Source organism: Dreissena polymorpha, chromosome 2, assembly GCF_020536995.1.
Source record: "Dreissena polymorpha isolate Duluth1 chromosome 2, UMN_Dpol_1.0, whole genome shotgun sequence".
Taxonomy (NCBI): Eukaryota; Metazoa; Mollusca; class Bivalvia; order Myida; family Dreissenidae; genus Dreissena; species Dreissena polymorpha.
The window spans coordinates 134,797,590-135,052,903 of NC_068356.1; the positions used below are offsets into that span (position 1 = coordinate 134,797,590).

The 255,314-nt window shown below is 35.6% G+C and overlaps 3 protein-coding genes and 2 long non-coding RNA genes across 25 annotated transcripts; 3 read left to right on the plus strand and 2 right to left on the minus strand.

Moving 5' to 3' along the window:
- The first annotated feature begins 5,863 nt into the window (after nt 1–5,863).
- On the plus strand, nt 5,864–217,044 carry LOC127869086 (calcium/calmodulin-dependent protein kinase type II delta chain-like). Of its 21 annotated transcripts, none has more exons than XM_052411379.1 (22): nt 5,864–5,970; nt 25,736–25,830; nt 47,421–47,447; nt 58,597–58,656; nt 96,207–96,261; nt 119,866–119,931; nt 128,146–128,218; nt 135,029–135,131; nt 135,973–136,056; nt 137,685–137,779; nt 142,752–142,874; nt 159,641–159,724; nt 168,757–168,799; nt 175,886–175,912; nt 185,303–185,377; nt 187,515–187,541; nt 190,282–190,299; nt 200,419–200,475; nt 206,065–206,140; nt 208,641–208,741; nt 209,812–209,926; nt 210,539–217,044. In XM_052411379.1, the coding sequence occupies exons 1-22, from the start codon at nt 5,906–5,908 to the stop codon at nt 210,654–210,656; spliced, it is 1,587 nt and encodes a 528-aa protein (XP_052267339.1). In that variant the 5' UTR covers nt 5,864–5,905; the 3' UTR covers nt 210,657–217,044. The 21 variants fall into 21 exon arrangements, with proteins under 21 accessions (XP_052267339.1, XP_052267342.1, XP_052267340.1 ...); XM_052411382.1 differs by having other exon boundaries at nt 208,641–208,735; XM_052411380.1 differs by having other exon boundaries at nt 159,644–159,724.
- LOC127869096 (uncharacterized) lies at nt 86,247–89,626 on the minus strand. Its single transcript, XR_008044398.1, has 3 exons — nt 88,661–89,626; nt 87,219–87,403; nt 86,247–86,836 (listed from the first exon to the last, which is right to left on the minus strand). It is a non-coding gene; the product is annotated as an uncharacterized LOC127869096 (long non-coding RNA).
- Nucleotides 109,292–119,288, plus strand: LOC127869097 (uncharacterized). The gene is made up of 2 exons (XR_008044399.1): nt 109,292–109,345; nt 118,786–119,288. It is a non-coding gene; the product is annotated as an uncharacterized LOC127869097 (long non-coding RNA).
- A 5,411-nt stretch (nt 217,045–222,455) lies between the features above and the next one.
- LOC127869092 (uncharacterized) lies at nt 222,456–224,817 on the plus strand. The gene is made up of 2 exons (XM_052411409.1): nt 222,456–223,049; nt 223,433–224,817. The coding sequence occupies exons 1-2, from the start codon at nt 222,868–222,870 to the stop codon at nt 224,283–224,285; spliced, it is 1,035 nt and encodes a 344-aa protein (XP_052267369.1). The 5' UTR covers nt 222,456–222,867; the 3' UTR covers nt 224,286–224,817.
- A 27,306-nt stretch (nt 224,818–252,123) lies between these two features.
- LOC127870443 (uncharacterized) lies at nt 252,124–254,382 on the minus strand. Its single transcript, XM_052413032.1, has 2 exons — nt 254,233–254,382; nt 252,124–253,633 (listed from the first exon to the last, which is right to left on the minus strand). Exons 1-2 carry the CDS (start codon nt 254,318–254,320, stop codon nt 252,366–252,368), a joined length of 1,356 nt encoding a protein of 451 aa, XP_052268992.1. The 5' UTR covers nt 254,321–254,382; the 3' UTR covers nt 252,124–252,365.
- Nucleotides 254,383–255,314: the final 932 nt, after the last annotated feature.

Below are 255,314 nucleotides of genomic sequence, written 5' to 3' on the forward strand. Positions count from 1 at the left end.
GAATATGTAAAAAAAACAACTAATTTTGGAAAGCTTATTAAGGCGAATAAATCAGGAGTGAAAATTGTTCTGTGTCAGTTAACTTTTATTGCTACTGGATACGAAACTGAGTATAAATAGTGACATATCGACGTCGGGATCGGGATGTTTTTCGTATCTGGAGGACCAATATGACCCTATTTGTAGGTCCGATTTTTCATATCTGAAAATAATCGGATCGCGCGGCTTCAACTGACCAAAATGGCGTACAAATTTAGTCTTAGCAAACGGTGATAATAAAATTAAGCCACAAACCAACGAAAAAATCGAAAATAATGATAAATGAACAAAGCTCACAATTGGGATAATTATAATATCGATTGTAGTTGGAACTTTACTTTATATTAAATTGATGACAATATGTATCTTGTTATGAGAAAACTGGGCATACGGCATGTGCGTAAAGTGTCGTCCCAGATTAGCCTGTGCAGTCCGCACAGGCAAATCAGGGACGACACTTTCCGCCTAAACTTGATTTTTGGTAAGGAGGGACTTCCTTGAAACTAAAAATATCATTAAAGCGGAAAGTGTCGTCCCTGATTAGCCTGTGCGGACTGCACAGGCTAATCTGGGACGACATTTTACGCACAAGCATTATGTCCAGTTTTCTCAGAACGCGACTCATATTTTGAGTTTTAACAGAAGTAAAAAAAATGTAAACGACACAATTGCCTCAATGACAAATTGAATCTAAAGATATGCACTTCCATTTTCTGCTCTTCCATCCGTTTATCAAAATACATTTTAACCACTTTTTGGAAACGTATATATTGAATACTTACCATTCCGACCAAAACAGGAAGCGAATGACTGCTCGGAGCGATTTATTTTATTCTCACCGAAGTTTCCAAGTATGCATGCCAAACACAAAATCCGGCAAACTGTTTTGATTCGTTCGATGCTGTTGCGTGTTTGTCAAAATAACACACTGGTCACGTTTGCCTTTGTCCCTGAAATTCAGAAAGTATAGCTTGAACTGGTGTGTTTTGTGACAGAAAATACGTATCTCGAGATATGTCATAAATTTCGTATTAAAATGAAAATAAAAGAACGGAAAGCTGGTTATATCATAAATGTTCGTGAAGGATTAAAATGTGATGTTATGTAATATAAACGATAAAATACGACAGTGCCGGGCCGTACGTCTATGCAGTGACCTATACAAACACAATGCTAAAGATACAGTTAAAAATGACCGGACTTTCTTGCAGCAGTTTTCTGTATATTTTTGACAAAATGCACTCGTGGGGACTAATAAAACAGTTCCTCGCTTCAGTTGTTTTTGTTCAGAAATAAAGTGCAATCACTGAAAAGGCCGAATACCCCAAACTATTCGTTTGACCCAATCGTGTGATTGTGACCATGAATGTTGGGGACAACAGAGATGTTGTATTTAGTTGTATTTATTTAGTGAAGCATATCATGTTCTCTATTTATAAATGAAGTTCCACCCAATTAAAAGGCAATTTTATATTGAATAGAGGATACCTGCATTTTGGGGGATGGATTATCGACGATAATTCACGAGTGATCAGAGAACGTAATATGTTCACGAGTGGCGTCTATACAAAAATGTTTCCTATGATCATGAGTGAAAAAAAAATCAAGTGAAAACATAATTTATGCTGTCCCATATTTGCATTTTTAACATTTTTAAATATTTAACATAGATAATTTTGCGGTTATAAAGTCATTATTTCAAAATAATCAATTGTTTCTCTTTTTAGGGTCTGACATCGTTGAAGTTCCGTATTTTTACTGTATTAATTCGGGATCAAGGAATTTTCTCCTCAATGGACGACATTTTAAGCACATGCATTTTGCCCATTTTTCACAGAACAAACCACATATGATGAAGGTTTATTTGAATATCTGCAATACTTGTAGAGTTATGTGTCATCAAAGAGACGGCCATTAAAAGATTGGATAAGGGCAATAAATACACAAATACAGATAGGAGAGTTGTTGTTCTTTTACTCTGGATTGCCTCTCAATGTTCTTTATCTATGTACAACAGGTATGGCAGTACCTTCAAAACTAAACGAGTGATGATCCGCGTAAGAAAATTAACTAAAGAGCACTAGCTTTGTCAACCATAAGTATGTGCCAATATGTTGATAAACGGGGCTTTATTTAATTATTCTTGTAGATAAAAACTCAATTATTTAAAGGGATCTTTTCACGCTTTGGTAAATTGACAAAATTGAAGAAAGTTGTTTCAGATTCGAAAATTTTCGTTTTAGTTATGATATTTGTGAGGAAACAGTAATACCGAACATTTATCATGGTCTAATATAGCCATTATATGCATCTTTTGACGATTTTAAAACCTAAAAATTATAAAGCGTTGCAACGCGAAACGATTGAATAATTTGGAGAGTTCTGTTTTTGTCGTTAAATTTTGTGAAACTACGAAGATTGCTTATATAAGGTATAAACTACGTCAAGTATGTGTACACGGCGGAATAGCTCAGTAGGCTACAGCGTTTTTACTTCTGGACTCTGGCAGGACTCCAGGGGTCACTGGTTCGAACCCTGCTCCGGGCAATGCTATTTTCCTTTTTTAAGTTTTATTCTTGATTTTTTACTGAAGCTTTTACGATCCAATGTTTACATTTATCAATATAAAGCATTTAATGAATAAGTTAAAAAATGCTAAAATCTGTGAAAAGGCCCCTTTAAGAGTGAATATAATGTATAGGTACAAATAAATACTCAAATGAGACTGTGTTTCCATACCAAACTGTTATACAGCAAGTGTGAATGATCATAATTAGTAATAAGAATGTAATTCCACATTTACACATAAATCACTTTATAAGTATTTAACCCATTTATGCCTAGCGTCTAGAAAAAAAGGACTTGGCATTCGGCGCATACCTAGATGAGACGCCGCATGATGCGGCGTTCCATCTGGGTCTGCGCTGTTTGCTTAAAGGAGTTTATGTAAGAAATTTTCTAAATATAGAAAACATTTACTAGACATCCTTAATTTTGGAAATAAATTGATCCAATTTAGAAGGATGGCAGAGTCCACTAAGCATAAATGGGTTCAAGTTTCATTGGAGTCCCTTTCTGAGTTGTGCTCCGCACATGGAACGGGGCAGTCTGACGGATTAATGTTAATCCGAACAGACGAAGCAATGACTTTATGCCTTCTTTCGAGGGCTAAAAATCACGAATTTATTTTAAACTGAATGAATCTCCTTGACACCATGCTTTGTCATTGATGGGTTGATTCAAAGAATGGGAAAGGGAAATGAGATTATTACTTTTATGTACAACTTGAAAATATGGGCATGACTGTTTGGTAGAGCAGCTGCCTCAAAAGTCACTGACGTTGGTCTATTAATTTAATAGATCTTGTACAACGATGAAAATGTCCCGTTATTAACAACCAACACATAACTCCCTGAAAATTCTTCGCAGCCGAACGCCCGACAAAATGCGCATACGTACCATATAAGGACACTGTAGAGTAAGTGTTACCCAATTGAGATAAACATTCCGCAGACAAGAAATTCCTTTAAATGTCATATTTGTGTCAAAGATCTATTAACGGTATATTAATAGATCTTTGTTTGTGTTCAAAGGCCAAACAAATGAAAACGTTTTGTTGAATCAGTTGTGTGAAAGATGTGATGAAATGCACGTGTTCACCCCATACTGGTACTTCAAATTTATTTGCTAAATCACAAATTCCTGAGATCTCGCAATGAAACAAAGAAATAATTAGAAAAGATTATATTACTATTCAAAGGGCAATAACTCAGTACAGCCTGAAGACCTGAAGATATGCGCATGTCAACGATTCACCCAATGAGGATCTGCTTTGGGCATATGCATGTTTTTGTTTATTCGGATCCTTTCTAAACTTTTTACGCAGAATGTATTGGAAGCGGGGAACAACATAGTAAAAAGAAGAAAAAATATCGGAGAAAGTCGTTTTGCACCACTCCAAATTCAGTTGCATCAAAATGAGACATACAGACCGAATAATACCTCAAGCACACACAAAATCCCAATTTCGAGGTGTATGAAATCTGCTCGTTTCTTATAAAAATACATTTCTCTCCGATTAATGTTTGATACACGTATTTTCATTTTCATATGGAATTAAATCGAGAACAATTATTTTCTACTCTCTTTCTTGGCACAAGTGCATGTATACTTGAGCTTAAGTGTTGATCCTTAGATAAAACTTTTTTTTTCTCAGGTGTTCAAGAGTTAAACTAAAGTGTTGTACCGCTCATACCTTATCTCAGCCCAGTATACTGTCTTATTATAAAAATATGCTACTTTAGTGTCTATGCGGCAAAGAAAGACCTTAATTGGCAGGTACGGGTGTACCGGCGCTTACTCCTCTCTTCAATCTTACCCCTAAGCTTAATCTACTCCGTATTCCTTATGTTTGAAAAACGTATGTTTTACATGTGTGTGTTGCCTCTACTTTTTATATGTAGTTTGAATTTTATGAGATCCTTTCGCACCTGAGGCTGCATTATGTGCGGACCCGGTGTATGTCCAAGCGCTCCTCATGAAAGTTAGGAATACTTAATGTAATATAGCGGAAATTTCCAGCTATCTACCAGGAAGAAACCCCACCGGATCAACAACCAAACACACAAGCGCTATTAACGAGGATCTCACACGGGTCTCTTAGGGATGAAATGTGTTTACCGACCACCGCGCTAACCGGGTGTGTGTTTCGAAGTTTATGAGGTCCTTTCCGAGCCAGAGGCTTGATTACGTGTGGACCCGGATGGTGCCCAAGCACTCCTGCCTAATTAACCTACTCGATTCAAGAAAGTTGGGAGGACATTTTCTAATTGTAGCTGCAATTTCTAGCTACCGGAGTTTCGTTTTTACTGAACAATTTTTTCAATTTTGGTGTGGCCTTGTGTTGTGGTGTGTGTGTGTGCGGGGGGGGGGGGGGGGCGGAGTACCTAGAGGAAACCCCACCTGTCAGGTATGGTGACCACCAACCCAACTCACATGCTGCTGTGATTGTAAGGTGTGAGAAATGCATCACAATCGCTTGCGCGTACAAGTTTGAGGCCACTTATTTGATCATTGTCGCTAATGGACATTTGAGGTATCAGGAAGCGGAGCATGAGAGAACTAAAACACAGGTTCGCAATTGAAACTAAGAGGATCTGTATCGTTTAATTATTACGGCGATTTAATTATATTGTAGCGGGACGTTCGATGCGCTATGAGCATGGTTATATGTTTGTGATGGACCCGAAGTGTATTATTATCGCGCATTTTAAACATCCATAATGGGGCAATCGGTACTTTGATGAGCTTTCAATGATTTGTTTCTATCTCTAACTCTTATTCTCAATAAAGTAATGGTAATACAACATATTGTAATATAGAATTTGGTAAATCTGGAATGGAGGGCGACGGCTTAACCGAATATATTATCGCCCGTCAATTTTGATGTTGATGACCAAAAGCTCTGAAGTCAGAGTAGCCTTTGTCCGAGGGCAGTACATTAATGCAAAACTGTATTCCAGTGAAGTAAAAACGCGAGAGAGCTTTGGAGCCCCATCAAATTCAACGGGTGAGCGAATGTGCACTGAAATAATTATCACTTTTAGTAATCAATACGTCAACGATAACAGTAATTAACACCGTCTCCGATATTTTCAATTGTACACATAATGCCGAAGGCAAAAATCTCGACACTAATTGATTAATAAAGCAACCTTTAATTTCATCGATGAATAGTTTCCAATATTCCCGCCATCTGTCACCTAAGTACGTTTGTTTATAAACAAAACCCACGTGTTCTTTGACAGATCTCGCCATAGTGTCAGCCACGCGTGAGACTGCGAGAAGGCCATATTTACGATTCAACATGGCCGTTCAGAATAGTACAACAAAATTTAGTGATATTTACGATTTGAAAGAGGAATTAGGAAAGTAAGTGAAGCGTTGAGCGTATGGATTAAAGTTCGAGTGTTTTGGTGCAAATTGTTGTGCTAAAATTGTCCGGATTATTATTGGAATACACGACTGGATTTCATTTCCTAATTGCACATATTGAAGAACGGGTGTTAGTGTAAAAATCATCCCGTTAAATGGGTCTTATTTTCGATTATATATTTTTCCCCAAACACGTATTTAATTATTATTTCGTGGGAATAACTACTGAAGGATTGTTTAATGAACCATACATTGTAACTGCTTTCTTTATATTGGAATGTTTTTAACTATTTGTAAATGAAGTTCCTGTCACTGTCTTTTGACACCGGAGGCTGAATTGACAAGACAAACTGATAGAAACAGCACATTGTTTTATTCCTGATGCAAACATGATTTGAATAGAAACACACATTTCCATGGGGTGTTAAACAAAGTCACAAACAGGAACAGCATTTCTAATTCAGCGAAAATCAAAATCTAATTCTATGAACCCTAACGTTTCATCTGTGTCACTTTCATAAAAGAAGCTTATACCAATTAATAAATTATATGAGTCTTGTTCTGAGAAAACTGGGCTTAATGCATGTGCGTAAAGTGTCGTCCCAGATTGGTCTGAGCAGTCTTCACAGGCTAATCAGGGACAACACTTTCCGTTTTTATTGTATTATTAGTTTCAAGGAAGTCCCTCCTTACCGAAAATCAAATTTAGGCGGAAAGTGTCGTCCCTGATTAGCCTGTGCGGACTGCACAGGCTAATCTGGGATGACACTTTAAACACATGCATTAAGCCCAGTTTTCTCAGACCGTGACTCATGATATTATGTTGGACATGTACAAGATTGATGTCTTAATTTGCATAAGAGAAAAGTGCTGTTAACAATAAACAACAACATATTATTGACCATTATACTAGTTGTATATGTAGGATTCAAAAGGGCTTGGAAGGGCATACATTTGTCATCAGAAAATTCATTAATTTATAAACGTTTAATTTAAATTGCAAGGGCACAATACAATTATTTAATCTCTTACAATTGCAATTGTGTAAATAGTAAAAAATAAAGAATGTACATCTAACGTCTTTTTACTAAATAATGCGTGACATTAACAAATTAAATATTTTATTAATTTGTAGAGTGTTGTTCTAGAATAGACCATAAGACCGCAGTTACTTTGGAAATTTCTGAAATAAAAACCATCTTTGCTTAAAAATTAATCAGTATAGCTCTTAATATGCTCAACGTACAAGAAAAATAGGCTACTTATGTAACATGTACTTATATAGCCACATATTTCTGACTTATTAGATAATGGATTGCATATTAAGTATAATTTACCAACGCAATAAGAATAATACACATGCTACATGTATCTCAGCAGGGGCACATTGTGAGTAATTGAAGGGAAACTTTGTGCTCCCCCAAATTATTCAACATTATTCTACTTTTTCAGGCATGGCGAAATTAGAAAAAATCTGCCGGTCATCCGGACAGGCATTTCAGAAAATGTGCCGGTCCGGAGAAAATTTAGCCAGACCGTAAAGCAACAACAACTTAACTAGAAAATTTAAAAATGGCAGCGATCACATCTTGATCTCTTTATTCAACCGGCCGTTAAATTGATTTTAATCGCTTAGAGGTTACACTGGCAGCTAATTGGTGTTAATCGGTTGTGTAATGTCAATCATGTTGTGAAAAATTCGCGTGTCAGTTTTTATTACATGTATTCCCTATTAGAACGGTTCGGTGCGATAATTTCAATAACGTATGTGCAAGCCGAATAATTATCAAATTAAAGTTATTCGAAACGATTTAAACATTCTTACTTTAATATGATTGCAGTTTGGAGCGGCTGTTAAAATATACTGCGCACAGTACAAAACACGTTACCTGACATTTAATGATTAAGGCATTTCATTTTTCAGAACGTTTACTAGTAATTAATTAAATAAAAAAGACGATTTATTTACATGCTAACGCAGTGTAATTGTTAACAGAGATTCATTTTCATTTTTGACCAGTATCAGAAAGTCCCCGGGAAGCACGTTTTTTTACATGGCACTGCATATGATGCAATAAAAACATTTCTTTGTACATGTATCGTATTGCATTCAATCTAAATTTAAATTCGCTCGTCCAATGAAAGCTCTGCCCCATAATGCACTGTACTCTTTACACTTATGAAAAATGGCGTATGCATATGGTTGTGTTGATCACGATACCATATTTTATTGTCCTTATCCTACTCGAAAAATATGTAAAAGCTATCAAGATCTTTTTTGTTAGAACGCAGTTGGCGATTTTGCAAACGAGTTTAAAGTAGGTGTTGTGTAACAAGTTGGATTTGCTAATTGTTCGTAACAAACCTACAGCAAACATCAAAACAACGAGCGATTTCATTTTCATGATGTAGTAAGCGATTTGCTCTTCGAATTTTCAACTTGAAAAAAAAAGATTTGTTTGCAATCATTTCACATTTTGCCGGTCACCAGGACCGACATTCTTGTTAAACCTGCCGGACCAAATTGAAATCTGCCGGTCAGGACCGGCGGACCGGCAATTTCACCAAGCCTGCTTTTTATGTCCACCACTATAGTAGTGGGGGACATATTGTTTTTGCCCTGTCTGTCTGTTGGTCTGTCGGTCTGTTTGCGCCAACTTTAACATTTTGCAATAACTTGTGCTATACTGAAGATAGCAACTTCATATTTGGCATGCATGTGTATCTCATGAAGCTGCACATTTTGAGTGGTGAAAGGTCAAGGTCAAGGTCATCCTTCAAGGTCAGAGGTCAAATATATGTGGCCAAAATCGCTCATTTTATGAATACTTTTGCAATATTGAAGATAGCAACTTGATATTTGGCATGCATGTGTATCACATGGAGCTGCACATTTTGAGTGGTGAAAGGTCAAGGTCATCCTTCAAGGTCAGAGGTAAAATATATGTGGCCCAAATCGCTTATTTTGTAAATACTTTTGCAATATTGAAGATAGCAACTTGATATTTGGCATGCATGTGTATCTCATGGAGCTGCACATTTTGAGTGGTGAAAGGTCAAGGTCATCCTTCAAGGTCAGAGGTCAAATATATGTGGCCCAAATCGCTTATTTTATGAATACTTTTGCAATATTGAAGATAGCAACTTGATATTTGGCATGCATGTGTATCTCATGGAGCTGCACATTTTGAGTGGTGAAAGGTTAAGGTCAAGGTCATCCTTCACAAGGTCAAGATCATTCTCCAAGGTCAAACGTCATATAGGGGGACATTGTGTTTCACAAACGCATCTTGTTTTATTACTGAAAAGTACTTTCGATAATGTTCATGACCACCACTATAATAAACAGAACACTCCTCAGGGGTGGCAAAATCAAATGTCCGAGTTGCCCGAGTGGTACATTTGCTTGTCTAAGAAATTAATTTTTTACAATTAAGTTGTCCGTGGACAACCAGTCGGGTTGACGAATACAAAACAATACATTGTATTTAAGCCGTAATTAAGTTTTACAAAACCAGATGTTGACACGCGATTACATTGTAAGTGCAATTTGCGGAGCAATCAAGCTAAAATACGGGCAGTCTCCTGCGCTCCGATCTCCCTTATTCTATAATAGACCGGAAGCATGCCGCATTTTCAACTTTCGGTCCGATTGTTTGTCAGTGTACAGACTGGTTTCTTTATTTTTACAATCAGACGGAAATAAAAGTATCGAACTAAGATAATCAAAACACGGTCTACCTTGTGATTTCAGATGACTTTAACAGTAAAGATAGATTTTTTTTGAAATCGTCAACAACGGAGCAGAAACCCGAGGCTTTGAGCAGTTCACCTCCCCCCCCCCCCCCCCAAAAAAAAAAGTAAAAAGATTATGACACAAAATATGATCTAATCAAATGCACCAGAACTTTTCAAGAAACTTGGCTAAAAGATTTTCCATGGTAACAAGTTGATGATAACAAAATTGCTGCATGTAAAATATGTAAACAGTTCCCCCTTTCGGCCGATACTAAATGTGGACTTTACACTGGAATGGACTAGTTTAATTTGTTAACATTACGATGTACTTATGTGTTACACATGTTTAAATAACACTAGCTTTGCAAGATTAAAAGTTTGTGAAAGTCTGTATATATTTTATAATATACATGTACTGCTAATGAATGTACCATGGAAATACAACAATAACAAAAACAAGAAAATTATACTCATTTTGATTTATTCCACATTATATATTTTACATTAATCAATAAATGCTTTTATTATTTATATAAACATTAACAGACAAGTGTAGTTCAGCAACGTTCAAGTTAAATTTCCTAAATGGTTGTCCGTGGACAAGTATAGTTTTTTTAGATTTCGCCACCCCTGCTCCTAACACATATAAATAAGTGGTTCAATGGCAGCATTCGATAGACAAAGGAACATGCATGTAATTACACTGATAGGTTAACTGTATAAAGTTGATTTAATTAAGTTTGCTCTCTGCAATGTCAGGGTAGACTAGTGCATGTAAACATGAAAGAAATGTAATTTGACTAATAATTCTTTATCATTATCGTATGTTAAAATTGTGTTTATTTTTCATTACTATTCAAGTATGTGTATTTAAAGTGACAGATCGGGAAACACTTATGATTTAGAGTTAAGATTCATCTTTTATTTTGAGAATCTTTCTGATGGTTTTTTATGGTGTTGTTTATAAAAAGTCAGGCCTCTTTGATTGTTCTAGTCCACTCCGTGCATTGCTCTACCCTTAAAATCTAGCCAAAACTTGGTAAACCCAGACAAGGTAGGGGCACTTATGACAGTATTTTATTGAAAAGAATTGGGGAGAAAATCGTTTCTTCCATAATGCAGTGTTTATTAAAAGCTCTTTATGATGTCCCCTGATATTTTTAGACACACTGTTAACCCAAAGAACGTTCTTCTAAATTACTGTAAAATCTGTTCTTTGAGCTTGAGAACATGCTTTAAAGTTGATCTTCCAGCGATGTTTTTTCTTCTTTATAAAATACCTGAAAAAGGCACTTTCCCAATTTGGAAAATTACAAATTTCCCAATTGCTGTAAAAAAAAAATAATCCCAATTGGGGGTTTCTTTAAAAAAATAAAATAAAATGCAACATTGAGTTAGTTTCTCTATGCAGCTGTATGGCTTGAACCTTAGTACATGTAATATTGATAACTTGACAACACTTAGTTATCAATTTTAAAGAATTTGTGAGCAAACATAAAATACATTGATTTCCCAGCTGCTGGTCGTGAATTTTCCCAATTTTATGGTTTTTCGCGCAAAATTTTGCCCAATAGGGCTGGTACTGGTACATTTCCCAATTGGGCCAAAACAGTGGCTGTCTTCCAACACAGTCTGATACAACCCACATTGACCCAATGTTCAACTGCAAACTGTTGGAAATCTTCACAGCTTTGTGAGTCACACTGTCATTGTCCATTCATGTCCCCACCTCTGAAGCAATATATTGATTTCATAGGACAAGTGTTGCCACACTGTCAATACCCAGGTGTGCAATATCCCAGTTTTTTTAATGAGTTGGTCCAATACAGGAGGAGAAAAGTTGGCTTTTAAGCTGCATTCAAGGGCATTGGATTTATGAAAAGTAACAAATTGGTTGGATGCACTCATGAAATCATGTTTTAATTTGATTCATCCAACATTCACAAAAATGAGTAATATCAGGGTTTTTTATCTGATTTTGGGGAAAGGGCCTGGCCTTTTTTGAGGGGAAAAAAATCGCGCGAGACGCCGGATTTTGGGGGAAAAATCACACGAAACGCCGGATTTGGGGGAAAATAAGGAAAGTCTTAAATAATCAATTAAGCATAGTTTACTGTTTTTAAAACAAATTCAAGGAAACAGAAAATTAAATTATGCAATATTTTTCTCTTTTCTACACTGGATCTGGAACCTATATATTTAAAGGTTTAAAAAAAATAAAAAAATAAAAATTGTAGGGGAAAATGAAATCTAGTGGAAAATTTACCAGCTGAGGGGAACAAAAAATCGGAGGGGAAAGGGCCGATTTTCGGCGGGTCACAAAGAAGGAAAAAAAAACCTGGTAATATTATTTGGTTATTGTCACATTCAAACTTTTCTAAATAATATTATTTTCTTAATTTGTTATGTTGCATAAAAGCATGCTTCATAACAGTTTAAAAGTCAATATAAAAAATAACGAAAATAAATAGGAAATATTGAATTTCCTACATAAATTACTGGATCTTATTGCACGCATAATTATGCAGCTGAAGTTAGGTATTAAGTGCACTGAAAACATACCTTTAATATAAATTACACTACATGGACTGTAATGAGCATAATGCTAATTTGCAAAGCTGCTGTCATGTTAATTGCTCTGTCTTGTTACACAAAACCATTAAGGCATGAAAGGGACCATGTTTCACAATTGAGGGATGAAACATAGTTGTTCTAGTACTGCATGACATTTCCTGTTTTCTAATGATTTGAATTTTTTGTTTTTAGAATTTTAAAGAATTGAGAAGCAGATTGTATACATTTTTGTACGATGCAGTGTTTTTAAAATTCAAATTCAGGGCTGGTTACAGGGATTTTTTTGGCCAATTGGGAAAAGTACCTGTACCAGCCCAATTCACGGCGATTGGGAAAATTGTGCGCGAAAAACCCTGAAATCGGGAAAATTCGCGTCGTGAAGTCTCAGCGGTCTAGCTAGGCTAAAAATTTAGGGCCAAGTTACTTCTCCCTAAAGCCAAAATAGGGAGAATTGGTAACATCTTTGGGAGAAATGGTACATTTGCGTCATAGATCTTAGTTTTAAGTATATTTTGCGGAAACTTAAGGGATAAGGGGTTCCTGTTCAGCGTTCAATCAACTCTTTACTTGTTTTAAACAATAAGGCATGTCAGTGTTTTTTTTCACCTATAGGGGAATGGTGGCGCGGCCCGTCTAAAGGGGAAAAACGCGTCGTTTTTTAGGAAAAGGGGAAAATTAAGACGTCATTCCTTTATATGTAATGATATTTATTATATGAATACACATGTATGAATGAATGTAATATTCACAGCTGAATGTCTCTGTTCTTTTTCTTAAATATATATCAATGATTTGTTCAACATTAGTTTCAGTCAGTTCAGCCGTCATGCACAGTATCAGTTTACCAAGCCAATTAGAGTCTAATTGGGATTTTTTTAATCAATAAAATGGCGAATTTGAGCATTTTTAGCCGGATTTTTTTCGAAAAAATCTCGGCTTATAGATTGATGTTGTCGGGCGGGCGGGGGGGGCGGGCGGGCGGGCGGGGTGGCGGCGTGCTCGAAAATGTTAAAGTTCTTATTTCATGGTATAACTTTGGTATGCTTGGACCTAGAGTCTTCAAACTTGACATGAAGGTTGGCCAGGATTAACAGATGACCACTGGTCATTTCAAGGTCATTCATTTGAAGGTCAAGGTCACTGTGACCTTCAATATAAAAAATGTTAAAGTTGTTATAACTTTGGTATGCTTGGACCTAGAGTCTTGAAACTTGACATGAAGGTTGGCCATAACTAGTTAGTAACCACTGGTCATTTCAAGGTCATTCATTTGAAGGTCAAGGTCACTGTGACCTTGAATGTAAAAATGTTAAAGTTCTTATTTCATGGTATAACTTTGGTATGCTTGGACCTAGAGTCTTCAAACTTGACATGAAGGTTGGCCAGGATTAACAGATGACCACTGGTCATTTCAAGGTCATTCATTTGAAGGTGAAGGTCACTGTGACCTTCAATATAAAAATGTTAAAAGTTGTTATAACTTTGGTATGCTTGGACCTAGAGTCTTGAAACTTGACATGAAGGTTGGCCAGAACTAGTAAGTAACCACTGGACATTTCAAGGTCATTCATTTGAAGGTCAAGGTCACTGTGACCTTGAATGTAAAAATGTTAAAGTTGTTATAACTTTGGTATGCTTGGACCTAGAGTCTTGAAACTTGACATGAAGGTTGGCCAGAACTAGTAAGTAACCACTGGACATTTCAAGGTCATTCATTTGAAGGTCAAGGTCACTGTGACCTTGAATGTAAAAATGTTCTTATTTCATGTTATAACTTTGGTATGCTTGTACCTAGAGTCTTCAAACTTGAAATAAAGATTGGCCAGTACTAGAAGATGACCACTGGTCATTTCAATGTCATTCATTTGAAGGTCAAGGTCACTGTGACCTTAAATGTTAAAATGTTAAAATTGTTATAACTTTGGTATGCTTGGACATAGAGTCTTCAAACTTGACATGAAGGTTTGCAAGCACACTTAGATGACCACTAGTCATTTCAAGGTCATTCATTCTAAGGTCAAGGTCACTGTGACCTTGAATGTAAAAATGTTAAAGTTCTCATAACTTTGGTAGGTAAAAATGTTAAAGTTCTTATTCCATATTATAACTTTGGTATGCTTGTACCTAGAGTCTTCAAACTTGACATAAAGGTTGGCCAGTACTAGAAGATCACCACTGCTCATTTCAATGTCATTCATTTGAAGGTCAAGGTCACTGTGACCTTCAATGTTAAAATGTTAAAATTGTTATAACTTTGGTATGCTTGGACCTAGAATCTCAAACTTGACGTAAAGGTTTGCAAGCACACTTAGATGACCACTGGTCATTTCAAGGTCATTCATTTCAATGTCATTCATTTGAAGGTCAAGGTCACTGTGAACTTAAATGTTAAAATGTTAAAATTGTTGTAACTTTGGTATGCTTGGACCTAGAATCTCAAACTTGACGTAAAGGTTTGCAAGCACACTTAGATGACCACTGGTCATTTCAAGGTCATTCATTTGAAGGTCGAGGTCACTGTGACCTTGGATGTAAATATGTTAAAGTTGTTAATACTTTGGTATGCTTAGACCTAGAGTCTTCAAACTTGATATGAAGGTTGGCCAGAACTAGTAGATGACCACTGGTCATTTTAAGGTCAAGGTCACCGTGACCTTGAATGTAAAAATGTTAAAATTCTTATTTCATGGTATAACTTTCTTATGCTTGGACTTACAGTCTTCAAACTGGACATGAAGGTTGGCCAGCACTAGTAGATGACAATTGGTCATTTTAAGGTCATTGAAGGTCAAGGTCACTGTGACCTTGAATGTTAAAAATTAAAAGTTGTTTTAACTTTCGTATGCTTGGACTTGGACTTTGCCATGACTAACAGATGACCACTGGTCAAGAGAACAACTGGTCATTTTAAAGTCTTTCAATTGACAGTGACCTTAAATGTTATTGTTGTTCATGTATATGCATGCATTCAAAACATTACACAAGGTTTGCTCATGCCTTGAAAAGTACTTACATTTCATTTTGACCTTTGAACAATATTTCAGTAATTTAAGTATTGCATTGACAAAAACACGAAAGGTACTTTCCTGTCATTTAAATCAAAAATCCGGCTTCAATGCGGTCATCTCCGACTGCGGAACTCTTGTTTATCAATAAAAGGGCCAAATTGGAATGTTTTTATAAAAAAATATTGACACAATATAGATACATCAGGCCTTTTCTTGGCCATTTTGGAAAAAAATTTAATTCATGAAGTCCACTGATTTGGGAAAACCTAATTTAATATAACTCTTTATAATTGTAAAAAATCATATTAATTATAGTTATATACCTTGTTAGATGTTTATAAAATGAATTTGAGATATATCTATCATGAGGCAGTTGTTTCTAAAAAAAATAATTTTTTTTTTGTTTTTTTACTTTTGGAGGGGATTTAAAAAAAATGGGGGAAAATATATACTATTTTTGGAGGGGAATGGGGCCGAATATCGGCCCCAAAATTGCCATTAAAAAAAACACTGCATGTTAAGTGTATAAAACCTCCATTTTTCTTATTTCTCATTCATTGTTGATAATGATGGTACTTTTAATTATTTTTCCTGAACAGGTGTATCAAATAAACTTCAATTGTAACAAACCAGTATTGTTCTGAATCTTTTTACTTCCTTGTTGATTTTATGCAATTCAACATTATATCAAATTCATATGTTGTTACAAATATTTGTTTTAAATTAAAAAATCATCTAAAATCTCATTTTACAGCAGAGCTTTCCAATCCAAAATGAGCCCCATATTCATTGCCAGTGCTAGCTAGGTTACTTCTTCCCATTTGATCATTCTTGAGTATTGTTTTTATAATGGGCCATTTAACTTTGCTTAAGCATAGTTATTTGTAGCCAGCACAAGGCAATTAATCAATGCATCATGTATGAACAATTTCAAGAAGACTAAAAGCTCCAGACTTTTCTTTTGAATGTTCAACTTTGCATGACCTGTAAATGGGGCAACTTATGGCTGAGAATCCTCCTGTGTCCAATTCTCCATATCAAATTGATTTTAAAGTGGCCTTTTCACAGATTTTGGCATATGTTGAAGTTTGTCATTAAATGCTTTATATAAATAAATGTAAACATTGGATCTTAAAGGGATCTTTTCACGCTTTGGTAAATTGACAAAATTGAAAAAAGTTGTTTCAGATTCGCAAATTTTCGTTTTAGTTATGATATTTGTAAGGAAACAGTAATACTAAACATTTACCATGGTCTAGTATAGCCATTATATGCATCTTTTGACGATTTTAAAACCTAAAAATTATAAAGCGTTGCAACGCGAAACGATTGAATAATTTGGAGAGTTCAGTTTTTGTCGTTAAATTTTGTGAAACTACGATGATTGCTTATATAAGGTATAAAATACGTCTAGTAAGTGTACTTGGCGGAATAGCTCAGTAGGCTAAAGCGTTTTTACTTCAGGACTCTGGCAGGACTCCAGGGGTCACTGGTTCGAAACCTGGGCCGGGCAATGTTCTTTTCCTTTTTTTAATTCTATTCTTGATTTTTTACTGGAGCTTTTACGATCCAATGTTTACATTTATCGATATAAAGCATTTAATGAATAAGTTAAAAAATGCCAAAATCTGTGAAAAGGCACCTTTAAAAGCTCCAGTAAAAAATCAAGAATAAAATTAAAAAAAGGAAAAAAAAGTGGCCTGTTCCAAGGCTTGAACCAGTGATCACCGGAGTCCTGGAGTTAGTCTGAAGTAAAAACGCATTAGCCCTCTCGGCTATTCCGCCGGGTATACACAGTCTAGGTTGGCGCTAAGGAAAATAAATTAGTAGCCAAATTTCAGCACTACGATAACGACCCACATTATAACCTTATTTGCTCAATGAACGAAATAATCATTATCATGAATCTATAGGTATCAACAATGACTCTATTAAATTATCAATGAAGTCACATTTAAATAAATTATTTGTTACCTGAAATCAAATAATTTTATTTTTATTTTATTTTTCATTTATATTTATTTTCATGCACTGGCATAAACAGTATACAATGTTAGAACTTTCAGATATGCCCCGGTCTTTGATTGGGTGGGTCTTGCGTAACTCTTATTCGCCACCCCCCTTCTCCCAATAATTTTTGCCGTAGTCTGGTGCTTCTTGATTCTTGAAAAATACATTTACTGCAATGTATTCTTGAATTGACATATTTTTCCATAGTTGCAATATATAATTTATTGAAACGTACCGGTAAATTTGTAAGTCTTAAATACTGCATGTGGCTAGGCTATATTTAGTTACACATCGTCTGTTTTTAAAAAAGCATGCTTTGCATGCGTAGAACTTGGCATTGCAGACGACAGCAATAATTTCGCGCTCTTTCTTATAACACGGGTTTTACATGGCATACCGGTATTAATGCATGGTGAATAGTTATTATCACGTGGCTGTAGAAAACGGTGTAAATCAGTTCTACAAATAGACATGATAAAATATACATGCACTGGATTTAATTTGTTACCGCATCAAATTATTAACGGGTTTTGTTTTTCACAACTTACTCGCCGTAAGTAATTTTACACTGCTCACCAATTGCAATTTACTTCTCATAATAAATGATTGTTTACAGTACAGTAAATAGGTGTGATGATGATGCCCGAAACCGCCTTTAATGTACTGCTTTATTTACCGGTTTTATATCACGTAGTAATGCTACAACTGTGATTCATTCACCTGCAATAAACGCTTACTCTGTGACCGACGTCAATCAAAAATAATAATTGCTATATAACTCCGCCTCCATAAACATTCTCGTAACCGATTGGACGTTAAATATCACAGTTTGGCGACTGGAAAGTTACCCGAAAATTTCCCGTGATGCATCTGTCAGCATACATGACTGTGTTATGTGGCTTGAATATACGATACCGGCATCCGGTTATCTCTTATCAATGGACTATCTATTACCACCTGGAGCTTTTATGGCGATTACATGTGGAAATCGGTACCGAGTTCTCTTTAAAAGTAGGGAATATAATATACTTATAGAGAAATATCAGGGTTTTTTGCAATCGCCATTTTCATTCACATTTTAAACTTTAATCGCCAGCTGGAAGATTCAATCGCCTATGGCAATTTTATAGGCGATTTTGGCGATTGGAAACGCTAACATAGACAGTTAAAGTATTTTATACCTTATATAAGCAATCTTCGTAGTTTCGTAAATTTAAACGACAACAACAGAACTCTCCAAATTATTCAATCGTTTCGCGTTGCAAAGCTTTATAATTTTTAGGTTTTCAAATCGTCAAAAGATACATATAATGGCTACAGTGAATATTGGACTATGGTAAATGTCAAGTAATACTGTTTCCTCACAAATATCATAACTAAAACAAAAATTTGCGAATCTGAAACAACTTTTTTCAATTTTGTCAATTTACCAAACTGTGAAAAGATCCCTTTAATCCGTCAAGGTCTGGAACGAAATAAATCATTTAAAGGGGGAGATGTTTCTTCGCCTTCATGAAATTAATGTGCGAAATTAATATTCTCTGGGCGAACAAATCGCCCACTAGCGAGACCCCTGGAAGTCTTCATATTGGGAAATTGGTGTAGTTTAGTTTTTGTTCCAAAATACTTTAAAATTGATAACAAACAGTTGTCAAGTTGTCAATATTATATTTACTTAGTTTCAGTGTTAGAGCTGCATAGGGAAACTAACTAAATGTTAAACTTTATTAAATTTCCTCATTGGGAAATATACATATAAATGTACATGTAGACATGTAAAAGTCATATACATGTAAATACATCAATACATCAGGGCAACAGATAAGGCTCGTTTTATCGTTTTTATGATTTGCATTTGACAGAAAATGAATTGAAATTAAAAATCAATCGTACAGAAAACGATTATGAAGATAGAAAATGAACTGAAATCGATTCTTCGTCGTTTTAGTTGTTCCCTTTTACGCCGTACCATGTTTAATTATAATTATTGTATTGTAACCTTTAGTGTGGCCGTAAAATTTTCAGTTAGTTCATATAGACACCATTTTGGGCTGGTGTCAATATAAAAAGTTACTTCCGCCGAAATAAGTTCGGGACAAGGTTCTCTGTTAAATGCGGTCGGGTTAGAAAACTTTCATAAACGGCGTGCGCGCCCAATATTTTACAATTCGTTATGAGACCCAAACCGTCGGGAAAAGACATTGTGAAGAGTATACTATCACATTTAATAGCGCAGGTGGTGACAGATTCTGATATATTCAGCTCAAAACACCGCTGCGATTCCGTGTCTCAAAAACTAACAACATCGTGATTTCCACTGGCTTGTCATTGATGGAAAGGTTTAGCAATGTGAGTATGATCTGAGACTGAAAGGCAGGAGTGTTGAAACTGGTTTATCAAAATGACTCCATCATCCATTTGTCAATATACAATTAGTACTAATATTAACAAACAACCACTGTCACTGTGAATTTATAATGACTTAATTGGAATAAGAATTGCTGAGAATTATCAATATCCAAAATGAAGCGCTAATCTGAAATATATATACGTTTTGATTAAAATGGTAAAAAAATAATTGACAAATAGTTTTGAGCGAAAAAACTAATTGTTACAAAAAGCTTGCAGTGAAAACTCATTGACCCAAAATCTTATCTGTTGCCCTGAATACATAGAAGTCAAAATTACATCCTTGATCAAGTGAGTACCGGTAACTAGTAAGAATTGTACTGCAAGTTCATGACTGTGAAACCATAAAACTAAGAAGTCATAACACTAACAACACTGAAAACCCATCAGGATGTAATATTAAATCTGCTTCGTTAACCTGCCTTGTGTCCTTGATTCAAGTTGAGAAAGGAAACTAAACTTAGCCACCTTCTTGTCACCAGTATCCATGAGCAATCTACTGTTCAAGCGTGGTGTTCTGGTGTTAATTCAAATACAAGAATAAATTTACAGATAAGCCTTTCTAAGAATATGTTGTTTGAATACAACTAACTCGTGAATTAAAAAAAAGAAAGAGATCACATCAGCTGAGGAAACCTAAGCTTATTTTCGTTTTTAAGACCGGAATATACGATTCCTAAAATGTTGACGAAAAATGCTGATATATATGATATTAGCCGCTCTCCAAAAATACGGGACTTAATGCATGTGCACTAAGTGTGGTTTCAGATAAGCCTGTGCAGTCTGCACAGGCTTATCAGGAATGACACTGTCTGCTCTTAACTGGATTTTTTAAAGATTATACTTCCTTTGAACAAAAAGTCCATAAAAGCGGAAAGTGTCGTACCTGTGTAGACTCAGCAGCATCAGGGTTTTTTTCCACTTTTTGGTAAGATAGCCCATGGCTTTGGAATTGGGAATTTTATCGGCATTTTCATGAAATTGGGAAAATAAATTCATTAGCCTTTTTTTTCCACACGAAAAGTCCACTGATTAGGGAAATAATAAATTTGACATAACTCTTTATAATTATTAAAATTAAAAGAACAAAATCATACAATACTTTGTTAGATGTAATTGAATTAAAATTGAGATAAAATATGCATAAGACACTTCTTTCTTTCTAAATTTTTTTTTTGGAAATTGGGAATATTTGGCCACATTTTGGGAAAAAAAGTATACTTTTTCGGATTGGGAACATAGCCGAATTTCGGCTATAAAATGGGGCCAAAAAAACCCCTGAGCATGCTCATGCTAATATGGGAGGACACTACGCACATGCATTAGGCATGTTATCAAAGTGTTTGGCTCATATTATGTAAGCATTACAAGTTTTCTATGATCTGATCTAATGTCTGCTTATCGCATGTATTATATAGTGCTTCTTACATTCAAACAGTTCTGGAAATAGATTGGCATGTGATAATCTACAATGTGATCTACATAAAATAACATAATTTTCCAATAAATCTTAAGCTATTTTTGTGCATTGCAGATATAGATCTAATTTTAAGAAGACTTGATAAACCAATCAAGATTTTAATCTGTTTCTCGCGAATTTTATGTTGTTAAAATATTGACAATCTCCTTAATCTTGTTATGTTATTGAATTTCTGAATTCAGGAATGTGACTGCATAATTATATGCATCGATTTACAAGTCATACACATGTGTGCAGTTTAATAAAGTTGTGGAATACATCTACCATTATGAAATGTGTGCAAAATCAATAAAGTAATGTCCACAATCACTAAATTCATATCACAGTTACTGAGTTATAAGCCGGCCGATTTAAAGCGCCTTCCCAATGAAAATGTTATTTAAAATCATGCAGAACTTTGTCCCCTAAAACAAAACTTAAACAGAGTTTTAATTTCCCAAATCTGCGATTTATTGTCTAGTTCTTTCCCACAATCAATTGGCTAGGGCCTTATCCCAATGAGATGAGAACAAGAGCTGTCTCCATAGGATGACATATGCCCCCAATAAACGCTTTGATAGAAGTTATTGAAATGCACTAAGTGGACCCGTGACCTAGTTTTTGACCCGGCATGACCCATATTCGAACTTGACCTAGATATTGTCTAGATACAACTTCTGACCAAGTTTGGTAAAGATCGGATGAAAACTATTTGAATTAGAGAGCGGACACGAAAAGTGTGACAGACTGACAGACTGACCAACGGACAGTGCGAAAACTATATACCCCCTTTTCTTCGAAAGGGGGCATACAAACTTTTTTGATGAGTTTTGATAACAAGGAACAAAGCTAGCCCTACAGATTACTAATTAATATTTCATAACTGGAACCTTTCAATAGTTAATCATTTTATTGACCAGGCATCACTGTTGCCATAAAGAGTCTTGAGGGGATTTTAGGAATACATTGACATTCTAATGATGTGATGACACTTTAATACATAAAAAGGTCATTCACCTGCAGTGCCCCAGCTGGGATTTGAAAATGGCTTGGTGCTAATTTGTCAAAGTCCACTTTACTGTCTGCAGCCATATGTGTCTTGTTCTGAGAAAACTGGGCATAATGCATGTGCGTAAAGTGTCGTCCCAGATTAGCCTGTGCAGTCCGGACAGGCTAATCAGGGACGACACTTTCCGCTTTAATGGTATATTTCGTTTAAAGGAAGAAACTTTTTACCGAAAATCTAGTTTAAGAGGAAAGTGTTTTCCCTGATTAGCCTGTGTGGACTGCACAGGCTAATCTGGGACGAAACTTTACGCACATGCATTATGCCCAGTTTTATCAGAACAAGACACATATGGCTGCAGACAGTACAGTGGACTTTGACAAATTAGCACCAAGCCATTTTCAAATCCCAGCTGGGGCACTGCAGGTGAATGACCTTTTTATGTATTAAAGTGTCATCACATCATTAGAATGTCAATGTCCTCCTAAAATCCCCTCAAGACTCTTTAGACGCCCTTCAATTTAGGCCTAGCTGGAGCACTGCTGACATGCATGCTAATTACTGTTATAATTGTCAACAGATACATTTTTCAAGTACATGTTCAGTGCAAAACACATTAATAATTACTAATTACTTTACCAATAACTGATCAAGATCTGACCATTGATATATCTGGTAGGTTGCTCTCCAAATTTGTAACATATGTTCATGCATGTATAGGTAATCAAATTCATATTTGTTGATGTGTTTATGTGTGTACCTTTATTGCATTCATGGTTTCATGTAGCATTCATCAGTGGACGCTGGGGGATGTGGTAATAGATAGATCAGGGCTTTGCTTCAAAAGTTTTAACTTCTCCCTAGATTTTGGTTCAGGATTAACTTTCATTCAACCAAAATCCCATACATCACCTTATGGCTTATGTTGATTTTAAAATCACAAACAAAACTCACATCATATATATATTCTTTGTATACAACATTTGAACTAGTGTACTAATTTTGATCACTGGTGAAACATTAGGTTAGTGAGAAGTGTTGGACTCAATCAATAGTGGTCTGGTCCTTATTACCACTATGACTAACACTTTCTCAAGATTTGCTACAGAGCAGGCATTATCTGGTAAACTGAAGTCTTCAATAAAAATGATGCTTAAATTTAGATGCATTGTCAGTGGTTGTTCCTATAAAAACCAACGATGGCTTCAGTGGTTATTGATTGGGTCAATGAGAGAACATTCTGTTTGCTGGTGTTAAAGTGTTTTTTATAAAAAAAATTCTCTTTGTCTGTCTGGGTGTTTGTTTACATGGTCTTTTAAAGTATTATGCTATTGTTTACTCTAGTGACATATGAGCTTCACTCTAGGAAAATGGGGCTTAATGTGTCATCCCGGATAAGCCTGTGCAGTCCACACAGGCTAATCTGGGACAACACATTCCACCTAAACTGGATTTTCTTTAAGAAAGACTTCTTGTAAGCAGAAAATACAAAGTGAAAAATGTTGTCTCAGATTAGCCTGTGCAGATTGCACAGGCTAATCTAGGATGACTTTTCACGCTTATGCTGCATTAAAGGGGCCTTTTCACAGATTTTGGCATTTTTTAACTTATTCATTAAATGCTTTATATTGATAAATGTAAACATTGGATCGTAAAAGCTCCAGTAAAAAATCAAGAATAAAATTAAAAAAAGGAAAAGAACATTGCCCGGAGCAGGTTTCGAACCAGTGACCCCTGGAGTCCTGCCAGAGTCCTGAAGTAAAAACGCTTTAGCCTACTGAGCTATTCCGCCGAGTACACATACTTGACGTATTTTATACTGTATATAAGCAATCTTCGTAGTTTCACAAAATTTAACGACAAAAACAGAACTCTCCAAATTATTCAATCGTTTCGCGTTGCAACGCTTTATAATTTTTAGGTTTTAAAATCGTCAAAAGATGCATATAATGGCTATATTAGACCATGGTAAATGTTCAGTATTACTGTTTCCTCACAAATATCATAACTAAAACGAAAATTTGCGAATCTGAAACAACTTTTTTCAATTTTGTCAATTTACCAAAGCGTGAAAAGATCCCTTTAAGCCTCGGTTTCCACAGAGAGCAGCTGATATATAAATAAGAAGCGAAGTCTTACATGTACATTGTAACTTACTTATCTAGGAAAATTACTTACCTAGGCAAATTACTGTATTATGCATAGGGAAACTCAGAATCAGCTTGCCGGTTGGTTCAGTACTTAACCCATTTATGCCTAGCGTCTAAAAAAGGCCTTGGCAAACAGCGTAGACCCAGATGAGACGCCACATGATGCAGCGTCTCATCAGGGTCTGCGCTGTTTGCTTAAAGGAATTTCTGTTAGAAATATTCTAAATATAGAAATAAATATACTAGACATCCCTAGTTTTGGAAATACATTGATCTTATTTAGAAGGATGGGAGAGTCCACTAGGCATAAATGAGTTAAAGCATCATGCCAGTGTTCAGGCAGTCATGGGTTTGCGCCCGCCCCTTACTGAGAGCACTTTTCCTTCAATGATACAATGTAACGATATCTTTAGGAATACAATAGAGGCTTACTCTGGGAAAACGGGCTTTGATACATATGCATAAAGTGTTGTCCCAGATTAGCCTGTGCAAACTGCACAGGCTATTAAGAGACACAATTTTCCACTTTTATTGTATTTTTTGTTGAATGGAAATACCTCCTTAGACTCAGAACAACATCAGGTTATGACGAAAGTGTCATCCCTGATTAGCCCCTAGGGGCTGCACACCTCCTTAGACTCAGAACAACATCAGGTTATGACGAAAGTGTCATCCCTGATTAGCCCCTAGGGGCTGCACACCTCCTTAGACTCAGAACAACATCAGGTTATGACGAAAGTGTACTCCCTGATTAGCCCCTAGGGGCTGCACACCTCCTTAGACTCAGAACAACATCAGGTTATGACGAAAGTGTACTCCCTGATTAGCCCCAAGGGGCTGCACACCTCCTTAGACTCAGAACAACATCAGGTTATGACGAAAGTGTACTCCCTGATTAGCCCGTAGGGGCTGCACAGATCCCTGATTAGCCCGTAGGGGCTGCGCAGGCTCCTCTTACACAAAGCTATGCAGATGCATTAAGCCCCATTATCCCAGAGCAATGCTGATTTTTTTTGCTGGAAGATGACTCACATGTTAGGAATATATTAATATTTAAGACTATGTTATATGTTATATGGAAGATGACTCACATGTTAGGAATATATTAATATTTAAGACTATGTTATATGATGTCCTATGACCAATGATAAGAACAGAAAGTATGTCTTAATAGCTATTGGCTTATTCAGATGCTGGTAACATTGAACATAGTGCATAAGAAACAACAAATGATGTTATGGAAACAGTAGCCACAACTTTAAACAGTCACACTAATAAGAACGCAAACATTTCATGATTGTATTGCTGATTTAATGTGTCATATACATCAAGAGTTTGACATTATTATGTATCTGATTTAATGTGTCATATACATCAAGAGTTTGACATTATTATGTATCTTTTTCAGGGGTGCTTTTTCTATAGTACGAAGATGTGTTCTAAAATCTACAGGGCAAGAATTTGCAGCAAAAATAATCAACACAAAAAAATTGTCAGCACGAGGTAAAGCTAATTCAATTTTTGTCTATAGCATTTCATCAATGTAAAACCTTGCAAAGTTAATATTGTATATGAGATATATGTTTGCTTATGTAGGACTGTTGCCCATCATTCGGGAATGGTAAAATGATATACTCCATAATAAATTGTTCAAGAATCATGTTCCAATCCATTATTTGGGTATGGCAATATCTTCTTACACCATATGTAAATACTGCTGTCCCTAATTTGAGTATGTTGATTGTTGAAATCTATTTATAGGGTAATTGTTTGCCTTGCAATCCATTATTTGGGTATTACGAAATCTCTATCCTGTGAATGTTCATGAAGCAATCAATCATTTTGGTATGACAGAATCTATTTTTATGGTATGGTTCATCTTGCAATCCATTATTTGGGCACAGCGAAATATGATTACCATATCGCCCAGATTGGCCTTCTAAAATATTCTCCGTTCTTCTGTTCTTTATGTTTTAATGAAAACCTACCAAGAAAACTGTAAAAATACAAAAAAGATGGAAAGAAGCTTACACCTCTCCTGCCATATGTACCAATCAAATTAAATTTCTCATAAAATGTTTAAAATAGCTTATTTGGTAAAGCTCTTTGAAAAGAAAACTACATTTAAATAACTGGTATTTATATTATATATCAAAACACATCTTGTTGTTGAGACCTACCAGAATACAAAAATTAACACTGAAAATAATGTATAAATTTTAATTGTATAAGCGTTCAAGGATGCTGTTGTGTCCTTAATGCAAAAAAAAAGTTAAAACTTTCTTTCTTATCAAAACCTGCCACTATTGCTATTCAAATAGTGTTAATAATTTTTATGCTCCCCCAAATATTATATAGTCGCCGCTTCGTCTGTCCGTCCGTGTGTCTGTCCATGCACAATTTTTGTCCGGGCTATTTCTCAGCAACTAATGACCGGAATTCAATGAAACTTTATGGAAAGCTTCACTACCAAGAGAAGATGTGCATATTATCAGCGGGTTCTGGTCGGATGATTTTTCACAGAGTTATAGCCCTTTGAAATTTTCTATAAAAAAATTCTTGTCCCCCCAACTACTGTGCCTCAAGACATTTCCTTTTATCTGAATATATAGTGCAATATTGTGACACAAAAAAAACTTTGGGGAGCATCACCCGTCTCCGACGGTTTCTTGTTTTAAATAATTTCAATTATTATCCCCACGCTCCGAATTGGAGCAGGGGGATTATGTGGTTATCTCCACTGTCCCTCCATCCGTCCGTTCTGGCCACTATCTCCTCCTACACTATTAGACCAGAACCTTGAAACTAAAACACATGGTAGCTATAAGCATATGTGCGACAGTGGCTGTGCACTATTTGGAATTTTGATCTGACCCCAGGGTAAAAAGTTGCGGCGTGGGGATAAGGGTGGGCCCATCCGCGCCATTTCTAGTTATTATTGTTTTTTTGGGGGGTGGGGTGGGTGGTAGGATTATGATAGGGGACTTATAAAGAGAGATTTATTTAATAGGAATTTATTTATGATTTGAAAAGGTGAATAAGATGACTGTATTATTAGATGAGAAGTAAAACAGTGTTACACACAGTGCTTGACATTGTAATGAAACTTGTTTCATGTGGCCTTGACCCTTTCCAATCTCAGAAGCAAAGAGAAAATGGCTATGTGCAAACAGCATAAAACCAGAACAGCCTACGAGTAACTCGCAGTCTGTTCAGGTTTAATGCTGTTTGCAGCTCATCAGTATCTAAGGGTTGGAAACAAAGCCTTTAAAACTTGATTCTAGCAAAAAAGGTCTTAAATTAAACTTTCAAGGGGTCTACAAATGCATCAAAATACGCATTTAAGTGGTAAAGGGTAATCTTGAAAACATAATGGAGTTGTCTCAAGTCCTCAAATGTACCTGCTTGAGTTGTCTAAAGTCCTCAAATGTACCTGCTTGAGTTGTCTCAAGTCCTAAAATATACCTGCCAGAGTTGTCTCAAGTCCTCAAATGTACCTGCCAGTGTTGTCTCAAGTCCTCAAATGTACCTGCTTGAGTTGTCTCAAGTCCTCAAATGTAACCTGCTTGAGTTGTCTAAAGTCCTCAAATGTACCTGCTTGAGTTGTCTCAAGTCCTCAAATATACCTGCCAGAGTTGTCTCAAGTCCTCAAATGTACCTGCCAGAGTTGTCTCAAGTCCTCAAATGTACCTCCTTGAGTTGTCTCAAGTCCTCAAATGTACCTGCTTGAGTTGTCTTAAGTCCTAAAATGTACCTCCTTGAGTTGTCTCAAGTCCTCAAATGTACCTCCTTGAGTTGTCTCAAGTCCTCAAATGTACCTGCTTGAGTTGTCTCAAGTCCTCAAATGTACCTCCTTGAGTTGTCTCAAGTCCTCAAATGTACCTCCTTGAGTTGTCTCAAGTCCTCAAATGTACCTGCTTGAGTTGTCTCAAGTCCTAAAATGTACCTCCTTGAGTTGTCTCAAGTCCTCAAATGTACCTCCTTGAGTTGTCTCAAGTCCTCAAATGTACCTCCTTGAGTTGTCTCAAACCCTCAAATGTACCTCCTTGAGTTGTCTCAAGTCCTCAAATGTACCTGCTTGAGTTGTCTCAAGTCCTCAAATGTAACCTGCCAGAGTTGTCTCAAGTCCTCAAATGTACCTGCTTGAGTTGTCTCAAGTCCTCAAATGTACCTGCTTGAGTTGTCTCAAGTCCTCAAATATACCTGCCAGAGTTGTCTCAAGTCCTCAAATGTACCTGCCAGAGTTGTCTCAAGTCCTCAAATGTACCTGCCTGAGTTGTTTCAAGTCCTCAAATGTACCTGCTTGAGTTGTTTCAAGTCCTCAAATGTACCTGCTTGAGTTGTCTCAAGTCCTCAATGTACCTGCTTGAGTTGTTTCAAGTCCTCATATGTACCTGCTTGAGTTGTCTCAAGTCCTAAAAAGTACCTGCCCGAGCAGTCTCAAGTCCTCAAATGCACCTGCTGGAGTTGTATAAGTCCTGGAGTTGTCTCAAACCCTCAAATGTACCTGCCAGAGTTGTCTCAAGTCCTCAAATGTACCCGCCGCAGTTATTTCAAGTCCTCAAATGTACCTGATGGAGTTGTCTCAAGTCCTTCAATGAACCTGCCAGAGTTGTCTCAAGTCCTCAAATGTACCTGCCGCAGTTATTTCAAATCCTCAATTGTACCTAATGGAGTTGTCTCAAGTTCTTCAATGAACCTGCCAGAGTTGTCTCAAGTCCTCAAATGTACCTGCCAAGAGTTGTCTCAAGTCCTCAAATTTAATGTACCTGCCAGAGTTGCCTTAAGTGTTCAAATGTACCTGTAGTAATGTCCTTTGAAGTTGAAACATATTCATAGAGTGTTTGTATAGGGTTAAGTGGAGCCGAGGCTCAGCAGTGTGATCAGTTGTTATACCTAGAGATTTGGATATGCAATCAAAAATAAATGTTTGAAATCCCCCACTCCAACTGACAAGAGATTTGAAACTTATTAAAACACAATCTAAGAACAAGGTAAGGGATAGAAATATACTTCTGTAGAAAGTCGACACTATGGGATGCCTTTTTTGGCCATATTTGAATGATAAAATCAATCTTGGTCACCATTTTATGTCAACAAATAATTGCAGGTTTGTGTGTGCATTTTTGTAAAAATAAAAGGCAATCACTCTCAAAGGCTTCTGTGCATAGACAAGCTGTACAAGTTATGTGTGAGTGGAAACAATGGACCGCCAACCTATAGGCCTTGGGTGTTCCCATAATAAATCCTGTCTAGCGACTGGTATTTTAAACTGTTGGTTCACTTGATAAAAATGCAAAAACAAAGAGATATACAACTAATTTGAATGCTGACTATATATGTTTATTGAAAGATTTAGTGAAATTAAGACCATTGATATTAATCTATTCATTTATTTGTCTTGTAAATTATTTATTGTGATATTTTGAAATGCTTTAAAATACTTTATAATTTGTAGCGACACTCATTTCTTTTGCAATCAATTTAAATTATTACATCATTTTTATTAAAATAGTAAAAAAATTGTGAGGAATAATATGTTCAATAAACCAGCATGTATTGTATATGTATATCTAGTATCTTAATGTTACTGCCAACCATTATGGAAAATGAAAGTGAGCAATGACATCAAAAGAGATAACTGATTCGACTTGAGTTGAATTTGAAAAGGTGCATCAGCAAAAAAGCATGCCTGCTGTGAGCATTAAAGTTTCTTTTTAAACATGTATGTCAGTGGCTGTAAAAAACAACTGCTTTATAAATTGCTTTAATGTAAGTTCTAAAGTAATTGAACATATGCTCATTTTATGCTGTTTCAAAGACTTCCATACCATAATTAAAGGGGAATTAATTTTATTTGCCATGTAATGATTTGTCTATTATTTGCCATGTAATGATTTGTCTATTCTAGATCTTTGTAATGAAATTCAATCACCTTGTTATATTTATACCAGAGGCATAAAGATGAATTATGTGAACTATTTTGGGTAAATATCAATGATTTTGAGTAAAATAAGTCTTAAGTGAAATGACTTTATGATGAATGCAAATGTTTTCACATAATACATTATCCCAGCTAGACAATGAAATTGTTATAGATTTCAAAGGGAATGGCTGTCAAAATAACACCCAATGCTCTGCCAATGGTAGAAAATATGATTCGGATGACGCAAGAACGAGACAATTTGGGGTGAGAATAGTTCTGAATGGAAATTCTTCAGATATGAAAGAAGGGTGTGCGCAATTGAATCTGCATAATTGCCTGATGTCATAAATAATCTATATGCAGTGCCTAACATCAACTTATAAATCCACTTGTTTAGTCCAGTGCCATAAAAGTGCACTTATGCAGACCAAAAAGTTACTTGTCATGACCTAAAGTTGTAAATTACTATATTTTGTAAGTTTTCAGTAATTTTGTTGCTAGTTTATTAGAGAAAAAGGAGACCTTGACTTTTTTACGTGTCTTGTCTGATTAGCAGATTCTATTTTTCATTAACTAGTAGTCCATTAACTGGGCTGGATTTCTCCGTAAGTCTGGCTACAATTAATTTCAACGCCTGATATCATGGAAATGGGAGAAACGATGATTAATTGAAGATTCCTTGTAATCATATAGATCCATTTATGTGTGCTGTGTTATGCTGATACATAGGCAGATATCCATGCAGAGGATTTTATTGGATCAGCACAAAGCTGCCTAAAGAAATCGTTGATTAGCTACCAGTTAGAAAAAGAAGCATTCTTTAGCGCCTGCCTGTCTTTATGAAATTTATGGAATTGACATTCATATAGTGGCCAGAATCGATGCCATGTCCGTGAAGAACATTACTTCAGTGTTTAGGATCAACACCAGTAAAAGAAAGAGATTTCCCCGTGATAGAAATTGCATTGACTGCCTTTACCAGGACAATTATGCTGGTCACTAGCTGGGGGTAATTTTGAATAATTATTTAGAATATGGTGATACGATTAATTGGGGCTGTCTGAGTTTTTGATCTGATGATTATCTAACGATTATATAACACGAGATCAAAGAATGCTAGTAATTAAATAACTGTGCAGTATTTTTGTGTCAAATTATCTAGAAGCCTATTGTAGCCAAATGGCTTCCTTTGAGCCCATTGTGACTTATGAATTGAATTTATTGAGCAGCTGTAAGCTGAAATGCAGGCAATGTTCATTCAATTTGGTATTTCAGATGATAATAATATTGTATCTGATGCAGACTTGTTATGGAGATAGGACAGTTTTACTATGATACTGTTGATACTGAGCAATGATAGTAAATATTAAATTTGTTGGCATTGAAGAAGACAATAAATTTGTGCTTTTGACTGTGGGCTAAGCTACAAATGGTCATGGTTTTGAATTGTAAAATTGAATAAAATCCATTAAAATAAATAGCTGTTCTTTTTAGCTTGGAGCAACAGGCTTGCTTACCAAACAACATGATTCTCACATAAATCTTTATTCCTTTGCATGCTGGGAAATCGTCGTCTGCTGAATTTCTAAAATTCGCATTTTCTTCGATTTTTTTTTCCAAAGAATACTATCAGAATAGCAAACAGTTTGGATCCTGATGAGACGCCACGTTCTGTGGTGTCTCATCTGGATCCAAACTGTTTTCAAAGGCCTTTAAAATTGGGTTCCAGCGCTGAAAGGGTTAAGTTAAAATTACACTAAAAATATAAATTTTGGCTGGTACATGTATAGCCATAATAACAGGGTAGAATTGACAAGTAATTATTCATAAGCTCAAACAATGTTTAACCTCTAGGATTGAATTGATGATATGTGGCAAAGTTAAGTGGTGAGAATATAGTACACTGTGCTCCATGTATTTGTAACCTGGTATAATGGAGTAATACCAATGTTTATCATGTTGCTCCGCATGTGCATTAATTGATTCAGTTGGGGGCCTTGTGAATGAGCCTGAAATACAAAATGTGTAATGATAATTTCTATACCTCGTTGGCCTAGGTTCTTTGGTATTAGATGTGAACACTCTGCTTGTGCATAATATTGGTCCATAAAACATAAATGAATAACTTGGCAAATGTTTTGTCTGGCACTTGGTTTTACACACTGTACACTTCTTTTTAGCGTTAAAACTGTCAGTCTGTCCTTAAATGAAGAATGTCTACTTGCTGTAACCTTTTTGTACTTGGGTGATACTAATGTTTTCTGTGTATGTTAATTTAAGATTTGTCTCTAAGAACATGTTGCCATTAGTACACGTAGTATTGAAAGTGAATTATTATTTCACGCAATTACTCAAAAAGAACTTGAGCTATGTTCATGAATATGGTATGTGGATAGTGTTATTTGGCGAATAAGCATAATCTTTGTCATTCAAACATTTTGGTTGCTATGGTAACATAGATGATTAAGATTAAAATCAAGATCATGAGATACATAAAAAAATACTAAAGCTATGTTGATGTAACTTGGTTTGTAGTTTAGTGCCATATGGGGAATATGCTTTTTATGTCATTTTTTTTGTCACACAAATATAACAAATATAACACAAGCTGCAGGAAGCTCTCTAGACTAATGCAGCTGTATTAACTGTCAAAGCTCCCTCATGGCTGTCTGTACTAATATACTACATGAATGAATTTCAGTTTTGGTATCAGAAGGGAGGGTTGGATCATCAGGTATTTCAGCTTGGATTGTATCTTTCCCTGAAAATACCCTTTGCCATTCTCACATACACTTTAATTTTTGCGGATGATAATATGGCCTTTTTTTTTTACTTGGTAATAAAATTCTTGCATTAGGAAAATTGAGTGAAAATTCCTTTATCGATTCTCAAATACTCTTAAAACTTTGCTTACTTGTAAGATATTTGCACAATCATGACAGATATAAAATTCTTTTGATATAGTGATGAAAACAGGGCCTCAATCAAGGACATGCATGACAGGTCTTCACAGGCTAATTATGTTCTACACTTTCTGTGTTTGGAAGTCTCTGTTTAGTGAAGTTTAAACCATATTTATTTTATGCTTTCCGGTGGTTTATAGAGAAATATCAGTGAATTAAAACTGATAATTTCACTGTTTCAAACAATGAAAATTATCAGTGAAAATTATCGATAATTTTCACTGTTTATGTTAAATGACGTCATTTTTTTGACGAAATGACGTCATTTTCCCAACGAAATTCTTTAGTTAAACTCTTTAACAATGTATATAAACTGTGAATAAAGCATAAAATAAAAAGAAAATTTGTTGGGTTCGGTGGATTATCGATTTTAATTCACTCGTGACGATATAAAATATATATTTTCACTCGTGGCTGCGCCACTCGTGAAATTATTATTTTATATGATCACTCGTGAATTAGAATCGATAATCCACCGAATCCAACAAATATCCTCTATTTATTAGCTCGGCTGTTTTCGGAGAAAACCCGAGTAATTGTCATAGCCAGCTCATCGTCCAGGTTTTTTTTGGGCCTGATTTTATAGCCGAAATTTGGCTATGTTCCCAATCCCAAAAAGGATTTATTTTTGTCAAAATGTGGCAAAATTCCCAATTTCCAAAAAAAAATAATTTTTTTTTAGAAAGAATTGTCTAATGCATATTTTATCTCAATTTTAATTCAATTACATCTAACAAAGTATTGTATGATTTTGTTCTTTTAATTTGAATTATTATAAAGAGTTATGTCAAATTTATTATTTCCCTAATCAGTGGACTTTTCGTGTGGAAAAAAAAGGCTAATGAATTTATTTTCCCAATTTCATGAAAATGCCGATAAAATTCCCAATTCCAAAGCCATGGGCTATCTTCCCAAAAAGTGGAGCAAAAAACCCTGTCGTCCACCGTCCGCTTCGTGCTAAAACCTTAACATTTTGTTAAGGTTTTGAACATTGGCTTGAAAATCAAAGTGCTTCAACCTACAACTTTGACACTTCATATGAAGCTGCACCTTGATGAGAGTTCTACATGCCACACCCATTTTTGGGTCACTAGGTCAAAGGTCAAGGTCACTGTGACCTCTAAATTTTTTTAATTCTGACAAGCTTTTATTTATTCAAAACTGCGACCGCAGCGGAGCGTGGCACCCGTTATGCGGTGCTCTTGTTTTAGCTATTACATTTAAGGCTTTCAGCTTATATTGAAACGCTCTTGAGTCTGTTTCCTGGGTAGAACCAGCATTTGGTGGGGGATATCTAAAGAATTATGCACCAAAGGTGGGAATCCAGCCTGTGACCTCCCGGTCCCTAGCCAGGCACCATATCCACAACACTATGGCAACCTGAAGTCGATGTTTAAGGTGAATGTATTTATAACACTTTTTGTGTTAAGTTTAGTCCAAAATCAGCCTGAGAATACTGTTCAAGGAGAATTAGTTGATGATAACCATGGGTTGACTGCACAGGCTGAATCAATCCAAGATCAGCCTAGTAGAACTGCAGGCGGGCTGATTCAGTCCAAGACCAGCCTGCATATTCTGTGCAGGCTGATCAGCACAACACAGCTATGTTAGGCGGGTATACCCTTGACACTTCTCACAAGAAATAGGTTGTCATTTACAGGTTTGCCAGATAGTTTGGCTAATGGGCTAGGCAGAAAAACCAGCAGGTTCATGTCTTACAAAAAAGATACCATGAAGTTCACTGACTGTCTGACTATTGATGATAGAGATAATGGGGTATATCAGGAATGTGAGACTGTGTTTCCATTGGCGGTGTTCCCAAGGCCTTCCATTTGTCGCTTTGGAGCGTTAATTTCCAGCCAGGCGTTCATTACCAGCCATTCATTCTGCAAAACTCACTTTTTTGTCTTCATAGCCAACGCGGCTATGAAACTTTAAAAATGTCATAGCCAGAGGAAATTTTTCATAGACAGAAAAAAAAGAATTAATTTACAATAAAATTATCATGAAAGGACAAACACAGTCGTTATATACAGATTGCATTGGGGGGGGGGGGGGGGGAGTAACCGTAAGATTGTAAACAAATCAGTATTCCAGGTTTCAAACTTAAATTCCGTCGTAGCTTTCAGTTTCAGTTTAAACATTATTGGCTTTAAAAGTAAAAGTGTAATTCTGGCAGCAAGTAGTTAACAGTAAAAATACAAAACCGGTGCTAGAGATCAAAGGTCAAGGTCACTGTGACCTCTTGTAAAAAAATAAATAAATAAATATTCTGACAAGCTTTCATTTATTCAAAACTGCACCCACAGCCGAGCATTGGCACCCGCTTTGCTGTGCTCTTGTAAATATTTGTTTCCTTAGAATGGGAAATTTTGGTTAAAAAAACATTTGTTTAGGGGCGTAAATAATGGATCCTTTTACTGAGCCCTTAAAAATAAGAGCTAGAATAAACACTGTGGTAAGTAATGAAGATACTGTTTCCGCATCTATTGCAAGCAGAGCTGTTACTCTTGTATTGATTTCAATAGTCCTTGGCAATAGAAGGCAGAGTATAAATGCCATTATTTTGTAGTTTTTTTCTGGGAAAGAATGATGTAGAATGTGATCACGACAATTTTACCATTTTAATGCACCATGGCAGATTGCCACAAGCAAAGCCTCGCAATTATCACGCAAAGTTGATAATTTATTTATTAGAAAGAACAGGGGTTTCATACTATGGGTTTACTTTTGAATAATCATTTGAACCGGGAGGAATATCTGTTTTCCAACAATTTGCAGAAAGCCTGATAAGTTAAATTTAATCTTGTTATTAGGGGAAGTTTGCAAATTAAGTTTATAAAATTGGTTTAGGCAAAGAAAATAAGTTTTTTGTACTATTTTGGGCAGGGGTAAAATTTGATCTGTCGGTCCGAAATGAAACTGGTGCTAGACCGTGGTGCTAGACCGCTTCGAAAAAAAAAGGTTTTGAACATTCCATATCAGTTATTAACATATATTGTTATCACAGATTTCTTGTTATAAATTATGATACTAAATGATTGCGTTATTCATCTGATCTGGTTATGACTTCGATTTTACTTGAAAATATGTCCCATATTGTTTGTTTTGATGGATAATGCAAAAAGAATTTGTCATTGAAGATAAAACTAAACTCTTTACCTAAACACACTGATGAATATTTTCATTACCGTAGGTTTCCACGTATAGCGCGCTCCCGTGTATAGTGCACAGGCTGTTTTTTAAATGCAAAAATGGAGAAATTTTTTTTAAAGACAATAAAACCACCAAATCGGACCAAAAATGGCCGCCATTTTTCTATTGCACAATCCAATAATCCCGGGCATTGGAAAGCTTAATTAAGATTTCAAAATAGGAAGCGTCATTATGATTAGGAGCATGGGTTGCATAGCACTATACTTTCCTGACAATTTTGTAATTTTCTAGCAAAAGATTAACAGTCCACGTGCATTACGTGAAAAACGTGAGAAAATAAGAATTAGTGTACATCGTGTGATTTTTCCTCTGGAAAGCATGGGTATCACCGGTAAATTTGAATGTCGCATAGGAGACGGGGATACAGTTGTTGAGGTACACCACTGTTGAACGTTCAATATTTATACACACGAAATGCAATTGCATATCTTCACGTTCTCAAGTGTCAATTAGTGTCTCAAAATGTCAATTAGCGTCTTAACAAGTCGTGGCACATATTACTCAATAACGTCTGCCAATTACGAAGTGCAAAATGACCCCCTTTCACACCTACTGTTACCCGCAAAAAAAGACCTCGTTCGCACCTACCCTTGCCTGCTCTACCGAATGTCGACAACAATCCCCATCGGAATTCATCAATAAAGAAGTGTAAAAACACAAACAAAGAAATGTCCGCAAGTTTATTCAGACAAATTTATTTTTGACCAAAACTTCTTCTACCGCATCCATATCTACCAGTAGCGACTTCTTGTTGTTTCGACAATGGCCCCTCAGTCTGTACGATTATAGGGTGGTAGTTTTCTGGAAGAAAACATGGCGGCCATTTTGATTATTTACAATTACACAACCTATTTTTTACCAATTTAGCAGCCAGGATAGCGTTGTATCAATGTGTAGCTCGCACCAGCTTTTTAATTTGAATTTTGGAGGTAAAACACTGCGCGCTATACGTGGACACCCATGGTATACAAGTATACATCTCATAGCTATCCAGATATCCGCTGGAAATTTTCAAGAGCTTTCTTCTCATTTTTTGCAAGATCGTGACAACTTCTTGACTAATCCATGCACAATCATGGCACAGGTTTGCAGATGATAGATGGCTTCCAGCCAGTAGACCTGATTCATTTTAATAAATTGGCACCAGATAAAATGAATCACAGGAAAGCTTGTAAATTTGTAAAGTAATAAATGCCTGCATGAAATGTGAATGGTTTTCAAAGCTCTTATTCATTGTCTTTTAAAGGGCATCATAACACATCAATATTGTGGTCAAGAAACAAAAGAAATCTGCAATAAAATGCTTTTCAAAACTATCCTTATTTGCATAACTAATTTAAAAATGTTCTTATTGACGGTTTAAGTCTTTAAAAATGTCCCGTTTTGCCTTTCAAGGGTAAAAGGTTAGAATATGTCCTCATTAAAAATAATGCTTTTGGAGGGTTCAACTCTTCAAACATTGCATTTTTGCTTTTAAACCAGGTTCAAGTCTTCAAACATTGCCTTAAATTTTTTGCATTTTAAGGGTCCAACTCCTCAAAAATTGCCTTTTTGCATTTTAAGGATTCAACTCCTAAAACATTGCCTTTTTGCCTTTTAAGGGTTCAACTCGTTCAATATTGCCTTTTTTGCCTTTAAAGGATTCAACTCCTCAAACATTTCCATTTACACAGGGTTCAACTCTTTAAATGAAGCCTTTTTTGCATTTTAAGGGTTCAACTCCTCAAAAATTGCCTTTTTGCCTTGAAAGGGTTCAACTCTTCAAATGTAGCCTTTTTTTCATTTTAAGGGTTCAACTCCTCAAAAATTGCCTTTTTGCCTTTAAAGGGTTCAACTCTTCAAATGTAGCCTTTTTTGCATTTAAAAAGTTCAACTCTTCAAAAATTGCCTTTTTTGCCTTTCAAGGGTAGACAGTCTTCAAACATTTCCTTATTAAATTTTGCATATCAATGGTTCAATTTTTAGCTCAGCTGTTTTCAGAGAAAACCCAAGGTACATGTATTGTCATTGGAATCTTGTCGTGTCATGTCGTCTGCCGTCCGCGTCGTATAAAAAACTTAACATTTTGTCAAGGTTTTGAGCATTGGCTATAAAATCAAAGAGCTTCCACCTACAATTTTGAAACTTCATATGTAGCTGCACCTTGATGAGTTCTACACGCCTCACCCATCTGGTCGGATGATTTTTCACAGAGTTATGGCCCTTTGAAATTTTCCATTAACTGTACAATCATATAGTGCAATTCTTGTCCGGGCTATTTCTCAGCAACTAATAACCGGAATTCAATGAAACTTTATGGGAAGCTTCACTACCAAGAAGAGATGTGCATATTATCAGCCAGTTCTCGTCGGATGATTTTTCACAGAGTTATGGCCCTTTGAAATTTTCCATTGTACATATAGTGCAATTCTTGTCCGAGCTATTTCTCAGCAACTCATTACGGGAATTCAATGAAACTTTATGAGAAGCTTCACTACCAACAGGAGATGTGCATATTATCAGCCGGTTATGGTCGGATGATTTTTCACAGAGTTATGGCCCTTTGAAATTTTCTATAAACTGTACATATATTGCAATTCTTGTCCGGGCTATTTCTCCCCAACTACTGACTGGAATACAATGAAGCTTTATGGGAAGCTTAACTACCTTGAGGAGATGCGCATGGTTTTAGTGGGTTCTGGTGAGATGATTTATTTAGAGAGTTATGGCCCTTTGAAATTTTTCAGTTGCTAAACCATCCATCGTATTATTTTGTCCAAAGTTATGCCCCTCAAGACGTTTCCTTTTATCTGAATATATAGTGCAATATTGTGAAAAAAAAAAACTTTGGGGAGCATCACCCGTCTCCGACGGTTTCTTGTTAAAAAATGCACCCGCAGCCGAGGGTTGGCACCCGTTATGCGGTGCTCTTGTTTGAAGATGTCTTCATTTTCCTTTCAAGAGATAAAGTCATTAAACAAGTCCTTAAATTCCTTTTGTAGATTAGTCATCTAAAATGCCCTTATTTGCCTTTTGAGGGATACAATTATCCAACAGGTCTATTTGATCCTATTTCGGGCTTAAATATAAAGCAGTTGTATCAGATTTAGTTTTAAGCATATGAGTACAAAAGTTTAATGTTAAACACAAGTGTTATAATTTCACCATTAAACCTTTTGGAGGAAACCATACTAATATTTATTTGTCAGAAAGGCCATGTGCAATTCATAATTCAATTCAACAATTCATAGAATGATGAGAACTGAAGCAAAGGTTATAAGAAAATTTGGCAACCATGAGGAATGAATCAGATAACTTCAAAGAATGCAGATCTGTATATAAACCTTATAAGATATTCTGTCAGTATCTTATCATACCTGATGGCCATTTGTTCACACCAATAGTGTCTGGGAATAAAGGGCTATATGAAAGAAATGCAGAGCCCAAGAAACTGTGTTGCAGCCGCAAATAGAAACCCTTCCTAATGTTTTTGTCATAAAAGCCTTATTTCCCAGCAGGGAGAGACAAGATTTCGTTTTCCATTAATTACCATGAATGAGGCATATTGATTTTCACTGGGACTTTAGATGGAACTAATATTTGATGAAAAATAATGCCGTGCATCGTAGGGCGTTTGGTTGCCAATTTTTACGATTCCAATAAGATATTTTCTCTTATGACAACATGTCTCTAAAGAACCTGTCATATTCGTAATAATGTCATTTATTTCTCAGTTTTTAGCTCGACTATTATATATGAAATATATATAGTGGAGCTATCCTACTCACCCTGGCGTCGGCGTTAGCGTCTGCGTCTGTGTTAGCGTGCAAATGTTAAAGTTTTCGTACTACCCCAAATATTTTCATTGTCCCTTGACATATTGCTTTCATATTTTGCATACTTGTTTACCAACATGACCCCAACCTATAAACAAGAGCAGACAACTCTATCAAGCATTTTGTCATAATTATGGCCCCCTTTCCGCTTAGAATATGCAGCAAATGTTAAGGTTTTCGTACTACGCCATTTATTTTCATTGTCCCTTGACATATTGCTTTCATATTTTGCATACTTGTTTACCAACATGACCCCAACCTATAAATAAGAGCAGACAACTCTATCAAGCATTTTGTCATAATTATGGCCCCTTTTCCACTTAGAATATGCAGCAAATGTTAAAGTTTTATTTTGCATACTTGTTTTCCAACATCACCCCAACCTATAAACAAGAGCAGACAACTCTTTCAAGCATTTTGTCATAATTATTGCCCCTTTTATACTTAGAATATGCATATTATTGATAAATCTATGTTAAAGTTTGCGTACTACCCCAAATATTTCCTATATCCTTTGACATATTGCTTTTATATGTTGCATACTTGTTTACCAACATGACCCCAACCTATAAACAAGAGCAGACCACTGTATCAAGCATTTTGACATAATTATGGCCCCTTTTACACTTAGATAATTGAACATTTTGCTTAAATTGCCATAACTTCTTTATTTATGATCACATTTTATTATTACTTTGATGAAGCAACACTTACCTGAATACCACAATGGATTCCACCCAAACAATACCCTACGCCCCTACCCAGAATCCCTCCCCACCCAACCTCCCCCCCCCAATTTTTTTTGTTAAACATCATCTAATAAATTACCACACCCCACATTATACCCCCCTCTCACCCCCCACCCTCTCTCCCTCCCCCCACCCCCCTACCCCCACCCCCCCTCCATTTTTTTTTAAACATCATCTTATCAATTACCACACCCCACATTATACCTCCCTCTCACCCCCCCTACCCCCCCCCCCCTCCCCCCCAACCCCCCCCCTCCCCCCCCTACCCCCACCCCCCCCCCCCCCAATTTTTTGGTTCCTTTTTTTTATTTTTGAAAGATCGTCTAATAAATTATTGAATATGAACAATTTCCACATGATGGCTTACGTTATACTGTCAAGCACTCGAATAGTCGAGTGCGCTGTCCTCTGACAGCTCTTGTTATATTTTGTCATGTGGAAAATATTATCGTCCAATCTTGCACATTGTAATTTCTTAGGGTTTGTCTATTTTAGTCATTTGCTTTAAAAAATTCTTTCACTTTCAAAAATATCTTGTTTCATTAACTTTAATTAAAATGTCATGTTCCTGTGATCGTTTTGTTAAATGTTTTAGTGGTTGCTAATTTTGACCATCAATAATGCAGTGCTCCAGCTAGGATTTGAAAAAGGCAGGTGGGCATTTTTGTCAAAACGGCACTATCAAGCGCGCAGGATTTTGTCAAAGGCCACTTTCTAGTGTGCAGTCTTTTTCGGAATGCTCCCTGATGCATACTATTATATAAAATTATTCATTTTTTAGGTACTTTCATCTACAATTAGTATGAAACTTTTTTAAACAGTTGACACCCTTATGCATGTTACAAAATTATTGCGTAAATTAAAAAATTATAAAAATCATTTCACTGACTATAGTGACCACTGAATTGAAACAAATAAATCAATATTATAACTCACTTCAGTTAAAAAGTGAAAGTAGATTACCAATTGCAAATGTTAACCTCAATTTGAATACTGTTATTCATTTCAAACTAAAATGTTTTATGAAATAATTATGAAATAAGTTCAAAGCACCAGAGATTCTGTGTTTTTATATTGTTCATATCTTATTTACAATGAAGCATTTTGTCTGTCCTGTAGTCCGCCATTTTGTTTCTTTTGACAGGAAGTAATCTTTTGCATTTATTGTGCAAAACAAATTATGAAACACTTTATGCTTTAAAGGTCAAGTATGTCTCTGAGCAAAAATCAAGTGTAGGTATGAAGTGTTGTCCCTTATTAGCTTAGCAGGCTGCACAGGCTAATCTGGGACAACACTTCACCCACATGCATTAAGCACAGGCTAATCTGGGACAACACTTCACCCACATGCATTAAGCCATGTTCTTCTGGGACAACACTTCACCCACATGCATTAAGCCATGTTCTTCTGGGACAACACTTCACCCACATGCATTAAGCCATGTTCTTCTGGGACAACACTTCACCCACATGCATTAAGCACAGGCTAATCTGGAACAACACTTCACCCACATGCATTAAGCCATGTTCTTCTGGGACAACACTTCACCCACATGCATTAAGCCATGTTCTTCTGGGACAACACTTCACCCACATGCATTAAGCCATGTTCTTCTGGAACAACACTTCACCCACATGCATTAAGCCATGTTCTTCTGGGACAACACTTCACCCACATGCATTAAGCCATGTTCTTTCAGAACAAGGCTCATAAATAAATTATGAAGATCTGTTTTCTGCATAAATGAATCTTGAATGGCTAGAATGACGGAGATGGCAGTATTCTTCAATCAGTTCATTAGAAACATGCGATTCCAATTTTCTTAGGTCAGCGCAATTCTTTCATTGTACCAACCTGAAAACTCAGGTTATGCAAACTGAATGTTGTAAAATTTGATAGCCAAATGAGGTTTATTTGTTCAAAGAAGAGTTTATTTGTTCAAAGAAGAGAAGTGATTCGGTTATCTTTTTTGAAGGAGGCTAAATGTACACAGTCAACACAAAACTATCCTTATTCAACTATTGGTAGAAGCAAGAGGTCTTTTAGGATTGGGGTTCAATAAATTTATATTTATGAACATTTATAGGAGAAAAGAATTGGAATTTATATTGATTCTTAGACTGATTAATTAATTTATTGAAATTTATCTGTAGATAAAAGAGTTACTTAGCTATAGGTGTTTGCCGTTATGATCACAAAATAAAAGGAAAGAAAACATTTATCTATTTTTAAATTTCACCAAGTTTCTTCAGTATGTTTTGGGGGATTAGACCTTGTTATCCTCGCGCTTTTCGGAGAAAAGTGGGGATATTGTGGCTATGTCCGTCTGTCCGTCCGTCCTGGCCACCTGCTCCTCCTACACTATTAGCACTAGAACTTGAAACTTACACACATGGTAGGATGAGCATATTTGCGACGGTGAACTATTTGGAATTTTGATCTGACCCCTGCCGGGTCAGAGATTATTAATCATTTTTATGTTAGGGTGGCATATAGCAGTTGAACTGTCCGTCAGTATGTCAGTCTGTCCGTCCGTCAGGAAAAATTTTTAACGTTGGCCATAAATTTTGCAATATTGAAGATAGCAACTTGATATTTGGCATGCATGTGTATCTCATGAAGCTGCACATTTTGAGTGGTGGAAGGTAAAGGTCATCCTTCAAGGTCAAAGGTAAAAAATAAAAAATAAAAAATTATTTCAAAGCGGCGTTCTCATGAAGCTGCACATTTTGAGTGGTGGAAGTTCAAGGTCAAGGTCATCCTTAAAGGTCAAAGGTCAAAAAAATTAATATTTTTTATTATTATTTCAAAGCGGCGCAATAGGGGGCATTGTATTTCTGACGAACACATCTTTTGTTTTAGGTTATTTTACTATGATTTCTTCATTTCTACACCGATTGTCTTCAAATTGATACTGAATCTCTCTTATGACAATACGGTCAATCTCAACTATGCATGGCCCCATTACCAACCCTGGGGCGCCCCACCCACATAGGCCACGCCCACCCAAAATTGCCTTTTACTATAATTTCTTCATTTCTACACCGATTCACTTCAAGTTGATACTGAACCTCTCTTATGACAATACGGTCAATCTCAGCTATGCTTGGCCCTATTACCAACCATGGGGCACCCCGCCCACATAGGCCACGCCCACATAGGCCACATAGGCCAGGCCCACCCAAAATTGCCTTTTACTATAATTTCATTATTTCTACACCTATTTTCTTCAAATTGATACTCAACCTCTCTTATGACAATACGGTTAATCTCGACTATGCATGGCCCCATTACCAACCCTGGGGCGCCCGGCCCACATAGGCCACGCCCACTCAAAATTGCCTTTTACTATAATTTCTTCATTTCTACACCAATTCACTTCAAATTGATACTGAACCTCTTTATGACAATACAGTCAATCTCAATTTAGCATGGCCTCATAACCAACCCTGGGGCGCCCCGCCCACATAGGCCACGCCCACCCAAAATTGCCTTTTACTATAATTTCTTCATTTCTACACCGATTTACTTCAAATTGATACTGAACCTCTCTTATGACAATACGGTCAATCTCAACTATGTATGGCCCCATTACCAACCCTGGGAGCGCCCCGCCAACATAGGCCACGCCCACCCAAAATTGCCTTTTACTATAATTTCTTCATTTCTACACCGATTCACTTCTAATTGATACTGAACTTCTCTTATGACAATACGGTCAATCTCAACTATGCATGGCCCCATTACCAACCCTGGGGCGCCCTTGGGTCAACATGCCGCGTGGGGATACGCGTCGGCCTCTGTCGCGCCATTTCAAGTTTCATTAATATTGTGTAAATGTTTTGTGGATTGAATTGATTTTTTCATACAAATGTAGAAGAGGTGATGTTATTTGATGTGAACTAAATAAAGAAAGTTGGAGGGATTATATTGCTGAATATACATTCTGTAACATCAAACCTGTTAATTTCAATTAACTGAAATTACCCACCTGTGTACCTCTAAAAAACTTAAAAAATGTCAAGTTTTCAAAATTACTAAAAAAACAGAACTGATAATCGTATCTGTATTGTAAGATTTTCTAAAAGCAGGGTTGTAAATTGATAGCTCCTGAAATATTTTGGTTTGTATATTGCATGAATCAAACCCATAATGCAAGGTAGTATTTAAAATTCTAAGTCTAATTTTAATTGAAAATGATGCGAATGTCCCCTATAATTAATCCCTTGGGGAAAGATCTAGGATAATAAATCTGTACGAGGGTGCTGCTGGAAAGTGGTTGGGTGGACAAGGTTACCATGATTCGGTGTTTTCGTAACTCATAAGTTGTCTCCCATTCGGGTAGGTATCACGAGTATCCCGGGTAAAAAGCGGTCTGTCTAAAATGGGTTAATGACTCATATCCGCAGATATGACCGAAAAGTGCGGATATGGACGAATACAGGCAATATTAACACTTTTTCTTCAATGTTTATTTCAATATTTAATAAAAAATACACAATATGTGTTAAATATGTTTGTATTGTCTCACAATATAACAATTTAATAGACATTATCATTTTTCCAACTCTAAATTCATATCCGCGAACATGACAAAGTGCCAGAAGATTGTTTTAGGGCTACACACCACAAACAATATAACCACGCCGACACCACATATGTTTTGTTGTATAAGGTTACATAATGTTTATATAATATACTGAATGTTTTATTATTCTTGATGTCGTCTCAAAACTTTAGTATTTAGATATACAATATGCTTTAGAAAATAGTAAAGTATTTTTGGGCCGATTATCACCAGACCACAAGTAATTAATGATGTTACTTTTCCCTGGTTATATTTTTATTTGAATACAAAATGTTGAATTTATTTAAATACACTGAATGTTATGAATGCACTAACTATTGTCTGAAATGTCACTGTTTCAAGTGGCATTTTTCTTTTGAAAATAAATGGTGATTTCAAATGTGCGAATATGATAAAATCGACGAATGTGGTTTGTCCAATAAAGGATCTAAATTTGTAGTGCTATAATAACTTTAAGCAAGGTAAAAATATCTTATATTTGATTGTTACTATTTATTTTATGCTTTCCGGTGGTTTATTGAGTAATATCAGTGAATGAAAACTGAAAATTAACAGTGAAAATTATCGATAATTTTCACTTTTTACTGTGAAATGATCCCAGCGAAAATCTTTAGTTAAACTCTTAAACAATGTATATAAACTGTAAAAAAAAGCATAAATTAAAACAAAGACAATTTGTTGGATTCGGTGGAATATAGATTTTAATTAACTCGTGATCATTGAAAAAATATATTTTATTATTTATATGATCACTCGTGAATTAAAGGGATATTATGGGCATCTAACACTTGATAGGTGTCTATCGCCACCGTTGTTTAATTTTGGTGTTTTTACTTCATATACACTTATATTTCTTAATGCAGCATCAACAAAACAATATCCTGGAAAGACAAAAATAATGCATTTGAATATTAACCGTACTTTCGTTTTGACAACTGACGACAGAAATGATTCGATTTACAATGTGAATCTTAATTTAGTTTTAGTGAAGATTCGTTCATAAAACAGAAAGACACTATTTTGTTTTACGGATCATTTCGGCTTAGAGGAGTGGACGAATCATGAAAAATATCAAATATTATATATATTTTTATAAACAACTGGTAGCAAGATGAGTTGCAGATAATTGGTCAGTAACCACATTTTAACTAAATCTTTTGACCTGTTAATTCTTTTTAGCTCAATTCAACAGTGAAAAATGCCCATAATATCACTTTAAAATCGATAATCCACCGAATCAAACAAATATCCTCTATATATTATAGTTTATTAGTACGTACAAATGTGCACATCTTTTTATTTATTCAAATGATCAAAGGATATTGTAGTGCTAAATTTAAATGTTTCCAGAATGATTATAACCATAATAGTTGCGATGTTATTGAAAAGCAAAATCGCGTTTGTTTGTGCAATCATGTAATTTGATGTGAACATTTGATACAATTTTTTCTCTGATGAAGGCGATACATGTATATGTCCTATCCATTCAAAAACCTGGCCGCCATTTGGCATTTCGTTCATGTTTGACCATTTGAACTTTTTCGGTCACTCATTTTGTGAGACTTGAGCAGAACATTGAACAATTGCTGTGTTTTTCCTCACCACTTTAAGCATGGTTTTGGTTCAGTTCAAATGAGAAAAATTTGGGTTGTTTTCAGCAAATTAGGAGGGAATTTGTATCAGTTTCTTAACAAAAAAGGCTATAAGAAGTACTGAGAACACTTAACAAAAATTACATGCATTTTATAATGAACATGTTTTGAGCTAAAAAAATAATGTTTCTAAGGCCAGTTTCTCTTTGCTACATATATGTGAAAGACCCGTTTTTATTCCAGATGTAGCAATGTGCACCCGAGAAACAGGTTCGCAACTTTGCTACTTTGCTTTATTTTACATTAATTGTAGCTTTTTATAAACAATTATAAATTTGTCCAGATACATTTGAATCAGTTTTTCTATAAAACAATATGTAATTTATTCTTTTATTCTTGGATTTTGTTCTTCACTTTCAGTTTCTATTCTTTCACATTTTGTCAAAAATTATAATTTATTTAACAATTTTTTTTGGAGAAAATTTGCCATAATATTAAGTTTAAATACTAGGTCGATGCTAAAAAAAGTAGTTGCCATTCAGAGTTACAATTACGACCCACATCATGAGCTTATTTATGTATATGAGTGTACCTGTCGTTTTGTGTGCGAGACTAACCTGAAATGAAATGCTACATCTCATTTTACAATGTATTCACAGTATCGGTTAAGTCCTTGAGTTCCACTCTCTTAACTGGTACGAACGTACTTGTCAAACAATATCGTTAGGTGCTTTTTGGATCTTTGAAAATACATTTGCTGAAATGCTTATGTCGTAAATTTACATATATTTCCTTAGTTTGCATTGGTCAATTCTATACCATTGTGTGTATTAATTCCGATTTTAACTTTTCATTATAAAATGTACTACATGCACTGAGTTGCACATCTGTATTTAGTTACAGCACATGGTCTGTTGTAACACGCACGCTTTCCATGAGTGGAACTTGACAAGACCTCAGCAATAATTTCTCACTCTTATTAAAGCACGGGTTTTATATGGCCTTCATGAATCGTGTACGCTGTAGATGCGTACAAAGGGACTCCTAGAAGCAAATATTATCATGTGGTTGTAGCAAAACTGGAATTAAATTTGTACCACATATAATTGTTAACGGTTATTTTTTCTCATCTTACTCGCCATAAGTAATTAAAGTCTCACCATTTGCATTTATTTTTTCATAAGTTAAATCATTAACAGTATATTTAAATGAACTGTTTACAGTAAAAAGGTGTGATGAGATGCTCAACATTGTCTTTAATGTAGGATATTAATTATCGTTTTTATTCTGCAAATGGTAAACTTGTGATTCCTTGTTAATCAATCTGCGGTAACGGCTTACATATTGACTGACTTCAATTAAAAATAATAGTCAGTTAACCCCGCCTTCTTAACCGATAGGACAATGAACATCACAGTTTTTGCGACTGGAAAGTTTCCTAAAAAATTTTCGTTACGCATCTGTGTCAGCATACTTAAATGTAATGTGGCTTGAATATTAAAGATGAACATCATGCTATCTCTTATCAGTGAAATATCTATTACCCCATGTTTCGCTTATGGCTATTACACAGATAATTAGGGATTGAGTGCTCTTTTAAACTAGGGAATATTGATTCATGCATAGAAAAACCTTGATTATTTTTTTGGCAATCAACATGTTCGCCATTGTCTTTTTTGGCCATTGGAAACGTTTACAGCTGAAATTTATTTTTATTTTTTCATTTCTGAACATGAAATAAAAAGCAAACAATGTTCACACTTTCTGACGCTCTGAAGATGGCTGCCATAATCATTTGACCACAACCAATTTTACCTATGCAATTAATCATTTAATGGACATATTTATTGCTACACTTCTTGAAATTTATGAATATTATCACTTGTTTAAAATGCACTGCAGATGTAATAGAGCTCTAGCACCACCTCACTAAATCATAAAGAAACAGTTGGATGAAGTACAGAACCGTTATGGCTTGAAGAAGTTTGTTGGCTGCAATTTGTATCACATGCAACTTATTTTTAGGTCTTTAACTTTGTAGACTCTGTGTGGCAAATTTTCACAATCAATTTGATGCATGTATGTCAAGTTTTTTTTAGCTCACCTGATTGCTCAGGTGAGCTTTTGTGTCCGGTCTTTGTCCGTCTTCCGTCCGTCCGTCGTCCACATTTGGTTTGTAAACACTCTAGAGGCCACATTTCATGTCGGATCTTCATGAAACTTGGTCAGAAGATTTGTCCCAATGATATCTCGATCAAGTTCGAAACTGGGTCATGCTGGGTCAAAAACTAGGTCACTAGGTCAAAAAAAAGAAAAACCTTGTAGACACTGTAGAAGTCACATTTCATGCCCAATCTTCATGTAAGTTTGTCAAAATGTTTGCCTTAATGATTTGTTGGTTGAGTTCAAAAGTGGTTCCAGTCCGTTGAAAAACATGGCCGCCAGTGGGCGGGGCAGTTTTCCTTATTTGGCCTTAGAGAAACCTTGTAAACACTCTAGAAATCACAATTTTTGTCCAATCATCATGAAAGTTGGTCAAAACATTGGTTTTATTGATATCTCGGACGAGTTCGAAAATGGTCCAGATCGGTGAAAAAACATGGCTGCCAGTGGGCGGGGCATTTTTCTCTATATGTATATAGTGAAAACATGTGAACACTCTAGAAGTCACATTTTTGACTTAATTTGCATGAAATTTGGTCAGAACATTTGTTTCCTTGATATGAGAGTTGAGTTCGAAAATGGTTCCGGTCAGTTGAATTACATGGCTGCCGGGGGGGGGGGGGGCAGTTTTCCTTATTTGGCTATATAGAAACCTTGTAAACACTCTAGAAGTCACAATGTTTGCCCAATCATCATGAAAGTTGGTCAAAACATTGGTTTTATTGATATCTCGGACGAGTTCGAAAATGGTCTAGATTGGTGAAAAAACATGGCAGCCAGTGGGCGAGGCATTTTTCTCTATATGTATATAGTGAAACATGTGAACACTCTAGAAGTCACATTTTTGGCCCAATTTTCATGAAATTTGGTCAGAACATTTGTTTCCTTGATATGAGAGTTGAGTTCGAAAATGGTTCCGGTCAGTTGAATAACATGGCTGCCGGGGGGGGGGGCAGTTTTCTTATATTTATATAGTAAAAAAAGCTTGTGAACACTCTAAAAATCACATTTTTTGCCCAATCATCATGAAACTTTACAAAGATTGGTTTAATATATATCACATAATTAATGCCATAATAATATACTTATTGCCCTTAAATTGTCCAAATTTTCATTATATTATAAAAAGTCCTTGTAAACACTCTAGAGGTCACAATTTTGTTTAAGATTTTATGAATATTGGTCATAATGTTTATTTTTGTAAGCAAAGTTTAATGTTTGGTAAGGGGGGGATCAACTCAAAATATAGGTCACCAGGTCAAATCTTACAAAAACAAAAACACTCCATATGCCAGAGTTTTGGTTCAATAATGATGAAACTTGACCAGGATGTTTGTCTGGACAATATCTAGGTCAAGTTTGACGTTTGGTAAAGATTGAATGAACCGACTCCTCTCAGGTGAGCGAACTAGGGCCATCTTGGCCCTCTTGTTTAATAGAGTCTAAGTTATGTTTACCAAATGAAAACTTTCTTTGTTATTTATTTTTCTACCTTGGGAAATTATTACTTCAAATTTGGGAAAAATGATCAACAATTTTGATTCAGAAAGGTACCATTTCCATTACCAACTTTATATAGAGGAAATACGCTTTTGTTATGATATCTGGGCTGAGTTTGAAAATGATTCTGATTTGTTAAAAACAACATGGCTGCTAGATGGAACAGTTTTCTTTATACATCTATTATGAATCCTTGCAAACCCTTCCTTCTTAAATCAGATTAGTTCCTTGGGGGTCTCAGTTGAGCGCCTTGGGGTCTTTGACTGTCTGAATTGTTTTAACCAACATAGAGGGGTAGGGAATGTAGCTAAAAAGGCGCAGACTAATATTTCATTCTAGATCTTTTCCTAATTGTCCCCAAAATTGTGTGTGGTCCCTGGTAATACATACAATGTTGCAGGCCTGGACAAATATTGACCACTCAAGTTTGGGAGTTAAGTTTTATGTTTGTGAAGTTAAGTTTGTAAAGATTGCTGAATACTGAAGTGCAACACAAGTGCTTTTTCCCAGTTTTGAAATATTAATCCAATGCCAAATTTCCTGCACTTTTGGTTGACAGTGTCACTTTGTAGTGTAAAATAGTAATTCAGTAGCTTGGAGTGTGCTTGATTTTTGCCGGAGTGTGCTTGATTTTTGCCTGACCCTGCTCTACATATAAGCAATTATTAACCCTTTACCATTTAGATAAGTATTTTGATGCATTTGTAGTCCCTTAGAAAGTAGCATTTGATGATTCAAGACCTTTCTTACTGGATTCAAGTTTTAAAGGCTTCATGTTTCCAACCCTTAGTTACTGATAAGCAGCAAACAGCATAACACCTGAACAGACTGCGAGTTACTGAGTTACTCGTTCTGGTTTTATGCTGGTTGCAAAAGCCATTTTCACTTTGCTTCGTTCTGGTTTTATGCTGGTTGCAAAAGCCATTTTCACTTTGCTTCGTTCTGGTTTTATGCTGGTTGCAAAAGCCATTTTCACTTTGCTTCTTATGGGGTAAAGGGTTAGGAGAAAAAGACCATCAGATCTGTTTTTCTGTGTATAATGTAATTTGGGTATGTTTGTAGCAATTATTATTATTTGTGTTTATACATAGTTGGTCTAATTATCTCTACAATAATGCATATCAAAACAGAGTACCTCAAATTTACCAACATCATATGCTGTCAATCAAGCCATGTTATATAGTAAAAAAATTTATTCCTGGTTGCTTATTATCTCCCGCCATAGGCGGAGGGATATTGTTTTGGCGTTGTCTATCAGTCTTTCCGTCCGTCTTTCCGTCCGTCCGGAGCCATATCTTGGAAGTGCTTTGGCGGATTTCATTGAAACTTGGTATGAGTATATATATATATATATATATGGATAAAAGGATGATGCACACCAAATGGCATTGTACACCATCTGTTAATAACAGAGTTATGGCCCTTTGTATCTTGAAAAAATGCTTTTTTGAGTGTCAAATATAACACTTTTGTGTCTAGAAGCATATTGGTGAGGGATATCAATTCAACTAATTTGCTTGTTATAATAATATTTTTTTTATGCAAAAAAAACAACAACAATGCAAAGCAAACAGATAAAACTGCAAGAGGTTAGGATTGTTGGTCCTTTTTGCTCTGGGTTGTCTTTTTTATGCCCCTGAAGGAGGGCACACAGTGATCGCACTGCCCGTCCATCTGTCCGTCCGTCTGTCAGTCACACTTTGCGTTTACGTTTAAAAAAATGCTCATAACGTCTAGGTCCCTTCAGATGTAACATTCATATTTGGTATGCATGTGTATATGGACAAGGCCTTTCCATACACACACAAATTTTGACCCCCTTGACCTTGAACTTAGGGTCCGTGTTTAGGTTTCGAAAAATGCGTTTAGGTTTCGAAAAATACTCATAATTTCTATCAAAGCGTTTATCGGGGGCATATGTCATCCTACGGATACAGCACTTGTTTTAATGTAAAATAATACTGGCAGTGTTATTTTTCACCATTTTGGGAATAGGGCCAGGTCCCTTTGGATTGGTAAAATTGCAGTGTCATCTTATACTAAAATTGGGAAATCAGTGTTGTTGTTAACAAATGCTTCAAAATTGAGAATAACAGGGTGTTGGATATTATATGTACTAAGGTTTAACTTATAGAGCTGGATGGTAGATAAATGTTGAGATCTAAAAAAAAGTTTTTTATGTCCCCCACTATAGTAGTGGGGGACATATTGTTTTTGCCCTGTCTGTTGGTCTGTTGGTTGGTTGGTCTGTTGGTTGGTTGGTCTGTTGGTTGGTTGGTTTGCGCCAACTGTAACATTTTGCAATAACTTTTGCTATATTGAATATAGCAACTTGATATTTGGCATGCATGTGTATCTCATGGAGCTGCACATTTTGAGTGGTGAAAGGTCAAGGTCATCCTTCAAGGTCAGAGGTCAAATATATGTGGCCAAAATCGCTCATTTTATGAATACTTTTGCAATATTGAAGATAGCAACTTGATATTTGGCATGCATGTGTATCTCATGGAGCTGCACATTTTGAGTGGTGAAAGGTCAAGGTCATCCTTCAAGGTCAGAGGTCAAATATATGTGGCCCAAATCGCTTATTTTATGAATACTTTTGAAATATTGAAGATAGCAACTTGATATTTGGCATGCATGTGTATCTCATGGAGCTGCACAATTTGAGTGGTAAAAGGTCAAGGTCAAGGTCATCCTTCAAGGTCAGAGGTCAAATATATGTGGCCCAAATCACTTATTTTATGAATTCTTTTGCAATATTGAAGATAGAAACTTTATATTTGGCATGCATGTGTATCTCATGGAGCTGCACATTTTGAGTGGTGAAAGGTCAAGGTCAAGGTCATCCTTCAAGGTCATATGTCATATAGGGGGACATTGTGTTTCACAAACGCATCTTGTTTTATATTTGGAAATCTTCACAATTGGGAATTTTTCGGCCTCATTTGGGAACAATATTATACTTTTTATGCCCCAGGTAGGGTGGCATATAGCAGTTGAACTGTCCGTCAGTCAGTATGTCAGAATGTTAGTTTGTCCGTCCGTCCGTCCGGAAAAATAACTTTAACATTGGCCATAACTTTTTAAATGTTGAAGATAGCAACTTGATATTTGGCATGCATGTGTATCTCATGGAGTTGCACATTTTCAGTGGTAAAATTTCAAGGTGAACATCATCCTTCAAGGTCTAGGGTTGAAAAAACAAATACAAGGGAAGTTATAAGCTTTAAATGGACATAATTATCTGACCTGCCAAATTATATATTTTTATGCCCCCGGTAGGGTGGCATATAGCAGTTGAACTGTCCGTCAGTCAGTATGTCAGTCAGTATGTCCGTCTGTCCGAAAAAAACTTGAACATTGGCCATAACTTTTTCAATATTTAAGATAGCAACTTGATATTTGGCATGCATGTGCATCTCTTGTTTTGAGTGGTGGAAGTTCAAGGTCAAGGTCATCCTTCAAGGTCAAAGGTAAAAAAAAATCAAAAAAATAATCAAAGTGGCGTTTTCATGAAGACTTTTTGAGTGGTGGAAGATTAGGGTCGAGGTCATCCTTCAAGGTCAAAGGTCCACATTTTTTTTTTTTAATTCAAAGTGGCGCAATAGGGGGCATTGTGTTATTGACTAACACATCTCTTGTTTTTAAATAAATCAAAGCGGCGCAGTAGGCGGCATTGTGTTTCTGACAAACACATCGTGGTACAAGGTCAAGGTCATCCTTCAAGGTCTAAGGTCAAAAATACAAATCCAAGGGAAGTAATAAGCTGTAAAGGGAGATAATTATTCAATATTGAAGATAGCAACTTGATATTTGGCATGCATGTGTATCTCATGGAGCTGCACATTTTGAGTGGTGAAAGGTGAAGGGCATACAAGTATCTTAGGTACTTTAAGGTTTCCTGTGAATCTACAGTCACGGTAGTGGCCTATAATTATTTGCTACTAAAAATAGAGATTTAGAAATAGAATAGATTTAGAAAATAGAAAACCCGCGGTTTGATTGGACCAAATCCAAGAGAAGTAAATTAAGCAGGGAGATGATTTCTATACCTGCCAAATAATAAATAGAAATTTTATTTTATAGCGGCGCACTAGGGGGCATTGGGTTTCTGACGAACACATCTCTTGTTTCTATTGGAAATGGGGCCTAATACTGGGCCCAATTTTAAACTAAAGAACACTAACTTGTTATAGTTTTGGAGTAATTTTCATTTATTTTTGCGGTTGTATTTGAATGATCAATCTTGCAAACAATCCATCCAATAACAGTTTCATATGTTAAGATCATTAGTTTCATTGAAGAACATGCATATCAATTATAATCAAATTAGCCTAGTCCTTTTCTTTGCTATCTGATTGTAAGTTAATGACTTTGTAAAAAAGCTCTTGAACATGAGACAAAATGTTGCATTAAAGATCACGTCAAGTATTCAAACTGTGTGTAGATAGCTATTGCCAATCACACATCACACAATTTGGTGACAATGTCTGCATTTAGTAATGCACCTAAAAGTTTAAAGCGTTTTAAAAGAATTATAAAACAAGCATGTACATGTCGGGAAGCAATCATAAGGGTTTTATTAGTTATCTGTGTAAAATGCACTTGAGGTTTTTACAACCCACTCATTTTCAGGTTTAATGTATTTTTTGTTTGTTCAACTTGACATTGTTAAAGTTGAAAGTAGCACGTGGGTGGGGAAATTTATCAAATTATTGTAAAAAAATTCAGTGTGGGCAGAGGATGGTCCTTTGAAAGTTCAGTGACATCCTCTGATGATGGCTCATAATCACTGTTTATAGAGTTTCTTATCAAATAAACCTATACCAATTCAATACGTATTTTTACAAATTTGAAGTCGCTCAGAAAGTTAAATTTAATTAAAGACCTATCTTACTAGATTCAAATTTTAAAGGCTTCATTTCCTACCCTTAGATACTGATGAGCAGCAAACAGCATAAAACCTGAACGTACTACAAGTTACTCGCAGGCTGATCTGGTTTTATTCTGTTTGCACATAGCAATTTTCACTTTGGTTTTGAGTGGGAAAGGGTTACCGTAGGTTTCCACGTATAGCGCGCTCCCGTGTATAGCGCGCAGTCTTTTTTTAAATGCAAAAATGGAGAAAAAAATATTTAAAGACAATAAAACCACCAAATTGGACCGAAAATGGCCGCCATTTTACTATTGCACAATCCAATAATCCAGGGCATTGGAAAGCTTAATTAAGCATTCAAAATAGGAAGCGTCATTATGATTAGGAGTATGGGTTGCATAGCACTATACTTTTCTGACAATTTTGTAATTTTTTAGCAAAAGATTAACAGTCCACGTGCATTTCGTGAAAAACGTGAGAAAATAAGAATTAGTGTACATCGTGTGATTTTTCCTCGGGGAAAGCATGGGCATTACCGGTAAATTTAAATGTCGCATGGGAGACAGGGATACAGTTGTTGAGGTACACCACTGTTGAACGTTCAATATTTATATACACAAAATGCAATTGCATATCTTCACGTTCTCAAGTGGTAATTAGTGTCTCAAATGTCTATTAGCGTCTTAACAAGTTGTGGCATATATTACTCAATAACCTCTGCCAATTACGAAGTGCAGAATGACCTCCTTTCACACCTACCGTTACCCGTAAAAAAAGACCTTGTTCGCACCTACCTTTACCTGCTCTCCGGAATGTCGACAACAATCCCCATCGGAATTCATCAATAAAGAAGTGTAAAAACACAAACAAAGAAATGTCCACAAGTAGTTTATTCAAACAAATTTATTTTTGACCAAAACTTCTTCTACCGCATTCATATCTACCAGGAGCGACTTCTTGTTGTTTCGACAATGGCCCCTCAGTCTGTACGATTATAGGGTGGTAGTTTTCTGGAAAAAAACATGGCGGCCATTTTGATTATTTATTATTACACACAACATATTTTTTACCAATTTAGCAGCCAGGAAATGGTTGTATCAATGTATAGCGCGCACCAGCTTTTTAATTTGAATTTTGGAGGTAAAACACTGCGCGCTATATGTGGAAACCTACGGTAATCTGAAAAAGCTTTTATTGAATGGTGTAGTGGTTAACTTAATTTGTCGAATTGAAGTACTTACTTCCTGATCCTGAAATTTATAAATAAAACTTAATAAATTTACAGAGAACAACGTGTGCATTAGCCATTCTCTTTTCCTGTACATTTATTTTCGGCCACTTAAGTGTTAAATTGACTATTTATACTGAATGACAACGATAACAACACCAGTGAGACATTTGATTAAATTGTTAATGATTTCACAACAAAATGCAAAATCATTTACAGATCATATATTTTTATATTAACAGACCGTTTCTTAGAAGGCACCCTTGCAGCCCTTATTTGTTGGTATCCTTCCTATCAACCTGTTCAGTCATTATTTTGATATGAAAACACTAAACTTTTGTAAAATGTAGATGATCAAGGAATTATGAAGATATGTTGGTTACAATGTCAACAACATAAGTACTTTTTTGTACCCAAATAATGATTGCTACTATATTTTCAAGACCATTAAAAGATGCAAAAACTAAGCAGTTCAAGACTAGAGGGCCATTGAAAGTGATTTGATATTCATGGCTGCTCTGCTATGCAAATATATCATCTTCTACATTGATATTATATGAGCCTTGTTCTGGGAAAACTGGGCTTAATGCATGTTGTGCCAGATCAGCCTGTGCAGTCTGCTTAAACTGGATTTTCCTTCAGAAGAAACTACCTTTAAACAAAAAATAGAACAAAAGGGAATGATAAGCCTCAGTGCAGCTGCACAGCCTTATCTGGGATGACACGCACATGAATTAAGCCTAATCTGGAATGATACGCACATGAATTAAGCCTAATCTGGGATGACACGCACATGAATTAAGCCTAATCTGGGATGGCACGCACATGTATGAAGCCTAATCTGGGATGACACGCACATGAATTAAGCCTAATCTGGGATGACACGCACATGAATTAAGCCTAATCTGGGATGACACGCACATGAATGAAGCCTAATCTGGGATGACACGCACATGAATGAAGCCTAATCTGGGATGACACGCACAAGAATTAAGCCTAATCTGGGATGACACGCACATGAATTAAGCCTAATCTGGGATGACACGCACATGAATGAAGCCTAATCTGGGATGACACGCACATGCACATGAATTAAGCCTAATCTGGGATGACACACACATGAATTAAGCCTAATCTGGGATGACATGCACATGAATTAAGCCTAATCTGGGATGACACGCACATGAATTAAGCCTAATCTGGGATGACACGCACATGAATGAAGCCTAATCTGGGATGACACACACATGAATGAAGCCTAATCGGGGAACACATGCACATGAATTAAGCCTAATCTGGGATGACACGCACATGAATTAAGCCTAATCTGGGATGACATGCACATGAATTAAGCCCAGTTTTCCCAGAACGAGGCTGATGTAACTATCACAGCATGTACAGCATGCAAATATATTTGACATGATTTTCATGAAGTACCTGTTTACCAATTTCAACAAAATGTAAATGGGCAAATGTTGTAACAGATTAACAGCTGTTCAGCAAATGTTTAAAGTTGCTGTTTTCATACAATTTTAAAAATGTGTCAGTTAAAGTAACAAATAAAAACAAATAAAGCTGTTACACTCTCATGTTCATATTTGTAGTATATTTTTTTCGACATTATTTACCATAGTTTCTATCTTTTTCAGATCATCAAAAATTAGAAAGAGAAGCAAGAATATGTAGATTGTTAAAGCATCCAAATATAGGTGAGTATTGGTATATTGAGTAGGTTCTTTTAACTTGTCAACAACATCTTATTAGTTTATGATGGTAACATAACCGGGACTAGTGAGTAACATAGCAGCGGATAATTTTGACTTTTTAGCTCACCTGATTGCTCAGGTGAGCTTTTGTGACCGATCTTTGTCCGTCGTATGTCCGTCCGTCCGTTAACATTTGCTCGTAAACACAAAGGGAGATGATTTCTATACCTGCCAAATGATAAATAGAAATTGTATTTCAAAGCGGCGCAGTAGGGGCATTATGTTTCTGACAAACACATCTCTTGTCTGTTTATGTGCTTGTCACTTCATTTCTTTTTAGTGCACGGACACATTTCAAGACATCATGTTGTATTCATTTGCTATGGTGCTTGCTTAAAATTCAACGTCACATATTTTTAATAGGCTTTATGTGTAGCAACACTTACAAAGATCTTGTACATAAATGAACATGCTGTATTTACTGTTTACATTGTGTGTGTCACAAATTGCACATTTCAGTATCTAGTGATGTTTTTCTGGGGCATCCATGTCCTTCTGAGACATTTCTATTAAAAATTGAAACTGGATTCTTCACAGCCATAGAACTTCAGCCTCTAGACTATCTGCAGTGATAGTGGTGTGTAGCCTGAATACTTTCCTTGCATTAATTATCACACTACATTGTGTCCTTTTATCAGATTTCCTGATATTGAGGCTCTTACGGTTATTGAAGTTTCCATTGTCGCATAATATTATATGCGCACATTGATGATTGCCATTTGCTTTGCGTGCCCAGTTTTCTGCGTCATTAACTTGAGATTGCCATGTTTGTGAGTGGTTTGATGCTTTACCATACTTGACCGTGTATCATGCTCAGTTTTAAACCCCCCAAATGTTAATTTTTAAAGTTGATGCTCCTTATGCATTCATGCCATTCCATGCTGAGTGCTTATTCGTGATAAACTAATTGTACTATCATGCATTTCCATAATAGATGCCATTTTTGGCATAACATGGGGTGTGTGTTATACATGGTAATTTTTCTGTTTAAGACGACTGAAGTTAAAGTGATTGAAATAGGCGCCAACTGCCAATCGTGCACTGATCAATTTTGAACACTGCCTGCTTTGATTTTTAGTTGTAAATACACTGCCTGTAATATTTTCTTTGCAATAAGTCATAAAAGAAGAATCTGGGCTTCTACGATCAAACTATAAATGGCAGTTTATACATGGACTCATTTATAGTTCTTTTCTGTTCATGATATAAAGGATACTAATAAAGGACAAGCATTTTTTTGTAAGGCTGATGGTGTATTGGTTTTACCCAAGAAACTTTTTGAAGTAGTCCATTGTGATATGTAAGAATTTCAGAAGAAGCCAGAAATTTGGTATTCTAATAAATTTAAGGTTTTATTTTAAACAGACAAATATTTAATTGACATCTGACTTCTATTTCATGTCAAATCTCCAATCCTAAATGCGAATATTAATGTCTTCCATATCCCCTGACGTGCATCATGTTCAGAGTTAATTGAATCTTTGCTTAAGAATCTTTAAAAACACTTGACACACACATCCACATAATATTAAATCAAAACAATTTGAAATTATCCTATTTAACATCAATCAAGAGCAGGGTTTCTTGCCAGGCTTTTCCCTCGAAATGACTCTTTTTGCTATCAATAGTGTGGTGTAGTTTTCGATATTTCCATAACACCCTTTTGCAGAATGACTGCAAATGCCCTGTTTGGGCCCATGAGGATTATTGAAAATTGCGCAATAGCTACTGGTATGTTTACAAATCAGTCTTTATGACCCTGGAAATCAATTATTCAGTCCTGGTATAACCTTGCATTTGGAATGCTTGGACCATTTGGAATTTGTTGCTAGCTTTCATGAGGGTAGAGAAGACTTCAGATGACAGGTAATGAAGATTCTTCTCTCATGGGAAATTCACCAAAATCCGAGCCATTTTTTTCTGTGCAGTCTTTTTTTTGACAGATTAATTTTACATGTTTTACTCTCTCAGTGTTGTTTCCTCGTGTTTGGTCTTCAGCTCATTCTGTAGAGCCACTGTTTCTAGTTCTCTCTAGCTTTCTGTATCAAGTCCATTGAAGTCTGATTGCTAATGAATCTTGTTGATGAACTGAGAAAATGGTTAGATGCATTTCCTTGTAGAAGTATTATAGGTGATGTGAGAAAACTTAAGGTTGTTCTGTATAATATTGATTTGTAAGTAACTGGAGACATAAAGATCTGCAAATGACATGACAGGAAAGCTTTTCACAATGACATCTTGATTCAATTGAACATTTTTTCTTGTCTGGAACTCTGTTTTTTTATGACCCTTTCGAATAAAAGGGGATACATAGTTTTCGCACTGTCCGTCAGTCTGTCACACTTTTGTGTGTCCGCTCTCTAATTCAAATAGTTTTCATCCGATCTTTACGAAACTTGGTCAGAAATTGTATCTAGACAATATCTAGGTCAAGTTCGATATGGGTCATGCCGGGTCAAAAACTAGGTCACGGGGTAGAAAAAACAAATCCAAGGGAAGTAATAAGCTTTAAATAGACATAATTATCTGACCTGCAAAATTATATATTTTTGTTAAATAAATCAAAGCGGCGCAGAAGGCGGCATTGTGTTTCTGACAAACACATCGTGGTAAAAGGACATGGTCATCCTTCAAGGTCTAAGGTAAAAAATACAAATCCAAGGGAAGTAATAAGCTTTAAAGGGAGATAATTATTCAATATTGAACATAGCAACTTGATATTTGGCATGCATGTGTATCTCATGGAGCTGCACATTTTGAGTGGTGAATCTACAGTCACGGTAGTGGCTTTTAATTATTTGCTACTAAAAATAGAGATCTGTTAGGGAGAATTATTTTTAAGGGAAGTAATTTATATAATTATAAATCTCAGCTTATATATTTCCTTACCAAGAATTTAAGTTCTTTTCACAGTTACTGTACAGATTGTTTATTTTGATTATTTATAACTCAAATGATTGATTTGTCAAAGGTTTTTGTGCTCCCCCAAAATTTTTTGGGGGGAGCATATAGTCGCAGCTTCATCTGTCCGTCCGTGTGTCCGTCTGTCCGTGCACCATTTTTGTCCGGGCTATTTCTCAGCAACTAATGACCGGAATTCGATTAAACTTTATGGGAAGCTTCACTACCAAGAGGAAATGTGCATATTATCAGCCAGTTCTGGTCGGATGATTTTTCACAGAGTTATGGCCCTTTGAAATTTTCTATTAACTGTACATATAGTGCAATTCTTGTCCAGGCTATTTCTCAGCAACTAATGACCGGAATTTAATGAAACTTTATGGGAAGCTTCACTACCAAGAGGACATGTGCATATTATCAGCCGGTTCTGGTCGGATGATTTTTCACAGACTTATGGCCCTTTGAAATTTTCCATTAACTGTACATAAAGTGCAATTCTTGTCCGGGCGATTTCTCAGCAACTAATGACTGGAATTCAATGAAACTTTATGGGAAGCTTCACTACCAAGAGGAGATGTGCATATTATCAGCTGGTTCTCATGGGATGATTTTTCACAGAGTTATGGCCCTTTGAAAATTTCCATTGTACATTTAGTGCAATTCTATTCCGAGCTATTTCTCAGAAACTTATTACGGGAATTCAATGAATCTTTATGGGAAGCTTCACTACCAACAGGAGATGTGCATATTATCAGCCGGTTATGGTCGGTTGATTTTTCACAGAGTTATGGCCCTTTGAAATTTTCTATAAACTGTACATATAGTGCAATTCTTGTCCGGGCTATTTCTCCCCAACTACTGACTGGAATACAATGAAGCTTTTTGGGAAGCTTAACTACCTTGAGGAGATGAGCATGTTATTTGTGGGTTCTGGTTAGATGATTTATTTAGAAAGTTATGGCCCTTTGAAAGTTTTAAGTTGCTAAACCATCCATCGTATTAGTTTTTCCAAAGTTATGCCCTTGAAGACGTTTCCTTTTATCTGAATATATAGTGCAATATTGTGACAAAAAAAAACTTTGGGGAGCATCACCCGTCTCCGACGATTTCTTGTTTTAAATGATATAATTATCATTTCTTTCCTGTACTAATTATACCCCCATTACTGGTAATGGGGGCTATATAGGACTAAATTAAACTGTCACTTTGTCGATCTGTCTGTCTGTCGATCTGTCCGAAAAATTTCATCCGATCTTCACCAAACTTGGACAGAAGTTGTATCTAGATGATGTCTAGGTCAAGTTTTAATATGGGTCATGCCGTGTCAAAAACTAGGTCACGGGTTCACTTAGTGCGTTTTAAACAGAAAATTTGTCTGGACCATAACTATGTCATTTATTGTCAGATTTTAAAATTACTTGGTACATTTGTTCACCATCATGGGACGGTGTGTCGTGTGAAAGAAGTATGTCAATATCTCAAAGGTCAAGGTCACACTTTGAGTTGAAAAGGTAAAATGCTTGTCCGGGCAATAACTTCGTTGTTTAGTGTGAAATTTTAAAATCATTTGCCACATTTGTTCACCATCATTGGACAGTGTGTCGTGCGAATGAATTACATTGATATATCCAAGGTCAAGGTCACACTTTGAGTTCAAAGGTAAAAAATTAGCTTGTCCGGGCCATGACTATGTTGTTCATAGTGAGATTTTAAAATGATTTGGCACATTTGTTCACCATAATTGGATGGTGTGTTGTGCGAAAGAAGTATCTCAATATCTCAATGGTCAAGGTCATACTTTGAGTTCAAAGGTCAAAAATTACCATAAATGATCTTGTCTGGGCCATGTCTATGTCATTCATTGTGAGATTTTTAAATCATTTGGTACATTTGTTCACCGTCATTGGACGATGTGACGCAAGAAAGAATTACGTTGATATCTCCAAGGTCAAGTTCACACTTTGAGTTCAAAGGTCAAAATTGGCCATAAATGAGATTGTCCGGGCCATCACTATGTCGTTCATTGTGAGATTTTAAAATCATTTGACCCATTTGTTCACCATCATTGGAGGGTGTGTCGTGCGAAAGAATTATGTTGATATCTCCAAGGTCAAGGTCACACTTTAAGTTCAAAGGTCAAAAATGTCCAGGTCATAACTATATCGTTCATTGTGAGATTTTTAAATAATTTGGCACATTTTGTTCACCATCATAGGACAGTGTGTCGCGCAAAAGAATTACGTCGATATCTCCTAGGTCAAGGTCACATTTTTAGTTCAAAGGTCAAAATTAGCCATAAATGAGCTTGTCCGTGCCATAACTATGTCGTTCATTGTGAGATTTTAAAATCATTTAGCACATTTGTTCACCATCATTGGACAATGTGTCGCGCGAAAGAATTACATCAATATTGCCAAGGTCAAGGTCACACTTTGAGTTCAAAGGTAAAAAATGGCCATAAATGAGATTGTCTGGGCCATCACTATGTCGTTCATTGTGAGATTTTAAAATCATTTGGCCCATTTGTTCACCATCATTGGAGGGTGTGTCGTGCAAAAGAATTATGTTGATATCTCCAAGGTCAAGGTCACACTTAAAGTTCAAAGGTCAAAAATGTCCAGGTCATAACTATATCGTTCATTGTGATATTTTAAAATCATTTGGCACATTTTGTTCACCATCATAGGACAGTGTGTCGCGCAAAAGAATTACGTCGATATCTCCTAGGTCGAGGTCACATTTTTAGTTCAAAGGTCAAAATTAGCCATAAATGAGCTTGTCCGTGCCATAACTATGTCGTTCATTGTGAGATTTTAAAATTATTTAGCACATTTGTTCACCATCATTGGACAATGTGTCGCGCGAAAGAATTACATCAATATCGCCAAGGTCAAGGTCACACTTTGAGTTCAAAGGTAAAAAATGGCCATAAATGAGCTTGTCCGGGCCATAACTATGTTGTTAATTGTGAGATTTTAAAATCGTTTGTTGACCATCATTGGACGGTGTGCCACAAGAAAGAATTATGTCGATATCTCAATGGTCAAGGTCACACTTTGAGTTCAAAGGTCAAAAATGGCCATAAAAAACGTCACGTCAGTGACAAAGCTCTAGTTTGTGATTGGTAGGGTTCATTACATACCTGTGGACTGTGGACTCCCCCCCCCCCCGGTTGGATTGGACAAAATCCAAGGGAAGTAATAAGCTTTAAAGGGAGATGATTTCTATACCTGCCAAATGATAAATAGAAATTTTATTTCAAAGCGGAGCAGTAGGGGGCATTGTGTTTCTGACGAACACATCTCTTGAAAGAATACTACAAGTTTTACACAACAAATATGGCTGTGGATTGCAGCTAATGGTGCAAAGGCTGCTGTTGAAAGATACAATTTTGGTTTATTATCGCATAAAAATGCAATAAAGGTATCAGCAAAATTCCCCTCTGATTTTCTTTGTTCATGTTTGTGCAATGATTGGATAAAACGTTGTTGTTTTTTTCTTTGACATGCATTTGTTAAATTTATGATATCTGTAATATTAGAACTTATGTCTGAAGGCAGCCAGGCAGATGCTATAGTGAAATATTTGTGGCAGTCTGATTATTTCTGTTTCTCTTGAATGTTGAATATAGGTAAACCCTGTAGTTTATTTCAACTGACTTTTTCTAAATGACACAATCACATACAACAAGTTCATGTTCCTGCAGAAGCCTTTTTTAGATTTTATTTTGCACCATCATAAGTTCAAGGCTTTTGAGATCATGTTATAATTGATTATAATGAGTTGAAGGCTTTTGAGATCATATTATTCATTATGATAAGTAGAAGGCTTTTGAGATCATGGTAACTGTTCATCATGATGTTATAAAGTAGCAGGCTTGTGATATCATGTTATTCATAATGATAAGTAGAATGCTTTTGAGATCATGTTATTCATTAAGATAAGTAGAAGGCTTTTGAGATCATGTTATTCATCATGATAAGAAGAAGGCTTTTGAGATCATACTATTCATCATGATAAGTAGAAGGCTTTTGAGATCATATTATTCATCATGATAAGTAGAAGGCTTTTGAGATCATCTTATGCATAATCAGTTGTATGCACCTAACATGCATCAAGTTTTGCCATTGCAGGCAGCTGGGAACAGGCTTCAGTGTACCAATAACAAGGCCTCTGAGGTCATCTTGCTGGCAACATTGTTAATGTTATTGTTTAGCAGTTAAAAGATGTTTCTGCAGTTAACATAGTGAAGGGTTGCAAGAAGAACCGCACAGACAGTATACCTACAATCTGTTTTAGAAGCAGATGTTCAGATTTATTTCTGTTACATTTATGAACCAGCCTCATTACAATTCAAACACATTTACAACAAATACAACAATTACAGTAACAGAACAACAGATGTTCTTTCCCTTATTTTAATATGTTCTACTCTGGTTTATATCTGTTTACTGAAATACTTTTTTAGCTCACCTGATTGCTCAGGTGAGCTTTTGTGACCGGTCTTTGTCCGTCCGTCCACATTTGTTCGTAAACACTCTAGAGGCCACATTTATTGTCCGATCTTCATGAAACTTGGTCAGAAGATTTGTCCCAATGATATCTTGATCGAGTTCGAAACTGGGTCATGCTGGGTCAAAAACTAGGTCACTAGGTCAAAAAAGAAAAGAAAAACCTTGTAAACACTGTAGAAGTCACATTTAATGCCCAATCTTCATGTAACTTTGTCAAAATGTTTGTCTTAATGATATGTTGGTTGAGTCAAAAATGGTTCCGGTCCATTGAAAAAAATGGCCACCAGTGGGCGGGGCAGTTTTCCTTATTTGGCTATAGAGAAACCTTGTAAACACTCTAGAAGTCACAATTGTTGCCCAATCATCATGAAAGTTGGTCAAAACCTTGGTTTTATTGATATCTTGGACGAGTTCCAAAATAGTCCAGACCGGTGCAAAAATATGGCCGCCAGTGGGCGGGGCATTTTCCTCTATATGTATATAGTGAAAACATGTGAACACTCTAGAAGTCACATTTTTGGCCCAATTTTCATGAAATTTGGTCAGAACATTTGGTTCCTTGATAAGAGAGTTGAGTTCCAAATTGGTTCCGGTCAGTTGAATAACATGGCTTTCTTATATTTATATAGTAAAAAAAGCTTGTGAACACTATAGAAGTCACATTTTTTGCCTAATCATTGTGAAACTTAGTCAATACATTGGTTTTATTGATTTTTTGGACAAGTTGGAAAAAGGCTAAGATCAATGAAACACACTTTTTAGCTCACCTGATTGCTCAGGTGAGATTTAAGGATTGGTCTTTGTCCGCTGTCCGTTCGTCCACATTTGGTTTGTAACACTCTAGCATTTGCATTTCTCAAGCATTCTTTATCAAAGTTGCTGAAAGATCTCAGTCAAGTTTGATGATGAGCAAAATCACATTATGAATGCCATAATTATTGCCCTTAGATTGTCCTATTTATGCCCCCGAAAGGAGGGCATATAGTGATCAGACTGTCCGTCTGTCTGTCTGTCCGTATTTCCGTCACACTTTACATTTAGGTTTCGAAAAATGCTCATTACTTCTATGTCCCTTGAGATGTAACCTTCATATTTGGTATGCATGTGTATATGGACAAGGCCTTTCCATACACACACAAATTTTGACCCCTGTGACCTTGAAGTTGAACTAAGGGTCCGCGTTTAGGTTTTGAAATCTGTGTTTAGGTTTCGAAAAATGCACATAACTTCTATGTCCCTTGAGATATAACCTTCATATTTGGTATGCATGTGTATATGGACAAGGCCTTTCCATACGCACACAAATTTTGACCCCTGTGGCCTTGACCTTGAACTTAGGGTCCGTGTTTAGGTTTCGAAATCTGCGTTTAGGTTTCGAAAACTTTTATCAAGCATTTATAGGGGGCATAAGTCATCCTGTGGTGACAGCTCTTGTTTTCATTATATTATGCAAAATCCTTGTAAACACTCTAGAGGTCACAATTTTGTTTCAGATTTTATTAATCTTGGTCATAATACTTACACTTCAACACCGATATTTCAACACCGATAATCCGAAGTCACCGTTATTTCGAAGTATTTTTCGGGTCCTGATTTTGGTTCTTCTTTGTTTAATGTACAATTTCATTGTTAATCCGAACTTCGTTAAACCGAAGAAATCATTAATTCGAAGTGATTCTGTCAGTCCCAACACTATAATTCGCACCTAATTATCAATCTTTAATCCGAAGTCAAAACTGCAAAACACTGAGCGTAATTTCACATATTTGTCATCTGCGCGTGGCCTGTCAAAAGCCGATAATTACACCTTTGTCGTCTGCGTGTAGCGTGTTAATTTTATAATGTCGTCAAAACAACGACGACGAGGCTGACAACACAAGAACGAACATGATATCCAATCAACGACGTAAGGCAGTTCTGCGAGCAAAACACGGGCGGAAACGAGTTCTTCAATGTCCTTGACAAATGGGAGAAATATGTTACACGCGTCCAGTTTAGTGCTGCTAACGCCGGTGTTCAGAGAGACATTTCCGAAAATGTATTCATATGTATTTACATGTATGTTAATTTGTGCTATTCGTCATATTTTATATGTTCTGATAGTTTGTGCTATTCGTTTTATTTTATATGTTTTGATAATTTGTGCTATTCATTATATTTTATATGTTCTGTAATTAGAGAAAAATAAAAAGAAGAAAAAGAATTGTTTTATTCCTCCGTTTGTTACAAGTAGAAATCTATTGCTATCTGACTAGTTTACGTGTTTAAGTAAAACAATTATTAATAGTAAAGTGTAGCCGAACAATGCAAATTGCACAACGTTATTTTTACAAAATTAAAGAAGTCTTCTGTCAAATGTTTATTTCGAATTATCGTTAATCCGATTTTTTTTTTACGGTCCGGACGACTTGGAAATAACGGTGTTGAAGTGTTTTTTTGTAAGCAAAGTTTGATGTTTGGTAAGGTCAACTAAAAATATAGGTCACTATTTTAAATCATACAAAAACAAAAACACTCCATACGCCAGAGTTTTGGTTCAATAATGATGAAACATGACCAGGATGTTTGTCTGGTCAATATCTAGGTCAAGTTTGGCATTAGGTAAACATTGAATGAACCAACTCTCAGGTGAGCAAACTAGGGCCATCTTGGCCCTCTTGTCAAGAAATGTTTTAAGAGCACTACAAAATCTATATTTGTTAATGCTTGGCCATAAAACTGCAATTTTTAAACAACTGAACTGTGGAAATTGTCATTCACACTAACAATAAAATTGTCAGGCCTTATCAGATGTAAAGTAAAGGCTAGAGAAAGGGCCAAAAAGGTCATGTAAGTCAAAAGTTACTGGGCATAATGGGCATTTAAACAGTTGTGACTTATCAAGAATTGAGTTGGCCAAATATCTATTATATTTCAGTGGTGAATAATAATGCATAGTATACGGTCCTATTGATTTTTGTTAAATCTTGGAATTAATCTTAAACACACAGAAAGGTAGAGGAAGCCTTTATCATGTGCCAGTTTTACTCGAAATAGATCTCAGCTTAAGTTATTACTTTAGCCTTGTGCTGGGAAAACTGGACTTAATGCATGTGCTTAAAGTGTCGTCCCAGATAAGCCTGTGCAGTCTGAACATGCTAATCAGGGAGGACACTCCGCTGTTTTGGTATTTTTTGTTAAAGGTAGTCTTCTTAACAGAAATCGAGTTTAGGCAGAAAGTGTGGGCACAGACTACTCTTGGTTGGGATTTTATGCACATGCATTAACCCTTTCCGCCCATAAGAAGCAAAGTGAAAATGGCTTTTGCAATCAGCATAAAACCAGAACAGGTTGCGAGTAACTCGCAGTCTATTTAGGTTTTATCCGGTTTGCTGGTCATCAGTATCTAAGGGTGTAGTAATAAATGTCTTTAATTTAATTAAACTTTCTTAGAGACTACAAATGCGTCAAAATACGTTTCTAAGTGGCAAAATGTTAAAGGTTGCCTCTTCTTAAAAAAAAAAATCAAGTTAAGGTGGAAAGTGTCTGCACAGACTAATCTTGGTGGGGATTTCGCACACATGCATTAACCCTTTCAGTGCGGGAACTGAATTTTGAAGGCATTTGCAAACAGTTTGGATCCAGATGAGACGCCACAGAACGTGGCGTCTCATCAGGATCCAAACTGTTTGCTATTCTGATAATATTCTTTGAAAAAAATCGAAGAAAATGCTTATTTTAGAAATTCAGCAGACAACATTTTAGCAGACGACAATTTTCCCAGCATGCAAAGGGTTAAGCTCAGTTTGTCCAGAACAAGGCCCAGTTGAGCTGCCATTATTAAGTCACCAAGTCTCTGGTAAAGTCACAAATCTATAACAAACCGCAAGGTGTTGTTATTTTGTGATTATTACTGGGCTAGACTGAATGGTGCTTTCCAGTCAAATACAAATGAGTCGTGCTTGGTAAAAAGGGGGTTTAATGGGTTAAACATTTTTACAGAGCAAGGGTCTTATAAGATCAAACAGAGGTTGTCAGAGGTTTTAAAGCCGGTGAGGGCCAGTATTTTCATTAAAAAATCACTGATTGTGCAATGTCTAACAGACTCATATTGCAAAGACTGCATTGTGGGATAATTTACAATAATAATAATCTGGCATGCAATGACTGATTGGCAGGTGGGACTTGTTGAAATGTCTCCTGTATTAATGATAGGGATGTGTGGGCTGGCTGACAAAACTGTGTGGGTTGGGTGTGGAATTTCGCTCTCAAACTGTTAACTATTTTGATAACAGCTTCCATGTTTAAAGATAAATTGCTATCTATGGTGACAGATTGGATGTTGAATTATTGCAAGCCATCAAGATATTAGATTTTGTTTGCTTTCCACTGTCCTCCATTTAGCTTTATCCTTTGAAATTAAGCAGGCACTGTGTAACCTCAAACCTAGCATCATTTTAAGGACATTCATTTTATGAAATGATTTTAAAAAGACATTTCTTTTAAAATGATGATTAAATGCTTGAAATTAAAGCACAGTGTTTTGCCTTTGTTATGGGGAATGAAAAAAAATCATAAAAGACACAATTAAGTTGAATGTGGAAAAACACTTTACTTCTTCTTTGGTAACCTTATATTTATACTGTTCAAGTGTATCTACTAGTTTTCTAAGGGAAATTAATTTACTGATGTAGCTATTAATGGAAAGAACCAAATGAAATGACATTTTATTATTAATTTATTACTTTAATTATACCACCACCTGTTACCAATTAGTCTTCATGAGCAAATATATACATTGCTTATAGTATAAAATCTAGATGTGTTATATTATGTATGTTACATTTTATATTTAGGACCTCTACTTTATTTCATCAAATCTAGACTCTATGGTCAAAACTTGCAACACCAATGGGTCAAATGATAATTTAACTTATTTTTCAAAATATAAAAAATATAGGTTTAATATTTGGTTTGTAACAAAGGAAAATGATTCTCTGCAAAGTTTGTTACAAAAATGCCCTTGGGGTCAAAACTGTCCGCGCCCCAGTGTGAATTTTTTTTTGCTGTTGCATTTTCCTGCTACTCATATACCAACAGGCAGCATGGGCAATTAAAGGCAGTGATGTTAAATAATGCCACATAAGTGAATTTTTTGTCTGAGAAATGTGACATACGCAGTTGAATTTCTGACATTTGTCAGTTATGCAAATAACACCATATGTTCATAAACAGAACTATGTCTGCTGTTAAGAGTCTCCTGCAGTCAGTCAGTCCACTACAAGACATAGGCCTCACCTCATTATTCAGTTATTAAGCTGGCTGTCGTAAAGAAAATAGATATAAGGAAAGTGTCTGAGTACTCTATATTTTGTGGAGTAATTTGATATGTAATGCCTGAGAGACACTTTGTCGTATGCATTAGACATTGTAAATCATATAAATAAATTATTAATTCTGACTAAATTATTTTACAGTGTCCAATATATCCCGATTCAGCAGCGGGCCCCCTTTTTGCACACACTTTAATTTTCACAATAATCCAACTTTCATAAGGAAATTCAATTTGACATTGATTATTATAGTCAAGGATTTCATACATGATACCATTTTCCCCTGTCAGTGTCAATGTATTATTGCCATTATTTCAAGACCTACATTTGCACCCTAGTGCCATTCAATTAATCAGGCTACAAAAGGCAAGGTTAAATTATCATTTACTCCTGGCCAATGTCATTTTATCAACGACTCATAGCAAAGGTCAATATATCAGTGGCTCATAGCCAAGGTCAATGTATCAGTGGCTCTTAGCCAAGGTCAATGTATCAGTGGCTCTTAGCCAAGGTCAGTGTATCATAGCCAAGGTCAATGTATCAGTGGCTCTTAGCCAAGGTCAATGTATCAGTGGCTCTTAGCCAAGGTCAATTTATCAGTGGCTCTTAGCCAAGGTCAATGTATCAGTGTCTCTTAGCCAAGGTCAATGTATCAATGACTCCTGACCAAGGTCAATTTATCAGTGGCTCTTAGCCAAGGTCGATGTATCAGTGGCTCTTAGCCAAGGTCAATGTATCAGTGCATGGCTCTTAGCCAAGGCCAATTTATCAGTGTCTCTTAGCAAAGAACAATGTATCAGTGTCTCTTAACCAAGGTCAATGTATCAATAACTTCTAACCAAGGTCAATGTATCAGTGGCTCTTAGTCAAGGTCAGTGTATCAGTAGCTCTTAGCCAAGGTCAATGGATCAGTGGCTCTTAGCCAAGGTCAATGTATCAATGACTCCTAACTAAAGTCAATGCATGAGTGGCTCTTAGCCAAGGTCAATGTATCAGTGGTTTTTAGCCAAGCTCAATGTATCAGTGGCTCTTAGCCAAGGTCAATGTATCAGTGGCTCTTAGCCAATGTCAATGTATCAGTGGCTCTTAGCAAATGTCAATGTATCAGTGGCTCTTAGCCAAGGTAAGTGTATCAGTTGCTCTTAGCCAAGGTCAATTTATCAGTGGCGCTTAGCCAAGGTTAATGTATCAGTGGCTCTAGCCAAGGTCAATGTATCTATGACTGCTAGTCAAGGTCATGAAGGTTTTCATAGACTCCTAGCTAGTCAAGGTAAATTAAGTATTGATTGGTAGCCAAGGAAATGTATACATGACCCTTTGTGAGATTTCATGGTTCTATATTCAAGGTACTATTGACTTAATAAAGTGATGTTTTATTATCCCCCGCCAGAGGCGGAGGGATATTGTTTTGGCGTTGTCCGTCTGTCCGGCTGTCCGTCCGTCCGGCTGTCCGGCCGTCCGGCACTTTTGTGTCCGGAGCCATATCTTGGAAGTTCTTTGGTGGATTTCATTTAAACTTGGTATGAGTATATATATGCATAAGAGGATGATGCACGCCAAATGGCATTGTACACCATCTGTTAAAAACAGACTTATGGCCCTTTGTATCTTGAAAAAATGCTTTTTAGTTGTCCGGAGCCATATCTTGGAAGTTCTTTGGCGGATTTCATTGAAACTTGGTATGAGTATATATATGCATAAGAGGATGATGCACGCCAAATGGCATTGTACACCATCTGTTAAAAACAGACTTATGGCCCTTTGTATCTTGAAAAAATGCTTTTTACTATAGGCACTTTTGTGTCCGGAGCCATATCTTGGAAGTGCTTTGGCGGATTTCATTTCAACTTGGTATGAGTATATATATGCATAAGAGGATGATGCACGCCAAATGGCATTGTACACCATCTGTTAAAAATAGACTTATGGCCCTTTGTATCTTGAAAAAATGCTTTTTACTATACCTTCCTTTGTCTTAGTTTTGTGTTATTGTCCTCCGTCCGTCCATCTATCATTATGTTCATCCGTCCAATTTGCACCCATCCTTAAACAAGGCATATGTTGCGGGGGATACCTTGGGCCTTTCAGGCCCTCTTGTTTCAACCAAGGTCAAAGCTGGGATGAGGCTTACAATTAGTTTATCATGACTGATTTTGTTTGTACTTATTGTAAGCTAAGCTGTTGTTTTAGGCACTTGGCCACAAATAATATATTATTGCAAGACCAAAATTCATCATTGTAAACAAAGTCATTTGAGCGTGATATGGGCCTCAGTTATAAGCATGAGTTTCTATGGATAGTTATTTATGTAATTGTTGGGATATACCAACCATTTTGCCCATGATTGGCCATGATGTAAATTTGTCTTGTAAGTGTCTTTCACAAAATTAAAGGGACTGTCAACCACGACGACGAAGAAAAGAAAAGTTGTAAAATACCGTATTTATTTACAATTATTAGTTTATAATGATTAAAATATCACGACTGGTATATTACATTACTTGAAAAAAGTTCATAATTTCAGTATATTTGGTAATAAAATTTCGCGATGTGAAGTCGAAAGTACATCGCGAAAATAGGTGACAAAACGATATACACACTATAAATAACGCAAGTAGGTTGATCATTTTATATATATAATATATACAATTCACTACGCATGCACAATTTGCACTACTGGGTTTACCACGTGACGATGATGATCAATCTACTGACGTAATTTATAGTTAACTGGTAGTTACCTGGTAGACATACCCAGTAAAATTTATTACCGAATATACTGAAAATATGAAAACGTTACAACTTTTTTCAAGTCTTGATATTTTAATCAATATAAACTAATAATTGTAAAAAAATACGGTATTTTACAACTTGTCTTTTCTTCGTCGTCGTGGTTGACAGTCCCTTTAAGAGAGGTTACTTTCTTTCTGCAGCTTTTCAGATTTAATACGATTGGTAACAACATATTTTGGTTGTCATGGCCCACAGTGCATTATTAAAATTAATAAATGCCACACATGAACATTTATGTCCCTGCAAAAAAGATTTCCCTTTGCATGTGTCTGCACAGTTATTGGCTAATCCACAAATTAATCTGACCTTCCACCATGCACCATGTATATACACTCACTGCAGAAGTAGAGCAGAAGCATTTGTCGTCTGCAGTGCAGACAGGCAGTGGTAATCGTTCCTAGAATAGTGAGTTTCGGTTCTTACCATAGCTAAGACTTTTAAGCACATACTGATTTGCAAAATATGCTCTGTAAATTTAGTCGGCTGCTAATGCGAGCAACTTAAAATGTATGGCTTTTGAGTTTGTGAGAGATTTTGGTGGACTTTTTTATAAGGCTCACACAAAAATGGCTTTATTTTGGGAACACCTAAGTGAGCGGAATGGCGGTTGGCATGCACATAGAAATATTTGTACAGAGCAGAACTTTATCCAGCCTGGATGGTATTTTGAATAACTTGCATTCAGAGATCTTGCCCACAACAACCAGGTATCAAGACCCAAGGTGAAGGTTTTAATTCAAAGTAAAAGCATTACTTTTTCAAGCATGGGTAATTTTTTCAAATAAGAACAAAATCCCTAAGTCCTAGGTCAAGGTCCCAAATTCAAGGTCAAATTTCAGATTAAGGTATTTTCAACAGCATTTATGGATTTTAATGTGACTTGCCATATGTGAGACGGAATGTCACATCCAAGAACCAGGTCTCTTTGTCCAAAGTTAAAGTCACAATTCAAGGTCAAATGTCAAATTAAGGTATTTTCAACAGCATTTATGGATTTTAATGTGACTTGCCATATGTGAGACGGAATGTTACATCCAAGAACCAGGTCTCTTTGTCTAAGGTCAAGGTCACATTTCAAGGTAAAAGGGTAAAAGTTCAACATTTGGAAAATTTTCCTTGAGACTGTCTAGAGCATAAATTAGCTCAGCACGATTTGCATCAGAAGAAATCTGATGGATGTTTGAAGCAAGGTTGCCACATCTACTTAAACTAAATCAAAGCGCTGAAGGCACTGAAGATGTTCGCTATTGCATAATTTAACACGCAATTCATTTTTCAAAATCAATCGCAAGTTTGAAATGAACACACGCCATTCAACTTAAAAAAGTGTGTGTCATAGCGCACGGGTCGAGTTTTGTGTGCACTTTTTATCATCCTTATTATTTCATAGAAATAACTAAGACAAAAAAAAAACAGCATGCTTTTTTGGAAGTTCTGAAAGCAAAGAAAGTATGATGAAAATGGTAATGAGAACTTAACTTTTGATTTTTGACACCATATACAAATTCAAAATATACAATAATCTTCGTATCTTGTATATGGAGGAGTAAAAGTATATAAACATTGCTGTTTATGCTTTACTTGTTACCCGAGCAGTTCACACGGTGTCAACAACGCTAACATAAACATAGGTATAGAGCACTAATGCGCTTTTAGGCGAAGCTGTTTCAGTTTTCATCTTAGTGACTTTAACATAACGCCAACAGACACGCATGAAGATTTTCGAATATTTAATAAGCTGATTCGAGATACAACCTCTGAATTTTTGCTACATCACTGCGTATGTGCTCAATTCAAAGGATGTAGCACTGTTCAGTGTAAGAAATTCCGGACTACTCTCTGTATGCTCAAACGACACAAATTGTGGCCCTGTTACAATTAAGCGTTACAATCCATCTCGCAGAATTTCAATTTCGCCTCCAAGATGAGAAAACAATCATTAGCGAAATAGTATAGTGTCACGATAAGAGAAAATCGTTTAATTATCATACCACAATGTTTGCCGTACTTGGTCAGCACGTCTGGAAATCATTCCTTAATGCGTCGATAGGCTGCCATTATTAACAAGTTTGCCATTTTGAATTCAATTTTGTATCAAAAAGCATTGTTTTTAAATGTGGGATTTTCAATTCGCAATGAGATTTGTAATGACCCTCGTCATGCGAAAATGGGTCTTATTCCATATGCGCCCTTCATATAAATAGCCCACTCAGCTATCCCTCCTTCTGGTAAGGAGAAACATAACATATTGAGTGATTTTAAAGCGAACAGCGTCGCCTATGGCCTGACTGCGCAAGAGCACATGTTGGGTTTAACAAACGCTTGCCGAAACGCATAAGACCCATTTTCGCATGACGGCGCTATTGACGTGTGATTTAAATGTGACGAAAGAAAACTGCGTTTAAATCAAATATAAACATACGATATATTTCGATAATGAAGAAAGATACTCATAACAAGGCATATGAGGACACATATGAAGTGCTCTCCCGTAGTATATTTTTTATTTACTCACACTAATGTGTGGTTTGACAATGCTAACACACATTTCATGCGGTGAATATGCAGCTTACAAGTGAAAAACACAACACAATAGTTTAACTTTTGTTTAATTGTATTCAATTATTTAGAAAAGTAAATTGCTAACTTTATTTCAAAGTCGGCGTATACGCCGACTACATTTTTAAAAGACATGTATTGTTATAAATATATTTAATATAATATATTTAGTTGTTTTCGGTTTAACGATTATAAAGCATTTTCGAGGTTGCCTATAGTATGCCTGAGTAATTGATGAACTCATATCCAACTGTCAATGTATTGAGAACTGTGAATATAAACAAGCTAAACCTTCTACTAAGCTTCTACTATTGCGTTGCTAGCACCCGTAAATACAAAAGATCGCCGCTATGTGTTGAGAACCAAGAACGCTTTCCAGAAATACCCGATGTAGTAGCTTCAACGAGGTTATGAAACAGGTCATTCGTATTATTATTATAAATTATTTGTTATATTCGGGTTTAGCGATTATGTTTTTTTTTAGTCTATCGTATCGCTGAAGTTTTTGTTGAACTTATGTTCAACGTTTTATAAATTGAGAATATAAATAAGCGTCAACTTTTTCCCAAATCTCTCAATTTACGACCTGTACTACGTCATTGAGTTGTATGTGAGAGCGTAACCTATTGCGTTGTTATCGCCCGTAAACTTTCCTTTGTTTATCGACAGGCGCATCTAATAATAGCCTCATATCATGAATGCCAAAACACCCGCGAAAAAGAACCACGTGACCAAATAGGACGCTAAACGCAAATACCATGCGACTACGACTTTAATTATGTAAGAACGCTCCGCAATTCCTCTGAAGCCGGGGCCTTGTGATTGCTTTTACGTAAAGAATTGACCTCTAACTGAAGTAAGCAAAGGAAACGCAGCACCTAATTGACCCATTCCTTCTATGTGCGAAGGCAGATTGAATTTTACTAATGTATGGTTTGCCTATTATAACACACATTATAATGCGGTAAATATGCGACTAAAAGTAAAAAACACTATAATTAAACTTTTGTTTTTAATTAAGTTATTTAGAAACCAAAATTCCAAACCTTATTTCAAAACAGCGAGACTACATTTTTTAGAGAATATTCTTGTTATAGTTAAATGATTTTTAACAGTTTCAGCGATAATGAATCATTTTTATGTTGTCTATCGTATCCCGGTAATAATTGTTGAACTCGTGGTCAACGTGTTATTAATTGAGACCTGTGAATATAAACAAGCGTAACCTTATACTAGTGCGGACTCACCCGGACTCCCCTTTGTTTATCGCCAGCCTCAGATTTATGAATGAGATGAGCGAAAATACTACGTCACGCAGACGCAGCAGAAAGTGGACTATTTTAATCATTCATAAACAATCTCCTCCGCGACACGTGCAATACGATCATTGTTTTTTTTAATTCTTTTCTATAAAACACCATTCGAAACTATTGCATTTAACACGATATTAATATAATGTTTCCATTTGTGAATAAACATCATTGGAGAACTCAAACCTCTTGCATAAATTATACAACTCTTTCTTCGCGCGTAGTGTAAGCGGGAATTGGGCTAATCATACCCAGGCCGTATCGACCTGAATTTTACATCATGCACATTAGACGGTCGCTAAAGCGATCATCTAAAAATGGCGTGGCCGCAGCCAACGCGTATCTCCATGCCGCATCTTTTGACCCAGGGGTCAGATCAAAATTCCAAATAGCGCACTGTCAAACTTATGCTCATAGGTACCATGTGTTTAAGTTTCAAGGTTCTAGTGCTAATAGTGTAGGAGGAGATGGTGGCGAAGACGGGCGGACGGACAGACGGCGGAGATAACCACATATTCCTCCTGCTCCAATTTTGAGCGTGTGGATAATAATGGAATATCTGTTGCATTTTTTTTCTAAATATGTGGAAAAGAAATAGTGCCATCTAAACACAATGACCTTGTGGACTTATGCTCAATGTAATTTTTTTGTGGACTCGGGAGAAAACATGAGACTGACATGTCATTATTGATTTAATCAATCATACAGCTAATCTGATCTGTCAGAGACACACTTTAAGACTGGTTCACATTAGATGTGCCTCCACCATGTCAAGGGTCCACCAGTGTAAGCATTTTAGAATCCTTTTCCTCTTCTTCGTCCTCCTTTTATTCTATTTTTAAAGATGAAAGATATGCTAACACATTTTCAACGAATGTACAATGTCTTGTCGTGCTATCCTGACATTGAAAGCGTGGTTGTACTTATTGTCTAATAAATTTTTGCAGTGCAGATAATATTTCAATTATTACTTCAGCATAGTAGTTTCTTAGCGCTTAGCAGTAAAAATAGGCATGTATTTCGAGAATGTAATACAGTCTTCGAAAGTAGCTTTGAAAAGTTACATGCCAGTCGGGCCAGTTACTTAAGAATTTTTACATGCCCAACATATTTTTTGCATGCGCAAACTTTTTTAACCAAAATTATAACAAATCACAACATTTTAACACTTACATGCTACACATAGTAAAGCAGAACATTTTTTTCAATAGTAGTGAATACAATTACAGCTAATCAATCACTAGAATTAAGACGGTCGATCGTTGCACCAGTGCTCTTGAAAAGAGCGTTCTCTGGTGTCATCGTACCATTTCTTGGCTTCCTTTTTCTCTAAATCATTGTCAATTTTCTATTTTGGATGTGCTTTATCGGGCTTAGCCCCATCAACATACCTAAGATACTGCCTCTATGTCGACAATGACATTTGTTTACATTGACAAAAAACGGAAGCGTATTACTTGATTGAAATGATCGATTCAAAAAGCATCTTCTCGATTAATGTCTAGAGAAACCGTCGATAAGAACCGAATGTGACCGAACTGCATCGGTCAAAAACAATAACGATGACGTGTGCAAGCAGGTGCGTGTTGTTAAACCAATCGAATTTCATTGTTTTACAACTTACGGCAAGGTGTTTGTTCGCAAAATTGAAAAATAGATCTGCAAATATCAAGAACCGCTTACGATTTTTTTTATAAACTGTCAATTGGCTTCAATAATTTACATGCCCGGCGGGCAACAAACATGAATTTTTGTATGTGTCGGCAGTAATTTTACTCGCCACGGGCGATCGGGCGTGTGCTAATTTCGAAGACTGGTAATATATTGGATGCTATAAAAAAAGGACACTGTGGGAAAAATAAGTAATTTTAAGGGATTTTCTAGACCCCCAAAAAGCTTTTTAAATAACAATGACCCTCATGGGAAGATGCAGATTTAGGGGGAGAAATAAGAAATATAGGGAGTCATTCTGAACATTAAGAAAGGAAGCATTTAAATAATATAAATCTAAATTGAAGAATGAGATCATTTTGAAGGAGAAATAAGAAATATTCAGAGGTCATTTTGGACTCTAGAAATGAAGCATTCAATTGAGATAAACCTCCAGGAAACGAATGTGGAAGGTCTTTAGTAAAAATATTCAGTGAAGTGAAAATTTGCAATGGTAATAATCCATCCTGAAAAAGGTGAACTTAATCTTCCAAAAATCTCTCAAGTAATGCCATTATTGTAACCTAGCCTTTACTGGGGAAATGGCCACATATAATCTAGATAGTCCAAAAGGTTAGCAGGGAATTTATTGTGTATTCTGCAGATTACATCTATTGTTGTCTAAAATTAAATGCCACCAACATAACAAGGCGTTAGCCCATTTACATAAATGCATCATTTGGACTGTTTCTGTATAAATTTTTAGGCAGAGAATAATTGGATAGAAACAGCCAATTTTGTGTTGTTAAGCCTGTTGGGGATAACTTTGATAACTCGCTATAGCTTTCTTAATGGTCGAATGTATGTGTGAAAGTGTGTCAAACAGCGTAGACCAAGATGAGACGCCGCATGATGCGGCGTCTCATCAGGGTCTGCGCTGTTTGCTTTAAGGAATTTCTGTAAGAAATATTCTAAATATAGAAATAAATATACTAGACATCCCTAATTTTGGAAATAAATTGGTCCAATTTAGAAGGATGGGAGAGTCCACTAGGCATAAATGGGTTAAAACACCTGGAAGCTGGGAAAATATCTGGCTCTGAAATCTAGAAGGTCTCTTAGGGCTTTCCCCGATTGAGACCTGCTGGCTGTTTGCAGAATCAGATGCATGAGAGAATGTTAATAAGACATTCTGACGAGTTTATTGCAGAAACCTGAAAGTATTGAGTGCCTCTGAGCTGAACAGGTGTAGGTAGTAAGCTCTCTCGCCACTTTTGTGGATTACTGTAGGTTTGCTTTATGTATCGCTCATCTATGTTTACAGTGTATTGATTGATACCCGGGATGCAGGGGTTTATCTAGTGAGCTCTCCACTGTTGTTGAGAACTGTTGGCTTGCTTTAGGTATCACTCATCTATGTTTACAATGTATTGATTGATACCCAGGGTGCAGGGGTGTATCTAGTGAGCTCTCCACTGTTGTTGGGAACTGTTGGTTTGCTTTAGGTATCACTCATCTATGTTTACAGTGTATTGATTGATACCCAGGGTGCAGGGGTGTATCTAGTGAGCTCTCCATTGTTGTTGGGAACTGTTGGTTTGCTGTAGGTATCACTCATCTATGTTTACAGTGTATTGATACCTGGGATGCAGGCGTGTAGCTAGTGAGCTCTCTCTCCACTGTTATGTTTTTCCGTTGGTTTGCTTTATGTATCACTGGTTTATGGTTACAGTGTATTGATACTGAAGGAGGGTGGGAAGTCTATGTTTGCAGCGTATTGATTACAAGGATGGAAGTCTATGTTTACAGTGTATTGATATGTGGGATTCAAGGGCCTAACGCGTGAGCTATCCACTGTTGTGGATTTGTATTGGTTGGCTTAACGTATCACTTGGCCGGCAGTTTACAGTGTATTGATATTAAACTTAAGTCTGTCGATACTCATTTTGCTTTACAAAAATTCATTTATTTTTTGTTGTTATCAGAATATGTGATAGGAAAGGTTTCTCACATTTTTTGTCTTTTACAAATTATAAGCTTATAAGAATTGATGTTCACTTCTTTTTTTCTATAATTATGCAAAAATGTGTCGGTATCTTTTAGGCTTATATCAGAGGTGGCGAAATCTCAAAAAACTATACTTGTCCACGGACAACCATTTAGGAAATTTAACTTGTCCGTTGCTGAACTACACTTTTCCGTTAATGTTTATTTAAATTATAAACGCATTTATTGATTATGTAAAATAATGTGGAATACATCAAAATGAGTATGATTTGCTTGGTTTGTTTATAGTTGTATTTCAATGGTATATTAATTATAGCAGTATATTATAAACAATATAAAGACTTTCTAAAACTTTTAATCTTGCAAAGCTAGTGTTATTAAGACATATGTGTTGAACATAAGTACATCGTAATCTTATCAAATTAAACTAGTCCAATATGTCGACCTCATCAGACTGAGGCTCTGCACCGCTACTGGTAGCAATTTGATTATCATCAACTGGTAACCATTGAAAATCTGTTAGCCAAGTTTCTTGAAAAGTTCTGGTACGTTTACTTAGATCATATTTTTTATCCTAATCTTTCTTAGTTTTTTTGGGAGGTGGACTGCTCAAAGCTTCGGGTTTCTGCTCCGTTGTTGAAGATTTAAAAAAACAAAACGTTCCATCTTTACCATTAAAGTCGTCTTAAATAACAAGGTAGACCATGTTTTGATTATCTTAGTTTGATACTTTTTAGTTCCGTCTGATTGTAAAAATAAAGAAACCAGTCTGTACACTGTCTAACAGTCGGGCCGAATGTTGAAAATGCAGCATGCTGCCGGTCTCTTATAGAATAAGGGTGATCACTGCGCAGGAGAGTGCCCGTATTTTAGCTTGATTTCTCCACAAATAGCACTGACAATGAAATCGCGTGTCAACATCCGGTTTTGTAAAACTTAATTACCGCTTTAATACAATGTATTTTTTTGTATACCTGGACCCGACTTTTAAAAAACTTGTTGTCCACGGACAACTTAATTGAAAAAAATCAGTTGCCCAGACAAGCAAATGTACGAGTCGGGCAACTCGGACATTTGATTTCGCCACCCCTGCTTATATATATTTTATAAAAATTTATTAGCTTTATGATTAAATTTTGAAAAAAAGGCGTTTGCATAAAAACTGATATTTTTATTATGCTTTTAAAGATATATATTTCTTCTTGATACTTGTATCAAAGTACATCTGCCAAGGGCTTCTTATCATTAAATGTCTAGAGGAAAACAGAACCAGCGCTTCTGTTCATAAGTTTTCCAAAGATTCCAGTTTATTGTGAGTTTGGTTTTGAAGGAGTACACTGTGTTCATTAACCTATTAACAGCACATCAATGTAATTTTCAATTAGACCAACAAAACTTGGACTGTTAATATATTAAACAGGTATTGTATGTATCAGCAAATTCCAAAACAAAATTATTCTGATACCTAAATATCGGTATGTAAGTGGCCTGGCACTCTGACAAGTTCATGAATTAATCCTCATATTTTCCCTGTTATTCAATCAGTGTCATATTTATGGTGTAATTTTCATTAGAGCACGAATTTGAGCTGTCTGAAGATTTATGGCTTGAATAACTTTCAAGTTGGTTGGTTTCTTCTCTTGATTTGTGTTACAGATGGAAAACTGTAACAAGAAATATTTCATGTGTGGGTTTTAAGTTTAAGATCTTTTTTTATGTAATACTTATGTCATTATCCAGCTAGCATTGTATAAGAGCAGGGCCCTCTCTGGCCACCAGGGGAAGCTACCCACATCTATCATGAGGGGAAATTTTAGTGCCATATCCCTTGTATTGGGGACTTTTTTTGCTTACACTCTTATTACTACATTTTTACATGTTTGCACTATATTCATTGCTTTTTTTTACAATTTAGTATATTAGACACTCAAATTAGATAATATTGTAATGATGAATTATAAAGTGAATGTCAATTTAATAAAGAGGTGAAACTTCGTTGCCCAAGGACTACTTTGACATGGTGAATAGTCTGCATTTTTAGCCAACTCTTGTTCAAGTTCAACATGTTACATTTCATTGACTTGTCATCAGAGTTATCTAATGACAGCCAGATGCCTGGATGTCTGTTTGGTTTTTATTACAAGAATCATTAATATTGGCTAATGCTGTTTGTTTGAAGAGTCCATCTTTTTTTATGCCCCCAAAGGAGGGCATATAGTGATTATAGTCCTTCCGTCACACTTTGCATTCCGTCCATCCGTCACACTTAGTGACTTTGCATTTAGGTTTCGCATTTAGGTTTCAAAAAATGCTCATAACTTCTAAGTCCCTTCACATAGCAACTTGATATTTGGCATGCATGTGTATCTCATGGAGCTGCACATTTTGAGTGGTGAAAGGTCAAGGTCATCCTTCAAGGTTAAAGGTAAAAAAACATGTATCAAAGCGGCGCAGTAGGGGGCATTATGTTTCTGACAAACACATCTCTTGTTTCATGTAGTAATAGTTTTTATGCCCCCGGTAGGGTGGCATATAGCAGTTGAACTGTCCGTCAGTATGTCAGTCTGTCCGTCCGTCCGAAAAAAAACTTTAACGTTGGCCATAACTTTTGCAATATTGAAGATAGCAAGTTGATATTTGGCATGCATGTGTATCTCATGAAGCTGCACATTTTGAGTGGTGGAAGTCCAAGGTCAAGGTCATCCTTCAAGGTCAAAGATAAAAAAAAAAAATTTTTTATTTCAAAGCGGCGTTCTCATGAAGCTGCACATTTTGAGTTGTGGAAGTTCAAGGTCATCCTTCAAGGTCAAAGGTCAGCAAAAAAAATTTTTTTTTAATTTCAAAGTGGCGCAATAGGGGGCATTGTGTTTCTGACGAACACATCTCTTGTTTATTATGCCCCTGGATCGAATGATCAGGGGGTATATTGTTTTTGGCCTGTCTGTCTGTCTGTCATTCTGTCTGTCATTCTGTCTGTCTGTCATACTGTCCCAAAACTTTAACCTAGGTTGAAGTTTTAGGTTAAAGTTTTGCAATATTGAATAACTTTTGCAATATTGAAGATAGCAACTTGATTTTTGCATGCATGTTTATCTCATGGAGCTGCACATTTTAAGTGGTGAAAGGTCAAGGTCATCCTTGAAGGTCAAGGTCAAAAAAAGAAAAAAGCGGCGCATTAGGGGGCATTGTGTTTCTGACATACACATCTCTTGTTTAGATTGTTTCTGTATGATTTGCATTATGAGACATTTTATCAACCCGAAACAGTGTAGATGTTAAAATCATGCAGGTGCGAATCGTAATATTTCCTGTGTACAACCATATCGATGCAGCTAGAAAACACTTACAATATATGTTCAGAGTTACGGGTTTGCATGTTTTTTTCTCCAAAGAACAGTGGGGGTGAAATACTTTTTTGATTGGGGAAGCCTCCAATATTCAGCGGTGAAAAATGCAGATAGCTGGCCCTGTAGAGGGTGTTATACAGTGTTCTCCATAAAAATTTGAGTAGCCAGTTATATTTTCAAAAGTAGCCAGGGACTAGAAATTAAAACATTTTTCGCTGTTTTGAATTTTTTGGGGAAAAGTAGCTGGAGACAAGACTGTTCGTAACTGGTGAAATCAACTGCCGGTTATACTGGGGTTATACTGATTACCGTTTGCATCAGGCTGTTTGTCTGTCAGCCTGTCCATAGGCACAAACTTGTTTGACTGATTACTCCTGCAATTTCAATGTATAGTATTTAAACTTCAATGAATTGTTAATTTGCTTGGCTATGCAAAAGGAAAATTGCACGTGGAATGCCCGCTTTAAACTTCTATACCAATTTTTATAGCATGAATAGTTACTACAAGTATCTTTGTATTATGACCAGATCAACAATCGTTTCTTAATTTAGTACCTATGATGTTTTAACCCTTTACCTCTTAGATACGTATTTTCACGCATTTGTAGTCCCTCAGAAAGTTAAATTTAATTTAAGACCTTTCTTACTATAAAATTCAAGTTTTAAAGGCTTCATTTTCAACTCTAAGATACTGATGAGCGGCAAACAGCATAAAACCTGAACAGACTGCGAGTTACTCGCAGGCTGTTCTGGTTTTATGCTGGTTTCTAAGGCCATTTTCACTTTGCTTCATATGGGGGAAAGGGTTAAATTATTTGAAACCTTAAGTTTGATCAACAGAAGTCTCATAAGGTTTAATTGGGTAGTTTTCGGAAATGTTTTTGGTTTACGTGACTACATTTATTATGCCACGACAGCGCATTTACGTTGGAGACGCTGACATGATATTTTAAAGTGTTATCGGATACCCATCCGATAACAGTTTTAAGCTCCGCCCATCAATATCCGTTTTAAAACTCCGCCCATATTTGGTTTACTCAATGATTTTTTTTAGCGTTCCATGTTTTAGCCCCGCCCATTCTGAGAACTACTTTTTTGTAGGCGTGGTATGTCGCTTCTTTGATTTAAATGGAAACAAACAGCGATTCATATTTTATTCAGAAGTTAGAACATTAATAAACAATAAGTTGTTTTTTAAACAAAACTAACACTTTATTAAGTATATATCTATAGGGAAATATAAATTAAATGAGCATTAATCAATGGAAAAAAATTAAACAAATACAAATGTGCACCGCTAGCCTACCATTCATTGGCTGCAGATGAACACAATTTAAAACAGTAATGATAAACATTTAAAACGTAACACAAATATACTTAACACGTTTTAAATAAAATATGACAGATTTGATCAAGTTAAAGAAGAATTTATGACAAATATTCACTAAACATCTCGTCTAAGATTATATAAAAAAAAATTAACTAATACTTTACAAATGCTTTCCTTTTTTGTGTCATTCTTATAAAAAGCAAGGCAAACAGGTGAATAGCATACACAATGAATTAACATTGACAAAGTAAAATAATTAATACTTGATTGAGATGTTTTGCTAATGCCTGCCATGCCTAATAATACATGACAATTTCAATTTTTAAGTGTCTGAAATCAAACTTTCACAAAAAAAAAAGATTCTATCTCCACAACCAAACAGGAAATTTGTGTGGTCAACCTGAAAATAAAATAAAGATTCCTTTAGAAGAAAAAACATCATCAAACATTCATTGCATAACTGCTTTAACCCTTTAAGTGCTGGAACCGAATTTTGAAGTCCTTTGCAAACAGTTTGGATCCAGATGATCCAAACTTTGCTATTCTGATAGTTATCTTTGAAAAAAATGAAGAAAATGCTTATTTTACAAATTCAGCAGACGACATTTTAGCAGACGACAAATTTTCCAGCATGCAAAGGGTTAAAAATAAAAATCCAGATATATAATTTGTATTAAAATTGAAACTTTATAAATATAGTGACATATAGATTTATAACATGTTCAGATAAAACAATTACATAAATACTCTCAAAAATAAATTTGTCGACAAAAAAGTATTACCTTTCCGACAAATTAATTAGATGGGTTGATGTGAAGCTGTGCCGGGATGCAGTTGGGGGGGGGAATATCTCGAGTTGGTTGAGAGGCAGAGAAAGACTCGGACAAGTGCAACTGACGAGGGTAGAACTGTGCCGCCAAGAATTTTGGTAGATATCATCACCCATGGAATGTGTGGTCGCAACTTTCTGCCATTAAAAGAAAAACATTTCATATTATAATAAAATAAAACAAATCCAACAGGAGATAACATTTCAAAATAGAGTGTTTTAATAACATTTTTATGGCACAACTTGAACAAATTACAACTTTAATAGACACAATATTATTAATACAAAATGAAAATGTATAAACTCCACTTTATATTAAAATAATTAAGAATTTCTTTTAACTTAAAATATTTTTATTATGGACTCGGGGCTATTTTTGCTTATTAAGGGAATATGTGTTTGTTTTCTTATTTGAGAAATTTGCGACTAAAATTTTCACAATTTAAAGAAGTTCGGGACTCAAATTTTCACAATTTAAAAAAAGTTTGCAACTCATTTTGTCACAATGTTGATCTGTGGGCGACACAATTTTGAACAGTTTTCGACACATGTTTTCAAAAAAGTTGCACAGCACGCAACTCATTTGTTCACAGTTTTCAACAGTGAATTTTTTTATGAACAGTGCGTGACTCAATTTTTTCACAATTTTGAACAGTGTGCAACTCATTTTTTAAAATTGTGAACAGTGCGCGACTCATTTTTCCACCATGTTGAATAAACAGTGCGCGACTCCTTTTTTTTTCCAAATTTTGAACAGTGCGCGACTCATTTTTACAAATTTTGAACAATGCGCAACTCATGTGTTTTCACAATTTGAAGAGTTTGTGACTTATTTTTTTGTAATCTTGAATGAACAGTGCCCCACAAAATTGTCCCCCATTTTTGAACAGTGCGCAAATGATTATTCCAAATTTTGTACAGCGCGTGACATGATTTTTTCACAATTTTGAACAGTGCGCAACTCATTTTTCCACAATTTTGAATGAACAGTGCATGCTTATTTTTTTGCAAAAATTTGAACAGTGAGCAACTCATTTTACAAATTTTGTACAGCGTGTGCCTCATTTTTTCAAAATTTAATTTATGAAAAGTGTGCGACTCATTTTTCCACAATTTTGAAATCATAATGAACAGTGGCAGTGGGCAACTAATGTTTCCCACAATTTTGAACAGTGCACGACTCATTTTTTCAAATTTTGGTACAGTGCGTGTCTCATTTTTTCACAATTTCGAACAGTGCGCAACTCATTTTTCCACAATTTTGAATAAACAGTTCGCGACAGTAGAACAACTGGCACTGATCATTGGTTCATCAGCATGAGAATGGGTGTAAAAAAATGGCACAAATAATGAAACATGTGTGTTTAAGCATGCATACATAACAATGAAACTTACCAACTATTCGGACAGGAAACATATGGTGCAGAAGCTGCGGGATTCAGCATGCTCTCCCACTGATATTATGTAGATCAGTGGTCAAACTGGCAGTCAACTTATGTTGGGATTTCCCAATTGTGAAGATATTAACCTTGGCTATCTCCAAACACAAACATGTTCATTTATTGTCAGTCAAACAGCAATTAATCCATCATGTCACCCTGACAGTCTCAAAACACGGTGCAAAACCAAAGCATTTTCGTTTCGTCTAACACACAGCTGGTAACGTCGCTGAATATTGCACAAAAGCAGCTTCATTATGAAGTTCCAGCGACTCGAAATACACGTTCTCCATCCACTTTGATTTCGCACGTGAAGGCCTGTTTTTTGGGGAAAACTGTGAACATCTCACAACTAAACGTATATTACGGAGATGGACAAGTTGAAAAATAAATCACTCTTATCACTTCCAAATTGCACACTACGTTAAAATCCCGTTCCATTTGATTATTGTATTTATTGTTTGAAATTTTCACTCTACACATTCGCTTTGAAAATAGCGGTTGGTGTGTACTCTTGGAAGTACATGTCGAATGTGTTATTGTAAAAAAATATTGGTATTGTGTTTTTAGTGCAGAAATTGTTCTTTTAAGTTTCGATTTCTCGCTTTAGTTTTTGTATTATGTGCGTTTAAATTTGATTGATTGTTGCTTACTTTCGAACTATTTTTTTATGTGTAAATATATATGCATAGACGCTAGCGGATGTAATCAGGTTGCTACTAATTTGCATATTTATCAATGAATTTAGCGGTTGTTTGTTTTTGTTTGTTTTGTGAATATTTTCTTATTTACTTTAAAATGTGGCATAATAAATAGAATATATGGTTGGTGACTTTTGATATCATGTGATATAAGACTCGTCCGATATGGCGTGTGAAAAGGCTCGGCAAGCCTCGCCTTTTCCTACGCCATATCAGACTCGTCTTATATCACATGATATCAAAAGTCACCAACCATATCCTCGAGTGCCCACTTTCGACGCATCTAAGCAGTCGGTTAAAGTTTTGTTGCTCAAAATAGGGATTAGGTTATTAATATTGTTATTTAATATCAAATTTACCTTTTATTTACACAATTTAATTTCAATTGATTGTGTTATTAACCAAAATTTGTTGATAAATTACACCTGCTAAGTCTACTGTAACGGCGGCCATCTTGTTGAGAGTGCCCGGTAACGACGCATCTGATTGGTTATCTGATTTCAATGTAAACATCACTCCTGTGGAGACTGAATGCATGAAACATTAACTCAGGATTGTTGTACTTACATTTGTTTCACTGTTAAAGCAACCTGGATCTGAAATTAATGAAATCAATTGAGGTTTTTAATTTTATTGAATTTTATTCATGTCAATTATAACAAGTTTTCAACAAGTTCAAGTTACTCTTCACCAACACAGTGAGGACACATGAAGATATCACCTCTCCTTACAACCCGGAGTTTAGTACAATAAATGAGATGAACCCAGTGTCCACACGCAGAACACTGCACCCATTTCACAAAGACCAGTGAAGAACTCTGCCGTACAGCACTGGGTGTGAATAGGCTGCATACACAGCACACCTCTGTTTCATCCTCATCCCCTGATGATTCATCTGCCGGTAAAGCAGGGACAGGTGACACTGCCTTAACTGTTCCAGATGGTCCAGGTTGTACGGTCAACTTCTGGGTCTTTGTCTTTTTATTTCTTCCCTCTTCATGATCCTGAATTTTTTGAATAATTACATCCTCAGTAATTGGCTTTCCACTGACCACTGAACTTAGGTATTTCCTCTTTTTTGTTGCTTGTTTCTTGGATATGATGTTTGCTTCTTTATTGCAGAAAAATTGGGAGACTTCCGTTTCTGAGGGTTGGATGATTGATTGAAGAGAACTGGTTTCTTGTTGAAGGGCTTCTGATGGCTTGAACACTGAGGAATCTATAGCATTTGGATCATATGGGTAGATGCCAGTTCTGCGAAAGGATGCCTGTAAATTATTTGGTGACAGTGCTTGCGAATATGCCTTGCTTCCAAGTGCACACACATTGAAACGTGTTATACTTTGCCCACAGTTGTCGCGCATGAACTTGTGACACACAGAGCTGTAGATCCTTTCAAATGGCCCAAAACAACCAACATCTAGAGGCTGCAAAACATGGCTCGTGTGTGCTGGCAGAACAAACAGGATTATGTTCTGTGACTTGGCCCAATCAATCAACCCCAAATTAATGTGAGATTTATGGCCATCATAGAGAATCAGAACAGGATTGTCCAGACAACGTTCAGGTAAGTATTTTAGCAGGTGTTGCTCAAGGTACCTTTTGAACACAGCACTATTACTCCACCCGGACTCAGTGACTGTACCATCAACTCCATGACCACCACCATCTAATAATTCTGACTTCATCCGTAACCCTGGAAATACAAAGAATGGTGGAACACTGTTACCCATGGCATTTCTGCAACCAATGACTGTGATGAGGGTTCTTGAACCAGATGTGACTGCTTGTGGCTGAGATTCGCAGCTTGCAACCACTGAAGGGGGTTTATGGGAAGTGGACAAACCTTTCTCATCAACATTGTATATCCGTTCTGGCTTATGCTTTAGATCATACTTGTCCATGATGTTGCCCAGTTCAGTATAATATACTGACACGGATTCCTTGTTGGTTGCTTTGGCACGTTGAATCTCAAGCCCACGAGGCTTCAACACTTTCAGCTCTGGCCATCGTTTCATAAACAGCCTGAACCACTTAAGTGTGAACGGATGCTCCTTGTCCCGTTTTCCAAGAAATATCGCATATTCACTGGCCATGTCAACAACTTCTGCCCGACTGTAACCATATCCACAGCTTGCCATTAATTTTAGATGGTCTGTCAAGTGTGCCTCTTCCTCCTGAGATAATGTAGGTGGTGGTCCAGAATGTGTTGCCTCCGGATTTACTCTGCCATTCAACCTGTGTCGCAGTGAGGCTTCTGGGATGCCATACTCTCTGGCAGTGGTTCTAATATGGGCCCCTGTCAGCAACACCTTTTCATAGGCTGTGTTAATGGAAGTAGGTGAATAGCACCTGTACTTCTTTTGTGGGACCTACAAATAGTAATAAATGAAAATAAGTAATAAACCTGACATGCAATTACCAACATGAACACTTGCTAGTTACAATTTTATTTAGCATAACAAAAAAAAATATCCGGACTTCATATCGCATTTAACGCGTACACCTTTTCCAGAGTGAAAATTAGTCTATTTATACGATGTTCTGTCACATGACAGTCACGTGACTTGTGAATGAAAATAGTGAGCTTTTGCAGACGATACGGATGCATTTTCCAACGGTCTTATTTGCAAAGAAAATTTGTAGTAAGTTGTTCAAAAGTTTTGCATTACGTAAAATACACAAAAATACATTAATTTTAAACCAATCAACCATAACTAACCTTTGAACCAGCTATTTTCCACATTACTATGAACAGCTCTAGCAAAATCGTTGTAGCGTAAAGTCTGATAGTGTATGACGTCAACGGATGTCGCTTATGTATCAAACAGAGGCAAAACAAAAATGGCGTCGAAATAGGGCAGCGTCATTTCGGGTCACTCGACGATATATTCTCTATATACTGATACATAAGTCTTTTACTTAAGATTTCAGCCGATATTTTAGGAATGGCATTGTGAATTAGGAGATTACGAAAGAGTCGAGCTTTACCAATTTACTGTTTGTTGAACATCATTTGGAAATTTTTTTTAGTGACATTGCGAAGAATTTAGTATTTTTTACCAGCTAAGATGCAGTTCAGATAGGATATATTGATGACTAAGTTTGTTTTTTTTATAGAAATCTTTAACCCCTTCTTTGATTTTAAAGGAAATAGAGAGCTTTATAAGAACAAGGGCTGTTTGTAAAACATGCATACCCCCCATATGGGCTGTCCGTTGTAGTGGCAGCCATTGTGTTAATACGTTTTTTGTCACTGTGACCTTGACCTTTGACCTAGTGACCTGAAAATCAATAGGGATCATCTGCCAGTCATGATCAATGTACCTATAAAGTTTCATGATCCTGGGCCTTATTATTCTTGAGTTATCATCAGGAAACCATTTTACTGTTTCGAGTCACTGTGACCTTGACCTTTGACATAGTGACCTGAAAATAAAAAGGGGTCATCTGCAAGTCATGATCAATGCACCTAGGAAGTTTCATGATCCTAGGCGTAAGCATTCTTGAGTTATCATCCGGAAACCATTTCAGATATTGCAAAACTTTAACCAATATTAAAATTTTGGACAAACATAATTAATGAATCACTGTGACCTTTGACCTAGTGACCTGAAAATCAATAGGGGTCATCTGCCAGTCATGATCAATGTACCTATGAAGTTTCATGATCCTAGGTGTAAGCATTCTTGAGTTATCATCCGGAAACCATTTTACTGTTTCGAGTCACTGTGACCTTGACCTTTGACCTAGTGACCTGAAAATCAATGGGGTCATCTGCCAGTCATGATCAATGTACCTATGAAATTTCATGATCCTTTGCCTAAGTATTCTTGAGTTATCATCCGGAAACCATTTTACTATTTTGAGTCACTGTGACCTTGACCTTTGACATAGTGACCTGAAAATCAATAGGGGTCATCTGCCAGTCATGATCAATGTACCTATGAAGTTTCATGATCCTAGGCCTAAGCATTCTTGAGTTATCATCCGAAAACCATCTGGTGGACGGACCGGTATGAGCAAAACAATATACCCCCTTTTCATCGACGGGGGGCATAATTAAAAGAAAAAGACTTCAAAGTACCATTAGCAATTTTACTAAAAGTGTTAAATCAAAACTGACTTGAATGTTCTCAAGATTTGAAGGTTTTCAAAAACATCAATGACAAGTTCTATTCTGAGCCTGCTGAAAATGTCATGAATAGTTTATAAACTTGTGCTTAATCAGGGCTCGCGCTAGGGGGCGACGTGAGGGACAAAGTCACTTTCCCTAAGCCAAATGTCGCCTAATATTTAAGAAATCGTAGATAAAAAGCAACTGCCAGTTGCTCTTACATTGGAATTTGTTTACATCCGGTTTTCTCGATGTCAAGGTATGATTACATTTTCCAATACACACTGTCACTGCCGGAAGCGTGTCGCAATCGAGCGACATGTAATTTGAGGTAGACCCCGCCCCCGATTCTCCCAACCTCCAAACTTATTCAATCGGCGAACGTCAAGTCAGTGTTCAACTCGAATGCAGTCACGTGCGTGTGGGGTGATAATTGAAGTTTACTGACGTCTTTCAAGTGTTATTGATTAGGGATAATCCACGGGGGGTGATGTTGTCATATTAATTGATCAATTAATGTGATTACGATGAATTATGCCCAAAGGGCATGGTTTGTTATCAGATCACTTATTAGCCTTTTGTTGCAGACCATAGTAACATGCTGTGAAAGATTATCTCTGAGGTCACGCTTGGTTAGGCACTATCACACTGGAATGAAATCAAACTCTGCACTATTGATTTTTTCAAACTTCTGAAATCTTTGGCTATGATTTTTTGTGTGCAAAAATATTGATTGTTTTAATTCAAAGTACCTTTTAAAATTTGAAAATTAATCTATGTTTTAATGCGAATATGCGGTTAATTTTTAGTCCGAAATTACGGCATGGAAAACCATATTTGTGTTTGGCTTTTATTTTTAAACTTTAAACACTGTCTGTCCTCAATCATGATGAATTTTAACATGAATAGGGACAGACAGTTGTTATTTCAAGAAATAATGAGTTTGATTGGAAGGAGGATTTATCACTCACCAAGTAAAATGTAATTTTTATATTGTCATATATTTTCGCGACCATACAAAACTGTCAACGTTGTTGACATTAGTTGAAATAATGTGTTGTAAAATAAATATATCCTATAATTAGCAATAACAATGTTTCATTTTAATCTCCAGACTGGATGTTACTTCATGGTGTAATATTAATTAATATTATTGTTGACAAACATTGACTCAAAGTTATTCAAAGCAACGAATTTAAGTGTTGATAATCACAACGTTTTTTTTTTACCACAAATGAACAAAGCTGCTTTAAGCATACAGGGATTTTTCAGCACTGTCTGTGCCTCTGGAAAACGGAGGCACTCCCAAAGCAGACGGACCCGATCCCAAACCGAAATTATAATAAAAATTCCCAATTTTTTTTAAGAATGAAGTGTTCGTATAACTTGTGTGACTAACCAGTGTTTGTTTTGGTCAAAAATATCTGCTATAAGGTTTTGACTGTTCAGTTCTTATCTCAGAGTGTAACTGTAACTCATGAAAAACAAAACTACAGTACTTGAATTAACGTTGAACATGCCCAATATTGCATCTGTTTATATAAATAAGACAAAATAACAAATAAAAACAAATTTATTTGTTAAACCACTGAATTATTTAAGCATGATTAATTCACAATTTTTTCCCAAATGAGCCGTTTCATCGAAGCAAAAATTCCCAAAATGACCAATTTTGTCGATAAAAAATTCCCAATTTGGGCAGACTCCTTTCCCAAAATAGGCAGAAAAACCCCTGGCATATGTCATATTTCGAACATAAATATTTATGTTGGCTACTGCTTCAATTATTATCTTTGAAATACTTAAGTCTTTATAATATTATGTATATTCACATCAAAATGGATTGAATAAAGAGCTAGTAAAATTATGGTTATTTATCTGTTGTGTTGATTATTACTATCACATATATGTATGTTGTAACCCCTTACAAGCAAACCTTTTGTCCGAGTCTCTCCACTACTCCCTAAAGTCTCATCACTTCTCCCTAAATCAGTGTCTAGGGAGAAGTCACTTCTTCCTAAAATTTGAACCCAGCGTGAGCCCTGTTAATTGCCAATTCAATTCTTTAGCTTTTGGATTCATGAACTCATAAACAGTTTATGAAATTTATTCTGGCAATATTGTCAAAACTCTTAATATTATGTGCTCAATTTCTAAAAGAATACGGTTCGAACTTGGAGCTAATGAACTGAATGAAAGCCCTGCAATAGAAAGGCCCTTTTATGAAAATGACTTTTTAAAATCATTGATTTCCAGAGCAAACTGCCTGTCCATTAATCCTCCAACTCATTGAAAGATCCTCAGAAACTGATGATGACAGCATTGGCTGACAAAGTATAATCAGCAAAATCTGCCAATTGTCTGATAGATCTTGATTTTGAGGGGTTGATATTGGAACAGCTGTATCTGCTGATCATTTCTATAATAGATACAGTAGTTTTGTATTAACCAAGAAAAAAGTAAATAATGATAGTAAATAAAAACAACAACCTAGATGGAAGTTCCTGTGAAAGGAAAAATAAAAATGATTGAGTGAGCATTGTAAGGATGTGCTGATGATTTTTGTAAAAGCTTTTTGCTGAAACTTGAGTTGTGGAACATTTTATTTAAAACCCCCACATATTTTCTTAAAGAATGATGTGTTCTTAATTGCTTATCATAAATGTTGCTTTTCTGTTTTTCAGTTCGACTCCATGACAGTATACAAGATGAAGGGTTTCACTACTTAGTTTTTGATTTGTAAGTATATTTTTTGATTTGTTAATGTCACACAGTGACTTCAACTGTATACTATTTGTATATGTAATTATTTTATTGTCCCCTACCGGTGAAACCGGAGGGGACTTATGGTTTGCACTCCAACTGTCTGTCAGTCTGTCTGTCAGTCAGTCCGTCACACTTTTCTGGATCCTGCGATAACTTTAAAAGTTCTTCATATTTTTTCATGAAACTTAAAACATGGATAGATGGCAATATGGAGATTATGCACGTTGTTTAATTTTTTCCTTCATCAAACATTCTGGTTGCTATGGCAACAAATGTGAAAACAAACTTTTTTTTTTACTGACAATGGTGGAGTTTCACCGGTAGGGGACCATATTGCTTGGCAATCTCTTGTTCTAATTAGAAAAGAGAGTTTTTTAATTTTTTAGCTCACCTGAACACAACGTGCTTATGGTGAGCTTTTGTGATCGCCTTTTGTCCGTTGTTTGTTGTGCATTGTGCTGCGTCAACATTTGCCTTGTTAACTCTCTAGAGAGCACATTTATTGTCCAATCTTCATGAAATTTTGTCAGAAGATTGGTCTCAATGATATCTTGGTTGAGTTGAAAATGGAAACGTTTGCTTGAAAAACATGGCTGCAAAGGGGTGGGGCATTTTTAACCAGGTTTTGCGAAGGAAAAAACTGGTTATTAGATTGGCGAATGCGGGGGTCTGGCTGGCTGGCGGGCAGAACAAGCTTGTCCGGGCCATAACTATGTTGTTCATTGTCAGATTTTAAAATCATTTGGCACATTTGTTCATCATCATTAGACCGTGTGTCGCGCAAAGAATTATGTCAATATCTCCAAGGTCAAGGTCACACTTTGAGTTCAAAGGTCAAAAATGGCCATAAATGAGCTTGTCCAGGCCATAACTATGTAATTGATTGTCAGATTTTAAAATCATTTGGCACATTTGTTCACCATCATTGGACGGTGTGTCGGGGGAAAGAATTACGTCAATGTCTCCAAGGTCAAGGTCACACTTTGAGTTCAAAGGTAAAAAATGGCCATAAATGAGCTTGTCCAGGCCATAACTATGTCATTATTGTCAGATTTTAAAATCATATGGCACATTTGTTCACCATCATTGTACGGTGTGTCGCGCGAAAGAATAACGTAGATATTTTCAAGGTCAAGGTCCCCACGACTAAAAATAGATTGATTTTGAAACAAGCCCTTTATCAGACTTTTTTTTATATTGAAAACCTGGTTTTGTGACAATTTTGTCCCTTGTTCCTTATATGGCTATATATGGCTATAGTAAAATCTTGTTAACACTCTAGAGGCCACATTTATTGTCTGATCTTCATGAAACTTAGTCAGAAGATTCATCCCAATAATATCTTGGATGAGTTTGAAAATGATGCTAGTTGGTTGAAAAGCATGGCCGCGAGGGGGCGGGCATTTTTCCTTAAATAGCTATAGTAAAACCTTGTTAACACTCTAGAGGCCACATTTATTTTCCGATCTTCATGAAACTTGCTCAGAAGATTTGTCCCAATGATATCTTGGATGAGTTCAAAAATGGTAACCTTTGCTTGAAAAACATGGCTGCCAAGGGGCGGGGCATTTTTCCTTAAATGGCTTTATATGGCTATAGTAAAATCTTGTTAACACTCTAGAGGCCACATTTATTTTCCAATCTTGATGAAACTTGGTCAGAAGATTCATCCCAATAATATCTTGGAAGAGTTCGAAAATGATGGCGGTTGGTTGAAAAACATGGCCGCCAGGGGGCGGGGCATTTTTCCTTATATGGCTATAGTTAAACCTTTTTAACACTCTAGAGGCCACATTTATTGTCCAATCTTTATGAAATTTGGTCAGAAGATTTGTCTTATTGATATTTTGGATGAGATCGAAAATGGTAACGTTTGATTGAAAAACATGGCTGCCAAGGGGCGGGGCATTTTTCCTTATATGGCTAAATACAGTACAGCCAACGCGGAACAAACATATTTCGCCATCCTCGGCGGCAAGGCGCAACGAGTCGGCCGTTGAAGCCGCTTCAGTATGCGGCGGCAAGTCGCATTTCGCCGTGAAGCTTTGCATCTGTGCTGTTTGCTGAGACATGCCGAGGCAAGCTGCGATCCCCGACATGACATCGAGTCATTGCGCATCTTCAAATCAAAATCTTTTTAAAATTATTAGGTAGTCAAAGAAATTAAAAAGAACAATTATAATGATATTTATAATTATATTTAATTTAATGTGCGCAGATTCAAAATAGATTAACTAGTTAATAAAAAAGCATGCTGTTGTTTTGTTTTTAGTGATTGCATTCCCGTTTCTAAAGAAATTGCTGTCATCCGGATAGAAATAATTATTATTTTAAAAGAATGCAAATTTAAAAAATCGTATTCATAAAAACAAAATACGATTATCACGGGCATGTATTAATAAAATTCCAATAATCATTTGCCATTGTCATTTTTAATTTGGGCTAAAGTACTTTAAGTTACTTTAATTGTGTGCGTTTATTGCGCCATATGATTATTGTCTTTATATTAAACGATCAACAAACATATTTGTTTTGGGTTTAATTTTTACGACAACATGTATTAGCATATAAACAATGTCACGTAATTATGTTTTGGCACATACGAATGGTCAAGACTCCAACAGGTGGTGGATTTATAATTGCTTGTTTTTTTTCTATTATATTTTAGCTGAGACAATTAGCAGTTTGAAGCCACATCAATAACCATCACTTAATTGTTGTTTTGTTTATAATCAGCTTATTAACCAGGTTTTCCGAAGGAAAAAAGTGGTTATTAGATTGGCGAATGCGGGCGGGCTGGCGGGCGAAACAAGCTTGTCCGGGCCATAACTATGTCGTTCATTGTCAGATTTTAAAATCATTTGGCACATTTGTTCACCATCATTGGACGGTGTGTCGCGCGAAATAATTACGTTGATATCTCCAAGGTCAAGGTCACACTTTGAGTTCAAAGGTCAAAAATGGCCATAAATGAGCTTGTCCTGGCCATTACTATGTCATTCATTGTGAGATTTTAAAATCATTTGGCACATTTGTTCACCATCATGGGACGGTGTGTCACACGAAAGAATCACGTCAATATCTCCAATGTCAAGGTCGCCATGACTAAAAATAGATTTTTTTTTTAAACAAACTTACAAAGGGGGTTAATTTTGTTTGTTCATTTCAAAAGTTCAGTTTGAGTTTTCTCCCTTTATCAGATTTTTTTTTCACAATGAAAACCTGGTTTTGTGACAATTTTGTCCCTTGTTATAACTATTGTTTGACTATGCGTATATAAAGTAGTTTCATTTTGTTTATATTATACAGTTGATATCGCTGATCATTACCCGATAATCCCGTATATTCCAGTTTTAAAGAAAATTCCAGTTAATATGTACGATAAAAGTGCTCAAGACACACACACACATTCGCAATTATTCTTAAGTATCATATACATTTTGGCATTTGTTACATTTAAAGATGTGATGAAATAACATCCAATCGGGGCGTTTTTTTTTCCACTGAACACGCATAAATCGCCTGACGTGATGTACATGTTTTTATACAACACAAAATACACCCAAACTTTCCATGCGACGTTGTACATGTCTGCATAATTTTTGCGCGCTTTTTATGGAGACAAAGGATATTTTAGCAATGTTTATTTGACGCTAGAATTTGTTAATGTCGCATTAGCATTAAAATTCGGAAGCGTGTTTCGGATTACAAATTTAATAAAGCTCATTTCAGAATCGAACGAAACATTAACATTGTGCGTAGTTTATTCAACGATAATTTGTTAAAGCGCATTACGTGTCGTATCGCTTTTTAAAACGTGAAAATGATAAATATGACAGCGTAAATCTAGGTTTCTATGCTACACAAATGTACATGTAGGTGTATATCTTTTCGCTCAATCCGCCGCGTACGTAATCGGCGGATTTACTCCGCGAAAGTACGCGAGGTTAAAACAGACTCGGCGTCGTTGCGCGGATCGATGCCGAGTACACTCGACAAGGCGTCCGCGTACAAATTTTCTGGCCGTGGCGTAGCTGCAGATTATGTTTGTGCCGCGTTGGCTGTACTGTATGGCTATAGTAAAATCTTGTTAACATTCTAGAGGCCACATTTATAGTCCGATCTTCATGAAACTCGGTCAGAAGATTCATCCTAATAATATCTTGGACGAGTTCAAAAATGATGCCGATTGGTTGGAAAACATGGCCACCACGGGGGCGGGGCATTTTTCCTTATATGGCTATAGTAAAAACTTGTTAACACTCTAGAGGTCACATTTATTTTCCTATCATCATGAAACTTGGTCACAAGATTTGTCCCAATGATATCTTGGATGAGTTCGAAAATGGTTTTGTTTGCTTTTAAAACATGGAGACCAGGGGGCGAGGCATTTTTCCTTATATCCTTATTGGCTATAAATGGCTATAGTAAAACCTTGTTAACACTCTAGAGGCCACATTTATTGTCCAGTCTTCATGAAATTTGGTCAGAAGATTGGTCTCAATGATATCTTGGATTGGTTTGAAAATAATTATGTTTGCTTGAAAAACATGGCTTGCAAAGGGCAGGGCAATTTTCCTTATATGGCTTTAGTAAAATCTTGTTAACACTCTAGAGGCTTCATTTACTGTCCGATCTTCATGAAACTTGGTCAGAAGATTCATCCCGATAATATCTTGGACTAGTTCGAAAATGATGCCGGTTGGTTGAAAAACATGGCTGCCAGGGGGCGGGGCATTTTTCCTTATATGGCTATAGTTAAACCTTGTTAACACTCTAGAGGCCACATTTATTTTTTGATCTTCATGAAACTTGGTCAGAAGATTTGTCCCAATAATATCTTGTTATTTCAGGTGAGCGACTTTGGGCCTTTCAGGCCCTCTTGTTAAATAAAAAAGTATGATTTGTTGGTGTTGTATGTTGACATGTGGTTTGTGCTGGTGGAGATGGTGCACTAAGTGCAAAACCATTTCATGGCATTGCTTGCATACCGTTTTCTCCTGCAATCTTGAGGATGACAAAACCGTGATATTTAATATACAGACAGAACAAAAACGATTGCTTTGATCTGCTTAAACCCGGATGCCCGAGAAATGTTTTGCAAAGCCTGCAGTTGATCAATGTTTAAAATCCACAGGATATTGATTCTCTAATAATCCGATTGATGATTAAATTAGTTGCCAGCTCCTTTAAAGTCAATAAGAAGATTAGCTCTGCTAAGTAAACATTTTCTGTGTATTAATATAAAATAATTTTCTGTTTGATTAATTCTTCTCAGAATCGCGTAGCAGGATTAATTAAAAGATTAAATGAATTCCATGTACCTTGTTTGCCTTGGCAAAAACATGGAGTATTTTGTATATAACAGATATATGATGTATTAATTCAAATATTTGTTTTGAAAGATACTATGGCAAATTAATGAAAAGAATACAGAAATTAACAGTTTATTTTTTGAATGCTTGTTTAAGTAGTCAATTATTAGTTGGAGGTTGTGACTTATTATAATATCTGGAAGTCATACATAATTTGAGTTTATAGCTGGAACCTGTATTTGAATTTCATGGTTACAAAAACAAGAACTTTGCAGTGCATTTAAAGCATTTTTGCTTAAATGTGCGTTTTCCTTGTTGCTATGTTTCGTCATATTAAACAGTTTTTATGCCCCGCGATCGAATGATTGGGGGTATATTGTTTTTGGCCTGTATGTCTCTCTTGTCTGTCATTGTAAGTGTATGTCTGTCATTATGTGTATCTCTCCAAAACTTTTACCTTGGTCATAACTTTTGCAATATTGAAGATAGCAACTTGATATTTGGCATGCATGTGTATCTCATGGAGCTGCACATTTTGAGTGGTGAAAGGTCAAGGTCACCCTTCAATGTCAAAGTTCGTCTAGACGGGACTTTTCTCCACACGACCTCAGCCACATGGCATCAGCAGATGACATGCATCTGTCCTTGCCCGGTGACGACACCGGTCAACTGGTCACTGACCGGTCCGGTCATCGGTCATGCTATGACCGGTCTGGTCACCGGTCGACCGGTCACCGGTAAGTATTTACTAATTAAAATGAATTTTACGATAAAAATTTGTTTTTGTGCTTAACTGGTAAATTCTACTGGTTTTGCAGGTTTACTGGATATTTGTTCTGGTTGTTGTTCTTTACCTATTTCTTTTTTTGACTTGTTTAATGGTGTTTTAGATTGCTGTTCTACTTGACTTGTCCAAGGGTGTAAAAGTTTATTTTTAACAAACTTCAATTGTTCTGGTAAATTTGATAATCTTTGCTGAAGTATAGGAGTTTCCTTATTTCTGTTGACCTTCCCAATTCCTTTTGTCCGTAAAATAGGTCTTATTGGTCTTTCTGTCGCAGAATGCTTTTGTGTTAAAGTTATTTTAGAGTTTTTATTTCCAGCATGAACATTTTTCCACCATCCAAGTCATTGTCATGGCAAGTTTATTTGTTCTGTTGTAATAAATGTGCAATTCTGGTCTTGGTTTGGCTATGGTGCCTTATCGTTGGCAGATATAAATGTGACAGACATTTCTGGGTACATGACTTTTATGTACATAAGTCAGTGCATTGCCAGCTACCAATCAAATGTTAACACTATTGGTTACAATACAACGCTAACATATAAGGGTTGTTTTGTCGCTGATCAATTTAATGTCCTCACGTTGTCAGTCCAGTCTGGCCTCATGGATTTCTTGTCCATGGTGACAAATGGTCAGCCTTTTAGCCTGAGTCTCAGTGCAGTCTGAGTGTTGGTCTATTGTCGTAATCCCTGGGCTTGCAAATAATTGAATGTTATGATGCTTTCATTGAGAACAAGATAATTATTCAGGTGTGTTGTTCTTAATTTCTTAAGGAGTTTTCTCACTTTCATAACCTCTTTTTTATTCCCCCGGATCGAAAGATCGGGGTTATATTGTGTTTGGCCTGTCTTTCATTGTATGTGTGTGTGTGTCTGTGTGTCACTGTGTCCCAAAACTTTAACCAAAACTTTAACATTGGTCATAACTTTTGCAATATTGATGATAGCAACTTGATATTTGGCATGCATGTGTATCTCATGGAGCTGCACATTTTGAGTGGTGAAAAGTCAAGGTCACCCTTCAATGTCAAAGGTAAAAAAAAATCCAAGGGAAGTAATAAGCTTTAAAAGGGAGATCATTTCTAACCTGCCTAATGATATATTGAAATTTTATTTCAAAGCGGCGCCATAGGGGGCATTGTGTTTCTGACAAACACATGTTTTGTTTTATTTTGTTGTTTAGTTTCATATAACAATGATTTGTATTTTTTCCATATTTTGGTATGCCTGTTAACTAATTTTGAGAGGAGATATAATGGAGTCACAATGTCAATCTTGTATTTGGGTAGAAAATTGGCCTCAAATTGTATTAGTTGATGAGCCAACTACTACCAAGTTCCATTTAAAATGGATACATGTCATCACTCTGAAGTGTTGATGAGCAAGATACTTTGCCGACACACTAATCCACACAGTCCAGAGTTATGTGCCCTTGAAAACAACTGACAAAGTGGTGCAGGGTATTTCAGTCACTGCTGTGAGACAAAGCTCTAGGTCTGTTTGGTGAAACAAAGTAGATATATTTTAGTGTTTCCAATATATCTGTAAATAGTTCCAAAATGCGGCAATGTCTGTATGGCTTTCACTGCCTATGTCCAGACTAGACCCATATTATAGATATAGCATATGAGCCATGCTCTGTGGAAAGGGGGTTTAATGCATGTGCGTAAAATGTCGTCCCAGATTAGCCTGTGCAGTTTGCACAGGCTAATCAGGGACAACACTATACGCTTAAACTTATTTTTTGCTAAGAAGAGACTTTCTTGAAACATAAAATATCAGAAAAGCGGGAAATGTTGTCCCTGATTAGCCTGTGCAGACTTTACATCTGAGACGACATTTTAGGCACATGCAGTAAGCCCCCTTTTCACAGAGCACAGCTCATATCTAGCCTTCATCCACCACTGTTTATGATGCATGATAGCAATCAAACAACACTTCAGTTCCTATTTGAGATACATTTTCATTCATAATAATGGTAATTTTCATTATGAATCTGTATAACATTGGTTACACGGCATTTTTTTTAGCTCACCTAGCTGAGCACAACGTGCTCATGGTGAGCTTTTGTGATCGCCTTTTGTCTGTCGTGCATTGTCCGTTGTGCATTGTGCGACATCAGCATTTGCCTTGTTCACTCTCTAGAGGCCACATTTATTGTCCAATCTTCATGAAATTTGGTCAGAAGATTGGTCTCAATGATATCTTGGATGAGTTTGAAAATGGTAACGTTTGCTTGAAAAAAAATGGCTTCCAAGGGGCGGGGCATTTTTCCTTAAATGGCTATATATGGCTATAGTAAAATCTTGTTCACTCTCTAGACGCCACATTTATTTCCAATCTTCATGAAATTTGGTCAGGAGATTGTTCTCAATGATATCGTGGATGAGTTCGAAAATGGTAACGTTTGCTAGAAAAACATGGCTGCCAAGGGGCGGGGCATTTTTCCTTATATGGCTATAGTAAAATCTTGTTAACTCTCTAGAGGCCACATTTATTTTCAGATCTTCATGAAACTTGGTCAGTAGATTCATCCCAATGATATCTTGGACGAGTTTATTTATTCACTCTCTAGACGCCACATTTATTGTCCAATCTTCATGAAATTTGGTCAGAAGATTGGTCTCAATGATATCTTGGATGAGTTCGAAAATAATTATGTTTGCTTGAAAAAAATGGCTTCCAAGGGGCGGGGCATTTTTCCTTATATGGCTATAGTAAAATCTTGTTAACACTCTAGAGGCCACATTTACTGTCCGATCTTCATGAAACTTGGTCAGAAGATTCATCCCGATAATATCTTGGATGAGTTCAAAAATGATGCCGGTTGGTTGAAAAACATGGCTGCCAGGGGGCGGGGCATTTTTCCTTATATGGCTATAGTAAAATCTTGTTAACACTCTAGAGGCCAAATTTATTTTCAGATCTTCATGAAACTTGGTCAGAAGATTCATCCCAATATCTTGGAAGAGTTCGAAAATGATGCCAGTTGGTTGAAAAACATGGCTGCCAGGGGGCGGGGCATTTTTCCTAATATTGCTTTAGTAAAACCTTGTTTACACTCTAGAGGCCACATTTATTGTCCAATCTTCATGAAATTTGGTCAGTAGATTGGTCTAAATGATATCTTGAATGAGTTCAAATATGGTTACGTTTGCTTGAAAAACATGGCTGCCAAGGGGTGGAGCATTTTTCCTTATATGGCTATATATGGCCAAGGTTTTTAAAAGTCGCGTCCAGGTATACAAAAATACATTGTATTAAAGCCGTAATTTAGTTTTACAAAACAGGATGTTGACACGCGATTACATTGTCAGTACTATTTGCGGAGCAATCAAGCTAAAATACGTGCACTTTCCTGCGCAGTGATCTCCCTTATTCTATAAGAGACCGGAAGCATGCCGCATGTTCAACATTCGGCTTGACTGTTAGACAGTGTACAGACTGGTTTCTTTATTTTTACAATCAGACGGAAATAAAAGGTATCAATCTAAGATAATCAAAACATGGTCTACCTTGTTATTTAAGACGACTTTATTGGTAAAGATGAAACTTTTTTTTAAATCTTCAACAACGGAGCAGAAACCCGAAGCTTTGAGCGGCCCATCTCCCAAAAAACTAAGAAAGATTATGATAAAATATATGATCTAAGTAAACGCACCAGAACTTTTCAAGAAACTTTGCTAACAGATTTTCAATGGTTACCAGTTTATTTAATCAAATTGCTACCAGTAGCGGAGCCTCAGTCTGATGAGGTCCACATATTGGACAAGTTTATTTGTTAAGATTACAATGTACTTATGTTCAGCACATGTTTTAATAACACTAACTTCGCAAGATTTAAAGTTTGACAAAGTCTTTATATTGTTTATAATATACTGCTATAATGAATGTACCATTGAAATACAATTATAAACAAAACAAGCAAATCATATATATTTTGATATATTCCACATTATTTAACATTAATCAATAAATGCGTTTATAATTTATATAAACATTAACGGACTAGTGTAGTTCAGCAACGGACAAGTTAAATTTCCTAAACGGTTGTCCGTGGACAAGTATAGTTTTTTGAGATTTCGCCACCCCTGATGGCTATAGTAAAATCTTGTTAACTCTCTAGAGGCCACATTTATTGTCCGATCTTCATGAAATTTGGTCAGAAGATTCATCCCAATAATATCTTGGACGAGTTTGAAAATGATGCCGGTTGGTTGAAAAACATGGCCGCCAGGGGGCAGGGCATTTTTCCTTATATGGCTATAGTAAAGCCTTGTTAAAACTCTAGAGGCCACATTTATTGTCCAATCTTCATGAAATTTGGTCAGAAGATTGGTTTTAGTGATATCTTGGATGAGTACGAAAATGGTAACGTTTGCTTGAAAAACATGGATGCCAAGGGGCGGGGCATATTTCCTTAGGGCTATATATGGCTATAGTAAAATCTTGTTAACTCTCTAGAGGCCACATTTATTGTCAGATCTTCATAAAACTTGGTCAGAAGATTCATCCTAATAATATCTTGGATGAGTTCGAAAATGATGCTGGTTGGTTTAAAAAAAAACATGGCCACCAGGGGTAGGGGCATTTTTCCTTATATGGCTATAGTAAAACCTTGTTAACACTCAAGAGGCCACATTTATTTTCCGATCTTCATGAAACTTGGTCAGGAGATTTGTCCCATTAATATCTTGTAATCTCAGTTGAGCCACTTTGGGCCTCTTGTTTATTGGATAATAGATTTTGCAGGCAGAACAATCTCTAGTGACACTTTGTTGCGCTAGGTCTTACCCAAGCTAGTTGAAGCATTTTCCAAAATCATCATTCAATATTTAAAATAGTTTGTTCATGTGAAACTGCGGTTAAATTGCATAATGCTGCATGATTTCAGAAATAACAGTTTTAAACTCAAACAGTAGAGACTTCTATATCTTGAAATCCATGGTTGTTTTCCCTAGAAAATAGTCGGGTGATGAGGTTAATGTTGTTTACTGCATTAATGTTCTTGTAATTGCCAATATTGTGTGGATGTATTTTCAGTGTTTTTTTCCAGAATCAATACAGTCTATCAAATGTATCAGAAATTGGTTCGTCATAGTGAACAGTATTTAAGTCATCAGGTTGAAGAGTAATGTAAGACTTCATATTAAGATTGTGCATTAGTACATGTAAAAATAGTTGTATGAGCTGTAACCATCTAATTAAACCCCAAAAGTGGACCTTAAAACAGTTTAGAAAACACATACAATTGGCATCCAGAAGTAACCTGTTATGTGTGCTTATTTGTTAATTCAACTGGTTTTGTATGTAACCGATTAATTATTCTGGTTTTTGTGCTTTATTAGCTCACCTGATTGCTCAGGTGAGCTTTTGTGACTGGTCTTTGTCCGTCTTATGTCCGTCCGTCCGTTAATATTTGCTCGTAAACACTCTAGAGGCCACATTTCTTGTCCCATCTTCATGAAACTTGGTCAGAAGCTTTGTCCTAATAAAATCTCGGCCGCGTTCGAAACTGGGTTGTTCCAGGTCAAAAACTAGGTCACTAGGTCAAAAAAAAGAAAACCTTGTAAACACTGTAGAAGTCACATTTCATGCCCAATCTTCATGTAACTTTGTCAAAATGTTTGTCTTAATGATATCTTGGTTGAGTTCAAAAATATTTCCGATCGGTTGAAAAACATGGCCGCAAGTGGGCGGGGCAGTTTTCCTTATTTGGCTATAGAGAAACCTTGTAAACACTCTAGAAGTCACAATTTTTGCCCAATCGTCATGAAAGTTGGTCAAAACATTGGTTCAATTGATGTCTCAGACAAGATCGAAAATGGTTGAGATCGGTGAAAAAACATGGTCGCCAGTGGGCGGGGCATTTTTCTCTATATATGTATATAGTGGCAGTTTTCCCTAGTTTTTGGCTATAGAGAAACCTTGTAAACACTCGAGAAGTAAAATTTTTCCTAATCATCATGAAATTTGGTCAAAACATTGGTTTTATTGATATCTCGGACGAGTTTGAAAATGGTCGCGATTGGTGAAAAAACATGGCCGCCAGTGGGCGGGGCATTTTTCTCTATATGTATTTAGTGAAAACATGTTAACACAGTAGAAGTCACATTTTTGGCCAAATTTTCATGAAATTTGCTCAGAACATTTGTTTCCTTGATACGAGAGTTGAGTTCAAAAATGGTTCCAGTCAGTTGAATAACATGGCTGCTGGGAGTGGGGCAGTTTTCTCATTATGCCCCCCCCCCCCCCCCCCCCTTTCGAAGAAGAGGGGGTATATTGTTTTGCTCATGTCGGTCGGTCTGTCTGTTGACCAGATGGTTTCCGGATGATAACACAAGAGCGCTTATGCCAAGGATCATGAAACTTCATAGGGGTACATTGATCATGACTCGCAGATGACTTCTATTGATTTTCAGGTCACTAGGTCAAAGGTCAAGGTCACGATGACCCGAAATAGTAAAATAGTTTCGGGATGATAACTCAAGAACACTTATGCCTAGGATTGTGAAACTTTATTGATACATTGATCATGACTCGCAGATGAGCCCTATTGATTTTGAGGTCACTAGGTCAAAGGTCAAGGTCACGGTGACCCAAAGCAGTAAAATGGTTTCCAGATGATAACTCAAGAATGCTTATGCCTTGGATCATGAAACTTCATAGATACATTGATTATGACTCGCAGATAAATCCTATTGATTTTCAGGTCACTAGGTCAAAGATCAAGGTCACGATAACCTGAAATAGTAAAATGGTTTCCGGATGATAACTCAAGAACGCTTAGGCCTAGGATAATGAAACTTCATAGGTACATTGATCATAACTCATAGATGACCCCTTTTGATTTTCAGGTCACTAGGTCAAAGGTCAAGGTTATGATGACCCGAAATAGTTAAATGGTTTCCGGATGATAACTCAAGAACGCTTAGGCCTAGGATCATGAACCTTCATAGGTACATTGATCATGACTCGTAGATGACCCCTATTGATTATCAGGTAACTAGGTCAAAGTCACTGTGACCCGAAATAGTAAAATGGTTTCCAGATGATAACTCAAGAACGCTTAGGCCTAGGATCATGAAACTTCATAGGTACATTGATCATGACTCGAAGATGACCCCTAAGGATTTTCAGTTCACTAGGTCAAAGGTCAAGGTCATGATTACCTGAAATAGTAAAATGGTTTCTGGATGATCAATCAAGAACGCTTATGCCTAGGATCATGAAACTTCAAAGGTACAATGATCATGACTCGCAGATGACCCCTATTGATTTTCAGATGACTAGGTCAAAGCTCAAGGTCACGGTGACCTGAAATGGTAAAATGGTTTCTGGATGATAACTCAAGAACGCTTTTGCCTAGGTTCATGAAACTTCATAGGTATATTGATCATGACTGGCAGATGACCCCTATTGATTATCAGGTCAAAGGCCAAGGTCACAGTGCCAAAATACGTATTCTCACAATGGCTGTCAAGGTCACGGTGACTCAACTTAGAAAAATGGTTTCCGGATGATAACTCAAGAATGCTTACGCCTAGGATCATGAAACTTCATACTTACATTGATCATGACTCGCAGATGCAAAAATGATGAAACTTGACCAGGATGTTTGTCTGGACAATATCTAGGTCAAGTTTGACATTTGGTAAAGATTGAATGAACCGACTCCTCTCAGGTGAGCGAACTAGGGCCATCTTGGCCCTCTTGTCTGTTTTTTCCTTTGACTAATTTCATGGTGTTTCAAGTTGGTGGTCTGCTTGTAAAAAGGTGTTCTAGTTTTTTTTTAACACACTTCAATTGTTGTGGTCAATTTGATAATAATTGCTGATTTATTGGTGTTTCAATTTTTGCTGTTGATCTTTCCAATTGTGTTGTCCTTAAAAGGTATTATTGGTCTTAATATTGCAGAATGATTTCCTGTTGAAGTTATTTTAGAGTTTGTTTTATTGCCCACAGGAAATGGTTCCCACCATATCATTCATTATTATTGCACATACATTCCTTCTACTGTAATGATTGTGCAATTCTAATCTTTGTTTGGCCTTGGCGTCGTATCCGTGGCAGAGATAAATGAGACAGACATTACTGGGAAACCGACTTTTATGTACATAAGTCAGTGCAACGCCAGTTACCAATCAAATGTAAACACGATTGGTTATGATACACCATTAACAAATAAGGGTTGTTTGGTCGCCTATCAATTTAATGTGGTCATGTCATCAGCCTTGTCTGGCCCCATTGATTGGTTGTCCATGGTGACAAATGGTAAGAATTTTATCAAGTCTGAGTGTTGGCCTTTATAATGGCCGTAATCCCAGGTCTGGCCATTATTTTCCCTTGAACACAACTGATATTAAAGAAATATCATGTCATGTAAAACAATCTAGATATTTTATTCAAATATAGTTGTAAGTAGTTCCAAATTGGGACATATCTGAATTACTTTTACTGCTTAATGCTGGACCAATAATATATATATGGCATTTTTGGTGTTCATTTACCGCTGTTTATGCTTCATGATGGCAATTATAGGACACTTCAGTTCCTAATGGAGATACATTAACAAGCAAAAACAACCGATTATAACCTGTTTAACCAAATTGCATTAGTATCATTGCAATTTTATATTGGATAATAGATTTTACAGGCATTCAAATCTTTAGTGACACCGCTTAGTGCAAGCTAGTTGAAGCATTTTCCAAAGCATCAATCAATACTGATTAGAGGTTGTTAGTGTGAAATTGTGCTAATTGCAAAATGTTGAAGCTGGAACAGTATTGTAAGACTGCCTTTCAAATATGGGAAAATTCTTGCATATAAAAATTGTGCGTTAATACATGGTAGGTCTGATTGTTGCAATAGCAAAAAGGCACTCATTAAACTCCAAAATGGATCTCAGAACGCGTATAAAATCCCAAGACATCTAGTAGCAACCATGCATCATAATTGGAAGCTGAAACAGGCCATATTAAATGCTTGTGGTAAAATGTAGACATCTGATGTTCTCAATAAATTGATTAATATTGGATTGCTTGGAATCTCCATTCTGTAAGGAACATCATTTCATTTGCAAATATTCCAGGATTGGAAGGGAAATGAGTCCTCAAACATGTAAAGCAGCTTTGCCTATTAGTGCCGGTTTCCCGCCCTTCAGGCTCAAAGGAACCTGTCCTGTAAATTGATGGCTTTTTTGCTTGACTTGTTGATTAAACTGGGTTTAGTGCTACTTAGTTGTACTGCAATTTTGTGCTTGACTGCTTGATTATTCTAGGTAACTGACTGTTTAATTCTACAGATTTTTAGTTTCCTTGTTCTTGACTTGCAAATTGTACAAAGTTTATTACTTGTTAATTGTACTGTTTAAATTGCAGTTGACTCGTATATTGTTCAAGGTTTTTGTGCTTGACATGTTAATTGTACTGTTTTGGTTTTGTTTGACTTGTAGATTGTAATGTTTTTTTTGTTCTTGAGTTGTTAATTATACTTATAGTTGTGCTTTATTCAATAGATTAATTGGAGTGATTAATTTTACTGATTTGTGTGCATGTGATTAATTTTACTGATTTGTGTGCATGACTGGTTAATACTACTGGTTTTGTGGGTTAACTTGATGATTGGTTTTTGTCATTAACCTGTTTCTTTCTTTGACTTGATTCATGATGTTTTAGGTTGCTGTTCTACTTGACTTGTCCAATGGTTTTTTAGTGCTTTTTAATCCACTTCAATCCTTCTTGTCAATCTGCTAATATTTGGTGTTTGCATTTTTGCTGTTGATCGTTCCAGTTCCTTTTGTCCTTTCTATTTCAGAATGATTTCTTATGTAAAAGTTATTTGAGAGTTTAATACCTGCATGACATTTTTCCCACCATCCTTTTCATTATCCTGGCAAGTTCATTCTTCTGCCATAATGAATGTGCAATTCTGGTCTTCGTTTGGCCTTAGTGCATTTTCTTTTGCAGAGATAAATGCAACAGACATTACTGGGAACATGACTTTTATGTACATAAATCAGTGCATTGCCAGCTACCAATCAAATGTTAAAACTATTGGTAACCATACAACGCCAAAATATAAGGGTTGTTTTGTCACTGATCAATTTAATGTCCTCATGTTGTCAGTCCAGTCTGGCCACATTGATTTCTTGTCCATGTTGACAAATGGTCAGCCTTTATATCTAGTCTGAGTGTTGGCTGCACATGTTTGCCAATGGTTGTACTCCCTTGCCTTGCAATTAATTGGCTTTTGCAAGTTTTTCAAGGAGAACAATATAATTATTCAGGTGTGTTCTTCACTGCCTTTGTGATTTGTACTTTCACAACCTTTCATTTTCATTATTGTTTTGTTCAATTGCATAGAGAAAAGATTTATTTTGTTTTTAAAGCTGTTAGACTCCATCGTAGGAAGTTTCAGAAGGTAAAGATTTGAGTCACTCTGAGTCTTATTTGCCCATTCTCAGTCATCCATAAATTCCTGCGTGATTTGCCAATTTTCAGTGATCCATATATTCCTGGGTTATTTGCCCATTCTCAGTGATCCATATATTCCTGCGTTATTTGCCCATTCTCAGTGACCCATAAATTCCTGCGTTATTTGCCTATTCTCAGTGATCCATATATTCCTGAGTTATTTGGCCATTCTTAGTGATCCACAAATTCCTGAGTTATTTGCCCATTCTCGGTTATCAACAAATTCCAGAGTTATTTGCCCATTTTCAGTTATCGACAAAATCCTGAGTTATTTGCCCATTCTCAGTGATCCACAAATTCCTGAGTTATTTGCCCATTCTCAGTCATCCATAAATTCCTGCGTTATTTGCCTATTCTCAGTGATCCATATATTCCTGGGTTATTTGCCCATTCTCAGTGATCCATATATTCCTGCGTTATTTGCCCATTCTCAATGACCCATAAATTCCTGCGTTATTTGCCTATTCTCAGTGATCCATATATTCCTGAGTTATTTGCCCATTCTTAGTGATCCACAAATTCCTGAGTTATTTGCCCATTCTCGGTTATCAACAAATTCCAGAGTTATTTGCCCATTCTCAGTTATCGACAAAATCCTGAGTTATTTGCCCATTCTCAGTGATCCACAAATTCCTGAGTTATTTGCCCATTCTCAGGGATCCATAAATTCCTGAGTTATTTGCCCATTCTCAGTTATCAACAAATTCCTGAGTTATTTGCCCATTCTTAGTTATCAACAAATTCCTGAGTTATTTGCCCATTCTCAGTTATCAACAAATTCCTGAGTTATTTGCCCATTCTCAGTGATCCATAAATTCCCGAGTTATTTGCCCATTCTCAGTGATCCACAAATTCAAGAGTTATTTGCCCATTCTCAGTGATCCACAAAATCCTGAGTTATTTCCCCGTTCTCAGTGATCCACAAATTCCTGAGTTATTTGCCCATTCTCAGTGATCCATAAATTCCTGAGTTATTTGCCCATTCTCAGTTATCAACAAATTCCAGAGTTATTTGCCCATTCTCAGTGATCCACAAATTCCTGAGTTATTTGCCCATTCACAGTGATCCACAAATTCCTGAGTTATTTGCCCATTCTCTGTGATCCACAAATTCAAGAGTTATTTGCCCATTCTTAGTGATCCACAAATTCCTGAGTTATTTGCCCATTCTCAGTGATCCACAAATTCCTGCGTTATTTCCCCATTCTCAGTGATCCACAAATTTCTGAGTTGTTTGCCCATTCTCAGTGATCCACAAATTCCTGCGTTATTTCCCCATTCTCAGTGATCCACAAATTCCCGAGTTATTTGCCCATTCTCAGCGATCCACAAATTTCTGAGTTATTTGCTCATTCTCTGTGATCCACAAATTTCTGAGTTATTTGCCAATTCTCAGTGATCAACAAATTCCGGAGTTATTTGCCCGTTCTCAGTGATCCACAAATTCCTGCGTTATTTCCCCATTCTCAGTGATCCACAAATTCCAGAGTAATTTGCCCATTCTTAGTTATCCACAAATTCCTGCGTTATTTGCCCATTCTCAGTTATCGACAAAATCCTGAGTTATTTGCCCATTCTCAGTTATCAACAAATTCCTGAGTTATTTCCCCGTTCTCAGTGATCCACAAATTCCTGAGTTATTTGCCCATTCTCAGTTAACCACAAATTCAAGAGTTATTTGCCCAATCTCAGTGATCCACAAATTCCTGCGTTATTTCCCCATTCTCAGTGATCCACAAATTCCTGAGTTATTTGCCCATTCTCAGTGATCCACAAATTCCCGAGTTATTTGCCCATTCTCAGTGATCCACAAATTCCTGCGTTATTTCCCAATTCTCAGTGATCCACAAATTCCCGAGTTATTTGCCCATTCTCTGTGGTCCACAAATTCAAGAGTTATTTGCCCATTCTTAGTGATCCACAAATTCCTGAGTTATTTGCCCATTCTCAGTGATCCACAAATTCCTGCCTTATTTCCCCATTCTCAGTGATCCACAAATTTCTGAGTTGTTTGCCCATTCTCAGTGATCCACAAATTCCTGCGTTATTTCCCCATTCTCAGTGATCCACAAATTCCCGAGTTATTTGCCCATTCTCAGCGATCCACAAATTTCTGAGTTATTTGCTCATTCTCTGTGATCCACAAATTTCTGAGTTATTTGCCAATTCTCAGTGATCAACAAATTCCGGAGTTATTTGCCCATTCTCAGTGATCCACAAATTCCTGCGTTATTTCCCCATTCTCAGTGATCCACAAATTCCAGAGTTATTTGCCCATTCTTAGTTATCCACAAATTCCTGCGTTATTTGCCCATTCTCAGTTATCGACAAAATCCTGAGTTATTTGCCCATTCTCAGTTATCAACAAATTCCTGAGTTATTTCCCCGTTCTCAGTGATCCACAAATTCCTGAGTTATTTGCCCATTCTCAGTTAACCACAAATTCAAGAGTTATTTGCCCAATCTCAGTGATCCACAAATTCCTGCGTTATTTCCCCATTCTCAGTGATCCACAAATTCCTGAGTTATTTGCCCATTCTCAGTGATCCACAAATTCCCAAGTTATTTGCCCATTCTCAGTGATCCACAAATTCCTGCGTTATTACCCAATTCTCAGTGATCCACAAATTCCCGAGTTATTTGCCCATTCTCTGTGATCCACAAATTCAAGAGTTATTTGCCCATTCTTAGTGATCCACAAATTCCTGAGTTATTTGCCCATTCTCAGTGATCCACAAATTCCTGCCTTATTTCCCCATTCTCAGTGATCCACAAATTTCTGAGTTGTTTGCCCATTCTCAGTGATCCACAAATTCCTGCGTTATTTCCCCATTCTCAGTGATCCACAAATTTCCGAGTTATTTGCCCATTCTCAGCGATCCACAAATTTCTGAGTTATTTGCCCATTCTCTGTGATCCACAAATTTCTGAGTTATTTGCCCATTCTCAGTGATCCACAAATTCGTGCGTTATTACCCCATTCTCAGTGATCCACAAATTCCTGAGTTATTTGCCCATTCTCAGTGATCCACAAATTCCTGCGTTATTACCCCATTCTCAGTGATCCACAAACTCCTGCGTTATTTGCCCATTCTCAGTGATCCACAAATTCCTGCGTTATTTGCCCATTCTCAGTGATCCACAAATTCCTGAGTTATTTGCCCATTCTCAGTGATCCACAAATTCCTGCGTTATTACCCCATTCTCAGTGATCCACAAATTCCTTAGTTATTGCCCATTCTCAGTGATCCACAAATTCCTGCGTTATTTGCCCATTCTGAGTTATCCACAAATTCCTGAGTTATTGCCCATTCTCAGTGATCCACAAATTCCTGAGTTATTTGCCCATTCTCAGTGATCCATAAATTCCCGAGTTATTTGCCCATTCTCAGTGATCCACAAATTCAAGAGTTATTTTTCTTTGAACATAACTGACAAAGTGGTGTAGGGTATTTCATTCACTGTTGCCACAATGCTTTAGTTCTGTTAGGTGATACTTAATAAAAATGTCATGCATTGTAAAACAATGGTGGCAATATCTGCATGACCTTCTTTACTTAAATCTGGACCCATTTTAAGCATTAAGCATTTCTGGTCTTCTTCAACCATTGGTTAAGGGAAATGATGGCAATAATAACACACTTCAGTTCCTAATTGAGATGCATTTACATACAAAATAATGGTAATTCCCATTATGATCAGTTTAAGTAAATTGCGTGGATAACATTGCAATAATTTTATATTGGATAATAGATTTACTGGCAGAAAAATCTCTACAGACGGCTTCTTGCTCAAAATAGTTGAAGTATTTTTAAAAGAACCAATCAATTCTTAAAATAGTTTGTTAAGGAGAAACACTGGTAATTGCATAATTTTGCATTTTGTAAGATATATCAGTGTTTAACCCTTTCAGTGCGGGAACCGAATTTTGAAGGCCTTTGCAAACAGTTTGGATCCAGATGAGTAGCCACAGAACGTGGCGTCTCATCAGGATCCAAACTGTTTGCTATTCTGATAATATTCTTTGAAAAAAATCGAAGAAAATGCTAATTTTAGAAATTAAGCAGATGACATTTTAGCAGACGACAAATTTCCCAGCATGCAAAGGGTTAACTGAAACCATAGAGACTTAATTCTTGTGCAAAAAGTATCATCTCAGAAAAGCCTGTAGCACACACAAGCTTATCTGAGACAACAGTGTCTGCTTTTATGGAATTTTACTTAACGTAGTCTGTTCGATGGAATTTTACGTAACGTAGTCTGTTCAATGGAATTTTACGTAACGTAGTCTGTTCGATGGAATTTTACGTAACGTAGTCTGTTCGATGGAATTTTACGTAACGTAGTCTGTTCGATATGAAAATCCAGTCTATATGGAAAGTGTCGTCCCTGATTAATCTGGGACAATGCTTTACACACATTCATTGTGCCTGGGTTTACAAGAGACCATCTCAAATGTGGAGCAAAAAAAGATGTGGAGCAAAAAAAGATGTCAGCCAGCAATTGGCTTAATAATTAATGATCAAGTAGGGAGAAAAGGTTGCATACAGAGATTCATTTACTGGGTCGCTGAAACAATGCACGCCCACTATAAAATTATTGGAAGTTCATAAATATTTAAACAAAACATTTTCAGTAGTGTGTTCTTCATACAGTTGATCACAACAATATATTTACAATTTAAATTCGGAGGGGATAGAGTAATTGGTCCTGGCCGTCTGTCCGGCCGGCCCAAACTTTGTCCAGAGCATAACTCCAAATCTATTCAATGGATTTACTTAAAACTTAGAATATAAACAGATGGCAACTAGGAGAAGTGCAGTGACCAAGAACCATAACTCTATCTACCTTAGTTTTTGAATTATCTCCCCTTTTATATAACTTTAAAGTAAATTTTTGTCCGGAGCATAACTCAAAATATACTAAAGGGATTTACTTGAAACTTGAAAAATAAACAGATGGCAAGTAGGAGAAGTGCAGTGACCAAGAACCAGAACTCTATATACCTTAGTTTTTGAATTATCTCCCCTTTTATATAATTTTAAATTAAATTTTTGTCTGGAGCATTACTCTAAATCTACTGAAGGGATTTACTTGAAACTTGAAATATAAACAGATGGCAAGTAGGAAAAGTGCAGTGACTAAGAACCATAACTCTATCTACCTTAGTTTTTGAATTATATCCCCATTTATATAACTTTAAAGTAAATTTTTGTCCGGAGCATAACTCTAAATCTACCAAAGGGATTTACTTGAAACTTACAGATGGCAACTAGGAGAAGTGCAGTGACCAAGAACCATAACTCTATCGACCCTAGTTTTTGAATTATCTCCCCTTTAAATAATTTTAAAGTAAATTTTTGTCCGGAGCTTAACTCTAAATCTACTGAAGGGATTTACTTGAAACTTGAAATATAAACAGATGGCAAGTAGGATTAGTGCGGTGACTAAGAACCATTACTTTTTCTACCTTAGTGTTTGAATTATCTCCCTTTATTTAATTTCAAAGTAAAATTTTGTTAGGAGCATAATGAATTATCTCCCTTTATTTGTTTTTACAAATATTATTCTACTCTCTAAAAAAATGTTGTCATACAAGCAAACACATTTCGGCGGGTATTTGGCACTACTGTGACAAGCTCTTGTTAGTTTATTATGCCCCCCTTCGAAGAAGAGGGGGTATATTGTTTTGCACATGTCGGTCGGTCCGTCCGTCCACCAGATGGTTTCCGGATGATAACTCAAGAACACATAGGCATAGGATCATGAAACTTCATAGGTACATTGATCACGACTGGCAGATGACCCCTATTGATTTTCAGGTCACTAGGTCAAAGGTCAAGGTCACAGTGACTCTAAATAGTAAAATGGTTTCCGGATGATAACTCAAGAATGCTTACGCCTAGGATCATGAAACTTCACAGGTACATTGATCATGACTGGCATATGACCCCTATTGATTTTCAGGTCACTAGGTCAAAGGTCAAGGTCACAGTGACTCGAAACAGTAAAATGGTTTCCGGATGATAACTCAAGAATGCTTACGCCTAGGATCATGAAACTTCATAGGTACATTGATCATGACTGGCAGATGACCCCAATTGATTTTCAGGTCACTAGGTCAAAGGTCAAGGTCACAGAGACTGGTAATAGTAAAATGGATTCCGGATGATAACTCAAGAATGCTTACGCCTAGAATCATGAAACTTCATAGGAACATTGATAATGACTGGCAGATGACCCCTATTAATTTTCAGGTCACTAGGTCAAAGGTCAAGGTCACAGTGACTCGAAGTAGTAAAATGGTTTCCGGATGATAACTCAAGAATGCTTACGCCTAGGATCATGAAACTTCATAGGTACATTGATCATGACTGGCAGATGACCCTTATTGATTTTCAGGTCACTAGGTCAAAGGTCAAGGTCACAGAGACTGGAAATAGTAAAATGGATTCCGGATGATAACTCAAGAATGCTTACGCCTAGAATCATGAAACTTCATAGGAACATTGATAATGACTGGCAGATGACCCCTATTAATTTTCAGGTCACTAGGTCAAAGGTCAAGGTCACAGTGACTCGAAGTAGTAAAATGGTTTCCAGATGATAACTCAAGAATGCTTACGCCTAGGATCATGAAATTTCATAGGTACATCGATCATGACTGGCAGATGACCCCTATTAATTTAAAGGTCACCACCTGGTCAAGGTCACAGTGGCAAAAAACGTATTCACACAATGGCTGCCACTGCAGCTGATATATGGGGGGCATGCATGTTTTACAAACAGCCCTTGTTGGAATTGCTTCAATACATTGATAATGCATATTTCCAAAATATGTATTGTAACTTTTAAGTCTCAAAAACACTTTGCTGGCAGTGCCTTTTAATTTTGCCCCCCCCCCTCTTACTTAAAATCTCATCGAAAATGTTATTGTAAAAAACATAATTAAAGTTATTGCAAAAAACATCATTTTTAATGGCAATTTTCTTATTTATTTTCAGAGTGACAGGCGGGGAGTTATTTGAAGATATTGTAGCAAGAGAATTTTATAGTGAGGCTGATGCCAGGTGAGTTATCAAGGGAGGCTACTCTCTAAGCATCTGAAGGTATCGTTACCCTTTCCCACTCAGAAGCAAGGTGGAAATGGCTATGTGCAAACTGCATGAAACCAGAACAGCCTGCGAGTAACTCCCAGTCTGTTCAGGTTTTATGCTGTTTGCTACTCATCAGTATGATATCTTAGGGTTGACAATGAAGCCCTTCAAACTTGAATATATTAAGAAAGGAATTGAATTTGATTTTCTTAAGGACTTTAGATTCGTCAAAGTGGATTTTTCAATGGAAAAGGGTTAAATCAGGGAGTTTTAAAGATTCTTATATTAAAGGTATCTTATATCAGGGAGTGTAAAAGATTCTTATATAAAAGTTTATCATTACCTTTAAATTTGGGAATGTTCAAAGTCATGATGAATATGTTATGCTTGTTTACAAAAACTTTATGTTTAATCAGTGAACATGTTAAGTAATTTATCAGTTTATTTTAACGTTTTTTTATCTTATTATATGCTTGCTGGTGTTTTTAATAAGTTAACAATTTTCATTGTTTACAGTAATAATAGTATTTCATGTTATGTAAAGGCAAGTTGCTAGCCTTAATTTAAATATGAAAGACCGGCTTACGTTTTAACAAGAATTTTCATCCTGAATTTGTTTCTTTAGTTTCATTATTCATATAGTTAATATGTTGTATCTTAGGGAATGGTTAGTTAAGACACAATAAGGAGTGGTGTAATCAGTTGATACCTAAGAGACTGGCTTGACAATTTATAATAAAAGGATTTGTTCAGTCAGTTATTTTGTGAGAATTATCTGAATTATTTTCACCGTGATGAGAACTCTTAGTCTTGCTCATATTAAGGATTGTTTTTAGCTCACCTGAGCACAGCGTGCTCATGGTGAGCTTTTGTGATCGCCTTTTGTCTGTCGTGCGTCGTCCGTCGTCAACATTTTGCCTTGTGAACACTTTAGAGGCCACATTTATTGTCCGATCTTCATGAAACTTGGTCAGAACATTTTTCCCATTGATACCTCAACTGAAACTGGGTCATGCTGGGTGAAAAACTAGGTCACTAGGTAAAAAAAAAGAAAAACCTTGTGAACACTGTAGAAGTCACATTTGATGCCAAATCTTCATGTAATTTTGTCAAAATGTTTGTCTAAATGATATGTTGGTTGAGTTCAAAAATGGTTCCGGTCCGTTGAAAAACATGGCCGCCAGGGGGCAGGGCAGTATTCCTTATATGGCTAAAGAGAAACCTTGTGAACACTCTAGAAGTCACAATTTTTGCCCAATCATCATGAAAATTGGTGGAAACATTGGTTTCATTAATATCTCAAACGAGTTCGAAAATGGTCAAGATTGGTGAAAAAACATGGCCGCCAGGGGGCGGGGCAGTTTACTCTATATGTATATAGTGAAAACATGTGAACACTCTAGTAGTCAAATTTTTGGTCCAATCTTCATGAAATTTGGTCAGAACATGTCTTTTCTGGATATGACGGTTGAGTTCGAAAATTGAAAAACATGGCTTCCAAGGGGCGGGGCATTTTTCCTTATATGGCAATAGTAAAATCTTGTTAACACTCTAGAGGCCACATTTATTGTCTGATCTTCATGAAACTTGGTCAGAATATTCATCCCAATAATATCTTGGACGAGTTTGAAAATGATGCCGTTTGGTTTAAAAACATGGCTGTGAGGGGGCGGGGCATTTTTCTTATATGGCTATCAGAGCTCCAGATAAGGATTTGTGAAGTAAGTAACGGTACTGCCACAGACAGAAAGAAAAGGAGTAACGCTGAAAATCAATTAGTACCTGTACTACCATAATCAAAAATACAGGTAGTATTGTACTACCCTTGTTCTTGGATAAATTGAAGGGTTTATAACTAACTTTACAGAAACATTTGCAGCAATAATAATGAATATATTTAGTTTCTTAAACAGTTACTTTATTAGGTTTTCCATTCTGAATTACAATGTATGATGCACATATATTAACACATTAAAACTTATACTAAATACTATTTTTTCATTTACTTGACAAGAAAACATAAGCCAACTAGTCAGCTAAGTAAATGAACACTAATGTCACTGTCTCATATTCGGTTTTCCATTCTTCCACTCTTTTTTTTTGGATCCGTTTCCAATCGTGTTTCCTAACGTTTTTAGCCACCGATGCAATCAAATCGATTCATATCGGGGCGACAATGTCTTTTTCTGGGTTTACAGATTCAATGTCAGGATGGTTAGAGGACGGTGTCTAGCCATTATATGACAACAAAGTGTTTTTTGACGGCCTTCCGTTGCGCGCAGACATATTGTTTTTTACGGGTTTACGAGTAAACGGAAATCACGCGACAAAATAGACAATAATACCGGAACCCAGTATACAATTTTTCGGTAATTTATTAACGAAAAGCACCGTTAGGTTAGAGACCAGCACATCACGCCGCGCTGACGCGAACGTATCCGTACGGCCTGATTTATTTTGTAAATGCGTGAAAAGGATATTAAAGTCGTATTTGTACATCCATTTTATAAAAATAAATGCGTAAACCTTCATTAAAAAGCCGTATTTAAGGCTGTACGGCTCTTATCTGGAGCTCTGTGGCTATAGTAAAACCTTGTTAACACTCTAGAGTCCACATTTATTTTCGGATCTTCATGAAACTTGCTCAGAAGATTTTTTCCAATGATATCTTGGATGAGTTCAAAAATGGTAACCTTTGCTTGAAAAACATGGCTGCCAAGGGGCGGGGCATTTTTCACTATATGGCTATAGTAAAATCTTGTTAACACTCTAGAGGCCACATTTATTGTCCAATCTTCATGAAACTTGGTCAGAAGATATGTCCCAATGATATCTTGGATGAGTTTGAAAATGGTAACCTTTGCTTGAAAAGGCTGTCAAGGGCGGGTCATTTTTGGGAACAAATACTGGAAACGATATTCAAATATTCGTTTGTCATTATTCTAATATATTCGAATATTCGATTTTTAAACCGTGTATTAAAATGTCGTAATTTATGACCGTCGGAAGCAAATTACTATTCCTGATTGCCACAAATTCCACTATAATGCGTATCTTATGTGCAGCTTTGAAAAACAGAATAGAGTAATGCTTTTATAAAGATCATAGATTATTATGCTCTTTTTTAAATAAATACTGTTTCATTAGATGTAAGATATTTCAGGAAAACACATTACAGTAATTCTAATTTATTTCAATACTTATAATTGATCTGGATTACTTTCTATACTTTCTATCGATAATATTTATGCTTTTGGTTTCGCTATTTTTTCTGGAATAAAGAACCATTTAAGAATGATTTAATTGGTTTAGATTTGAGAAACTAAATTCTGATTAGATAATCATTGATTTGATATATGGATAACGGAATTAAATCATACATGCCAGATCTCGATGGGACAGTCCCGCCAGTTTGGTGATTGTTCCGGCGTCCCGATATGAGACAATTTGTCCAGATATTTGTTAAACATTCTAAAAATTCACAATAAAATTCGCTATTCAAGCTCTGTCTGGCTAAAAGTTACCAGCGCTAATCCCTGTATTGCCCCCTATTGACAACCTACTTCTACTTCTGGAGTGCAACATTACCGGGATGTTACAGGTAGACAGCTCTTTTAGACTGCATTTAAGATTTAAGGTTAACCAATAGCGAGAAAAATCAGCCTTTTCATAGCTTAATCAATGTTCTGTTTTCTGTACTCTTCAATATGCATAAGGACCAGTAAGCTAAGTGAACAAAGCAATAAGTAGACTTATCAACTATGTAAGAATTAAATTAAATGAAACTTAATTAAAACATAATTTCAGTGATGTTACGTTTATTAATTCGGTAACTTTAAACAACAAAATTATCATTTTAAGTCCCCAATATTTAATGCTTAATGGCATGAACATTAAATACATATGAGCTATTTTAATACAAACATCAGTTAAGTTGATACTCAATGCAAGTGATTTCGTTCCAAAGAATTATTTAATGTCTATTTTACTAATTTCATATTTCAAATATAGATTTTATCTTGCAAATGCACTATTGCAAAACGCACACTTTTATTGCTTCAAACTTTATACAGCAGGGATTAGATCATAAAGTACGTGATATTATGTACAAAAGCATGAAACTGTATTCACCTTGGATCGAAAATAAATCTTGTGACAACATATTTTTAAAATTATGTGTTCGTTTCGTTGTATTGTTTTGTTGCACCCTACTTCGGTCCATGTGAATAACCGTGTCGCTAATGTAGACTAACCACAATAGTTATATCATCCCGATAAATTAATGTGTTTTGCAATTCAATGCGTAAACATCATAATCAGACAGATCCTTCTAAAGCCCCATTAACTTTCAAAATCAAGGATTATTTCGTTAATTAACCAGGTTTTCCGAAGTAAAAAACTGGTAATTAGATTGGCGAATGCGGGCGGGCTGGCTGGCTGGCGGGCTGGCTGGCGGGCGGGCGGAACAAGCTTGTCCGGGCCATAACTATGTCGTTCATTGTCAGATTTTAAAATCATTTGGCACATTTGTTCACCATCATTGGACGGTGTGTCGCGCGAAATAATTACGTCGATATCTCCAAGGTCAAGGTCACACTTTGAGTTCAAAGGTCAAAAATGGCCATAAATGAGATTGTCAGGGTTCGCACAGGGCTTGAAAAGTGCTTGAAAACGAGTCCTAGGCTTGAAAAGCCCTTGAACAAAGGTTGGCCTTGAAAAAGTGCTTGAAAAGTGCTTATTTCATGTAAAAAAAAGCCTTGAAAATGTTTATTTCTGCTCAAAATTACTAATATCATCGCTTCAATTATAAACTTAAATCGTTCTTAAGGGAAATATTACGAAAATTTATCATAAATTCCTTCGCGCAAAAAGTTGAGTACGAAATATAAGTTTCGTACACTATTGAGTACGAAACATTATGCGTTATGCGTACACGTCACAGATTATGTGTACTACGTCAGAGGTTCTCCATTGTGATCAATTTTCGCGAGTGAAAACGCAGCGATGAGGAAGTGTCGATTCAAACCAGGGTGGTTAACTGAATATTACTGGGTACAGAAAAACAAAGGAAATTCGAAAAGCACATTGTCGGGTCTGTATAAAGACCATTGGTGTCGGGGATGGGGGAAAGTGCTTTGAAAAGCCACGAGAAAGAGGAAACCCACAAAGAAAACATGAAATTGAGAAGCAATGTGTTTGCTTGTAATAACTTTAAAAAGTAAATACATACAGTCATTTAACCAGTTAAGAATCACCCGGCAAAAACGTTTATTCTTTTGACCACAATAATTTCTTTCGGGATTTAGTGTCAATGTGAGAAGATGTAAAAATAAAGGGTAACATTTATTTTGTATGATAACAGGGTAGGCCAGACGGCATATGCAGTTTTTTGTTAAAAATAGCCAATTAAATTCACCCTTCGGAAAATTATAAAAAATCATTCAACTTACAGAATTAGTATTCAAAACATTGTCATAGCATTTGTTTTCAATCAGCAAAAAGTTTATTTGAACATAATAAAGCCTTCTATATCCATAATGCACATTTCAAAACATAACTCCTTCAATCAGTTCTGGTTAACTTTTTGCTGCATTTTTCCACTCTGTAAGCTATTTACAAAAGATTTCTTGCTAAAACTTTGTTAATTTATTCCTTTACCTAATGTATATCTTAGACACTTATCATTTTGTTTTTATTGGGGCATTATGGAAAATTAAATTCAAATTAATCGGAACTGCTGATAATCCGGAACTTGTTGACAAACTGTATGTGAGACTCGTTGAGTTAAGGATGGAAAACATGTATGCAATAACTAAAAATAACATGTATGAGTTATTGTGGAATAATTTTAATTTGTTTGAGCAAATAAATGATATTTACTGTGTTAAACTTGCTTGAAAATGCATTTTTTAAGGAAACTAACGAACGGTTCTCGGCCTTGAAAATGAAAATTTGGCCTTGAAAAGTCCTTGAAAAGTGCTAGAATTTAGGTTTGAGATTTCTGTTTGAACCATGCTTGTCCTGGCCATAACTATGTCATTCATTGTGAGATTTTAAAATCATTTGGCACATTTGTTCACCATCATGGGACGGTGTGTCGCACGAAAGAATCACGTCAATATCTCCAATGTCAAGGTCGCCACGACTAAAAATAGATTATAAAAAAAAAAAAACTTACAAAGGGGGTTAATTTTGTTTGTTCATTTCAAAAGTTCAGTTTGAGTTTTCTCCCTTTATCAGATTTTTTTTCACAATGAAAACCTGGTTTTGTGACAATTTTGTCCCTTGTTATTTCTTAAAATAAAGTTAACCCATACAAAATAGGTGTTCCGTATATAATAGCCATAATTTCAACGCTAGATGTGGTCTGGTAACAATGTATCTTGTTAAATCTATGAACATTTTGGATATTGCTTTAAGGAACAATGATTTTGTATGGGTCAACTTTATTTTACGAAATATTCTTTGATTTTGAGTGTTAATGGGGCTTTAAATACTGTATTGTACCATGTTTCTGACTACAACGAGCATGGTGTCCATTACCTATTAGGTAACGAGTGGCCGCTTTGGTTTGCTTTGAGTTTATGAAGATTTTCTCTCATTAAGTTCTTAAAAACGTCCACCTCTCGGTCACTAAAGGGTTTAGCCCGTTTTTCGCTTTTTTCTTTTGTGACAGAGTCAGATGCCATATTGGAAAATGCTCGTCTGACAAATTGCGCGAAAACGACGTCATTTTCAGGGTTTCATTGTTGGTAATTTAACTGTGGTAAGTTAACAAATTTCAATGGTTAGGTTACAACGAAGTAACCATCGTTTGTACAAATACACTTATCTTGCGGTAAAATACCCATGTAAATAACTGCGTTAATCAAGTTACTATTAACCATGCACTGTGTATACAATTGACCGCTGAGGTTAAAAAACCTGTCAAAACACAATATTTTTAATGTTTATCATATACGTAAATGTTTTACATAAATAAACTGTCATTTTCAACTGATTGTCAGAAAATAGTTTGTACATTTTATAAATATGAATTGATAGTAAATCGACGATTGGTTCCTCTCCTTATACCATCCCGTCTGCCAATTATCATCTCGTTCATTGATGGAAGCTGTAATCAAAGCAATGACTTATAATGGAAACCCAAACACCGACTTTGTACATGTACTTTTAACTTTTTTTGAAGTATCTTTGCATGAAAATAGAATATTCGAATATGAATTTTGGATTCGAATATTCGGCCGATTTCGAATATTCGAATATTCGGATATTCGGTCCCATCCCTACTTATATGGCTATAGTAAAACCTTGTTAACACTCTAGAGGCCACATTTATTGTCCAATCTTCATGAACTTTGGTCAGAAGATTGGTCTCAATAATATCTTGGAAGAGTTCGAAAATGATGCCGGTTGGTTGAAAAACATGGCCACCAGGGGGCAGGGCATTTTTCCTTATATGGCTATAGTAAAACCTTGTTAACACTCTAGAGGCCACATTTATTTTCCGATCTTCATGAAACTTGGTCAGAAGATATGTCCCAATGATATCTTGGATGAGTTTGAAAATGGAAACCTTTGCTTGAAAAACATGGCTGTCAAGGGGCGGGTCATTTTTCCTTATATGGCTATAGTAAAACCTTGTTAACACTCTAGAGGCCACATTTATTGTCCAATCTTCATGAACTTTGGTCAGAAGATTGGTCGCAATGATATCTTGGATGAGTTCAAAAATAATTATGTTTGCTTGAAAAACATGGCTTTCAAGGGGCGGTCTTCATGAAACTTGGTCAGAAGATTTGTCCCAATAATATCTTGTTATCTCAGGTGAGCGACTTTGGGCCTTTCAGGCCCTCTTGTTATACGTTTGTGTTCCTACAATAATATGTAAACCAGGGGATTGTCTTCTTAACCCTTTCTCACTTAAAAGCAAAGTTAAAATGGCTATGTGCAAACAGCATAAAACCAGAACAGCCTGGGAGTAACTCACAGTCTGTTCATGTTTTATGCTGTTTGCTGCTCATCAGTATCTAAGGGTTGGTAATGAGGCCTTTAACACTTGATTTTTGTAAGAAAGGTCTTTAATTTAATGTAACTTTCTAAGGGACTACAAATGTGTTAAAATACGTATCTAAGTGGTAAAGCGTTCAATATCATGCGTTTACTTATTTGTACTTGTATTTGCAGCCACTGCATGCAACAAATCTTGGAGAGTGTAAATTACTGCCACCTGCATGGTATTGTCCACAGAGACTTAAAGGTAAGTCCTGATTCATATAGGTGTGTATTACATATGGGCTGGGCTCTGTGAAAAGTGGGGTCTAATGCACGTACATACTGTCGTTAGCAGTCTGCACAGGCTAATTAGGGACACCATTTTCCGCTTTTATGATAGTTTGCTTTTAAATAAAGTATCTGCTTAGCAAAATTGCAGTTGATTTTTATCCCTGAATAGCCTGTGTGGACTGCATAGGCTAATCTGGGACGACAGTACGTACATGCATTAGCCCATATGTAATACACACCTATATTTGTGACATAACGTAAGTTTAAATTGGCATCTTGCCCAATTAGTTCAGAATAGGCAGATTGGCGGCTAACATCGGTGTTGAAGTCATATGACCACTGTACAAAAAGTATTGATGAATTATAGGCTAAAATGAGTCTACTCGTGTAAGATAGCTGCTGTTGCAAACTCAACTTAAATTTGAGCAAACCCTGTCTATATTTAGCCAGGCTGATAGTAGAGAACAGCATTCGCAAGGGTTCTGTTAGCCCGTGTCCCCTAAAATGTGTGGTGGGCCCTTAATCTATATTTTGCTAGGCTGATAGTAGGGAACCACATTCTCCCATGTCCCCTAAAATGTATGGTGGGCCCTGATATGTACCAAGAAATGTGTATGTCCTCTGTACACGAATCATTCACAGGACATGCAGGGAAGTAAAACAAACATTGCCTAAATAATCATGGGTATGAAAGAACTTGAATGTTGGCAACCAAAGCTCATACATCAGTGTGGAATTTCCATGGGAACAATTGAATACTCCAGCTGTCATTTAAAGGCTTGAAAATGATGAGAATTTGTAGAAAGCTGTACATCTTCATGGTTTTAACTGGCGGCTGATAACAGTTCCTGATATTTAGGAAACATGATAGTCTTATGTTGCGGGATATAAGAATTATTGGTGCAGAGGCATTTCTAGGCGAAACATTCACCAATGTGTAAGTTATTCAATGGAATGGTTATTTTACAACTGTGCATACAATTTATTCTCATGGTCTAAAAATTAATAAATAAGGGAAGCTGTTCTTCTTGTACTGATACCTTAAAATAAGTACTTTACTTGGCCTTGTATTGAGACCACCAGCCCCTCTCCCTCTAGGTCAAGGTCACTATGAAAATATACCCAAATCTTTCAGCTCATTTTTAGCTTGGCTGTTTTATGAGAAAACCCGAGGTATTGTTATAGCCAGCTCGTTGTGTCCGCCGTCCGTGTCAAGGTTTGTAAAGGTTTTTAACATTGGCTCTAAAATCAAAGTCCTTCCACCTACAACTTTGAAACTTCATATGTAGATGCACCTTGGTGACTTCTACACGACACACCCATTTTTGTGTCACTAGGTCAAAGGTCAAGGTCACTTTGACCTCTAAAAAAAAAAAACAACAAAAAACAATTCTGACAAGCTTTCGCAGCTGAGCGTGGCACCCGTTATGCGGTGCTCTTGTCAGCTCATTAACATAAAATACAATTCATACATTTTAATTTACCGGTATTGATGCTGTTTAGAAATTTATGGACATTTTATAAGATTTCATATAGGGAGGATTGGGCTCAAGGTCACTGTTTTTTTAATTAAACATTCCTTCTTCAGGATGGGGTTAAAGGTTACTGTTTTGTTCATTAAACATTTCTTCCACAGGATGGGGGTCAAAATCACTGTTTTGGTCATTAAACATTCCTTCCACATAATGGGGTTCAAGGTTACTGTTTTGTTCATTAAACATTCCTTCCACAGGATGGGGGTCAATGTCACTGTTTTGGTCTTTAAACATTCCTTCCACAGGATGGGGGTCAAGGTCACTGTTTTGTTCATTAAACATTCATACCACCTGATAAGGGTCAAGGTCACTGTTTTGTTCATTAAACATTCCTTCGACAGGATGGGGGTCAATGTCACTGTTTTGTTCATTAAACACTCCTTCTACAGGATGGGGTCAATGTCACTGTTTTGTTCATTAAACATTCCTTCCACAGGATGGGGTTCAAGGTTACTGTTTTGTTCAATAAACATTCCTTCCACAGGATTAGGTTCAAGGTTACTGTTTTGTTCATGAAATATTCCTTCCACAGGATGGGGGGTCAAGGTCACTGTTTTGTTCATTAAACATTACTTCCACAGGATGGGTTTCAAGGTTACTGTTTTGTTCATTAAACATTTCTTCCACAGGATGAGGTTCAAGGTTACTGTTTTGTTCATTAAATATTCCTTCCACAGGATGGGGTGTCAAGGTCACTGTTTTGTTCATTAAACATTCCTTCCACTGGATGGGGGTTAAGGTCACTGTTTAGGTCATTAAACATTCCTTCTACAGGATGGGGGGTCAAGGTCACTGTTTTGGTCATTAAACATTCCTTCCACAGGATGGGGGTCAAGGTCAATGTTTTGGTCATTAAACATTTCTTCCACATGATGGGGGTCAAGGTCAATGTTTTGTTCATTAAACATTCCTTCCAAAGGATGGGGGTCAAGGTCACTGTTTTGTTCATTAAACGTTTCTTCCACAGGATGGGGGTCATGGTCTCTGTTTTGTTCATTCAACATTCCTTCCACAGGATGGGGGTCAAGGTCAATGTTTTGTTCATTAAACATTCCTTCCACAGGATGGGGGTCAAGGTCAATGTTTTGTTCATTAAACATTCCTTCCACAGGATGGGGGTCAAGGTCACTGTTTTTTTCATTAAACATTCCTTCCACAGGATGGGGGTCAAGGTCACTGTTTTCTTCATTTTACATTCCTTCCACAGGATGGGGGTCAAGGTAACTGTTTTGTTCATTAAACATTCCTTCCACAGGATGGGGGTCAAGGCAGGCATTAAAGAATTTTTCCAGAGCCACTCGCCCTGCAGGGCGAGTAGGCCTGACAATCCACTCGCCCTTCACTTTTATCTACTCGCCCTGCATTTAAAAAAAATATATATCTATATTAATAGTCATGATCAACCAGAACCTTTTCAATCTACTTAACATAGTGATACTAAACTGCAAACAAATTAACTACATTATCTGATGGATTTTATTTGCTTTCCTTACGTTTTCTGCACCTGTTTCCTTTTCTCAATTCTTTCTGTTCCCTGTCTCCACCACCTTGCAGATATTTTTAAGTAGAACCCTTTTCCATGCTGAGTTTTAATATTTCAGACAAATTATTGATATTTACATTAAAATTAAATTTTATTCTTCACGGAATGACCAATATATTTTCTATTGTTTTTTCACTTTTAATCGATTAGCTAAGAGCACTGACACCTACGAAAAGAGCGCAGCCGATTTTGAGAATTATTTTTAATGTGCCCGTGACGTCATTTTTCATTGTCAAAACAAAATTGCAGTTTCTTTGTGTACTAAACCTATTTTTTGTTCGTTCGAAAAATTGTTCGCAATTTGTATTGATGTGGCAGGAGTTCTGGAACTGAATTTATATTTCGCAACTTGAAAAACAGCACTCGCCTGGTCGGTTTAACAAACTTTACTCGCCCGACTGTCAACTTCACTCGCATATGCGAGCGGTTGAGTGGTTTCTTCAATGCCTGGGTCAAGGTCACTGTTTTGGTCATTAAGCATTCCTTCCACAGGATGGGGGTCAAGGTCACTGTTTTGGTCATTAAACATTCCTTCCACAGGATGATTGTCAAGGTCACTGTTTTGGTCATTAAACATTCCTTCCACAGGATGATGGTCAAGGTCACTTTTTTGGTCATTAAACATCCCTTCCACGTGATTAAGGTCAAGGTTTCTGTTTTTGTTCATTGAACATTCCTTCCACTCTGCACCTGGGATACAAACGTTTCAACTTTTAACATTCAAACTTGCTCGGATTGTTTCTTATGATATGAAGTTGTGCATGTGCAAAAGTTTTGCCTCTTATGGCTGCATATTGCAGTTCCAGTGTCTGTCTGTATATATGTCTGGTTTTTTCATCTGTGCACAGTTTAATTGTTGTTGATTGTTACAAATTGCTTTATATTGCTACATGCATCGGGGAGTATTCATCACTTATTTGACAATGTCTTTTTATGTCCCCCACTATAGTAGTGAGGGACATATTGTTTTTGCCCTGTCTGTTGGTCTGTCTGTTGGTCTGTTGGTCTGTTTGCGCCAACTTTAACATTTTGCACTAACTTTTGCTATATTGAAGATAGCAACTTCATATTTGGCATGCATGTGTATCTCATGAAGCTGCACATTTTTAGTGGTGAAAGGTCAAGGTCAAGGTCATCCTTCAAGGTCAGACGTCAAATATATATGGCCAAAATCGCTCATTTTATGAATACTTTTGCAATATTGAAGATAGCAACTTGATATTTGGCATGCATGTGTATCTCATGGAGCTGCACATTTTGAGTGGTGAAAGGTCAAGGTCAATGTCATCCTTCAAGGTCAGAGGTCAAATATATGTGGCCCAAATCGCTTATTTTATTAATACTTTTGCAATATTGAAGACAGCAACTTGATATTTGGCATGCATGTGCATCTCATGGAGCTGCACATTTTGAGTGGTGAAAGGTCAAGGTCAAGGTCATCCTTCAAGGTCAGAGGTCAAATATATGTGGCCCAAATCACTTATTTTATGAATACTTTTGCATTATTGAATATAGCAACTTGATATTTGGCATGCATGTGTATCTCATTTGAGTGGTGAAAGGTCAAGGTCATCCTTCACAAGGTCAAGGTCATCGATTTTTATTGAGTTCTTTTCGCGTATTAAAGATCTTTGCGATGCTTATATAGAATGGTTATCGGGTTTGTTAAACAAAGCGCATTTTTTCCAATAAAAGCGGCGTTTACAGTCTATCTGTCAAAAAAACAACGGCGGCGCCCAGAGAGCGTCCTAAAAAACTGCAAAGAGTCCAAAAACACACTTTTAACATATTGTACGCAAAGTGAGCTGAAGTTAAATGTTTAGAAAGACATTATAGAAAATATCTTATACGATGTTGTATGTTCAGTTGCCGACACAGTCGGAAAAGCTAAACAAAAACGCGACAAGACGGGTCCAAACTTAAACAAAAGAAAAACATTGAACGAGTGGAAGGGACAAGTCCCGTGGCTAATCGTTGAAAAGATTTAATTGTGAAATATGTAAAAATTCATCTTATACATGCAATCTAACCACAGTCTGGGCCAATGAAGGTATTTGAAAAATAAAATTGTATAATACTGAAAAGACACTGTTGAACTCGTATAAATAAAGTTGCTAGTATGTTTATTTTGATTTTTTTTTGCATGAAAAATAACCATAATTATTTATTTTTAGCTCATTTAGAAAAAATAAGAATTATTTCCAAAACTTAGTAGTAACGTTAAGAATAAAATTTCAGAGTTAAGAATTCTTTTTGAAAATCTGGTAGTAATTTAAGAATTTCACAAAACCTTATCTGGAGCTCCGATGTCCATAAAAATGCATTGATAAAAAATTGCTCTCATTAAATCTACTGCCACTGCAAATTTCCTATATTATATGAAATGTATAATGATTTTGTCTTACTTGGCAGATAAATAAATTCAGATGTCAACATATATGCCCCTCTCTAAGTTTTAAAAATTAAAAAGATTTTATCTGAATACATTAAATAAGACTTTTCGACTGTTTAACATTCAAAGACAATTTAGGATCAAAATTGTGTTACAAATAATATTGAATGATTTATTATTCTCAAAGACAGTGTGTTTTAAAGATGCCAAGTCTATATTTTTTCAGTATTTGTTGATATCTCTTGTTTCAATAAATGATTCTTGAACTGTTGCACAATCCACAAAGTTTGGAATCTTTACAAGTTAAAAAAAAACAAAATAATTGAATGCAGAAAAAAAGCTGCCAGCCTTTTCTGGCTGTCTTCATTAACATTTAAATGCCCGCTTTGACAATTATCTCAAGAAATATTTTGGTAGACTTACACGCAAAAATGTCTGAAGACTCTGGTATTCATCAACATCAATTGGGTAACTGGCAAAATGTAGACTAACAATGGTCTTGGAACGATCTAGAGCCCTGTCATTTAAATGATCTTAAACTATTTTTCAAGTAGCAACTGTATTTCAAAGTTTGATAAAAGTTTATTTATGTTATAATATACTTGTCTCTCTGAAGAAGAAACAGACTAAACACTAGTCAAGTGGGAAGTAAATTGAGCAGGGGAGAATACTCTTGTTGATGTATGTTGTGGTTTACTGAGAGTTGCCTGTCTTTGAGCAGGCTAATTTTGCAATCATTTGAGTTCTGATAAATAGGAATTAACTGTAAGGGAGTAAGCCCCAGGAAGGCTGGTTGCTCAATGGCCATGCATCACACTGAGTAAGTAATGTATTGGATGACAAGCACTGAGAGTAGCATTTTGAAAGATCAGTGCATATCATGTGAGAATGTTATACTCACACTTCTTGGTAATAAATCATGATTTGGCTTCGAGTCAGTTAAGCTACTGTCATGTTAGAATTTGAAAAAAAAATGTATATTATAAATGCTATTAATAGATTAGAATTAATAATAGAATAGACAGTATTAATATAATAATACTTTACATCATCAAAACTATAAATAACTATGATTACTCTATTGCAGCCAGAGAATTTCCTCATACTCCATTAAGCGAAAGTCAGCAAATAGCATTTGTTATTATGTTACTCAAACATGATGATTATGAATTAATTAATAAATTACTACTCTGTTTTAGCCAGAGAATTTCCTTATAGTCCTTTATGCGAAAGTCATCATATAACATTTGTTATTATGTGACTAAAAAATAAAAATTATGAATAAATTAATAAATAAGTACAACTCTGTTTCAGCCGGAGAATTTGCTGTTAGCCAGTAAAGCAAAAGGGGCTGCTGTGAAGTTAGCAGACTTTGGTCTGGCCATAGAAGTTCAGGGTGACCAGCAGGCATGGTTTGGTAAATAGCCTTGATACGTCACTCTCATTCTTCATTCAATCGTCTGAATTCCGTTTAGTTTTTAACAGTTTTAACAGACAAACTAAGGCGGTGGGTTAACATACTTTTCTTGTGCATGCTTAGCAGACATTGGCTGGGAAATTTGTCGTCTGCTAAAATGTCGTCTGCTGAATTTCTAAAATTAGCATTTTCTTCAATTTTTTTTCAAAGAATACTATCAGAATAGCAAACAGTTTGGATCCTGATGAGACACCATGTTCTGTGGCGTCTCATCTGGATCCAAACTGTTTGCAAAGGCCTTCAAATTTCGGTTCCAGCACTGAAAGAGTTAATAAGTAATAATTGGGCATCCTTTTACTAGTAATTTCAATAATAGGTTATGTTATAATTAAATGACCTTGACTCTGAAAACTCTGTTTGCATCCAACTTTTAGCTCAATGATTCAACAAATAGTTCAGCTATACAACTCATCCTTAGTTTTGCTCTGGTTAAGGTTAACACTCAATAGCTTCATATCACTGATGGTACTACAGGTATCTAATTGAAACTTCGCAAACATGGGTTGGAGGTCATTTTTTGAGGTCACTTCCAGTTCCATAACTCTGACCTGCAATTTAGCAGAATTATGCCCTTGAACTTAGATTTTTGGTTAAAATTGAACATGCAACATCAATATATCGCTGTTTTTACCACAGGCATTCAATTAAAAATTCACAAGTGCTCATTTTAATTTACCTTTTGCAGTTCGGAAAATTTGCTTAATGTTTGCACAGCTTTATGAGGTATTAGTTACTCCTATGACCAGCTCAACGCTCATATATAAGTTTCCTGTATCTCCAGGGTTTGCGGGCACTCCGGGATACCTTTCGCCGGAGGTTCTACGCAAAGATCCGTATGGGAAACCAGTGGACGTTTGGGCATGTGGTAAACCATTTAAGAGTCTCTTGTTTTATTTCATTTTATTTGTGTAAACAAGGCTGACCTCTCCTTCTTTTAATTAGCTCACCTGAGCACAATGTGGTCATGGTGAGCTTTTGTGATCGCCTTTTGTCCGTCGTGGGTCGTCAACATTTGCATTGTTAACACTCTAGAGGCCACATTTATTGTCCAATCTTCATGAAATTTGGTCAGATGATTGGTCTCATTAATATCTTAGATGAGTTTGAAAATGGTCATGCTTGCTTGAAAAACATGGCTGCCAAGGGGCAGAGCATTTTTCCTTATATGGCTGTATATGGCTATAGTAAAATCTTGTTAACACTCTAGAGGCCACATTTATTGTCTGATCTTCATGAAACCTGGTCAGAAGATTCATCCCAATAATATCTTGGACGAGTTCAAAAATGAAAAGAAAAGTTCTAAAATACTGTATTTTTTACAATTATTAGTTTATATTGATTAAAATATCACGACTGGTATATTACATTACTTGAAAAAAGTTGCTAAGTTTTCATATTTTCAGTATATTCGGTAATAAATTTTACTGGTTATGTCTACCAGGTAACTACCAGTTAACTATAAATTAAGTCAGTAGATTGATCATCATCGTCACGTGGTAAACCCAGTAGTGCAAATTGTGCATGCGTAGTGAATTGTATATATTTTATATATAAGATGATCAATCTACCTGCATTATTTATAGTGTGTATATCGTTTTGTCACCTATTTTTGCGATGTACTTTCGATTTCACATCGCAAAATTTTATTACCGAATATACTGAAAATATGAATTTTTTCAAGTAATGTAATATACCAGTTGTGATATTTTAATCAATATAAACTAATAATTGCAAAAAAATACTGTATTTTAGAACTTTTCTTTTTTCGTCATTCGTGGTCGACAGTCCCTTTAAACTGATGTATCTCTTTGGTAGAAACAATATCACCAAATAACTTTTGTTCATTTTGGTCATGCCATTTGTTTTGTAGAACTTAATTTGGATATTGTTTGACAATATGGATGTTGTTTGACACAAAGGAAACAAAGAACTGTAATTTATGATTCTTAAAAAATATAAGCAGAGTGTTTTTTATTTATGAATGAGTAGTATTTTCTATTCTAATGTTTGCAATTTGTTTCATGTTTATGGCTTAAAGGTCCTCTAAAAAGAAATGCATTTAAATAAATGAATCATAAACCTTTTATTACTCATTTGAGACTTAATGTTTTGTTTTGGCCTTGGTTATAAGATTCATATCTGGTTTTCAAAAAGTTTCTTACACCAGTCTTTACTGAAGTTGTTTTTCAGGGAAATTTTAAGAATCATATTCATAAAAAAATTCAAAGCTTCCACAAATATACAATATTAATTATATAATCAATATTAACTCTTTTTTTTAATTTTTAATATCTAAAGACCTGAACAAGAAAAGCCAGAGACTTAAGGGAGTTTTGTGTATTTAAGGAATTTCAAGGAATTACCCGATCAAGCTTGTGTATATGGGCTCAGATGGACAACATTGCTGTTTTAGGTGTGAAATGTTATATCCTGTTTCAAGTGTGATATTTTATAATACTGTAACAGGTGTGATATTATATTATACTGTTTCAGGTGTGATATTATATATACTGTTGGTCGGCTACCCACCATTCTGGGATGAGGACCAGCATCGCTTGTACGCTCAGATCAAAGTCGGGGCATATGACGTGAGTAGGCAAAGTGGTATATTGTGAGGCCTCAATGGTCCAGTGGTATATTCTAAAGCAATAATGACCCAGTGGTATATACTAAGGCATTAATTTCCCAATGGTATATTCTAAAGCATTAATTTCCCAGTGTCGCGAATAACCATGGTATATTCTAAAGCATTAATTTCCCAATGGTATATTCTAGAGCATTATTTTCCCAGTGGTATATTCTAAAGCATCAATGGCCCAGTGGTTTATTCTAAAGCCTTTATGGCCCAGTGCTATATTTTAAAGCCTTTATGGCCCAGTGCTATATTCTAAAGCCTTAATGACCCAGTGCTATAGTCTAAAGCCTCAATGGCCAAGTGGTTTATCCTAAAGCCTTAATGACCCAGTGGTATATTATAAAGCCACAATGGCCCAGTGGTATATTCTAAAGCCACAATGGCCCAGTGGTATATCCTAAAGCCTTAATGGTCCAGTGGTATATCCTAAAGCCTTAATGGTCCAGTGGTATATTCTAAAGCCTTAATGGTCCAGTGGTATATTCTAAAGCCTTAACCCTCAATCCGCGGGAACCAAGATAACTCAGTTCCGTAGTAAGCATCGTATCTGACGGGAACCGAGTTAACTCATTTTTGATAGTGATGCTTTGATTCGTTGAAGTTTTCAGGGTTTCCGTCAACGTCATCAATATATAAATGTTAACCAATGAAAATATGAATAAATGATGCAATTACCTAAAAATAGTAACAAAATTCCGGATTTGCGCAAGAAATTTGAAAAAGAGATTGAACAAAGGAATTGGCAAAACAAAGTTGAAAGAGATGGCAGAGCATGAAAATTCCATTGATACGTACTTCGGAAATTCGGATTCTGAGGGCGAATTCGAAGGTTTTGAAGAATCAGATTTGGTTGAAAGAAAGTGTACTGAATTTGAAGCGGACAATTTTGAAAACAATAGGGACTATCCGAGCGACTTGCAGTTGAATTGGTCTCGCGAAGTGAGGGAGCCACTCGTTCCGCCAATCACTGGCGAGAGTGGTTTGACAGTTGAAATGGAGCACAATGCAACTCCGTTGGAGTATTTCAATTTGTTTCTAAATGATACAGATATGGACAATATAGCTTTTGAGACAAATTGCTATTTCTCCCAGAAACGAGCACAGAAGGTCCACTCCCGTTACTCACATATGAACTCATGGGTAGACGCCAGTGGAAACGAAATCGCAAAATTCTTGGGCATTACCATCTTGATGGGCCTTGTGGAAAAGCACACAATAAGTGCATATTGGTCTACTGACAAACATGAAAGTACTCCAATCTATGGAACACAAATGACAAGGGATCGTTTTATGCCCATACTCTCATTCCTTCACCTGTCGGACAACTCTACTGCTCCCACTAGACATGACCATACTCTCATTCCTTCACCTGTCGGACAACTCCACTGCTCCCACTAGACATGCCCATACTCTCATTCCTTCACCTGTCGGACAACTCTACTGCTCCCACTAGACATGACCATACTCTCATTCCTTCACCTGTCGGACAACTCCACTGCTCCCACTAGACATGCCCATACTCTCATTCCTTCACCTGTCGGACAACTCCACTGCTCCCACTAGACATGCCCATACTCTCATTCCTTCACCTGTCGGACAACTCTACTGCTCCCACTAGACATGACATGGGTTCAATCGGACAACTCTACTGCTCCCACTAGACATGACGATGGGTTCAATCCTCTGTACAAGGTATGAAGTGAATAACAAACACTTGAAAATCACAAGTAACACAAGCCTTTATGGCTTCACAAGAAATATTTATTTATGATGTAGTGAAACTTATAAATATGGATTAAAAGTATACATTGTTGTAACACATGCAGTCAGTGAAAAGAAATAACATTGTAAACCAAAATTACATGTCCACTCTTGTCAAATTATTTCATCAAACATGCCACAATAAATAAAAATCTGTTAGGAACAGAAATTTATTCTCTTGGAGGTAAACATTTCTGTATTTCAGTATTATTACTTTTATTACATTATTGTGTTATTTCAGGTGAAACCTATTTATGATGTGGTTTCGGCTCGGTTCTGCAACACCTATACTCCGGACCAAAACATCCCCATTGACGAGGGAATGGTTCCATGGAGAGGACGTCTGCGGTTCAAGCAGTACATATCTAACAAGCCGGACAAGTTTGGTATGAAAGTATACATTGTAAGCGAAGTAAGTCTGGCTTTGTGTGCGACTTTAACGTCTACACTGGTGCAGACTTTGACCCTGATACTAATGCTGAAATTGGCGAAGTCCAGTTGGGTCATTCCTATGGCGTTGTGATGGGACTGTTAGGCAGGTCAAGTCTACTCAACCATGGATACTGCCTGTATGTAGACAATTTCTACACATCACCAGTACTGTTTGACCGATTGTTTGCTGAAAACACAGTAGCAGTTGGAACTGTCCGTCTGAATCGTCGTAAAGTGCCGGTTGCACTGAAACAAAAAACAAAACGCGGTGACGTTATATTCAGGCAACGTGACAATCTGTTGGCCATGAAATGGACAGACAAGAGGGACGTTTGTATGTTATCAACTAAACACAATCATACAATTGTTGTTACTACAAAAACTGACCATACTAGTGGTGATCCAGTTGTAAAACCCCTGTGTATTCTTGACTACAACAGGCACATGGGTGGAGTGGACCGTTCTGACCAGCTCGGGAAATACTACAGCTTCTCGAGGAAAACGAACAAATTGTGGCTAAAGCTGTTCTTTCACATTATCAACCTTGCAGTGACAAATGCCTACATCTTGTACATCAAGAAACATGAAGGAAGACCACTGACACATTACAAGTTCGACTTTAGCTGGCAAAGCAGTTGATGGCTAGCCATGAGATGGTGAAGGTACCATGTGGACGTCCATCCATCCATTGTGATCAGGAGAAGCGCCTCATCAAACGCCATTTCCCTGACCTCATCCCAGCAAAAGAGGATGCAAAGGTTAAAAATCCCACAAGAAAATGCATCGTTTGCAACCCAAACAGTGGGAAGCGTCATGCTCCAGGAAAATCCAGAAAATGTCGCAAAACGAGGTACTGGTGCAAGGAGTGTGAGAAACCTTTGTGTGTGGTACCTTGCTTGGAAAGATACCATACTCTGGTAAACTACCACTTACATGAAAATAAAAGTGATTAATTGATGTGAACAAATTGTAACAACATTGTAACAATTATCACTTACTGTTACAGAAGAACTGGAAGAATATAAAGTTGTGTTTTCACACCTGTAATTAGCTAACACCTGTAAAAGCTAACCATTACATTACACCTAAAAAAAGCTAAAAACTCTTTTATATTATTGTACTTTTGATAAATAGTTCAATATATAAATCATTTTTATTAAATTTAAGTCAGCTTAAATGTTTTTGTCTACTACAGTTATAGAGTGCAAACTGTTGATATTTGGAAAATGTATGTACCTGTAAACATACCTTGTTATTTGTTTTATTTCAGTGTTCAAATGCACATTTTTGTGAAAAATATTTGTAATAATAATTATATTATGTTTTTGCTGTCTAAAAATGTAGTTAAAATGTAAAAATAATTATCAAAGAATAAAATATTGGAAATGTTTATGTTTTTCCCTATTTTTCACACCTTTTGCACACCTGCACGGGTTATACAAGCAAAATATCCCAATGTAATTAACATCAAAGTGTAGGCCATTCATTGCTGATTAAGAATCATATAGGTTATATGGACTTATTTCTTCAAAATATGTTGGAAATTTGTGTCTTAGTCATATACCTATCAAATTTGGAATCAGTCTCAATTTATTCAGTACCAGCAGAGATTCTTATCAGTTATATATATAGCACAGTGAGGGTTAATGGTCCGGTGGTATATTGTAAAGCCTCAATGGCCCAGTGGTATATTCTACAGCCTCAATGGCCCAGTGGTATATTCTACAGCCTCAATGGCCCAGTGGTATATTCTAAAGCACTAATGGCCCAGTGTTATATTCTAAAGCCTTAATGGCTTAGTGTTATATTCTAAAGCCTTAATGGCCCAGTGGTATCTTCTAAAGCCTTAATGGCCTAGTGGTATATTCTAAAGCCATAATGGCCAAGTGGTTTATTCTTTTAATGGCCCAGTGGTATATTCTAAAGCCTTAATGGCCCAGGGGTATATTCTAAAGCTGTTATGACCAAGTGCTATATTCTAAAGCCTGAATGGCACAGTGTTGTATTTTAGAGCATTAATGTCCCAGTGCTATATTCTAAAGCCTAAATGGCCCAGTGGTATATTCTAAAACCTTAATGGCCTAGTTGTATATTCTAAAGCCTTAATGGCCCAGTGGTATATCCTAAAGCCTTAATGGCCCAGTGGTATATTATAAAACCTTGACGGCCCAGTGGTATATTCTAAAACATTAATGGCCCAGTGCTATATTCTAAAGCCTTAATGGCCCAGTGGTATATCCTAAAGCCTTAATGGCCCAGTGGTATATTATAAAGCCTTGACGGCCCAGTGGTATATTCTAAAACATTAATGGCCCAGTGCTATATTCTAAAGCCTTAATTGTCCATTGGTATATTCTAAAGCCTTAATGGCTCAGTGTTATATTCTAAAGCCTTAATGGCCCAGTGTTATATTATAATGGCTTAATGGCCCAGTGGTATATTCTGAAGCCTTAATGGCCCAGTGGTAATGAGTTAGACATTTCTTTCTAAAAACAAATAGTGACGACAACTTAATTTTTTTTTTTCTCTATATTACAATTTTTGTGTTTTTGATTATTCAAAATATTATAGTTCTGTTATTTGAAATATTTAATGACAGTTTTTAAGTTTCAAAAGTCCCTATAATTTACCTTCCATGCCCCCTTCTTGCCTTTTTTAAGACCAGGAATACTTGATGAAAACTCTAAAATGATTGTGCTAGCTAAATACACAATCTATGTTCCCCTTTACAGTACCCGTCACCAGAATGGGACACCGTTACGCCGGAAGCGAAGAACCTTATCAACAGCATGCTTACCGTGAATCCTTCCAAGCGAATCACCGCTCAAGAGGCACTGAAGCATCCATGGATCTGTGTAAGTCCTCATTCCTGTGCACGGCCCTTTCGCAATCACATTTTCGGCTAGATCCCCTCCCTTCTTTTTTTCTATGATACTAATTTTTTACTGAATGATTACACACCCATTTATTACACCTCTCTTGTTACCAATTCGCTTAGGCAGCGGCAATATTTGTATGTGTTTAAATGTATCTTAAGCTTTTTTTGATGTTTGTGTTGTTTTTTCTCTCAAATTTAATATTCATCTTAAGGTGACATAGCTTATTAAAAAATAGGTAGATTTTTTAACCTTCCAATCTATGTTAAATGTACAATCATGGATGTATAAAACATGTATCCAGATAAGAAATCTGACTTTGCTTTGAAAGAAAATTAATGGATGGTGAAAAAAAGCTCTGCATATTTTGATATGTAAGAACATTCGTTTAAATCTAATGTAAAAAAAAATGGAAAAAAATATGCCTATGAAAAAAGTGGTTGCTGTTGAGATGGTATATGTAAACAAGAAATTATAAGAATAATAACTGAAGAAGAAAAAAAGAATTACGCCTACAACTATAATGTATTATTACGATATTTTGAAATTATGTAAATGTAGACACTTGCAACTGACAAATTGTTAACTCTAATGTTGCATATACAAAACTTTAGTTTTGGAATGTGGCTGTATTTTACATGAAATCTCTCAAATTTAACCAGACTGTTCTTGTTCTTTTGTACAGAAAAATAATAATTTGAATATATATCTGGATATATTTTAACGTCTTGGCTGGCTTCAAACAATAGGGTTACAGGCACTTTAAACAAAGCAAACGTTAGATTATTTATCTGGTACATGTTGTTAGACAATTTCTAGTCCTCTTATTGCTGCTTACATTTAAACTCTGCTGTAGCCATGCTCACTGTATTTTATTTAAATGGAAAGACCCCAATAAAATTAACAAGTACCAACTTTTAATCCCCCTTAATCGAGGTAGGTTAACATTAACCGTATTTCGTAGCATAGATGTATTCATCATGAGCTGAGTGTGAAACTGTTCTATTTCATGCTTTTCTATGGTTTATAGGGAAATATTGGTAATTAAAAAACTCTAATTTGACTGATTCAAACTGTGAGAAATAACAGAGAAAATTCTAGACGCTTTTCAATGTTTTATGGTCAAATGACTTGTGATTTAATAACATGACTTCATTATTCCTGCACAATTATCTATGTAAACTCTTTCAAAATGTGAAGTAACCGTGTAAAAGCATAACATAAAGACCATTTGCTAGTTTTGCTAGATACGTGCTTTTGAATCCCCTCAAGATCATAGAAGTTCTTGTGAAAATATATTTTTTCTGATCACTTGTGAATTCAATAATCTGATGAAACTTACCCATATCCTCCGTATATCCTGTTTGTCAACACATTTAACCCATTAATGCCTAGCGTCTAGAAAAAAGGCCTTGGCGTACAGCGTAGACCCAGATGAGACGCCGCATGATGCGGCGTCTCATCAGGGTCTGCACTGTTTGCTTAAAGGAATTTCTGTAAGAAATATTCTGAATATAGAAATAAATATACTAGACATCCCTAATTTTGGAAACAAATTGATCCAATTTAGAACGATGGGAGAGTCCACTCTGCTTAAATGGGTTAATGACAAATTGTTTCACACTCATTGCCCATCATGTTTTTTTTATAAATATTTTCTAAATTCAAGACTTCCTGTTCTTTCAATCATTTTTGTACACAATTCAGGATTTTCTGTTGTTTGATGTCTATGTAAACGCAAATGTTCCTATTGTTGATGTATTGTGGTGTTGCCTGCTTGTTGAACTTTCAGGAATAAATGTCAAATTCTTTTGACACCCCAACCCCATGTGTGCATTAACTTAAAGAAAACTTTGATATTCCATGTAATATTTGTTTTCCTCTTTCTGCACATGTATACCTTGTTGTGAGGAACTTGAGGAATGGAATTTCATGACCTAGTTTGTCTTAGATTGGTTTGAAATAACTCCTGTCTAACAGAAACATAGGTATAATCTGAGCGGCGCTCTAAGAAAATGGGGCTTAGTTCATTTGAGTAAAGTGTAGTCCCAGATGGGTAGTCCTCACAGGCTAATCAGGGAAGACACTTTGGTCCTATTCTTGATTTTCGTAAACAAAAGACTTCCTTTAAACACAAAATTAATGAAAAACAATGGCATCCCTGATTAACCCTTTCCCACTTAGAAGCAAAGTGAAAATGGCAAACAGCATAAAACCAGAACAGCCTGCGAGTAACACACAGTCTGTTCAGGTTTTAATGCTGTTTGCTGCTCATCAGTACCTTAGGGTTTGAAATGAAGCCTTTAAAACTTGAATCTAGTAAGAAAGGCCTTTAATTAAATGTTGCTTTCTAAGAGACAACAAATGCATCAAAATACATATCAAAGTGGTAAGTGTTAATCTGGGTGTTCTGCCCATACTAATCTTGCACAACACTTTATGCACTTGCGTTAAGCCTGGTTTTCCTGGAGCAAAGCTCATGCTAAATAATTTTAACAGTTATTTGATAGGTCATAGACTTTGAAATTACTTGGATTATTCTGTTTTTCAATGAATATTTCAAAAAAATATTTATAGGAAGTGGGCTCCTTATTATTGAATTCGACATTTAAAATTTGACATTTTGCCAGAAAGATATAGACAAAACATAATTTGATTGAACAGTCCCACTCAGTATTCAATGAATAAAGAAAATTCACAATTCCTGCTGCATGATATTTTATACTAATCATTCTGTGATTATGATGCCAAGTTTGGACCCAGTTTGAATATCCCTGTTTGATGAAGAAAAAGGCCCATACTGCACTGATAGTGTGCATTGTTTTGTTTGTGTTTTCAAATTTGTGTGTGTTTTCTTGAAACAGGTAACTCTTATCTGTGTGTGGTATTGTTCGACTAGTGTTTTTTTCCATTTGATCCATATTGTTGTTGTTTTTATCAGAGAAATCAAAATGCAGAGAAAACAAAAAACAGAAGATAGAATGTTTTCTATAATTTTTAAACTGATAATAATTTATTTCTAAAATTAACATTTTCATGATTTATTTTTGTCCATTTTCATAAATTGTCTCCCAAAGGCTCTGTTAAAATATTTTGGAGTCAAATTGTTTCCCATGTGTGTGCCAGAAACAATGCAGAGTTACCTGTTACACATTTTTTTACACAAACTAAAAAAAGAATCAAACCTACTATTTTCTGACCATCTGCTCCTTGTTTTACTAAAGGATTGGGATTCACTGGTACGTAGGTAGGTGATCTACCCCATATAAACTCATAGATTTATGTGTCAAGGTCATTGGAAATCACGTTGCTTAGCGACCCGCTGTTTGTTGCCTAGCAATGTGAATGGTAGCCTTGACACCAGTTGTTATGCTGACCGTATTAGGTATATTTTGTTTGCCCTGTTTATTTATTTATGGTTTTGATTCATTCAGTTATTTACCAAATTTGTATTGGATATTTAATGCAGGTTCATTTTGTTAAAGATTGCAACAATCAAAATCAAAACCTGTCAAAAGTCGTGTTGTAGCAAGCTTTGAATTAGGTGATTAACTGCCTAAAAGCATAAACTAATTTTCTTAAAGCTTAAAAGAATGAGAATTTCTGAAATTTTATGGAAGTTTTTTCAATATATATAAATATATAAAAAGAACAATGCTTTAGTCCTCAGCCATTTGCAAGTTCTGAAACGAAATGATTTCAGTTGTAATGGTTTTGCTTCAATGTGGTGCTATAATTTTTCACTTGGCACGATGTTAGTTGTGTATGTTTGTTAAGTTTGCGGTTCTATGTTTGGTATACCCCAGTGTGTCAAGCATTTTTGAGTTTGTGCTAGTTTTTTAAGGTAAGGTTAGACAAATAGATATGCATTTGGAGTGGCTAGATTTAGAGCATAAATAAATAAATAAGCTTTCAAGCAAAGAAAGAAAACGACAAGTACATTTTTTGCAAAAAAAGTTCTTCTACTTAATTAAATGGATGCAGAAGCAATGCATCATAGGGAATTTTGAATGTGCTGGTCATGAAAGTCAAGAAATAAGGCAAATGTAAAACCACAGAAAAGGTAGCACTTTTGATTAAACTATATTAGAAAACTCACCTATGCAACAAACAATATTTTACTGTATGTTTAATGCATATAAATATAAAAATAGCGGTTCACAACTCTTTCACTTTATAAATTATTTCATTTGAATTGTGTTTGCTTTAAATATTGTGAAAACTAAGTTTCCCGTGGAATATTGTTTCTTTCCCTTGTGTTATGGTTTTGTTCGGGTTTTGGATAATGGGACAGGGTTTTGAAAGAGGCTTTTGCAATAGGTTTTGACTTTACATTATCACAACAATTTGAATTGGCTAAAAACCCAAGCACAACTGTATATTAATATAATTTTCTAGGGAAATTGTATCGGACATGACATCATAATTTGTCCCAATGCTGCATAAAATAAAAATCCTGAAGAATGAATTTACATTTCATAGGGTGAAAAAGAGATATGAGACGAAGCACATGTCTTGCTAATTTTCCTTTCAAATATCAATATTATGGATATCAAAGAATAAATTGTCATTTAAACATTTTTATTGTCACCTACCGGAGGGGACTTCTGGTTTGCGCTCTGTGCGTCTGTCTGTCTGTAAGTCTGTCTGTCACACTTTTCTGGATCCTGTGATAACTTTAAAAGTTCTTCATATTTTTTCATGAAACTTAAAACATGGATAGATGACAATGCACATTATGCACGTCATTCTTTTTGTTTCTACTTAAAAAATTCAGGTTGCAATGCAATAATAATTTTTTTAATTCTGGCAATGGTGGAGCTGGTAGGGGACATAATATGGCTTGGCAATAGTCTTGTTATAAAAATCATTTGATTTTAAATTAATATTTCATCTGTAATATACTTTGAATGCAGGCATGTTTTTGACCTATTATGAGACAATTATGAGACTGAAACAACATAAATAACCCATAATTTATGTAGATAGCTCCACACGTAGTCATGTTAGCACTCTATTGTTTGTAGAAGAAAATGTTTACAATCATTATGTAGTAAAAAAAATATCTTTAGTACCCCACTGATTTCTGTTTGTGGCTTGAAAAGTAACTGACCAGTCCATATAAGGTTGAGTTTATATGGGGTAAAAGCGTGTTTTCCAACATGTAGTATGGCAGCAACGTGAATTGACTTTATTTTCTATTAACAACCCTCCCCATAATACATGTGTATGATGTCTGTCTATGTTTCATTTGTAAACTTCTCAAAACCAAAGCTGGTTAAAGCATACACACCTTTTGATTTCTTTCTGAAAATAATTTCTAAAAAATAAAAATATGTGACTCCATCTTAACTGTTTTTCTACATGTATTTAAAGGTAATTGACAACGATTTGGGTATTAATGTTTATAAGTATTCTATCTTTGTTTATTTCTTAATTGAACCATCAAATTACATTATACATCTGAGGATAAATACAGTTTTTAAGTAAAAGTAATGATGATATTTTATACTTCATAAATTATTTAATTTAATAAGTTTTTCTCTTTTTTTTTTCATAAAGAGTGTAAGTTTTAATACCCAAGCACATACATTACTGTTGTTTACTGTTGTACTTTATGACAATGTGAATTATGTCCGGTTTGCAACATGTTCGACATAATATTGCTGCTTGCATTTATCTGCATTTTGGGTTTGTGTGAAGTTTCTTACATGTAGTTTTTACCCCAGTTCTCCATGAGAGTGTTATTGATGTATTTTGAAATCCTTGTCTGATTATACTTCATAAATGGCCTCTTCACCCAACCTCCTCTTTTTCTTTCCAATGACCTTTGGTTCATATATCATTTATCCATTGTTCCTCTACATGCTAAGATTTTTTATGCCCACGGTAGGGTGGCATATAGCATTTGAACTGTCTGTCCGTCAGTCTGTCCGAAAACTTTAACATTGGAAATAACTTTTGCAATATTGAAGATAGCAACTTGACATTTGGCATGCATGTGTTTCTCATGGATCTGCACCTTTTGCGTGGTGAAAGGTCAAGGTCATGGTTATCCTTCAAGGTCAAAGGTAAAAATAAACAAATCCAAGGGAAGTTGCAAGCTTTAAAAGGAGATAATTTCTATTTATCAATCGGCAGGTACAGATCATTTTTACAAGGGAAGTAATATTTTTTAAAGGTATATAAAAAAGAAAATCAAAGCGGCCCAGTAGGGGGCATTGTGTTTCTGACAAACACATCTCTTGTTTGTTATATGAATCAATCACAAAATTATATAATGTTTCAACCAATCCAAGCCATGGAATGGCAATGCCGTGGCATTTTTCTAAAATGATACGCTAATCAAGTGGTTTGCTGCATGCATACATAAGTATGTTTTAATTTATCCTTTGCAAACCAATTGGTTTTTCTTCAAAACTTATTTGTTTAAGTATGCTGCGAGAAAAAACTTAATCGCTGTATTGTAGGAAATATTGTGTTGAAGTTTTAAATTACGTTCTTAATTAAATACATTATGTGTTTAAATCAATGTCCCTGATGGTGTCATTAAGTTAACTGTCTGTTTTTAGCTCACCTGAGCACAACGTGCTCATGGTGAGCTTTTGTGATCGCCTTTTGTTCGTCGTCAGTTGTCCGTTGTGCGATGTCAACATTTGCCTTGTTCACTCTCTAGAGGCCACATTTATTGTCCAATCTTCATGAAATTTGGTCAGAAGATTGGTCTCAATGATATCTTGGATGAGTTAGAAAATAATTATGTTTGCTTGAAAAAAATGGCTTCCAAGGGGCCGGGCATTTTTCCTTATATGGCTATAGTAAAATCTTGTTAACACCCTAGAGGCCACATTTAATGTCCGATCTTCATGAAACGTGGTCAGAAGCTTCATCCTGATAATAACTTGGAGGAGTTAAAAAATGATGCCGGTTGGTTGAAAAACATGGCTGCCAGGGGCGGGGCATTTTTCCTTATATGGCTATAGTAAAACCTTGTTAACACTCTAGAGGCCACATTTATTTTCCGATCTTCGTGAAACTTGGTCAGAAGATTTGTCCCAATAATATCTTGTTATCTCAGGTGAGCGACTTTGGGCCTTTCAGGCCCTCTTGTTTAATAAGAACTCCTAATAAGCATTTTTGGGAAGCATTTGGTAGTTATCTGATGGCATTTTAAATTATCATAAAACCGGAAAACACAGTTTTTTGCAATTAATGAAGTCTTAATGTACTTATTTAACAGTTTGTAATGTGCAATTTCTTGTTGATGACCAACAGATCTGAACCGTACTTTGTGATGCCTTAACTATACTTTGTGATCCCTCAACCACACTTTATGATCACTTAACCATACTTTGTGATCCCTCAACCACACTTTGTGATCCCTCAACCATACTTTGTGATCCCTCAACCATACTTTGTGACCCCTTCCCACCTTCTGTGATCCTCATCCCACATTGGTCCCCAACCCCCCTTTACCCCCAACACCCATGTCAATTCATGTCAACCTACCTCTTTCTTGTGTCATTTTTACCTTCAAATTTAAAATAAAAAAAAAAAATCAGTAAGAATTGATAGCAACATCTTTATACTTTTATCATTCAAATCAATATAAATTTCTTTTGTTTGTTTCTACATCAAGTTAGAAGTATTTTATATTGTTCTAGCACTTGATACACTATTTGCCCACACATTATTTTATGCCTGCATTGGATTAACAACTTTTCCAATTCCCAGATGTCTCCAGAGCCAATATCTTGTTGAACTGGGCTATATTTTAGCATTCTTATAGACGACAACATAATTATTAAAGAGTGAATAATATGTATAAGAAAAAACATAAATAAAGAAATATTCACACCATAATTTTTTTATTAGACTGTGTTTCCATACCAAACTGTTAAACAGCCAGTGTTAATGAACATATTTATGCCCCCCTTCAAAGCAGAGGGGGTATATTGTTTTGCACATGTCGGTCCGTCCGTCGGTCTGTCCACCAGATGGTTTCCGGATGATAACTCAAGAACGCTTAGGCCTAGGATCTTGAAACTTCATAGGTATATTGAATGACTTTCAGATGATCCCTATTGATTTTCAGGTCACTAGGTCAAAGGTCAAGGTCACAGTGACTGGAAATAGTAAAATGGTTTCCGGATGATAACTCAAGAATGCTTAGGCCTAGGATCATGAAACTTCATAGGTACATTGATTATGACAGGCAGATGACCCCTATTGATTTTCAGGTCACGAGGTCAAAGGTCACAGTGACTCGAAATAGTAAAATGGTTTCCGGATGATAACTCAAGAATGTTAACGCCTAGTTTTATTGTGTGACTGAACATAATTTGTTATGAAGAATATTTATATCATCGCATTTAAATTAATTGACCAATTATTATTATAATGCTAGTCCATGGTCTGCACTCTTTGTTTGTAGGCTTCAAGTTGCATTGTAGGCTTAAAATAGAAAAAAGCTCTATGTATGGTACAAACAATGACTAATGAAGTTATTCTTTGCATGTATTAATTTAATCCTTAATACACTGACAATGGTTGATCTAATTGCTATCAAAAAAAGATTTTCCTCGATATGTAAATGTTCAAGTGGGGAATCATGTTGATTATCTTAAAGACTATAGGTCTGGAAACGCAAAAATATTACACACACACAATAAACCATACAAAACAAAAACAAAGAAACACACACAAAAAGCAGCAAAAACTTATGAACAAGCAAACTACATATATAGTAATTAAATTCTGTTTTAATTAGGTATAAAAAATGAACATAATACAGTACAGCCAACGCGGAACAAACATTATCCCCGCTCACGCCACGGCCAGAAAATTAGAACTCGGCGGCCACGTCGTGTGTTCACGCGGCGTCGATCCGCGCAACATCACCGAGTCTGTATTAACCTCGCGTACTTTCGCGGCATAAATACGCCACATACGTACAAAGATATACACCTACATGTACATGTACACTTGTGCAGCGTCGAAACCTAGATTTACGCTACTTTCATACTTATTATTTTCATGTTTTAATCAGCGGATATGATTTTTATATGATGCTTTATAGACTACTTATATAATATCACATCCTCAAATATATTCAACACATAATGCGCCGTAACAAATAATCATTGAATTAATTACGCACAACTGTAAATGTTTCGTTCCATTCTCAGGACTATCAGGTAATGAGTAGCGACGGGAAAAATATTAAGTTTGCAGTAATAGATACATTAAATTAATTATGATTTTAGATATTATAATTTTTCTTTTAAAATTTAATGACTCACTTATCATTTTAAAATTATTTTTATTTTATGATGCGCATCGACTCTGTCATGTCGCGGATCGCTTCTTGCCTCAGTGGACAGATGCGAAGCATCGCGGCGAAATGCGACGTGCCGCTTCAAACTGACGCGGCTTCAACGGCCGACTCGGCATCGACTCGTTGCGCCTTGATGCCGCGGATCGCGAAATACGCTTGTTCCGCGTTCGCTGTACTGTACAAGGAATTACAAATTCTTAATAAAGTTTGCCAGCTCTGTAATTTTTTTATGGCTGAGAACAAGTGTTGTGACCCTTTAAGAAAATAATGTGAATATCATACAATAATAAACGTTGTAAATTATCAAAACATGCCTTTATCCCAGTTATTATGCTATAATTTAGGCCTTAATTTGTATGCAACATGTCCTTCTCAATACAACTTCTCATGCCCATTTTGATACATGTTTTTACCATGTATAGCTTACGGTAAATGTTACATCATGCGTAACCATTTTTTATAGTTAAGCCCTTTTATTTATACTAGTATTTATACTACAAATGGCAGCATTATGTACCTTGTTTACATTTACTGGCCTGCCTTGATAAAACAGGCTATCTTGAAGCATTCAATCTAAGCTTGTGATAATAACCCTGATCTATGAATATGATATTTCTGTTCTTTTATTGGATTTTCCTACAATCATGTCACAAATTGTAAGAAAATAAAGATGTTGATATATTAATAATTCTTTACTGATTTCATCAGTGTTTGCTCCATATTGGGTGCATTTATCTTGTAGGAAATTTTGGATTCAAGAGTTAATCGATAGTTAAATTATTTGAAATAATAGAAGAACAGAATTTAAATCCAAATTTATATTATGTCACATTGTGTGAGGTCAATTTGTGAAATTCGAGAAGGCAGAAGAATTTTAATTGGTTTTTGTTAGATATTAATGGTTTATAGGCAAAAGAGACTTAGTGGAGGAATTGAAGGGACAAGTTTAACATAATTTTTAGTGAATTATGGAAGAATTTAAATGGTGTCATCACATGGGAAATAAAAATTAAAAGAAACAATATAACGCGAAGGAACTATTAGGCTGTAAATTGACAAATGAATTAATCGTGATCGGATTAGCGCTATTCTCTTTCTTAGATATTTATTCGGAAATTTCGTGCATGAAAATATTCCAAAATGGCAGCTGGCACTGCATGGGCACAGTGGTGATCATACCAGTAAGCATTTTCTTGAACTCTTTCAGTGCTGGAACCAAATTTTCAAGGCCTTTGCAAACAGTTTGGATCCAGATTAGACGCCACAGAACGTGGCCTCTCATCAGGATCCAAACTGTTTGCTTTTCTTATAGTATTCTTTGAAAAAAATCAAAGAAAATGCTAATTTTAAAAATGAAGCAGACAACATTTTAGCAGACAACAAATTTCCCAGCATGCAAAGGGTTAAAAGTTAAATTTTAAAATTGTTCACAGGAATTATGTGATTTCTAATATAAAAAAAAAGTTGTTCATTGTATTAATGAATTTTATATGTACCAATTGATTCCATGTCTGCAAAAAATGTATATCAATTAAAGTGATATTATGGGCATCTAACAGTATAAGCTATGTTTATAGGTGTCTATCGCAATCGTTGTTTATTTTTGGTGTTTTCACTTCATATACACTTATATTTGTTAATGCAGCATCAACATATTAAAACAATATCATGGAAAGAGAAAAATAATGCCTTTGAATATAAACCATACTTTCGTTTTGACAACTGATGACAGAAATGATTCGATGTACGATATGAATCTAAGTTTAGTTTTTGTGCAGATTCGTTCATAAGATGCAAAGACACAATTTTGTTTTACAGATCATTTCGGCTTAGAGGACTGTACAGTCATGTAAAATATCGAATATTAATTATACTTTTTATAAACAACTGGTAGCAAGATGAGTTGTAGATAATTGGTCAGTTACCATATTTTAACTAACTCTTGACCTGTTCATTATTTTCAGCTCAATTCAACAGTGAAAAATGCGCATAATATCACTTTAACCCTTTGAGCGCTGGAACCATATTTTGAAGGCCTTTGCAAACAGTTTGGATCCAGATGAGACGCCACTGAATGTGGCGTCTCATCAGGATCCAAACTGTTTGCTATTCTGATAGTATTCTTTGAAAAAAAGTAAAGAAAATGATGATTTTAGAAATTCAGCAGACGACATTTTAGCAGACGATAAATTTCCCAGCATGCAAAGGGTTAATGCTAGTTCCTGCTTTGGTACAAAGAGACAAACTGTAGCACAGTATGCATCAGTATTTTTCCCCAAATGAAGCTGTAATTGAACTAAACAAAATCTAGATCATCCTTACAGTAGTTATAAAATAATACTTTGAAGTGTCCTGTAATTTTATTTTTGTTTAGTTAAGAGTTGCTTCTTTCAGACATGTTTCATTCGTATAAAAGAATTGCTTCTTTATATGTTTGATTTTAAGAAATGAACTGTTTTTATTTGTTTGAATACACAGAATACTGGAAACTCGAGTAAAGCCGTTCAATAGCTACAATATATCGGCCTATTCATTATCCGCGTAAGAGCGTACTGCTAATTTTTGACAAATTGTATCCTTAATTTGGATATCAGTGTAGTTCATCGCCTTGGATGAATCATTCAGTATGTTATCAATGGAATTGAAGTATTTCTAAATCGGGATAATTGGAGTAGGAGGGATATATTTAATTCCTGTTTTAAATTGTATGATTTACTGTTTGGTTGTCCGTATTTAAAACCAATGTCATTACTAGTGATAGTTTACATGATGTACAGGTCAGTAAAAAACATTTAACATTCAAACTTTTGTTAGTTTCAGATATATTAAATAACATTCCATGGAATGTGACCAAAGGAAAATTATTCAAATTCCCATGAGAAACATTTACACTTTCCCCCATAAGAAGCACTGCGAAAATGGCTTTTGCAATCGGCATAAAACCAGAACTGCCTGTGAGTAACTCGCAGTCTGTTCAGGTTTTATGCTGTTTGCTGCTCATCAGTATCTTAGGGTTGGAAATGAAGTCTTTGAAACTTGAATTTAGTTGTCCCCTACTGGTGAAACCGGAGGGGTCTTATGGTTTGCGCTCCGTCAGTCTGTCTATCAGTCTGTCCGTCAGTCTGTCCGTTACACTTTTTTGGATCCTGAGATAACTTTAAAAGTTCTTCATATTTTTTCATGAAACTTAAAATATGGATAGATGGCAATATGGAAATTATGCACGTCATTTCATTTTGTTCCTACGTCAATAATTATGGTTGCTATGGCACAAATAAAAAAAATAAAAAAAATCTGACAATGGTGGAGTTTCACCGGTAGGGGACCATATTGCTTGGCAATCTCTTGTTATAAAGGTATTTGATTGAATTTAACTTTCTATAGGATTACAAATGCATCAAAATACGTATCTAAGTGGTAAAGGGTTAAAACTTGGGTCATGAGCCAATGGATCTTAACCCATTTATGCCTACCGTATAGAAAAAAGGCCTTGGCAAACAGCGTAGACCCAGATGAGATGCGCATGATGCGACATCTCATCTGGGTCTGCGCTGTTTGCTTAAAGGAATTTCTGTAAGAAATATTCTAAATATAGAAATAAATATACTAGACATCCCTACTTTTGGAAATAAATTGATCCAATTTTGCAGGATGGGAGAGTCCACTAGGCATAAATGGGTTAAACCATATTCAGTCAGGGTAGCTCCTCATCAGCCTGCACTGATCCAGACAGTCTGGTCAGAAGCTATCATGTTCTCTTAAAATCCTGTATGTTTTGTGGTCTCATTAGCAGATAGAGAAGCTCCTGACCAGACTTTGCACATGTGCAGGCTGGGCTTGAGCTACACTGGCTATATATGTGTCTTGTTCTGACAGAAAGCTTGTCATAATGCAAGTAGGTAAAGTGTCGTCCTAGATTAGCCTGTGAAGTCCGCACAGGCTAATCAGGGACGACACTTTCCGCCTAAACTTGATTTTCGGTAAGGAGGGACTTCCTTGAAACTAAAAATACCATTAAAGCGTAAAGTGTCGTCCCTGATTACCCTGTGCGGACTGCACAGGCTAATCTGGGACGACACTTTACGCACATGAATTAAGCCCAGTTTTCTCAGAACAAGACACATATGGAATAAGCCCATTTGTGCATGATGCCACTCTTAAAGCCTACATTTTCCACTCAAAGTGCACAAAAACAGCACTGTCATTTATTCTCCACAAGCTGTTGTACGTCAATGTTTCTGGGCAGATATGAGTCACAATATACTTCAAGACTGCAATATTATGGTAGAGTGTACAAATCAATTTCTTTGTGCATTTTGTTCCTTAAATTCTGAAATAAGTAAAAGAAAATACATTTAGAAAATAAATAAATGAATAAAATGGACATATGTAACTTCTTAAGAAAACAGGTTTACAACAGTATGTAAGTCATAGTAATTTAAATTACATGGAATGTTTTGTCATTCAAATTTATAAACTCCAATCTAAATCTGACAAGCAATATATGAAAAGCTTGTGAATACAAATTATAATGTCATTTTTTTTGCTTCATCAATATCACAGGTCTTTCATCATGAAATTACATTTCTGTCATTGCATTACAATATTGCTTTTTCTTTGTCTTTCGGATAAAAAAAATTGAATTAACATATTTGTCTTATTTAAGTCGGTTACCTATATTTTCATAAAATAAGATCAAACCTATATTGAGTGTTGTTTTGAAAAGAAGATAAACACAATAGTTCAAGTATCCATTTAAGCAGATGATAATTATAAGCTTATTTTCATATACTACCATTAAAGTGTGACGTTGAAAAGTGACTTCAGAACGTCCCCACAGAAGTTGGGTACTGATTATATCAGAAAATTGGGCTGGCTAGGTCAGATACTAGAGGGTTCAGGACTTCAAATCTGAGGTCCATCGGTTAGATTCTCAGCCACAGCTACATTACTGGTGTGGTTATTCGTCATGAAATTCTTTCTACGGCCTTTCTGTCCCCCTGACCTCTTATTAACCTTTTCCCCCATTAGAGGCAAACTGAAAATGGCTATTTGCAAACAACATTAATCCAGAACAGCCTGTGAGTAACTCACAGACTGTACAGGGTTAATGCTGTTTGCTGCTCATCAGTATCTTAAGTTGGAAACGTTTAAAACCACAAATGCATCAAAATAGGTATCTAAGTGGTAAAGGGTTAATAAAACAAGAGCAGTTGGCAGTTGCTAGCCTTATAGTTTTTTGCACTTGTTGTACTTGTAAACCAGTAAGCCCAGGAAAAAATAGGCCATTCGAATAACTGTGACAGTTTGCTTATTCATAATGGATCATTGTTTGTAAGTCTCCTGAAAACATGAATATAGGCTGAATTGAAACTTGAAGTTTGTGTTACTGCTTAATGATTATGTAATTATGTTATTGTCAGGTTAACTAGATTGATGTATTATTATTTAAATTATTTGAAACAATGAACATTTGAAAGATTAATTATACAATAAATATAACAAGTAACTAATGGTTATCAAACATAAAAAATATGCAAATTATTTGTACATATCAGTAATGATATTTATACAAATACCCACAGTTTTATTTGCCTCATTTAATATCAAAATATATAATTTGTTTAGCAGTTTGATCCACATGTAGGGAGTCTTCGAAAAATAATGCATTCTTAATGACAGTAAAGTGGATAATTGATAAAATGTCACCTTTTAGTTATAGCTCACCTCACCTTTTCTTACTTCCAGAACTTGAACTTAACGCGAAGTATAAAGCCTATCTATGAACTCATATTACATTCATCCTTAACAGAATCATTTGAAAAAAAATCTGTGGTTTGAAATGTTCAAACATTTACTTGGGACCAATTTCATTGTAATACATAATTTCAAAAATGTAATACACTTAATATTTTATTTCAAAACTAAGATTTATTTTAATAAAAACAAACAAACATAATAACACATTTGTCGTGTCATAACATCACTTGCACACATAAGCTGTTTCAATACATTTAAAGAAATATGTTCAATTTTATTATGTAAATTCATACTTCTTTTGATACCCAAATTCACTTTAATAAATTTGATGTCATAACAAAATTTGGACGCCACAATAATTAAATGATTTTGATAATTATGTTATTCCAATTGTAGAATAATTAAAAGTTTGATTATGTTATCTCAATGTAGAATATAACTGTATATGCTAAGTGGTTATATATTTCTCTTGCATTGTCTTTGAATGCATTGATAATATTTTATATGTATATACAATTTTATAAATCTTACACATATGATTGTTTGCAGTATAGAATTGCATTTTATTTCTTTCTTTCATATAAGAAATCTGAATCTTCTTTGAAAATGTCTCATTGTTGAGAAGATTTAATGAAACATAAAAATCCAGAACTTTGCTTTGAAACAGATGTCTGAAATAAGTAATTGTATAATTAATGAGCACATAAACTTGCTGGAAAGATCTCAATGGTTAAGGGCAATGAATATTGGCCATTTATTTACCAATCGGTTTTCTACCACCTTTAGGTATTGTGTGCAATGCTAAAAGTAGGAGAAACAATTTTCACAAGTGTTTTCTACAATTATTTTTTCAATTTAAATGTATGGTCGAATTCGGCAATTATTGTTTAAAAATACAGTAAATGATGTCAATGTTGTACATTGACGTTATGTTGTTTTGGTGGGAGAGTTTACTTGACATAAATGAGTTTGTGATATGTTTTGGTATTATTATTATAATAGAATTATTAAGATAATTGAAAAATATTATTATTTAAATTGATTAAACTGATTTTTTAAACTCAGATACTACATTTGTATTTGTATCAATAAGTCATTCAAAAACACAAGTTTGATTTTCATGTAAACATACTAATAATTATAAGTAAAATACAATTTTAAGGTTTTCATTTTTTCACTGGTGCAATCAGGCCTTGAAAATGTCAATCAGGCCTTGAACATGTTTGTTTTGATGTCATGGACAAGTCTATATATGATCACTACTTTCTTATTTGCATATCACAGTTATAAATGTGAATGTGTTACATTATAACTTATTATGCACGCTTTCAAAACAAGATCATGCACACTTAAGGCAATGCTAAGGTCTATAAATGTGTACCTTTCTAACGATATAGATATGTATGGTTGTAACTTAAAGAAAATAATATTTTATAGATATGCCTTTTTTTCTTGGCAGAATATTGATTAGACAAAAGTGCAAATCATCATTTGTAATGTACAATAGAAATATACTGTATTCTTCTCTGGAATATATGGAATATTTTGTGTGTGATAGTGTTGCTATAGTGTATAAACTGTTGCTATGTGATTGATGAGAGAAGTGCATCGCTCTGGTATATAATTGTATGGTGTTGTATATTTTCAGCAGCGTGAGCGTGTTGCTGCTGTGGTACACAGACAAGAAACCGTGGAATGCTTGAAGAAGTTCAACGCACGCAGAAAACTCAAGGTGGGTAATTCTTAACGTTTGTCCTTTTAAAGTTTATGCCATTGTACAATGTTAATATAAGCGTTGGTGCAAGAAAACTGGGCTTAATGAATGTGCATAAAGTGTCGTCCCAGATCAGCCTGTGCAGTAAGCACAGGCTTATCAGGGATGATACTTCCACTTTCATGGAAGTCCCTTGGGTGGATAGTGTAGTTCCTAATAAGTAATGGGGACTGGAACTACACTTTACGTACATGCATTTAGCCTTGTTTTTTTAAGACCAAGGCACATGAAAATGAAGTGTTGTGCTCTGAAAATTATCATGCCAGTTCAGTCAAAAATGTATAAGAAAACTTAAGATTGGCAACTCCTGTACATATAGAAGGTAGGTAACTTATGCATATAAAAGGTTGGCAACTCCTGTACACATAGAATGTAGATAACTTGTGTATATAGAAGGTTGGCAACTCCTGTACATATAGAAGGTAGGTAACTTATGCATATAGAAGGTAGGGAACTCTTGTACATAATATTATAGAAGGTGTTCTTTTCAAACTTTCTTCTGCCAATCAGAATTTTTAAGGTAGGTTACATTTCTATTTAAACAAATAAGTGCTCTTAAGGCAACTGTCATGTGTACAGAATAATGGATTCATTACATTTTAACTTAAAAACCCCACAACAACAACCATAACAACAGTTAAAAAATGTATTGTATGGGGCTTTTATTAGAAGAAAAGAAGATATTATGAAGGCTACTCTCAATTGTATATTGGTTAACATGTAGTCGCAAAAAAAAAAACAACTTTGATTTTATGATGTTGATTTTGGTCAGAGTTATGGATATTTATGCCCCCCTTCGAAGAAGAGGGGGTATATTGTTTTGCACGTCGGTTGGTCCGTCCGTCCACCAGATGGTTTCCGGATGATAACTCAAGAACGCTTAGGCCTAGGATCATAAAACTTCATAGGTACATTGATCATGACTGGCAGATGACCCCTATTGATTTTCAGGTCACTAGGTCAAAGGTCAAGGTCACAGTGACTCGAAATAGTAAAATGGTTTCCGGATGATAACTCAAGAATGCTTAGGCCCAGGATCATGAAACTTGATGGGTACATTGATCATGACCGGCAAATGACCCCTATTGATTTTGAGGTCACTAGGTCAAAGGTCAAGGTCACAGTGACTCGAAACAGTAAAATGGTTTCCGGATGATAACTCAAGAATGCTTACGCCTAAAATCATGAAATTTCACAGGTACATTGATCATGACTGGCAGATGACCCCTATTGATTTTCAGGTCACTAGGTCAAAGGTCAAGGTCACAGTGACTCGAAACAGTAAAATGGTTTCCGGATGATAACTCAAGAATGCTTACGCCTAGGATTATGAAACTTAATAGGAACATTAATCATGACTGGCAGATGACCCCTATTGATTTTCAGGTCACTAGGTCAAAGGTCAAGGTCACAGTGACAAAAAATGTATTCACAAAAAGGCTGCCACTACAACTGACAGCCCATATAGGGGGCATGCATTTTTTACAAACAGCCCTTGTTTGAAGTTGACTATGGTATTTCTGTGTACGTGGTTAATGTGTAATCCTATTGGACGTTAAAGAGTCCTTCAGCTTGGTCCAATACGATGCAAAGCTGGTGATTATGCAACTAAACACATCTGTGAGCATACTTTTATGGAAGCCATTATTTTCCTTTAACATTAACATTTGTGGATATTAGTGATATGGATTATGTGTTGCACTGGAATGCAGAAGGTAAGAGCTAAATATATTTATTTATTAATTCATTTTAGCCTAGTTCTGGGAAAAGTGTGCTAAATGCATGTACAAGTGTCCAGGAGAGAGGATAAAGTACAGGCCCTAAATCAAGGGGGGTGGTGGCTGGGTGGGGGACACCAAACAAACTGCAGCTGTCAGGAAGTTATTGGACTTGACCTCACACAACCCAGTCAAATCATTGTGATTGATTGTGCAACATTCACAGGCTGCATGAAGATCTGGAAATTTAATGCAATGAAAACCTTTTCTGAAAAGATGATAGTCACAAAATAAGCAAATTGAGTATGCATGTTTGTGAAAATGTTCAAAATCATTAAAATATAATGAAAACAAAATCTAGGGCCTTAATGTGTTGAGATAGGATTTGGGAGCTAGAAGAAATTCTGTTATTGTACACTGGGTACAAATCAGTCTAAAGTGCTAAATATAATATACAATTTTCTTGTATCAGTTCCAGTATTTTTGCATTCAAGCTTGACACAATCTTGCATAAGAATTTCACTGTTCTGTTTTCAGTTAAGTTTTGATCTGAGATGCATTATCATATATAAAAAAGATTGCTGAGATTTATCATTGGTGACTCTGAGAAAGTTCTCTTTGAGTCCACAACTTTTGTTCCCTACAAGAAAGGCTGATTGCTTGATAAAGGCATAACATTTGGCTCAGTCTTTTTTATGGCACACTACTTGGAAATACAAGCTTAAGAGATCAACTAATTTCTACTTCAAAAGGTTTATTAAACAACAATTAAACATATTTTGGTCAAAACAAATATCAGGACAGGTTACAACAATACTTATATAATCTAAAATATACTAGTTCACCAAATGCAATATGGTAGTAATTACTATGTATGAGAACCCTTTAAGTACAAAAGCTCTGGCAGCTCATAATCTTCTCAATATAAAGGGGCACACACAAACTGTATTGATGTTGAGAGTTGAGTGTAAAACTGTTCTATCTGTCAAGCCTTTTTATTAGAGATAAAATTGTTTCCTGCTGAACAAGCAGTTAACAAAATTGCAAAACACACTGATGTATCCCTTTTCATACCTGATAGTTCACAAAATAGAAAGTCTAATTGAATTACTTTTAATAACTAGATTGCACGTTTTTTATTTTGAAGAGTTTTTGGCCTACTGGCGGGAAATTTTATATGATGTTTTCAAAGGTCAAAGGTCAGTTGAGGCAAAAAGCTGGGTAAAACAGCCATGCCGAAAAAATGGGACGCATAATGGAAACACCTGCAAGAGATGGTTTGGGACGTCCAGCAGAATGGCGTCTGCACAATAATTCTAAACATTTCAATACAATCGCTGCACAATAATTCTAAACATTTCAATACAATCAATATGAAAAATATGAATGATGATTATAATTGCAGACATAATGTCTCAACCAGGTTCAATAACCAGCCAGATATCTTGAAGGACTTCCATAATTGATAGCAATTGAATAATTAAAACATGGCAGAATTTATCTTGTTTGCTGTCTTACTGAAACTGTTTAAACATGATCAGTGTGGAAGTTGATGATGTTTTATCATGTGCGTAGTAATACCGACTAACTTCAATAACCAGCCCGCTTGAAGCATTTCTTAATTATGGCCCTTTGATTTGATAGAAAATTGCAACATTCACGTTGTTCGCTCTCTTACTCAAATAGTTAAATTAGTTTCATCATGAAACTTGAAGGTGTGTGATTTTCAAAGGTTTTCTGCAGATTCAATTGACCCAGGGTTCATACATTATATTTGTGTAAATTTGTTTTTAAAAATAGGAATGGTGGAGTTACAATCGTATGTACCGAATATTTAATAAGCAGCCAGTAAAATCTGACTTAGAAACCTCTTCTTGTAAAACAATAGTAGCCATATCCTCTTGCATAATTTTTTTTTTGGCAACAATGTGATTGGCTGTCATATCCCGATCTTCCAATAAAGATCGGTCTTTGAAAGAACAAACAACTTTCCCCAAATTTCCTACATATCTGTGAAAAACAAATTGAAATGGGAATTACTTAAAACAACAGTGGATATAAATCAGAAAGCAATTCCAGTTTCACAAAGGTTAGGAAGATCCACTTTCCTGGTAATAAAGACACTAAAAGTGCTTAGAATTATCGGTAGTAAAGTAAAAAAATTGAGCAAAAAAGTAAAGATTGCCAGCATCTTCATTCCTTTAATAGATATGTGAAGTTAACAACAAGTTATTAGAACTAAATCATTTTTGTACAGTTCAATTAATAGTTTATTTCTATGCCTGTTGTAAGTGGTTTGTCACCATGTTATACGCTGTGGAAATCAGTTGATTCTTCCTCTCAGACTGTGCCTCAATCACACGCTTAGTGATAAAACTTGTCCTTTCTCTAACTCTAAATAGTTTTTATGGGATTACCAGGAATCTTGGTGATTATGTTTGTGAGCATATTATCTCAGCTAAGTTTGGTAACCAGCCAGATGGCATCAAGCACTTCTAAATTATTGCCCTTGAATTATATGAAATTGGCCAAATGAATCTTGTCTGCCTGTATACTCAACTAGTTTGAATCATATTCTCATAAAACTTGTTCACAATGTTTTGGGTTTGAAATCTTTCACATGTATGATTACCAGCAAAATTGCCTGAAGCTTTTTGAATTATGGCCCTTGAATAATCCAAACTTTGCTTAATTTATGATGTCTTATAATTTTAATCTTATAATCTTAGAAAACTTGATCGATGTAACGAAGACTTTTTAATAGGCATATTTTTGGAAAACTGGCTTTCTTGGTAAGAATTTTGTGTAAGGTTAATGCATAATTGTGTTGCTTGCATGAACATAAACTGTGGATAATTATATTTTGTTTATTAAACACTGTCATGAACTGCCTGATGATCAAGCAACAATGACTGGAAACATTGTCTCAAGGTTAAAGGTAGTATGCTGGAATAAAAGAATAAATAAGCTAGCCAAAGACATTTTGTAATGTAATCATGAAAATTCGGAGCAAATATTGATGACGGGAGGCAATTTTCCATGAGCGTCAAAGCATGGAGACCACACAGTGAAGCAAGAGTATTTTGTTATGATGTAAACCTTGTGGAATCATCATAGACATATCCAAACTGACTGTTTATGATTGTTTGGACAAGATTTGTGAGAAAATTAAAATCACTGCTATGGGATTGAAATTTGGGGTAACAATGAGGTATCTAGGAAAACATTTCTGCACTGTCTTGCTATATTTTAATAATAAATTTCTTGTTTCGTTTTATAAATGGAATCAATTTTCTTGCTTTTGAGGTACCTTTTAAATCATTCTTAAGTTTTGTTATAACAAACATAGGGCAAAAAAAGAAAGAAGATTGCCTCCATTGATTATAGGGATCTCAAAATAAAATGAGGAGCATTTATAATGGAAAGCAACTCAATACTTTAATTTGTTAATGGTCAAAAGTTTTTGTAAACAATCATAATTAGTTAAATAATCATATACAGTCAGACCTAAAAATAAGCCACAGCAGAAATTTCACCTTAATAAAATGCTTCTGCATATTGCATATGCTAATAGCTCTATTTTGCAACATCTTAAATGGTAATATTGGTAGTGATTATGAATGTTAGCAGTAATAAATAACAAAATAGTAGCCTCAATATTTGGTTGTTGAACATGCAAAGCAGGTCTTAGTGGAAACAAATTGGGATGGAGTTGGGCTGAAGGATGACATATCTCTGTGGTCATTATCTGTGTATGATCTAGCGGAACTGTCCGTAGCAATGAATGGGAAATGAAGAACTTGTTGGGCAAAAGTGCTGCGGTTACTACTTCTGGCAGTCTTTAGGAGAAGGGCTACATTGCACTGAGTATTGCGTCTCGTGAAGTGTAGGTGTTTGGCTGAGGTGCCTGCTTTTACTGGATGCATTTCAGAGATTTTGGAATTGGAGTTAATAAAATTGTCTTCATGTACTGAAATTCATACATTGAAATGGGAACAGAGCTGTCACAGACCAAAGAACTTAACTGATTTAGGAGATTTACTTAATCACAAGTTCTTGAATGAATATATCTTGAAAGTTGTCATCTCAAATGGTGATGAAAAATGAAAGTTGTACCGAATATTATGATTACAAGATTTTATCTTTTTGAGAAGTTTTCTTAGGCTTGTGTATTGATGCCTTCAGAAGTGATCATGTAGATTATTGTGAAAAGTGAAAAAAAATCATAGTGTACATAAGATCTATCAAGCATAATTTATGTGCATGAAAAAAACAAATGTTGCTTTTTTAAAAATAGATTATCTGAGTTTATTTATTGATTTTGTGTGGCTGTGTCTGGGATTAAAATTACATCAATTTAGTGTAAGGCTTTGTGTAGAAAGATATGAGACAGGCTCTGTGAAAAGGGGGTTTAATGCATGTGCGTAAAGTGTCTTCCCAGATTAGCCTGTGCAGTCCACACAGGCTAATCAGGGATGCCACTTTCCGTCTAAACTTGATTTTTGCTAATAAGAGACTTTATTTAAATGAATATATAATTAAAATGGAATGTGTCATTCCTCATTAGCCTGTGCAGACTGCATTAGCCTGTGCAGACTCCACAGGCTAATCTGGGATGACACTATTCGCGTGCATTAAACCTCCGATTCACAGAGTGAGGCTCTTATTGTTTGGATCTATTACAAATTTGCAAAAATAGCTTGCTCTTTTCTACTGTCTAAGGCTGCTTGGCCAATGATTTTATGGAAATTGATTTGTTTGTTTGTTTATTCAAGTCTGGGCTTTTTATTATACAATTGAATTATACACTGATTATTAACCATTTTGATTTTTGTTAGGCACTTCACAACTGGCCCATTGTAGATTTTTATGGACCGAAACAAAATAACAAGATTTATCGCAAAAAATGAGTTTTCACAAAGACCAGCAGAATATCTTCAAGACTGGTTACCAAAGTCTCCCCCAGGTCACAATTGAGTCCGTTGCGGATGATTATGATACACCCGAGACAGAGTTTGTGACAGATTATCATGATGCTTTCATGAACAAAGGTGTGAAACATTGTCATGATGCTTGCCAGGACAAAGTTGTGACGAAGAATCGGGATCCATACAAAGATGGAACTGTGGACTGTAGTCTGGTTCTCTGTGGATGTTCTGACCATAATGTTCTGACTGGGTTCTGTGAGGTCATGCCTCATTCATGTCCTTACGGTTGCTATGTGCAAGGGGCGTGCCTCCCAGGGGGTGGGGGGTGTGGTCCTTGCAGTGGGATTTACAACCATTTTAAGGGTGGTTGGAATGATGTTGATCCTCACTATGTTTACTTTGCTTGTAATACAGAATCACAGGTTGGTATTTTCAAATTATGCGCATGAAACAGAATGCGAGGGAGATATAACTGCGTTGTCAACATGGTGGTATAACTGCATTATGTGCGAATATTGTGTGTTATAAAGATTTACAGGTGAGTATGTCCTGATTGTGTGAACTGTGCATGCAATCCAGAATCACAGGTGAGTATGTCCTGATTGTGTGAACTGTGCATGCAATCCAGAATCACAGGTGAGTATGTCCTGATTGTGTGAACTGTGCATGCAATCCAGAATCACAGGTCAGTATGGTAACATCATGCGTATTGTGTTTGTGATGCTGAATGCAATCTCGGTATATTCTGCATTATTGTCCCCTACCGGTTTCACCGGAGGGGACTTATGGTTTGCGCTCTGTGTGTCCGTCAGTCTGTGTGTCCGTGAGTATGTCACATTTTTCTGGATCCTGCGATAACTTTTAAAGTTCTTAATATTTTTTCATGAAACTTGAAACATGGATAGATGGCAATATGGACATAATGCACGTCATTTCATTTTGTTCCTACGTCAAAAATTCTGGTTGCTATGGCAACAAATATATAAAATATAAAAAAAATATATATTTCTGACAATGGTGGAGCCGGTAGGAGACATACATTGCTTGGTAATAGTCTTGTTCTACCTTGGTTTGTAATTTGTAATCCTAGGTCAGTATATCTGCCTAACGTTACAGTGTGTAATATTCAATCTAATGTCAGTATATTTGAATGGTGCCAATTTGGCAAGTCATGTAGAACCAAATTCCAGTATAATACTTTGAAGGAAAGAAAATCTAGGTGAGTCCTTAGTTCTTTACAAGTAGCACCTATTTAAAGAGCATTATATAAAGCAATTTCATTACGGTTATATTAATTTGTAGTATGAACAATTTCTGCAGTTCTTTACGAAAAATTTAAAGCTGTGGTTGAGAAAATAACTGTTACAAAGTAGTATAATTTCTTAAGTAGTTGCAGGGAAAATATCTAAGACAAAGTATTTAAGATTGCATAGGCGAGGTAAATGAGCAATAGTGCGATTGAATATTGAATAATGACATGTCGCAGTGAACTTTAGATGTGGTATTGCACTGTGTAATCTGACAGCTGATTGATCCCGACAAAAGCCATGTCTGTTCTTGATGTGACGCTGATGGCGTATAAGCTGAATGATGCCAGATAACGCAGCATGCAGACTTCAGTTGCCAACATATTGGCTGTTGTTCGCATATGCACCTGCATTGTTATTGATATAAATAGGTCTTGATCGAATGCCCTTATGAGTATTCAATGAGCCAGGTCAACAAATCACTTCAGAATTATGGCCATTGACTAGTCCAAAATTTGCCAATAAATTGTTGTCTCCTCTGTAACTCTTGAATTTCGGTAAATAGCTTTCTTTGGAATGAACACATCTTTATGAAACTTTAAATATAGCAAGCTTGTATTGATACCTAGCTTGGCATCGTACTTGGGGCAATTTGGGGCAAGGTAAAGGTCACTGTTACTTAAAATAGAAAAACAGTTTTTGTTTTATAACCTCAGTTTGGATGGCTGAAGTGCATTCAAATTCTGCTTACGTGGATACAAGTGTGGTTTTTCATTTGGGGCTGGTCAGGTTAAGGTCAAGGTCAGTGTTACTATAAATAGAAAACAGTTTCTGCTCAACAGCTTGAGTTTGTATGGAGTTTATGCACCAAAATTTTGTGTGTTGGTAGCATATAAGACAAGGGTGTAGGGCAATGCCATGTTTCGTTTAGTATCCATTATTTCTGTGCTGTCATTTGTGCACTAAAATAATACATCCTTCAAATATAAATGCTGTGCAGACATTCATATTTTGTGAAGTTTGACATGTTGGCACTCTTGTTGCAGAGTTTGGGAGATCATGGTTACAACGTTTCATGTGTTTCCTGCTTTTTTCAGGGTGCCATTCTGACTACCATGCTGGCTACGCGCAACTTCTCAAGTGAGTATTCATCTTATAATGTTCATTTTTCTCAAGTTCCAAAAACGCTTACAGTGACTGGTACAAACTGCAGTTTTGTCATGGACTAAATCTCTTTTTGTGCTATGGATTTTGCCTTTCCAGTTGAATGGATTTACAGCCCTTTTCTGGGTTTCTTAAGAGATGTGGATAATGTATTGATAATAATGTAAGAAGTCCTCATGCCTTGCATTGTCTGTCGATACATTAAATAAATTGTGGCTCCATATTGTTCATTTAATTAAATATTTATTCGCGAACATGTGAAACCCAGAAAATGGGCGAAAGCTTGCAATTTTCTTGGATAGTAAACTGTTCTGAAAGAAGTATATGAATACATTGATCTGCATGTGAATCAGATATATTAGGCAACTAATTTTCTACCTGAAGCGTTTTAAAAGTATAAATTCTGTATATATTTGTGTTAAGTGCATTTTTGAATCCACTGTAATAAGTTATTTTGTCGGTATACTTAATGACTTATTTGTGCGCTTGTTTTTGCCATGTAAATTCATAAAACAAACAGCAAAAAAAAATATTATCTTAAAAAATTCAGAAAAAAGTCACGTCATAAATTTAAAGACAAACTAACAATAGTAAGTCGTAAGTTAAACAATATGAAAATGCTGCCATAAAATGTTCGCTACAACAACCCACATTTCAGCCTCCTATGTGTATTGCAATATTGCCCGTTTCAACTTTCCAGTGCCAACTGTGTGGCATTTCTTTTAATACAAACTTACCGCGATTATACCAGAGGAGGTGTTTTCTAGACGCTCTCTATGTGTACGATATTGTGGCACTCGTTTAGGGAAAACTTATCTTAATGCATGCGTGTAAAGTGTCATCACATATTTGCCTGTGCAGTCAGTCCAAACTGGCTTATCAGGGACAACACTTTCCGCTAAAACTGGCTTTTCGTTAATAGATAATTCCTATAACCAAAATTTTCTTGAAAGAAAATTGTGACCCTATGATCAGCATGCGCAGGCCAATCTGCAACGACAATTAATATGCACGCATTAAGCCCAGTTTTTCAAAAGTGGGGCTCATATTGTGGCGCTCGTGGTAGCTTTTCAAAGCATGCTAACGTGTATGACCATGTTTGTATTTGTCGCCGTCAATCTGTGTGCGCAGTGAGTAAGGGTAAGTAGTATTCCACACTCATTCCGCAAACTGCTTGCGCTTAAAATGTTGTCTTTTACTTGTGCCATTGGAGGATTGAGTGAACAACTTCGCTCTCTGATACTGTCAATCTGATTTGATTCTATGTTCAGCGTCCTGACTAGGAAAAAATTCAGTATAAAGTTAATATTCCAGTTAAAAGTGGAAATAATTTTTTTACTTACATTAACCCTTTGCATGCTGGGAAATTTGTCGTCTGCTTAAATGTCATCTGCTGAATTTCTAAAATTAGCATTTTCTTTGATTTTTTTTCAAAGAATACTATCAGAATAGCAAACAGTTTGGATCCTGATTAGACGCCACATTTTGTGGCGTCTCATCTGGATCCAAACTGTTTGCAAAGGCCTTCAAATTTCAGTTCCAGCTCTGAGAGAGTTAAAAAAAAGTGTGCAACATATGTTATACAATATCTTGTATTTTTTCACCAGTCGGTTACTAGTATGATTATGATATACAGCTTTTTCGCAAATAAACAGTTTCTTCAGCTTCTTCTACTGTCATTAGTAAGCCGTGTCATTATCAACTCGATTATTGTTACGTCTTGTCGTGCATTGAAAGGTTTTGAATATCATTGGTACGCTTAACATAGAATCCAATATGTATGGCCTACTCAGCAAAAGAAGCTTTATTCTCAATCCTACAATGCATGGCTTCCCAGTATTGCAGCCTTCATCTTTTGTTTTTGGTTATTTATTTCATTTCTTTGGAGAGACAAAAAAGCATGAACATATTATTCAGTGCCTCCACAAGTCAAGTCTGGTTTATGAGGTCACAACTTTGTATCTGACTGTGTAGAGCATTCGGTTATCATAGTAAAATGTTAAGAACTGCCTTAATTGTATTGAGTAGATAGGGCATCTAACTTCTTAGCTCACCTGTACACAACTCATTGTGAAATATTGTGCTCAACTTCTGTCCTGTCATAGAGCTTCTTCAACATTTCTTCTATAGGCCACATTATTAATTCATTACACTCTGTCAGAACATTTGTCCCAATTTAAAACTAGATCACCTGGGAAGAAAAACTAGGTCACCTGGGAAGAAAAACTAGGTCACCTGGGAAAAAAACTAGATCACCTGGGAAGAAAAACTAGGTCACTCACTCAAATTAAATAAAAACCTTGTGAATATTTTAGAAGTTTAATTTTTCCTGTATTTGTTCAAATGATATCTTGACTGAGATCAAAATTAGTTTCAATCCATTTGAAAACAAGTCACCTGAGGGCGGGGCAGTTTATAAATCGCTGTAAGGAAACTTGTTGAATTCTCTAGAAGATTTTTTTTTATTCAATCATCATGAAACTAGCTCAGAAGATTTGTTCTTATGACATCTGAGCAAGGTTTGAAAATTGTTCTGGACTGTTTACAAACATGGCTAATGAATCCTTTTCAATATTCTATAGGTGATATTTTGTGTCCAATCTTCATGATATTACTTCGGTTCTGAGGTGAGCAATCTGGCGCCTTTGGTCTTCTTGTTCAAATAGATAGATTTGTTAGATTGTATTTAATTGGTTGTGGAAAGTATTTGTCTTTTGAAAGACCTTTAGATGATTAAATCTTCAAAGTTATCCAATGCACAACTTGGTACTCTTTCTTAAGAAATTGCATTAGATTTTTCAACTGGTTCAGAATTTTCAAGAGAAATTACAGCTTTCTAGTACCATATTCATAAGTAGGAAGGATTACATCTTGTTAAGTAAGAAGCTAGTATTCCTCCTAAAGGCATTATACTTTTGTACCTTTATGGCCAGTTTGAAATCTAGTAAGCAGAAGAAGCCTTTTGAGGATTTCAAAAGAGGTGTTAACAGTTAAGTTTATACTGTTTGAAGTTGATAGGGATGTTGAAAGTTTACCCGATTTGAATAGTGACCAGTTGGCGACATTTGCATGTGCAGGCTTGCTGTGTGTCCCAAGCATTAAGTGTCTGATGCATACATTATTCTGTATTTTATTGCAAATAGCTTATCAATACAAGTTTGATTTCATTTACAATTAATATAATTGCTCCATTGAACTTCAAAAAGAAACGAAAAACATAAGGATTTTGCTGAAATAAAATTTTATCTAAACCTAGCTATTCTTGGGGTCCTATTTTTTAAGCCTATAAAGACTGGTAATTTATAAGATCTTGTTTTTCGTTTAATTGCCTCACACATAGGGTTGTCAATGGTTGCAATAAAGCCAGTGTTTGCTACTCTCCACGTAGGTAACATTGCTGCTCAAAGTCAGGCTGCCCAACAAGCCCCGACCCAGGCCCTTATAGGGGCCAGTAACCCCACCACAATGGTCCCCAATCCTACAGGCTCTGTCCCCTCTCTTGCCATGGGGGCCGCTTCCCTGGCAGCCTTTATGAAACCTCCACCACCGCAACAGCAGGTGAATGCTCAGGGGAGAGAAGCGGTGCAAGGTAACTGGTCTTGGTTGTTACAAGAGTGAGGTCCCCTGCATAATCTCCATTTTTCTTTCCCCTGCTGGACAATGGATGCCTTCATTTTTCAGTTTGTATCAGTATTTCGCTGTTGGGTTATGTTAGATATGTTAGTTCATAGTTGACGGATGGCCACTTTTACAGTTACAGACGGTTTTCATATTTTCTAGAAGCATTTTGGCTGCATAGTTCCTCTTCTTTTTTAGCTCACCTGAGCACAACATGCTCATGGTGAGCTTTTGTGATCGCCTTTTGTCTGTCGTGCGTCGTCCGTAGTCAACATTTTGCCTTGTGAACACTCTAGAGGCCACATTTATTGTCTGATCTTCATGAAATTTGGGCAGAACATTTGTCCCATTGATACCTCGACTGAGTTCGAAACTGGGTCATGCTGGGTCAAAAACTAAGTCACTAGGTCAAAAAAAGAAAAACCTTGTGAACACTGTAGAAGTCACATTTGATGCCCAATCTTCATGTAACTTTGTCAAAATGTTTGTCTAAATGATATGTTGGTTAAGTTCAAAAATGGTTCCGGTCTATGGCTATAGAGAAACCTTGTGAACACTCTAGAAGGCACAATTTTTGCCCAATCATCATGAAACTTGGTCAAAACATTGGTTTTATTGATATCTCGGACAAGTTTGAAAATGGTCCAGATCGGTGAAAAAACATGGCCGCCAGGGGGCGGGGCAGTTTTCCTAATATAGCTATAGTTAAACCTTGTTAACACTGTAGAGGCCACATTTATTGTCCAATCTTTATGAAATTTGGTAGGAAGATTTGTCTCAATTATATCTTGGATGAGTTCGAAAATGTTCACGTTTCCTTGAAAAACATGGCTGCCAAGGGGCAGAGCATTTTTTCTTATATGGCTATATATGGCTATTGTAAAACCTTGTGAACACTCTAGAGGCCACATTTATTGTCCAATCTTCATGAAATTTGGTCCGAAGATTGGTCTCAGTGATATCTTGAATGAGTTCGAAAATGGTTACGTTTGCTTGAAAAACATGGCTGCCAAGGGGCGGGGCATTTTTCCTTATATGGCTATAGTAAAATCTTGTTAACACTCTAGAGGCCACATTTATTGTAGGATCTTCATGAAACTTGGTCAGAAGATTCACCCCAATAATATCTTGAAAGAGTTCAAAAATGATGCTGGTTGGTTGAAAAACATGGCTGCCAGGGGGCGGGGCATTTTTCCTAATATGGCTATAGTAAAACCTTGTTAACACTCTAGAGGCCACATTTATTTTCAGATCTTCATGAAACTTGGTCAGAAGATTTGTCCTAATGATATCTTGGATGAGTTCTTAAATGGTTTCTGTTGCTTAAAAACCATGGCCACTAGGGGGCGGGGCATTTTTCCTAATATGGCTATATATCATGCTTTAGTGAAACCTTGTCAACACTCTAGAGGCCACATTTATTGTCCAATCATCATGAAACTTGGTCAGATGATTTGTTCCAATGATATCTTGGATGAGTTCTAAAATGGTTCCGGTTGGTGGAAAAACATGGCCGCCAAGGGGGCATGGCATTTTTCCTTATATAGCTATAGTTAAACCTTGTTAACACTCTAGAAGCCATATTTATTGTACGATCATCATGAAACTTTCAAAAGATTTGTCCCAATGATATTTTGGACAAGTTCGAAAGTGGTTCCAGTTGCTTGAAAAACATGGCCACCAGTGGGTGGGGCATTTTTTCTTATTATGTCCCCGGTAGGGTGGCATATAGCAGTTGAACTGTCCGTCAGTTAGTGTGTCTGTCCGTCCGTCAGAAAAAAAAACTTTAACATTGGCCATAACTTTTTAAATATTGAAGATAGCACTTTGATATTTGGCATGCATGTGTATCTCTTGGAGTTGCACATTTTGAGTGGTAAAATTTCAAGGTGAACATCATCCTTCAAGGTCTAGGGTCGAAAAAACAAAGTCAAGGGAAGTAATAAGCTTTAAATGGACATAGTTATCTGACCTGCCCACGTATATATTTTTGTTAAATAAATCAAAGCGGCGCAGTAAGCGGCATTGTGTTTCTGACAAACACATTGTGGTAAAAGGTCAAGGTCATCTTTTACGGTCTACAGTAAAAAATACAGATTTAAGGGAAGTAATAAGCTTTAAAAAGGGAGAAAAATTTTCAATATTGAGCATAGCCACTGTATATATTTGGCATGCATTTGTGTATCTCATGAAGCTGCATATTTTGAGTGATGAATTTACAGTCACGGTAGTGGCTTTTAATTATTTGCTACCAAAAATAGACATTTGTTACAGACAATTATTTTCAAGGGAAGTAATTTGTATAATTATAAATCTCATATTATATATTTCCTTACCAAGAATTGAAGTTCTTTTCCCAGTTACTGTACAGATTTATTATTTTGATTATTTATAATCCAAATGATTGATTTGTCAAAGTTTTTTTTTTAAATGATATAATTATTATTTCTTTGATGTTCATTACATACCTGTGGACTTATGCCCATAGATACATGATCAACTCTGGCTATTTATGAAAAAGAAAAAAAACAACTCTGGCTATGATCTCTGTTAAACCACAGGCCTTGGTTGTCAGTGATGTCTGACATGGTCATAATTGACTGTGAGACCTTCCCCATCCCCCACACCCCCTACCCCCGGTTGGAATGGACAAAATTCAAGGGAAGTAATAACCTTTAAAGGGAGATGATTTCTACACCTGCCAAATGATAAATAGAAATTTTATTTCAATGCGGCGCAGTAGGGGGCATTGTGTTTCTGACAAACACATCTCTAGTGTGGACTTATGAATCTTCATGAAACTTTGTCAGTATTTTTGTTGAAATGATATCTTGGATGTGTATGAAAATGGTTCTGGTCTGTTGAAAAACGTGGCTGCCAGGGTGTTCACTAGTCATGAAACTTGATTAGAACATATTGTTCTAATGACATCTTGGGCTGCACAGAACAGGTCAGTTCCTTTGAATTTCAGGTGAGCGACTTTGGGCCTTTCAGGCCCTCTTGTGGTTAGCTTTCTATCAAGCTTCAATATTCGTTGGTGCATGTCTTTTTTGTGTTAAATGTTATAACCTATATGTGTTTGATATTGTCACTGAGTGTGCTAATCGATACAGTACTACTTGGTGCTGTGAGAGTGTTATAGATTTCCCGCCTTTGCATTGTCGTGTTAGTTTTTATTCAATTTATTTTTATTTTGCACCTAATTCTGCTTTTTGTATTTCTTCCCATGCTCATCAAGGTTTGATGGACGACCAGTTATGACGAAAACATTAATTTTGTGTGTGCAGGAACCAGTTTTCTTGGTTCCATAGCTGTAGTTTGGAATGTCCTCGTAGCTTAAATGATCTTCATCAAACTTTGATTTTGAAACGAACATAGGAATTACATTCAGTTGATTTCTCCCTATTTTATAATGATCTAAACAAATTTGTTGTCTACTCACAGGCTTTTTCCAGTCACCTAAAATTGGAAGTAAGTTTATGTCGCGTTTATGTTGGTTATTCAAAGACTCGTATTGCATTTCCTATCCTCCTGTTGTGTACAGACCCCAGCTTTCAGCACCGCATGTTCGTAATGGCAGAACAAAGTGAAAAGTGAATTTCATGTGGTCGTGTTTGTAAAATAATTGTTCCATTTGATCCCCATTGTCGAAAGATAGATTTGATGTGTTGAATGTAGAATTTATTGTAAAATATTTATTTTATTTGTTTTGATTGTTGAATAGGAATTTCTTGTAGACCTTTTTGTAAAATATGGATTTTGTGTATTTCCCACTTGTAAAATGTAAATTTTGTGTAGACCTGATTGTAAAATATCAATTTCATGTGTTTCCCACATGTAAAATATTAGTTGTGTGTAGTCCTGGTTGTTAAATATCGATTTCATGTTTTTTCCTATTGTAAAATATGAATTTCATTTGTTCTTGATTTTTTATATAAAATTCTCATGGTCCATATTGTAAAATATGAATTTCATTTTATCCTAATCATAAAATACAGATTAAAAAATGTAACATCTCAATTTAATTTGAAGTTGATTACAAATAATGAATTTAATGTGGCCCCGCATGTCAAATATTGATTTCATTTTGTCTTGACCATGAAATATTTAGATTTGGACAGAGTGTAAAATAAAAATATTCATTTCTGTGTCCAGATTCTCTAAATGAAAAAATGGTCCATTTTACAATTTTATCTTAATTAACAGTACTAAAATGAAAATTAATGTTGGCGGCTTTGTGTCACTGTTGTTTATATATAGACCTAAATGTCACCCTTCAGATTAGCTGTGACCCCCAATTGTATTTCTGATAATTGGAAGTGAGAGTTCAATGCAGGTGGATACATTTTATGAGATGAGAATGAAACACAGGTGAATAATAGGTTGTTGAATGATATTTAAATACAGGTTGACAATGGGGCATTTAATAGAAATGCAGGTTAATTATCAGTCAGTCAATCAACTAGAAATGCAGGTAGATCATTGGTGAGTCAATAAAGTAGAAATTAAGGTGCCTGTTTGTTAGTGGATGAGTTAGAAATGCAGGTAGATAAGTGGTCTGTCAGAGAACTAGAAATGCAGATGTTAATAGACAATATGTCAGTCAATGAGTTAGAAATGCAGATGGAGGATTGGTACTTCAATAAAGTTGAAAGGCAAGTAGATAATAAGTCATTCAATGCAGAAGACATGCTGATGTCAATAATGAACTAGAAATGCCAGTAGTTAATTGCTAAAAATGCAGATTTGCAATTGGTCAGTCAACTACAAGAAATTAATAAACTTAGATCATTCAATCAGTTTGATCATTGCAATCAGTTTGAGATTGTTTTGTTTAAGCAAATGATGCTGCTCTCTTATGGAATTAAACCCACTTTGCTTTAAATGATACAAGGTAAAAAGTTTCAATGATAACCTGTAGGTGGTTGATTTTAAGCAATTATGAGCTGTGAATCCTCTTTCTTAGAGATTACAAAAATATGGACATACCATGCTCTTTAGAATTTGTATTACTATGCCAATACTTTCTCATTAAGTTAAATTTGTGGTCTCAATGGCACACTGGTATATTCTGGTTCTTGGCCTTGGTAGCAGCAATGCAGAGTAGTTGCCAAGGTAGTACTGGGTATCAGGTTTAAAAAAAGCTATGTAGCTGTTGTACAACATAGTAAAAAAAGAAACAGCAGAATGCTAGTGTAACTGTCAAGCCTTGATAAGAAGTGGTGTCAATTATTGTATAGATTTGTTTTCTTGTGATGCATGTCGTAAGTATTGGAAGATATTTAAGTTAATTTGTAGCACTGGTGGAACATGAAACTGGCTGCCAAAGAAAACTATTTTTATTCATGAAGACCAAGAAAACTTGAAAAAATGTAACATTTGTTCATGTGAAACCTATATTGAGTGGAATGTGTTTCTTTTCTATTTTCCACATCTTCACTCGTTTGGACATGTTGACTTGTAAATATTGTGGTGCTGTTTTGACATGTTGCTTTGTAAATATTGTGGGATGTCCTCATGGGTATGCATATCAGCGATGCACGGAATGTTATCTAGACTGTGTTCTCAGTGGAAGGTTTTCAAGACTTGACATTCACGTGTGGGTTTGCTTTGCCTCACAAAAGATATGGAGGATGAATATCAATTCTGGAATAGTTGGCGTGCCGAAAGATGTCATGTGTCTTAACTCCTCATTCAGTGAATATGATTCTAGTGTACGCTGGATATTGGAATATGGTTGAGTGAAAAATATGATATTTTCTCAGTGGTGAATTATTTGAATATTATTTAAAATTGCTTATATAGTACTCTCAATTATCCACCAGATATTCAAGGAAGTAGAAATACATTTTGCTATGTAGTGTATTACAAGGAGGAAATAATTTGAGTCACAGTGTTACTTAATAAATAGGGTGAGAAAATTTTAGTGTTCACCTGATAATGTTATAAATGAAGTGAGAATACTCAAATGTGTGCTCTGTTATGTAATACATGAAGTGAATAATACTTCCTATGTTTCCTACAGAGTGTTGGCTACATAGTGAAATACATATTGTGAACAATTAGTAAATGTTGGCTAACTTGTACAATATATGCAGTTAATAAAGGTACATTGATCTCAAAGTGATATATAAAACTAATGACATTTGGTTCACTTAAGTTTTGCACATTTATTGCCTGGTGGTGCTATTCTTGCCAAATAAATGATTGAGGGAATAGTGTGGTCAAGAAGATGAATATTTAAACTGGCAACTACTTAAATGTATACTTTCCTGTATATAACAATAAAGGACTAATCTAAGTGTTGTATCAAGGGTCACATCCTCAAGTGGTTGCGGAAATATTTGAAATTTTTGTTTTGGTTTTCGGTTGATACGTTTGGTGTGGTTTAACTGATTCACATTTAATGACTTCACTTGTGAGGTTCATATTTGACTTAATATGTGTAACATATGGTTTAACATTTGGGACATTGTAGCACATAAAAAGGTGATTTGTTAATTTTCTAGTGCTGTTATTATTTTGGTGTTTTTGTGCTTTCTGGTAGGGGTGGCATATAGCAGTCGAACTGTCTGTCCGTCTTTCTGTTTGTCTGGCATTCAGTTTGTCTGGAATTTTTTTCGCAACGCTTAAAGATATTGAGCTGATTTTTGTTATTTGAGTCAACCTACATGCCCTACAGATACAGTGCGAGTTTTGTACCAGTCCATTGATTTTTGGGAAAGTTATGCGCCTTGGACTTGGAAATTTGCTCTTCACAAACCGCTTTCTGGACATTTTTTAAGCAACGTTTTCAGATAATGAGCTGATTTTTAGTGTGTTTGTCTACCTACGTGACCTATAGATGAAGTGTGAGTTTTGTTCTGGACAACTGATGTTTGGCGAAGTTATGGGAGGTTTTTTATGCAACACTTCAAAATATTGAGCTGATTTTTGGTGTGTGAGTCTACCTACTTGACTTACAGAAGAAGTGTGAGTTCCGTTCCCGTTCATTGAGTTTTGGCAAAGTTATGAGCCTTGAACTTTTAATTTTCTCTAAAATAGGTGCTTCAAAGCACAGAAGGGGGCATTGTGTTTCACAAACAAAGGTGTGGTCTTATGCTGTTTTTCTTTTGGTGTTTGAAGGTTTTGTATGAATCAGAAACAAGTGTTTGATATTTGAAAGGTTTTTGGATCTAAAACATCCAAGAATAATTGTGGTATTATTCAATATAGCAATAACTGTTGGGGATTCTTGGAAGATATATTTCTTGTGACCTTAAGAACTAAGATACAGTTTGTATATAAATATTAATGATGCTGTCGAATCTTAAAATATCTCGTGGTCGGAAAGAAGTTGCAATTATTTGTTTTAATGTTTGAGAATGTGAAAGAGCTTGAATATAGCTTGATTGATATGTAAATTCATAGACTATTCAACATTGTGCTTCATTTGTAGTGTCATCAATTGTAATTTGACTAATTTCATTATGTGCACCTTATTATCTATTTATCAATAGATAAAGCTGAAAGTTTAGAAAACATTTCAGGTTGATCCTTGCACCTGATTCCCTGTGCTTTACACCTTATTTGTTGTGCAATGGATAGTGTTCATTATTTGTTTGAAATTGACACCTGATTCAGTGTACGTCATTCTATATGAATGCATAGTGTTTATGCAAAATCTTCTGTGTTTGCATTGACATATATTGTTCAGAAAACATACAGAATTGCTCATAACACTGCGTTGCTATAAAGGATTATTTTAAACAATGAAATCCTGTAACAGAAATTAACAACAGTGCAATAGTTAGAGATATTCCTGTGGAGGTGTTGTTTTGAGTGCATATGTGGAGGACCTCTGTTGCTGTTAACGATGCCATATGGACTGGTTATGGTGCTCATGTTGTCGTCGTCATGACAACAATGTGGCCATGAGTGAGGGTAAGCAACTGTGCATTGTTTAAAAGTCTGGTACCAGCAAGTTTATGCTCCCTCTTTTCCCTCCTCCCCTAAATATCTGGAGAATGCCTATTGTTTTTGAGGTCACCATGTCAAAGGTCAAGGTCACAGAGGTGTTCAACATGAAATCAGATTCTGCACAATATATAGATAGTTCTTTGACCTGTGATCATCTGATTTCATGTGCTGTTAGTTTGGTAGGGCGGGTGCCTTTTGTTGTTGAGCTAAACTAACCAGAGGCTAAGGTTACAGGGCTCAGTTTAACATAAAATTTGTTCCACACTTAGTCTTACTTGTTCACATGTAAGCTAGATTTCTTATTTTGTTTGTCTTGATGGAAGGGCGACCCAACTGATTTTAAGAAGAAGAGTTTCAGGGTCAAAGGCTCAGAGCCATGAAATTTAGAAAACAAACTATTAAATAGCTTTTGGCTGCAACGGGAAGGGATGAAGGCTCTTTTTGTTCAACAGTTGAATTCTTTAACATTAATTTTAAGATTAGTTGGAGCTGATTACTTAAATGGTATTAGAGTTTGAGCAGATGGTCGAGAGTACACAAGTTAGTTTGCTGATGATATCTTTATCATTCTAAATTTTACTTGGTATTTTTTGTTTTGGATTCTCTAAATACATTAGGAGAAGCTCTCAATATGTGTTATATTTCTGAGAAAAGATTGCATGTGTGTCATCTATAAAATGTATATGTTTAGTCTTTGATGTCACATAATGCTTTGTCATTTTTTTCAATATACAAGATACAATAATAATGAGAAATTATGACAACATTATCTGGTTTTCAAAGGTCATAAAGCCTTTTTATACGCCCGTTTTTAAAAATGCGGGCGGCAGGCGGGCGGCGTCCACAGCAGTGTCCGCTCTCTAATTCAAATAGTTTTCATCCAATCTTCACCAAACTTGGTCAGAAGTTGTGTCTAGACAATATCTAGTTCAAGTTCGAATATGGGTCATGCTGGGTCAAAAACTAGGTCACGGGGTCACTTAGTGCATTTCAAGGATTAAGCATGGTGTCCGCTCTCTAATTGAAGTAGTTTTCACCCGATCTTCACTAAACTTGGTCAGAAGTTGTGTCTACATGATATGTAGGTCAAGGTCAAATATGGGTCATGCCGGGTCAAAAAGCTAGGTCACAAGGTCACTTAGTGCATTTGAAGCATTAAGCATGGTGTTCGCTCGCTAATTGAAGTAGTTTTCATCAGATCTTCACCTAATTTGGTCAGAAGTTGTGTCTGGATGATATGTAGGTCAAGTTCGAATATGGGTCATGCAGGGTCAAAAACAAGGTCACGAGGTTACTTAGTGCATTTCAAGCATTTAGCATGGTGTCCGCTCTCTAATTGAAGTAGTTTTCATCCTATCTTCATCTAATTTGGTCAGAAGTTGTGTCTAGATGATATGTAGGTCAAGATCAAATATGGGTCATGCAGGGTCAAAAACGAGGTCATGAGGTCACTTAGTGCATTTCAAGCATTTAGCATGGTGTCCGCTCTCTAATTGAAGTAGTTTTCATCTGATCTTCACCTAATTTGGTCAGAAGTTGTGTCTAGATGATATGTAGGTCAAGTTCAAATATGGGTCATGCAGGGTCAAAAACGAGGTCATGAGTTCACTTAGTGCTTTTCAAGCATTAAGCATGGTGTCCGCTCTCTAATTGAAGTAGTTTTCATCCGATCTTCATCTAATTTGGTCAGAAGTTGTGTCTAGATGATATGTAGGTCAAGTTCAAATATGGGTCATATGCCGGGTCAAAAATGAGGTCACTATGTCACTTAGTGCATTTCAAGCATATAGCATGGTGTCCGCTCTCTAATTATCCATCGCCATAGGCGGAGGGATATTGTTTTGGCGTTGTCCGTCCTTCCGTCAGTCCGTCTGTCTTTCCGTCCGTCCGGCACTTTTGTGTCTGGAGCCGTATCTTGGAAGTGCTATGGCGGATTTCAATGAAACTTGCTATGAGTATATATATGGATAAGGGGATGATGCACGCCTCATGGGATTGTACACCATCTGTTAATAACAGAGTTATGGCCCTTTGTATCTTGGGCAAATGCTTTTTTGTGTCCGGAGCCATATCTTGGAAGTGCTTTTGCGGATTTCAATAAAACTTGGTATGAGTATATATATATGGATAGAAGGATGATGCACGCCAAATGGCATTGTACACCATTGGATAATAAAGGAGTTATGGCCCTTTGTATCTTGAAAAAAATGCTTTTTTGAGTGTCAAATATAACATTTTTGTGTCCAGAAGCATATTGGCGGGGGATATCAATTCAACGAATTTGCTTGTTGAAGTAGTTTTCATCTGATCTTCACCGAATTTAGTCAGATGTAACGTCTAGATGATATCTAGGTCAAGTTCAAATATGGGTCATGCCCGGTCAATAACTAGGTCTTGAGGTCACTTAGTGCATTTCAAGCATTGAGCATGGTGTCCAAAACCATCGAACGGGCATCTTGTGACAGTTTGGCACCCTTGTTAATATGTAGTTTCTGGGATACTTTTTAATTTGCAATATCTGTAAACCTCTGACTTACTTTCCATAATCTTATCTATCAATCATAAATTACTTTAACCTATGCAGCTTTTAGAGCAGAAATATATATTTAAATACTAGTATAAATATATGTACAAAGTTGTATATGTATAGTTTTAAAATGTGATAATATAGCTTGCTCTTTAAAGGCATAATTTAATGCTTGACAATTGTTTCTGTATTATTATTCCTTAATATTTTTTTTGTACTTCAAATTGACTGGTAAAGTAACCTCATATGTAAAACATATTATATTTGAAGAAAATATCCAAACGCAAATGCATATACTCCTAAATTATACGTATTGTAGTAAGCCCTTTTTGACGTTCTGTGGACTTAATTAAAATTGATTAGGGAACGCATTTTCCGTGTTGTGTTCATATACAGGCATAATGTTTCTGTGTACAATAATTATTTAAGATATTTCCTGTCAATTTATTTATAATTTGAATATTTAATTTTATGCTTAGTTCTTTTTGATTTATCATACTAAAACCAAATCTGTACCGTATTTCCTCGATTATAAGACGGATTGACTATAAGACGAGACCCCAACTTTAGGTCCAGATTGGCTGTATTTTGCGTAGACTCGCTTATAAGACGGGGCAATTTTTTAAAGACGAAAATCGGTAAAATTTCAATAGTCAAAATTTGTTGGTCGGCCATTTTGTAAGTAAGTACAATACACCAAGTAAGCTCGTTATCGGATTCGTTCCCTGATTCACGTCATCCTATTTTCAATACAGAGTGTATGATTACTTGGGAAATTAATGACGATTATGATTATCGGCGCGTTATATCTCTGATTGTTTGATTGCTGTCTGTATGTTTGAAACCAATCATATTTCTCAATAATTAATGTATGCATCAGATTGGCCAATCAAATAGTAGGTATGTCATTTAAACTTGATTAGTGTTGGAGGTATAATGCCATCTGTGTCCATTAAACACCCAATTAACGGCTTAATAAACAAGAGTATTGTCTGACAATTAGTTGCTAGCTGTTTGTAGCACCAAGCTATCTGTAGGGGGTCTGTTAGGGGTCAATACTATCTCGAATTGTATCAATAAAACTGCCAATTAACGGCTAGATAACGGTTGCACATGTTGATAGTCAGTCGGCAATAAACAAACTGTCATCTATGACAATAGTGTTTGCACAACAATTGCAGTTTAATTGGAAACAAATAGGTGTTTTATTTAGAAAAATAAAGATACAGATAATAAAGCATGACGTACATTTACCCTGCATTCCCTGAAAATAGAACAAAATATGCAAAACATTATTTATTATAATGAAATAGATAGACGATATATTTATATAAATTTAAGAAACGTTAATTGTTTCCAACCGATTTATTCAAAATGACATAAGCGATCTAACGCTGATTCTTCACCGCCACAGTAGCAACGATCCGCAGTAAATATTTTGCTGCAAATAGAAAATAATACAATAATAACAACAGTATTTGTACACATTTGCTTTAATAAATTTTTATGTTTAATTTTTATTCGATTTTAAACTCGCGAGTATTCCAAACAGACATATCATTTATAATATATCATAACATAAGGATGTAAGCGGCAAATCACGTATCTAAACGATAGTAGTTTCTTTTCTTCATCAGAAATACGGTTATCACTTCACAAAAATTGGTAAAGAAACTTATTTTTTTTCGTAGACTGCGCTTATAAGACGACCCCCCCACTTTAGGCCTTAAAAAATCGGGAAAAAAACCCGTCTTATAATCGAGGAAATACGGTATATAGTATTTGCTTAGTATTGATAATCCTTGGCTTTTTACAGACAAATATTTTCAAGATTCATAATGTGAAATTTGCGTGCATTGTTTAGTTTGTGATTTCAGACAAAAGTAACAAGTGTGCATCAGCCGCTCACATTGGACTTTTATTGATAAACATAGATGACTATCAGTGCCTTAAAGTGATTATTTAATGTCTGTATCTTCTCTGAAGTAAAAAAAGTGATCCTATTAGAGTAAACCTGCATTAAAATAGTTAATTTTGTGATCAGAATTTTTGACTGTACATATATGACCATGGGTCTTAAACGATGAACTGTTACATCTAAGCATTATATGTGTATATAGAGTTGTCGTTGTTAACCATTTGACTACCCAATCCATCTTTTAAACTTATAACTAAGTCTGTTTGATGTTGTTTTATATTTAAGAAACATACAATTATTCTTTTTCATATCTTAAATTGCCTGCTTAAGACCTGTTGCCAACTACCCTAGCTTTTCACCAAAATAATTCTCTTGATTTATGTGCTAATGGTGGTCTTTAGTACCCAAGCATAGTAAAACGTTGCACCACCATTCATTTTCCCGCTTGTGATTTCAGGCCGCAGCCTGATGGTTAAGAAAAATGACGGGATCAAGGAGTCGACTGACAGCAGTAACACCATAGAGGATGATGGTAAGATACACTTTGTTAGAATCATTTATCCCTTAACCACTCAGATACGCATATGTACCCTTTTGTAGTCCCTTAGAAAATCAAATTAAATTGAAGATATTTCTTACTTGATTCAAGTTTTGAAGCCTATATATCCAATCCTAAGATACCGATAGGCAGCAAACAGTATACAATCTAAGCATCTGTTCTGGTTTTATGATGGTTGCATATAGCCATTTTCACTTCGCTTCTGAGTGGAAAAGGGTCAATTGTTTGATTGAAGTGGGTGGGGTGCGTGTGCAAGAGTTGGCCTGTGTTGATTGAAGTGGGTGGGGTGTGTGCAAAAGTTGGCCTGTCTTGCGTGTATGTGTTTTTAAGCTTTTTTTTTACATGGTCATGGTCTGAAATAAGTAAATGAAATAAATAAAGTAGTTTTTATGCCCCCAAAGGAGGGCATTTAGTGATCACACTGTCCGTTCGTCTGTCTGTCCATCTGTTTGTCTTTCTGTCACACTTTGCATTTAGGTTTCGAAAAATGCTCATGACTTCTATGTTGCTTCAGATGAAATATTCATATTTGGTATGCATGTGTATATGGCCAAGGCCTTTCAATACTCATACACATTTTGACCCCTGTGACCTTGACCTTGAACTTAGGATCCAGGTTTAGGTTTCGAAAAATGCGTTTAGGTTTCGAAAAATGCTAATAACTTCTATCAAAGCATTTATCAGGGGCATATGTTATCCTATGGAGACAGCTCTTGTTTTATGTGAGGACACTAAGAAGAAGAAATTTGGCATCTCATTATGGCATAGAATTATTGTTTATGTTAAATATAAGGCAAAAAGCTATGACTTTTGATCACTGCTTCCATAGGACACAATACTTTCACTCTGCTGTTCCCTAACATGCTATAACATATTATGAACACAATATTTCGAGAAATTTTGTTTGTGCACACATTTCACAAGTTCATTGATCTGCTACTTTTTATGAATTACAGAGTTTTCTTGGTTCCACAACATAAATTGACATAATAATAGGAAAGGTATTTAAATCAATGCATAAAGGTCAGTGGCATGTTATAAGCCCTGTTCAAACAGTTATCTTTGCAGAGGCTCTTTATCTAGACATTACATAAGAAAATCACAATGATACCTCATCAAAATTAATCAAATAATAAAGATTGGGAAATTATTATGTCCCCCCTTTTGCTGGTTGTCGGTCTGTTCTGTCAGTAGACCAGTTCATTACTGGTCAATAACTTGTGAATGGATTGACTAATTGGCTTGATACTTTCCATGTGCCTTTGTGAGTAGATGACCCCTATTGTCGGTAGACCAGTTCATTTCTGGTCAATAAATTGTGAATGGATTGACTAATTGGCTTGATACTTCCCATGTGCCTTTGCGAGTAGATGACCCCTATTGAAATTGAGGTCACTAGGGTAAAGGTCAAGATCACTGTCACATTAAGAGTGAAAACTGTTTCCGATCAATAACTTAAAATCAGATTGACCAATTTGGCTTGATACTTCCCATGTGCATTGGCCTTTGCCAGTAGATGACCCCTATTGAAATTGGGGTCACTAGGTCAAGGTCACTGTCACACTAAGAGTTAAAATTGTTTCCCATTGAAAACTTGTGAATGGAGGGACTGATTGGCTTGATACTTCCCATGTGCATTGGCATTGGAAAGTAGATGGCATCTGTTAAAATTGGGGTCACTAGGTCAAAGTTCAAGGTCACTGTCACAACAAGTGTGAAAATCGTTTCGGCACTATAACTCGTCAACAGATTAACCGATTGACTCGATACATCCCCTGTGCGTTGGCCTTGGATAGTAGATGACCTCTATTGAAATGTGGGTCACTAGGTCAAAGGTCAAGGGCACGGTCACAATAAGTGTGAACACCATTCTCGATCAATTACTCGTCAACAAAGTGACTGATTGGCTTGATACTTTACACATGCAATGGCCTTGGACAGAAGATGACCCCTATTGAAATTAAAAGTGGCTGAGTCACACTCATATGATAAGATTAACCCTTATGGTCAGCTTTTTCGCAAAACATCCTATGTCAAGACCCTGTTTGGTTGTCATCTGTCTCTGACTGCAGACCTCTTGTTCAATCTAAAGTTTCTGTACATACAATAGCTGATGATGCCTCTGCAGTTAAAAGGAGTAAGTATAGTACGTTCAGTGTACAGTTATGTATATATACACCTTGGGGATTAACCAGAATGATGCAACAGTTGGGTTTTAGCAAAATGTTTATATCTATGTTGGAACTGTTGGGGTAGTTTTGTACATAATTTTTCTAACAGGTGGTACATATTCCTTCATATAAATGTTTTATTCTGATAAAAGTTGATATCAACCATATGCTAATAAACTTTTTTCAATTTTTATCCCACGCCATTGGCGGAGGGATATTGTTTTTCCGTCCGTCCGTCCGGAGCCATATCTTGGAAGTGCTTTGGCCGATTTCATTGAAACTTGGTATGAGTATATATATGGATTAGAGAATGATGCACGCCAAATGGCATTGTACACCATCTAATAACAACGGAGTTATGACCCTTTTTATCTTGAAAAAATGCTTTTTTTGTGTGTCCGGAGCCATATCTTGGAAGTGCTTTGGCGGATTGCATTGAAACTTGGTATGGGTATGTATATCAATAAGAAGATGATGCACGCCAAATGGCATGGTACACCATCTGTTAATAATGGAGTTATGGCCCTTTGTATCTTGAAAAAAATGCTTTTTTAAGTGTCAAATATAACACTTTTGTGTCCAGAAGCATATTGGCGGGGGATATCAATTCAACGAATTTGCTTGTTATCATCTTAACCTGTACCACTTGTTTGAAAAATGTCAACAAAACCATGCTATTTTTAGTACATAATTATTCAGACATCAAAATCTTGCTCTATGATGCATTATTTATGTTTGACCCCTTGGTACGCAATTCACACCAAGCACTTTTGAATATTAACACAATTAAATGCATTTGGTTCAAACAATTGCTTACATTAGAACTGAGGCGCTGTGGTTGACAGAGGCTTTAAAGCTGCCAATTTTCACAGATTGGAAAAATGACAAAAAATGAAAAAAAGTGTTTAAAATTCATGTAAACACTATTAATATTCTGTTATTAAATGATACTTTATTAACTGGAATGTACAATTATGGTATTACTGAGATTCTAATTTGGGAACGTTAATATTCGTCAGACCATCTGTGACTTGGCAGTTTTAATATTGGTGAGCTATGTGTGTTTTGTGTATGAGAGCTTCCAGGGTTGAGCTCTGAATGCTGTCAACGGACTTCATATGGGATGTGTATGCCTGAGTGTATTTAAGTGGTAACGGTACAGATTATCATTTTGTGATAGCCATGCAGTTGAAAGCTGGTGTTCACAACTTCTTGTTCATCATTTCTTATTGCCTGACCTAAGGGTGGAGCCATATTGCCTGACTTGAGCGTGAAACAATTGTATCCGGTATTAAATTTTTTTGCAGATAGACCAGTTTCTTGCTTAATTGTTGTAAATGTAAAAAACATTATTGAACTCGATATAGTTGTTTTTTTCTTTTTGAAATAAATCTTTTTTCCAGATTTATTTACATTTAAAGAAGCATCAACTTTTAAGGTAACCTATTTTGAATGGTAAGCACAAAGATAGTAACTTGCCCTCTGTACAAGTAGAAGTAAGATCCTTAAGTAAACCCCTGCTGATATCCTAAATATTGACTAATGTCAGTTGATGTTTCTTATATACTACTAGTGGTGAGAAGTTAAATTCAATTCGTTCATATAGAAATAAATGGTATACCCACAGAAATCGATTAATGTTGAATAAATCAGTGAGACAGGAAGTGAAAACTTTGGAACTTGGCAGGAATTGAGAATAGTCATGGCATTTCAAAAATTTAAACACAGCAATAATTTTTGATGCTCAAGTTGGCAATCTGCTTAATTGACTTGATTTTTTGCATAAAATTAATGGCATCCAAATGAGTGGCAAACTGGTAATGTACCCTGCATGGTAACCCTTTTAGCGCTGGAATCGAATTTTAAAGGCCTTTGCAAACAGTTTTGATCCTGATCAGACGCCACAGAACGTGACGTCTCATCAGGATCCAAACTGTTTGCTATTCTGATAGTATTCTTTGAACATTTTTGGAAGAAAATGCTTATTTTAGAAATTGAGCAGACGACATTTTAGCAGACGACAAATTTCCCAGCATGCAAAGGGTTAATCTGTATGCCAATTGGTTCTTTTCAGTGAAAAAGCTATCAAACGGACCAATCAATGTTAAGTATTTATTGTTGACATGCCTGCAAAATGCTGGCTCGTTCATTCCAATTACTCACTTTGTATGAATTTCTATGCGCAGAATGAAACCGTACCATTTGTTGAAAATGACCCAAAAGTACCTGAGGATTGGAAACTGTGAGATACAGCTTTTCTGCTCTTGCAGAATTATGGTTTATTGCTGTCAAGTAGTATGGTGGTCGGTATTTTTGATTGAATTAGTGTCATTAACTCTTTCAGTGCTGGTACAATTTCGAAGGCCTTTGAAAACAGTTTGGATCCAGATGAGACGCCACAAAATGTGGCGTCTCATCAGAATCCAAACTGTTTGCAATCTGATAGTATTCTTTGATTTTTTTTTAAAGGAAATGCTTATTTTAGAAATTCAGCAGACAACATTTTAGCAGACGACAAATTTCTTAGCATGCCAAGGGTAAATGTTGACTCCTGAGGGTTCATTCTGCGCACAGACAGTTGGAAGAATGTTATAATTATGCATCGTGCGGGACTTGATTATGATTATTATGCATTTGCTTGTGCCTCAAATGAACATTGTTATGCCATACTAAAATTGTCTCCGTTTTCGGCCACTCTTCAATCAGGAAAATCAGAATTAGACAGTGAGTATAAAAAAGTGGCCAGTTTATCATATTGGCGCTCTTTATAGTCTTAATAAATGGTGTACTGCTTTCCCTTTTTTGTTGATTACTCTAGCCCTTATATTTTGTTTCCTTTCTCAATTTTTGATGTTTTTAATTCCTTGCATGAGCTTTCTGTTTACCCTGTATTGTTTGAGTGTGTTTATATGGTAATCAAAGTAAAAGTAATGTCTAAATGTTGAAGTCTTATTTGCATAATGATATAGAAAAAAAGCATTTATTTTATTACAAATTGGTAAAACAAACAAAGAATGTGTAGAGCATTGGCAACAATATGTCATAGATTTGTTAAATTCATTTACTGTTATATTTAAGCTGAACACAATATAAAATACACACTAGCTTATGCCATTTAACATTGCATTTTGAATCTTGTAGTTCTTTCATTTGGAAAAACCATTCAATGATGTTGCTTTCAAAGCAAAATATGCATCAAAAAGGTCTCTAAATGGCAAAAGCTTTGTTTCAATTAAAAGAGTACACGTGAGTTTAATACTTTATGATTAACATTTTGTAGGAACATTCTCAGTGTTTTCTTTTATGCTCCCCCAAAATTTATTTTGAGGGAGCATATAGTAGCTGCTTCGTCTGTCCATCTGTGTGTCCGTCCGTGCACAATTTTTGTCCGGGCTATTTCTCAGCAACTAATGACTGGAATTCAATGAAACTTTATGGGAAGCTTCTTTACCAAGAGGAGATGTGCATATTATCAGCGGGTTCTGGTCGGATGATTTTTCACAGAGTTATGGCCCTTTGAAATTTTCCATTAACTGTACATATAGTGCAATTTTTATCCGGGCTATTTCTCAGCAACTAATGACCAGAATTCAATGAAACTAAGTTATGGGAAGTTTCATTACCAAGAGGAGATGTGCATATTATCAGCGGGTTCTGGTCGAATGATTTTTCACAGAGTTATGGCCCTTTGAAATTTTCCATTAACTGTACATAAAGTGCAATTCTTGTCCGGGCTATTTCTCAGCAACTAATGACTGGAGTTCAACGAAACTTTATGGGAAGCTTCACTACCAAGAGGAGATGTGCATATTATCAGCAGGTTCTGGTCGGATGATTTTTCACAGAGTTATGGCCCTTTGAAATTTTCTATAAAAAAATTCTTGTCCGGGCTATTTCTCAGCAACTAATGACTGGAATTCAATGAAACTTTATGGGAAGCTTCACTACCAAGAGGAGATGTGCATATTATCAGCGGGTTCTGGTCGGATGATTTTTCACAGAGTCATGACCCTTTGAATTTTTCTATAAAAAAATTATTGTCCCCCCAACTGCTGTACCCTCAAGACGTTTCCTTTTATCTGAATATATAGTGCAATATTGTGACAAAAAAACACTTTGGGGAGCATCACCCGTCTCCGACGTTTTTTTGTTCACAGAGTTATGGCCCTTTGAAATTTTCCATTGTACATATAGTGCAATTCTTGTCCGAGCTATTTCTCAGTAACTTATTACGGGAATTTAATGAAACTTTATGGGAAGCTTCATTACCAACAAGAGATGCGCATATTATCAGCTGGTTATGGTCGGATGATTTTTCACAGAGTTATGGACCTTTGAAATTTTCTATAAACTACATATAGTGCAATTCTTGTCTGGGCTATTTCTCCCCAACTACTGACTGGAATTCAATGAAGCTTTATGGGAAGCTTAGCTACCTTGAGGAGATGCGCATGTTATTTGTGGGTTCTGGTTAGATTTTTTATTTAGAGCATTATGGCCCTTTGAAATTTTTAAGTTGCTAAACCATCCATCGTATTATTTTGTCTAAAGTTATGCCCCTCAAGACGTTTCCTTTTATCTGAATATATAGTGCAATATTGTGACAAAAAAAACCTTTGGGGAGCATCACCCGTCTCCGACGGTTTCTTGTTTGGATATAGGCATTAACAAGTATATTGTAATGTTCACACAAAACTAGTTGTTCTTTCAATTTTTTTTTCTTTTCTTTTGTGCATGGATTTAAAATATAGACTTGCATGCTATTTAAGCTCGGTCTTGGCATGTGGCATGTGTTCTATTACTATAGAAAGGCTATTAGAATATTCAAGATTGCTGATAATATGTTACTGCAGAATAATTGATTGGGTTCTAAGTGCTGTTATTGTATAGTTATACACCTACATTACTTAAAGATAATACAAATTCTGGTTTTGGGCAATCCCAAAAACAACATATTTAACATTTACCATAAATTTTTAACATCAAAATTATTTCTTTTTTCTATATTGTAAAGCTTTGATATTCAAATTATTATGTACTCAAAGTTTGCATTGCATTTGTTTTTACAAAGAAATAGAGTAGTTACAATATCTTTAAAGTGCATATATATGAACTTTTGCCAAAATATGGGCAACCATTTTGTTTTACATCTGCAGCAGCAAAACATGAAGTGGGTTTATAGGAATGCTCTTCATCTGCCTGTTGCATTGTTTCCGTCTCATTTCTTCTTCAATACATTTTAAAGTTTTTTTTTTAAATTTGCTCAAATGTTAAGGTCACTGAGAAGTGTGCTGGAAGCATGAGTCAATGATGCTGGCTTAAGGTCAAAGATTTGCTGGGAGGTCAATAGTCAATGCGCAAGGTCACACTTGTATATTAATTTTTGGGCCTGTATTTTCATGATGATTTTATATCACTTGTGCAGTTTTAAGATTTTCCTGAAACTATCCTCAAATGTTAATCACTCTCAATAAGGACATAAATTGAGGGATGAAAAGAATATTTGGATAGTGTGGATGAGTTCAGCTTAGAACAAAAAACACTCACCATGGCTTTTGATTCATGTTGTCTAAGGTTGCTTTATGTTAATATACCCATCAAAGTAAATGTTGGTACACTAGATCTGTGTGTATGTCTTTAGTAGCCACAAAAATTTGCTCCAGCAGTTTACAACATTCAAACTTGCATTGTATTTTTACCATCTGTGTGACAAGTAAAAATTACACTTACCTCATAATAATTTCTGTTTATGCCCCCCCCCCCATTTGAAGAAGGTGGAATGTTAAGACAACCCGTCTTGTGCCACTTTAAATATGGCTGCTTTTCCATTTCCCAGCTCAGTAAATCTTCTGAAACCGTAAAGCTTTGTGTTGCCCAAGGTTTTTCAACTTTCAAAAGGCTTTGAACTTTTTCCAGCAAATAAATCCACAGATCTTCTTTTGACCAAGGCATAGAAATTCCTCAAGATTTTAAATTAACTGTTGTTACGATATACCTGCCAAAGTGTTGATATATTCGCAAAGAACATTAAAACATGACAATTATAAAGGTATTAAATTAACATTAAATAAAAGAAAATACCTACAAAAAAAATATGGAGAAAAAAAGCTTCCGAAATGCATACATTTCGAAAAATACATTACAATGTGTGGTTATAAAATTACACTATGTTTTGAAAACATAGTTTAAGTTTCTATGTGCAAAAAGATATCCTTTTGTGAACAATATATTATGTATTTATACCTGTGTGGTATGTGCAACGTGCATTATGTTTTTTGTTCATAACCACAATTGTTTTGCTTCGTGAGCACATGCTTATCCGATATTTCAGATAATCATTTACATAAGCACAATATTGTCTTAAATGTCTCCTCAAAATGAAAAATTTACTGGTGCTCTGTGAAAACGGAGCTTAATGCATGTTTGTATAGTGTTGTGTTCGACTAGCCTGTGCAGTCTGCAAGGCTCTATTATTACAACTTTTTCCGCCTAAACTGAATTATTGCTAATCCGTGACTTCCTTTAAACAAAAAAATACTATAAAGAAGTCCCTGATAAGCCTACGCAGACTTCACATGCTAATCAGCCATGACACTTTCCCAGAGAAAGACTGAAATGTGTTATATAATGTCCTTACAGCTCATAAGGTCAGTTATGTTTGATATTACTAACAGCATGTTTTGATGCGGATTAATGCTGAGAAAATGCAATCATATATTTAGTTGTTAATATTTGTAATTAGTATTAAAATGAGGTGATTAATTGCTGCAATTACATTTTAAAAAAAATAAACAGAATAAGTGTAAGCTGTAATGGGTAACATGTAAATATCTGGGTGGTGAAATGAAACAATGATTAATGTCTGTGGCAATACTGAGCACAATGATTAATGTATGTGGCAATACTGAACACAATGATTCATGTCTGTGGCAATACTGAACACAATTATTAATGTCTGTGGCAATACTGAGCACAATGATTAATGTCTGGCTATACTGAACACAATGGTGAATGTCTGTGGCAATTCTGAACACAATGATAAATGTATGTATATACTGAACACATTGATGAATGTCTGTGGCATTTCTGAATGTGATGATTAATGTATGTGACAATACTAAGCATGCTGTTTTATGTCTGTGGTCATACTGAACACAATGATTAATGTCTGTGGCAATACTGAACGCAATTATTAATGTATGTGGTAATACTGAACACAATGATTAATGTATGTGGCAATACTGAGCACAATGATTAATATCTGTGGTAATACTGATCACAATGATTGATGTTTGTGGCAATACTGAACACAATTATTAATGTATGTGGTAATACTGAACACATTGATTTAAGTCTGTGGCAATACTGAAATTGATGATTAATGTCTGTGACAATACTGAGCACCATGATTAATGTATGTCATAATACTGAACACAATGATTAATGTATGTGCCAAAATTTGAACATACTGATTACTTGTTGTGGTAATACTGAACACACTGATTAATGTATGTGGCAATACTGACCTCAATGATTGATGTCTGTGTTTAAACTGAACACATTGATTAATGTCTGTGGAATTACTGAACACAATTATTGATGTATGTGGTAATACTGAACACAATGATTAATGTATGTGGCAATACTGAACAAAATAAAAAAAGTATGTGGTTATAATGAACACAATGATTTATGTCTGTGGTAATACTGAACACAATGATTTATGTGTGTGGTAATACTGAACACAATTATTAATGTCTGTGCCAAAATTTGAACATACTGATTACTTGTTGTGGTAATAATGAACACACTGATTAATGTCTGTGGCAATACTAACCTCAACGATTAATTTCTGTGTTTAAATTGAACACATTGATTAATGTCTGTGGCAATACTGAACACAATTATTGATGTATGTGGTAATACTGAACACAATGATTAATGTATGAGGCAATACTGAACAAAATAAATAATTATCTGGTTATACTGAACACAATGATAAATGTATGTGGTAATACTGAACACAATGATTAATGTTTGTGGTAATACTGAACACAATGATTAATGTCTGTGCCAAAATTTGAACATACTGATTTCTTTTTGTGGTAATACTGAACACACTGATTAATGTATATGGCAATACTGATCACAATGATTAATGTATGCGGTTATACTGAACCCATTGATTAATGTATGTGGCAATTCTGAACATGTTGATTAATGTCTGTGACAATACTGAACACGATTATTAATGTATATGGCAGTACTAAACACAATGATTTATGTCTGTGGTAATACTGAACACAATGATAAATGTATGTGGTAATACTGAACACAATGATTAATGTATATGGTAATACTGAACACAATGATAATGTATCTGGTAATACTGAACATAATGATTAATGTCTGTGACAATACTGAACACGATGATTAATGCATATGGCAATACTAAACACAATGATTTACGTCTGTTGTAATACTGAACACAATAATTAATGTATGTGGTAATACTGAACACAATGATTAATGTATATGGTAATACTGAACACAATGATAATGTCTCTGGTAATACTGAACACAATGATTAATGTATGTGGCAATACTAAACACAATGATTAATGTATGTCGTAATACTGAACACAGTGAATACTGTTTCAAACAATGCTGAACACAACAATTAATGCCTGTGGTAATACTGAGCACAATGAGCAATGTCTCTGTCAATACTGAACACAAGTTTAATGTCTCTGGCACTACTGAACAGAGTAATTAATATATGTGATTAATGTCTGTGGCAATACTGAACACAAAGATTTATATATGTGGGTATACTGAACACAAGTTTAATGTATGTTGCTAAACTGAACAAAATGATTAATGTCTCTGGCAACACTGAACACAACGATTTGTGTCTGTGGTAATACTGAACAAAATCATTAATATTTGCGGCAATAGTGAACACACTGATTAATGTCTGTGGTAATATTGCGCTCACAGGTTAATGTTTGTGGCAATACTGAACACAACGATTAAAGCCTCTGACAATGCTGAACATAATAATTAAGATATATGGTTTTACTTAACACAATGATTAATGTGTGTTGCAGTACTGAACACAATGATTAATTTGTGTGGTAATTATGAATACACAGATTAATGTCATGCTGAACTCAATTATTTATTTGTGTGGCAATGCTGAACACACTGATGAATGTCTGTTGCTGGGTTTGAATACTCTTATAAATGTTCAGTGAAATACTGAACATGCTGATAAATGTCTTAGGTTTTTTTATGTCCCCCACTATAGTAGTGGGGGACATATTGTGTTTTCCCTGTCTGTTGGTCTGTCTGTTGGTCTCTCTGTTTGCGCCAACTTTAACATTTTGCAATAACTTTTGCTATATTAAAGATAGCAACTTCATATTTGGCATGCATGTGTATCTCATGGAGCTGCACATTTTGAGTGGTGAAAGGTCAAGGTCATCCCTCAAGGTCAGAGGTCAAATATATATGGCCAAAATCGTTCATTTTATGAATACTTTTGCAATATTGAAGATAGCAACTTGATATTTGGCATGCATGTGTATCTCATGGAGCTGCACATTTTGAGTGGTGAAAGGTCAAGGTCATCCCTCAAGGTCAGAGGTCAAATATATATGGCCAAAATCGCTCATTTTATAAATACTTTTGCAATATTGAAGATGGCAACTTGATATTTGGCATGCATGTGTATCTCATGGAGCTGCACATTTTGAGTGGTGAAAGGTCAAGGTCAAGGTCATCCTTCAAGGTCAGAGGTCAAATATATGTGGCCCAAATCGCTTATTTTATAAATACTTTTGCAATATTGAAGATAGCAACTTGATATTTGGCATGCATGTGCATCTCATGGAGCTGCACATTTTGAGTGGTGAAAGGTCAAGGTCATCCTTCAAGGCCAGAGGTCAAATATGTGGCCCAAATCGCTTTTTTATGAATACTTTTGCAATATTGAAGATGGCAACTTGATATTTGGCATGCATGTGTATCTCATGGAGCTGCACATTTTGAGTGGTGAAAGGTCAAGGTCATCCTTCAGAAGGTCAAGGTCATCCTTCAAAGTCAAACGTCATATAGGGGGACATTGTGTTTCACAAACGCATCTTGTTTTGAACACACTTATTAATGTTTATAAATGCTTTCTTTAATGTTTGATAAAATGTAAAGTACGTTGAAATAAATTTCTGGTAAAGACACTTTCAATTTGTTTATGAATGTCTGGTAAATTGCTTGATTGATGTCTGGTAAAGTATTCAAATGATTGTGATTAAAGTCCAGTAAAATTCTTAAAACATGTCTGCCAAAATCGAGTTAAATTGTGATTAATAAATGTCTGCTATAATGCTTATTTTTATGCCCCCCTTCGAAGAAGAGGGGGTATATTGCTTTGCACATGTCGGTCTGTCGGGCCGTCCTCCAGGTGGTTTCCGAATGATAACTCAAGAAAGCTTGGGCCTAGGATCATGAAACTTCATAGGTACATTGATCATGACTCGCAGATGACCCCTATTGATTTTGAGGTCACTAGGTCAAAGGTCAAGGTCACGGTGACCCGAAATAGTAAAATGGTTTCCGGATGATAACTCAAGAACGCTAAGGCCTAGGATCATGAAACTTGATAGGTAGATTGATCATGACTCGCAGATGACTCCTATTGATTTTGAGGTCACTAGGTCAAAGGTCAAGGTCACACTGACCTGAAATAGTAAAATGTTTTCCAGATGATAACTCAAGAACGCTTATGCCTAGGATCATGAAACTTCTTAGGTAGATTGATAATGGCTGGCAGATGACCCCTATTGTTTTTCAGGTCACTAGGTCAAAGGTCAAGGTGACAGTGACCCGAAATAGTAAAATGGTTTCCGGATGATAACTCAAGAATGCTTATGCCTAGGATCATGAAACTTCATAGGTACATTGATCACGGCTCGCAGATGACCCCTATTGATTTTCAGGTCACTAGGTCAAAGGTCAAGGTAACGGTGACTCGAAATAGTAAAATGGTTACCGGATGAATACTCAAGAACGCTAATGGCTACGATCATGAAACTTCATAAGTACATTGATCATGACTTGCAGATGACCCCTATTGATTTTGAGGTCACTAGGTCAAAGGTCAAGGTCATGGTGACCCGAAATAGTAAAATGGTTTCCGGATGATAACTCAAGAACGCTTATGCCTAGGATCATGAAACTTAATAGGAACATTGATCATGACTCGCAGATGACCCCTATCGATTTTGAGGTCACTAGGTCAAAGGTCAAGTTCACAGTGACCCGAAATGGTAAAATGGTTTCTGGATGATAACTGAAGAACGCTTATCCCTAGGATCATGAAACTTGGTAGGTAGATTGATCATGACTCGCAGATGACCCCTATTGATTTTCAGGTCACTAGGTCAAAGGTCAAGGTCACAGTGACCAGAAATAGTCATGGTGTCCAGATGATTACTCAAGAACGCTTATGGCTAGGATCATGAAACTGCATAGGCACATTGATCATGACTCGCAGATGACCCCCTATTGATTTTCAGGTCACTAGGTCAAAGGTCAAGGTCACAGTGACAAAAAACATATTCACACAATGGCTGTCACTACAACGGAGAGCCCATATGGGGGGCATGCATGTTTTACAAACAGCCCTTGTTTTATTAATGTTGGCTGTTGTGTTGAAAAAATCAATTTGAAAAGTTTTACACATATGATTAAGTTATGGTTAGAAGTATTATATTTGCAAAATGTTGATAATCTATGTAAAATCCTGCTTTATGTGCGACTCATTCCCTAAGTGCTGAATGTTTATGTATTTATCTTCCATAAAATACCCTCAGTTTAACAAGGCATATAACAGTAATCAGGATAGTTCTTCTTTAACGCATTAATAAGACTGATCTCTTACACTCTTGTCAGAAACTGATTGGAATAGATTATAGAAAAATATATAAATATAAACATAAAGTTCTTAGTTTAAACATATTTTGAGTAATTTAATGATTAAACAGGTTATTTCAAAAGTCTGAGGCATTGTTTGATATATTCAGGTAAGCGCCAAGGGCCTGCTCAAGTTCTCTTGCTTAATTGAAATAAAGAGTGTGTCACATTATGTTCTTTTCAATATTTGTTTGTATACGTTGTATAAATCTGAGTGCATTTGTTGAACCTGAATTTTGTTGATGGCTTCGTTTCATTCGAGTGGCCTTAGTTTGATGTCTTTGTAGTAATTATGAAGTAAATTAAAAAAAATTAATTACTGACGGTTAATTTTTACAAAAATAAATGTATGCTCATTACAAATTAATGATGGTAATAAATAAATAATAATAAAATGCATTCTGTGCATTAATAACATACATTTCAAAGAATGTATGGAAGCTGAATTACCTGGACAAGCAATTGCAAGATAGCTTTTTGTATAGTAAACAAAATTTGAACATTCCATAACAGTTTTGTGTTTGATTATACTGAATACTAATTTGAAATTTCTAGTAACATTAGTCTCATTACACATATTATAGCAGGCAAATGCTGCTCTTTGTTTTCTGTAATTACATAAATTGCATAAATAGGAATTTAAATCTGTCCAGTGAATGCATGAGGGGCTTATCAGCTGTCTGTGCACATATGCTGTGAGAACCATTTTGCTTTCAAAGGAATTCTTCATAATTTGGTATTGGCCACACTTGTAAAAGACTCGCAACTTGAGTAATTACTAGAGTATGTTTTTAGTTTAACTTGTGTAAATTCTAGCGTATGTTTCAAGCGTAGATGTTTGTTTGCATGAGCAGTTTTTCTTCACAACAGGGGCAATCACTCTGACAAGCTTACAACTGAACGAGATTGCAGACTCGAGCTCTAGTTGTAAGTACCCTATCCTCTCATAAAGCTCTTTGGGTCACCATCGCTCGTGTTTTTGGTACATCACTGTTTTTGGCAGAATTGTTACTAGACATATTCACGAATGATTTATGATGATTCATCTGTTACTATCGTCAGTTTCAAAGTATTACTTCTTACATGTTTCATTTTCCAGTCGCCTACAAAAAAATATCCAGCTTTGTTTGAAATAAATAAAATGACTTAACAAATAATTTAAGGACGAATGTTCTTCAGATTTCTTTTTCTCTAAGCTGTTTTTGATACCACTGAATTCAAATCTACCGATCTTTCATGATTGCATAATACTGTGATTATTCATGAAAAAAAAACAAAAAGCCTTTGGTTGTGTGATTTTTTATCCCCATTTTTATACGCCCGTCTATGACGGGACGTATTATGGTATACCCCGCGTCCGTCTGTCCGTCCGTCTGTCCGTCCGTCTGTCCGTCCGTCTGTCCGTCCGTCTGTCCGTCCGTCCGTCCGTCCGTCTGTTAATGTCGTACGCTACGTCAAATATCCTTTGACAGATTTTCTTCAAATTTTAACACAATCTTAATATTGATAAACCCTGATCCCCTTTCGTTTTTGACGGAATTCTGAATTGTCGTTCCAGAGTTATGGGACTTTGTTCGTCAAAATTTCGTGATTTCATTGAATGTCCTACTGTAGCTCAAATATCCTTCGATGGATTTTTTTCAAATTTCAACACAATCTTAATATTGATAAACCCTGATCCCCTTTCGTTTTTGACGGAATTCTGAATTGTCGTTCCAGAGTTATGGGACTTTGTTCGTCAAAATTTCGTGATTTCATTGAATGTCCTACCGTAGCTCAAATATCCTTCGATGGATTTTTTTCAAATTTTAACACAATCTTAATATTCATAAACCCTGATCCCCTTTCATTTTTGACGGAATTCTGAATTGTCGTTCCAGAGTTATGCGACTTTGTTCGTCAAAATTTCGTGATTTCATTAAATAAACTGAAGTAAAAAAATGATTCAAAGGGTTATTTATTACCTTACTACTTCATTGGCGAACGACGGGCGTATCATGCGCTCATGGCGCAGCAGTTTATTAAAATGGTTGTGAACATAAGAAGCTGTGAACAAGTGCCTTTTGGAAAAATGGTCTATGATTTCAGTCTTTGTTGATAAATACCTAAATTTCCATTCTGTCTGAATGCATGCTTTAATCTCATTCATTTTCGTTGTCATCTGTGTTGTACAGTGTTGCTATTTAGTGACATAACATAATTTGGCTCTATTTAGTGAAGTGGTACATAATTCAGGCTCTATTTAGTGAAGTGACCCATATTTTAGGTGCTATTTAGTGAAGTGGCACAATATTCAAGTGCTATATAATAAAGTAGCTCATAATTCAGGTGGTATATAATGAAGAAGCTCATAATTTAGGTGCTCTCTAATAAAGTGGCTCAAATTCAGGTGGTATATAAAGTAGAGACTCCTAATTCAGGTGGTATATAATGAAGAGGCTCATAATTCAGGTGGTATATAATGAAGAGGCTCATAATTCAGGTGGTATATAATGAAGAGGCTCATAATTCAGGTGGTATATAATGAAGAGGCTCATAATTCAGGTGGTATATAATGAATAGGCTCACAATTCAGGTGGAATATAATAAAGTGGCTCATAATTCCTGTGGTGTATTATAAAGAGGCTCATAATTTATGCAATATTTAATAAAGTTACCGATAATTCAGGTGCTTCATTGTAAAATGGATTTCAAATTCAGGTGCTCTAAAATAAAGTGGCTCATAATTTAGGTGGTATATAATGAAGTGGCACATAATTTATGTACTATGTAGTGAAATATCCCATAATTCAGGCGCTACATTGTGAAGTTGCTCATAATTCAGGGGCTACATTGTTAAGAGACTCATAATTCAGGTGCTACATTGTTAAGATACTCATAATTCAGGTGCTACATTGTTAAGAGACTCATAATTCAGGTGCTACATTGTTAAGTGGCTCATCATTCAGGTGTTACATTGTAAGGTGGCACACAATTCAAGTGCTACTTTGTAAGGTGGCTCATAATTCAGGTGCTACATTGTTAAGTGGCTCATAATTCAGGTGTTACATTTTTAAGTGGCTCATCATTCTGGTGTTACATCGTAATTTGGCTCATAATTCAGGTGCTACATTGTTACGCAGCTCATAATTTAGGTGCTACATTGTTAAGTGGCTCATAATTCAGGTGCTACATTGTTAAGATACTCATAATTCAGGTGCTACATTGTATAGATACTCATAATTCAGGTGCTACATTGTTAAAATACTCATAATTCAGGTGCTACATTGTTAAGAGACTCATAATTCAGGTGCTACATTGTTAAGTGGCTCATCATTTAGGTGTTACATTGTAAGGTGGCTCATAATTCAGGTGCTACATTGTAAGTTGGCTCATAATTCAGGTGCTACATTGTAAAGTGGCTCATAATGCAGGTGCTTCATTGTAAGGTAGATCATAATTCAGGTGCTACATTGTGAAGTGGCTCATAATTCAGGCACTGATAATGAAACAATTGTATTGGATACAAAATTATTACGCATTAGTTGAAATTTATGTTATGCATTTATAAACAAAGGCTTATAATATGTCCAGGATTTGGTAACAAAAATAAAATTGCTTTTATCAAGATCCTGCCATAGAGATTTGCATAAAGTTGGTTGTTGTTGTTGTTTTAGTAGTTGAACTTCTTGCATGAGGATTGCTATTGTTGCTTGCCAACCAGTGTATTTGGTTTCATGTTTATTGAGGGATGAATGCAGAACTAGTGTATATGTTTAATTTTTCACTATCCAATACTATAGTTTTGTGCCCATCTCTTGATTTATTTTGTGCTTATGTGCTGACTGGTAAAAGGCTAAATTTGAATGCTTTTTTAGGCATGAATAACATGTTTAACTTTTTTTTAAAGAACATTATGAATATAAGAATGAACACCAATGTTGTGATTATGTTTTTCGCATACTGTTATATGCTATAAATGGGGCGTGCTCTGTGAAAAGGGCGTGTGATTCATGTGCGTAAAGTGTCGTCCCAGATAAGCCTGTGCTGTGCAGTCCGCACATGCTAATCAGGGGCCACACTTTCCGCCTAAACTTGATTTTTGCTAAGAAGAGACTTTCTATAAACAAAAAAATATTAAAGCGGAAAGTGTTGCCCCTGATTAGCCTGTGAGGACATCACAGGTTAATCTGGGACAACACTTTACGCACATGCATTAAATCCTTTTTCACAGAGCATGGCCCATGCAAATAAATATGTGATATGTAGACATACGAGTCATATGTATTTAGGCGCATTTTAGAATATAAACTACTAAGGTTTTGTTTATAATTAAAGTTTAGTTTGAAATTGGTATGAAACATAACCCTTTTTTATGCCCCTGGATCGATAGATCGGGGGTATATTGTTTTTGGCCTGTCTGTCTGTCATTCTGTCCCAAAACTTTAATATTACAGTAAAGGTTTGCAATAACTTTTGAAATATTTAACATAGCAACTTCATATTTGGCATGCATGTGTATCTCATTGAGCTGCACATTTTGAGTGGTGAAAGGTCAAGAACATCCTTCAAGGTCAAAGGTAAAAAAAAACACAAAAAAATTAATATTACACTTAAGTTTTGCAATAACTTTTGAAATATTGAACATAGCAACTTTATATTTGGCATGCATGTGTATCTCATGGAGCTGCACATTTTGAGTGGTGAAAGGTAAAGGTCATCCTTCAAGGTCAAAGGTCCAAAAAAGCGGTGCATTAGTGGGCATTGTGTTTCTGACAAACACATCTCTTGTTGTAATTTTTTATTAGGAAATTTAAAAACCTGAATTTATATTGATTTGTATCTGTACATGCATAAATTATATTGATTGACAAAATTGTAACCTATAAACCATATGTTTGTGTTTATTCCATTTAGTGATCAAGGTTCAACAGCTTTCTAATTAAAGGAGTACATTTGAACTGAAACTTTGAAGTCCTTTAATGATATAGCTATGCATTCTTGTTTGAAAGTCTTGGTTTGAAACCGTTACACAATTATCTTAATTTCAACAATGTGATAAGCAAGATTAAATCATTGAATTGATTGAACAAGAAGTCATTACTTTATAATTAATTATTGAGCACATTGGTTGTTATTATAGAAACCATTATGTATGTACTACACTCTCTAAAACATATGTCAATCTTTTGGTTGAATAAATAAATAACACAGATATGAAAACTTAATAAAAATTAGGTCTTAAGAATGACTTCTTTTTTTTAAATCCATTATAAGCGAGGATTAACTTTTAAACAACCCAAGTTAAAGGGGACTTAATTAATTAATTTTTTAATTAAGACACATTGACATGTACTAATTCAAAACTAAGTAGAGGAACAAAATGTTATCTTTACATTTAGGGTTGATGTGTATGACCATCAATTTCGCCTGATTAACTTGAGATTATTTTTTACCACACTCTTGCTTTAATTGAGGCTGGCGCAGAATACAAGTTTTATCTCTCCATAAGGGGTTGCTTTTGTGTTTGATTTGTGATAAAATAATCAAGAATGGCTTATGATGGTAAATATTTCTGATTTTTACTCAGATAGTCAATAGGAAATGTTTTTGTATGTTTTGCAATTTTACTTCTTACAGCAAATAGGAACGAATTGTTTGAGACCAAAATTGGACTAAAAATGAATGTCTCTGAAAGACAGTTGAACAACCTGTGTGTGTTAAAACATAGCCCAACCATTTATATTTTGTTAAGCAGTCCAAATGTTTATATATTTAAACAACCATTTATATTGATTAAATGTAGTCTTGGATGGTATGGTATCTTAAAAATGTTATTAGGGGTACCTTTTATTACCTTCACTTCAGTTTTGACTCAGGCTTCCTTAAGTAATTTTCAACTGTAAACATGTTTGCTGAGGTAACTGTCCACTATTGTCTTAGTAATTTGAAATATTGTTCTCAGAGTTCTTCCAACAATTTGGTCAGGGATTTTTCTTTTTGTTGATCAGTTTACTGTTATACTGTTATCTTTGGGTAAACATATGGATTCAGCTTTGATTTTGGAGATGAAATGGTAAATACAACTATTAGAAAGGCATAGACCATAGTATTTTACCATGTAGTTGCTAGGTTAAATTTAAATGTAATAACGATTGCCATGGAACCTTTCACTGCATTCTCAGGGTTGCTAAGATAACTTAAAACTATTTCTTTGTGTTTCCTTACTATCTTTAATTTGTTACCTTATTTTTACCATTGTAAGATCAACTATCAAATCATGGTTGCTAAGGTAACTTTCCACTTTTATCTCAAGGTGGCTATGGTAACTAAATTAAATCTCAGTAATTTTAAACCTTGATTTCAGGGTTGCTTGGGTAACTTTCAACGCAGATTTCAGGATTGCAGCCATGAACATTATTCATATAATCTCAAACACCAACTATTATTTAAGTGTTGATCTTACTGTTGCTAAGGTAAATATAATCAGTTGTCATGGAAACAGAAGATGCATTCGTTGCTTTGTTGGTGTTGCAGGCAGGAAGCAGGAGGTCATCAAACTCACAGAGCAGCTGATTGCGGCCATTACCAGTGGGGATTATGAAGCTTACACGTGAGTCCCGTGTATACTCTAATAAACACCCTTTGAAGCATTACATTTTCAGCTCACCTGAGCAAAACTTGCTTGTTGTGAGCATTTTTGATCGCCTTTTTGCTGCTGTTCATTGTGTGTTGTCTTTCTTCAAAATTTGCATTGTTAACACTCCAGAGGTCACATTTCTTAAGGAAACTTCAAGAAACTTGCTACTTATGTTTGCTCCTATGATGTCTTGGCCTAGAACTAAACTGGGTCAGGCAGGATTGATTACTAGATCACTTGGTAAATGAAATCTATATTAAAACCATTTGAATTCTTATGCCCCCCTTCAAAGAAGAGGGGGTATATTGTTTTGCTCATGTCAGTCAGTATGTCCGTATGTCCATCCACCAGATGGTTTCCGGATGATAACTCAAGAACACTTAGGCCTTGGATCATGATAGGTACATTGATCATGACTGGCAGATGACCCCTATTGATTTTCAGGTCACGAGGTCAAAGGTCAAGGTCACGGTGACCTGAAAAAGTAAAATGGTTTCAGGATGATAACTCAAGAACGCTTTGGCCTAGGATCATGAAACTCCATAGGTACATTGATCATGACTGGCAGATGACCCCTATTGATTTTCAGGTCACTAGGTCAAAGGTCAAGGTCATGGTGACCCGAAATAGTAAAATGGTTTCCAGATGATAACTCAAGAACGCTTAGGCCTAGGATCATGAAACTTCATAGGTACATTGATCATGACTCGCAGATACCCCTATTGATTTTCAGGTCACTAGGTCAAAGGTCAAGGTCAAGGTGACCTGAAATAGTAAAATGGTTTTTGGATGACTTACTCAAGAACACTTATGCGATCATGAAACTTCTTAGGTACATTGATCATGACTCGCAGATGACTCCTATTGATTTTGAGGTCACTAGGTCAAAGGTAAAGGTCACGGTGACCCGAAATAGTAAAATGGTTTCCGGATGATAACTTAAAAACGCTTATGCTTAAGGATCATGAAACTTCATAGATTCATCGATCATGACTGGCAGATGACCCCTACTGATTTTCAGGTCACTAGGTCAAAGGTCAAGGTTATTTGAAAAAAAAGTTATGAGCTATTGTCATCACCTTGGCATCCGTGTCTGGTTAAGTTTTGTGTTTAGGTCCACTTTTCTCATATAGTATCAAAGCTATTGCATTCAAACTTGGTACACTTACTTTCTATCATGAGGGGACTGAGCAGGCAAAGTAAGATTACTCTGGCGTGCATTTTGACAGAATTATGTGCCCTTTTTATACTTAGAAAATTGAAAATTTGGTTAAGAAAAAAGTATACTTTTTGTGATTGGGAATATAGCCGAATTTCGGCTATAAAATCGGGCCAAAACAAAACCCTACCTAGGATCATGAAACTTCATAGGTACATTGATCATGACTTGCAGATGACCCCTATTGATTTTCAGGTCACTAGGTCAAAGGTCAAGGTCACAGTGACACGAAACAGTAAAATGGTTTCCGGGTGATAACTCAAGAATTCTTAGGCCTAGGATCATAAAACTTCATAGGTACATTTATCATGACTTGCAGATGACCCCTATCGATTTTCAGGTCACTAGATCAAAGGTCAAGGTCACAGTGACAAAAAACGTATTCACACAATGGCTGCCACTACAACTGACAGCCCATATGGGGGGCATGCATGTTTTACAAACAGCCCTTGTTTAGAAATCACATGTATAACTGACGGATCATGAAACTTGCACAGAATGTCTCAAAACTTGTTTTGTTATGATTGCTGGACTGAATTGAACATTAATTCTGGTTTAAAAACAAACATGGCTGCCAGGTGTTGGGGCAGTTTTAACCCATTTATGCCTAGCGTCTAGAAAAAAGGCCTTGGCAAACAGCGTAGACCCAGATGAGGCGTCTCATCAGGTTCTGCGCTGTTTGCTTAAAGGAATTTCTATAAGAAATATTCTAAATATAGAAATAAATATACTAGACATCCCTAATTTTGGAAATAATTTGATCCAATTTAGAAGGATGGGAGAGTCCACTAGGCCTAAATGGGTTAATGTGAAATCTTTTGAAATACTTCCTTCTCAGAACAGTCACAATCCTTGAGGTCTCAGTTGAGTGCCCTTATGGCTTTCGCCATCTTGTTCGTAGAAGGACAATATACAGTATATTTTTTAGCGCGTTCACGCAGAATATAACTTTTACGGCTAAAATTGACATGTTGCTTGTTGATAAAATTGCAATACTTTCTTCCGTTAATAGATCTATACTAAATATCATTAACACTTGCACAGATCTCAATCATTTGCAATTTTATCTCAACATGTCACATGTTGAGAATTTAAACACTTCTATACAAAGAAGCACTTGAGTTTTGTTTGTGATACTAAAGTGAGCATGTTGTGATCTATGTTATTTTAGGCACACAGAAATGTATATTTTATCACTAGCTGAGAGACCCTTCTTTGTGCAAGTATAGAAAATGTGTGTTCTTTTCATTTCAGGAAATTTGTGGATCCTTCGGTGACTAGTTTTGAGCCTGAAGCCCTGGGCAATTTAATTGTCGGGATGGACTTCCATAAGTTCTACTTTGACCATGGTAAAGGTACACTTAAGTCAACAGGGGTTAAAATAATAATTGGCCCCCTTTGTGCAAAAAGGTACCATGTGGCATTGAAATTAGGGCGCAAATGGTATCGTTTTGCTCTAATGGGGCAAATTACAATTTGGCTAAGCAAGGTAACCTGTACTATGACTTCACTGCTAGAATGTATTCATTTGGATATAAAAATTGAGATCTGAACGAGCCAGGTTGTGAATTTAGCCATTTCATGGGTTGCGTTAATAATAAAACCACTTCTGGTAGAAACGATTTTTATTAACCAAACATCAGACAACTTGCTTGAAACAGTTTTGTTGGTGTGTTTGTATCCTTGAATGCAATCCTTGTCAAGTCATTCTTGTCCAATGATTTTTTTTAGGGAGTTATTACCCTTTGATTATTCATATACTGTTTTTGTTTCCATGGAAGATCACAGACATTCATTTGTGTTCTTTAAATAGTAAATTGTTCCCACACAATTCACCCATGCATTTATATTATGGTCTTTAATTGTCTAAGTGACTTTTAGTCCTTTCACTACTTTGATTGTAAATCTATTAAAACATATGTGTTATTCCCAGTTAGTAGGTTAAATCACACTGCAGATCAACTTTTAAGGCTTCCAGCCGTAGATTGTATACCCATTTAACCTTGTTTCCCTCTAAGGACAAGTAAAAATGTCTATGCAACCAGCATAGAACGAGAACAGCCTGCGAGTAAATCTGAAATGAAGCCTTTAACTCTTTCAGTGCGGGAACCAAATTTTGAAGGCATTTGCAAACAGTTTGGATCCAGATGAGAAGCCACAGAACGTGGCGTCTCATCTGGATCCAAACTGTTTGCTATTCTGATAGTATTCTTTGAAAAAAAATCAAAGAAAATGCTAATTTTAGAAATTCAGCAGACGACATTTTAGCAGACGACAAATTTCCCAGCATGCAAAGGGTTAACATGTGCATCTTATAAGAAAGGTCTTACATTGTATGTAATTTTCTGAGGGAATAGAAATGTGGTACAGTGCGTATCTGCGTGGTGAAGGGTTTGACGTATGAGGTGTTACACATGTGTTTCAGTGTTATCTAAGAACACGAGGCCTGTGAACACCAGCATTCTGAACCCCACGGTTCACATCCTGAGTGACGATTCAGCCTGTATTGCCTACGTTAGACTCACGCAGTTCATTGATAAGTGAGTATAGTGGGCCGTGTTCTGTGAAAAGGGGGTTAAATAAATGTGCGTAAAGTGTCGTCCCAGATTGGCCTGTGCAGTCCGCACAGGCTAATCAGGGACGACACTCCGCTTTTATATTTTTCGTTTACAGAAAGTCTCTTCTTTGCATAAATCCAGTTTAGGCGGTAAGTGTCGTCCCTGATTAGCCTGTGAGGACTGCACAGGCTAATCTGGGACGATACTTTACGCACATTCATTTATACCCCTTTTGACAGAACATTGCTCATAGTCTACATTAGACCTACCCAGTTTATATGTCTTTGATAGGAGATTTAACGGGGTCAGCTAGTGCAGTTGGTAGAGCACTGGACTACATATCCTACGGTCGCTGATTCAATGCACGATACAGCCTCATCACTTTTTCAGGAACATAATTTCTTTGAACGCCATTCTCCCTATATCCCTATTGCGTTCGGCAGTTGGTAGTTACTGCCATAAGTATCGGCATTTATTACTGGTAATCAAGCATTCACAGAAAAAGAGTAAGTAAATTGAAGATTGTTTTTCAAACGGCGAAAAGTGTTATATAAACAAGCAAACCAAGCTAATGCAGTAATGATTTTTTTGCAGGGATGGTTTGCCAGTTACTGGACAGACAGAGGAGACAAGGGTGTGGCAGAAGAAGGATGGAAAGTGGCAGAACGTCCACTTTCACCGCTCTGAGTCGTCCAACACACCCAACAAATAGAACACTGTTTCAACAGGCATAGATTTGAGCGCACGTTTAATCAGTTTTCGCCATTTATTTAGGCGGTTTACTTAACATAACTTTGAAAATTAATGTTTTGCTCATGCGCAGGCTGGGGAGAGTTTTCAGTGAGGGAGTTTTTTCCTTGTTAGTGAAGATAGTTAAAAGAAGGACTATCAATAATTTGAAGGAGAATATTGAATGCTCTCCCTTGATTGGTGACTTGAGAGTGGCTTCCCTTGTTTGTTCCTGGGGTTGTCTGGTGAGTTGGAGAGATTTTTCAGATGCTTGGAACGCAATCCATTGCAAGCAGGAAAAAAATCCAAGTAGGCGTATTTTCTGATATGGTTTCTCAGTTGTTTGAAGTTGGAAATTCTGTCATATCAATTGTCATGACACGTGTTTTATGTTTTTCTTGAAGTTTTAAAATATATTATTATGTTATGTACATTTATCATGTAGCCAATTTAGTTATTTGATCTGGTGAGATATTACTAATTTTGAGACATCTATCGATCTTTACTGTTGCATGTGGGTTAACCACAAAAGTCATGTTTCCACTTATTTTTTTATTTAAGAATTAAAACATTTTCTGTGCTATTTGATTATTAAATTTTTGATAGTTTTCAATTTTCTAGACTTGACTGTTCAGAACAAATTTTCTGGTTCTTTAGGCTGATTGTTTATTTCAATAATAATCTTTGCATATTTATTGGATTTTGACCAAACATTCCCTGGTATTTAACTATTTGTAGCATTTATATAAATTGTCTTAGATGTAGATTTTTGTTACCAGAATGGTAAATTTTGTGCAGATATTTGATTATTTTGAAATGTTTTGATGAAATGAGAGCATAGTTTAAAATACAATTCTTTTTAATACAGTTTCATTTTTTTATTGTATACTATTTTACAATCATGTCATGAATGAATTGGATTAAAAAGGGACCTGTTTCTTGTTATGCAACTTTGCAATGTCAAGGTCTGTCTCTGTCTTGTCAAAACAGAAACCACTCAGAGAACTTATTTGAAAAATTAATAAACAACAATCAAACAAATTCTTGTAAAATGTAGGAAATTTTAAGTAAACAATGTTAACAGACTTAAAGGAGTTTATTTGGACAAAAGAGATAATTAACATTTGACTGTACTGTAAGAACATTTACACCATTATTATTTGAAAGGAGATTTATAATAAACATTGTAGTCAACACGTTTTTACCACTTTCCTATGGCCCGGTGGGCATTCACACAACTCCACAGTGTGTTGACTGCTAATTTTTAGGTTTTAAAATCGTCAAAAGATGCATATAATGGCTATATTAGACCATGGTAAATGTTCAGTATTACTGTTTCCTCACAAATATCATAACTTAATCGAAAATTTGCGAATCTGAAACAACTTTTTTCAATTTTGTAAATTTACCAAAGCGTGAAAAGATCCCTTTAATAAGTCATGTACTTGCAAAGGACAATTATTAGTATCAAGTAGTGTTTTAGCTTTTCTTTTTAGCTTACAAACAATGTAAGGTAAACAAAAAGTAAGTCATGTATTAATGATATTTGTATTTTCTCTATGCACAGAATATTGCAATATTTTTTTAAGCTTTAACAATCTTTATGAAGTTGTTTATTGATTCTTTAGCTTATTCTTGATTAGCTATTTAAAAATAGTTTAGGTTTCTTTTCAAGTTACAACATCAATAAAGTAAATGCCATGCATTTCTGTGAATTACAGCACTGTCATATTAATAAGCATCGTTCTTCTGTAGATATGCTCATTTCAGTTTCATATGTCTAATAACTACACAGGTGCAAATTGATATATTAAGGCACTTGGCAAATAAATTACCCCGGTTAATTGATTTCTGTGTAAATCAAGTAATTCTATTGCGCAGAAAAACGGTTTCAGTTTAAATGTTTTACAAAATTTGAAAGGCTTTAGACAGTCCATTTCAAAATGCCATTTCCATTTCCATCTTTTCTTCTCTATATTAATGTTTGATGATTGATATCAAACTTTTAAAACCACAGCAGCGTACGAGTAGTTTTAGTTTATCTTTTGCTTTGATATGAAGTAATAAAGTTCAGACTTTAATATGATATACATTGTTCTCTTTGATACATTAAATTGTGCATGATCTGTGAATATGTTTACTATCACAGTTTTTTATTTTGTTGCTTAAAGACAAATCAGTTCTTGACTTTATCTGTTTATATTACAATTCAATGGTTTTGCGTGTAACTATTCAGGTCCTTTTTCATTGGATTATATTTCATTTCAAGTGAAAAGAGTGAAACTAATGTATCTCATTTTGAATTGTCAAACAGAACAGTTTAACGCTCAACAATGATGTGTGTTTCCTTCTTGTGCATTTATATCATTGCATAATTATATGTTTCCACTGACAATTATAGTATTGCATAACAGATTTTCTCATTGCAAAACTTGTGTTTTTCTGTTTTTGTTTTTTTCAAGATTTTTTTAAACATAGGAGCTTACATTCATTAAAGGCAAATTAGCATATGAAATATAAAGGTTATTATAAATAATAAATAATTGGCTTAATTATGAAAGTAGTATGTTTTCTTGTTGGTCTTTTAAAAATGAAGTTACATTGTAATGCTAGAAGCAGACATTGTTGATTAAACTTGTTTTTCTACAAGCAGGTCCTGATACAAATATTCCTTAATAAAAATATAGAAATATTCATTAAAAAATATAAATAATTTATTGCTGTTCTTGAACTTTAGAATTGTTAGGCAGATTGTTTTTAATTAAATTTAAACTTAATTAATCTGTTAGCTATATTTTTCTTAGCTTTAAGCATCCGGTGTTTTGTGTCAGAAATATCATATTAAAATCAAATCTTAAGCCATAATTGTTTATCTTTAGAATGTTACTTTAACGTAAATTTATGTATATTCCTCACAGGCTTTAAACTTTCATTTGACCAGGTATCATGCACTATTATTTACTGGAATGTATTATGAACCAAAAAATCATATGGTATGTTACTATCGGAAAACATGTGGCAAAATATGTTAATATTTTATGGTTGGAAACATATTTTAAGATGTAATGCTTAAGTTGAGAAGGTTTCTGGAATTGGGACCCTGGCCCCAGAGCTATGAACACTTAGTCTTAGACTTAAGTCTCATCTCAAAATATTGACCAATCAGAATGCATGCACCATTTGAGCCACACTTGTATTGGTCAAATATACGAGATTGAGTCTGAGATCGAGCTCATGAATGTTAGTAAGATTGGTTTTCTGGTCTGTGCATTTTAAAGTGCAATATTTTTATTCATTGCAATTTTGTCAACTCATACCAACTTGATATTTGTAAGGGACACTGATAAATTGATCATCTTCTTTCAAGTTTTTCTCAATTTGTGTTGTATTTCTGATGAATTTGTTATTGTTGTTGTTTTTTTCCATACAGATAGTTGGTTTTGTCCACAGTAATTTTTTCAACAAGAATAAAGTACATATACTTTTCGTGCCTATGGGTGTCACTAATCTACCCATCTACCGAAACTTTACCCCAAAATAATTGATTAGGTCCGATTCATTTATGTCAATGTCTGAATTACCTCCATTTTCCGCTGCTTTTATTTAGTGAACTTGAAAAAGAAAATAATATACCAATAAAATCTAACCACAGTGACTGCATAATTTTGCTGAGCATATTTCATATAAAAATGTATTAAGTGTTATGGGAATATATTTTCACTCGAGACTGTTCATAAAACGTCTGGTGAGCCTTACATGAAACCAACTATTTCAATTGTACTATCATGAAAACATCAGAAATAATGCTGTTACAAAATTAATTATGATTATATTAATAAATTTACTTAATTATTTATTTTAAAGATAATTATTAAGGTATTATAATGAAGTTTTGTAGGTTTAACTTTTCAAGATTTCTATAATTAACTTTATTTGGATTTTAACTTTTAACTTTAAGATTATCTTTGCAAAATAAAAGAATTTGGATAAGTGTTTTAAAGTATATATTTGTTACAATGAGCATACATTTTATTTGTATGTATGTGTTATTGTTTGTATTATTACCCTTTGAAAATATGCTGTTGGCATAACATGTTTGACATATTTTTCTTTATATTATAATAACTATTATGCTATTTTATTAATATTGTTCTATTTAGCACATACATATATGAAATATACCTTTTTAAGATGTAAATTCATGAATGTAGTGGGTCCTTGTCATCTGTTTGAGTGTTACTTGTGTGTTTGTACAACAAAATGTTGAGCATAAATGATCTTGGCCTGTATTCACCAACCAAGGCTCAAGAGTGAAGACTAGAACTAGACCTCATATATTGTTCTTCAAGTTTAAACATATACAAGATAGAAATGGTGCTTATTTCATTAACACATTGTTCCTAGCAAAGAATAGTGTAAATTGATGTATCAGCTGCCATGCTTTGCATAACTTTCAAGAAGCTTAACCCTTTACCACTTAGATTTTAACGCATTTGTTACGTCCCTTAGAAAGTTGCATTTAATAAAAGGCCTTTCTTTCTAGATCCAAGTTTTAAAGGTTTCAGTTCCAACCCTAAGATACTGCATGATGAGCAGCAAACATCATACAACCTGAACAGACTGCGAGTTACTCATAGGCTGTTCTGGTTTTATGCTGTTTGCACATAGCCATTTTCACTTAGCTTCTTAGTGGGAAAGGGTTAAGAACAGTGCAGTTAGAATATTCTTTATTTTTAGACTCGAGTATAAGAATTGGTTGGTGAATTTGGGCCAATGTTTCATGTCTTTGTCTTTGATCAAAAACGCTTATGATGTGAAGTTAGAATAAAGCACCAAACATGGAGTCTGCCTGAAATGTTACTTGTTCTCTACATTTATTCATCTTATACATACAAGTTTGACGGTACTTGATCATTTTCCTCTACTCTTCTTAATAATTTTTCTAGTGCTTCAATATTTTTATGCTTTTAAACCAGTGTCCATGAATCTATGAACCTCTTCCTATTTCATTGTACAATTTTTCACAATACAAACATTCAAACTTCATTTTTGGCAAACTTTTCTGGCATCAGATTCATACAATACTGATGACTTTTACACTTGGAAAATAATTCACATTACAATTTGTGACACATAAAGATATGTTTATATTTTTATGCTAAATTGAAGTCAATTTGTGAACCAAATATAGTTTCATTAAGTACTAAAAGTGGGGCCAATTTGTAAGTACTAAAAGGGGGTCAGTTTGTTACCTGCATACATCGTTTCTACACTAAATCAATGTCTATTTTGTGAACTGTATGTAATAGGTCAATACTATATATGTGACTACTTTTAAACAGTATGTAATTTTTCTGTACTTAATCAGTGTTTTCTGTATTTGATGTGGTATTCTTACTTCACAAAATAGTGTTGTAAAAAGTGATCTGAAGTTATTATAAAAGTGTAGATGTTGTGGCTGTTTTAATATTATTTTTCTCTCCGATTTGTACCTCCGTTTGTAAGATTCTGTGAACATTCTCCTGCCTGTCCACTTACCCTCAACAAAATGAGCCACGCTCTGGGAAAATGGGGCTTAAAGCGTATTAGTGAAGAGTCATCCCAGATTTGCCCGTGCAATTCCCACAGGCTAGTCAGAGATGACAATATCTGCTTTAACGGTATTTTTCTTCTTAAGAAAGTGTCGTCTTCTCTGATTAGCCTATGCAGACTGTTCTGTTTTCCAAGACTGAGGCTAAAAAAAAAGCAGAAAACATTATAAAACATGTGTTAACTAAAGAACATGGTTTTTATAAAAGTTTCAATGAAATTAAATCTTCATTTATAAATATGCTAGGTTTAATGGTGTCAACGTAAGTCAACTATACTGCATTGATTTTTGTAATCATGTTAGTATTATCTTTCATGCCAACAAATCAAAATTTAATCTAATTTTTCATAACAATATTATTTCTTTTACAAATCCTTTGCAACCAGTTTTTACCCATAAATAATTTATATAATTTGTTTTATTATTTATTGATAAAAATTGAAAGAAACATAAAACTTAATCGTGCAGTTAAACTTAATCGAAACTAAGGTTATAAACCAGTAGACAAAAATGTTCACGCATGCCTTTTGGGGTTTTGTGTGTCAAAGGTTTATGGCACAGGATTATTCAGAGCAGTGCTTTTGTTAACCACCATGATTGGTCAACTTTGCTTTTTATAGACAGTTATCTACAAGTCAATGAAGTTGTTTGTAGCCTCAGATTTGGCGGGAGAATGTTTCAGTTTCTCATGACGGGATCACATTTGTTGTCTGTCATTGTAGTGTTTGTTGCAATGAGTATTTCTCCATAACTTTTTCAATAAAACACATCTCGATTATTATTGTTTGCATTCCTGGTTATTTGTTTCACCCCCGTTTATAACCTACTTTAGTTCATTTGGACCTGAATGTAAGCAGTTATAATCTATTCGAAAAAACACACAACTAAATTGCAATTCTATGTTACTATCGTTAATTGAGCTGTATAATTACTTCACGAAACATTTTAGTTTATAGTTGCACATCATGACACTTACACATTGTATCTTGTCTTTGACAACCAACAGTTATGACATTCAATTGTGTGATTCAACTGTCAGCTATGCTTCAGTGCCATCAAACCATCCAATACATATATTTGTGTTTGCCACTGAAACCTTTCAAACATGTCTGTTCAAACTTCACACTGTGGTTTGACCTAAAACAAGACACACTGTGGTTCAATCTAAACCACAACACTCGTGGTTCAACCTGAACCATGACACTGTGGTTCAATCTTAACAATGACACACTTAGGTTGAATCCTAAACATGACACTCTTTGGTTAAATCTTAACCATGACACACTGTGGTTCGACCTTAACAATGACACTAGTTCAATCTTAATTATGGCACTGTGGTTCAATCTTAATTATGACACTGGTTCAATCTTAACCATGACACTTTGGTTCAATCTTTATTATGGTACTGTGGTTCAATCTCAATTATGACACTTTGGTTCAACCTTAACTATGACACAGTGGTTCAATCTTAATTATGAAACTATGGTTCAATCTAAATTATGGTACTGTGGTTCAATCTTAATTATGACACTGGTTCAACCGTAAGCATAACACTGTGGTTCAATCTCAATTATGACACTGGTTCAACCTTAACCATGACACTGTGGTTCAATCTTTGCCATGACACAGTTTGGTTCAATCGTTACCTATACCCACTTTTTTCAACCTAAAGTAATAACCATAATGCTCTTTTGTCAACCAAATCATGACATGATTCACTGCCAACTAAATCATGCTACTCTTCTTTGTAAACCAACAATTATAAACCTTGTGCAACCCAAACCATGACATGTTTGTTTACATCTAACCACGACATGTTTGTGACATACTTCTGTGATACTATTAACACGACACATTTCTGTGCAACTCAAAACCATAACATACTTCTATTGCATGCAAAACAACACAAACTTATTTGCAACCCAATACATCACACATTTCTGTTTAACCCAAACCATGACATTCATTTGTGTGACCTTAACTATGAAAAACATATGTGCAACCCAATCCATGACATACTTCTGTACAAACTAAACCATGATAGTGTGTATTCTATCACAACTATTACACATTTCTGTGCTTTCCAAACAATGACATAATTTTGTGCAACCCAAACCATGACTTATTTGTGTACTCCTCTTACAAGGACATACAGCTGTGCCACCCTAATCATGACGCACTTCTGTTAACACATGCCTTGACACAATTATATGCTACCCAACCATGATTTACTTCTGTACCACATAAAACATGACACTTTTTTGTGCCGCTAAAACCATGCCACACTTCCTTCCACATAAACCATGACATAAGTCTGAACCAACCATACCATGAAAAACTTTTGTACCATCAAAATCTCTGTTTCATCCAAACTATAATTTAATTTTGTGCCACCAAAACCATGGCATATTTCTGTGCTAGCCTAAGCGTGACTCATTTATTCGTCACTCCAACCATTACAAAGTTATATACCATCCTATCCATGACAGACTTCTATGCTACTCAAACCATGACTCGTGGATGTGGATCCCAATCATTAAACACTTGTGTAGCATTTTAGCAATTACATTACCATGAGACATCTAGACCGCGACTCACTTTAGCTCACTTTAGCTCTACCAAAAATAATGGCATGCTTCTGTACCATCCTAGCAATGAATCTCTTCTGAGCCATTACAATCATGACTTACCACTGTGCCAACCTAACCATAACACATTTCTGCACCACCCAAACAAAAGATTGCTTCTTAGCCATTCAAAACACGTCTTAGTTATAGATACTTTAAATATATTTTGCTTCTATGACATTCTTTTGTGACATCAAAAGCATGATTCACTTATGCGCAACCAAATACGGTACTGATTTTTAATGGAATACCGTGTGGTACATGAAAAACGCGTGCAATGTGCATCATGACACACTTCTGTGTCACCCAAACCATGACTCTTTTATATGCTATCTTAGCCATTAATTGGGTATGCGCCACCAAGCATAACATCTATGAAAACAAAACCACAAAAAAACATCGGCACCATTCAAACCATGACTTGCTTCTATGTCACTCAAAATATCTGGCAAAGTTGGCACCATCCAAAATATATGGCATCCTTTTGTTCCATCAAACCTATCTGGTATACTTCTTTGTTAACAAACTATCTTTCATGCTCCTGTGCTCTACACTCATTAACTTACATGATTTCTGCTCCAACCAAGCTATACTCATCTGATACATTTCTTTGATACGCAATCCAACTTGCCCATTTCTCTGACACCCAAACCGCATTCTTATTCTGTGACATACAAACACACTTATACTATTTTTTTAATTAGAAGATTGAGGCCTGATAAGCAATTGTGAGCCATTGTATAATAAAATACTTGGTTTGAAAATGAACCATAATTTCATACATCAACATTTTTCATGCTGTATCTACAATTTGAAAAGAAATAACAAGCTTTTTACATTTTCAGTTCATATTCCCGTTATCAGCAAAATTTTAAACACTGTCATGTACGTGTGCAATTAAGATCTTTTTCTAACATGACTGCAGTGGACTTCGTACTTCAGTTTATAAAGTGGTTGCAGACTTGAACAGCCAACATAATTCAACCTTTACCTGTTGTAATTTTAGTCCATTTGTTACTATACTTACTAACAACTGTGTGTTGCTTTATGCGAAACATTCTCGTTTGATAATCCTTTTTTTATTTCATAAAAGAATTCAAATTTGTTATTGACAAACTACCTAATCATCAATAAAAAAGTTGTCCCAAAGAGAGTCATTGTTAAACTTCTTTATTATAAATACAACAAGATGTGTTTGTGAAACACAATGTCCCCCTATATGATGTTTGACATTGTAGGATGACCTTGACCTTGTGAAGGATGACCTTGACCTTTCACACTCAAAATGTTCAGCTCCATGAGATACACATGCATGCCAAATATCAAGTTGCTATCTTCAATATTGCAAAAGTATTCATAAAATAAGCGATTTGGGCCACATATATTTGACCTCTGACCTTGAAGGATGACCTTGACCTTTCACCACTCAAAATGAGCAGCTCCATGAGATGCACATGCATGCCAAATATCAAGTTGCTATCTTCAATATTGCAAAAGTATTCATAAAATGAGCGATTTTGGTCACATATAATTGACCTCTGACCTTGAAGGATGACCTTGACCTTTCACCACTCAAAATGTGCAGCTCCATGAGATACACATGCATGCCAAATATCAAGTTGCTATCTTCAAAATTGCAAAAGTATTCATAAAATGAGCGATTTTGGCCACATATATTTGACCTCTGACCTTGAAGGATGACCTTGACCTTTCACCACTCAAAATGTGCAGCTTCATGAGATACACATGCATGCCAAATATGAAGTTGCTATCTTCAATATAGCAAACGTTATTGCAAAATGTTAAAGTTGGCGCAAACAGACAGACAGACCAACAGACAGACAGGGCAAAAACAATATGTCCCCCACTACTATAGTGGGGGACATAAAAAGTAGTGTCCTTGTTAAACTACATAATTATAAATGCAAAAAGTAGTCTTAAACCTGATTGTAGGTAGCACAGCTAAACTTTTGGCAAAATAAGTTCGTATTTCAATTACAAAAGATTTTGCAAATTCATGCAATCATAAAAATAATTGTCCATAGTGATTTTTACAACTCTTTGATATTCTGATGCATGAGTATTCAGTTAACAACTCTGGAAACAGACATCACATTTTATCCTGAGCATCAGAAAGTCAAATTGTTCTTTATTGACTCTACAGAAACAAAGTGATTTTTATTTAAGAATTGAATAGCATTTTTCTGCATTTCATCGGTGTATGAACTTTCGGGAAAATTACGCCTAATTTGCCGCATAAAGTATGTGTATTTTTCCCGACAGTTCATACACCGATGAAATGCAGAAAAATGCTATTCAATTCTTATAATTACAACACGAAATGATCTTAAAGCTGAAATTCTATCGTGGTAAGGGTCATAGAAGTTCTTTTTAATATAGAGTATGAATCTATTTTCAGTTTCGGTTTCATCTCCGTCAAACGGGTATATCGTTGAAGTTCGCGCAAAAAGTATAACGTCATTTCGCTATAGATCAATACAAACAAAGCCATTAGGTTTCGCGCAAGACATAACGTCCTTTTGGCAACTTGTTTATGACCACAAAGTAGCGTCATGAATATTCATGTTTAAATTTGCATACGAAGTGGGTTCATCGGAAAATGAAAAACGGTCACGTGAACAAATTATCCAATCAGAATGCAGCATTCATATGAATCTGACAGAAGTTGTAATTATTATACTATAAAGATAGGTGGATAATGAACATACTATAAAGCCTATTTTAGGTAGTCAATAATAAACAGTGTTGTTTCAATAATTGTATGCAAAGTTTCTGATGTTGACCTACAATAACCTGTCAACTTGTATAAATGACATTCTCTTTACCGATACATTACATACAGGGCATGGGTATTTCATCTCTGACGAAAAACCCATCAATACTTTAACCTTCTTCAAGCCGCTGGTAAAATTTAAATAAAAAATAACTTTGTTCTTTTAGAGTCATTGTTCACGTGACCGGATTTTCATTTTTTGATGAACCCACTTCGTATGCAAATTTAAACATGAATATTCATGGCGCTACTTTCTGGTCATAAACAAGTTGACAAAATGACGTTTGTATTGGTCTATAGCGAAATGACGTTATATTTTTTCGCGCGAACTTCAACGATATACCCGTTTGACGGAGATGAAACCGAAACTGAAAATAGGTTCATACGCTAGATTAAAAAGGACTTTTATGACCCTTACCACGATATAATTTCAGCTTTAAGATCATTTTGTGTTGTAATTATAAGAATTGAATAACATTTTTCTGCATTTCAATGTAACAGCCGTCGGCGTTTATGCAAATTAGGCGTATTTTTCCCGACAGTTCATACACCGATGACATGCAGAAAAGTGCTATTCAATTCTTAAATAAGTGCTTTAATTTATATCTATAATATTTATTAAAGGCTTTTCCAAATATAATTTTTTTTTTAATTTGCATTCCAACAATATTTGAACAATTCCCTTTAACTGAATCCATGCATTAGGTGTATTAGGTTTCAATCATTTTTTGACAACGGTTTATAAACCTGTTATCAGCAAACTGTTAAACCCTCTCATTTACAAGATATTTTTGTAACTTGACTATGGATTTAATCTTAACGTTTGTATTTAAAGTGGATTGTGGACAATAACAGCCAACATAGTTCAACTTTAATCAGTTTGAAGTTTAGTGCATTGGTTACAATAACTTAAAACTGTGTGTACTTTTATGCGAAACATTCTTGTTTGATAATACTTTCATAAAAGAGGTCATAATAACAGTGAATACAACACTTTAAAATCAGAGGACAGTTCACAACACCCATAGAAAATGGCCTCTTCAGTTGATTCAGTTCATAAAAGATCAGATTTTATGAAGGACTATTTTTGTGAAGTTTGCGAAAGTAAAAATGTCGAAGCAAGTGCTGATGTTTTTTTGTGGAACATGTTTGAAGTGTTTTTGCGAAAAATGCCTTTATTTTCATGATCAAATATATGTTAACCATTCGACATATGGAAGAGGAGAAACAAATAAATGGCCTTATAACAAAGACTATGAATGATTTGCTACTGAACTGTGATGTTCACAACAACAAGAAACTGAAAATGTTCTGCCAGGACCACAATAAGCTTTGCTGCTCTGATTTTGTTTTACTGAATCACAGGTAAGTGAAACTCTCATAAACTTACAGGTAGTTGAAATTGAAATTTAAAAAAGTAGGATCATATCACTGTTTCATAGTTCAGTTTTCGAAAGTATTTTAAAAGTTGTTCTAAATAATCTTTTAATGTTGAAACTGTAATATTTTATGACATTTTTGCTGTCCATCAATATTAGAAAAATGGAAAATTTATTTTTATTATGCACAATCTTAAATTGATAAAAGTTTTCACTGTTAGGGGACCACGGTAGACTAAATGAGATTAAAAATGTTTGTAAATACACACACCGTGTTTAAATATTATCAATTTGTCTCTTAATATGTTTTATTTCAACTAGATATTTTTGATGTCAAATTGATCATTATGATTTATGTTGCTTTTTCAGACAGTGTACCAAATTGGCTCTAATTTCTAAATCAATCAAAAAGCTGATAATTGATATGAAGCAGTTGTCAAAACAAAGTCAAATAAATCTTGCTGAACTAAATAAGTTTTCAAGAACACAAGCAGCCAGCATTCAGTCCGTGGAAGGATCATATACTGAAAAACTACATGAAATAAGAGAACTGCGTAAGCAATTAAATGCTGCTTTGGATGAACTAGAAAATACAACTTTGAAAGAACTAGATGAAATAAGATACATATTACAAACCACTCTTAAGGAAAATGCTGACAACTGCAGCAGACTGAAGAAGGAACTGCAACAAATCAGTAAAGAAGTGCAAGGCCTATGTGATGAGAGCAATAAAGAACTTGAGTTCATAGCCAGCAGGAAATGTCTGAACAAAATACAAGAGTCTGAGTCTTATCTGAAGGAGAACCCAGTTAAGGTCCAGAGTCCAATGATATTACAGGCAAACATAGACATTCAGCAATACTTGTCAACACAGTCTAGTCTAGGGAGGATTGTATACAATATGCCGTCTCTCACACTTAAGATGATTCAAGACCAGGTGTTGACTGTGAAGAGGAAGTCCGAGTATAATGTGGAAAAATCAGCCGACAAAGCTTGGACTTGCCTCATCACAGGCATTTGCAGAATGCGTAGTGGTCAGGTCATTGTTGTAGATTACAATAATGAGAACGTGAAACTGTTGGATCCCCATTACAATGTGTCCAGTCACTGTGATGTGTTTGGTACTCCATGTGACATTTGCCAGATCACATCCAGTGAGGTGGCTGTGACTCTTTATGATGCCAGAGTGCAGTTTCTATTTGGAGCAATGGGCAGCTTGTGAATGGAAGGATGTTACAGTTACCACATGATGCTCTTGGCATTGCTCACCATCAGGGAGCATTGTATATCACCGATCGCACTACACTTTACCACTACACCCTGACTGGGACACTTGTGAAAAAGCTTTATTCCTTATACCTTATACGTCTCCTAAATAAACAACAAACACAACGATATAAATTGAAAATACAGCTTGTATTTTGGTATCTATGCGTACGACCAGATGAACGAAAAGTCGGGCAAAAATAGCTAAAAATTGATTGACAAGTTTTCTATAAACCAAACAAAAATCAAACGTTTATAAACCAAGTGATTTAGAAACAATCAGTCTAGAATTCATATAATCTTTCACATATCCATCTTTTGCACTTTCACTAGTCCAGCGACCATGTCTTTTAAACAGTCTATCTCTTACACCGCTGTTTGCAGCAGATGTAGCTCCGCCTGATCTCAAAGAGTGCAAACCAAAGCTAGAAATATCTAACACATGCGGTTGATAAGCCTTAATAAACTGCTCGCGTAAGCTTGTATAAGACATAGCTTTCATGACTTTTCTTGGTTTAAAACCGGTTTTAGTCTTAGACAAATTGCAAAATATATAATCGTCTCCCTTCAAATTTGCCCATTCAATGTACTTCTGTAGATTTGTGTAAGGACACAATACAGTTCCCGATTTAGCAATTGGTATCCATGACCCATCTCTATACTTGTCAGTTTTACTCGACTCAACAAAAACTAAAATATATGTATCCTCAAACACAATGTCAGATACTTGTAATTGTAATAATTCTGCACTGCGCATAAACCCCGCATAGCCTAATAAACTGACGACAATAATTCGTTGAGACATTAAATCTTTATCTTTGTAAATACGTTTGTACATAGCTAATAATATTTCCACCGTTATGGGTTCCTTTTTATTAGTTTGAGTTGACAAAATTCTTTTTGCTGACTCTACTACATTGACTGCTATTTTAGAATCAGTAGGAGAATCTAAACCATATAAGTAATACATCCATTTAATCCCGTAAAATGCAGATATAACAGGTGCGGGGGTTTTTTGCACTTTGTAAAAGAGACACTAAATACAACGGCCATCGGAAAAGCCTTGGCGGGCAAAATGTCACTACTCCCTAACTGATTGCACAAAGCCCAATTTCTCCATCGCATAAATGCTCCTTCATATTTAGAACATGTACTCTCTGCTCTTGATTTGCGCAAGATGCCCGGGAGCAGCTCCACCCTTTCCGCCAAGATCTCCGGTAACGCCTCAATTTCATCCGCATGGATCTGAAAAAACATATGTAAAAACCATACAAAATAAATACAGATTCTCTTTTACTAACCGATGTACATAATCAATTACAGATCATTCTCAGACAAGCGTCTTAATCGCTCTTTAATCACAGACAAGCGTCTGAAATGATATTTAATCACAGACAAGCGTCTTACATATATTTAATCAAAGACAAGCGTCTAAAAATGATATTTAGTCAAGCGTGTTACTGATAATAAATCACCGACAGGCTTCCTACTGATATTTAATCAAAGACAAGCGTCTTACTGATATTTAATCACAGACAAGCGTCTTACTGATATTTAATCTATGACAAGCGTCTCAAATAATATTTAATCATAGACAAGCGCCTTACTGATATTTAATTCCAGACAAGCGTCTTAGCTACATGTGATCACAGACAAGCATTTCAATGATATTTAATCCACTACAAGCGTGTTGATGATATTGAAAAAAACGACGAAAAATCGTTTTCTAACAAGAGTCCTGACAGCCCTGCGGCTTAATAAATACAAAATTATGCATTATCAAGTCTTTTCAACTGCATTGTGATTATATCACAACCTATTCACTTCCTGAAATCCATGTAACAAGCAAGCATGACAAATTTTAAATTTACGTTGCCGAACATACCCTTTCCACTTTGACATGGAACATAAAATCGCCTGTCAGATGGCAGATGAATAACATCCAATATCTCAGGAATAAAATGTCCATTAGGACATAACAATGGCCAAAATACCGCAGAGTTCCACCGCGTGCTCTATCAACCATCATTTTGTTCACAACTCTTGATATAACAGAAATAGGAGGCACAAATAATCCTAATTCAAAAGACCATCTAGCAGTAAATGCATATATTCCTACCGAACCAGGGTTCCAAAATCTGGAATAAAAACGATCTAATTTTCTGTTGTAATGCGATGCAAACCAATCCATGGTTAGCACACCAAACTTTTCGACTATTAACGCCAACAACTCGTTTGATATCCCCCAATCATCAATGTCCTCTATCTTTGACAAATAGTCTGCCCGTTCATTTTCCGTTCGAGGGACCCACTCAACATCTAATATAATGTTGGTGGCTAAACTTAAATTAAAAATATCCATTGCCAAATCTTGCAAATATCTTTTTCTGGAATCTTTTTTAACGATGGCCACAACAGACTGATTATCAGAGAACCATTTAATGCGCTGATGAACAAGCAAGTGTTTGAGAGAACATAATATTCTAAACACAGCTGTTAATTCTCTCCATGTTGAAGACTTTAGTGCTTCATCAGGTGACCACATTCCATGCGAAACACCATTGATCGCATCAAGTACATTACCACCGTAACCTGAGTGACTAGCATCAGAATACACAACTTTGGAACATTTATGTGAATCAAATATGTCCTTCTTATTCAATTTGGAAAAAATTTGCCTGCCAAAACTGAAGTTCATTTTCACTTTCTTATGTTAGTCTTATCTTAGAATTCCAAGAAATGGCTGAATTTATATCAAAAGTCAAGTACCTGGTCTTGATTTGAGCGATATTTCCTATAACTATTGACATTGATATGATTTGACCAACAAAACAGGCCATTTTTCTCACAGAAATAGATCTAAGTAATGTAGATTCTTCAATCAATGAGGAGCATGTACATAATGCCTTAGTTTTCCTATGCCCGGTAATCTGAATCTAACCATTGAAAGAATCAAGCACAGCTCCCAAAAACTGCACGACTTGAACTGGTATCCAAATGCATTTGTCTGCTTTTGGAATAAAACCTGAGCTGAGTAAATCTTGTTTTACTTGAGTGCCTAAAACCAAAGTGTTTTTATATGAATCTGAACAACCAAATCCGCCATCAAGAAACATAAGTACGGATTTACCCTCGCTGCGCCATTTTTTGATCAAAGGGCGACAAATATTTGTGAAAATCCAACAAGAACTACTTAATCCAAACGGATTGCGGGTGCAGACCGCTCATCTATTTTCTTTTTAAAGTCGGAAGGACTCTCATTTTCAATCAGAAAGGAGGGAGGGGTGGAGTGAAGAGGGGTGTATAGTGTGGGGGTGTGGACATTTAGTACATTATCTTCCAAAAATGCGGAAAAAAAACGCAAAAAGGGGGGGGGGGATTCTTGGGTGCGATGGTTGTTACGGGACGGTATTTCAAACATAACATAATAAAAATAAATATTTGTTTTTAACCGTTAAAAAAAATTGGGGGGGGGGGGTGGGGGGGTATAGTGTGATAGTGTGAGGGTGTGGTGGTAATTTGTGAGATGATCTAAAAAAAAAAGAAAAAAAAATTAGGGGGGGGGATTCGGGTGGGGGGAGGGGGGTGGGGGGATTCTTGGGTGCGATGGTTGGACGGTATTTCAAACATAAAATAATAAAAATAAATATTTGTGATTTTTAACCATTTCCAAAAAAATATTTGGGGTGGGGGTGGGGTGGGGGGTATAGTGTGAGGGTGTGGTGGTCATTTGTGAGATGATCTTAAAAAAAAATTAAGGGGGTGGGGGGGGGCAGGGGGGAGGGGGGGAGGGCATGGGGGATGGTTTGGGTGGAGTCTATTGTGGTATGTCAGGTAAGAGTAGTTTTGTCAAAGTATCAATCAAATCTAATCATAAATAAAGAAGTAATGGCAATTTTAGCAAAATTTAATAATTTGACCTTGAGAGTCAAGGTCATTCAAAGGTCAAGGTAAAATTCAACTTGCCAGGTACAGTAACCTCATGATAGCATGAAAGTATTTGAAGTTTGAAAGCAATAGCCTTGATACTTAAGAAGTAAAGTGGATCGAAACACAAAATTTAACCATATATTCAAAGTTACTAAGTCAAAAAAGGGCCATAATTCCGTAAAAATAACAACCAGAGTTATGCAACTTGTCCTTTTACTGTACCCTTATGATAGTTTGCGAGTATTCCAAGTATGAAAGCAATAGCTTTGATACTGTAGGAATAAAGTGGACCTCAACACAAAACTAAACCAAATTTTCAATTTTCTAAGTATAAAAAGGGCACATAATTCTGTCAAAATGCCATTCAGAGTTACATTTATTTGCCTGCACAGTCCCCTTATGATAGTTAGTAAGTGTTGCAAGTATGAAAGCAATAGCTTTGATACTGAAGAAAAAAAATTGGACATAAACACAAAACTTAACCAAAATTTTCAATTTTTTTAAGTATAAAAAGGGCACATAATTCTGTCAAAATGCACGCCAGAGTTATCTAACTTTGCCTGCCCAGTCCCCTCATGATAGTAAGTAAGTGTACCAAGTTTGAATGCAATAGCATTGATCCTTTCTGAGAAAAGTGGACCTAAACGCAAAACTTAACCAAAATTTTCAATTTTCTAAGTATAAAAAGGGCACATAATTCTGTCAAAATGCATGCCAGAGTTATCTAACTTTGCCTGCCAAGTCCCTTCATGATAGTTAGTAAGTGTACCAAGTTTGAATGCAATAGCATTGATACTTTCTGAGAAAAGTGGACCTAAACGCAAAACTTAACCGGACGCCGACGCCAACGCCGACGCCGACGCCAAGGTGATGACAATAGCTCATAATTTTTTTTCAAAAAATAGATGAGCTAATAAAATGATAAGCGCTTGTAATGTCAAATTTCACAATGAAAAATCCTTTCTTCAAATACGACAATGCCACTTTTAAATTTAAAGTTAAATTTAACACTTTGTTTATATAAATGTTTGTTTACAGCTCTTAAATCTAATATAAGCCTCTTTTTTCCATCACTTTTTTCTGAAACTGTCAACGGATTAACAACATGTGGAGGTTCCTCGCAAATTTCAATTAAATTTCGATCTAACAAATTTTGAACGGCCTCAGACACGAACTCAGTATTACTGCTAGCAGATTTATTATTGTTCAATAACTGCCTTGGTGGCTTGGTATAAAATGGTATTTTATAACCAGATTTAATAACATCAAGAACGTAATCATTTGTTCCAATACTTTCCCAAAATTTAATATTTTCAGGTAATCGTCCCCGTACAATAATGTCTTTGTCACATTGCTCGTATTCAAAATAGTCTTTGGTAAATTTATTATAATCATAAAAATACTCATCTTTCAATGTCTCTGATTGCTCGCGCTTGGGACTGCTACTTGGCCCCGGAACCGGAAGTGGAAGTCTGGGTGTTTTGACCTCTCGGGACGTAAGGACAGTTTCGCCGGAAGTGCGAGAATTCTCCGCATGTGAAACAACTTCCGGGACCGGTTGCACTCGCACTACTGGGTCCGCCGCTGTTGTATGGTCTGTTACCTCGAAAAAGACCACCGCGACCACCGCCATAGAGCCCGCGCATGGGAGCAGCAGCATACGGGTGGAAACGTGATGACGTCATCAGAGACGACTTGCCTTTTGTTGCGTTTTTCTTCTTCTTTACGGCTTTATTGTCAGCTCGGTTAATCTTTGCTTCGTCCTCGCTGTCGCTAGCCACAGGGTTGGACTCGTACAGCTTCACTGTGTCCCAGCCGCCCTCGGACGTGTCAGTTATGCGTATCAGTTTGTTTCGTTTCTTGATGTTGTTTAACGTTTCCGCTATTAATTCTCAGTATAGCCAGTTTTTCCGTGTTTAATGCTCTAGTCAATTTGTTTTAGATTGTCTGCAATGTCCTCATTGAACTCGAATTGTACTCGGTTTCCTTTGAAACGCCACGTAACGTCCTTTTCTTTCTTGAAACGTTTGACCTCTTCTTGTGCACTAAATGCCGACCCCCGAATCTCTTCCTTCATGTTTTTAAATTCACTAAACAGTAAATTTAATTTGGCGTGAATATCATCGTTTGAATTTTCATCCGCCATGTTTCCCAATTACACAGGTGATTGTAGTCAATTCAAATTTACGTGTTCTCTGGTTCGTATCGCAAAGCCGAATGGCTATTCCACGAGCATATTTGCCCGCCGAAACAATACACTGAGCGACCCCTACAGGAGACTTTCTTATGCATAGGAAAATAATTTTCCTCTAATTCGCTGCGCTCAAACTAGGAAAATTATATTGAGGATACAGGAGGTCTTTATACAGGTAAATGTATTGTTAATATTTTGTAATATTGAACATATTGTAATTACACGTACATACCAATATTTGAATATAAATTATAATCACTACATTGGACATTTAAAACACTTATTTACTTGAATTCGATTATGTTTTTAGATTTTTTTAAAAAAAGTTAATGTCTTTTATCCTGATTATGCATAACATTTTCTATGCTTATGTAGTATTCAGATGTGCAGTGAGTCCTGCTGGTGACCGGATCTATGTCACCAACTACTTCCAGCACAAGCTCCTCACACTAGCCACAGATGGCACCGTGATATCCTCCTTCACTGACCCTGAACTACAAGGCCCACGGGGTGTAAATGTCACACCTGCAGGACAAGTCCTTGTCTGTGGCTTCGACTCCAATACTGTCATACAGGTGGATCGTGAGGGGAGAAAGAAACTGGCCACTCTTGATTCACAGAAATATGGAGCGATCAATCCAGTATCTGTTTGCTGCAACACACACATTCACCAGATCATTGTGGGACTAATCAGTAACAATAAAATCATTGTTATGGAATTGCAGTAGCGCAATACTTACAAAGTTATAAATGTAATTTAAATTGTATCCTTGAATTGCACGTTTAGTAATAGCAGTTTATGTCGAGGCAAGGAAAAAAACATGAATATACAGATTATGATAAATTATAAAAAATTAAATAAACTTTATTTGTAATTGATTTGCTTTATGGCACCAAAGGTTTGAAACTATTTATTTTTTAAATCAACAATTAAAACATTTTCTGCGCTATTTGTTAATAAATTTTTAAATAGTTTTCAATTTTCAAATCTTGACTTTTAAGAACAGATTTACTGGTTCTTTAGGATGATTATTCAATAATAATATTTGCATATTTATTAGATTTTGATCAAACATTCCCTGGTATTAAACTATTTGTAGTATTTATATTAATCGTCTTAGATGTAGATTTTTGTTGCCAGAATGGTACATTTTGTGCAGATCTTTGTTTATTTTTAAATGTGAACGTCTAATGAAATGAGAGCTAAGTTTAAGATACACTTCTTATTTTTTTTATTGTATACTATTTTACAATGATTTCATAAATGAATTGCATATTAAAGGGACCTGTTTCTTGTTATGCAACTTTGTAATGTCTGAGTTTTGTGGAAAAAGAAACACTTCCAATAAATAACTTAAAAAAAAAGTTTATTTGGACAAAAGAGATAGTTAACATTTGACTATTTAAAAAAAACATTTTAACCATTATTTGAAACGAAATGTATAGTAAACATTGTAGCCAACAAGTTTTAACCACGTTTCAATGCCCTGTGGGCATTCACACAACTCCACAGTGAGGTTACTGCTAAAGCATGACAAACCCGAAGAATTGAAGAACCAAGTGCTATACATAAGCATGGTGGCAGCTGCTCTGAGGAGCTCCAAAAACTGCTCGAAATCCATGGTGAAGCTGCAAGAATTTCTAGGTCAATTTTTCCACCTTTTCTGCAGAAAAGCTTTAATAAGTCATGAACTTCCAAAGGGACAATTATAAGTACCAAGTAGGATTTATGCTATTGTTTTTAGCTCACAAACAATGTAAGGTAAAAAGTAAGTAATGTATTAATGATATGTGTTTATTCTCTATACACAGAATATTGCAATATTTCCTTTGGCTGTAACAATCTTCTTGAAAAATAAAGTTTTTTCCCTAAAAGCAGTTGTTTACTGATTCTTTAGCGTATTCTTGATTAGCTATTTAAAAATAGTTTATGTTCATTTTCAAGTTGCAATATCAATAAAGTCTAAAACATGCACTTCTGTGAGTTACAGCCCTGTCATATTAATAAGCGTCCTTCTTCAGGAGATGTGTCCATTTCAGCTTCATATATCTAATAACTACACAGGTGCAAATTTATATGTTAAGGCACTTGGCAAATAAATTACATGTTAGTTTATCTTTTGCTTTGATATGAAGTAATAAATTTCAGACTTTAATATGATATACAGTGTTCTCTTTGACACATTAAATTGTGCATGTTCTGTGAATATATTTACTATCACAGTTTTTTTATTTTGTTGCTTAAAGACAAATCAGTTCTTGACTTTATCTGTTTACATTACAATTCGAGGGTTTTGCATGTAAGTATTCAGGTCCTTTTTCATTGGTTTATATTTCATTTCAAGTGTAAAGAGTGAAACTATTGTATCTCATTTAGAATTGTTAAAAAGGACAGTTTAACGCTCAACAATGATGTGTGTTTCCTTCTTGTGCATTTATATTATTGCATAATTATATGTTTCCACTGACAAATATAGTATTGCATAACAGCTTTTCTCATTGCAAAACTTATGTTTTTCTGTTTCTGTTAAAAATTTCAAGCTTTTTTTGAAATATAGGAGCGTACATTCATTTAAGGCAATTAGCATGTGAAATATAAAGTTTATTATGAATAAGGTTATACAAATAATTGGCTTAATTATGAAAGTAATATGTTTTCTTGTTGGTCCTTTTCAAACTGAAGTTACGTTGTAATGCTAGAAGCAGACATTGTTGATTAAACTTGTTTTTCTACAAGCAGGTACTGATACAAATATTCCTTTAAAAAATATAGAAATATTCATGAAAAAATATATAATTTATTGCTGTTCTTGAACTGTAGAATTGTTAGGCAGATAGTTTTTAATAAAAAGTTATCTTAATTGTTATGTTAGCTATATTTTTATAAGCTTTAAGCATCTGGTGTTTTGTGTCAGAAACATCATATTTAAAATAAAATCTTAAGCCATAATTGTTTATCTTTAGAATGTTAAATCTATGTGAATTTATGTATATTCCTCACATTATTTTAACTTTCATTTGACCAGATATCATGCGCTATTATTTACTGGAATGTATTATAAACTCAAAATCATGGGGTATGTTACTAAAAAGTATCGGATAACATGTTGCAAAATATGTTCATATTTTATGGTTGGAAACATATTTTAAGATGTAATACTTAAGTTGAGAAGGTTATTGGGACCCTGGCCCCAGAGCTATGAACACTCTTAGTCTCAGATTTAAGTCTCATCTCAAAATATTGACCAATCACAATGCATGCACCATTTGAGCCACACTTGTATTGGTCAAATATACGAGATTGAGTCTGAGATCGAGCTCACGAATGTTCGTAAGATTGGTTGCTGGTCAGTGCATTTAAAGTGCAATATTTTAATTCATTGCAATTTCGTCAACTCATACCAACTTGATATTTGTAAGGGACACTGATAAATTGATAATCTTCTTTCAGGTTTTTCTCAATTTGTGTTGTGTTTCTGATGAATTTGTTATTGTTGTTGTTTTTCTGAACATATAATTGATTTCATCTACAGTAAGTTTTGCAACAAGAATAAAGTACCTTTACTTTCCGTGCTCAAGGGTGTCGCTAATCTACCTATCTACCGAAACTTTACCCCAAAATAATTGATTAGGACCGATTCATTTTTATCAATGTCTGAATTACCTCAATTTTTGCTGATTTTATTTAATGAACTTGAAAAAGAAAATATTTAAAAAATAAAATCTAGCCACAGTGACTGCATAATTTTCATGCTGAGCATATTTCATATAAAAATGTATTAAGTGTTATGGGACTATATTTTCATTTGAGACTGTTCATATAATGTCTGGTGAGCCTTTAATGAAACCATTATGCAAACATCAGAAATAATTCTGTTACAAAAATTACATGATTATATACATAAATTTACTTAATTATTTATTTAAAAGGTAATTATTAAGGTATTATAATGAAGTTTTGTAGCTTACACTTTTCAAGATTTCTATAATTCAACTTTATTTGGATTTTAACTTTTAACATTAAGATTATTTTTGCAAAATAAAAGAGTTTGGATAAGTGTTTTAAAGTATATATTTGTTAAAATGAGCGTTCATTTAATTCGTATGTATGTGTTATTGTTTGTATTATTACCCTTTGAAAATATAGTCTTGGCATAACATGTTTTACATATTTTTCTTTATATTATAATAACTATTATGCTATTTTATTAATATTGTTCTATTCAGCACATACATATATGAAATATATCTTTTTAAGATGTAAATTCATGAACGTAGTGGGTCCTTGTCATCTGTTTGAGTGTTACTTGTGTGTTTGTACAACAAAATGTTGAGCATACATGATCTTGGCCTATATTCACCAACCAAGGCTCAAGAGTGAAGACTAGAACTAGACCTCATGTATTGTTTTTCGAGTTTAAACATATACAAGATAGAAATGGTGCTTATTTCATTAACACATTGTTCATAACAAAGAATAGTGTAAATTTATGTATCAGCTGTCATGCTAGGCATAACTTTCAAGAAGCTTAACCCTTTATCACTTAGATACATATTTTAAAGCATGTGTAGACCCTTAGAAAGTTACATTTAATAAAAGGCCTTTCTTTCTAGATCCAAGTTTTACAGGATTCAGTTCCAACCCTAAGATACTGCATGATGAGCAGCAAACATCATCCAACCTAAACAGACTGCGAGTTACTTGCAGGCTGTTCTGGTTTTATGCTGTTTGCACATAGCCTTTTTCACTTAGCTTCTTAGTGGGAAAGAGTTAAAAACAGTGCAGTTATAAAAATATTCTTAATGTTAAGACTCAAGTATAAGAATTGGTCGGTGAATTTGGGCCAATGTTTCATGTCTTTGTCTTTGATCAAAAACGCTTATAATGTGAAGTAAGAATACAGCATCAAACATGGAGTCTGCCTGAAATGTTACTTGTTCGCTACATTTATTCATCTTATACTTACAAGTTTGACTGTACATGATCATTTTCCTCTACTCTCTGAATAATTTTTTTAGTGCTTCAATATTTTTATGCTTTTAAAACAGTGTCCATAAATCTATGAACCTTTTCCTATTTAAATGTACAATTTTTGACATTACAAACATTTCAACTATTTTTGGCAAAAACGTCTGGCATCAGATTCATATAATAATGACAACTTTACACTTGGAAAATAATTCACATTACAATTTGTGACACATAAAGATATGTTTATATTTATATACTAAATTGAAGTCAATTTGTGTACCAAATATAGTTTCATTAAGTACTAAAAGTGGGGCAAATTTGTAAGTACTAAAAGGGGGTCAGTTTGTTACCTGCATACATTGTTTCTACACTAAATCAATGTCTTATTTTGTGAATTGTATGTAATAGTTCAATACTAAATATATGACTACTTTTGAACAGTATGTAATTTGTATGCCCCCTTTCGAAGAAAAGGGGGCATAGAGTGATCGGACTGTCCATCTGTCTGTCCGTCTGTCAGTGTTTCTGTCAAACTTTGCGTTTAGGTTTCAAAAAAGGCTCATAACTTCTATGTCCCTTGAGATATAACCTTCATATTTGGTATGCATGTGTATATGGACAAGGCCTTTCCATACGCACACAATTTTTTACCCCTGTGACCTGGACCTTGAACTTAGGGTCCGCATTTATGTTTCGAAATCTGTGTTTAGGTTTCAAAAAATTCTCATAACTTCAATGTCTCTTGAGATATAACCTTCATATTTGGTATGCATGTGTATATGGACAAGGCCTTTCCATACGCACACAAATTTTGACCCCTGTGACCTTCACCTTGAACTTAGGGTCCGCGTTTAGGTTTCGAAATCTGCGTTTCGGTTTCGAAAAATGCTCATAACTTCAATGTCCCTTGAGATATAATCTTCATATTTGGTATGCATGTATATATGGACAAGGCCTTTCCATACGCACAAAAAATTTGACCCCTATGTCCTTGACCTTGAAGATAGGGTCCGCGTTTAGGTTTCGAAATCTGCGTTTAGGTTTTGATAAATGCTCATAACTTCTATGTCCCTTCAGATATAACCTTCAGTTTTGGTATGCATGTGTATATGGACAAGGACCTTTCCATACGCACACAAATTTTGACCCCTGTGACCTTGACCTTGAACTAAGGGTCCGCGTTTAGGTTTCGAAATCTGCGTTTAGGTTTCGAAAAAAGCTCATTTTTTAAACTTCTATCAAGCGTTTATAGGGGGCATAAGTCATCCTATGGTGACAGGTCTTGTTCTGTACTTAATCAGCCTTTTCTGTATTTGTTGTGGTATTCTTACTTCACAAAATAGTGTTGTAAAAAGTGATCTGAAGTTATTATAAAAGTGTAGATGTTGTGGCCGTTTTAATATTATTTTTCTCTCCGATTAGTACTCTGTCTGTAAGATACTGTGTACATTCTCCTGCCTGTCCACTTACCCGCAACAAAATGAGCTGCGCTTTGGGAAAACGGGGCTTAAAGCGTATTCGTGAAGAGTCATCCCAGATAAGCCTGTGCAATCCCCACAGACTAGTCAGAGATGGCAATATCTTGTTTAGTATTTTTCTTCTGAAGAAAGTGCAGACTGTTCTGTTTTTCAAGACCGAGACTCAAATATAAAGCAGAAAACATTTATTAAGCAAGTATTAACAGTAAAACTTGAAGAACATGGTTTAATTTTTATTAAGAGAGATACAACTTTCAATGAAATAAAATCTTCGTTTATAAAGATGGTACGTTTATCGATGTCGACATAAGTAAACTATACTGCATTGATTTGTGTAATCATTTGTTAGTGTTGTCCTTCATACCTAAGAAACCAAATAAGATCAAATAATCCATTAAAATATTATTTCTTTTACAAATCCTTTGCAATCAGTTTTTACCCATGAATAATTAATAAAAAATGAAGTTATTATTTATTTATTTAATTCTCAAGAAACATACAATTTGACGTGAATAGGCCTATACATGATTAACCTATGTTGAGTAAAACTTAATTGCAATTTAATATTGTATATCTATAAGTTATTAACCAGTAGACAGAAATGTTCACTTTTGCTTTGCAGTTTTGTGTGTCAAAGTCCACCAGTCAATTAAGTTGTTTGTAGCTTCAGATTTGGCAGGAGAATGTTTCAGTTTCTCATGACGGTGATCACATTTGTTGTCTGTCATTGTAGTGTTTGTTGCAATGAGTATTTCTCCATAACTTGTTCAATAAAACACATCTCAATTATTACCGTTTGTCTTCCTGGTTATTTTTTACACCCCCAATTATAACGTAATTTTATTTGTGGACCTGAATGTAAGCGGTTGTATTCTATGAGAGAAAAAATAAATTGCTGATGAAAGCTATAAATTTAAACGAAGCTGTATGATTACTGCTCGGAATGTTTTAATAGCATAATTACGTTACCTGCTATCATATTGCTATTTACTCCGAAGGATCGTAATTCATCCGTAATTTTCTGTCCGAAGTATCCCACACTTTTCATGAACCCGTCAGGTAGGTCAGAACGGTCACATAGTGCCGTGTAGCCGTATAACCCAAACGGGATATTACCCAGAATCACTCTTATTCCGGATGCGATATACAAAGGCTGACATTTTTGTTATTGACTTAATTGTTGCTTCTGTTTCGCTGGATTCTTCTGTTTAACAGAATAGAGAAGTTTTTGTATTGTGTTAAAACATTCTCCGTATATATATCCGTGTATTTCTGTATTGTTTTGTGTATTTGTTTGTTTGTTCAAGGCAAAATATGCCTCAAACACGTGGCTCATGTGGACACATAAGGGCAGCATGGGACAACCATGGTAGCTGCCTGTCGTGTGCAGGATGTACCCAGGATAACTACTGCCCTTTCTGTGAGCATTGGTCTGCAGATACCTGGGCCATCAAGCGTCGACCCTTCAAGAGTCGTGGACGCAACAAGACTAGTTCAGATCAAAGTAGGGAAAGTTCCGTTTGTCGGGACTTTTCACCACACGATCTTGACCATATGCCACCAGTAGATGCCAGGCATCGGTCCTTACCCCGTGACGACACCGGACAAAATTTGCCCGGTCCGTTCATCGGGAACGACCAGTTGACCGGTCCGGAGACTTCACCGGTCACCGGTCACGGACTTTTCACCACACGATCTTGACCATATTCCACCAGTAGATGCCAGGCATCGGTCCTTACCCCTTGACGACACCGGACAAAATTTGCCCGGTCCGTTCATCGGGAACGACCAGTTGACCGGTCCGGAGACTTCACCGGTCACCGGTCAACATTGACCGGTTCGGTCACCGGTCATGCTATGACCGATCACCGGTCACCGGTCAACCGGTCACCGGTCACTGACCGGTCCGGTCACCGGTCATGCTATGACCGGTCCGGTCACCGGTCACCGGTCATTGACCGGTCCGGTCACCGGTCATGCTATGACCGGTCCGGTCACCTGTCATTGACCGGTCCGGTCACCGGTCATGTAATGACCGATCCGGTCACCGGGTTTCGGTCTGTGCCACAGACCGTTCCGGTCACCGTAGATGTTGACACTACCTTGTCAGTACTCCACAAAGGTAGACGCAGCCGCGTTTCTACTGTGAGTCACAGACGTAAACGTGTAGTGTCTGATGTTTCCGGCTACTCCTCCACCTCGGGCTCGTCGTCGTATGACTCATCGTCTACTTCAAATAGCCCTCATCATTATCGGAGGGGACGTCGTTCACGCTCACCGAGTGTTTCTCGGCGTAGATTGCCTCGTAAAGAGCGATCACGCCAGCGCTCTGGGAGACGTTCGATCAGGAAACATCATTCCCAGCGCCGCCGAACAGTGTCTCGGCATCGCAGGGATAAGGGACATAGACCTTCCTCTATTAGGCGCTCTCGGACTCCTTATTCCCCTAGTCGATCCTTCTCTGAGGAATCTATTGACACCCTTCCACGTGTGTCGGCCTCTATTTTGGCCTCAACACACACTTCAGCCGTTCCTACAACCACTGAGCATAATTGTATTCAAACACTAGTTTGCATACATATCAGGCTCAAGGTACAGGGGTTAATCTAACCACTTCGGCTGCGTTTTCAGCCCCACGGGTCTCTTCCACATTGCATAGAAGTATACCCCGGGCTGCCGCTACACCATCAAATCCCAATTCTTTGTTGATCCAACAGTCGCCGGGAATGTTTTGGGTACGAAAACATTATGCGAAAAAAAAATGGCTCCGAATTTTTTTTTGGGTACAACAAAAAATTGGGTACGAAAAAAATTTGGGTACGAACAAAATTTGGATAGGAAAAAAAATGGGTACGAACAAAAATTGGGTACGAAAAAAAATTGGGTACGAAAAAAAATTGGGTACTAAAAAAAATTGGGGACGAAAAATTTCTGGTAAGGAAAAATGGGGGTACGGGGAAGTAGTACCTGTGGGGAACTTGACTCACAATCGCACATTTTTGGCCCTTTCCGTCAAATATCGGATAAGTACCTCGAAGGCAATAGTATGAATACACATTTCGGAAGCGGTAATGCGGTCCTACCTACGCGCGTCAAAATGTAAGCGAAATATGTAAACAAAGCGGTAGCCTGTCAGGAATGTTTGAATTAACGAAGAAAAATGTGTATTGAAGACATGTGCAGAAAATATATTAAACAAGCAATGGCGATATTTTTCTCAGCTACCTAATTGTTATTAGTTTGATATCACAAAATGAAATTGAAATTAGAACTGTCAAAAATGACAACCTGTCAACGTTTTGTTTATGCTGGCACAGGAGGACGATTACACTCGATGTGTTCACATTTTTACCATAGGCTTTGTCAATGACCTTTATAGTATGGATGGCTTTGTTATTATTTATTGCTATCATGTAAACTGCATGATTATGTATATGTTTACAATACAGAAAGCATAAATAATAATATAAATATATGATTGAGCTTATAATAATCTGAGAACTATAGCCAGGTCAATTCAAGACTTAAAATACAATTTTTTGTCCTGATTTCATAAAGGCATGACCATGCATGTCCTAGATTTCAAAGTCAAGGCCCTGGTCTGACACATTGGTAACATTAACCTGTTACCAGGCTTCTGAAATTAGTTTTTATTGAACTATGTAAGGAAATCTAAATCAGGCACTGATTTTCATTGTTTTAAAACAGTCATAGATCAGTTGTGGCCTCTCGGTAATGACCAAATTTTGCTAACTTGTCACACCCTTAAAACTTTCCACACTTCTATAATAGCAAATCTGGATTTAGGTGATATTCAATGGTACATTTAAACTTTTGCTCTGTTACAAGAGTGCGAGTACAGTCAAGTCACATATTCAAATCTAGGCCATGTCAACATCAAAGTGTCAAAGACAAATGAAAGATGCGTTCATTAATTTTTGTCCAATTCTTTACTTCTGCTGTGAGTTTTTATTGGCGTCGCACTGAAGTGCGGCGATTAGTATGTTATACTTTTTTTTTCGCTTATGGGAGAAGTTATTTTACGGATCAATGTATTTATTTTTGTTGTCAGAATATCTTGCATAGTGGTGTTTAAATTAATGTAAATAAGTACTGCATTTGTGCCTATTACATTTACTACAACATTTATTGCTAATAATGCAAAGCTAATTCTTTTAATTAATAACTGATCACAGGAACTGGGCAATAATAAAAGATCACAGGGAATGGGCAAATACGCGAACCGGTTAAACTTTCTGGTTTTGTATCAAAACAAAACTTCTTTGTTCCACTGTCCTAGCAACCACCTAGTTACTAATAAAGGCGCTATAGAGCGCGAAGCGCTACACGTATTATTAATTGTAATAATGAGTCTTGATAAAGGAAGCAGCCGCTTATCAATGAGGAGCACCATCACAGCACCCCAGTCTCATTACTATCAAGTCCTCCTACAGTTTTTTTTTTTAAGAACCACAAATAGAAGGCCGCAGGCCTGACCCGTATCTTGCCAGTGGTATGGACCTTTAACCACGTTCACTATCCAGCGTTTAAACTTCCGGGTTTACATTTAAACCGACTATTAATAGCTTATTGAATATCTTAGTTAGAAGGTGATTTTTCAAGCGGTTCCGTAGTGTAGTGGTTACACGCTCGCTTCACATGTGAGAGGCCCAAGGTTTGAGACCCAGTAGAATAATATTATTTTATTTGGGTTATATGTTAACTTTTGGTTTTGATGTAGACATTTTTGTTTAAATAAAAAATGCTGTTTTATTGTAACCATTTTTTGTTTTTATTATGCCCATGAAATATATGTGTGAGAGGGTGGGGATGTTCGTAAACACATTAAAACTTTTACAGTGTTTTCATATCAATGAGTACTCAACCCCTATCGTAAATGAGCAACGTAACAATAAGTTCATAATCATCTCCTCTTGAAGTTGAGAACAATATGAAATTACGCTTACAAGATGAAGCAGATTTTTAAGAACCTACACAGTTCTGTTCCATTAATAAAAACTGCAAACAGATGCCAGTAAAAAAGAAAACCTATGTAAATAAAATGAACTGTGAAATATTTGGAGGTAACAACACAAAATCATAGATAATGGTTATTTGGGGGTTATAACACAACATCATAGATAATGGTTATTTGGAGGTTATAACACAAAATCATAGATAATTGTTATACCAGTATCTTTTTCTATTTTGTTTAAAATAATCGGCCAATATAATTATCAATATTTAAAGTAGAAAAAAAATTGTTCCATGTAACTTCATTGAATGCCTTTTACAATGAAATTCCCGACGCCCTTTGATGCTTTGCATAAATACTTATCTTGTATAATATAACTGATGACCATCATGTGAGAGAAAATTCACATTATCTTAGTATATCAGGTTTAGCAGCCTTTTAGATAACAAAGTTGGCTAGTTTTCAATGTCGCTTCTGGGGATCAAACCCGCAGCGAAACCTCCTGCAATAAAGTCGACACTCTACCACTATTGTCAGAAAACCGCTTTTAAGCAAACAGCTTTCAAGCGACCGCAGGCTGATCTGGATCCAAACTGGCCAATATCGCCTTAATATCTATTTTACTGTGACACAGTTTATTTAACTTTAAAATGATATAAAGTACTAAAATAAAAAGAAGAAAGAGTACAAACCAGTAAAGAGTTTGTAATCAATGTTGAATTTCAGGACATCTCGGTGATCTGCAAATCCCCTATGATATGTTGATATCGGGTATCTTAGTCATTCAATAAGTCGCAAGATTTAGTGAAAAAATAACTTAAATATCCTAAATGACAGTTTCTAATTAGCCAAACAAGCCGATTATTGATTTAAGAAATTTTTGACACGATTGTCAATATTCTCTCATGGGCGCGGCCATTGTTGTATGTTGAGGCACGAACGACAACTCTGCTAGGAGAATGTTATCAATGATAATCAGCGAGGTATGCTGATTAGAAAAATCGAGCTATCTCAATCGGACTGGCTCGGTCTTTTACATAGGTCGCCATTGTGAAGAATTTTTTCATGGTATGATAACTAGACTAGCTGCTGAAGCACCATCGTCAACACAAATGTGTTCTTTAGTAAGGAAAGTTCAATGCAATAAATAAAGCAATAACAAGTAGCACAACAATGAACTTTAAGACCGATTTTCGTTTCAACATGTCATTCAGAATTTCAATGCATAACCTTCAAAAATAAAAAGAACAATGTAATAATCTGAATTAACATAAATTTAAACCATTAGAAATCTCTCAAGTCAATACAATCATATGCTCTTCACATCGAACAAATATATACACGGTATTCTGTGTTAATTCTTCAGCTCACCTGGGAACAAAGTTCTCAAGATGACCAATTGCATCGTCAACGTTTAGCTCGTAATTATTATATAGGCCACATTTTTCATTTAATCTTGATGAAAATTGGCCAGAATGTTTATCTGAGCAATATCTAGGCCGAGTTTGAATCTGAGTAACGTGCGTCCAAAAACTAGATCACCAGGTCAAACATTACAAAAAAACGTGTTATAACGTTTAACTTTCGTTTTGACAACTGACGACAGAAATTATAAGATGTGAATCTAAATCTAGTTTTAGTGAAGATTCGTTCATACGACACAAAGACACTATTTTGTTTTACGGATCATTTCGGCTTAGAGGCACTGGGTAAGTCACGTAAAATGTCGAATATAATATATATTTTTTACGAACAACTGGTAGCAAAATGAGTTGCAGATAATTGGTCAGTAACCACATTTTAACTAACTATTTTGACCTGTTAATTCTTTTCAGCTCAAGCCAACAGTGAAAAATGCCCATAATATCACTTTAGATTTGAATCTGTATTAAGAACGTTAAAAACATGGGCACCAAATGTTAGAAAAACATTGTTATCACCATGAATGCTATGATTACTAAATCTTGATGATATTTGGTCAAAATCCTGGTCTAAACGATATCTATAACTAGTTTGAATCTAACGTTCGTTCAAAAACTAGGTCACCAGGTTAAAACTAAGCAAAGACCTTAGACGTCGTATGACTAAATCTTAATAAAACCTGGTCAGAATGTTTATCTTGGCAATATCTAAGCTGATATTTAACTTTGGCCAATTGCAATAAACGAAGCAGAAAACTAATAAAACCTTTTTTTTAAACTCTTCAGAGCGCATTAACGACTAAGTCTTTTTTTAAGTCAAAATATTTATCTTGACAATATTAAAATCGAGTTGGTTTATGTGTCACGTGCATCCAAAACTAGGTCACACAGTCTTATCTTAGAAAAAAAAACGTACTTATTATGAAACATCGGTAGAATGTTTATATGGCAATATCAAAATCTGAGTTTAAATCAATCTCATCTAGGTCACTTTATCGCATATTAGACAAAAACTGGTTACCTTGTTGAAACTTAAGAGTCCAGCATGTATTACTTAATCATCATAAACGTTACTTGGCATATGTATCTTCGAAATATGTAGTCCGATTTCGAATCTTGGTCGTGTATGTCCTAAAATAAGGTTGAATCTTAGACCGATTTAGTTACCATTATACATGCCACATTAATGATGAAGAATTGATGAAACATAGTCAGAATGTTTATAATTACAATAGCTCGGCCGAGTTGGAATCTAAGTTATGTGTCCGAAAACTAGGCCACCAGATCAAATCTTAGAGTAAAATGGTAACCACCAAAGAGGCCAAATGTATGACTCAATAATAAAAGCTGTTCAGAATGTTCAGAATGTTCATCGTGGCGATATCTAGGCCTTTTTCGAATCTTGCACACGTACGACTAGAAACTATATCACTACTTAGAATATAAAAAAATCTTACCACTATAGGGTCCACATTTGTGACATTTATTACGCTTGACAAAACTTGGTCAGATTGTTAAGCTTTACAATAGCTTTGCGTCATGTGCGTTAACAAAATTAGTCACCAGGTCAAATCTTTAAAAACAATATCACTCACGAGGCCACATTTTACTTTGTCTTGATGAAACCAGACCAGAATGGTTTTGATAATATGAAGGCCATGTTTAAATCACGGTAAAAACTATACCAGAAGTCTTCAAAAATTGGCGTCCAATAACTCAGGTGAGCGCTACAGGACCATCATGGCCCTCTTGTTTAAAATAAATAAAATTGTTATTTTTGCATTGAATATCTTTTATGTTGACTTGCCAGAGAACTTATCATGGATTAATAAGCTTCGTCGCATATTTGATTTGAAGACCAATGATTTTACAAACTTTTTATTTAATCGTGTTATGGTGCAACGTAGCTTTCATATCGTAATCAACGAGTGCGTGTTTATTATAACTATTGACTTTGGCATATATATGCCGTCTATGTTTGCAGATTTCTGTGACACGGTATTATATGGCACACTTTTGTGACTAAAAAAACTAGCTTACGCACTTTTTTGCAACTCAAGCCATCTTTTATAGTGTATACTTTTCTTACACCCATATGTCTTGCACACGTGTGTGTCACCGAAACTATATGGTACCGTCTTGTGCCACCTAAACTATCTGGCCTACTTATGTGTCTCGCATAGTATGAAGCACACGTTTGTTTCAACAAACTATCTAGCGAGGTGTTTCACCACCCGAGCTATCCGGATTCTTTACCAGCTTATCACGTGTCACACTTCAAAGGCACTCGGCTTTTCTAATATCTTGCACGATCTGACATTAAACGTAGATCGTGCATAAGAATTGGACACACATCAAGAAATTGAAGAATAGATAAGGAAGGTTGTTAAGTTTAAGGTAATAAAGTAGACCAAAAAAGTTAGTCTAATAAAAGTAGACCAAAAAACACACACTTTAAAAACAAGGTAGAAGTTGTGTGAGAGTGAAGAACGAAAACGTTTCTCTAATGCTGAATTTTGGTGTAACATCACGTACAGAATTTCAATGAACATACCTAGTTGCACTATAAAAACATGAATTATAGAATTCAACAACAGTTGAAACAGTATATTGAATAGCCTTTGATGTAGCGTTTCAAGGTTTTAGTGAATGGGTGATTCGGTCCGCTTATCAAAAGTATATACAATATATCGCAACTTTTGAGCATGCTAATCGTTGAAATGCATGTATATTATTCGATTGAAGGTATCAATTATTTTTGTTCGAAATTTACCTTTCATTAAACAAATTGAAAATCATGTTTGAAATATGATTTAAGGAATACATATTTTTGTACGAAGGTTACCCATTGCATTCAACTAGTCTACTCATGAAGTGAAACACTGATTTCTGTTAATACCAATTTCTTCATGTCATGGGCGTGGACATATGTGAACACATGTGTTTTTTAATCTACGTATGTATTATTTGAACTCGATTCATTATGAGCAACTTTGAATGGATTTTGTTAAGTGACATTGCCATCGACAAAATTGCGAATTAGACGCAAATTTTTAACTATGAGATAACTGATTAGCAGTCGTGAGATAATGCTACGTTATAAATTCCCATGGACCGAAATAATCTTCACTATGTTTTACACTAGACCAAATTACGGATCATACTGCATTTGAATGGAGTATAGAACAAGCAATTATTTTAATGTTGAGAAACGAATGCGATACAGCAATGTTTGTGCCACATTTCATTGCAATATCACGTTCAGGATTTAAATTAACATTAATTTATTTAGTATTTAAAAAAGAAAGATTTTTCATGCTGCGTTAATAAAATCCACTTGTTGATAGTTATTTGCTTAATTATAAAATATCACGATTTGGACCTCCTTTGCCATACAAGTTGTTATACTTCGTTGCGATTTACACAGTGTTAAGCTTTAGGTTTAGGATCGCCCGATGCTTCGCTTAAAAAAGTTCAGAGTTTTGTTTTATATGTATATTTATGTAAAGTATGGGCCATTGGCCAATCGCCTTAAACTAAGATTGATTACATTGATGTCTTATTCGGATTTGTCTTTTTTTCGGTCGAGGTTTCCACCAATCGATGCACACGTAAACGAAGCCATACTTCAAACAGATAATTTAGAAGAGGCCGATAGGCTGTAGCCAGGGTTTAGAAAAGGGGGTGCGAATTTTCCCATCAACGATTGTTTTTAGCAACGAAGTGGCGAAGGGTGTAGGTGCGAGAGGGGATGTCCTTCTCCTGCAATCGGGGGGTTGGAGGTCCTGCCCCTAGACAATTTTACAAAATGAAACGTAAAATCCTGCATTCTGATGACTGTTTATCTGTATTAAGAGACTGACGTTACAGGGCATTTTTATATGAATATTCATTTTTAATTCAACATACTCAGTGACTGATCGACATGAATATTATATAACATACATGTATTCCACACTACCGTTTTTCAATATTCACCCGCGCTCACACTTTGTTTACATATGCAACATCAAACTTATAGAATGTAAAATCAACAAGTAAAACGGCATAAAATATAATTATTTATTGGAATCTTAAAATCTTGATAAAATTGGTGTATTTTACCATTCCAAAATTCTCCCATTCATAAATCAAGCACATTAAAAGGAAATATTTGACTTTTTTCAAAAACAATTGTCTGTCTGCTACTATGGATAGTACAAGAGGGCTAGCATTGGACTAAACGTGCTTATAGTGTATTGTACAACAAACACCGATTAACAAAACTGGGTCTTCTCTAATCTGAATCAAAACTTAACAGAAATCAAAATGGTATAACTTGTTATTTTTTAAGTATTTTTAACAAATTAGTTATTTTTTTCTGTTTTAACCAAATTTCAGAAACATATAACAATATATAACCCTATAACCACAAACTATTGGTCCTATGGTCTCAAAGTCGGTAACAATGTATACCAGGACGTTGAAAAAAAAAGATGGACTTATTTGCCCATTATGCTCAAGATTCGTCACAGTTAATGAACATTAAATGTTAACGTCCACACGATCATATGCCATAACGTTTTAAATTCATTATAATAATTGTTTAAGCGTAGGACAAATTTCCTGTCAAGTTTGACATAATTTAAACATCGTTGAAAGTTCTGTATGTGGAGCAGAACAGATGCCATTTAGTGTTGGTAAACTACAAAACATTCATGTGACACGGTATTATATGGCACACTTTTGTGACTAAAAAACTAGCTTACGCACTTTTTTGCAACTCAAGCCATCTGTTATTGTGTATACTTTTCTTACGACCAGATGTCTGGCACACATGTGTGTCACCGAAACTATATGGCACACTCTTTTGCCACATCAACTATCTGACCTACGTATGTGTCTCGCATAATATTAAACACAGGTTTGTATAAGCAAAATATCTGGCGAGATGTTTCCCCACACAAGCTATCCGGATTGTATATCAGCTGATCACGAGACACACTTCAACGGCACTCGGCTTTTCTAACATCTTGCACGATTTGACATAAAAAGTAGAACGTGCATTTGAATTGAACACACATCATGAAATTGAAGAATGGATAAGGAAGGTTGTTAAGTTAAAGGTAATGAAAGTAGACCACAAAAAGTTAATGCAATAAAAAGTAGACCAAAACAAAACCTGAACTACAAGGTAGAAGTTGTGTGAGGGTGAAGAACGAAAACGTTTCTCTAATGCTGAGTTTTGTTGCAACATCACATCCAGAATTTCAATGAACAAACCTAGTTGCACTATAAAAAACATGAATTATAGAATTAACAACAGTTCAAACTTAAATAGCCTTTGATGTAGCGTGTAGCGTTTCAAGGTTTTAGTGAATGAGTGAGTTGGTCCGCTTATCAAAATTTGCAATATATTGCAACTTCTGATGGCGCTAATCAATGAAATTTATGTATATTATTCGATTTGAAGGTATCAATAACTTTTGTTCAAAATTTACCTTTAAAAAGCGGATGCATGATTCATTACACAAATTGAAAAACATGTTTGAAATATGATTAAAGGAATGCATAGTTTTTGTACGAATGTTACCCATTGCATTCAACCACTCTGCTCATGAAGTGAAACACTGATTTCTGTTAAGATCTTTTTTTTCATGTCTTGGGTGTGGAGCATATGTGAACACATGTGATTTTTAATATCTACGTATGTATTATTTGAACTCGATTCATTATGACCAACTTTGAATGGATTTTGTTAAGTGACATAGCCTTGGACAAAATTACGAAATAGACGCAAATTTTTAACAATAAGACAACTGATTAGCTATCGTGTGATCATTCTACGTAATAAGTTCCCATAGACTGAAATAATCTTCACTATGTTTTACACTGGACCAAATAACGGATCATACGGCATTTGAATGGAGTATAGAACAAGCAATTATTTCAACGTTGAGAAACGAATGCGATACAGCAAGTTTTATGCCACATTTCATTGCGATATCACGCACAGGATTTAAATTAACATTCATTTATTTAGTATTAAAAAAAATGATTGTTCATGCTGCGTTAATAAAATCCACTTGTTGATAGTTATTTGCTTAATTATAACAAATCACGATTCTTACCTTCTTCGCTATGCAAGTAGCTAAAGTTCGTTGCGATTTATAGAGTTTTAAGTTCTAGGGTTAGGGTCGCCTGATGCTTCACACATATTCCATTCCAAGGCAGTTACCACAGCTTTAAAAAGTTTAGAGTTTTGTTTTATATGTATCCTTATGTAAATTATGGGCCCTTGGCCAATCGCTAATACAATAAGGATGATAAAATTGATTTGATGTCTTATGCTGATAAATTTTCTTGGCGTGTATCATACTGGCATTCATATACACTTCAACACCGTTATTTCGAAGTCGTCGGGACCGTTAAAAAACTTCGGATTAACGATAATTCGAAATAAACATTTGACAGACGACTTCTTTGATTCTGTAATGTCTAATGATAAAACGTTGTGGAATTCGCATGTTTCGGTTGCACGCTACTATTAATAATTGTTTTACTTAAAAACGTAAACTAGTCAGATTGCAATAGATTTCTACTTGTAATAAACTTGTAATAAACAAAGGAACAAAACGATTCTTTTTCTCCTTTTTATGTTTTCTCTAAGTACAGAACATATTAAATATAATGAATATGCACTAATTATCAGAACATATATAAAATAAAGATCTAACAAATAGCACAAATTATCAGACCATATAAAATATAACGAATAGCACAAATTGTCCTTCATGTAAATACAGATGAATACATTTTCGGAAATGAATTAACATTTTTTGTAAATAAGACGCGATGTCTCTCTGAACACTGCAGCACTAAACTGGACGCGTGTAACATATTTCTCCAATTTGTCAAGGACATTGAAGAACTCACTTCCGCCCATGTTTTGCTCGCAGAAGGTAGAGTTTATATAATATGAATTTCATTGGACCACATTTACCCAGACCTTACGTGACACGTTTATTTGTTACTAAAGAATGCAAAACTACATAAAAAGTAATTTTCGGCTTTTGACGACATTGTAAAATTAACACGCTACGCGCAGACGACAAATTTGTAATTATCAGCTTTTGACGCGCCACGCCCAGTCGACAAAGGTGTGAAATTATGCTCAGCTTTTTGCAGCTTTGACTTCGGATTAAAGATTGATGATTAGGTGCGAATTATAGTGTTGGGACCGACAGAAACACTTCGCATTAACGATTTTTTTTCGGTTTTAACGAAGTTCGGATTAACAATGAAAATTTTACATTAGACTAAGAAGAGCCTAAATCGGGACCGGAAAAATACTTCGAAATAACGGTGACTTCGAATTATCGGTGCTCGAAATAACGGTGCTGAAGTGTATCAAGCAAAATATCCGTGTCCGTGAAATTTGGTGACAATGTTTTACACAAACCGTTTACAATTGTATAATTACTCAAATTCCCGCCAATGTTTACATTGTAAGCGCTACGGAAAAGACCCATATATCTTCCAATCTGATGCCTTTATTTTTGCAACTACCAGTAACACATAAATACGTTTGTATGTAGTTAGGTTTACTTGAACACGCTTTGAAATAGATTTTTCAGCTTCAATACATTGTCTTTAATTGTTGTGTAGCCAAACACATGTTGAAGCAATTTAATGACTTATTGTCTTAATTCTACCGTCATGAGCATTTCTGGAGTTCGCGTTTTCCAGACTTTTGTTCGGATATGTTGCCTTTCGTGGTCATTGATACCGTATACGATTGAATAAACATATAAAACGTTGCTGACTATGTTTGTAAATTGGTTGAATTTAAAGAATTGTCAAAAATTGATCTGGGTCTCAACTCTTTGTTAGACCTAAGACAAAAGACGCATCTTTGAACATTTCTGTTTAGTTGACACAAAGTAGCTTTTTTTGATAACATTATATAAATCAACTTCTTTTTTCTATAAATAATAATGCAAACGAAAACGAAACAATAGTTCAAACATATGATTTAGAAGAGGCCGTTCGAGTTATTTAGATATGAATTTTTTAAAATCCCGAAAATTCATTTTAAAATTTAAATTCAATTTTCTTGTACGAGCATTCGGCAATTCTTTGCATTTTACAGTACCAGCATTTTGAGTTGACGGCGACCATCTATGCTTCGATCCGCTTTACGTTTTTGTACAAATGAACGTCATTAAGAGGTGTCGATTTGATAAATTTTACAAACAAATTCAACTTTGACGGAATCTCTAATCTCATCATACTATTATATTGAACAAAATGCGACCCTTAAGTTCGTTTATTTTTTTGCTCATAAGTCGTATATGACTTCGTTTTTTTATTGTTTAAGTGAACAGGCTTCGTTTGTAATGTATCATGGATTTGGATTGATATTTCTTTATATTAAATAAGAATACTCATTTCTGAACTGTAAGATAAATTATATGCATAACTGCCAATTCATTTAAAGTGTAATATTTTTTTTTATGGGAAACATAATTACACGAATTAAAAATAAACAAAAAAGTGATTTAGTTGTGTGTATAAGCAATTAAAACTCTTCCGGAAGATGGATCCAATATGTTTTTTTAATTACCAACGTCTTATGATTCTAGGAAAGCCGTCATTTAGAAAAACTATGAAAGAGTTTGATATAATTATAGTAAAATAATATATTTATATAAAATGTACTAAAATGATACTCAAAGCTGCAATGCAAATCGAAAACATATAAGTAAAGAACAAACTCACAAAGTTGTATTAGTATTGGTCTGAATTTAACAGACTTATCTTAGTTTTAATTTTATTTCACAACTTAAATATTAAAACTTAATAAACTATACGTATGTAAAGTTCGTTGATTGTAAGTTGTTAACAGTCAAGGAACAACTTGATTAATATGAAAGAAAATCAGTAAATAACACTCATGTACTGTCTAAATTATACAATGTTTATAAATGCATCAGTTAATCTTTATACATTACTCTTTAATAACTTTGTGCCATGGTATCACTTGCAACGTTTACATCTATATGCGTTGATATCATTCAACTTCGTTCACATATTTGATATATCTTGCACGTTCAACTCTCCTTGTAAACAACCACAGTTCGTAAACGTAACAACTGGAACCCTGACCACCTTGGACTCTCTTTCTGTATTGTCTTTGTTAATTGCGTTTCCAAGCGTCATCTCTGGCTTGAACCGCTTTACCACTTTGCGCAGTTTAATATCTTGCTTTACAGGCGCTTGGCCATCATTACTTTTTGTGCGGAGTTTGTATCTTTGAACGATAATTTTTGGAGCGGGGCTAGTTTTTACCCGTTTGGCAGTAGAGCTAGTACTGATATTTGTCGACCTTTTTATTGGGTTCTCTTTAATGTCAGTCGAGCCTTTGTCCGTGACAATTTTTGTATTTTCCTTATCCAATAGTTTGTTTTCTTTTGTGACAAGTTCGATGGGGTGCACAGCGGTCTGTTTGGTTGTCTTTTTACGTAGATTTGGTTCGGCTGTAGCTGCTACAAATGAAGACTTAGCAGACGATTTGAAATCTTGTTTAACACTTGTCTCCGTATGTTTATTGTTGTCCTTTGCTTCGAAAATACTGCTAAGTGTTGTAACAGATTTTTGTGTATTTTTAACATTACCAGCATCACAATTTGTGTTTCGTTCAGTATCAGGTTTAGCTATATCAGGCGCTTTTGTTTTGCTTTCGGCGGCAGTTAATGGCGTGGACTCGCAAGTTTGATCAACAGTTATGACAGGTATATTCGTCGCTGTGATGACGTCACTACTGCAACTCAATCGCCCTGAAGATGGCGGACGGGATTGCATCCCCGTCGAACTTCCAGTTGGACTATTTTCGCCGGAAATAAAGAAGGCAAATGATGGCGGAGGAAAATCAAACGCCGTTTCGCGACGAAGACGACCATTCTGAAAACTGAACGGCGCGTCATCATGGCTACCAATTGGCGGCGGAATCAGGAAGCTGTCGGAGCGAGGTTTTAGCTCCGACGGCGGTATATGTCCTAATCGATCTTGCACCGATATGTGAGCGGGAAATGTGACCAGACTCAAAATCGCCGGCGCGAGGAACGACTGTGGGGAAATCGTCATGAAATCCGCGTCGCGTCGAAATGCGGCGATCAAAAATATCGCGCCCGCGATAAATGCCAGCAACAAACCTACGGCGGATAGCATGAGCGCCCATGGGAAATCAACGGCGACGAGCTGACGTCCTGTGACGTCGACTATGGAAGTAACATCTTCAGAGACGTAACAGATGTCACGTGACACCTTGATCACTGGTGGCAGGATGAGAACACCTGCAATTATAATGCAAAGCAATATGTTAGAATCGGCAGACTGAAATGAATGTACAATATTTTAAAACGACACTATATTCAGTTATACGGATTGTTAAATACTTGATGGAAAGGTCCATGATGAAATATACATGAAAAGCTATGGCCGTACTCTGTTCAGTTTGTTTTTGGACACTATTGTATGTTGAGAAAACAGTCAAGGTGCTTAATTGAGCATTTTCGAGCCGCAAACGGGTATTTTTCCAGTTTCCCTGGTTGAAAACTACATTTCCAGTAAGATTAAAATGGTTGCGAATGTGTAATGTAATCATTTGATGACGGTGTTAAGTTCTGTGTGGGATGTTATGTATGGGGCTTATGTGTGAAATACTTGTCAAGACAATCAGTGCGAAAACCATTGATCTACTAACTACATTTGAAAGAAGTGGGCAAATATTGACATACGTCCTCAATGGACAATGTTTTCTTTGTTGTTTCCATAAGCATTGAAAATGCAAAAAATATTTTCAATAGACTTATATGCCACATGTCCGCTACATCTGTTTCGATACATCGCATGCACTTCATAAAATAAAATAACATCGTGTCGATATACTAACCGGATATTATTATCGATCCAGACGCAAGCAAAGTTGATGTTTTCAAACCGAGTTCAACCAGTCCACTGTAGGTAGACGCAACTATCATTAGCGCTACGAGACAAAACACCAAGGCCAGTGAAAGTTCGATTTCCACTTCTATCCAATCGACGTCCTGTATTCCTGGTAAATACATTAATATTTTAAATTCATATACATGAAGTTTTAAATATTTCTCGAAAGCTAGCATGTATAAATGGCCATTTTTGGCAAAAAAGACTGATTGGTTAATTTGTTGTTTTCAATGTAGAACAATATTAACAACAAAAATAAAAATCACCATGCGCATGATGTTTAAAATAGTAATATTGATAATAATAATATTTTCATATCATTAATACTAATACTTATGCTGATAATTCTACTACTACTAATACTTATATATTATTATTATGTAACAAGACAAATATAATATCAGGTTTTAAGAGTTTGTAACCGATAAATATTTATTAGATACATCTATATTAACAAGAGCAATATTAATCGTACACGATTATATACTATCAAGCTGCTCATTAATGTCGTATTGAATACTTGACCCCCGCCCCCAACCCCCCCCCCCCCTCCGCCCTTGTGACCGGGGCGTTGTGATGTATATCATCTACACAGATAAAACATACTTGAAACAATGGATCTTCGAAAAATGTGGTCAAATGAGTTTCATTAAGTAATTCTGTTTGGTCGTTATAAAGAACTCGAACTAATCTCATAGAGATCTATGGAAAATTGCCATAACTCACACACGCTACAAGAAATGTAAAGCCATGCTTAGCTTACTTGAAAAAATGTGGCCGAGTCGAAACCCCATTTTCCACGTGTCATGTTCTACACCAGTGTTGCACGTCGCAGCCAGGGCCCCGTCGCCTTGAACGCATACGTGGTAGTACCAAACAGCCGACTTTGACACAATCTCACCGAATCCGACGACGGCGCCCCCGGACATTACTCCAACAACTTCCAGGTCTATGGTTACCACCAGCCATCCGGGGCACGTGAAACCGAGCAATTGAAAGACGCACGAGAAGCACGTGACTACTAGACCG

What these genes read in the sequence shown, in the direction of transcription:
- LOC127869086 (XM_052411379.1), top strand. Translation starts at nt 5,906, where the DNA reads ATGGCCGTTCAGAATAGTACAACAAAATTTAGTGATATTTACGATTTG. An exon ending in AATGTGCACCCGAGAAACAG is followed by an intron (nt 47,448 to 58,596) that starts GTTCGCAACTTT and finishes TATCTTTTTCAG; the next exon opens with ATCATCAAAAATTAGAAAGA. An exon ending in ACGCACGCAGAAAACTCAAG is followed by an intron (nt 159,725 to 168,756) that starts GTGGGTAATTCT and finishes TGCTTTTTTCAG; the next exon opens with GGTGCCATTCTGACTACCAT.
- LOC127869092 (XM_052411409.1), top strand. Translation starts at nt 222,868, where the DNA reads ATGATCAAATATATGTTAACCATTCGACATATGGAAGAGGAGAAACAA. An exon ending in TTTGTTTTACTGAATCACAG is followed by an intron (nt 223,050 to 223,432) that starts GTAAGTGAAACT and finishes TTGCTTTTTCAG; the next exon opens with ACAGTGTACCAAATTGGCTC.
- LOC127870443 (XM_052413032.1), bottom strand. Translation starts at nt 254,320, where the DNA reads ATGATAGTTGCGTCTACCTACAGTGGACTGGTTGAACTCGGTTTGAAA. An exon ending in TGGATCGATAATAATATCCG is followed by an intron (nt 253,634 to 254,232) that starts GTTAGTATATCG and finishes TTATAATTGCAG; the next exon opens with GTGTTCTCATCCTGCCACCA.